This window comes from Mustela putorius, unplaced genomic scaffold (assembly GCF_011764305.1).
Source record: "Mustela putorius furo isolate JIRA1106 unplaced genomic scaffold, ASM1176430v1.1 tig00000496_pilon_pilon_pilon, whole genome shotgun sequence".
Classification (NCBI taxonomy): Eukaryota; Metazoa; Chordata; class Mammalia; order Carnivora; family Mustelidae; genus Mustela; species Mustela putorius.
This window is the reverse complement of record NW_025421401.1, coordinates 234,370-479,412: the sequence shown is the minus strand read 5'-3', so window position 1 is coordinate 479,412 and position 245,043 is coordinate 234,370. Positions and strand designations below refer to the sequence as shown.

Below are 245,043 nucleotides of genomic sequence, written 5' to 3'. Positions count from 1 at the left end.
GAGAGAGGAGGAAGCAGGCTCCCCGTCGAGCAGAGAGCCGATGCGGGGCTCGGATCCCAGAACCTGGGACCACGACCTAAGATGAGGCGGGGCATAAACCCACGAGCCACCCAGGCGCCCTTGAAAATAGCCATTGTGTTTTCCCTGTTATGCATTCCCTTATTCAGGCTAATATCCCCAGTGTGTAGCTTCTTGGTGAAATCTACCATATGTGGGAAGCAACGCTAATTAGTCAGGTCGGATTCATTGCCAGTATAGTATCACCACCATTACAGAACAGTTCCACGACCCTTGAACACCCCCCACCTATCACCTGTTCATCCCTCATCCATTTCCATTCATTCAAACCCGCAGCAACTAATGATCATTCTGCAGTTAGTCTCTATACTTTTTCCTTTTCCCAGAATGTGATCTAGTTGGGATCACACAGGCAGGTACGTCTTTTCCCAGACTGGTGCTTTACTCACACCACAATTTCCTAAATGACTGTGAAATTTGTGTTCTGACCATTATTTTGTAGAATTCACCTGAGTTGTGAGCGTCAGATCATGCTTTTTAGGCCACCCATTGATTATGGTACACCTTGGTGTCCATCTTTTTCTTCATTATATCTTGTGCTTGGTGTTCCTTGAGCTTTTTGGATTCTGATGGTAGTTTATGTTTTCCTCAACCAAATATAGGAGTTTTTTGGACTAGTTTTTTCTTACAAGTATTTTTTCTTCCCCTACTCCCTTTTCAGGGAAGGCCAGTTATTTACCTTCGTACATTAGGCCACGAATAATGAGGAGTCAGTCCCAGGCAAAACTTGATGCTTGAACATTTTTTTTCATATTTATAAACATATTTTCTGGTCATTTTGGATAGTTTCTATTGCTCTATCATCAAGTTTACCTAATCTTTGCTTCTTAACCTATTTCATCTCCGTTTTCTAATCTACTCTACCCAATGATGTTCAACTAAGGACATTGTAGCTTTCATATCAAAAAAGACGCAGTTAGTGGGTCTGTTTCAAAAATATCTTAAATGTCTCTACTTAACAATGCAAATACAAGAGAATATAGTTATAGTGTTTTCCCCCAAAGCATGATATATATTCATTGTTATATTGGAAGCAAGTGCTTTTCAGTATTTTATATTGCTGAAATTTAAACAAAACATCTGGGGTTGTTTGGTGTGGGTTCTTCCCAAACCCTCAAGTCGTGCCCTACGCCAGTTTAAGCCTCCACCCGGTCCCTTTCCAGGGCATTCCGGGTCCAGGAAGTCCCCGTGGGAGGGACCGTTGAATCCTCAAAGACATGATAATGATGGTCCTATACCCAAAGTTTCTCCAAGCAGAGCCAACTGCTCCTCCAAACAGGGCTTGGTGAGGCTGTCTCAACACTCTTAGGAAGTGGGAACCCTGAAGGCAATACCTTGGGAGGAACGGCTGATTGCCATGCGGGGAGGTTTCAGGCTAGTCTTCCTCAGATCCCCAGCCAGGGCAAATCATCAATGTCCACCAGAAAAAGTCAAGCTGCAAAAGTGTTTTTGTAGCTCAGGCAGGGCCTGGGGAAGTGATGGAAGGCGGCATCATGATCTTCTCTCAGCTCTGGGCATCTTTGCATATGTCTGCTTGTATCCATCAGGCTGAAAGCAGGAGTCTCAGCCAAAGTTCGTGGAGGCCTTGGAGCACCACGATCTGGTCCCTGAATAGGGGGCACTGGCTTGCTGGGGTCCTTGGTGCTGAGCACAAATGTGTAGAGCACACAGGCAAGTCTGTCCTCAAACCCAGCAGGAGCTGGCAGAGACCTTCAGGCTTTAACTTCTCCACCAAAAACCACTTTATGTAGGGGCCAGGGGGCTCCCAAAGGAATTGAAGCAGCTAGGTGTCTCCACCAGTACAAGCTCCTGTACCTGGTGAGCTGTTTCCTGACACTTATGTACACAAATCTCCTCAGGCTCTCTCTGGAACTCTGGGCAGGTCAATTTTCTGTGCCACCCAAGATCATGGAAAACTATTTCCTAGAATCTGAATGACCTCCTCCAGCTTTTAATATCTGTGTCTATTAATTCTAACATTTATGACAGTTCTGAGTCAGTTTTTTTCTCTTCATAAATGTGTTTTCTGACTTTTTGCATGACTAATAAATATGACTGCATGGCAGGCATTGTGAGTTTTAGTTTTATTGGATGCGTGTGTACTGTTGTGTATTTTCTATTTCTAAAAATATTTGAACTTTGATCTGAAACATGATGAAGTGATGATGAACTACTTGAAAATAATTTGATCCTTTGGGCCTTTAGACGGGACCAGAACAGTGCTAATTTAAAACTAATTATTTCTGAATACTTAGGCAGACTCTTCTTTGTACTGTATCCAGTGACCCATGAATCGTAAGTTTTTCCAGTCTGACTAGTTGGAAACCAGCACTATTTCGAGCCACCTGTGAATCCTGGATGCTCTTAGTTATTGATCCTTTCAGCTGGCTCCTTCCCTGGCTTCAGACAGTTTCTTCACATTGATCCTCTGATCATTACTTAGCTGAATACTTGAGAAGGACTCTCAGCAGACCACCAGAGGATCTTCCTATAGCAGCTCTTTTCCCTCTGGTACCCTGTCCTCTTTTTCTCCTTAGACTCTTAGCTCTGTCTCCATAAACCCAGAATCTACTGGGTTTTCTCCTGGGTTCTTTGTCCTTGTGCTTTGGCCTTTCAAGTCCAAAAGATGGAATAATCATAGGGCTTACTTTATTTACCTCTAGTCAATAATTACTTTTCTTTCAGTGTCTTAGGTGCAGGGTCTTGAAAATGTTTCAGTCACAACATGTCTTGAAAATTGTTCCATACACTTTGTCTTTTTTTTTGGTGGTGGTTATTTGCATGCAGGAGAGGTACGTTTAGTTTCTCTGGATTTTTTTTCTTGCTTTTTTTTTTTCCCTATACCTATTTATATTCCACAATCCTATTATAGATTAACATCCTTAATGAGTTTTGCAAGATTATCAATGGTGATCTCTTTGATAAATATCTGTTTTCATTTTCTCTGTTTTTTTCTTTTTCTGGAAACTCTGATTAGATTTATATCGGATGCTTTCATCCTATGCTTTTTGTCTGTCTCTATTAATATCTCTTCTTCCTCATTTCCATCTCCTTGTCTCTGTGCTGCATTCTAGGTAGTTTTTCCGAAGACAATAATAAACCACTTCAGGTGCATCTATTCCAAAACCCATCTTTTGAGTTTTTACAATTCAGTAATTATACTTCCCATCTAAGAGGTTTCTATTGGTTGTTTCCATATCTTTCTCATCATAGTTAATATGTTTTTATTGCTTATTTATAGATTCAGTCTTTCATTTCTCAAACATTTTCTGCATAGTTTTTATATTTTTAAATCTCATACTTCTAATATATGAAAACTACTAGTGACTAAAATGACTGTTGTTTCTTCTGAGTCTTCGTTTGTGATGATTTATTTAAATGAGTATTTTGCAGTATTTGCTTTTATAGGTAACATTTGGCTAATCTTATTCATGAAATCCTCAGGTTGTAAACCATGCTTCTTTGAAGAGAGGATTTCCAGTTTCTTCTTCTTCTGGAATCCTCGCTTCATTATAGTGATCCAACACCCAGGTCTTCTACCTTGAAGCTGGTCCAAGGCTTAGTCTTGAACAAAGTGTTGGTATTTTTTTTTTTTAAGATTTTATTTATTAGGCACCTGGCTGGCTCAGTCAGTTAAGCGTCTGCCTTAGGCTCAGATCATGATCCCAGGGTCCCTGGGATTGAGTCCCACGTCAGGCCTCCTTGCTCAGCAGGGAGCCTGCCTTCTCCCTCTGCCTCTGCCCTTCCCCCTGATTTTGCTCTCTTTCTTTCTCTCTGAAAATAATTAAATATTTTTAATTTTTTTAAAAGATTTTATTTATTTATTTGAGAGAGAGCACAAGTAGGGTATGAGAGGCAAAAGGAGAGGGGAGAGAGCACACTTCCTTCTGAACAGGGAGCCTGGAAATAGGGCTTGATCCCAGGACCGTGGGATCATGACCTGAGCCAAAGGCACAGCTTAACTGACTAAGCCACCCAGGGTACCCCTCAATGTTGGTATTTTAAAAAAAAAATTATTTATTTTTAATTGAAGTATAGTTGACTACAATATTATATTAGTGTTAGGTGTACGACATAGTGGTTTGAAACTATGTATATATTATGAGATATTCTCCATGATAAGTCACCATAAAGTTAATGTAATATTTTTGACTATATTTCCTGTGCTGCACTTTACATCCTCATGACTTATTTATTTCATAACTGGGAGTCTGTACCTCTTAGTCCCCTTCAACTGTTTTGCCCAGTCCTTTACACCTTCCCCTTTGGCAACCACCAGTTTGTTCTCTGTATTTATGAGTCTGTTTCTGTTTTCTTTGTTTTGTTTTTTAGATTCCACATATAAATGAAATCAAATGATGTTTGTCTTTCTCTGCCTGACATATGCCACCTGGCATAATACCCTTTAGGTCCATTCATATCATGAATAGTAGGACTTCCTTTTTTAATGACTGAATAGTATTATTTTATACACACACCACCATTTCTTTTTTATTTTAATTAATTAATTAGTTAATTAAATTTTTTTACCACCATTTCTTTATCTCTTACCATTCATCTTTCAATACTTAGGTTTGCTTCTATGTTTTGTTTTAGTTTTTAAAAATAATGCTACAATAAATATAGGAGTGCATATATATATTTCAAATTACTATTTTCATGTTCTTCAGGTGAGTATTCAGAAGTGGAATTACTAGATCATATGGTATTTTTTATTTCTAATTTTTGAGGAATTCCCATATTACTTTCAAAGTACTGCACCAGCAATGCTTGAGGGTTCCTTTTTCTCCACATCCTCACCAGCACTTGTTATTATGGGTCTTTTTGATTCTAGCCATTTCTGACAGGTGTGAGGTGATGTCTTATTGTGATTTTGATGTACATTTTCCTTATGGTGTAGTGATGTTGAACATATTTTCATGTGCTTTTTGTACATCTGTATGTGTCTTTTAAAAAGGGTCTATTCATGTCTTCTGCCAATTTCTCTTTGTTTCTTTCTTTAGATTTATTTATTTGTTTATATGAGGAGAGAGAGAGAGAGAGAGAGAATTAGCACATGAGTGGGGAGGACAGAGAGAAACAGGCTTCCCAAGAGCAGGGAGCCTGATACGGGGCTCGACGCTAGAACACTGAGATCATGACCCGAGCCAAAGGCAGATGCTTAACTGAATGAGCCAACCAGGTGCCCCTTCTGCCCATTTTTAAATCAGATTGTTTCATTAGTGTTAAGTTGTATGGTTTATATATGCCTTTTGGATATTAGCTCCTTATTGCGTGTATCATATGCAAATATCTCCCATTTAGTAGATTGCCTTTCATTTCATTGATGATTTCCTTCACTGTGCAAAAACTTTTTATTTTGGTATAGTCCCACTTGTTTATTTTTGTTTTTGTTGCTCTTTTCTGAAGAGATAAATCCAAAAAGATACTGCTAAGACTGATGTTAGAGAGATTATGGCTTATTTTTTTTATTTTTTAGGAAGGTTTTTTTTTTTTTTTAAAGATTTTATTTATTTGACAGAGAGAGAGAGATCACAAGTAGACAGAGAGGCAAGGCAGAGAGAGAGGAGGAAGCAGAAGCAGGCTCCCCACTGAGCAGAGAGAGCCCAATGTAGGGCTTGATCCCAAAACCCCTGGGATCATGACCTAAGCCGAAGGCAGAGGTTTAACCCACTGAGCCACCCAGGAGTTTTATGATTTTAGGGCTCACATTTAAGTCTTTAATCAGTTTTGAGTTAATTTTTGTATATGGTATAAGAAAGTGTTCTGCTTTCATTCCTTTGCTATGTTTGCCCAGTTTTCTCAATACTACTTATCAAAGAGACTGTCTTTTCCCCATTGTGTATTCTTGCCTCCTTTGTCATAGATTAATTGACTATATAAATGTCGGTTTATTTCTGGGTTCTCTGATTTATTCCTTTGATCTATGTATCTGTTTTTGTGCTACTACCACATGGTTGTGATTACTAATGCACTGCAGAATAATTGGAAATCTGGGAGTGTGATACCTTCAGCTTTATTCTCCTTTCTCAAGATTGCTTTGGCTATTCAGGGTCTTTTGCGGTTCCGTAGGAATTTAGGATTATTTGTTCTAATTCTGTGAAAGATATTATTAGTATTTTTTAAAAGATTTTCTTTATTTATTTGAGAGAGAGAGAGAGTGAGAGCAAGCGCATAAGCAGGGCAGAGGGGGGGAGGGAGAATAAGACTCCCTGCTGATTGGGAAACCCCCCTACCAACATGGGGCTTGATCCCAGGACCTCAGGATTATGACCCAAGATGAAGGCAGACGCTTAAACTGACTGAGCCACCCAAGGCCTCCCCGTTGTTAATATATTTTGATAGAGATTTCATTGAATCTGTAGATTGCTTTGGGCAAAATGGATATTTTAATGATATTAATTCTTCTAATCCATGAGCAGGGTATATCTTTCTATTTGTGTTACTTTTAATTTTTTTCATCAGTATCATACTATTTTTATAATATAGGTCTTCTACCTCCTTGGTAAAATTTATTCCTAGGTATTTTGTTATTTTGGAGCAATTGTAAATAGGATTGTTTTCTTAATTTCTCTTTCTGCTCGTTTATTAGTATATAAAAATACAACTCATTTCTGTATATTAATTTTATATCCTGCAAATTGGCTGAGTTCATTTATTCTAATAGTTTTTGGTGGAATCTTTAGGGTTTTTCTATATTTAGTATTATGTCATCTGCAAATAGTGACAGTTTTAGTTTCTTCCTTACTAATTTGGGTTGCCTTTGTTTTTGTTTCTTGTCTGATTGCTATGGCTAGGACTTCTTGTACTATGTTTAATAAAAGTGGTAAGAGTAAACACACACTTGTGTTGTTACAGATCTTAGAGAAAAGCTTTCATCTTTTCACCATTGAGTATGTTAGCTGTGGGTTTGTCATAGATAGCCATTATTATATTGAGTTTTATTTCCTCTATATCATTTTATTGAGAGATTTTATTGTGAATGGATGTTAAACTTGCCAAATGATATTTCTGCATCTAGTGAGATGACTGTATATCGTTTTATCCTCCATTTTGTTGATGTGGTGTATCACACTGATTTGTAGATATTGACCCATCCTTGCATTCCTGGAATAAATCGCACTTGATTGTGGTGGATGATCCTTTTAAGGTTTTGTTGAATTCAGTTTGCTAATATTTTGCTGAGGATTTTTGTATATGTGTTCCTTAGGGATATTGGCTTCTAATTTTCTTTTCTTTTCTTTTGTGGTGTTTTTGGTTTTGCTATCTGGGTAATGCTGTCCTTATCAAATGAATTTGAAACAGTTCTTCCATTTTCATTTTTTGAAATAGTTTGAGAATAGATATTGACTCTTCTTTAAATGTTTGGTAGAATTCACCTCTGATCCTGACTTCTGTTGGTTTTGAGAATATTTTTTTTTGTTTATTGATTCAATTTAATTACTAGTAATTAATATGTTTAGATTTTCTACTTCTTCCTGCTTGAGTCTGGGAAGATTGTATGTTTCTGCTTCTACTTCTAGGTTGTTGAATTTTTTGAGAAATAAATTGCTGTATCATTTTGTTGAATTGTTCCCTTTATCATTATGTAATGCTGTTCTTTGTCCCTTGTTATGTTCATTGTTGTAAAGTCTATTTTGTGTGATATAAGTATCACTACCACAGCTTCTTTTCACTTCCATTTGCATGGAATATCTTTTTCTGTCCCTTCTCTTTCATTTTGTATATGTCTTTGTATTTGAAGTGGGCCTCTTGTAGGCAGCATATAGGAGTCTTCTATTTTTATTGAATTTATTATTTATTTATTGAATTTATTTATTTTGTTTGGAACCAAAATAAATTCATTTACATTTAAAGTAATTATTGGTAAGTTTCTATTTATTGCAATTTTGTGGCTCTCTTCCCCCCCCCAAAGATTTTATTTATTTATTTATTTATTATGATTTTATTTGTTCATTTCACAGAGAGATCACAAGTAGACAGAGAGGCAGGCAGAGAGAGAGAGGAAGGGAAGCAGGCTCCCCGCTAAGCAGAGAGCCCTATGTGGGGCTCAATCGCAGGACCCCGAGATCATGACCCAAGCTGAAGGCAGAGGGTTAACCCACTGAGCCATCCAGGTGCCCAAAGATTTTAATTTTATTTCTACACCTAACATGAGGCTCAAATTTAGACCCCCGAGATCAAGAGTTGCATGCTTACTGACTGAGCCCCCAGCCAGGCACCCTCTGGTTCTTTTTATAGTTCTTCTCTGTTCCTTTCTTCTCATGCAATTTGATGATTTTCTTTAGTATTATGCTTGGATTCCTTTCTCTTTATGGTTTCTTGTGTATTTATTATAGTTTTTTTGTTTTTTAAAAGATTTTATTTATTTACTTGACAGAGAGAGAGAGACATCAAGAACAGGAAAACAAGCAGGGGGAGTGGGAGAGAGAGAAGCAGACTTCCTGCCGAGCAGGGAGCCCAACGTGGTTCTCAATCCCAGAACCTAGGATCAGGACCTGAGCTGATGAAGGCAGATGCTTAATGACTGAGCGACCCAGGCACCCCTATTTATTAGAGGTTTTTGGTTTGTGGTTACCATGAGGTTTATCTGTAATACCCTATGTATTTAACAGGTATTTATTTATTTATTTACTTTTAATATTTATTTATTTATTTGAGAGAGAACATGCATGTGCTCCTGAGCAAGAGAGAGGCAAGGGAGAGGGGGAGAGAGAATCTTAAGCAGGCCTCATGCCCAGTGCAGAGCCTGACATCGGGCCTAATCTCATGACCCTGAGATCATGATCTGTGATGACCATGAGGTTTATATATAACACCCTTTGTAGGGGCACCTGGGTGGCTCACTTGTTTAAGGGTCATGATCTCTCTCCCTCTGCTGCTCTCCCTGCTTGTGCTCTCTTGCTCTGTCAAATAACTAAATAAAAATTTTTAAAAAAGACCTTTTTATTTAATAGTCTGATTTATTTATTTATTTAAGAGAGAGCATGTGCCTGTGCATGTGAGCAGGGGAGGGACAGAGAGAGAGAGCATGAGAGAATCTTAAGCAGGCTCACACAGGACTCAATCTCACAACCCTGAGATCCTGACCTGAGCCAAAATCAAGAGTCTGACACTTAACCAAGTGAGCCTCAGGTTCCCCTTAACAGTCTATTTTATTTTATTTATTTATTGTTTTAAAAGATTTTTATTTATTCATTTGAGAAAGAGAGTGTGAGCAGGGGCGGAGAGGCAGAAGGAGAAGCAGAGTCCCCATAGATTCCCTGCTGAGCCGGGATCCTGACATGGGACCAGGAGATTCTGACCTCCAGGACCAGGAGATCATGACCTGAGCTGAAGGCAAATGCTTAACCATCTTAACCACCCAGGTGCCCTATTAATAGTCTACTTTAACTTGACAGTTGTTTATGAGACTGACGCGATTCCTACTGTGCTAAGGAGGCAGGTGACAGTTGTTTAAATTAAAACTCCCCATGCAGCCCTTTATGTATTTGACATCCTGTTTGACATTTTTATATTTTATATATCCCTTAATTAATTTTATATAGACCTTAATTAATTATTATAGATATAATTGATTTATTGCTTTTGTTGTTAACCTTAATTCTACTTTGTAAGTGATTGGTATATTACCTTTAGCATATGCTTGCTTTTACCATTTTTTTTATTTCATAATTTTCTTACTTCTACTTGTGGCCCTTCCTTTTTTGGTTAAAGAAGTCTCTTTAAAATTTCTTGTAAGGCTGGATTAGTGGTGATGAATTCCTTTAATTTTTGTTTGTCTCTTAGCTCTCCTTCAGTTCTGATTGATAACCTTACCAGGTAGACTATCCTTGGTTGTCAGTTTTTTCCTTTCAGCACTTTGAATATATCAAGTCACTCCTGTTGGCTAGCAGGGTCCTGCTGAAAAGTCATCTGCTACACTTATGGGTGTTTTCTTGTACATAACTAGTTGTTTTTCTCTTGCTATTTTTAATATTCTCTTTTTCTTTAGTTTTTAGCATTTTAATTATTTGCATTGGTACAAACCTCTTTGGGTTCATCTTTTTTGGGGCTCTTTGTGTTTTTCTGGATCTGGATGTCTGTTTCCTTCCTCAGTGCTGCTGCTGCCCCTCGGAACAACTTGTTACTTAACTGTAACCCCTGGAGGATTTTACTAGTTGCCAAGCACATTTAGATATGGCCTTAAGAAACACTGATACTGACAACAGGTCTTTGGGGAGAAGGACGATGTAGGACCGTGAAGCTGGGCAGCTGGGGATGCCCGGCTCGCTCAGGGCGGAACGCCGCCCCTTCACCGAAGCTGGGCAGCCGGGAACGCCTGGCCCGCCCAGGGCAGAACGCCGCCTGCTTCAGGGAAGCCGAGCACCCGGGAAAACGACTGGTCAGCTCAGGGTGGAACGAAAACCGCCTGCTTCCATTTTTCGTGATTGCTCCTTTCTCTTCCCAGAACTGCTCGTTGTTGGTTAGAGGAGTCCTTTGAATGTGCTTGGTTAACTAGAAACCTTACCCTCCTCCTTGCTGGCCTGCAAGACGTGACTAACGTGTGACCTTCACCAATCCTTCTGTTGGCTATTGTTTTCTATCCAATAAAAGTGAGACTCTAGAGTTGCTCGTGGCAGTAGTCCTTTTGGACTGTTGTCCCCTGCTCCCAGTCTTTTTGCAGCTGACTTGTTTGTGCCTAATTCTTCTCTCGTCGCCGTCGCCGACTGGAAGCGACTGGAAGCGGCACTCAGATTACGGAAGTTTTGAGTTATTATTTATTCAAATCAGTTTTTTGTCCCTTTCTCTCTCCTCCTTCTGAGACCCCTATAATGTGAATGTTAGTGCATTTGATGTTGCCTAGTGGTCTATTACCCTGTCCTCATTTTTAAAATTTTTTTCTTTTTGCTGTTCACCTCAGATGATTTTCACTACCTCGTCTTTAGATTTCTGAGCCATTCTGCATCCTCTTTTCTGCTTTGGATTCCCTTTAGTGTATTTTTCTTTTCAGTTATTCTTCAGCTTCATTTTTAAAAAAAAATTTTAAATTCTCTGTCTTTGTTAAAATTCGTAATGAGTTCATCCATTCTTCTCCCAAGCATCAATGACCATTACTTTGAACTCATTATCAGGTAGGTTGCTTATCTCTGTTTCATTTAGTTCTTTTTCTGCGGTTTTGTCTTATTGTTTTGTTTGGAACATGTTCTTCTCTCTGTTTTGTTTAAGTCTGTATTTGTTTGTATGTATTAAGTAGGTCAGCTCTGTCTCCTGGTCTCAAATGAGTGACCTTATGTAGAAGGCATCTTGTGGGACCCAGTAACACAATCCTCGCTGGTCTTCAGAACTAGGTGCTCCAGGGATGACCCCTCTGTGAACTGTGTGAACCTTCTTGATTGGGCCATAACTGCTGTGGGTGCACTGTAGGTAGGTGGGGCAGGCTCGTGGCATGGCCAGCTGTGAGGTTCTGCAGGACAGTTGTAGGCATGGCAGTGGGTGGGGCTGGCTCCTTCTCTCCTTGGGGTAGGACTCACTTTGGAGGCATGTCTTTCCTGGCTGAGGCTACCTGCTGGGTGTGATACAACAGTAGTCACTTTGGAAGACACAGCTGCCAGGGTGGGCAGGTTGTGCAGGGATCTCCACACCTGTGATATCCCTGCTTGTGGGTCTCCACACCAGGGATTTAGTTCTTGATTCTCTCTCTGCCCCTCCTACCCTTTTTCATGTAGGTTTTTATTTATATCGTTATATAAAGTGGAAGTACTGTTGGAAGTACTGTTCTGCTCGTCTTCTGGTCTTTCGCAGAGTAAGTTGCACTGTATGTAGTAGCAGCCTTGGTATGTCCATGGGACGATGTGAGTTCAGCATCTTCCTACTCTGCCATCTTACCCTTTCTCCCCAGTGTTGTTATTTTCACTGGGGCAACATGACCCTGGGTTTGCCTAAGATTACCATTTCCCAGTCCATTCTTAGTTTATTGTATCTTGTTTATAGTTTTTTGTTCGTTGCCCCTGGAGACATCTGTTCTTTTTCTGCAAGCCCAGTAATGCTTCTGAAAGTATGCTCTGTCATGGATCTAGTTGTAGTGTAATAAGAAGACCCTTCAGATTATGTTGTCCTTGTATTGCCAGGAGGGGAAGTCCTAAAAGAAGGTGTGTTTAAAATCGATATTTCCAGTATATGAACTGCATATCAAACTGATAAACTCTCTGTGACTCTAGGTGTTTTGAGCAAAGCCTGGATAATTCTTTCTGTTATGGGTGAGATATTAAACTAAATGGCCATTCCAATTCAAAAATACTATAAATTGCCAGTCTCAGGTTTAGGATATAACACCTAGATCACTTTTAATATGAAGAAAGGCTGCTTAGAATGGTATTTGTAATTTTTCATTTGTAATCACTTCCAAATATTTAGTTTTATTTGAAACTGAAAGAAATGGCTTCTTTGGATTTAGGGTCTTTATTCATTTTTTGAACAGTTGGTGTCTTTTGACACTTAAACAACTTGGGGAAAGTGGTTTTACTCATTAACTCAACTATTTATAAAAAATCCCGTTCTAAGGGCGCTTGGGTGGCTCAGTGGGTTAAGCCACTGCCTTCGGCTCAGGTCATGATCCCAGGGTTCTATGGTCGAGTCCCGCATTGGGCTCTCTGCTCAGCAGGGAGCCTGCTTCCCCTCCTCTCTCTCTCTGCCTGTCTCTCTGCCTGCTTGTGATCTCTCTGTCAAATAAATAAATGAAATCTTTAAAAACAAATCCCATTCCATATAAATATATAAGACATGGTTTCTATCCTCATAGAGTCTATAATTTAGAAGGAGATGTAAAAGGATTTCTCCTCTTGCTTTACATCTCAGACATCACATTCCAAATGATTGACTCTGCTTAAAATCTTCCACAGTTTATTCGCTTGTGTAAGCATGGCAGGAATATACATGTTAGACCCCTTTCTTTTCCTATTTTGTTGTTCTTGCATATCTTTTATGAGTATCTACTATTTCTTTCCCTAACATTACTTTTTCTTTCATATATTTTCTGGCTCTTTTTCCCTTTTTTCCTTTTTTTGAATGATACCTTGTTTTCTTTCTCATGCAGAGAGCGGTATGTACAAATGCTTGACCAAATTGCCAGACAGATGATTGAGTTCTACAAAGACTTGGTAACTCAGCGAATGATGGACCAGCGCATTCTAGAAGAGCTGTACAATTTTAAGAATGTTATTGAAGAACTGACCAGGTAAAATCTGTGATTATCTTAAACACAAGACACTAGTCAAAACCGTGTCTCTGAAGAGAATAAAAAGAAGAGTAGAATGGTTAAAATAGAGGACTCTTTTTTTTCTTTTGGGGGTTTAGGAAGAGAATGGAAAGGACTAGATGAAGAAGTAGAGACCTGGGTTACACAGGTTAACACAAAACTAGGGCTCTATGTATGTTTAATAGGGAGATAATTCCTGTTTTTTCTGCAGAATTGAGATGTTGATCTTAATCATGTTTACAGAGCAGTGCCATGATTACAGATGTTAAGGATTAAATCCAAAAGAGGATAAGCGTTACATAGCAGTCAAGGTTAGTGCTAATGTAACCTGTGTCAAGATAATTGGTAGCAAGAATGAAGAGGGTAAGATAGGCATGTCAGAAGGTAGGATAGAGGAGCCTGGTGGCCTTGCCTATTAGCATCTGCCTTCTTCCAATTTGAGAAGATCTTTCACATAATCTTTCAGTCCTTTCCAGCTAACCGGATTCCACTGGCAAACCTGACATAATTCCATCTAAATGGACATGAGATTTCTTGATTTGGTTTACAAGGTGTAAAAACTAGGAAGAGAGATACACATAACTGAGAAGATTCCTGAGTATAAATCGGATTTCCTGGGTAGAAACTTTCTGGAACTCTTCAACTATGGACATAAAATTTCTTCACTCTATTTCAGGGAGTTGTGTCTGGTTCGTGCACATGATATGAAATTAACAAAGGAAGCAGAGAAGGCACACAAGGATTTGGCGCAAGCTCTTTTAGATGCTGAAAAGAATGCCAGGTGAGTTAACAAGATGTTAGCCCTTATGTCATACATGCTTCACACCTTACTTGAAGAAACAAAATTTTATAGAAACATTTGAACTTTTTTATTACAACAGTGCCTGGAAGAGTTAATATATATACAAGGATCTTATTTATTTATTTATTTATTTATTTTTTTTTTTAAGATTTTTTATTTTATTTATTTGACAGAGAGACATCACAAGTAGGCAGAGAAGCAGGCAGAGAGAGAGAGAGAGAGAAGAAGCAGGCTCCCCTGATGAGCAGAGAGCCCGATGCGGGACTCCATCCCAGGACCCTGAGATCATGACCTGAGCCGAAGGCAGCGGCTTAACCCACTGAGCCACCCAGGCACCCCTACAAGGATCTTTTAATTAATATATTTATTAATTCCTCAGGCACTGTTTAATACACATCTCATTAGTGTCTTCTTGTGTGAATTTTCCAGGGGTTTATCCCTAGAAGTGGAATTACTGGGTCATAGGCTCTGCATGGCCTTGTCTTGCTGGGATATTGCCAAATGCTCTAGTCAAACAAGTATATCCTCTCATCAGTGCATGAGATTTCCCCTTTGTCCATATCTTTTATCAGTCCGAAGGGTACGAAAAGGTATCTGGTTTTTGTTTGTGTTTTCCTAATTAGTGTGAGTCTAGTTCTTTTTAAGATTTTAATAGATCTACTATGATCCTAATGTTTTTATCCTATTTTAGAGGTTAGCAAACTTTACCTGTGAAGGGTCAGATGGTGAAATACGGTTTCTGAAGCAACTACTCAATCAACTCTGCCTTCGTAATGTGTGCTACTACATTGTAAAAGCAGGCAAGGGCGATACCAGCACATGGCTGTGTTCCAATAAAACTTTATTTACTGACACTGAAATGTGAAGGTACAAACCTTTACATGTGTCTCCAAATACTGTTATCCTATTGCTTTTTTAACCATTTAAAATATAAAAACTAAAAATCTAAAATTCTTAGCTTGTATTCTATACAAAACGCAAAGTGGCAGATTGTGTTTAAACCCACAGGCTGTAGTTTGCTGACATTTACTCTATTTCGTGTTCAGTTAGAGTTCTGATTACTGTGAATCTCTTGGATCTATTATCAAATGATATATTTGATTTTTAATTTTTCTTATTTTATTGATTAAAAATAATATTATGCTATCATAGAAGGATTTTATGTGCCTTGTAGTAAAAAATACAAATAAGCAAAAATGAATTAAAAATATCAGTTTCACCACCCATAGATTACTGCTGTACATACTTTAGTGCATATCCTTTTTTTCCTATGTATGTGTGCATACATGCGTTGTTTTGTTTTTTTTTTTTAAAGATTTTATTTATTTATTTGACAGCGAGAGATCACAAGTAGGCAGAGAGGCAGGCAGAGAGAGAGGAAGGGAAGGAAGCAGGCTCCCTGCCGAGCAGAGAGCCCGACGCGGGACTCGATCCCAGGACCCTGAGATCATGACCCGAGCTGAAGGCAGCGGCCCAACCCACTGAGCCACCCAGGCGCCCCTACATGCGTTGTTTTTAAATTGTACTGTATATACCGTTATACAGCTTTTTTTTTTTTTTTAGTCAACAGTCTACCTATTTGAGTTAAGTTCACTTTCCAAGTTACCCAGGTCATATTCAAAATTTCCCAGTTATTCCTAAAATACATTTTACATTGGGTTGTCCAAATGAGTGTCCAATATAGGGCCACACATTATATCTTGTTTTAGGATCCTTTTAATTCAGCATAGTCTGCTTTTTAAAACGATGTGTCAAAGAGTAACTAACTGTCTTTTTTTTTTTAATGTCAAGAAAACCACAAATGTATACAAAATCTAAATTCAGAGATATATTCTTAGCTTTTATTCTGTTTTATTCCTTACTAGAATGAGAAGGGTACCTTGATCTTTTTTCATGTACTGATTATACTGCTGTTTTCTGTAGATGATTCACCCTTCTGGTCTTAGTAGAAAACTATTCTTTTTTTTTTTTTAAGATTTTATTTATTTATCAGAGAGAGTGGGGGAGAGTGAGCACAGGCAGACAGAATGGCAGGCAGAGGCAGAGGGAGAAGGAGAAGCAGGCTCCCTGCTGAGCAAGGACCCCGATGTGGGACTCGATCCCAGGATCGCTGGGATCATGACCTGAGCTGCTTAACCAACTGAGCCACCCAGGCGTCCCCATAGTAGCTATTTGAACTAGCCTAGCCTATCACCTTGGTCAGAATTGGCCCAAAAGGCGCCCAACAGGCGGGGCCCACGCTCCTTGGTAGCTAGGGAGACCGTATGCACGCCCCACGGTTTGGATGTCTCCACCTGGCCCAACTCCTCCCTGCATTCGGGCTGTTATCTCCACCTGATCTGACCTGCCCTTGTATTTGGGCTCTGTTATCAGGGACTGGTTGATCATATTTTACTGGTTTCCCGGACTTGCTTTTTAAGTAAGTTCCCATGGGGTGGGGGGTGGGGCAGGGTCAGTGTGGGTTTTACTGCATAAACAACAAAATGGCTGTTCAACCAAGGTGGAGCTGCTCTGGCTAAATAGGCCCTTACAATAGTTTTATTACGTTGCCAGGCAAAGGAGGCCAGAGCAGGCTAATGCCTTCAAAACTGCGGACTGCCCCAGGGAAAAGGCTGAGGGGTTTTATAGGAAAATACAGGATCTGGGTGGTTTCGCTGGGAATCTGGTATGTGCCGCCAGTCACGTTCCTCACGTCTTCAAGGTTGTCTTGTGACTGGTGATTGTGCCGGCTGTGAGTCTGGTTACTAGGTTTCAACATTCATACTAAGTTCCCGGAACAGAGGATCCCAGAGAAGCACAAGTGAATGGGGGAGGGGGCTTCAAGAACGAGGACAAGAAATATTCGTTCAACTCAGAGAGTCTAACAAATGCTGAAGCATTAGTACATCCATCTTGATTTCCATCGGTCTTTACAGTTCTATGTGGTTTCAGTATGATCTTTTAAAATATGACTCCAATAATGTCATCTCTCTGCTCCAAATTCTGCAGTAGCTCCCCATCTTAAAGGGCCATGTTTTTTAAAAATGGTTTACAAGATTCATCCTACCAGTATTTCTCTGACTTCTCCCACTTTATTTTAGACCTGCTGCCTTTGTATGCTCCTCTTTGAACATACCAGACGGACTCCCACCTTGGGGCCTGGAATCCTCTTCCTTTCCTTTTTCTCTTCCTTTCTTTCCTTTCCTCTTCCTTTCCACAGTGTGTAGCTTCCTCCCTCCTTCCTTTGGACCTTTACTCATCCCCTTCCATTTAAAACCACAATACATTTTGTACCCTCAGTCCCCTTTCCCTGATGATTTTTTATCTATTGTACTATCATTGCTTAATATGTTTTACTTTTTTATTTGTTGATTTGTTGATTATCTCTTCTCACTAAACTTTGTTTTGTTTTGAATAGTATCTGGCATGTAGTAGGCACTAAACAGATATTTATTGAATGAATTAATAAAAATAAGTTAGAACTTTTTAGAAAAGATTTTATTTATTTATTTGATAGAGAGAGCAAGAGACACAGGCAGAGCAGCAGAAGGAGAGGGAAAAGCAGGCTCCCTACTGAGCAGGGAGCCTGATGCAGGGCTCCATCCCAGGACCCTGGGATTGATGAAGTCCCAGAACCTAAGTCAGGTTCGGTGGGGTGAGGAGGTTCGGAGCCGACGACTAAAGAAAGAATTAAGACGTCGTTGGTGCAAAATGGTGGTTTATTAAAGCACGGGGACAGGACCCGTGGGCAGGAAGAGCTGCTGCCCCGGGTTGTGAAGGTGGGCATGTTATATACCCCACGGTTGGGGGGAGGTGGTGAAGGGATGGGAGGTTTCGACAGAGTTCTCACATGCTAGGGAGGGTCTGCAAGGTGCCGGGGGGAGTCTTTGCCCTTATGGCCTGATCAATGTCGTCTTTAGGTCAGGCATTAACATCAAGATAATTGGGAGATTCTTGGTGGGGCATTATGATCTGGCTATCATTTACATTCCTTTCTACTCCAGTCTCCTCCAGTTTATGGTGGGAGGGGGACATTAGGGCTTCAGGAACCAAGAGTTATTTGCCTCTGGAAATTTGTGCTATTGATAAGGTAACCTCCCTGTTTAGGTCTCTAGGACATCTTGTAGGGCAAGGGAGATTCCTGTTCTGCAGGATTGCGATCCCTGCAAGTTAACTATTTATCGTTTTATGGCAGTCAGGGGTGCCTGAGGAATGCTACACATATGGAGGGGAGCGGGTGAAGAGGGGGTGGTGCAAGGCGCCAGCTTTTGCTTTGTCCTCAGCCAGCCTCCTGCTCCCTCATCATTCCCCCCTGAACAATTTTGACCCTTAAATCTTTAAGGTAGTTGAAGGTGGAAGGTCTCATCTTCTGTAACTTCTTTGTGCTGAATAGGGGCGTAGAGCTGTCCCTATCTGCTCGGGTCAATATTGATCAGGATAGGAACGTATAAGGGAGTTACAAAGGTGGAGGCAGCTGAATCCAGCGCTGACAGTGAAGAGGCGTCCTCGCGCGCGACAAGTATCGTCTGCCAAGTGGTGTAGTCATTTTAGCAATGGAGTCTCGGCACCAAGTAGAGAAACATGGAACAAAGCAACATATTAAGATTAATAAGGCCCGAGCCGAAGGCAGCAGCCCAAACCACTGAGCCTGGGATCGAGCCCCGCATCGGGCTCCCTGCTCCGCAGGAAGCCTGCTTCCCTCTCTCTCTCTCTCTCTCTGCCTGCCTCTCTGCCTACTTGTGATCTCTGTCTGTCAAATAAATAAATAAAATCTTTAAAAAAAAAAAAAAAAGATTAATAAGGCAATAAGAATAAGAAGGAGATTTGGCCATAGTCCTCCTTCAAACCAGGAACTTAACCATTCACTGAGAGAGAGAGAAGGATCTTGTAGGGCCTTAATCTGGGTATTCATGTCTTTTATTAGTCCTGTGACATTTTTGTGATAGTCTGGGATGTACACACAACATTCTGTCTTGATAATTGCACATGTGCCACCCTGGGCTGCTGTCAGGACATCTAAGGCCATCCTATTTTCTGGAGTGCCTTGGTATCTGTGAGACTTCGGTATTAAGTAGGGAGATTAGCTGGAGTGGTGATAAGTTTTAGTAATGCGCCCATGAATCCAGGCAAGTCCTAAAGCACAGCGACCTATCCACCCTGGAGGAAGCCAGGGCCACAGGTTGGTTCCACATATCCAGTGGGTTCCATTTGGAGCTGGCCATCTAATGCCAGGTCGCCTTGCCCAGTCAGTAGCAAACCAGTCAGTAGCCTGGAGTACTATTACTTGGGAACACATTTCTAGTGATAGCCATCCCAGATATCGTGCGTTATTTGTCCAAGTATCACTCGTATGATTTCTTTGTTCCCAGCATAAAATTGCCTTTTAACTGAGCTGTCCAATCGTGGGTGTGAACCACAAATATGTATCCCGGATCTGATATATGCCATCTTCAGTATAGCGATAAGGAGGGTTTTGTAACTTAGGCCCATATTTGATTGGGGAGTTATGGCTTGATAGCAATCCCCTTTCCTTCCAAATAGCTCCATGGGCATGTAGTACCAGGAAAACATATTTGGAGTCAGTATAAATGTTAATTCTTAGACTTTGGCAATTGCGAAGTGCTAGTGAGCACTATGGCACACCTAGCTTTTCTTATTTTTTTCTATGAAAACTACTGTCATCAGAAAACCAACTGTCATATTTTTAACAGGGGCATCTTAAATCTGGCCATATAGAATAAGCAAGATCAAATAAAATAAAAAGAACATTTTTGCTCTATAGAGAAAGAAGTACAGTGGTCAGGTTCAGGCATACAGGCAACTAGGTTTAAAGTTTGACAAGTTTTATTTCTGGCATATCTGTTAATGTAGCCCAGTATTTAATAAGTTGGCCTCCATCATCCATTGGTGGCCTTTGCCTTCTAAGACAAATCTGGACCTGATGTGACATCATTACAGTCAAGGACTGTCCCATAGTGAGCTTTGAGGCTCTTTTATAGGAGGGCTGTTCCATGCTTAGCTAAAGCATCTGTTTGCAACTGCACCTCAACAGAGGTGGCCTCTAGGATAAATATGACTAAGGGATGAAACCAATAAGACGACCTTTGAGTGGTCCAGCCTTAACAATATCCTGATTACAGAGGATCATTGTCAAGTGGGAGAAAACTTGTCAAGAGATAAGGGGAGCCCCCCATGAATCATCCAATCCACTCATAAATAAAGTGGGGTCATCCATTATCTCCACAAGTCCATAGTTAATCCTATGGAGTGCAATAGGTTGGCTTTTAGGCAATTTCATTATTCCAGTTGTTTAATCATGTGCTGTGGGGTCTGCTAATATCCCCACAAAATAAAAAAGCAAGAAGATCATCTAAATGAGCTATTGTGTAACTTCTCTGAAGTTTACCTCAAATTGTTTAGCTTAAGTAAACAAGCATTTAAAGACAATCAAATCTAGAATTTAACATCCATAAATGTGTGTTACTAAAACATAATTTTTTTCTCTAAAATAACCCTCATTTCCAGAGATAGCCAAATCAGGACTAATTCACTTGTGAAACAAGTCCAGTTTTAACAAAACTTGGCCTATTATTTACATAAGCTCAGCAAGAACAGTGACTGTGATCAATAGATCTTTTAGAATCTGCTTTGCTGGAACTTTGTATAAGGAATCTCTAGGTTGAACTTTTAGTAGCCTCTCCAGGCCAGAAGCCAAGCCCTGTACTTGCCATGAGGCATGCCTGCAATACCTTTGGGCGAATTCCTCTTCTGAGGCTGCACCTACCAAGGAGTGACATTCTTTACTCACCTGGTAAGGCTGCTGGGAACTCTGTAAGCAAGGTATCAGGCCAACAGTCCCAAGGGGCTTTATGGCTCCAGGTTTCATAAAGTCAACCTTAGTTCCTTAAAGCTGTCTGGTCATATATGAGTCTTTTCAAATATGACATCCCAGTCAAAGCCTTGGTAAAATAACCCGTGTTTCCAATTCTTTCCTGTTACAAGGAGAACAGATTCTTATTGAACTTATGCAAGTGACTGATTGCCATGGAAGGATGCTTACCTGAGAACTTTTGGTTTCAGAGGGTTCAGATAGAGAGAAAAGTTGAATGCTTTGATTTGTTTGCAAATCAATACTTTTACATCTCTAAATTACAGATAACTAGGAGGAAGTATCCCTAGTCTGGAAGAGCAAACATTAGAGAGAACCAGCAATGTTTAAAGTAAGACAAAACATTAAGAGACACAACACTATAATCTTTTAGTTCATTTAGTCCCATGTTACTAATTCTGGTGAATGCAGCTTTAGTCAGTTCTGGAAATTCTTACCCATTTCAGTTTTAGGATTTTCAAGCATATCAAATATCTGTATTTGTTCTGAAAGTCCTTTATAGGAATCTCCTTGAAGATAAAACTCATTTTACCAGAGAATTAAAACAATTATAAATGACAAAAACTCAGAATGGATATGGTTAGAGCTAAAGAGACACGGGAGTTTACAATTTAGCTGCAAGGAAATCAGGTTATTTCTGTGATACATAACATTTCCATAATTACAGTATCAAGCAGTGATCTCTCAAAACATTAAAACTTTAGGAAGTGTGTAGAATCTCTAGAATAGTTATAGTATTTTCCCAAATGTAACCCAAGGTTTATCATTGGTTCAGTAGTACTTCATGAGCAACTTCACATACCAAGGAAAAGCCTGAGTTAAAGAGATTTACAATTTAAATCTTGTCAACATTTGCTAAAATCTTATGAAGTTTTAAAGCACATGCCTAAATATAATTAGGGATGTTAAACACCTGATAAAACTGAACATAGAAACTGGTTTTTTTGGGCAGGCAAAGAGAAAACCATTTACATTTTCTTAACAGCAGATCAATTGATCTAAGAAAACATTGTCCTTTTGAACAGAGAATTTCAGTCTTGTACCAATGTACCTTTAAAACCCATTCATTTCAATCTTAATCCATTCTTGACCATAGCTAAAATTCCTTTTCTGAAGATTTCCCTTCACAAACCTTCTACAACTTTCCTTTGCATTCAGGTTTTGTCCCAAGCCATTTCCTTCTAAACAACCATCTCATTTAGGACAAAATTACCTTCCTTTACCTTCAACAAAATGTATTCCCATTCCTTAAATCTTTCTTACATATCTCCTACTTTCCTACATACAGAGTTTCCCTTTATTTCCATCAGTCTTAGTTACACTAAGCAGAACTTCGTATTCTTAGAAACACCTTTAGTTATTAACCAATTGTGAACTGTTACAACAGAATTCTTCAGGTGGCAATTTATGAATGAGTTACGTGGAAAACAAGTCTACCAGCAGATTTAAATACTCTTAGTTTCTTTGCAGTAAGAAGTCAAAAGCACAAACCTACATCCAGAAATTAACGACTTAGCATTTTATCCTGTTTGGTTAAGACCTAGATGTCCACAATTTAATTCCATTTGTCATCCAAGCAAAACTTTAAAACTTTCAGGTTACCAAAGACTTTGAAAGCTACTTCAGCAATTACCCATTAGAACTTTGAGACAGACAATTAACCATCAGTTTAGTCATTTCTTTGCTAACAAATTTTAATAAATAACACAAGCTTATTTGACCTTCAGTAAACTTCGAAGTTTCACATTTACTGCTGATAACTTAAAAGACAGGTCTTATCTTAATTAAACCAACAAACTTAACTTAGTTCCAATAGCGATTTACATTCCACCTGGGCCCACTCCACTTTGAATGTTTACCTGAGACATGCGTGGGAAGATCTGGAGTGGGTGTTAGGTCCAGGGGGTGCTCTTCTTGCTCCTTTACAGTGGAGAGAGAAGGAGCCATGGTGCATGATCTAGGGGCTAGTCATGCAGGTTGCACGCGCGTTGGTACAGAAACACAATAAGGGGGAAACAGAAGAAACAAAGTGGTGCCAGGAGGCAGAGAAAAGATTCCCGGTTTTAGAGCTCATAAGCCCCAACAGAGGAGCAGACGCCATGCTTTCTCACCAGCAAGGGGGAAGGGGTTAGGCAGTCCAAGTCAGGCCAGAGAACACAGGGAAACTTCCCCGAAACAAAGAGAGTTTCGGCAGCTGCTTGGGAATATTCCTTATGGTCTCTGTCTTGAGTTAGACCAACCCCAGTTGGCTCCAGTTATAGCCATTAACACGGGAAGTGAGTGAGGGAGAAGCTCCCACATCTATTAGGAGAAACAGAGAGAAATAAAGCCAGAGTCCCCTTTGTTAGGGATGGCCCAGCAACCTGGGTTTACTAGAAGAAGGCTTACTTACGTAATTACCATCCAATATATCAGGAGAACGTTTACTAGCTGACTCATTTGGGCAAACACATTTCACAAAAGCCCCTTAGGGGTCCTGGTGTAGAGCAATGAAGGCCTAGGTATGAGCAGTGAAGGTATCCTAGGTCCATTTGCCCTGTTTCCTGCAGAGATCTAACTGATAGATCCCACTGAGGCCATGCAGTGTTACAGGAGCTCAGTCCTTTCCTAAGTTTTGCAATCCAAATCATTTCCAGTGGGTTAAAAGACACCCCAAGGTAGAGTCCTTGGGAACTTAAGCAGCCTACTGAGGCCATGCTTCCAGAAAAGTAATGAAGGTCCATTACCAAATCCCCCAACTCCTGGGTGGCGTCCCACACAGGGTAGGTCAGAGGTTTTAGGTGTCAAAAGCGACCGGAGGCGTCCCTCAACAAAAATCGCTATTTATCACCGCTATTGATCACCGTCCTGCCTTCCCCAGAAGGCATTCCTGCCGTAAGAGGCCCTGGAGGGGAAGTCCCTCCACTTCCCCATCGCATCCTAGGCTACAGATGGGTGCCTGGTGAATGGACTAAAATGCTTGTGCCATGCTATCATATGTCCTGAAGACTGCATACTGTTTTGCCATATTAACCCATGGAAGTACTAGAAAAGTTTGGCAAGGGGAAATTACCCAATTTCATAGCTTTAGGCGGTTTGCAGAAGACACTGACGAGAAACAGTAAAGACTGAAATCCATCATGGTCTATGCGACATTCCAACACATGTGGTCCTTACAGCCAACTTCCCTAGGAAACCGTCCCCGGTTGCGTTTTAATTCAATCGGGTACTGGTTTCGGCTGGCTCCCAGTGGAGGTCCCGCGGCCAGAAGTGGCTAGACCGGGCATGTGGAGGGGATCACATTAGATCATTCAGGAGGAAACCTCACACGGGAGTCTTAAGATTGGCAGCCGTCCTGGTGACTTAGTTGGCTGTCCCGTGCTCAAGAGAGACAACTTTCTATAAGAACAGGAATAGAGTGAGACCATCAAGTTTCTGGGTCTTATTGCCATTCCGGCAAGGGTACTAGCTTACAGCCAAAAGGCAGACGCTCTCCTCCCCGTGGAGTAGCCACGGGCTAGAGGATTACAGCCTGAGCAATTGACATGCAAGTGTTCCAATAAGACCATACTCCTTGAAAAAGCCCTGGAATGAGAGTACAGGAAAAGGAGAGAAAGTACTCACCAATTTTGCACCGAAGCTCAGAGTCCAAATGTAAAGACTCACAAATCTCCTGGCTGGCTCGCCAAAAATGATGAAGTCCCAGAACCTAAGTCAGGTTCGGTGGGGTGAGGAGGTTCGGAGCCGACGACTAAAGAAAGAATTAAGACGTCGTTGGTGCAAAATGGTGGTTTATTAAAGCACGGGGACAGGACCCGTGGGCAGGAAGAGCTGCTGCCCCGGGTTGTGAAGGTGGGCATGTTATATACCCCACGGTTGGGGGGAGGTGGTGAAGGGATGGGAGGTTTCGACAGAGTTCTCACATGCTAGGGAGGGTCTGCAAGGTGCCGGGGGGAGTCTTTGCCCTTATGGCCTGATCAATGTCGTCTTTAGGTCAGGCATTAACATCAAGATAATTGGGAGATTCTTGGTGGGGCATTATGATCTGGCTATCATTTACATTCCTTTCTACTCCAGTCTCCTCCAGTTTATGGTGGGAGGGGGACATTAGGGCTTCAGGAACCAAGAGTTATTTGCCTCTGGAAATTTGTGCTATTGATAAGGTAACCTCCCTGTTTAGGTCTCTAGGACATCTTGTAGGGCAAGGGAGATTCCTGTTCTGCAGGATTGCGATCCCTGCAAGTTAACTATTTATCGTTTTATGGCAGTCAGGGGTGCCTGAGGAATGCTACACATATGGAGGGGAGCGGGTGAAGAGGGGGTGCAAGGCGCCAGCTTTTGCTTTGTCCTCAGCCAGCCTCCTGCTCCCTCATCATTCCCCCCTGAACAATTTTGACCCTTAAATCTTTAAGGTAGTTGAAGGTGGAAGGTCTCATCTTCTGTAACTTCTTTGTGCTGAATAGGGGCGTAGAGCTGTCCCTATCTGCTCGGGTCAATATTGATCAGGATAGGAACGTATAAGGGAGTTACAAAGGTGGAGGCAGCTGAATCCAGCGCTGACAGTGAAGAGGCGTCCTCGCGCGCGACAAGTATCGTCTGCCAAGTGGTGTAGTCATTTTAGCAATGGAGTCTCGGCACCAAGTAGAGAAACATGGAACAAAGCAACATATTAAGATTAATAAGGCCCGAGCCGAAGGCAGCAGCCCAAACCACTGAGCCTGGGATCGAGCCCCGCATCGGGCTCCCTGCTCCGCAGGAAGCCTGCTTCCCTCTCTCTCTCTCTCTCTCTGCCTGCCTCTCTGCCTACTTGTGATCTCTGTCTGTCAAATAAATAAATAAAATCTTTAAAAAAAAAAAAAAAAGATTAATAAGGCAATAAGAATAAGAAGGAGATTTGGCCATAGTCCTCCTTCAAACCAGGAACTTAACCATTCACTGAGAGAGAGAGAAGGATCTTGTAGGGCCTTAATCTGGGTATTCATGTCTTTTATTAGTCCTGTGACATTTTTGTGATAGTCTGGGATGTACACACAACATTCTGTCTTGATAATTGCACATGTGCCACCCTGGGCTGCTGTCAGGACATCTAAGGCCATCCTATTTTCTGGAGTGCCTTGGTATCTGTGAGACTTCGGTATTAAGTAGGGAGATTAGCTGGAGTGGTGATAAGTTTTAGTAATGCGCCCATGAATCCAGGCAAGTCCTAAAGCACAGCGACCTATCCACCCTGGAGGAAGCCAGGGCCACAGGTTGGTTCCACATATCCAGTGGGTTCCATTTGGAGCTGGCCATCTAATGCCAGGTCGCCTTGCCCAGTCAGTAGCAAACCAGTCAGTAGCCTGGAGTACTATTACTTGGGAACACATTTCTAGTGATAGCCATCCCAGATATCGTGCGTTATTTGTCCAAGTATCACTCGTATGATTTCTTTGTTCCCAGCATAAAATTGCCTTTTAACTGAGCTGTCCAATCGTGGGTGTGAACCACAAATATGTATCCCGGATCTGATATATGCCATCTTCAGTATAGCGATAAGGAGGGTTTTGTAACTTAGGCCCATATTTGATTGGGGAGTTATGGCTTGATAGCAATCCCCTTTCCTTCCAAATAGCTCCATGGGCATGTAGTACCAGGAAAACATATTTGGAGTCAGTATAAATGTTAATTCTTAGACTTTGGCAATTGCGAAGTGCTAGTGAGCACTATGGCACACCTAGCTTTTCTTATTTTTTTCTATGAAAACTACTGTCATCAGAAAACCAACTGTCATATTTTTAACAGGGGCATCTTAAATCTGGCCATATAGAATAAGCAAGATCAAATAAAATAAAAAGAACATTTTTGCTCTATAGAGAAAGAAGTACAGTGGTCAGGTTCAGGCATACAGGCAACTAGGTTTAAAGTTTGACAAGTTTTATTTCTGGCATATCTGTTAATGTAGCCCAGTATTTAATAAGTTGGCCTCCATCATCCATTGGTGGCCTTTGCCTTCTAAGACAAATCTGGACCTGATGTGACATCATTACAGTCAAGGACTGTCCCATAGTGAGCTTTGAGGCTCTTTTATAGGAGGGCTGTTCCATGCTTAGCTAAAGCATCTGTTTGCAACTGCACCTCAACAGAGGTGGCCTCTAGGATAAATATGACTAAGGGATGAAACCAATAAGACGACCTTTGAGGGCGCCTGGGTGGCTCAGTGGGTTAAGCTGCTGCCTTCAGCTCAGGTCATGATCTCAGAGTCCTGGGATCGAGTCCCGCATCGGGCTCTCTGCTCAGCAGAGAGTCTGCTTCCCTCTCTCTCTCTCTGCCTGCCTCTCCATCTACTTGTGATTTCTCTCTGTCAAATAAATAAATAAAATCTTAAAAAAAAAAAAAAAAAAAAAAAAAAAAAAAAAAAAAAAAAAAAAAAAAAAAAAGACGACCTTTGAGTGGTCCAGCCTTAACAATATCCTGATTACAGAGGATCATTGTCAAGTGGGAGAAAACTTGTCAAGAGATAAGGGGAGCCCCCCATGAATCATCCAATCCACTCATAAATAAAGTGGGGTCATCCATTATCTCCACAAGTCCATAGTTAATCCTATGGAGTGCAATAGGTTGGCTTTTAGGCAATTTCATTATTCCAGTTGTTTAATCATGTGCTGTGGGGTCTGCTAATATCCCCACAAAATAAAAAAGCAAGAAGATCATCTAAATGAGCTATTGTGTAACTTCTCTGAAGTTTACCTCAAATTGTTTAGCTTAAGTAAACAAGCATTTAAAGACAATCAAATCTAGAATTTAACATCCATAAATGTGTGTTACTAAAACATAATTTTTTTCTCTAAAATAACCCTCATTTCCAGAGATAGCCAAATCAGGACTAATTCACTTGTGAAACAAGTCCAGTTTTAACAAACTTGGCCTATTATTTACATAAGCTCAGCAAGAACAGTGACTGTGATCAATAGATCTTTTAGAATCTGCTTTGCTGGAACTTTGTATAAGGAATCTCTAGGTTGAACTTTTAGTAGCCTCTCCAGGCCAGAAGCCAAGCCCTGTACTTGCCATGAGGCATGCCTGCAATACCTTTGGGCGAATTCCTCTTCTGAGGCTGCACCTACCAAGGAGTGACATTCTTTACTCACCTGGTAAGGCTGCTGGGAACTCTGTAAGCAAGGTATCAGGCCAACAGTCCCAAGGGGCTTTATGGCTCCAGGTTTCATAAAGTCAACCTTAGTTCCTTAAAGCTGTCTGGTCATATATGAGTCTTTTCAAATATGACATCCCAGTCAAAGCCTTGGTAAAATAACCCGTGTTTCCAATTCTTTCCTGTTACAAGGAGAACAGATTCTTATTGAACTTATGCAAGTGACTGATTGCCATGGAAGGATGCTTACCTGAGAACTTTTGGTTTCAGAGGGTTCAGATAGAGAGAAAAGTTGAATGCTTTGATTTGTTTGCAAATCAATACTTTTACATCTCTAAATTACAGATAACTAGGAGGAAGTATCCCTAGTCTGGAAGAGCAAACATTAGAGAGAACCAGCAATGTTTAAAGTAAGACAAAACATTAAGAGACACAACACTATAATCTTTTAGTTCATTTAGTCCCATGTTACTAATTCTGGTGAATGCAGCTTTAGTCAGTTCTGGAAATTCTTACCCATTTCAGTTTTAGGATTTTCAAGCATATCAAATATCTGTATTTGTTCTGAAAGTCCTTTATAGGAATCTCCTTGAAGATAAAACTCATTTTACCAGAGAATTAAAACAATTATAAATGACAAAAACTCAGAATGGATATGGTTAGAGCTAAAGAGACACGGGAGTTTACAATTTAGCTGCAAGGAAATCAGGTTATTTCTGTGATACATAACATTTCCATAATTACAGTATCAAGCAGTGATCTCTCAAAACATTAAAACTTTAGGAAGTGTGTAGAATCTCTAGAATAGTTATAGTATTTTCCCAAATGTAACCCAAGGTTTATCATTGGTTCAGTAGTACTTCATGAGCAACTTCACATACCAAGGAAAAGCCTGAGTTAAAGAGATTTACAATTTAAATCTTGTCAACATTTGCTAAAATCTTATGAAGTTTTAAAGCACATGCCTAAATATAATTAGGGATGTTAAACACCCTGATAAAAACTGAACATAGAAACTGGTTTTTTTTGGGCAGGCAAAGAGAAAACCATTTACATTTTCTTAACAGCAGATCAATTGATCTAAGAAAACATTGTCCTTTTGAACAGAGAATTTCAGTCTTGTACCAATGTACCTTTAAAACCCATTCATTTCAATCTTAATCCATTCTTGACCATAGCTAAAATTCCTTTTCTGAAGATTTCCCTTCACAAACCTTCTACAACTTTCCTTTGCATTCAGGTTTTGTCCCAAGCCATTTCCTTCTAAACAACCATCTCATTTAGGACAAAATTACCTTCCTTTACCTTCAACAAAATGTATTCCCATTCCTTAAATCTTTCTTACATATCTCCTACTTTCCTACATACAGAGTTTCCCTTTATTTCCATCAGTCTTAGTTACACTAAGCAGAACTTCGTATTCTTAGAAACACCTTTAGTTATTAACCAATTGTGAACTGTTACAACAGAATTCTTCAGGTGGCAATTTTATGAATGAGTTACGTGGAAAAACAAGTCTACCAGCAGATTTAAATACTCTTAGTTTCTTTGCAGTAAGAAGTCAAAAGCACAAACCTACATCCAGAAATTAACGACTTAGCATTTTATCCTGTTTGGTTAAGACCTAGATGTCCACAATTTAATTCCATTTGTCATCCAAGCAAAACTTTAAAACTTTCAGGTTACCAAAGACTTTGAAAGCTACTTCAGCAATTACCCATTAGAACTTTGAGACAGACAATTAACCATCAGTTTAGTCATTTCTTTGCTAACAAATTTTAATAAATAACACAAGCTTATTTGACCTTCAGTAAACTTCGAAGTTTCACATTTACTGCTGATAACTTAAAAGACAGGTCTTATCTTAATTAAACCAACAAACTTAACTTAGTTCCAATAGCGATTTACATTCCACCTGGGCCCACTCCACTTTGAATGTTTACCTGAGACATGCGTGGGAAGATCTGGAGTGGGTGTTAGGTCCAGGGGGTGCTCTTCTTGCTCCTTTACAGTGGAGAGAGAAGGAGCCATGGTGCATGATCTAGGGGCTAGTCATGCAGGTTGCAACGCGCGTTGGTACAGAAACACAATAAGGGGGAAACAGAAGAAACAAAGTGGTGCCAGGAGGCAGAGAAAAGATTCCCGGTTTTAGAGCTCATAAGCCCCAACAGAGGAGCAGACGCCATGCTTTCTCACCAGCAAGGGGGAAGGGGTTAGGCAGTCCAAGTCAGGCCAGAGAACACAGGGAAACTTCCCCGAAACAAAGAGAGTTTCGGCAGCTGCTTGGGAATATTCCTTATGGTCTCTGTCTTGAGTTAGACCAACCCCCCCAGTTGGCTCCAGTTATAGCCATTAACACGGGAAGTGAGTGAGGGAGAAGCTCCCACATCTATTAGGAGAAACAGAGAGAGAAAAAAAGCCAGAGTCCCCTTTGTTAGGGATGGCCCAGCAACCTGGGTTTACTAGAAGAAGGCTTACTTACGTAATTACCATCCAATATGTCAGGAGAACGTTTACTAGCTGACTCATTTGGGCAAACACATTTCACAAAAGCCCCTTAGGGGTCCTGGTGTAGAGCAATGAAGGCCTAGGTATGAGCAGTGAAGGTATCCTAGGTCCATTTGCCCTGTTTCCTGCAGAGATCTAACTGATAGATCCCACTGAAGCCATGCAGTGTTACAGGAGCTCAGTCCTTTCCTAAGTTTTGCAATCCAAATCATTTCCAGTGGGTTAAAAGACACCCCAAGGTAGAGTCCTTGGGAACTTAAGCAGCCTACTGAGGCCATGCTTCCAGAAAAGTAATGAAGGTCCATTACCAAATCCCCCAACTCCTGGGTGGCGTCCCACACAGGGTAGGTCAGAGGTTTTAGGTGTCAAAAGCGACCGGAGGCGTCCCTCAACAAAAATCGCTATTTATCACCGCTATTGATCACCGTCCTGCCTTCCCCAGAAGGCATTCCTGCCGTAAGAGGCCCTGGAGGGGAAGTCCCTCCACTTCCCCATCGCATCCTAGGCTACAGATGGGTGCCTGGTGAATGGACTAAAATGCTTGTGCCATGCTATCATATGTCCTGAAGACTGCATACTGTTTTGCCATATTAACCCATGGAAGTACTAGAAAAGTTTGGCAAGGGGAAATTACCCAATTTCATAGCTTTAGGCGGTTTGCAGAAGACACTGACGAGAAACAGTAAAGACTGAAATCCATCATGGTCTATGCGACATTCCAACACATGTGGTCCTTACAGCCAACTTCCCTAGGAAACCGTCCCCGGTTGCGTTTTAATTCAATCGGGTACTGGTTTCGGCTGGCTCCCAGTGGAGGTCCCGCGGCCAGAAGTGGCTAGACCGGGCATGTGGAGGGGATCACATTAGATCATTCAGGAGGAAACCTCACACGGGAGTCTTAAGATTGGCAGCCGTCCTGGTGACTTAGTTGGCTGTCCCGTGCTCAAGAGAGACAACTTTCTATAAGAACAGGAATAGAGTGAGACCATCAAGTTTCTGGGTCTTATTGCCATTCCGGCAAGGGTACTAGCTTACAGCCAAAAGGCAGACGCTCTCCTCCCCGTGGAGTAGCCACGGGCTAGAGGATTACAGCCTGAGCAATTGACATGCAAGTGTTCCAATAAGACCATACTCCTTGAAAAAGCCCTGGAATGAGAGTACAGGAAAAGGAGAGAAAGTACTCACCAATTTTGCACCGAAGCTCAGAGTCCAAATGTAAAGACTCACAAATCTCCTGGCTGGCTCGCCAAAAATGATGAAGTCCCAGAACCTAAGTCAGGTTCGGTGGGGTGAGGAGGTTCGGAGCCGACGACTAAAGAAAGAATTAAGACGTCGTTGGTGCAAAATGGTGGTTTATTAAAGCACGGGGACAGGACCCGTGGGCAGGAAGAGCTGCTGCCCCGGGTTGTGAAGGTGGGCATGTTATATACCCCACGGTTGGGGGGAGGTGGTGAAGGGATGGGAGGTTTCGACAGAGTTCTCACATGCTAGGGAGGGTCTGCAAGGTGCCGGGGGGAGTCTTTGCCCTTATGGCCTGATCAATGTCGTCTTTAGGTCAGGCATTAACATCAAGATAATTGGGAGATTCTTGGTGGGGCATTATGATCTGGCTATCATTTACATTCCTTTCTACTCCAGTCTCCTCCAGTTTATGGTGGGAGGGGGACATTAGGGCTTCAGGAACCAAGAGTTATTTGCCTCTGGAAATTTGTGCTATTGATAAGGTAACCTCCCTGTTTAGGTCTCTAGGACATCTTGTAGGGCAAGGGAGATTCCTGTTCTGCAGGATTGCGATCCCTGCAAGTTAACTATTTATCGTTTTATGGCAGTCAGGGGTGCCTGAGGAATGCTACACATATGGAGGGGAGCGGGTGAAGAGGGGGTGCAAGGCGCCAGCTTTTGCTTTGTCCTCAGCCAGCCTCCTGCTCCCTCATCAGGATCATTACCCGAGCTGAAGGCAGTCACCTAACCAACTAAGCCACCCAGGCTCTCCAAGTTAGAACTTCTTTTATGCTAATGTCCATTATAAGAACATCTAACGCCAGAGAAAAAGGGAAGGAAATGGAGAATATCTGAAGTAGGATGGATTAGAAATGATTAGAAATTTTTAATAATACTTTAAAAAATAATAACAGGGGCGCCTGGGTGGCTTAGTGGGTTAAGCCTCTGCCTTTGGCTCAGTTCATGATCTCAGGGTCCTGGGATGGAGCCCTGCATCTGGCTTTCTGCTCAGTGGGGGGTCTGCTTCCCCTTTTCCCTCTGCATGCCTCTCTGCCTGTGATCTCTCTCCCTCTGTCAAATAAATAAATAAAATCTTAAACAAATTTATAAAATAATAACATTTTATTGAAAATTAGGAAAATAGAAACAAGTAAGGAAAAAAGAACACCCATAATTCTTTCTCTCAGAAGTAATCACTATTAATATTTTCATATATTTTTCACTTTTTCACTTCTATGGATTTTTTATATACATGAGATCAAACTGAATGTATAATTTTACCATTTGGGTTATCTCATGTTACAACATGAAAAAATTTTCCCATGTACCAGAGTATTAACAACAACAAAATCTTTTAATTAGTTGCAGAGTATTTTCGTCATAGAGCTATATCATATATTTTATGTGACCAATCCCTTATTATTGAACATTGTGGTTATTTCTGAATTTTTTCTTTTGCTATTATAAACAAGGGTCATTAAAAGTATCTGCTTTTTAAAAAATAACTGGGTTGCCTGGGTGGCTCAATCAGTTAAGTGTCCAACTCTTGATCTCAGCTTAGGTGTTGACCTTGGGGTCATGAGTTCAGGTCCTGCATTGGGCTGTATGTTGGGTGTGAGCCTACCTGAAAAAAAAAATCAGTGACTAACTTTCAGGTAGTAATGTGCACAAATTGTAAGGGCATATAACCTGAATTTTCATATGTATATTCACCTATGTGACACCTAGGTTGATTACTTTATTAGTTACTCTGAACAAATGGAAGTCTCCAAAAAGAAGACTTTTAAGAACTGATGCTGGTGGTTCCTGGCTTTCACCAAAATTAGAATAATTCTATGCCACAGGCTTTTAATTCTTAAAATTTTTTTTAAAATTTAAATTCAATTAATTAACATAAACTATATTATTAGTTTCAGATAGAGTTCAGTGATTCATCATCAGTCATTTATAACAGCTAGTGTTCATTACATCACATGCCCTCCTTAATGTCCATCACCCAGTTAACCCATCCCCTCAACCACTCCCCTCCAGCAACCCTTAGTTTGTTTCCTGTGATTAAGAGTCTCTTATGGTTTCTCCCCCTCTCTGGTTTCATCTTGTTTTGTTTTTCCCTCCCTTCCTCTAGGCTCCTTTATTTTTTTCTCAAATCCACATATGAGTGAAATCATATGATAATTGTCTTTTCCTGATTGACTTGTTTCACTTAGCATAATCCCCTCTAGTTCCATCCATGTCATTGCAAATGGAAAGATATCATTTTTGATGGATGCATAATATTCTGTTGTATATATACACCACATCTTCTTTATTCATTCATCTGTCAGTGGATGTCTGGGCTCTTTCCATAGTTGGGCTATTGTGGACATTGCTGCTCCAAACATTGGGGTACAGGTGCCTCTTTGGATCACTACATTTGTATCTTTGGGGTAGATATCCAGTAGTGCAATTGCTGGGCACAGGGTAGCTCTATATTCAACATTTTGAGGAACCCCCATACTGTTTTCCAGAGTGGATGCACCAGCTTGCATTCCCACCAACAGTGTAGAAGGGTTCCCCTTTCTCCACTTCCTCACTAGCATCTGTCGTTTCCTGACTTGTTAATTTTAGCCATTCTGACTGTTGTGAGGTGGTATCTCATTGTGGTTTTGATTTGTATTTCCCTGATGCCTAGTGATGTTGGGCATTTTTTCATGTTTCTGTTGGCCATTTGGATGTCTTCTTTGCAAAAATGTGTTCATGTCTTCTGCCCATTTCTTGATTCGATTATTTGTTCTTTGGGTGTTCAGTTTGGTAAGTTCTTTATGGATTTTGGATACTAGTCCTTTATCTGATAAGATATCTGATAAGAAGACATTAAAAAATATCTTCTCCCACTCTGTCAGTTGTCTTTTGATTTCATTGACTGTTTCCTTTGCTGTACAAAAGCTTTTTATCTTGATGAAATCCCAATAGTTCATTTTTTTGCTTTTGTTTCTCTTCCCTTCAGAGACATATCTAGCAAGAAGTTGCTGTGGCCGAGGTCACAGAGGTTGCTGCCTGTGTTCTCCTCTAGGATTTTGATAGATTCCTATCTCACATTGAGGTCTTTCATCCATTTTTAGATTATTTTTGTGTATGGTTTAAGGAAATGGTTCAGTTTCATTCTCCTGTATGTGGCTGTCCAGTTTTCCCAACATCATTTGTTGAAGAGACTGTCTTTTTTCCATTGGATATTCTTTCCTGCTTTGTCAACGACGAGTTGACCATAGAATTAAGCATTCATTTCTGGGTTCTCTATTCTGTTCCATTGATCTATGTGTCTGTTTTTGTGCCAGTACCATACTGCCTTAATGATGACAGCTTTGTAATAGAGCTTCAAGTCCGGAATTGTGATGCCACCAGCTTTGGTTTCCTTTTTCAACACTCCTTTGGCTATTTGGGGTGTTTTTGTTCCATACAAATTTTAGGATTATTTGTTCCAACTCTGTGAGAAAAAACTTGATGGTATTTTGATAGGGATTGCATTGAATATATAGATTGTTCTGGGAAGCATAGACATTTTAAGAGTATTCTTGGGGAACGTGGGTGACTCAGTTGGTTAGGTGTCTGCCTTTGGTGCAGGTCATGATCCCAAAGTCCTGGATTGAGCCTTTCTTCAGGCCATCTGGTCAGTAGGGAGTCGTCATCTTCCTCTGCCTCTCCCCCTGGTTCATGCTCATGTGCTCTTTCTCTCTCTCTCAAATAAATAAATAAAATCTTAAAAAAAATCCCACAATATTTGTTCTTCCAATCCATGAGCATGGAATGTTTTTCCATTTCTTTGTGTCTTCCTCAATTTCTTTCATGAATATTCTGTAGTTTCCTGAGTACAGATCCTTTGCCTCTTTGGTGAGGTTTATCCCTAGGTATCTTAGAGTTTTCAGTGCAGTTGTAAATGTGACCCACTCCTTAATTTCTCTTTCTTCTGTCTCATTGTCAGTGTATAGAAATGCAACTGATTTCTGTGCATCGATTTTATATTCTGCCACTTTGCGGAATTCCTGTATTGGGCCTTTAATTCTTGTTGCAAAGTTAATATTCCTTGGGAGGAGGTGTTTCAAATGGCTTGTACAACAACTTTGTTTGTATTTAATCTCAGAAGCATTTTTAATTCTAATTTAATTCTAAGCTTTAGTGTAAGTTCGAAGGAAAATGTATATTCTGGTAAACATGAAGAAAAGATAGTTAGGAAAAAGGCACTTACTTGATTATACTTAATCTTTTAGTTGGTTGGTAGAGAATTTCTTTAAATCATATTCATTATATGTAATTTAAAAGTATAGTGGCTCATAATTACTGTTTTTTTTTTTTTGTCTTTAATAAAGAACCCTAATTTGGTCGCCTGGGTGGCTCAGTGGGTTAAGCCTCTGCCTTCGGCTCAGGTCATGATCTCAGGGTCATGGGATCAAGCCCCACATCAGGCTCTCTGCTCAGTGGGGAGCCTGCTTCCCCCTCTCTGCCTGCCTCTCTGCCTACTTGTGATTTCTATGAAACAAATAAATAAAATCTTTAAAAAAATTAAAAAGAACCCTAGTTGTATTTTGTATTCAGATTTTTAAAATTAGATATACTGCTGTTATTCTATTGGAATACCATGTTGTGAAAATTCTAGTGAATAAACAATATGAAGGAAAGAGCTCAGAGCAGGGAACAATATATGTAATTTTTTACTTTAAGACTTTTATAAGATTTATAAATGAAATGTGACTGTTTTTTCTTCTATTTTACTTGGTATTAGTGGTATTAATACTTTATTAATACATAATTACTTTATGATAACTTTTAAAGGAACAAATTGCCTATTGTAGAACAAAGTTGTTTATTTAAATGTCTAATATCATAATAATTATCCAATAAATGTGACTTCTCAAAAACAAAGTCTGTATATACTTTTTTATTTTTCTTTCAGGGTTGTAGAAGAATACCATGACTTATACACATTGCAAAGAGGAAGGATGGAGAGTGATATTAAACAGTTAATGGCCGAAAGAGATCTTTGGAGCTCAGCCACATATGAACTGGCCCTAAAGGTTGGTTCCTCTGGAATCATAACTCAGACTTCTTTTTTGACTGAATAAAGTTTTGTTTTACAATTTTCAATAATCTAGACAAAAATTTTAAAAATGAGGATGTATATTTAATTTATGAATAATGTAGCTATTTTGGGCCTTGAAAAAGGAAAATTACATTTTTTTCTTTTGTTTCTTCTCTATTAAGTACCTGGCTATCGCCAAGTTAAGGGATCTTTTTCTCACCAGAGTCTATGAAGTATGAGCAAGAATTCTTTTTCTGTTGTTTGTGAAAAGGTTAAAACTTTAACTTCAGGGCACCTGGGTGGCTCAGTGGCACCAGGGCACCTGCCTTCGGCTCAGGTCATGATCTCAGGGTCCTGGGATCGAGCCTCGAATCAGGCTCTCTGCTCAGCAGGGAGCCTGCTTCTTCCTCTCGCGCTCTGCCTGCCTCTCGGCCTACTTGTGATCTCTCTCTGTCAAATAAATAAATAAAATCTTAAAAAAAAAACAACTCCCCCCCCCAAAAAACCCTTTAACTTTAATTTATGCTAATAATAAACTAGAAAAGTTGTTTGTATTTTTTTACACAGTGTAACCATATTAGGAGTATATGATTTTGGTTCTATTACCTTGGCATCCAAGATGACAAATGAGTTAAAATCTGGCAGTCTGTGGGCCACTAATATAATACTTTAGGGAAGTATCATAGTTCACAATATTCTATTTTTTGAAATGTTTGCTGGTTGGTTGCCTATTCTCACACCTGGGACGTGATGTTTACTAAGAATTAATAGCACATTATGACCATCACCGGATTCAAATTTCTGTCTCATTTTCCTCTGGAATAGTCAGATCTCATTTAGGATACAATGTTTCATCCTGATGCAGAATTTTAAAATCTCATGTCAAGAGGAAACAATCATGATAGTAAATGTATAATATATTTTTAGAGGTAGACCTGTTCAGTGGAATAAAGAAGAAGACAAGTAAGTTTCTTCACTCTAGAAGTATTTTAAATAGAGAACTGACCCCTTGTAGTGGTTTCTGTGGAAAATACTTTGAATTTGTGGAGGCTTTGTGTTAGCTCATGCCTAAAGTCCTTTCCAATAGGAAATGAGTGACAGCTAGGATGTCACTTCCCTAAAAAAAAGAACTTTGTCTCTTTTGTTCATGGTTATATGCACAGTGTCCACAACAGTCGTTCATTAAATGACTATATAATTGATTTGATGTACTGGTGGTTCTCAAAATATGGTCCAAGGACCTGCTGGGGATACGTGAGACCCTTTCATGAGGTGAAAACTAGTTTTATCACAATATTAAGATGTTATTTGCCTTTTTCACTCTCATTTGCATATGAGTACATCAAAATACTATTTATGTTAATATATATTAGATTTATTGTTACATTTAAGTGAATTAACAAATACATATTTTAAATGATTTTAGTTTTAAGTTTCAATACAGAGAATATCAAGTAGATATAGTGCATATAAATGAAAGTTCTTTGGAGTCTTCACTAATTTTTCAGAGTATAAAGTGGTTTTGAGATCAAACTACTTCAGTTTGATTTCAGTTTAGTAGGTTTAGAAAGCATGAATTTATGATTAAGATTAGTTCAAGATCTAAACAAAAGATTGTGACTGAATTAGTGATTCAGTGAGAAATTGATATTTGAAATTGGTTTGGGTTTAATAAATCACAGTGGTTTATTAATGTCTTAGATTCCTCATTTTAGTACTTTTTTCAAATAGGTAATTGAAAAAAATAGAGTCATATTGGCCAAAAGACTTTACCTCAATGAAAAAGGTTGGAATAAATATACTAAGCATTTCATCATACTGCTGTCAACCAAGGTAAAGCTCAATTCACTTACATTATAAGAAAAGAGACTCTAGCCTTTGAGGGTATAAGAAGACTTTGCTAAGTTTGTAAATTTTAAATACAGTTTTGTGTTTGCACTTAATTGTGAGTGAAATGAAAAATCTAAGGAAAGCACCTGCTAGGTGCTTGAGTGGTTCTGTGGTTTCTTTGTATTTGTCTTCTAGCCTAATTAAAGCAATTTAAATAATTTCTCTAAGTTAACAATAGTGCAAATATTATTTATAGACTTATTCTATTTATTAGTATTTAAACTGAAAAATGTAAGTAGCTGTGTTCATTGATGTAGTGGTATTCTTGATCCATTTTATGCAATTTAATGCAAAAATTCAATGCACACACTTGGTTAAAAGGGAGAGATGTGTCATTTAGTGTGTTTCTAGAATCATACCATTTACACTGGTCATTTCTTTTTTTTTTTTTTAATATTTTATTTATTTATTTTACACAGAGAGAGAGATCACAAGTAGGCAGAGAGGCAGGCAGAGGCAGAGGGAGAAGCAGGCTCCCCGCCGAGCAAGGAGCCCCATGTGGGACTCAGTTTCAGGACCCTAGGATCATGACGTGAGCCGAAAGCAGATGCTTAACCAGCTGAGCCATCCAGGCATCCCTCATTTCATTCTTCTTCTGAGATTTTATTTCTGTATCTGAGAAAGAGAGAGAGAACATAAGCAGGTGGAGTGGGAGAGGGAGAAGTAGGCTTCCCTCTGAGCAGGGAGCCTGATGCGGGGTTTGATCCCAGGACCCGCAGGATCACAAGCTGAGCCAAAGGCAGATGCTTAAAGACTGAGGCACCCAGGCACCCCCCTCACTTCATTCTTATAAAAATCCTTTGAGGTATATATTAGGGTCTTTATTTTATGGATTAGAAAAATTAATCCTAATAAATTAAACAACATCCTGTAAGGTTACATAGCCAATAATTGGCTAGGATTCACGTTTGGTTTTGTTTGACTTTGAAATTCCTGTTCTTCCCAGTGTACCACACTACCTCCCATGAACGTCGCATGGGGAAATTAGGCTCATGTTGGAAAGGAAAAATATCTTGTCTCCAATATTTTATGTACCATGGAAAATCCACCAGCAAAGGAACTGTGTGATGTTATGATGATATTTTGAAAGAGGAATACCTTCTCAATTTTGATCCATTTGATCCAAATTTGATCTCAAATTTGATCCATTTTGATCCATTTTCCATGGACATCTCTAGTATTATAATATTAATACACTAATTAATATTGAATTAAGAATACTGAGAAGTATTCTTTATGTGAATGAATGGTTTGATTCCATGCGTATTACCTAGGACACTGCAGACCTTGCACTATTGCAGAAATTGACACTGAAATGGAGAAGCTCAATGAATAAATTTAAAAATGAAGTGGAACAAAATGAAGAGTCTACAAGGGAGAAATTGCAAACTATTATGGATAGTCTTACCAAATGGCAGGAGTTCCTCCGAAATGACGGGTGGGTCTACAAGAATCCTGGTTTTTATTATGCTGTGTCATGTCGGATAATGCAGTCCAATTCTTTCTCTCTTTTTCTCTGCCTCTGTTTTCTCCTGTGATGACTCTAACATTGATTTGGTCGGATAACTAGGAGCCCTTCCAAGGCTGTGGTCTTGCTAGGTGCTTGAGTGGTTCTGTGGTTTCTGGTGCTAACCATCTCTGTGGTCCATCCTGCTCCTTCTACCCTCCTGCTGCTGCCTCTGTGCTGTTCAGCTGGTTTGTTGTTTTCTTCTTTTCTTTTTCTCCTCTTCTCTTTTTAAAAAATCACATCAACTTATGTCATCATTATTGGAGCCCCTGAACTTCTTGAACCATCTACAGATTCTATAGCATAGTGCATATGCAGAGAAATAGAATCATTGGGTCGCCATTATAAGGTGACTGATTTTGTTGGATATTATACTTTGTAGCAATTAGAGAAATCTGACAGGGGACAAGGCTGCCTATACAGTACTTAAGCCAAGGTGGGATGATTAAATCACAGCCAAAGTTAGTGGGAATCCGGACTTGGAATGCAGGCTTGATTCAGTGATTTTTAAGGTTTTGTGTGGGGGGAGGTTGTTTGTTTGTTTGTTTGTTTACTTTAAGATGTTCTGTCTGTTGAAGAAAAATGTTTAGGTGCCATTTCCATTTCAAATTGAGGACAATGGTTTTGATTTTTCAGATCCTCTAAGGTTTCTGAGTTAGTAGAGTTAGAAGTTCTCGAAGCTGAAGCTGGCATATATCCAAGCTGTTGGCTGCTGCCATCCCTGTTTGCTGACTTGGCTGGGAGGGGAGCACAGATCAGGCAGGGATTCTTTTCTCTTTCTCTTCAGAAACTTTTATCAAGAGGTTTCTCCTTGTGAGACTTCAGAGATTTTTTTTTTTTAAGATTTCATTTATTTATTTATTTGACAGAGAGAGAGAGAGAGAGACAGAATGAGAGAGGGAACATAAGCAGGGGGAGTGGGAGAGGGAGAAGCAGGCTTCTGGCTGAGCAGGGAGCCCGACACAGGGCTTGATCCGAGGACCCCAGGATCACAAGTGAGCCAAAGGCAGTTGCTTAACAACTGAGCCACCCAGGTACCCCAAGACTTCAGATATATCAAAGGAAACCTTCTTACCAAAAGTTTGGGCTCCTGACCTAAATGTTGCATCTTAAATATTCTTTAGTCTTCCCCTCTATTTACAAATTGTTTTGTCTGATGTGTTCAACAGGAATTGCTCTTTTTTTTTTTTATTTTAATAATGCTTTATTGGAGAATTGAAATTTGCTAAGGGAGTACATTTCAAAAGTTCTTATCACAAGAAAAAAACCTTTTAACTGTGTGGTGATGAATGTTAACCAGACCTACTGTGGTGATCATTTTAATACATACAAATATCCAATCATCATGATGTACAACTGAAACTAGTATCAATTAAATCTCAGCTTTAAAAAGAGGGGGAGGGGGACAATGAGGTATTTGGACTACATGATTTCTAATTTTCTTCCTGGGACTAAATTCTATTCCATGTTCTTTTTTTTTTTTTTTTAATAAACATACAATATATATTTATCCCCAGGGGTACAGGTCTATGAATCGCCAGGTTTACACACTTCACAGCACTCACCAAAGCACATACCCTCCCCAATGTCCATAATCCCGCCCACCTTCTCCCACCCCCCCTCCCCCCAGCCACCCTCAGTTTGTTTTGTGAGATTAAGAGTCACTTATGGTTTGTCTCCCTCCCAATCCCATCTTGTTTCATTTATTCTTCTCCTACCCACTTAAGCCCCCATGTTGCATCACCACTTCCTCATATCAGGGAGATCATATGATAGTTGTCTTTCTCCGCTTGACTTATTTCGCTAACCATGATATGCTTTAGTTCCATCCACATTGTCGCAAATGGCAAGATTTCGTTTCTTTTGATGGCTGTATAGTATTCCATTGTGTATATATACCACATCTTCTTTATCCATTCATCTGTTGATGGACATCTAGGTTCTTTCCATAGTTTGGCTATTGTGGACATTGCTGCTATAAACATTCGTGTGCACGTGCCCCTTCGGATCACTATGTTTGTATCTTTAGGGTAAATACCCAGTAGTGCAATTACTGGGTCATAGGGTAGTTCTATTTTCAACATTTTGAGGAACCTCCATGTTGTTTTCCAGAGAGGTTGCACCAGCTTGCATTCCCACCAACAGTGTAGGAGGGTTCCCCTTTCTCCGCATCCTTGCCAGCATCTGTCATTTCCTGACTTGTTAATTTTAGCCATTCTGACTGGTGTGAGGTGATATCTCATTGTGGTTTTGATTTGTATTTCCCTGATGCCGAGTGATATGGAGCACGTTTTCATGTTTCTGTTGGCCATCTGGATGTCTTCTTTGCAGAAATGTCTGTTCATGTCCTCTGCCCATTTCTTGATTGGATTATTTGTTCTTTGGGTGTTGAGTTTGCCAAGTTCTTTATAGATTTTGGACACTAGCCCTTTATCTGATATGTCGTTTGCAAATATCTTCTGTCAGTTGTCTTTTGATTTTGTTAACTGTTTCCTTTGTTGTGCAAAAGCTTTTGATCTTGATAAAATCCCAATAGCCCTTGCTTCCCTTGCCTTTGGCGATGTTCCTAGAAAGATGTTGCTGCGGTTGAGGTAGAAGAGGTTGCTGCCTGTGTTCTCCTCAAGGATTTTGATGGATTCCTTTCTCACATTGAGGTCCTTCATCCATTTTTGAGTCTATTTTCGTGTGTGGTGTAAGGAAATGGTCCAATTTCATTTTTCTGCATGTGGCTGTCCAATTTTCCCAATACCATTTATTGAAGAGGCTGTCTTTTTTCCATTGGACATTCTTTCCTGCTTTGTCGAAGATTAGTTGACCATAGAATTGAGGGTCTATTTCTGGGCCTTCTATTCTGTTCCATTGATCTATGTGTCTGTTTTTGTGCCAGTACCATGCTGTCTTGATGATGACAGCTTTGTAATAGAGCTTGAAGTCCAGAATTGTGATGCCACCAACGTTGGCTTTCTTTTTCAATATTCCTTTGGCTACTCGAGGTCTTTTCTGGTTCCATATAAATTTTAGGATTATTTGTTCCATTTCTTTGAAAAAGATGGATGGTACTTTGATAGGAATTGCATTAAATGTGTAGATTGCTTTAGGTAGCGTAGACATTTTCACAATGTTTATTCTTCCAATCCAGGAGCATAGAACATTTTTCCATTTCTTTGTGTCTTCCTCAATTTCTTTCATGAGTACTTTATAGTTTTCTGAGTATAGATTCTGTGCCTCTTTGGTTAGGTTTATTCCTAGGTATCTTATGGTTTTGGGTGCAATTGTAAATGGGATTGACTCCTTAATTTCCCTTTCTTCTGTCTTGTTGTTGGTGTAGAGAAATGCAACTGATTTCTGTGCATTGATTTTATATCCTGACACTTTACTGAAGTCCTGTACAAGTTCTAGCAGTTTTGGAGTGGAGTCTTTTGGGTTTTCCACATATAGTATCATATCATCTGCGAAGAGTGATAGTTTGACTTCTTCTTTGCTGATTTGGATGCCTTTAATTTCCTTTTGTTGTTTGATTGCTGAGGCTAGGACTTCTAGTACTATGTTGAATAGCAGTGGTGATAGTTGACATCCCTGCCATGTTCCTGACCTTAGTGGAAAAGCTTTCAGCTTTTCTCCATTGAGAATGATATTTGCGGTGGGTTTTTCATAAATGGCTTTGATAATATTGAGGTATGTGTCCTCTATCCCTACACTTTGAAGAGTTTTTTTTTTTTTTAAAGATTTTATTTATTTGACAGACAGATATCACAAGAAGGCAGAGAGGCAGGCAGAGAAAGGAGGAAGCAGGCTCCCTGGTGAGCAGAGAGCCCGATGTGGGGCTCGATCCCAGGACCCTGGTATCATGACCTGAGCTGAAGATAGAGGCTTTAATCCACGGAGCCACCCATGCGGCCCCACTTTAAATAAAGAGTTTTGATCAGGAAGGGATGCTGTACTTTGTCAAATGCTTTTTCAGCATCTATTGAGAGTATCATATGGTTCTTGTTCTTTCTTTTATTGATGTGTTGTATCACATTGACTGATTTGCGGATGTTGAACCAAATTTGTAGCCCTGGAATAAATCCCACTTGGTCGTGGTGAATAATCCTTTTAATGTACTGTTGACTCCTATTGGCTAGTATTTTGGTGAGAATTTTCGCATTTGTGTTCATCAAGGATATTGGTCTATAGCTCTCTTTTTTGATTGGATCCTTGTCTGGTTTTGGGATCAAGGTGATGCTGGCCTCATAAAATGAGTTTGGAAGTCCAATGCGCTATCCATTGCGCTACAGAGCCAGGCTCATAAAATGAGTTTGGAAGTTTTCCTTCCATTTCTATTTTTTGGAACAGTTTCAGGAGAATAGGAATTAGTTCTTCTTTAAATGTTTAGTAGAATTCCCCCGGGAAGCCGTCTGGCCCTGGGCTTTTGTTTGTTTGGAGATTTTTAATGACTGTTTCAATCTCCTTACTGGTTATGGGTCTGTTCAGGCTTTCTATTTCTTCCTGGTTCAGTTGTGGTAGTTTATATGTTTCTAGGAATGCATCCATTTCTTCCAGATTGTCAAATTTGTTGGCATAGAGTTGCTCATAGTATGTTCTTATAATAGTTTGTATTTCTTTGGTGTTAGTTGTGATCTCTCCTCTTTCATTCATGATTTTATTTATTTGGGTCCTTTCTCTTTTCTTTTTGATAAGTCTGGCCAGGGGTTTATCAATTTTATTAATTCTTTCAAAGAACCAGCTCCTAGTTTCGTCGATTTGTTCTGTTGTTTTTTTGTTTTGGGTTTCTATTTCATTGATTTCTGCTTGATCTTTATGATTTCTCTTCTCCTACTGGGTTTAGGGTTTCTTACTTGTTCTTTCTCCAGCTCCTTTAGGTGTAGGGTTAGGTTGTGTACCTGAGACCTTTCTTGTTTCTTGAGGAAGGCTTGTACCACTATATATTTTCCTCTCAGGACTGTCTTTGTTGTGTCCAACAGATTTTGAACCATTGTGTTTTCATTATCATTTGTTTCCATGATTTTTTCAATTCTTTAATTTCCCGGTTGACCCATTCATTCTTTAGAAGGATGCTCTTTAGTCTCCATGTATTTGGGTTCTTCCCAAACTTCCTCTTGTGGTTGAGTTCTAGCTTCAGAGCATCATGGTCTGAAAATATGCAGGGAATGATCCCAATCTTTTGATACCAGTTGAGTCCTGATTTAGGACCGAGGATGTGATCTATTCTGGAGAATGTTCCATGTGCACTAGAGAAGAATGTGTATTCTGTTGCTTTGGGATGAAATGTTCTGAATATATCTGTGATGCCCATCTGGTCCAGTGTGTCGTTTAAGGCCTTTATTTCCTTGCTGGTCTTTCACTTGGATGATCTGTCCATTTCAGTGAGGGGAGTGTTAAAGTCCCCTACTATTATTGTATTATTGTTGATGTGTTTCTTTGATTTTGTTATTAATTGGTTTATATAGTTGGCTGCTCCCACGTTGGGGGTATAGACATTTAAAATTGTTAGATCTTCTTGTTGGACAGACCCTTTGAGTATGATATAGGATCCTTCCTCATCTCTTATTATAGTCTTTGGCTTAAAATCTAATTGATCTGATATAAGGATTGCCACTCCTGCTTTCTTCTGATGTCCATTAGCATGGTAAATTCTTTTCCACCCCCTCACTTTAAATCTGGAGGTGTCTTCAGGCTTAAAATGTGTTTCTTGTAGGCAACATATAGATGGATTTTGTATTTTTATCCATTCCGATACCCTGTGTCTTTTGATTGGGGCATTTAGCCCATTCACATTCAGGGTAACTATTGAGAGATATGAATTTAGTGCCATTGTATTGCCTGTAAGGTGACCGTTACCGTATACTGTCTCTGTTCCTTTCTGATCTACCACCTGTAGGCTCTCTCTTTGCTTAGAGGACCCCTTTCAATAATTCCTGTAGAGCTGGTTTGGTGTTTGCAATTTCTTTCAGTTTTTGTTTGTCCTGGAAGCTTTTAATCTCTCCTTCTATTTTTAATGATAGCCTAGCTGGATATAGTATTCTTGGCTGCATGTTTTTCTCATTTAGTGCTCTGAATATATCATGCCAGCTCTTTCTGGCCTGCCAGGTCTCTGTGGATAAGTCTGCTGCCAATCTAGTATTTTTACCACTGTATGTTACAGACTTCTTTTCCCGGGCTGCTTTCAGGATTTTCTCTTTGTCACTAAGGCTTGTAAATTTTACTATTAGGTGATGGGGTATGGGCCTATTCTTATTGATTTTGAGGGGCGTTCTCTGAGCCTCCTGAATTTTGATGCTCGTTTCCTTTGCCATATTGGGGAAATTCTCCCCAATAATTCTCTCCAGTATACCTTCTGCTCCCCTCTCTCTTTCTTCTTCTTCTGGAATCCCAATTATTCTAATGTTGTTTCGTCTTATGGTGTCACTTATCTCTTGAATTCTCCCCTTGTGGTCCAGTAGCTGTTTGTCCCTCTTTTGCTCAGCTTCTTTATTCTCTGTCATTTGGTCTTCTATATCACTAATTCTTTCTTCTGCCTCATTTATCCTAGCAGTGAGAGCCTCCATTTTTGATTGCATCTCATTAATAGCTTTTTTGATTTCAACTTGGTTAGATTTTAGTTCTTTTATTTCTCCAGAAAGGGCTTTTATATCTCCCGAGAGGGTTTCTCTAATATCTTCCATGCCTTTTTCGAGCCTGGCTAGAACCTTGAGAATCGTCATTCTGAACTCTAGATCTGACATACTACCAATGTCTGTATTGATTAGGTCCCTAGCCTTTGGTGTATTGCCTCTTGTTCCTTTTCTTGTGGTGAATTTTTCTGCCTTGTCACTTTGTCCAGATAAGAGTATATGAAGGAGCAAGTAAAATACTAAAAGGGTGGCAACAACCCCAGGAAAGTATGCTTTAACCAAATCAGAAGAGATCCCAAATCGTGAGGGGGGAGAAAGGGGATAAAACAAGTTTCGGAAAGAAAGAAAGAAAAGAATTAAAAAAAGAAAATAAATAAAGAAAAGTATAAAAAAGAAAAAATATATATTAGATAAACTAGTTAAAAAACGTTAAAAAAGAAAAGGGTAAAGGTTAAAAAATTTTTAGCAGAATTAGAGAAAAAATGAAAAAGAAAAAAAATTAAATTAACTGCAACACTAAAGAATCATAGGGAGAAAGTCATGAGTTCCGTGTTTTGCTTTCTCCTCCTCTGGAATTCTGCTGCTCTCCTTGGTATTGAAACTGCACTCCTTGGTAACTTGGTCTTGGCTGGATTTCTTGTTGATCTTCTGGGGGAGAGGCCTGGTGTAGTGCTTCTCAAGTATCTTTGCCCCATGAGGAATTGCACCGCTCGGGTTTGCTTTCAGGAGCTTTTGTTCCCTGAGTGCTTTCCGTAGAGTTCCAGAGGACGGGAATACAAATGGCCGCCTCTTGGTCTCCCGCCTGGAGGAGCCAAGAGCCTGGGGCCCCACTCCTCAGTGCGCCCTCAGAGAACAGCGCCCAGTAACTCCCGTCTGACTGACCTCTGGCCGCGCTCCGAGCTCACTGAGCCTGCGACTGGTTCAAGGTACCCCTGAGCTGTGAGCTCACTGTCAGCAGCTTTGTCTCTGTGCCGGCTTTCCCGTTCTAATACCTGTATGCTCTGCGACACTCAGATACCCCCGATCCTTCTGTGACCCTGCGGGACCTGAGGCCACGCTGACCTCGTGTGGGCTTCACCCCGCTTTAGCCTCTGGAGTGATGTCCCTCAGCGGAACAGACTTTTAAAAGTCTTGATTTTGTGCTCCGTTGCTCTGCCGCTTGCCGGGAGCATTCCCCTGGGGTCTGTCTTCCCGTCGCTTTGGATTCACTTCTCCACCAGTCCTACCTTTCAGAAAGTGGTTTTCTGTTTTTAGAATTGCTGTTCTTCTTCTCTTCGATCTGCCGATGGATTTGTAGGTGTCTGCAATCTTTAGATACGCTATCTAGCTGATCTCCTGCTAGCTGAAGTAGTCTCAGCCTGCTACTTCTCCGCCATCTTGACTCCTCCTCCAGGAATTGCTCTTAAGATGATCTAATTTTGGGTGGCCAAAAGGGACCACCCTTTTGATACTTGCATGATCTCCAACCCTGTAACTTGATTGCTTAGGGCTGGTTGGAGCCTGAACGTATATTTATGTTTGTAAATGTAAAGATGAATGCTTATGAGGCATTCATGGAAGGCATGTTTGAAAATCCTTCAGGAGAAACCTAATATTGTTCTGTAGTGTATGGATTCATGGTTTTCTTTGTTGATACATTGTTCTGAGAGCCTGCTCTTACTCCTTTTCCTTCTTCCAATAGAAAAGACATTTCATCTCTTAATAAAGAAAATACATTTGAATCAGTTATTGCAGACTTCAATCAGTGGCAAAAGGTAAGACTTCCTCATAAAACATTTGGTAATCAGAAAGCTGTCTGTAAGCTTGCTGCTTGTCGCCTGCAACTGAGTCACACCTCATCCTTTCAAAATGCCATACTGTGTTTTATGAAAGACAAAGAAAACAGCAAGATTCCAGGGGCTTTAAAAATATACCAAAATTTTTTCGTTTCAGTTCTATTTTATATTTTTGAGGCAAATAAATTTAGGCTGCTGGAAAAAATTGGGAAATGATAGTTGGGTGGGAGTGAGGGTAGTTCTGATTTTCTCCTCTAATCAACAGATGTGACATTTGTGCCTCTCCTGTACCTTCCTTCTGTATTAAGGACAACTTGGACTTTTAAAATTCTTGCGATCTTTTCATTTCGTTTTATTTTTTAATTTTTTTAAAGATTTTATTTATTTATTTGACAGAGAGAGAGAGGTAGTGCACAAGTATGCAGAGCAGCAGGCAGAGGGAGAAGCAGGCTCTCCACTGAGCAGAAAGCCCCATGCGGGACTTGATCCCAGGACCCTGGGATCATGACCTGAGCCAAAGGCAGCTGCCCAACCAACTGAGCCACCCAGGCGCCCCTCATACCATCTTTTTAAAAACGTGTGGTACAGTATATTCATGACATCACATTGACCATCTTAGTCATTTCTCAGTGTATAGTTCAGGGACATTAAGTACTTTTACATTGTCGTACACCGCCCCCACCATCCATGTCCAGAATTTTTTTGTCTTCTTGAACTGAAACTCTACCCATAATACAAGAATCCCTCTATTTCCTCCTCCCCCAGTCCCTGGCAACCACCATTCCACTTTCTGTCTTTCCAAATTTGACTATGCTAGGGGCACCTGGGTGGCTCAGTCGTTAAGCATCTGCCTTCAGCTCAGGTCATGATCCCAGGGTCCTGGAATCAAGCCCAGCAGGAAGTTTGCCTCTCCCTCTTCCACTCCCCCTGCTTGTGTTCCCTCTCTTGATGTCTCTCTCTCTGTCAAATAAATAAATGAAATCTTTTTAAAAAAATTTGACTATGCTAGACACCATATGTCTGGACATATCTGTCCATAGTATCTGTCCCTTTGTAACGGGCTTATTTCCTTCAGCAAAATGTCCTTAAGGCTTGTCTGTTTGGTTGCCTGTGTCAGGATTTCCTTCCTTTCAAAGGCTGAAGACTATTCCGCTGTAGGTGTATACTACACTTGGTTTATTAGTAACGTCTCCTTAAAAGAGTTGGAGCTTTCATTAATCAAATTACTATAATGTCATAGCAGGCTGACAAAGGAAACCATGTAAGATATTGAAATACCTCCGAAGTGAGTGTCAGACTCAGCCTGACGAAGTCTCCTCCAGATCCCAGGAAGCTGTTTTCTTATCTTCTGGAAAGGCAGGAGCAGAATAGTGTCAGAATTGAAGATGTTTGTAGTCCTGTTTGTATGTAGCAGGTTTAGTGACTCTGTTTATCCGGCAGTTTTGACATTTCATAGATAAGACTGAAAAAGAATCACACAGCTTTATTTCACAGGAATAATAATAATCGGGGGTACCTGGGTGGCTCAGTGGGTTAAACCTCTGCCTTCGGCTCAGGTCATGGTCTTGGGGTCCTGGGATCGAGCCCCGCATCGGGCTCTCTACTCTAGCGGGGAGCCTGCTTCCCCTCTTTCTCTGCCTGCTTCTCTGCCTACTTGTGATCTCTCTGTGTCAAATAAATAAATAAAATCTTTAAAAAATAATAATAATAATCGGCCTTCATTAAGCACTTACCCTGTTGGGTGGGAGGTGCTTTCCACACAGTGTGGTACTTTTCACCGCAACCACCTGATGTAGGTTTTTTATTCCCAGTCTCACAGACGTGAAAGGGAGGCTTAGAAATGTTAAGTCACTTGCCCGAGTTGTCTATAAATGGTTAAGTGGTGGAGTCAGAATAAGTCCAGGTCTCTCCACCCCCCAAATCCTTGCTCCTAAGTGCTCTGCTACATGGCTTCCCTGTGCTGATTACTGTTTTTGAAGCAGGGGTGATTCGTTTGCATTATCTGAATCACATCTCTGTCAATTACACTTTGTTAAAGGACTTGGACTCTGGGCTAGACAAATAAAACACAACCTATACATTCTAGCAACTTTCCCAGTCCAATGGGGATCATGTAAACAGATAGGTGATATCCTCACTGAAGCAGGTAGTAATTAAACATGCTCAGTAATTAAACATTCTGGTCCTAATTTGCTTGTTACTAATTTTTACCCATATAGGATTTAATATAATTATTTTCATCTGGTAAAATATGGGTTATCTTACAGGGTATTATAATTAATCTAAATTCACTTTAATTTTTTAAAAAAGATTTTATTTATTTATTTGATAGAGAGAGAGCCCAAGCAGAGGGAGCCACAGGCAGAGGAAGAGGGAGAAGCAGTTTCCCTGCTGAGCAGGGAGTGAGCGTTGGGGCTTGATCCTAGGGTCCTGGGCTGAAGGCAGACACTTAAATAGCTTTAATTTTGAAAATAATAATAATTTTTCATGTCACATGAAAAAATTGTATGAACAAGTAATAATAGGGTATATAACTCTAAAATAATAGGCAGTCATTGAGAAATAAGGATCTTGGGTAGATTTTGATGAAATCATTAGTGAATAATAGTCTAATTTCGTCACCCTTTTTCATTCTCTAGGTGTTAACTGAAGATAAAGACAAGTATACTGGGTATTTGCTAGTGTCAAAATATGATTCTCTCAAGATTATTAAACATTTACAGGAAAACTGGACAGATATTGGGTTTGGGATATTGAATCGCCACAAAAGTATGGAGGGGGATATGCCATCAGAGCTACAGTACATGCAGGAAATTGTGAAAACCATAGGAAGACTCTATAAAGAATTTGAAATAAGAATAAATGGGGATAATGGTAAGAAAAAAACAATGACATGTTGTTTGACATTATAAAGCATTTTAATCATGATTATTATTTGTAATACAATTAATATTTAAAATCTAAATAATGTGGGGCACCTGGGTGGCTCAGTGGGTTAAGCCGCTGCCTTCGGCTCAGGTCATGATCTCAGGGTCCTGGGATCGAGTCCCGCATTGGGCTCTCTGCTCAGCAGGGAGCCTGCTTCCTCCTCTCTCTCTCTGCCTGCCTCTCTGCCTACTTGTGATCTCTCTCTGTCAAATAAATAAATAAAATCTTTAAAAAGAAATAAAATCTAAATAATGTTACATACAGTTTTAAAAATCAAACAAGGGGCGCCTGGGTGGCTCATTTGGTTAAGCGGCTGCCTTCAGCTCAGGTCATGATTCCAGCGTCCTGGGATTGAGCCCCGCGTCGGACTCCCTGTTTAGCAGAGGAGCCTGCTTCTCTCTCTCCCTCTGCCTGCTGCTCTGCTTACTTGTGTTCTCTATCTCTGTGTCAAATAAAGAAATAAAATCTTTAAAAAACAAAAAACAAAACAAAATAAAGCATTGAGCACTGCTTCTTTTCTTTTTTCTTTTCTTTTCCTTTTTTTTTTAAATCAGAGAGAATGAGAGCACAAAGCAGGGAAATGGCAGGCAGAGGGAGAAACAGGCTGGGATCAGGACTTGATCCCAGAACTCTGGGATTATCACCTGAGTTGAACGCAACCATTAACCGGCTAAGCCACCCAGGTGTCCCTGAGCACTACTTTTTTTGAGAGATAATTCATATGTAGTACAATTTCCCATTTAAAGTATATAATTTGGGGGCACCTGGATGGCTTAGTCGCTTAAGCATCTGGCTTCACCCCTCAAGTCATGATCCCAGGGTCCTGGGACCGAGCTCCGAGTCAGAATCCGAATCCCTGCTCAGTGGGAGTCTGCCTCTCCCTCAGTTCATGCTCTCTCTGTCTCTCAAATAAATAAACAAAACCTTTTAACCTTTTATTAACAAAACCTTAATAATTTGATGATTTTTAGTACATTCACGGACTTGTGCCACCATTATCACAGTTTTAAATACCGACCCCCAGTGTATGAGGGCTATGATTTCTCCACATCCTTGCCATCACTTGTTGTCTGACTTTTGATTCTAGCCATATGAGTGGGTATGTAGTAGTATCTCATAATGGTTTTGATTCATGGTTTCCTGATGACTACTGATGTTGAGCATCTTTTTAAAGCTTACTAGCCATTTATATATCTTCTTTGGAGAAATGTCTATGCAGATCCTTTGTCCATGTTTTAAATTTTTTTTGTTTTTGTGTTCTGTTACTGATTTGTTAGAGTTCTTTATATACTCTATATACAAGTGTTTTTTTCAGATAAATGAATTGTAAATATTTTCTCTTACTCCATGGGCTATTTTTTCATTTTTTGGATGGTGTCCTTTGCAGTCCAAAATTTTAAATTTTGATGAAGTCCAATTTACCTTTTTTTCTTTTTTTTTGTTTGTGCTTTCAGTGTCATATCTTTGAATCCTTTGCCAAATTTAAAGTCATGAAGCTTATCCTTATGTGTTCATCTAAGAGTTTTGTAGTTTTTGCTCTTATATTATGATATTTGACCATTTTGAGTTAATTTTTTAAAAGATTTTATTTATTTATTTGCCAGAGAGAGTGAGAGCGAGAGCACACAGGCAGACAGAGCGGCAGGCAGAGGCAGAGGGGAAGCAGACTCCTTGCCAAGCAAGGAGCCCGATGTGGGACTTGATCCCAGGACGCTGGGATCATGACCTGAGCCAAAGGCAGCTGCTTAACTAACTGAGCCACCCAGGCGTCCCATTTTGAGTTAATTTTTATACATAGTATGAGGTAAAGCCTTTTGCATGTGGATATTCAGTTATCCCACTACCATTTGTTAGAAAGACCATGTTTTCCACATTTAATGATCTTGACACTCTTGTCAAAAATTAGTTGACCATGGATGTATGGTTTTATTTCTGGACTTTGAATTCTATTCCATTGATCTGGATGTGTGTCCTTGTGCCAGTACCAGCCATCTTGATCACTTATAATAGATTACTGCCTGTTTCCTTCTAGGAGTTTTATGGTTTCAGGTCTTACATTTAGTCTTTAATCCATTTTGTGTTTATTTTTGTGTATGGTATAAGACAATGGTCCAGTTTCATTCTTTTGCATGCAGCTGTTCAGTTTTTCCAGTACCATTTATCAAAGAGATTGTCTTTTGTCAATCATATATACTTACCTCCTTTGTCATAGATTAATTGACCATATAAGTGTGGATGTACTTTTTGGTTTTCTGTTCTGCTCACAGTTAATTTTTAAAATTCATGCCAGATAATTTGGTACTATCTGGTTCTCCTATAGGTCTTTTTTTATTGTCTGTATTTTGTCTTGACTCATAAGAGTCAATTCTTTTCACATTCTTGACTGTTTCTGATTGATGTTGGACATTGTATGTGAGAAATCCTAGAGATAATCTGAGACTCTGAATGATACTGTATTTCATGAGAATGATGACTTTATTCACTGTGTCATATGTTACATAGGAATCCTTCTCAGCTAGGTTGCCTGGCGAGCTCACTTGGTAGAGCATGTGACTCTTGATCTCAGTGTCATGAGTTCAGGCCCATGGTAAGCAATGACTTAAAATTTAAAAAAAAAAAAAGGGAAAAAAAAGAATAAGCAGTGAAATGTTAGGGCAATCCTGGTTCATTGACTGGCACTGTTGTTCAACATAAAACTACTTCATTGGGAAAATGCAATCTTAATTATCTATGGCATCAGTAATATGTTAGAGATAAGAAGCTAATAATTCCCATGAAAATATATAGTGGGAAGAGAAAAAAATGAAGTAGTAAATGGTTTAAAATAAATGAGGAAGTCAAAATGATGAATGAATAGTGAAATTAACAGATCATTTTGAATACTCATAAGAGATCAAAATTTCCTAATGAAGTAAAACATTTCATTAATTAAAATATTTCATAATATTTCATTAAATTATTTCATAATATTTCATTAGTAAAATATTTCATTAGTAAAATATTTCATTAAGGACAAAAAATTGTAGTTTTTAACCATTTTTCTTTATAAATCTCTAAGGTAGGAGCATTTCTTTTCTTTTTTTAAAGATTTTATTAATTTATTTGAAAGAGAGAGAAAGAACACAGAGGAAGAGTAGGAGGGAGAAGGGGAAGATGCAGACTCCTTGCTGAGCAGAGAGCCTGATGTGGGACTCGATTCCAGGACCCTGTGATCATGACCTGAGCCAAAAGCAGATGCATAACTGACTGAGCCACCCAGGTGCCCCTGAGATAGGAGCATATCATCTCTTATTTTGCAAATGAGTTAAGACAAAAGTATAGAGGTGATATTTTACCATGATTTCACAGTGAATTTGTCAAAGATTAGGATCCAGACTCAATCCTTATTCAGACCAAAACAATAAGCTTTATGAAAACCTGAACAATGACCGAAAAAATGACTCAAGTGTTAAACCATTCTCATTTCTGTTATTAACTACCCTATGGTCACAAAGGAGCTGCTTATCATCATTGTCTTAACAGAATGATTGAGTGAGTTAATACCTGTTATAGAAAACTGTAATTTGTAGTTTCTGCATTTGGTTCTCTGCTGAGAAGACAAGAAACTTAAGAGTATAAACTGTCGTCAAAGAAACAACTAGTCCGAAAGTCAGGAAAGCACTGACTGCACTGTGTTTATTTACTGAACATTTGTTTAAGAACTACTCTTTGCAAGGTTCCCTGCTAGGCAAACTGTAGGGTAATAAAAAGATGAAAGAAGATAAGGCCCTCCCCGTTGGTATTTTTGTAATTTATTATTGCAATGGTAGACTTATGAATGCTTTTTAAAGTTAGTACTTTCCTCACTTTTCTAGGTATATCTAAAATTCTTTCAAGTTTGGTTAGTTCTCTAGACTTCTGTTCTTTCAAGTTGGTAAATGGCCTGCAGTTTCCTGATATGCTTCATGAAGAATGGGAAAGACTTAATGGAAAAGTTAATGAAATGAAATCGCAGTTGGATACATCGATAAACATTATTGGTACTGTTCCTCAGTATATGGATGTGGATTCTGGCCCGTAAGTTCCCACAGCTTTCTTCTGGACAGAAGGGAATCCCCACTTCTCAGCTACATTTTCCCAGTACGTAGCCTCAGCAATAGGTAGCTGGGGTCATGTAAGAAGCTTTGGAAGTCTGGTGCCTCCCAGGAAGAAAGCCCTCCGACTGCAAGCTGGAGGGTGAGGGAGGGAGTTCTGTGTTCTTGGCTGCAGCAGTCTGGGGTGGAGTTTCGCCTTACTGAGCTGAGGGAGGGGAGAGAGAGAGAGAGAGAGAGAGAGGGAGGGAGGGAGGGAGAGAGAGAGAGAGAGAGAGAGAGAGAGAGAAGGCTTGTTTTAAATACCACAGGCTCGGGGTGCCTGGGTGGTGGCTCAGTGGGTTAAGCCTCTACCTTCAGCTCAGGTCATGATCCCAGGGGCCTGGGATCGAGTCCCGCATTGGGCTCTCTGCTCAGCAGGGAGCCTGCTTCTCCTCATCTCTCTCTGTCTGTCTCTCTGCCTATTTGTGATCTCTCTCTCTGTCAAATAAATAAATAAGATCTTAAAAAAAAATAAATAAATACCACAGGCTCTTCTTACCTTTCTTATTGAGTTTTCATAGATTGTCTTGAACACATGTTTCTTCAGTTGCTCTTTGTCCTTAGGATGTTTCCAGAGGCTTTCAGTGTTTTGGTTTTGTTTTGTTTTTTAAGTAATTCTCACCAGCCTCACTTGGTGGGGTGGGGGGTTGGGAGCTGGGTAGGGGGGTGCAGGGAGGGTGGCACGGATCAACTTTGCTCCTCACACTTTCATGTTGGAAATTGATCTCTTGAGAATTTCAAAATTCATTCTCTTCACTTTGTGGCCTCACTGCCTAGAAGTGAATGTAAAGGGTACGAGGGTGAGTTTTTATAGTAGAGAGCTAGCACCGAACATAAGATTCACCTTGTTTAAAGTGCATAATGCCAGTTGTTACCTGCCCAGGGTTAGGAAGGCTGTGATAATGAGTAAGCCATTATACCAGGTAATTCAGGGCTTTCATTTCCCTTTCTCTGAATTCTCAAAGAGTTGTCAACACCAACATTTCTAGGCCCACCCAAATAAAACCTTTTCTTTTAGTTGATAGGCTTTTATACTCTATATCTTATATTTATTTTACTTGATTTTTTCCTTCAGGGTACTTCAAGCACAAATATTTAACATGATTCAACAATGGCTTTTGAAGATAAGCAATGAAATTAACAATGGTAACATTGAACTTCAGCGCCATGTATGTACTTATAGGGGTTTGTGAAATTATATTTTGCCTTGGCTGGGAGTTTTCTTCAAGGAGAGACTAGGTCATGACTATCCAACTGAAGCAGGAGGTTAGGAGGGCACACTGGGAACTTTTGTGATATTATTACTCAAATGATTTGCAGGGATTTTTTTTTTTAAGATTTTATTTATTCATTCAACATAGAGAGGAGCAAGTAGGCTCCCTGCTGTGCAGAGAGCCCGATGTGGGGCTCGATCCCAGGACCCTGAGATCATGACCTGAGCCAAAGGCAGAGGCTTAACCCACTGAGCCACACAGGCACCCCGATTTGTAGGGATTTTTATTTTATTATTTTATTATTTTTTAATTTTTTAAAAAAAGATTATTTATTTATTTATTTGACAGAGAGATCACAAGTAAATGGAGGCAGAGGCAGGCAGAGAGAGAGAGAGGGAAGCAGGCTCCCTGCTGAGCAGAGAGCCCGATGCGGGACTCGATCCCAGGACCCTGAGATCATGACCTGAGCCGAAGGCAGTGGCTTAACCCACTGAGCCACCCAGGCGCCCCTGTAGGGATTTTTAAATGTAGTATATTCCTGCACTAGGAATGAAGTTTCAGAGATGATCAAAAGTTTCAAGTTCTAATTATTATCTTTACGCTTTACTCAGTATACTGATTTTTTTTCCTTTATAGTATTAGTCTGGAATGTGAACATTTTAAGTATTTATGTTGGTGTTCCTGCCTGGCTGAGGGATGACAGAAACATGATATTAGGAAGAAAGATAAGATGCCACCATATATATTAGTCTATCATTTTTAGGGCAAATAGAATTCTTCTGCAATTCTGAAGAAGTGAACCTGTGAACTTCTTTTCCTTTTTTTTTTTAAGATTTATTTATTTTAGAGATAGAGCATACACATGAGTTGGGGGAGGGGCAGAAGGAGAGGGAGGGAGAATCCCAAGCTGAATCCCCACTGAGCACAGAGCCAGATATGGAGCTAGATCTCATGGCCCTGAACCAAGACCTGAGCCAAAATCAAGAGCCAGGTGATCAACTACTGAGCCACCCTGGTGCCCCTGAACCTGTGGACTTCTTAGCCAGCACAGCATGAAATAATAATTTCCAAAGGCATAGTTTACTGCATTTACTCCTATTGCCTAGTCTTAATTATAATCTAGATTCACATAGGAATCTTACTATAATTAAACAATATACAAATATTTGATCTTACAAAATTGGTAAAGGAACTTATTTCATTTAAGTATTGCTTAAATTTGAAATTTAAGGAGTGCCTTGGTGGCTCAGTCAGTTAAGCAGGTGTCTTCAGCTCAGGGCATGATCCCAGGGTTCTGGGATGGACCCATGTGACTGGCTTCCTGGTCAGTAGGGAGTTTGCTTCTCTCTCTTCCCACCCCCTCCACTCATGCTCTGTCTCTGTCTCTTTTGGTCTCTCTGTCTCTCAAATAAATAAAAATTTTTTAAAAAGGAATTTGAAAGGCAGAGACTGTGATGTTATATGGAAATGCTATTTTGAAGTATTACGTTATATCAGTCTATGAATATATTGTAAATATATAGACACCAGGAGTTGAGGCGCACATATATAAAGACTGGAAGACTGAATCCAGGGGATCCCCAGACTTAGGAGAAATTTCTATGACTTGGAAGACAACCAAAATTAAGAAAAAGGGTAACAAAGTACTGTCGCATAATGAGACTTAATAAATACTTATTGAATGAAGAAAGAAAGAACATTCCAGCACTGTTGTCTTATGGTATTGCTACATTAACTCCTTCTTCGGTAAATAATTTACTATTAGGTATTTATCTTCATGAAATCATTTACTCAATTTTTTATATTATTGAATTCAATCTTTATAATAATATAGGCTTATTTAGAAAATGCCTTAATATACCTCTATTTTAATACTACATTATGGTGTTATAGTGTGTAGAAACCTTGCAAGATTATCAATTCCAAAAGGAACTGTGTATATCCATATTAGCTGCCATAACTATATAAAAATGAAAAAGTTTCCTTTGTTCCACCCATCATTCATTTTCTTCTCTGATTCATTTTCTTACCTTCAGTTTTGTTTTTTCCTTTATGTCATAAATTCCATCTACTCTGTGCTGCTTGATGGGCTAAAACACTGATCCTCAAACCCTGTCCACTATGTGTCTCAGCAAAAAGATCTTTGTCTTTAACTTACGTGTGTAACACACATGCAAACAGTGGAACAGGCTGAAGTAAAAAACACTTTAAGATAATTTTTAGTAAAATGTGAGAGAACAGGCTTCATAATTTTTTATAATCACAAGTTAATACTTAGTGATAAAGTCATTTGAAGGTCAGCTTCAGCACTTGCTTTTAAAGACTGTCACTCTGAAATGATAGCTCACAAAGAAACATGAATCAAAATTGAAGAAGTGCATAATTGACTGTCTTTATTAAATAATAAGTCTCAGCCTTTAATTCCATGAGTGTTATGTAGAGGTTTCTATTAAATTGTGACTAGTTAAATTTTCCCTCTATCGTAATGTCAGTCAGTTGTTCTTGCTGACATTAGACGTTGGGGCACTTCTACATTTTAACAAAAGATTCTCAGCCAGATGAAACACTTTAACTGTAAGATTTTAGAACAATTAGAAACTTATTTCCAGGGCTTCTGGGTGGCTCAGTGGGTTAAACCGCTGCCTTCGGCTCAGGTCATGATCTCAGGGTCCTCTCTCTCTCTCTCTCTGCCTGCCTCTCCATCTACTTGTGATTTCTCTCTGTCAAATAAATAAATAAAATCTTTAAAAAAAAAAAAAGAAACTTATTTCCAGATTTTCAAGTATATAAATTAGAAAGTTTTAAAAAATGAGCTATGTGTCATTTTCAGCAGCAAAATCATACCAAGATAGAAATTCTTCTATCCATTTTCAAAATGACCTGTCCATAACATAAATTTCTCTTACTCATTATTAAACATCACTTATATTTTGAAGGGAAAAATTAAATATGATTTAAAAAATCAGCTAGAAGGTGGCTAAGTAAGCTACTTGTCATCCCTGACAAGATTAGTAAATTTGGAGCAAGTCTTTTCATAAAAGAAAAAGCACTTAATTCATTAAAAATTCTCTTGGGATTTTGTATCCAGATCACAGTAAACCTCTGATTTATTATAAAACTTATCATATGTACTCTCTATCTAATTACAAAGAATGCTTTCATATCTTTGTGAAAGTGAAAGATATACTTTCATGCTTAATTTGATTCTAATTTTAAATTCACCTATGAACTATTGCATGCCCTAGATTGTACCATTTAGTCTCTCCAGTATAACTCTGAAATGAAGATAACATGTTTCTTTTTGTCTATTAGGAAGAGTTCAAGGATTGATTTATATTTTGTATAAGCACAAATGAGTAGTTTCTATGACAGTATAATCCAGGCCATTGGTATAAGAAAGAACAGTTAGGAATTTATTTACTTTGAGAATCAGAAGGGGCATAGCTTGTGAATGTGTGTGTGGGGGTATCTTTTAACTTGTAAAATGGATAACAATCTTTTTTAAACCATTCCTCAGGAAGAGTTGCCCTTTTCCTGATGTGTTAATTAAGGTGTAAAAATACATTAATCAACATTGCTTTAGGTCATTAATAATGTTTCCTTCTGAGGTGGGGGGCTTGTGTTTTACTATTAGATGGGCTACCAAGTTTGATTATTATTTATCGATTTAACAAACATCTATTAAGCACTTAATTCAAACCAAGTACTGTGTGTGGTTTTGAGTGATAAAATGATGGGCCATGTCTTAAAGAGATGCACTGGCTGGGATGCCTGGGTGGCTCAGTTGGTTAAGCAGCTGCCTTCGTCTCAGGTCATGATCCCAGCGTCCTGGGATCGAGTCCCACATCAGGCTCCTTGCTCGGCGGGGAGCCTGCTTCTCCCTCTGCCTCTGCCTGCCATTCTGTCTGCCTGTGCTCGCTCTCTCTCCCTCTCTCTCTCTGATAAATAAATAAAATCTTTAAAAAAAAAGAGAGAGAGATGCACTGGCTAATTGAGGTCACAGATGTGTAAACCGTTATAATAGGGATGTACAAAGTACCATAGAAATGTGGGGAAAGGAGCAAATTAAAGCTAGGGGAAGTTAAAAAGACTTCTCAGAGTAGGTCATATTTAAGCCTAGAGAAGAGTACTGAGGAACTCATCAACAGAGAAAGGGGAGGGAGCACGTGAAGAGGATGGTGTGCTTGATGTTTGCATTTCATGAAGTTTTCTGCATTTGATTTCTGGGTCCCAGCTTCTCCAAATAGCATAATGCAGAGGTTCCCAAACTTGACCAGTTACTGCTCTTTGGGTCTCAGTATTTTCATACTCCTCAACCAAAAGAAAAACTCCAGAGTTCAGTTTATTAAGTAGCTAGGTTCAAACAACTTACTAAATATTTCTTCCTAATAACTTAGTAACTGTTTGAAAAAGTAATACATGTTAAAACAGTTAAACAAGGAGGCCATTAGACTGGGGTAGCTCTTGGGCCACTGGTAGCTTCTATAAACAAACCAAGGCCAGAGGAGCTCATGAAGAGCACTTGAACCTGAGAAAACAAAACTCAAGAACAAATTATAGGGGCGCCTGGGTGGCTCAGTGGGTTAAGTTGCTGCCTTCGGCTCAAGTCATGATCTCAGGGTCCTGGGATCGAGTCCCACATCAGGCTGTCTGCTCAGCAGGGAGCCTGCTTCCTCCTCTCTTTCTCTCTCTCTCTCTGTCTGCCTCTCTGCCTACTTGTGATCTCTCTCTGTCAAATAAATAATAAAATCTTTAAAAAAAAAGAATTAATTATAAACAGTCAACTAGATTCTCTTGATTATGAAAAAATGAAACACAAGGACAACTATCATGATATCCAAATACCTGAATTTTCCCAAATAGGGCAAACATTTGAGTTATAATCAATTAAATAATTTCTTTTCTCTACTTTAGCATCTTCTCTATTAAAATGTTTATCCTGGCCCCAACCTGCAGAATGTCCCTAACCACTTTTTGGTTTTGATGCTGCCTGATTCTAATTGCGTATTCAAATAAGCTTTGTAAAATATAATGTTTTAATTTAACTTCTTAGATATACATACATTGAGAAAAAGAGAATCTTTTATTTTGTTTTCCTCTCATCAAAATCATTCATCAATGGAACATAAGTACTTGAACACTGTACCACTTTAACCTTGGAAATGGGTTGGACAGTACCACCCTCATTGCCTGTTGTACCTTGATTTTCCCAAAGTACTTTTTTTTTAACCACAAAACCATCAATAAAACCAGCTTTGCAAAGGTAAGAAGCCATCAAAAGTGGTACAGTGCATCTAATGTTGGAACTGCGATCTATGTCAAGTTCATGCTGTGCTGATAGATGTCACATAACACTATCACGTCCCTCAAGAATTTAAAGTCCCATGACATCCTTGAGGTTTGGCTGCAGAGCCCTTCAATGCCTTGGTACACGATTGGGGAACTGCGGCTTCCATAGGTTAATACCCTTGACCAAGCTAAAGAGGAGGAGGAGGGTAGTTTAATGGAGTTCGCATAGTAAACAACAGAAACTAAGTTTCCCCTAGCTGAGTAGTGATGATTTGATGTCGTTAAGAACGAGAGTGTTGTTTAAAGTTGGACACAGGTGTGATTTCTTTTTTTAAATTTGTATGGTTTTCACTGTTTGATTTATTTAAAATAAGTCATTTATATTATAATCATTTTTTAACAGATGGATGAATTGCATATATCTATGATCCAGTGGATGGTAAGCTTGTTGATTTTAATGGTGCCTGACTTCACTGACCAAAACACTCTCCCAAATTTGAGGGAGGAAAGTGCTGAGAAACATAATCTGGGAGTTGCAAAGTTGGAGCTAGACGCAATTGCACTGGCCAGAAGGTTGGCGCAATATTCCAGCTATTTGAACAGGTGAAACTCTCTGTTGTTTTATTATTGTCCTTTTGAAGATTAAATGTGACATAAAGTAGAGGAGATAAGGGTAGGGAGGTAAGAGTAGTGTTTTCCCAATGGCTTTCGAATTCCTTTGAACAGTGTTACCATAGGTAGGGTGGGAAGTATATGCTTATATTGGAGTGAGAATTAGTAAAAAGAAAACCAAATTAAACAAAAAATGTCAATTTGTTTGCATTAAGATATATCTTGCATGTTTGCATATAATGGGGAGCATTTATGAAGAAGCTTGTACTTCCTGTGTCATTCCATACAAAACTGATTGTACACTTATATTTCACTAAATATGCTTGGTCTCACTGAACACCAACTGAAACATCTCTTTTTTAAAAAAAATTATTTATTAGCTATTTGAGAAAGAGAGAGTGGGTAGAGGGAAAGGGAAAGGGAGAAACAAGCTGAGCGGCGAGCCCAATGCGGGGCTCCATCCCAGGACCTCGAGATCACAACCTGAGCTGAAGGCAGACACTTAACTAACAGAGCTATCCAGGTGCCCCCAAAACATCTCTTAAAAAATGTCAACTGAAAATTCCTTATATCTGAAAAAGTGGGAGATTCCTACCAAATACAGATTAGGTGTGAAAAATTGTAATTTATTTACTAGGAAGCATGTGTCACTAGGATTGTTTCAAATTCAGGAAGTAGCTTTTATGGTCTAGCCAAATTTCTGCTTCATTTCCATTCAATGTTACCAGTGGTCAAGAATGAGAAAAATGGGTGGGGGACAGATAAGGGTGAGAAACTGAGAAATTATTCTCAACAGATTAATTATTATGGTAAACCTCCACTGTATAGGGATTTGAAACACTTAGAAGAGGAACCAACAATAAATCGATCATGTTGTGTGTGTACTTTTTGTCCCCCCAGTTGTTGCAAAGGCATGGTAACAGCTATGGCCCTGAATAAGGCAGGTCACTTAGAAAAAAATCCTGCTAAGGAACTTCACGAGCTGAATGAGATGAAGGTAATAGCACTATCTTCCCTTTACTTTTGTTTGTTTTCAGCAAACTTCTTAGGTTGACTTGATTTACTAAAAACTACACATATATAAAGTATACAGTCTGATAATTTCTGAATTATGGATACACCCACAAGACGGTTATGACGATAAAAAGAAAATACCTAACACACTCAAAGTTTCCTTGTGCCCCTTTATCATTTCTCCTTCCAGCCTCATCCCTTCCCCAGGCAATGTCTGATGCACGTTCTAATACCAAAGATTATTTTTAATTTTCTAGAATTTATATGAATAGAATTATACAGAATGTACACTTTTTGGGTCTGACTTCTTTGAGGAGTCATAATTTCTTTTGAGATTCATACACATTGTTGCTTTTATTAAAAGTTCATGCATTTTAGTGCTAAGTAGTATTTCCTTGTTTGGATGTACAATGTCCATTCTATACATTCTCTGTTGATGGGCATTTGAATTGTTGCTGTTTTGATTATAGCAAAGTTCCAATGCATATTCACATACAGATACATTGCTTTCATTTCTCTTGAGCAGGTATCTAGGAATGGAATGTCTAAGTCACAATGGTATGTGTGTATGTTTACCTTTTAAGAAACTGTCAAACTGTCTTCCAAGGTAGTTGAAACATTGTACACTCCCCCCAGTGTGTAGGAGTGTGGCAGTTGCTTCACTTCCTTGTCAACACTTGATATGGTCTGTCATGTGTGGTGGATACACTTCCAGACATTCTGTTGTGTTCTGTTAATGAGACTGTCTTGAGACTGTTAATAAGACTGCAGTTTTACACTTTTGAAATCCAGTAGTGTATCCTCCAAATTTGTTCTTTTTTTTTTTCCCCCTCAAAGATTTTATTTATTTGAGAGAGTGAGAGAGAGAGCGGGGGAAAGAGCAGAGGGATAGGAAGAAGCAGGCTTCCTGCTGAGTAGGGAGCCCTACGTGGGGCTTGGTCCCAGGATTCCAGGATCATGACCTGAGCCAAAGGCAGATGCTTTATTGCCTGAGCCCCTCGGTGTCCTTGTTGTTCTTTTTCAGGACTAAGCAGGCCATTCTAGGTCTTTTGCTTTCTATATATGAAATTTTTTTTTAAAGATTTTATTTATTTATTTGACAGAGAGAGATCACAAGTAGGCAGAGAGGCAGGCAGAGAGAGAGAGAGAGAGAGGAGGAAGCAGGCTCCCTGCTGAGCAGAGAGCCTGATGCGGGATTCGATCCCAGGACCCTGAGATCATGACCTGAGCCGAAGGCAGCGGCTTAACCCACTGAGCCACCCAGGCACCCACTATATATGAAATTTTTAAAATTAGCTTAGCAATTCCTCCAAAAAGCCCTGTTGGGATTTTGATTGTGATTACATCTTATTCATTGAACAATTTGTGAAGAATTGACATACTGACGATATTCAGTCTTTGAATCTCTGAAGATGGTGTATCTCTCCATTGATTGAAGTCCTTTATTTCTTTTGACAAATTTTTATTGTATATAGGTTTTCCATAATAGTTTGTAGAGTATAGGCATTACACATCTTTTTTTAAAAGATTTTATTTATTTATATGAGAGCACACATGAGGGAGAGCACATGAGAGAGAGAGTGAGAGCACAAGAGGTGGGGAAGAGGTGAGGGAGAAGTAGGCACCCCACCCAGCAGGGAGCCCTACATAGGCCTTGATCCCAGGATTCCAGGATCATGACCTGAGCGGAAGGCAGACACTTAACCAGCTGAGACACTCTGGCGCTGCTACACATCTTTTGTCAGACTTATCCCTACATAATTCATATTTTGGTACTATTATAAGTGTTTCATTTGTTTTTGTTTTTTTTTTTAGTAAGTGGTTCATTTGTAATTTCAATTTCTGATTATTTATTGATAATATATAGGCTTATAATTGATTTAAAAAATATATTGATTTCAGGGGTGTCTATGTGACTCAGTCGTTAAGCATCTGCCTTTGGCTCAGGTCGTGATCCCAGGGTCCTAGGATCGAGCCCTGTATTGGGTTCCCTGCTCAGCAGGGAGCCTGCTGTTCCCTCGCCCACTCCCCATGTTTGTGTTCTCTTTCTTGGTGTCTCTCTCCCTCTCTCTGTCAAATAAATAAATCAAAATCTTTTAAAAAATGAAAAATAAAAAAAAATGTACACTGACCTTGCTGAACTTATTTTTTTAAGCAGTTTTTTCCCCATTTAGGATCTTTAGACTTTTCTTTATATACAGTCACGGCATCTGAAGATAGGAGCAGTCTTCTCTCTTTCCAATCTGTGTGGCTTTTATTTTTTATTTTATTTTATTTTTTTAAGATTTTATTTATTTATTTGACAGAGAGAGATCACAGGTAGGCAGAGGGGCAGGCAGAGAGAGAGGAAGGGAAGCAGACCCCCTGCTGAGCAGAGAGGCCGATGCCGGACTCGATCCCAGGACCCTGAGATCATGACCTGAGTCGAAGGCAGAGGCTTAACCCACTGAGCCACCCAGGTGCCCCTGTGTGCCTTTTATTTAGTTTCCTTGACTTTTGCACTACCTAGACTCTCCAGTACCAGGTTGAATAAAAGTGGTAAAAGCTCATATCTTTACCTTGTCTGTCTTAGGTGAAAAGTGCTTATTCTGTCATCTTTAAATAGAACTGTGGCTGTAGGTGTTTTACAGATGTCCTTTATCAGCTTAAGGAAGTTCCTTTTTAGTCCATGTTTGCTGAAAAAACTACTTAAAGATATTTATTTATTTATTTATTTATTTATTGGAGAGAGAGTGAGAGGAAGAGAGAGCCAGCATGAAGAGCATAGGGAGTGAGAGAGGGAGGGGAAAGAATCCCAAGCCAACTCTGTGTTGAGCACAGAGCTTGATGTGGGGCTGGAGCTCATGATCCTGCAATCATGACCTGAGCCAAAACCAAGAGTCTAACACTTAACTGAGCCACCCAGGCACCCCTGAAAAAGCTTTTTAAAGTCAAAGATAAATTTTTTAAAAATACTTTTATTTATTTATTTGACAGAGATCACAAGTAGGCAGAGAGGCAGGCAGAGAGAGGGGAAGGGAAGCAGGCTCCCTGCTGAGCAGAGAGCCTGATGTGGGGCTCGATCCCAGGACCCTGGCTGGTATCATGACCTGAGCTGAAGGCAGAGGCTTAACCCACTGAGCCACCCAGGTGCCCCCAAAGATAAATTTTTTAATTTTTCAAATCCTTTTTTGCATTGAATGAGATGGTCATATGAATTGTGTTTTTTCTTTTCTAATATGGTGAATTCCAGTAGTCCCCCCTTATCACAGTTCCACTTTCCACCTTTTCAGTTATGCACTGCCAACACAGTCCAGCCCAGTAGACGATCTTTGTTCTGATGTACCATCACAAGGTCAATAACAGCTTCATGCTAGGTCACACTGCCTATGTCATTCACCTCACTTCACCTCATCATATCATATCATTATAAGAAGGGTGAGTACAGTACAGTAAGACATTTAGAGAGTGAGAGAGTGAGAGAGCACATTAACATACTTTTATTATAGTATATTGTTATAATTATTCTATTTTATAGTTTGTTATTAATCTCTTACTGTGTCCTTTATCATACATATGTACATAAAGGAAAAAGCATAGTTTATATAGGGTTTGGTACTATATGTGGTTTGGTTTTGGGCACCTGCTGGGGGTCTTGGAACATAGTCCCCATGGAGAAGGGGGCAACTGCTGTACCTTGATTGATTTTTGAATTGAACTTAAGCCAACTTTGCATCCCTACGATAAACCCCACTTGATCATGATGTATTATCTTTTTTATATGTTGCAAAATTGAGTTTGTAGTTTTGTTTAGAATCTTTGCATTGACGTTCATGAGCAATATTGATTATGTGGTCTTGTTTTCTAATGCCTTTGTTTGGTTTTAATATCAGGGTAATGCTGGCCTCTTAGAATGAGACTTCTATTTTCTGGAACAATTTGTTTTAGAACTATCAATTGTTGTTTCCTTAGATGTTTGGTGGAATTAATCAGTGAAGCCACGTAAGTTCTGTGGGAAGGTTGTAAATTACAAAAATGAGCTACTCAGATAAAAGGCTATCTAATTTCTTCAATAGATTCAAGGAAATATCTTTATTAGATACAAGGCTATGATCTTTTTGTTCTTGAGTACGCTCAGTGGCTTTGGTTTTATAAGGAATTTGTGATTTCATCTCAATTGTTTAGTTCATTGACACAGTTGTTCATATTATTGTCCTATTAGCCTTTTAATAATGATAAGATGTGCACACACTCCTTCCTATTATTGAAAATTTGTGTCTTCGCTCTCTGTCCTCATCATTCTACAAAAAGAGTTACCATTTTTCTTACTCTCAAAAACCAGCTTTTGGTCTCATCGATTTTCTCTATTTTTCTGTTTTCTACTTCCTTAATTTCAGTCTGGCCTTTTTTATTTCCTTTTTTTCTACTTCTTTAGATTTAATTTTCTCTTTCTTTTCTAGTTTCATAAGGTACAGCTGAGATTAGGCTTTCAGACCTGTTCACAGTCAGTGGAATGGATAAATATATGATGGTATATAAGGACTGGCATATAAGGTACAGGTGGTTCCTCTTTTCTGGCCTGTGTGATGTTTAGATGACTGTTCTTATTAAATTTTACATAAGTATTTTATGTCATATATAGGATAGGTCTCACTGTTGTTGTAAGATTTTATTTATTTGACAGAGAGAGAGATCACAAGTAGGTAGAGAGGCAGGCAAAGAGAGAGAGAGAGAAGCAGGCTCCCCGCTGAGCAGAGAGCCCGATATGGGGCTCGATCCCAGGACCCTGAGACCATGACCTGAGCCGAAGGCAGAGGCTTAACCCACTTAGCCACCCAGGTGCCCCGGTTTCACTGGTTTTAAAAACTAGGCTGTAAAATATTTTATGTGCACTATCTTACTAATTTCAAAATCTCTAGTAGATGGAGACTTTTCTTGGAAAATATAAATTAAGTAAAATTAACTTTAGATGGGTAAAATTGGCCAATTTTCAGAGAGGAAATGAATGCATTGATTAAAAACAGAAAACAAAAAAATACTAAAAATTTTGCCTGTACTCCACAGACAAGTGTTTTCAGACTTTCAAGAATCAGGTAATCCCTATCCTATATAAACAATTTAAGGGCATAAATAATGACCAAAAATTTTCCCATTTTATTTCATATAGCAGTCAAGGTTTAAAAAAATTTCTAGGGTGCCTGGGTGGCTGAGATGGAGCCCTGCATCAGGCTCCTTACTTAGCACAGAATCTGCTTGAGATTCTTGCTCTCTGTCCTTCCCCCTGCTCCTGCTCTCTCTCTCTCTCTCGATAAATGGATAGACAGATAGATAGAAATAAATATTCAAGACAAAAAACTAGATTAGGGCTTAGCAGATCCCATAGCCCTGGAAGTGCCTCAGTACTCTATAAAAAATGGAATGCTTAGTTTCCCTCATCTCCTGGGCACCCTGTCTGGTACATGAATTTTTATTGCATCTGGCTCAGGGACTCCTGTGGCCTCATCCGGATCCCGCATCATGTAGAGTGGAAGATGGTCCTCCAGAGAAGCCTTGTCTAACACGGGTACACTGTGATGCTGTGTGGCTTGTGCCATTCTCCAACCGCATTCCAGCACTGGAAGAATAACATCTTGCCAATCTACTGCAGTGATGATATAGTTTCCCACAATATAATATTTCTTGGGCTCCTTTCCAGTAAATGAGAGTTGCCTAATACTGGACAGATTCTGGAGTGGGAATCCTCTTAAGTAAGCATCTTTTGGAGGAAGCGTGGGCATGGAGGCGGCTGGGGATGCCGAGCCCAGGGCTGGCGCCACTGCCTAGGGCGCCCCATGGGCTCCGTGGGGGCACAGCCCAGTGCTGCACAGATGGCCGTCCTTCCGCTGCCCGCGCTCGCCCTTGTGATCCTCCTCTTTGTGTCCACCGCTCTCAGGTGCCAGGAGCAGGCCCAGACCACCTACTGGCGGGCCACCCTGAAGACCATCCAGAACGGCGTTCACAAGGTAGACATGTAACTGAACGCCGCTTGGGACCTTCTGGGAGGTGAGGATGGGCTCTGCCAGTACAAGTGCAATAAGGGGTCTAAGCCTTTCCCGGGTTACGATTATAACCCCTCCCTGAATGGATGTGGCTCTCCACTGTTTGGTGTTCACCTTAATATTGGCATCCCTTCCCTGACAAAGTGCTGTAACCAACACGGCAGGTGCTATAAGACCCACAGCAAAAGCGAGAACGACTGCAATGAGGAATTCCAGTCTTCCCTCTCTAAGATCCGCCGGGATGTGCAGAAGACACCAGGATTGGCTCAGTACATTCAGGCCTGTGAAACCACAGCAGAGCTCTTGTTCAACAGTGTTATGCACTTAGGCTGTATACCTTACCTAGACAGCCAATGAGCTACACGTAGGTGTTGCTGCGAAGAAAAATACGATCTTTAAAGAATATGCTGACAGTTGGTAACAGCAGATAAGGACAGAAGAGTATAGCCTTTGACAAAAAAATACTGTTTTTACCGCATAAAGCTGCCTTATTTTTGTGAGAGGAATATTTTAAGACTTGATTTTGGCACTAAAACTACAAACTAGAGGGAAAAAAGTGGGGGAGGTGATCTTCCTGGATGTTGCTGCCCGATTGTACCGAATTGCCTTGACCAATCTCAGAAAAGGTGCATGTTAAGGGGAGAATATATATATTTTTTAAAGATTTTATTTATTTATTTGACAGAGAGAGATCACAAGTAGGCAGAGAGGCAAGCAAAGAGAGAGAGAGAGAGAGAGAGGAGGAAGCAGGCTCCCTGCTGAGCAGAGAGCCTGATGCGGGACTCAATCCCAGGACCCTGAGATCATGACCTGAGCCGAAGGCAGCGGCTTAACCCACTGAGCCACCCAGGCGCCCAGGCGCCCAGGGGAGAATATTTTAAAAGAAGGAGTCTATAACTCGGTTTTCACAACTGTATATACCAAAACACTGAGGTCAAAATATAAAATTGATTACAAGGTATGTTGAACATAATCTTATTTGGAAATACAGGAAAATCTTCACTTTGAAGTATACATTTATAAAATTTTAAATATACATTTATTCCTGGAGAAAAAGTAAGCATCTTTTGGATTTTGATCACTTTTATTGATGGTTGTGAATCAATTCTTCCATCATAGCTGCCCAGATAAATTACTTCTTTAAGAAGTCTTAGGGATTATTTAGTTTCCCAAGACCATTGAGATTGGCCAGGGGTTAATGATTCTATTTGCTTACCATCTGATCTTAGCGTATCTTGATCCAGTCTGATTCTTAATAACTCTATTACCACCTTAGTCTCTTTATTAGTACCTTATAAAAGACTATCTCTTTTAACTTTTTTCTCCTCCTTTTGATCCACAGCAATAGGCTTAACATTTAGCACCATCCCTTGATTTCTAAATTCTTCTTTAGCCCAGACGTGAATTTTAGTGCTTTTACTTTACACCAGAAGCATTTATTGACACAGCTCTGAATTAGACTTTATCAGAATTAAATAAGAATATTGATGGAAAGAGATCTGTATGTTTTGATTAATAACCAAACTATCTGGTCTAGAGCTGGTCAAAGGTGATGTTGAAGGTTTTGAAGGAAAACTTGCTTAACTCCACAGATTACAGTAATACTTTCTTCAAAAGATTCCTACTGATTATTTTTTTACCCCCATCAGAAGTCCGATGGTAGTATTTTCAGTATCTCAGAAGTTTATGAGAAAATGACTAGGAACTGGTTCACAGTAGGCAAATTCAACTAGAGAACAGTTTATTTCTCATGAATGGTGAATTAACTCCGAGGAAATAAGATTTCAAAACTATTGTTACTATTTTCAAAATTAACTAATTCTTTGTTCTAGATACAATAAAGTTAAATAATACATGCTTCAATTTTGTAGCTGGAAAGATCCTTAGGGGCAGTGTTGTGCTGGAGATTCACAATGGCAAGCAGGAGCTGACTATGCACATGCATCCCTGGCTCCACATTCACTGAGAACATACTGAACATTGAAATTGAACCATTGAAATTGCCTTGGTGGGATGAATATGGCATGGAAATGGACAAATGCTACAAATTAGGACTCCTTGCCCCACAAAATGGTTTTCACCAGTTCCCCACTGCATAAGGGTCACCTAGAGTAAACCAACAAACTTATTTTTCCTTTAAGATTTTATGTATTTATTTGACAGAGAGACCACAAGCAAGGGGTGCAGCAGGCAGAGGGAGAGAGAGAAACAGGCATCCTGCCGAGTGTGGAGCCTGATGGGCAGTTTGATCCCAGGACTCTGGGATCATGACCTGAGCTGAAGGCAAACACTTAACCGACTGAGCCACCCAAGCGCCCCCAACGTCATTTGTTTTTAGTAGATAGAAAACTTTTAAGGATTTACTCAAGAAGTCAAACATTAGATGAACTTAGAACTAGAACCCAATAGTTTCACATCCCTTGTTTGGTCCTCTTTCTGATATACAATAAGACATTATCCTAACTCTTGAATCCAGAATTGAAATTTATCAGTGACATTAACGAAGCTGTGTTAAACTTACTGTACCCCCATAGGCTTCAGTTTCCTTATCTAGAATATAAGGTTATAGATTCGGTTTCTAAAATTTTTTGACTCTGGCATTTCATAATCCCACAATTAGAATTGGATCTAATAATAAGAAAAATAGAAGACATACTACAGTTCTTCCTGGTTGATTTCAGGAATCTAAAGTGGGTCATTATTTCATCACACAGTACAGTTTTTCGATGGTTAAAGTGACCATATCTCCATCCCCAGAGAAGATAATGTTTCCTGGTTTACTCTGCTGTTATTCAATAATAAAGAATAACATCTCTTTTAAATATTGAGGCCAGATCTTAGCTGTTAAGAGATCTTGGTTAAGTGCATGTAGTATTATTACACACTTGAGGTGAATGAGACCTGTTGTAGATCTCTCCTGTATCACAGCAGATAAGGGGTGAACACCTTTTCCAAAACAGTGCTGCTTCTGCTTTTTTTTTTTTTTAAGATTTTTTCTTTATTTATCTGACAGAGATCACAAGTAGGCAGAGAGGCAGGCAGAGAGAGAGGAGGAAGCAGGCTCCCTGCAGAGCAGAGAGCCTGATGTGGGGCTCGATCCCAGGACCCTGGGATCATGACCTGAGCCGAAGGCAGAGGCTTAACCCACTGAGCCACCCAGGTGCCCCTGCTTCTGCTTTTTTTAAAAAAATAGGCTCCCCCCCAAAAAAAAATGCTCCACGCAGAGCCCAGTGTGGGGCTTGAACTCACGATCCTGAGATCAAGACCTGAGCTGAGATCAAGAGTCAGACACTTAACTGACTAAGGCACCCAGGCACTGCCCCCCAAACAGTGCTTCCGATCTGTGTTTATTCATTTTAATGGGGGCTGGCGAGTTTTTTAGTAGTTAAAAGTCCATACCACCTGGATTAGAGCCCAAATGCTATCCTTAACTATAAATATGACCTTGGGCAAGATGTCCAGCTGCTCTGTTCTTCAGTTTCTTCATCTAAAAAAAATGAGAATAATAGTAGTACATAGTTCCATTCTCATCACAAGAAAAAAGTTTGTAACTTTATATTAACTGGACTTTATTAGTGATCATGTTGCCATATATAAGTATTGAATCATTATGCTGTTCACCTGATATTAATGTTATTTCTTTTGTGTGTGTGTGTTTTGGAGTTAATCCATTTTTTAAAATTTAAAAATAATTTTTAATTCAATTCCAGTTAACATAGAATGTTACAGGGTGCCAGGGTGGCTCAGTGGGTTAAAGCCTCTGCCTTCGGCTCAGGTCATGATCCTGGGGTCCTGGGATCAAGCCCCACATCAGGCTCTCTGCTCAGCAGGGAGCCTGCTTCCTCCTCTCTCTCTGCCTGCCTCCCTGCCTACTTGTGATCTCTGTCAAGTAAATAAATAAAATCTTAAAAAAAATACAATGTTATATTAGTTTCAGGTATACAATATACTGATTCAACAATTCTATACGACACCCTGTGCTCATCACGACAAGTGCCCTCCTGAATCCCCATCACCTATTTCACCCAGTCCCCCCACCCACCTCCCCTCTAGTAACCACAAGTTTGTTCTCAATATAATGTTATTTAAGTTATACCTCATAAAAATCATAGCCCGTATTTCATACTGAAGATAAAATGAGTTAATATTACACATGCTTACAGCAGAATCTGTCATATAATTAATGCCATGTAAATGTGGGCTATTTTTATTGTTACTGTTACATAATCCCAGTTGGCCTGGTTGGTTGCGAACCATTTTTTGGGACAGACCGTTTGCCCATAGTAAATCCAGCGATCTTTTTTCACCTTGTTTTATGACACTTCACAGCTCCTTGTCCCAGTACGACACTGGATAAGAGAAGATGTGATTTCGGGTCTGTATACACAGAGAAACATTTCTGCCTAAATCTTCAAACTGAAGTGATAACAAGTTAATTGAATGGAGTTTTATTTAGAAGAGTTGTACTTGACGGCTCCTCAATAGACGTGAGTTGGTATAGTCTGACTTTTTTCCACTTAATAATTATCTTTTCTCTTTTCTCAGAAAGAATGTTATGGGTGGATCACCACATGTTCTCACCTTCTTTCTGGGATCAAAGGCAAAAAAGTAACGTTACTGACAAGGGAAGAAAAAGAACATCTATTTGGAGAAGAGGTATTTGCCATGTGTTGGCACTGATCATTATTCAGGTTCTTCCTATATTTGTTGCCCCCCCTGTGTTTCAGTAGATAAGGATTCAGTGATTTCTTCCAATCAGTGTTCTAAGTCCTCATTTATTTACTCTGCCAGAAGAGAATTTTGCCCCTGGCCGAAAGCATTGGCAGTTCTCCCTTCTAAGGGAGAGAATCATCCACCTAAGCTTCTCTCCTCGCTTTTTTAGAGCATGATTTTGTTTCATCCTTCATGAAGGGAAGGATGGCCTTCCAAGGGGGAGCTGCCTGCCGCTTCCTAAGGCATGCCTTCAGACTGGTTGGCTGCACACACTTCCTCCTCTCCTCCAGGCTCCGTCTTCCTATTTAAGGTTATTTCTTCCTTTGAGCACCTAATCCCACCCCACTATCCTCTCTCTTTTGTATCTTTTTTTTTTTTAAGATTTTAATTATTTATTTGACAGACAGAGATCACATGTAGGCAGAGAGGCAGGAAGAGAGAGAGGAGGAAGCAGGCTCCCCGCTGAGCAGAGAGCCCGATGCAGGGCTCGATCCCAGGACTCTGGGATCATGACAAGAGCCGAAGGCAGAGGCTTTAACCCACTGAGCCACCCAGGCGCCCCTCTTTTGTATCTTTTTAACATCTTCCTCTCTAGTAATTCCATTGTATATGTATAAATAATCCAATATATAAGCAATAAGCATGGCCATTGCCTTCATTCTAAAATATACATCCCTTGAGCATGTCTTTTTTTCCCTACTACTTAATCTTCTCCTTCCTATCAGAATCATTTCTCTTAAAACTTTGAAACTATCACAAGGTGCTGTAATGACACCTTATTGTCAGATCCAACAAACCCCAATGCTGTATTTAGCTTGACTTTTCCGTATTTAGCATTAGACCCTGTAGACTAGTCATTCACTTCTTTTGTAATGTCTCCTCACAAGACAAATTTTTTCTCCTACTTCTTTATTTCTTTTCCCTCTCCTTTTGGTCTTCCTCCAACTGCCTGCCTCTTAAATGTTGACATTCTGTCTTTCACTTGCTTTCACTTTTCGTTCTACACCCCACACCTGACTGTGCTAATGCTGTGGTATTAACTACCACCTGTTTACTGAGGATTCAAAATTAATGAGTATCCTGTACTTTGTGGCTGTCTCAAATGCTTAGCTTTACTTCAGTGTGTTTGAAGGAGTTGGTTTCCAGTAAAGACTGCAGAAGCCCGCATTGCTATCAGAGCTGGGAACGGTAGAGGAGAGAGGTGATGGGCGTCTCTGTCAGAGCTCCAGGGTCTGCCAGGGAGGGTTCTACCTACACATACGTGGGACTTTCATCTTACATTTGAATACTAAAGAAACACCATCTTTCTAAATTATACATCTTGGGCACCTGGGTGGCTCAGTGGGTTAAAGCCTCTGCCTTCAGCTCAGGTCATGATCTCAGGGTCCTGGAATCGAGTCCTGCATCAGGCTCTCTGCTCAGCAGGGAGCCTGCTTCTTCCTCTCTTTCTTTGGGCCTGCATCTCTTCCTACTTGTGATCTCTCTCTGTCAAATAAATAAATAGTCTCTTTAAAAAAATAAATAAAATATACATCTTTTACAATTCCTTACTTTTCCATTTGCTGCCCAGGTCTTGGCCAGAATTATTTTGAATTAATCACTGAATGATTTCATCAACATTATAAATCTTAAATTATATGGGGCTCCTGGGTCACATAGTTGGTTAAGTGTCCAGCTCTCGATTACAGCTCAAGTCATGATTTCAGGGTTGTGAGATGAACATGTGAGGGTTGTTGGGCTCCATGCTGGGCAAGGAGCCTGGTTAAAAGTCTCTCTTCCTGGGGCACCTGGGTGGCTCAGTTGGTTGGGCCACTGCCTTTGGCTCGGGTCATGATCCCAGAGTCCTGGGATGGAGTCTTTCATTGGGCTCCCAGCTCTGTCTGGAGTCTGCTTCTCCCCCTGACCTTCTCCCCTCTCATGCTCTCTCTCTCAAATAAATAAATAAAATCTTCGAAAAAAAAAATCTCTCTCCCTCTCCCTTTGGCCCTCCCTGCTCCCATGAACTCTCTCTCTCAAACAAACAAATAAAACTTAAATTACAGTATAGTTTTAGAAAATTAAGTTCCACAGACATGATCTTGGCTACACAACAGGTCTATGAAAAAATTAAATTCAAGAACTAAAAAGCAGATTATGGAATGCAACAAATGTGATTATCTCATTTACATTAAAATGTTTAGATGTATATAAGGCAGTCTAGAAGAATGTAGTCAGCAATTGCTGCAGTTGATAGCAGTTGTTACCTCTGAAAGGTTGAGATTTTTGTTTGTTTTAAAAATGTATTTTTTATAAATCAAACAGAGTCAATTATCATAGGGTTTCACGTACTTGTGGAGCATAAGGAATAACAGGGAGGACATAGGGAGATGGAGAGGAGAAGTGAGTTGGGGAAATCAGTTGGGGAGATAAACCATGAGAGACTGTGAACTCTGAGAAACAGGGTTTTGGAAGGGAGGGGGTGGGGGGGATTGGGTGAGCCTGGTGGTGGGTATTATTAAGAAGGGCACATATTGCATGAACCACTGGGTGTGGTGCATAAATAATGAATTTTGGAACACTGCAAAAAATAAAATAAATGTATTTTTTTAAAGTTAACATGTTTATAAAGGAAACTGAAAAACATAAGAAGCAAAGAACAAAGTCATCCATAATCACAAACAGTTTATAGTTTGACTTCTACGTTCTTAATTTCTCTGTATTGTCTATTTTACAGCATTATCAGGGAAAAAATTTATTTGGTAAAAACATCCTAACATATTTTGAATATTTTTCTATACCATGTGCATATTTCTGCAGCATAATTTAAAATTGCTATAAAATATTTTAAAGATTTTTATTTATTTATTTGACAGAGAGAAATCACAAGTAGTCGGAGAGGCAGGCAGAGAGAGAGAGAGGGAAGCAGGCTCTCTGCTGAGCAGAGAGCCCGATGCGGGACTTGATCCCAGGACCCTGAGATCATGACCTGAGCCGAAGGCAGCGGCTTAACCCACTGAGCCACCCAGGCGCCCCGCTATAAAATATTTTATATAGGGCGCCTGGGTGGGTTGGGCTGCTGCCTTCGGCTCAGGTCATGATCTCAGTGTCCTGGGATCAAGCCCCGAATCGGGCTCTCTGCTCAGCAGGGAGCCTGCTTCCCCCTCTCTCTCTGTGCCTACCTCTTTGCCTATTTGTGATCTCTGTCTGTCAAATAAATAAAATCTTTAAAAAATACCTTATATAGTTTATGTCATTTATTTATGCATATTCCTATTACAGGCATTGAACTTCTTTTTAGCTTCTGTTTTATATACATCATTGCAATAAACTGAAGGACATTCGTCAGTCAGTATGACTATGAATAGACTCATTTGAGGTACTCAACACTATTGACTCCTTTCTCTTCTTTTGACTTTTCTGGTGGTTCTGTCAGACTTCTGACACAACTTCTGGCCTTTGTTGCGGCTTGTCCTTCTTCCCTAGTCCTTTATGTGACTAGGTTCCTGTCCTAAGACCTCATCCTCTAGCAGCTTCACAACCTCACCTTTGGTGATACAGTTCCCTTTCTTGGCTTCAACTAAATGCAGACAACTGTTAAATGATTATCTTTAACCCAATGCCTCCATCATTACTCTACAGAATATTTCAGTATACTGAATATACTGAATATTTCCACTTGGATATATTTAGGATACCTTAAAGTCACATGGCCTTGTCTGAACTCACCTATCTTCCTAAACCTGCTTATGCAACTTTGTTCATTATCTCTGTGAATGGCATTATCATCTGTGTAGTGGCCTGAACCATTCACCAGGTATCATTCGGGATGCTTCCTTTCCCTAGCCATCCCACATCATCTAAACTCTCCAGCACTAAGAGTTAACTCATAAACATCTCTTGAATCCTTATCCTCCTCTTCATTCCTGCAACCCTGTGCCATTCATTCTCTGCTCTTATTTTTTCTTCCCATTCTTTCTCCCTCTTTCCCTTCTTTCTCTTTAAATCTGCTCTCCTGCTGCTAGAGTGATTGCTTTAAAATGCAGAACAGATAAGTCAATTTTTTTTTTCCATATTAAGTCAATTTATCAGTACCTCATTGCCTTCAGGATAAATTCCAGTTTCCCTGGAATGACACTCTAGGCCTTCCTTTATGACTGTGCTCCGGTCCATCTGTCCCTAAGTTTCTGTTACACTCACTGCTTTTGTTCTCAAAAGCTAGTCATGCCCATTCAACATCCTTTGCCTAGAACCATGCTATCTTTTTTCCCTTACTCATCCTTTAAGAAAAAACTCAGACATTACGTCCTCCAGGAAACCTTCCTGACCAATCTACTCTCTTATTTTTTACTTTTTTTATTTTTAAAGATTTTACTTACCTGAAAGAGAGAGAGCATGAGAGGGGAGAGTCAGAGGGAGAAGCAGACTCCCTGCTAAGCAAGGAGCCCGATGCAGAACTCGATCCCAGGACTCCAGGATTACGACCTGAGCGGAAGGCAGTCGCCCAACCAACTGAGCCACCCAGGCACCACTGACCAATTCATTCTTTCAGCCACATCCACTACCATAGATTATGTGCTCCTACCATGTGACTCTATGTATCCATAGCATTTTCTTGTCCACTAAATTGTTAAGCTTTTTAAGGGCAGGGGCTATTCTCTCTTTTTTTAAAAATTTAAATTCAATTAATTAACTTACAATGTATTATTTGTTTCAGGGGTGCAGGTCTGTGGTTCATCAATCTTATATAATACCCAGTGCTCATTACAAGACATACCCTCCCCAATGTCCATCACCTAGTTACCCCATCCCACCACCTCCTTCCCCTCCAGCAACCCTCTGCTTGTTTCCTATGATTAAGAGTTTCTTATGGGGAGGGGGGTGCCTGGGTGGCTCAGTGGGTTAAAGCCTCTGACTTTGGCTCAGGTCATGATCTCAGGGTCCTGGGATCAAGCCCCGCATCGGGCTCTCTGCTCAGCAGGGAGCCTGCTTCCCTTCCTCTCTCTCTGCCTACTTGTGATCTCTGTTTGTCAAATAAATAAATAAAAATCTTTTTTTAAAAAAGTTTGTTACGGTTTGTTTCCCTCTCTGGTTTCATCTTTTTCATTTTTTCTTCTCTTCTCCTCTTCTCCTATGATCCTCTGCCTTGTTTCTTGAATTCCACGTATCAGTGAGATCATATGATAATTGTCTTTCTCTGATTGACTTATTTCACTTCGCATAATATCCTGTATGTAGTTCCATCCATTTCATTGCAAATGGCAAGATTTCATTTTTTTTCGATGGCTGCATAATATTCCATTGTATATGTATACCAAATCTTCTTCATCCATTCATCTGTCGACAAACATCTAGGCTCTTCCCATAGTTTGGCTTTTGTGGACATTGCTGCTATAAACACTGGGGTGCAGGTGCCCCTTTATCACCCTCAACGCGCAAGGATGACAAGAAGCCCCAGTTCAGATGCATCTTCTCTCTCTTTATTTCCGCAAGTCTACACACTTATATACGCTTACATGACCAATCAGCGAGCAGGGTACAGGAGGGAGCGGCTGCGCACCTATATTCATATCTTTTGGGTAAATACCCAGTAGAGCAGTTGCTGGGTTGTAGGAGGACAGGGGGAGCAGCAGCATCACTTGCATGCCTGTCTGCAGCTGATTTACCCGTTTTGTCCAACGTTAAAAAATTCAAAATAAAGAGAATGGTGTTGAGCTTATCTTTAGGGGACCTGAAGGTGTCCCCTATTCCCCCTTTTTGTTTATAAAGCGCATTTTTTATTGTAAGATGCGCGCACTCCACAAAACTCTGTCCTTGTGGGTTATAGGGTATTCCATGTATCAAGTGAATGTCAAGTTTTAGAGGGTTGTGAGGTGTAGGCTGGACCCTTATCTGTCTTTAACTGGTGTGGCTTTCCCCATGCCCCGAAAGCCTGTAGGCAATGGGCGATAACATCTCTGGATTTTTCCCCCCGTATGCACTGAGGCGAAAATTATTCCAGAGCAGGTATCTACAGAGACATGAACATATCTTAACTTTCCAAATTCTGAAACATGTGTGACATCCATTTGCCATATATGATTAGGTAACAAACTTTTAGGATTAACCCCCAAGGACGGTGCAGGTATAAGGTCACGCAATTTCTGCAGGAGACTGCTATGTCCCGGGCCTGTGCTTTTGTTAGGTTAAATTTGAGGCCGAAGAGTTAAAGCATTCACATGGAACAGCTTATGATAATGTCTCGCCTGTTGCACCGGGTTCTCAATGGCAAAGACAAATTCTCCTCTGGTTAAGGAGTCTGCTAACCGATTACCTTTTGTCAGGGGGCCTGGTAAGGTTGTATGAGCTCGTATGTGGCCAATATGAAATGGACCCTTCCTGTCCCAAACTAATGTTTGGATTTCTTGTAATGCCTTAGAGATAGTAGACCTGGCTTTAATAGAACCCACATTTTCAATGATAGAGACAGCTTGCACCACATACCTACTATCTGATAAGTGGTTGAAGGGTTCTTAATGAAACATTTGAAATGCTTTTATCACTGTGAGCAGCTCGGTTTCTTGGGGAGAGCAGCTTTGAAATAGGAAGGTCCAACTCTCTTCTTTGTTAACTATAGCTCCTACAGGTGTCCTGGCTTCTTGCAGTAATAGCAAACTCCAGGAGTACCCCTATGTTTATATTGTTGAGCTCCCTGTAATCCTTGTAAACCTTGAGTGATAGCTGCAGCCATAACCTGCCCTTGAATAACACTACCGTTGATATCCCTGCAAACTTTAATATATGTACTCAAGTCTTTGCTTTTCCAAGGTCTGATGGCTTCTTTACACCATTTATTAGCTTGCTTATAAGCCAGCTGTCTTATCAATGGCATGGCTGCCTCTACCTCCCAAATATTCGACCAGCTGTTTGCATCAGCCTCGCTACAAAATCAGCATATGCTTCATTTGGTCCTTGTATTACCTCAGACAGCTGACCCTGTGAATCCCCACTGCCTTGAATTGTCTTCCATGCTTTAGTGGCCGCCGCGGTTATTTGCAGATAGACCGCAGGGTTGTATTGTATTTGGGCCTGCTTTCCCATGTACGGTCCTATTCCCATTAATATTTCTAGGTCCCACTGAGGATTTCCAGCCGCTGCATTATGGCGGGCAGTGTCCTGTGAGTATTCTTGCCAGGCTGTTTTCCATACTAGATATTGCCCTCCCGACAAGGTTGTGCGGGCGTTACCCCAGTCTTCAGGGACTAAGTTCATTCCTGCTATGGTCTCCAACAAAGATACCGTAAAGGCTGCCTGAGGGCATTACTGCATGACTGCTTCCTTTAATTGCTTAACTAGTTTAAAATCAAGAGGCTGATGATACCGCTGGTGGTTTTGGTCCTCTGAACCGGAAAGGCAGAGGCCAGGTCATGATCTCTCCAGCTCGAAACCCTGTCACTACCGCATGTGGTGCAGCAGCTACAAGCTCCTTGGCACGCCATAGGATTATATGGCGGAGGGGCACTAGGCATCGCTGGAGTCAACAGTTTCAACTGTTCAAACTTGGAGTGCATTTTACGGTCTAACTCCTCCCCTGACATTTCTTCTTCCTCTTCACTAGAACTACCCCCCTCTGAGGCACGAGAAGACCGCTCCTCTTTTACTTCCTCCAATGCCTCTGCTCCCTCTTGTAGAGCTGATTCACGTTTGGGTTTCGGCCCCACCAGGCATCCCTGGACTAAGGTCCATATTGCCAGGGTCCCGGGTGGCAAAGGCGTTTTATTGTCCTGTTTCTTCAAATCCTCCCCTAAGTGGTCCCATTGAGGTATGTTTAGCAAGCCTTCATCTAGGAACCATGGAGCCACCTTTTCCACTGTATTCAAAAAGGCCTGAGCAGTTTTTGCTTTTAGTGAAGTTCCATTGGCTTTCAGCAGGTCTTTTAAAGACTCTTCCAACCGCACTTTAGATACTTCAGATCCCATTATGAACACACAGACAACAGACGCGGACGTTAAAGACACTAACTAACACATTAACCTTTTACACGCATATACTTCAGTCGACCTTTACTCCCCGCTTTACCGCGGAATTCCCACTTTTGAACGTGGCTAATGTCCCTGCTTACCTGCGGACTCTTACTCCCCGCTTTCCTGCGGATTACCTGCAAGTTTCCTTTATTTAGTTCAAGGGGGGCCGGCGCCATTTATCGCCCGCGATGCGCAAGAACGACAAGAAGCCCCAGTTCAGATGCATCTTCCCTCTCTTTATTTCCGCAAGTCTACACACTTATATTCGCTTACATGACCAGTCAGCGAGCAGGGTACAGGAGGGAGCGAATCAGGCTGCGCACCTAAACGAACAGCTTTTGCTAGCAACCAATGCTGTTTACCTCCTCTTTGGGCGTTCCGCTTAGTCTCATGAGGCAACTTTTCTTGGCAACTCGCCAGGCGCCATCTTTTAATGGTGGAGGCCTCCCTGGCCAGAGGCCTGCCTCCGACACCCCTTCAGATCACTATATTCGTATCTTTTGGGTAAATACCCAGTAGAGCAGTTGTTGTGGTGCAGTTGCTGGGACAGGGGGTATTCTTATTACCCTTTTTGTCCTTATCCCTAGCACAGTGTCCAGTTGCAAGATTAGTGCTCATTAAATACTTTTGAATGAGTAATCAGTATATACTACAAGTTATTAATATACACTAAACTATAATCGTACTATTATTTCATCTCACAGGATTTTTTAAAAGAATTAATTGAACCTGAAATAGACAGCCTTTTTACTTTTGGAGAAGAGGGAGAAGAAAGCATGAAGGATAATTTTCAGATGCAAAAGGAAGAAGAGGTAAGATGATTTCGTATTATATTTCCCTTTCCCTTTATATTTTTAAAGAATATAAGTATAAGTACTGAGGTGCCTGGATGGCTCAGTTGGCTAAGTGTCCAACCCTTAATGTCAGCTCAGGTCATGGTCTCAGAGTCGTGAGATCAAGGCTCATGTCAGGCTCTGTGCCCAGTGCAGTCTGCTTGAGATTCTTTCTCTCTCCTTCTCCCTCTGCCCCTCCCCTTCACACTCTCTAAATACATACATACATACATACATACGATCTTTAAAAAAAAAAAAGAATATATATAGGTTCTATTGAAGATAGAAATAGGTCATCTGGAATAAACACTTCAGCTCCTTTCCTTTCTTCATAGAGATTTAACTGTATCTGAGACATCCTTATCTCATTATTTTCCAAGGTAGGGGTATCCTTTTCCTTTTCAAAAATTGGTCACTTCCCCAAAGCCTCATCCACACCTGTACTCCCATTACCTACACAATCTACCTCTCACCCTTATGCTGTTTCTTTGTCCTTGCATTACCAGATTTTTCAAAAGTAATTTAAACTCTATGTTTCCAATTTTTTCTTCTTCTTTTGTTTTTTTAACTAATGGGGCTTGAACTCATGACTGAGATGAAAAGCTGAGCTGAGGTCAGGAGTCTGATGCTCAACCATCTCAGCCACCCAGGTGCCCCTGTATCCACTTCAGTTTCCATTCTGGGCAGCTTTCCCCTTCTTCCCAGGCCCGTCTCTGCACCGCCTTTCTCCTAATCCCGTCTCTACACCTCCTTGGGAATTTGTAGTAATAAAACCCTTTCTCTGCATTTATAATGGTAATGATGATGATAATGATAAAAATGCAATGATAACTACAAATAATTGAGTACCTATCTTGAACTATATGTTCTGCATGTGCTACTTCTTATCTGTACAACACAACTTCAAGGTAAAAATTACTGCCCCATTTTATAAATAAGAAGCTCAGAAAGGTTGACTCTGACTTATCCTAAGTCAGAAAGCTTTCAGTGGTGGAACCAATGTTCAAACCCAGATTGGTCTGGCATAAGAGCCTTTGCTGATTCCTAGGTTGACTACTACTGTCCTTGGCTCTCAGAACTCAAGATGACCAAACACTCTCTAGACTGTTTTAACTTACTTCCTTGATGTTTCTTCTCTCTGAATAGTTTAAATGTTGGCATGATCCCAGGCTGTGACTAGGTCCTCTAGACCCATGATACATGCTAGACAGCAGAAGAAAAATTTTATACAATATCTAAGCCTCTTTTGGCCAGCATTTTCTGTTTATTTCTGGTACAGTGCTTGGGATATAGAAGGCACAAAATAAATGGAAAACAGTGTTATTTGGGCACTAAATTCTGTCATACCTTTTATTTTTTTAATTAAAAAAATTTTTTTTAAAGATTTTATTTACTTATTTGACAGACAGAGGTCACAAGTAGGCAGAGAGGCAGGCAGAGAGAGAGGGGGAAGCAGGCTCCCCGCTGAGCAGAGAGCCCGATGCGGGGCTCGATCCCAGGACCCTGGGATCATGACCTGAGCCAAAGGCAGAGGCTTTAACCCACTGAGCCACCCAGGCACCCCTCTCATACCTTTTAAATATGTAATGCATTTCCTCTTTTCTTCCTCTTGTGGCCTTAGTTCTGGCCCTTTCCTTTCTATGTTACAAAGTGGTTTTTTTTTTTTTTTTAGAGAATTTTTTTTTTAAAGATTTTATTTATTTATTTGACAGAGAGAGATCACAAGTAGGCAGAGAGGCAGGCAGAGAGAGAGAGGAGGAAGCAGGCTCCCTGCTGAGCAGAGAGCCCAATGCGGGACTCGATCCCAGGACCCTGAGATCATGACCTGAGCTGAAGGCAGCGACTTAACCCACTGAGCCACCCAGGCGCCCAGTTTTTTTCTTTTTAATAAGATTTTATTTATTTTTTGACAGAGAGAGAGACAGCGAGAGAGGGAAAACAAGCAGGGGGAGTGGGAGAGGGAGAACAGGCTTCTCACAGAGCAGGGACCCTGATGCAGGGCTCGATGCAGGGCTCGATCCCAGGACCCTGGGATCATGACCTGAGCTGAAGGCAGACCCTTAACTGACTGAGCCACCCACATGCCCCTATGTTACAAAGTCTTGTTTGGTCTCCAGATATCCCTTTCTCTGTAAAAACTTCCCTGGGTGCCTAGGCAGAATTTAGGGCCCTTTTCTGGGTGCACAAATCTTTTGGAACATACCAATCATGCTTACCGTAATTAATTCCTGCTCCATCTCTCCTACTGTGCTGTGAATTCCTAGGGCCTGGAAGACATCCTCTTTGTTTCTTTCACCATTGTCTCCCCTGGTCTCCACTTCCCCATCCCCACTAATTTCTCGGTATTTGCTGTACGCCTTCAAAAATGCTTGTTGAATGACTAACGCAAATGGAAGATTAAAGCTTCAGATATTGCTCCAGGGAACTTGCCACGCCACTGAGTCACATACCAGCTCGCTAACAGGTACTTTGTGTTTCTATGCCCTAGAAGCCTTCAACATCCAAGGAGGAGGAAAAACTCATTCGAGTAATTGAAAAAGATGAAAATATTTATTCTAAACCTCTATTTGAAGCAAATATATTCTCTTCCTGGGTATGTATCTGAAACCCAAGTAGGAAATTCAAAACCAGAGAAAAAAGCTAAGAAATTTAACATTATGTAAAAATGATATGGATTTAACATAACTTTTAGCTCTAGGAGGGCCAGGAGCTCCTACATAATGCATTTTTCAGATTTTTTTTTCTTTCCAGGATCATTTCTGGAAAACTCTTGTTTTTTACCTTAACTTATAAAAAACCTCTCATTCTCTTCTTTGAACCTCATTTTAAAATTAACATTTTATTGCCTTCCTTAATTTAACAATATTTTTGTCAAAATTTGACCTATTTTTTAAATGAATTCATTCAGCAGACTTTATTGAGAACTGTGATTAGCATATACCTCTGAACACAAGAATTACTGGGAAATTGGAAAACTTTAGAAACTCAGATTTAAAATTCTTCCACAGAAAATTGTAGGACTATGGTAGACTTAAGTCAGTTCTAGATTTCAGTTCTAGATTGATATGTCTTTCTGTGAAGGCTGTCATGCCTTGATCCCATTAATCCCCCGAAATGGCATATAGCATTTTGCGTGTATGTTTCTACTGTGCGTGTCCTTGCGGGGGAGGCAGGTACCAGAAATCCATAGACTTAGTCAAATTTCTCAGCCTCAAGGTTAAGAACCACTTGACTATTAGAGATCTGATCCACCTGGGTTGTCAGGGGCATGTGGAGGGGTGGGAGCCAGACCGAGATGGCAGCAGATGACAGTGGGATGACTGAGGCAGAGGTGTGGCCCAGGGGGGAGGCAGATTGCGGGGATGTGTGTCCAGGGAGGTTGTTGAAAATAGGCTCCAACTCTTGTAGGAAGAGCTGGGAGAAACCATGTGGAGAGTCAGGGAGGCGCTGCAAACTGGGGTGAGAGCAGCGCCGAGAGGGGTTGCAATCACATTCTCCCCAAGTTACATCTTTTCAACAAGTTTTCCGTATAGTATATTAATCTATCAGTCTTTAAGACTGGGTGAGGCAAGGATGTAAGAGAAAGCAGGGCCGTGAGCCCTGTAAGGAAAAGAGAGATAAAGGGTAGCACTGTTTAACTGTTTAAGCACCCCCCCCCCCCGTCCCACCTAAGCCTTCCTGCCTCAGAGTTTCTCCCCTGCTGTGTCACCCAGGCTAGGAGTCAGGGTCAAACCTTCCCAATATCCTCAAGACAGGTAGGAAGCAGGCAGGAAAACAGCCTATAGTCGGGGTGGGGGTTGGGGGGGTGTGGTGCTTGTTTTTGATGGTGGGGGGCTTCTTCTCCAGGACCTTTCCATCTGACATGGTGTGGTGCCACGTGACTAGCTCACCTGAGGCCGATGTGGCCCAGGAAGTCTATCTCCAGGCTCTGGAAGTTTGCTAATGTTGCTACTCTAGATCACTGAAGGTCTTTTTTTTTTTTTTTTTGCCAGATAGCCTCTGGTCCTAAGGACATAAATAAGCATTTTGCAGGGATACCAGACCTTTCAGGCGGCAGCAGTCTCTCCTGCTGCTCTAAGAACACAACTCCCAGGAGGCAGTACGTTTGATTAACACTAGGGAGGAAAAGGAAAAAAGAAGGGCTCGGGAAGCAGAAAGCCTGTGGCATGCAGGTGTAACCTGTCATGTCGCTGGGAACTGAGCTGTGAAACTTGGAGAGCTCCGAGAGATAGAGGGGTCCCAGGTGTCTAGCCATAAATGGCTCCAGACCCCTGAGAAGCTACAGACACGAGCATGGAGTTTTCAGTTAGTAACGCCTTCTGCAGGTGACTCCGGATGGGATTTTCTGGGCATTGAGATAAGAAATAGCTCAGCAGGAGAGGTTGTGTGTCACCACCAGCTTGGGCAGACTAGGGGCTTGGCCTCATTCATACCATTATCTGATGCCTGGTGTTCACCATAATCGGGCTGGACCACCCAGTATGCAAAACGCTCCTCAGTTAGCTGGGAGGTAGGACTTTGTGAGGATTCCTGAGGATTGTACTCAAAGCAGACCCCATGTACTTGGTCTGCTGTGCCTGAAATGGTCACACCCAATTTGGCGCTGGGCCCGATTCACTGGTTTTCCCAGTAAGTTGCACCAACTTTGCCGCTGCCCCTCCTGGGAGAAGGCTGCTCTGCCTCAGATTCAGCCCAGTTCAAGAATCTTGCCGCACAGCACCGCTTGGGACCCTCTCTGAGTCACAATCATTCCGACACTGTTGCTGCAGGACAAGCAGCCAGAATTCTCTAACATCTCAGCTGGCTGGAGGGGCCATGGGGTGACTAAATCCACCAGCTTTCCCAGAGGCAATACCAAAAGTACTCAGAGCGACCCTGGCCCCCAGGTGCTGCGGCTTGACCGCAGGAGTAGCATTGCCTACGGCTCAGCGACCCCAACAAACAAGGTGTCTGGAACAGTCTCTCTCAGGCTCTTCTTCACACCATAGATTCCTGCTGCCTGTAAGTGTTCAGTGTGTGAGGGAGATGGGAGAGTTTGCTGGATCACCTGTGAACTGGGGAAGGATGAACAGGGGCCAGACTTGGGGGCATCAGCAGTATTTTTAACATAAGATTAAACTTTCTGCCTTTCCCTCTGTTACTGGGCTGAATGTGGCCCTTAGATGCCTGTGTTTCCCTCTCACCTACCAGAGTACACCAGAGCAGCTACTAATTTACCTATTTAAAACAGCAACAGGGAAAGGCCATTGGAATTGGTCCAAAGCTGATGAGGGGCTTTGTCAGTGCTTGGATCCCAAGGAGCTGGGCCTGGAGCCAGATCTTCCCTGAGATAGACCCAAACTAGAGATACTGTACAGTCGGAAGCCCATAAGTAGAGTCAAACATGAGGAAGACCAGGTCAAAAAGGCCAAAGACAGAATGGGAGTCAGAGACCGCGTGCAAAGCTACAGCAGATTGGCACAAACAAGAGGGGGGCTGAGGCAGGTACTGCCAAGAGCCATGAGGCCAGTGTTAACCATCACCAGCCCACTGTTGACCCGAAGCCTTACAGAGAACATAAACAGTGAATGAACACACATTCTGTATGTTCTATGTGTTATATGCTATATTCTTACAGTGAAGTAAGGTAGAAGAAAGGAAATGTTATTAAGAAAATCATAAGGAAGAGAAAATACGTTATAGTAGCAGACTGTAAAAAAATCCAGGTACAAGTGGACCCGCATAGTCCAGACCCACGCAGCTCCAGGGCACACTGCTTGTATCTTGAGTGAATGTGGAGTCTGAAGGATCACATGTACAGAGTACAGTCCTGCCTTACTCTGGTTCCCACCGATCAAGTTGTTTCATACAGTTAGAAACCATGCATGGAATTCCAGTTCTAGAAGCCTCTGCTCTGAAAACCATTCATCTGGGCTCAAAGAACAGCTGTTAGTGGCATGTGTGGGTCCAGGCTGGACAGTGATCACCATTTACTTCTCAAACGTACTACCCAAGGAAAGGGAGCAAAACAGAAAGAGGAGAATAGGTGACTGGGAAAATAAGAGAGTAGAAGAGTGAGAGTAAAAGTGAACATGTTTAACATTGTTTCTTTTCTCTGGTTTTCCTTTAGAAAAAGCTAGCAGGGTACTCTGGGATGTGTGGTGGAGAAGGAAGAGGCCTCGATGAGGGGTTTGCTTTACCCCACTAGATCCTTCTGTGAGGATGGCAGGCTGCCTACCCTCTTCCGTCTCCCTTTCCATCTGTAATGTGGGGCTTACCTTTTACGTGACTCAGGCTGGGAAGCATGGATAAATGAGATTTTAAACACAGTTCTGGGCAAAAAGGGCTGAAGGGGACTCAGAGTTTCAGGCTTCCAGTGATGGAATGAATAAGTTCATGGGGATGAAGGTAGGGCATAGGGAATATAGCCAGTGACACAAGTAGCACTCTGTGGTGACAGGCGGTAGCTACACCTGTGGTGGCTCAGCATAATGTTGAGATTTGTCCAGTTAGCCTGCTGTACGCCTGAAAGTAATGAAGCATCATGTGTCAACAATACTTCAGTTAACAAAGAAGTGCACAGTTCTGGGAAAATGGTAAAATATTTATTTTTAAATATGCTTATAATTTTGGTTTTCTAAATACCTTCTTTTACCTTCCTCTTATTTTGTTTCCTGGAATGTATTCGGAGTCAAAATAAATGAAAGAGGTGTTTTTTTCCTTCATATTTTCCCTGTCTTGATATTTATGAAGTTCCCTAAGGAACTGAAAGATCCGACTGGATTTTTGCGATGTTAAGAGCTTAATGAGGTGAGTTAATAAGAAGAATAGAGTTAATCTCTTTGATCATTAACTTGATTTATTACAGGAGCATGTTTACCCTTCTCTTTATTGCCCTTTCTTCCTTGTTTCTTTTTGTTGATATTATTTTCCCTGCATTTTTTATAATTCTAATTAAATTTTATCCACCTGTAGCATGAATAATTTGGAAGCCGGTATGCTATGTGCCACAGGTAGTCCCTATTCTTTTTCAGTGTTAAGATTGTGCTTAATCATCTACTATATAAATATGGACAGTAGAAAAAATATTCTGGAAGATTTGGTCCAGAACATCCCGAAGAAGTAGAGTATTAACTGTTGGGACTCTCAGTTCATTCATACTACACATTTCCTTTGTCAGAGAGAATCAGCGAAGCAAGGCACATTGGCCCCAAAGTATCTCGAAGCAATGGCTATCATTGAACGCACACAGGAGAAGTTACTGTGAGTATGAGGCACCACAAGGGTAATTACAAAGATTGTTGGCCAGGAGGTGTTGCTGAGAAATCCACACCTCTCGATTTACCTTTGTTTCTTCTGCTTCTTTTATCCTTATTAGTGGGATCAGTACCTCCAGATCTTCTGCTGGAGGCAATGAATTCTACTGTTCTTGTAGACACCATCCTCACCCACAGTGGAGGTGGAGGAAGTGGAATATGTGTAGGTGGGGAATAGGGTGTTAGGAGTGATCCATCCAGTCTGTTTCTAAGAGATGAGCTCGAGATGGGAATGAAACTGGGAGACACTACTCTGCAAGAAAGAGTGCTATATATGCCGAAGAATAGGAAGGGCGGTATAGTAAAGATGGTCGAAAATGCCGAGAGAAGAGCATAGCCATGTGACATAGACCATGTGCTCGAGGAAGTAAGAAGCGCATTTCAAATTAGTTTTCTTGACTGTAAAATCTGGTTTTAGAGGTGTTGGCAAAGAAGGGAAACTATTGGATTTAGTTTGTTGGATCACATCAATGAAGAGAAGCCAAAATTAGCTCCTGGAAAAGGGGTTCTTTGGCTATTGATGGATCCAAATACCCACAAGTCAGGTTTCACTAAGAGCTGATAAATACATTGCATTCTTAAATCACAGCATGACTGCCATGCTGACATTACCACCCAGTTCTTGCTTAAGGATTGATGCTGCTGCCTCCCTTATGTGTACCTTTCAGATGCAGTAAGCTAATTCTACTGCCTCTTCTCAACAATGAGTTCCTGTATGTGAAAGATACTTTTTCAAACCTTTCCATTTTGTTGTGTTTCTCTGGACTCTGTTCCCATCAGAGAGGTTGAAAGCAGAGCCAGACAAGCAGAGGAAAAGTTTGATGATGTAAATGAGAAACTTCATTATGCCCTTATAAGAAATAAAGACCTGGAGAGAGAATTAGAGACTATTTTGACGAGTTCTAGACAGAAGGAGTTTGAAGGAAGGGAAGAAGAAAATGAAGGAGAAAGAGAAGACAGAGAAGATGAAGAAGATGATGACGACGATGATGAAGAAATCAAGCCAATAGAACATTCGCCAAAATCTCTAAAGAGAGGTGAGGCTTGCTTTCTCATTTTGCTTCATTTAGGTTATATTCATGAAACAAAACATGTTTTGGTAGCAAATATCTTAGAAGAATATTAATATCCTTAGTACTGATTTACTGGTTCATATTTTTCATAGGAATACACATACATTTAACTGTATAACTATCTTATTCAGGCAATTCACAAAAAGAAAACAAAATGACTGACAATTGTAGACTAAGAAACTAACATAAGATACAAGTTTAGCCTCTAAAACTAGCAAATATTTTTATTTTATTTTATTTTTTGAAATAATGTATTTATTTGACAGACAGAGATCACAAGTAGGCAGAGAGGCAGGCAGAGAGAGAGGAGGAAGCAGGCTCCCCACAGAGCAGAGAGCCTGATGTGGGGCTCAATCCCAGGACCCTGGGATCATGACCTGAGCCGAAGGCAGAGGCTTTAACCCACTGAGCCACCCAGATGCACCTAGCAAAGATTTTTAAAAACAAAAGAATGTAATGCTAGTTAGAAGGGGAAAACTGTTTTATAGATAATACTTGTGGGTGGATGGTATATAACTTTTTCAGGTAATAATTTGAGCATATGTATAGATATCCCTTAAATACATGCATCTACTTTGACCTTTGACCTAATACTTTTACTCTTGATGATCTAGTCCAAGGAAATAATCCTAAATATAGAAAAAAAGATTAATGCACAAAAATGTACGATGTATCATTGTATATAATAGAAGCCACCTACCTCTCCAATCATGGAAGAAAGGTTAAATAAATTATATTATACTAATATACTTGAATATTATACCACTATTAAAATGGTTTATAATGACATGGAAATTTTTTTAAAAGATTTTATTTATTTGAGAGAAAGAGAGAGCAGAAGCAGGGTGATGGGCAAAGGGAGAAGCAGATGCCCTGCTGAACAGGGAGCCTGATGTGGGTCTTAATCCCAGAAAACCAGGATCATGACCTGAGCTGAAGGTAGACGATTCATCAACTGAGACACCCACGTGCCCCAAGGAATTCTTTTTTAAAATTTATCTTAGGGAGAGAGAGAGACAGACAGAGAGACAGAGAGACAAAGAGAAATGAGAATGAGCAGAGGGGTGGAGGAGAGAGAAACCCAAGCAGATTCCACGCTGAGCACAGAGCCTGATGCAGGGCTTGATCTAACGACCCTGAGATCGCAGCCTGAGCTGAAACCAAGAGTCAGATGCTTAAATGACTGTGCCACCTAGGTGCCCCGGAAATTCTTATGTGTAAATATCAAATGCAAGAAAACATACTTTTTTAAAGCTAGAAAAAAGACCAGAAGAAAATTGTATCCAAATATTGATAGACAACGTCTCTGGTTGATGGAGGTTTGTGGGGAATTTTGACTTTGGTTTTTGGTACTTGTTTGATTTTCTATGAAAATAATTACCATTATTCTATGGGAAAACGAATTTAACTCTTTACTTTCTTATCTCTAATTAGTGCAATAACCTGCTTTTGGGCAGTTCTCAGTATCCCCAGGATTGGAGGCTGGTTTTTTTTATATTTGCTCTCACCTTCACCCTTTAGTGTGTTCCCAGGACAACTCCTGATGGAAGGGATAGGACAGGGAGAATAGCGACTTCTGTTTCTCTGTCACCCCAGTCTTCACCTATGCCCCCAGCCAAAGCGGTCGCTAAGCCAGCGCCCTATGGCCTAAGTGCATTTTCTCTCCTGTTACCTCTCAATGGGTAAGATGCTAATTATTCCAAGTATGACAATCCTTTGAATTTATGTGAGATAGTTTTCATGGCTTAAAATATTTTCACCTTACACTGTGTAATTTTATCCTGATAATTTGAAAACTAGGCTTTTTCCAGATTACAGAAAAATAAATATGCAAACCATGCAAAAGTAACCATGTTAAACTGGAGAGGTTACCTCAGTATGGAATGAGTAATGTTATCTTTGTCCATTTCCATAAAGATCTTGGGGATGAGGTTAAATCCAGAATGGAAAGTATTAAAAATTTTAAGCAGAGGAAAACTATATGCATTAGTCACCATCCTATAAACAATTACCTACACAAACATAGCAACCTTTCACCTTCCTTCCAAATATTCCTTCAGAGTCATTGCCGGGGGTGGTGGTGCTCAGAGGTGAAGGAGAGGCTCTGCAAACCTTAGGGGAATCGGCTCCTTGGTCAGGCCCTTCCCATGCCATGCAGGAGACCTGAACGTTTTCTCCAGAAAATCTAGAAGTTGGACATTCCTTAGGGGCAGACGCCCCACCCCCACCCTGAGCAATGTGAGTCTCCTGTGGCACATGCAGCGTCATACGTGTGCGACTTCCAGCACGAGATCACATTTCCCTCGAGAGCTGTGTGGTGAAGAACGGACAGTTACGTACAGTGAAGGAGAGAGGCTTGTACATGCTGGGCAAGGGGAAGATCTGGACAGAGCAGAAGACATAATTTGTTTTGTTTTTGTGTCAGTTTTTAATAATTAGCAAATCACTGTGCTCTGAGCTGTGAATGAAGACAGGGATCCAGAGAGATGTTTAGGAAGATGAGTAGTGGCTTAGACTCTGATCTCGGTGAAGCCTGCAGTTAGGAGCTAAGAGCAGGGAGAGACACTAAGAGCAAGACAAGGGTGTGAACAAGATGACCGTATGTGGGATGGAGATGGAGACAGCCAGTCAGAAGGATTTAAAGTGAGAAGCTTGGTGTCATGGAGCAGCTGGGGAAAGCTGGCTTATGGCTGGAGACCTCCTGCCCCCATCCCCAGGGCCGGGCCTGAGTCAGGTCTGTGCACGGGAGACTGGAGAGAGGGACCAGGAGACAAAACAGGAGTGCAGAATGGGTGTGGGAGGATGTTGGATACTAGCTCTCTTTGAAATTTTTTTCCGCCAAGTTTGGGATATCTATAGAAGGAAGGCGGCAGTGTTCTTTCTGTTTCTTTATTCTCCTTGACCACATAGCCCTCTTTCCCAGGACCCAGAACTCAGGTAACTAACTAACTAACTACACTTTAAATTTAGGAAAATATGGGGCACCTGGGTGGCTCAGTGGGTTAAGCCTCTGCCTTCTGCTCAGGTCATGATCCCAGAATCCTGGGATCAAGCCCCGCATCGGGCTCTCTGCTCAGCAGGGAGTCTGCTTCCCCCCTCTCTCTCTGCCTGCCTCTCTGCCTACTTGTGATCTCTGTCTGTCAAAAAAATAAAATAAAATCTTTTTTAAAAATTGGGGAAAATGCATTCTGAATCCCAGTAACCAACATAGAGTCAAATTTTGCACACACTGCCTGTTTGTAGCTTGGGAGTTACTCAGGCAGAATGGAATTTTAAGAACACTTTTTAAAGTTAAAAGTCCTTAGTAAATATTAGATCTTGTTACTACAATACTCCGATTGTTTTTGTCTTTTCAGAGGTACAACGTAAGGAAGGTCCTCTCAACCCTAAACCCAGAGCTCGGACTAAATCCAAGACCAAGTCCAAGTAGCATCCTTTGGGCGCTGGGCTTCAGCAGGGCTCCCCTCACTGACCTCTGTGAGCTACTGAGCTGACTGTGGCTCAGCTGGAGGGACTCCCTGTGCAACAGCTACTAGAAAAGTCACGACGTATAATGCAAGAATATTTTCTCTTTGAACGTCACAGTGAAGGCTGTAGGGAATAAGTGTGTTAGTTTATCTCCCAGATTAAAAATGGCTTGTTCAAAAATTTGCTGGCCTCTTCAAATGATTTCCTAACAGAGGTCTGTGGAAAGGGTCAGTTTCTGTCAAGAAAATAATGCTTTTTGAAGACTCTGAACTCTTGCAGAGAGGAGTGGCAAATACAAAGGATTATTTTTTACAGTTTAAAAGAGAGGAGCCTGATAATGTTCTTGGGTTTGGGCAGCATTTTCAGACTTCTTGTGATTTCAGGCATGTTTATGATTTGATTTTCACAATAACCCTACAAAGAAGATGGGGGAAGATGCTGTTATTATCGCCATTTCTCAGATGAACTGAGTCCCGCCCCCTCCCCCACAAATGGTTATAAGACTCCCTAAGGTCACAGAACTGATGGCTGTTGGAGCCCACTGCTTACTGGACCTGTGTCTGGATGTTTGACAGTGGTGATGGGTTACCGGGCCACTGTTCAGATGGTTTCCTTCACAGGGTGAGGACGGAAGATTGTACTGAAATTTAAGAATGCTGTTGAAGATTCACCCAGAATCGCCATTTTTTGCTTTGATTGCTTCACTTGTCTGCTCTGTTCATGACCCCGGATCCATCGAGGCATTAGAGATGGACTAACCGGCAAAAATAAGTTGCGAGTGACAAGTGGACATTTGGGGCCGGCACTTGGCAAGGACTCCTTCTCTACTGCTCCCGGGGCACTTGGATTTCCTCTGATTTCTGGGTCCAAACACCTAGGCGCCTGCTTTGACTCCACATATTTGGTGTTCTTTTGAATTTATCTCCTGGAATTTTAGACCCTTGCCTGTTGCCTAAGCCTCAGAAACCCTGTGACCCGGAGTCCCCAGCCATTTTCAGCTCAGTCCCGGGCCAGGCCTACCTTGACCATCATCGAAGTGTAGTGTAGAATGTAGTGTAGAATGTAGTGTAGGATGTAGTGTAGGGGTTAAAAAAAATGCATGGGTTCTGTCCACCTCAGCCCACTGGATGACTCTTGAAGTCTGAGGGAGGAAAACATGACTTCAGACAGTCGGCTGTGCTCGTGGCTCCGCTGAAAGCTGGAACTGACACTGTGAGCTCACGCTTACAGTCCTTGCTTTCTGCTTTCCCAAAGAGATTCTTAGGTGATTCTAGCAAATTTGGAGGCTTTTTGGTCGGCCTTCTGAATACTTCTTTTTTTTTTTTTTTTTAAGATTTTTTTTGTTTTTTAGAGAGAGCGCATGAGCAGGGAGAGCAGTGGGCAGAGCAGGCAGAGGGAGAAGCAGGCTCCCCACGGAGCAAAGAGCCTGATTCACCAAACTAGAACACAGTGTGGGCAAAGGAAATGCCCAGAAGAAAATGAGGGTGGTGGTAAGAGGGCATCACAGATGTTAGGTTTTAAAAAGCAGGGTGCTACAGGAAAGGTGTCTATGCCGGTGCCCCTGAAAATTCGCTCAGGCAGCTCTGCTTTCCCAAGCAGCTGATGGGTGGGAAGGTTGAGCTAGTCCTCCAGACCTTGCCACACCTTCTCAGAGGGACCCTGCGCCAGGCTCCCAGACAGAGTGGAGGGAGGGGCACTTGGCGCACATGGCTGGTGTCTGGGTTGCCAGGGGAGGCTGTCCTGCTTGTGCAAGGGGAGACCAGCAACTCTGCTCAGATGTCCAGACAGAGGCGCACAGCTCAAGGAGCAGCACATCTATAAAACAAATGCTTGAAATAGTGAGGTGGGATTCTAACACAAGAGACCCCTGTGCCAGTTCTTAACCTGGTTCTGTCCAAGAGCAAGCCCCCTGGGGGCCGGAGCTGCTGGCCCTCAGGGCAACCATGGGAGCATGGGGAGCCCTGTGGAGGGGCCAGACTTCCATCCGGATCCAGCTGGATCACTGCCATTGAGGGCTACTAGTTTTAACTAGAAAAACATTAACAGTCATTTCCTGAGGATTTACTTCGTGTAAGCTCTGTACTAAGCGCTTCGTATGTTCTCTCATTCAATCACCACAACTCTGTGATGTGGGTTATACTTTTATCCCCATTGCTGCCTGGACAAGTAGCACGGTTACGGTTACACATCTCGTGAGTCTGGAGTGAGTGGTGTCCAGCAGCAGGGCCCAAGTTCGCAGTTAGAGTGCTCTCTTGCCTCTCCCAGTCAGAAAAAGCTGGATGTGCAGTTGATAACCCCTCTTTTTAAAGGATCTGATTTCCGTATCCTTTACTTATTGCTCTGCTCAGCCAACCACTGAGTAACTGCACGGGCACACAAGCCAAAATTCTAGACACACCAGAACTTCACAGACCCAGAAGACTCTGCCAAAGAACACTGGAGCCACCAGGAAGACTCTAATAAGGAGGATTGTACCTCCTCAGCCATCCTGACCTGGTCCTCAGAGAGACCGGATGCAGATGCATAGACTGGGCCTCCCTGATTTAGGGGAGTCCAGACGCTAGGGCTCCAGGGCCACGCTGATTCTCCTGGGGAGCCAGGGTGGGCCTTGAAGTTTCTAACGAGGGCCTGCAAAGCCTCCTTCGAGCTGACCTCTTTCTGGTGAGCTGGAGTGCCATCGACCTGCAGGCTGCCAGCCACTCAGTCACGTGCCTGCAGGGCAAATGCAGGTCTGGACAGACCTAAGAGTCCCTGCCCATTGCCAAGTGCCCTGGAACACCACCGTCACAGAATCTGTCAATCATGCCACTCTCACGGCCATGTCATTTTGGTCATGGTGGACTCCAGCTCCAAACTGAAACACCTTCTCTCCTTTTATCATCTTACTCCCTCCCATACACTCCAACTCCAGTGTCACCCCAGAATTCCTGTGTTGAAATCCTAACCTCCAAGGTGATGGTCTGAGGAAGTGGGGCCTTAAGCAGGTGATAGGTCATGAGGGTGAAGCCCTCGTGAATGGGACAAGTGCCCTTTTACAAAAGACCACAGAGAGCTCCCCCCCACTTGTGCCATGTGGGGACACAGTGAGAAGACACCTCTCAGAACCAGACCTTGGGCCAATACTAGATGCCAGATCTTTTGGTATCTTGGACGTCTGAGCCCCAACTGAGGAATTTCTGTTTTTCGTGAGCCAACTTATGGTAATCTGTTAGAGCAGCCTGAACTGACTAAGGCACCACTGCTCCATTAATATTAAATTTCTAGAGAAAAACTTCCCCAGTACATATCTTAGTCTTGTATTATACTGTCCAACTTGTCCTCCACCTGTCATTTCAAGGTCAGTAACCAGCCAGAAGGCAGCACCTGGATGTCAAGAGGAGACTGCTGCTGGGACCTTGCAGACAGCACTGTCAGCTTGCTAGTCTCTGAAGAACGTCCCTTGACCATTCACAGCTTCATACAACTTATTTCCCATCCATCAAGCACTCCCATGCCAATGGTCACTTAATAGCTGAAGATATCACAGGCTGCTTGAGCAGACCTGGAAGGAGCCTTTTGGCAAGCTAATGAGTAATTTAAATGTTGACTGAGCCAGACAGCAGAGGAAACCAGCTAGTGGGTGATACCCAGACCTGTAGTTAAATCTGCCTTTGACAAAAAGAGTCATGCTACAAGGAATTCTTAAGGGTCTTAAAAGCCATTATCATTACCTTATTATAATTATATTATATATAATATAATTATATTATTATCATTACCTTATTATAATTATTCTGTTCCTAGCTCTTGCTATGCCCGAATCAGCATGACCCTACCTCCTCCTCCATTATTTATGACAACATCTGCCAACCTGAGATCAGGAGCCATCTCTATGGGGTAAAAACTGACCAAAAACCCTCAATGCCATCTTAACTCCAATAACCAGTACATTGGGATGGGTGTGGGCCAACACAGTGGTCATGAGAAGTACTTCCCACTTCAGGGATGCTCTAACTGGTCCTTTAAATGGGCTGGGTCGTCAATGACTGTGCCCTGGCTGGTCCACAAAAGCAAACTGCAAACCCTAATCTGTTAGATATTGTAGGAAATCACCCAGGAATTTCCCCCATCTCTCGAATCCTATCTATTGTTCCCTCCTCAGTGCTTGATTTCCTCTCTGTTACCATATTTTTGGCAGATTTTGGCACCTGTTTTTGGCTTACTTGGATTTGACACCCTTTTGGATTCCATGTTTTGTATTTTGGCACTTCTGCGTGGTTTAAAACTTTGCCTGCCCCTTTGGCTTCACAATCTCCCATTGCCTCCAGCCAACACTAATCAGTCTATGCCTTTCCGAGCTGCTACTCTCCCACAAGCAACTATGGTTCTTGGGAGTAGGGAGGGAAACTTCTTTTAAGAGGGTCTGGAAATATTGTTCAGAGCTGGCTGAAATAGTTTTTTGGAACAAAATTCAAAGTTATCATTTCAGTACATAATAACCATAGAAACTGATTGTTAAATGAATTGGGCATGATTGTATGCATATGTAGGGTTTGAAATCATCTAACATAATCTTGGGAAGATGTGTTGCTTGCCAATGCCCTTGGGCTTGCAGGCATGGGCTAGAGTGTGTGGTTTTCCCAGGTGTGGATGGAGGCGAGGGGAAGGCTTAGAGGTGTATGACAGAGACAATCCTAGGACGGTATCATTATATACTGATATGTTATCATGTACCGCGAGGGAGTTTTTGGTCTTTTGTTGTTGGAAAACAGAAGGAATGGCAGGGCAGAAATGTGAAAGTGATCAAGAGAGAGAACAGGAAAGGCAAAGAAAGCATCCTTGATCTTGGGCCCTGATTTTTGTCACTAAAACATAGTGGGAAACCAGACTTTCCTCAATAGACATAATGTTATAAAAGTTTCTAGGTCCATTCCTGGGAGCTCAGAATACATTTTCTCTCTGAAATAATGCTCTACAAGGGTTTTATGAGTTAACATTAATAAAACAAAAACTCTTTACAGGTGTGTTTATGTAAAATGTTCTAAGTTCTCACTTAGGGGTAGCAGGAACACATCATTAATATAAAATACTAACCTTGGATAACATGAAGAGTAAAAAGGTACAACCACCAGATAATTACCCCTATTTCTCTCTGTTCTAGCTACATGGAAATTTTAATTATAAGTCCTGTTTTACTAACACACAGGATTTTAGTAATATTTTTGGAATGTTAGTAAGATTTTATAAATTATTGATTTTTTAAAAGTCTATAGAGGATTTGCTACCTCGGGATGCTTTCTCATTTATTTGGCTAATTTTTTTTCTGTAGAATCATATTTTTATTTTTTAACTAACGTATAATGTATTATTTGTTTCAGGGGTATAGTTCTGTGAATCGTCAAAATCTTACACAATTCACAGCACTCACCATAGCACATACCCTCCCCAGTGTCCATCACCCAGCCACCCCATCCCTCCCCACCCTACCCCTCAGCAACCCTCAGTTTGCTTCCTGAAATTAAGAGTCTCTTATGGTTTGTCTCCCTCCTGGTTTCATCTTGTTTCATTTTTCCCTCCCTTTCCCCCCAGGATCCCTGTCCTGCCTCTTAAATTCCTCATGTCAGAGAGATCCTATGATAATTGTCTTATTTTCTTTCTCTGACTGACTTATTTCACTTAGCATAATCCCCTCTAGTTCCATCCACTTCATTGCAAATGGCAAGATTTCAGGGTTTATTGATGGCTGTAAGATATATCTATCTATCTAGATAGATAGATATCACATTTTCTTTATCCATCTATCTGTCGATGAACATCTAGGCTCTTTCCATAGTTTGGCTATGGTGGACATGACTGCAATAAACATTCAGGTGCACGTGCCCCTTCGGATCACTACATTTGTGTAGATACATATTTCTAACTGAGTAAGACAACTTAGTGGAGAGTAAGACTTACAAGAATATATTTATAGTAAAGAATATCTGTACTAGCAAAGAATGCTTCTGGACATACATAGGTCACATACTGTCAGTACTGCTTGAGAAATAAGCAAGCTGGTAAATACTATACTGAGAATATGAGACCCATGTTTACAGCGATGCTTCTTAAGATTTTAAGCAACATGTATCAGGTAAATGTTTTTGTCCTTTTATTTCCCTTTTAAGAATTTTTTTAAAGGTTTTTATTATTCATTTAACAGAGAGGGAGAGTACAGGCAGGGAGAGCAGCAGGCAGAGTGGGAGGGAGGAGCAAGCTCTCTGCTGAGCCAGGAGCCAGGTGTGGGACTTGATCCCAGGACCCTGGGATCACGACCTGAGCTGAAAGCAGCCACTTAGCAAACTGAGCCACCCAGGCGTCCCGTATTTCTCTATGATAAAGTCTCCATAAAAAAAATTCTTTAAAATTCTTCTAATTAGATGTAAATTTTATATCCAGCCCAAGTACAACTTGTTTTCTTTCAGTCGCTCAGGAACATTTAAGTGTCAGTGTGGTGCACCTATCGGGGTTGGATGTGAAGGCCATAGGGTGAACATATAAGGTTGAGTGGGGCTGGTGGTGGGGGGAGGTGAGGGGCAATGACCAAGAGGTGCCTTTAGAGGAGTAAGCCACAGTACAGCTGGCAAGAAGACTGCATCTTAACTACGGGTTTACAATAACGTGTGATGAGCACAATAAAAGGGACACATAGAAAGGACCATGGGAGCACCACAGACCTTGCCAAAGGGGCCAGGGGGCATTCAGCCAAAAAAAGACACTTGAACTACATCTTTGGAAGTCAGAATTTAGCCACCTTTAGACACAAAATTCTTTCCCAAGTAGAATGTTGGCTAAAGCTCTTTCCCATAATCAGTCTAATTTAAATGATCTATCTAAACTTGTCATCACATGACCTCACTGTCTCCTCACAGACAATTGCTTCGGATTGCTGAGCTGTGACTGTGCGTTCCCAGGGCATTCCGTATGGCAACCGAAGCAAGCGTGGGAAGTGAGGGCTGTGTGCCTCCCTCAGGGATGTGGCTGTCACCTGGCAGGCCCCTTCCAGGCACCTTACCCTTGGCTCCTCCTATAGCATGGGAGAGTCTTTCTTTTTAGGATTTGGGGGCTCGACAGGTTTGGAAGGATTGGGGAAAGGGAGGCTTCCTTGAGTTCTACTGCTGGGCGAAGACAGGAAATTGAGCAAGTCAAATGGTAGAGGCAAAACCACGGTGGAAGGTTTGTCCGTGGACAGGGATTGGAGGGTGTGGAGGTACCGCAGCTGAACAGCGGCCGGAGTGCCGGCCAGGATCTCCGCTGCCCGTCTCAGGGACTCCGACGCAGCCCTCTCTCCTTCCGCAGCGATTACCTGGGGAGCAGATGCGAAGAGAAGCTGAGTGATCTTTTTCCTTTTCATGGCTTCAAGGTTTTCCTAGATGGTCAGTGTTCCTCAGCCAACAAGCACAGCACGTCCGCCAGGCTCCAGGCACGGTGAAGGCACATGGCAGACAGCCCCCTCTCCCAAGGATCCTGATCTAGGGCGGATCAGTGGCACTCTTCATTGTAATTTAAGGCCGAATTTGTCAAGGGCCCTGACAAGTGTAGTGATGTGTGTGGGGGTGTCATTAATTAGGTCCTCTGGGCCTTGAGAAATGAGTAGGAGTTCCCATACTGAGAAAAAGTTGGCCAGCATTCTAGGTGAGGATGTGGCAAAATGAAAGAGTGAACATTTCAGAGGAAAAAGCACAAAGCTTTTTGTCCACCTTAACGTGGACAAAGAGACTAGTCTCAGATCTAGACGCAACTCTGCCCAGAGGACCACTTTCTTCCCCTTCCTCCTCTCAACACTCCCGGGATCCCGAACTTTTCGGTGGTGCGGTGGTTCTTCTTTGCCTGCTTTCTGTTCTTTACGAGCAGTCTGTCTCCCCTTCAGTCCATCCTCATTTCCCTTTTCCTCCCACCCCTCCTCCCACCCCCACTTCCATCCCCAGGAGCTGCTGGCGGCCACAGCTGTGCTAGGCTGGGCCTGGCCGCACCTTCTCTCGACTCCGGCATTGAGGGAACCGGGCCTCATCGTGGTCATCCCTGCACAGCCTGCACTGAGGGAGGAAGGCGGGTCTTTGACATTAACTCATTAACACAGAGTGGGCTTGGGGCTGATATTACTAGGGAAAGAGGCCTTCATGAGAGAAGAGGGATGGAGGGTGGGAGAGGCCTTTCAGGAGAGAGAGCAAAGGCAAGACTCGAGGAGGAAGAGAAGCTCACTGTTACCAGAGGCTTCAGAGAGCGGGTGTCGTGGAGGAGGCCATGTGGCATTAGTCAGGTGGCTGTGAACACGCTTTGAGGGAATTAGTAGGATGGGGTGGCGGGCACGAGCTCGGGGATGAGCTGGGGGTGAGGAAGCTGCAGGCCATGTGCCTGGCCTCGGTGGGAGGCTGCCCACTCGGTGCTGGCTCACCCGCACTTTGGCCTGTCTCTGCGCTTCGGCCTCCACAGCCAGGGAGTGCTGGAGCCCCACCGGCAGCCGGATGTCCTTGCTGGAAAGGAAAGAGGGCGGGCAGGTGTGTGAGCCGCCCGGCTCTTAGCAGCCAGGGCTTCAGCTGGGCGGCCAGCATCTCTGCTGGCACTTCAGGATGCACAAGCCATCTAAGAGAGTGGCCGCCCCTAGGCCTCTAAGGTCAATGGTGGGCAGAGAAGAGCCGCTCGAAAGCCAGGGCCTCAAAGTCAGACACTCATGGTGGGTGATGCTACGGTGGCAGCACTCGGGTTTGTCTGTGCAAGTAGAACACATTCTTTTGTTGATGGAGGATTATGACTTTTCCTGCTTAAGGTTTAATCTAAACCTCAGCTATTAAATTTGAATGATAAAAACAGCTTTGATGGGGTACCTGTGTGGCTCAGTCAGTTAAGCGTCTACCTTTGGCTCAGGTCTCGATCCTGGGATGGAGCCTCCCGTTAAGCAGGGAGCCTGCTGGGCGCTGCTGGGTGCCTAGGTGGCTCAGTGGGTTAAGCCACTGCCTTCGGCTCGGGTCATGATCTCAGGGTCCTGGGATCGAGTCCCGCATCGGGCTCTCTGCTCAGCAGGGAGCCTGCTTCCTCCTCTCTCTCTGCCTGCCTCTCTGCCTACTTGTGTTCTGTCAAATAAATAAAAAAAAAAAATCTTTAAAAAAAAAAAAGCAGGGAGCCTGCTTCTCCCTCTCTCTCTGCCATTCCCCCACCTGTGCTCTCTGGCTCTCTCTCTCTCTCTCTCAAATAAGTAAATACAATCTTTAAAATAAAAAAAGAAAAACAGCTTTAACAAGCTGGGGAGACATCTAATTTTCTAAAGGAATTGATTTTGAAAAGAGTAGAACTGACCACATAAGAGTAATACTTAATATATTACATAAAAGATACAAAATTGTATTTTACCCTGTTTGCAACTATGAAAACGACACAGCTCGAAAACAACTGGTACTTCCATGGAAAGTTAAACATGGAGTTACCATAGGAGCCAGTAATTCTGCTAGGTATATGTGAAAACACGTTCCCACAAAAGCTTGCACATGAACGGTCACTGCAGAATAGTCCTAATGTGGAAACAACCCAAATGCCCATCATGAGTGAGCAGGTGATCCCAATGGGCTGTACCCACACAACTAACAGATAGTATATGACCATCAAAAGGAATGATGTGCTCATTCCTGTTTCACCACGGATGAACCTTGAAAACAACATCCTGAGTGAAAGCAACCAAACACAAAAGGCCATGTAATAGATGACAGCTTTTGTCTGAGACATCCAGGACAGGTGAGTGCACATTAGTGTCGTCGGGCTGGGGGGCAGGGGAGCAATGAGGAGTCCCTGCTTGATGGGTGTGGGTTTTCTTTTGGGGGCAATGAAAATGTTATGAAATTAGATAGTCGTGATGGTTACACCACTCCGTGAATACAATAAAAACACTCCGTTGTACTTTAAAATGGTTATAATGGTGAGTTTTATCTCAAAAAAGTTGTTTTAAACCTCATGGAGAGAAATATCATGAAAGTAACCTTCCTAAATGTTATGGAGGTTGTGTTATGGCTGTGAGTACTAGGTAAATGTTTTTGTCTCAATTTATGCCAATGTGGCTATAGTGCTAAACTCATTGAAAATAATTTAAAAAATTATTTTAAAATAAAATCAGAATATTTTCCTTTGTCACATTGCTTTTCTTGCTTAATTTCCTACCCACATTTCTGTTCTCTCCACTTTGATTCCCCAAATACAGGTCACTGCATCCAAGGCCACCTGTGAAGGAAAGAGTTGAGATGTCAGTGAGAACCTCCAGGCGAGTAGAGCACCCATGTGCCCTCATGGCCATTGTTCTGAACTGAGAAAGTGCATTTCCTTTGAAGAGACATTCATCTCCTATTTTGTTTAAACCTTACGGTGTCTTGCAAAAAGTTGCTTAACTTGGGGCACCTGGGTGGCTCATGTCATTAAGCATCTGTCTCTTGATTTTGGCTCAGGTCGTGATCTCAGGGTTGTGAAATCAAGCCCCACACTGGACTCCGTGCTGAGTGTGGAGCCTGCTTGAGATTCTCTCTTTCTCTCCCCCTTTGCCCCTCTCCCCACGCTCTCTCTCCCTTTTTAAAAAATAAACTTGCTTAACTGCACAGTGCCGCTCAATAAATATTGGGGAATTAGAGATGGTGTGGTAGGCTGAATAATGGCTCCCAATCCATGTCCTAATCTCTGGAACCTGTAAATGTTACCCCAGAAGAGACCTTGAAGATGGGATTAAGTTTAAAGGATCTTAATATGGGGGAGATTACCTAGGATCTTTCCTGTGGGGCCCAAAAGCAGTCACAAGTGTCCTTTTAAGAGGGAAAAGAAGGAGATGTGACTATGGAAGAGGAAAAGGTAATGTGATTCTGGAGGCAGAATTTGTTGGGATAGGAAGGAAAGGGCCAGGAAGCTGGGGAAATGGGCAGCTGCTAGAAACTGGGAAAGGCAAGAAAATGAATTCTCCTCTTGGAACCTCCAGAAGGAAGCAGCCCTGTTGCCATCTTGACTTTGGCCCCAGTGAGACTGCTTTTGGACTCCTGGCCTTCAAAACCTTAAGAGATCAAACTGACATCATTGTAAGTCACCAAACGTGTGGTAATTTGTTACAGAAGCAATGGGAAACCAATACAGACGGTGAACTTGTTAAATGTTTGAAGATGCACTTATTAGAGAACCAGATTCTAGGCTCTCCCAAATGGTTTCATTTAGAGTTGCTTCCTGCCTGCTGGTGGCACCAATTTGCCGCACTTCCCTGTCCCAGAAGGCAGAAGACAATGAATTGTGGGCTCTGGAAGGGTGGGGCAGGGCATGGCGTACCCAATGGGCACCCATACTCTTCCGATTCACTCATTTCTGAGGATTTCTGTGGCTAGTGACTAATCTGGGGGGTAGTGATGAGAGGCCGTGTTGAAAAAACCTCATGTAAGTGGTGGCATCTTAAAAGACAAATAGGATTTTGCCTGTGGGGAAAAGCAAAGCATTCCTTGCAGAGGCACTGGAGAGCAGGAAGTGCTGAAGGCCAGAGAAACACTGCGGGAGTGTGGGGTGGGGGAGGAGGGTTGGAGGGTTAGAACATGGTGGGGGGGGGTGAAGGGAGATGGCAAGAGATGGGGCTACAACAGCTGGCTCATTTGTTCACTCATCTGGAGAACATTGTCTGACTGCTGTGTGACAAGCCCTGTGCCGGGTGCTATGAACAAAGAGATGGATAAAATATGACCCCTGCCATTGTGGAGTCCATAATCTGGGAAGACACATGTGGACATACATAAATTATAATCCAGTGTAACAAAGGCAAGCTTGGGTGTCCAGCCTCTGGACCTTGTCTTGCATCCTTTAGAAGAAGTGATGAATAGGAAGAGAGGCTGAGGGGCCAAGGGGAAGTGCACATAGGTGGGATGAAGGGCAGAACCAGTGGCAATGACTTTCAACTTCTCACTCTGCTGTCAGCTCCTTGAAGGATGGCACCTTCAACAGTGAATGCCTGCCAGATGCTTCCATTGCATATGCATCAATAAATGACCAGGGAAGAGATGAATAAAAGAGAAGGAGGTATTTCAACATATTCAATGACAAACATATTGAAGTACCTTTATATCTTGGGCAATGCTCTTCCTCTCTAGAAGAATTTCAGTGAGGGATCGATGTGCTAGGAGACGTTTCATGGTGGTCTGCACAAGAAATTGAACTGCTCTGGGCACGTGAGCAAGACTGCTTAGGAGGAGAGAGGCATTTTCCATTCGGTAGTAGCAGATGGCATCTATCTCCATTATAAACATGTCTTTGGTCACAACCTGGGCAGAAAAAAAGAGTTTGGAGAATTGACCTTATTTTAGGTCTCTTTTCCCAGGTGAGGATAGTGAAGCTAAATGTGTTCAAGGGGAATTTTCTCAGTAGGATTACAGGGGGAAAAAAAAAGAGTCTTTGGCCCACCCCTTTATTCAAAATAGATGTGTTTTTGGAGATTATGGAGTTTTTATGAAATATACTAAACAACTTACTATTTAAAGGATCCTGTTGTAAATAGTTTTAAAATTTTATTTATTTTTATTAATAATTTTTTGATTCAGGGGTATAGGTTTGTGAATCATCAGTCTTACACAATTCACAGCACATACCCTCCCCAATGACCATCACCCAGCCAGCCACTCTCCACTCCAGCAACTCTCAGTTTGTTTCCTATGATTAAGAGTCTCTTATGGTTTGTCTCCCTCTCTGGTTTCATCTTGTTTTATTTTTCCATCCTTCCTCTATGCTCCTTTGTTTTTTTCTCAGATTCCACATATGAATGAAATCATATGATGATTGTCTTTCACTGATTAACTTATTTCACTTAGCATAATCCCCTCTAGTTCCATCCATGTCATTGCAAAGGGCAAGATTTCAGTTTTTGATGGCTGCATTGTGTATGTGTGTGTATGTATATATATATATATATACTTATCACATCTTCTTTATCCATCTGTCATTGGACATCTGGGCTCTTTCTATAGTTTGGCGATTGTGGACATTTGGGTACAAGTGCCCTTTTGAATCACTACATTTGTATCTTCGGGGTAAATACCTAGTAGTGCAATTGCTGGATTATAAGGTAGCTCTTTTTTCAACTTTTTGAGGAACCTCCATACTGTTTTCCAGAATGGCTGCACCAGCTTGCATTCCCACAAACACTGTAGGAGGGTTCCCCTTTCTCCACAACCTTGCCAACACCTGTCGTTTCCTGACTTGTTCATTTTAGCCATTTTGACTGGTTTGAGGTGGTATCTCACTGTGATTTTGATAGTATTTCCCTGATGCCAAGTGACGTGGAACACTTTTTCATGTGTCTGTTGGCCATTTGGATGTCTTCTTTTCAGAAATGTCTGTTCATGTCTTCTGTCCATCTCTTGATTGGATTATTTGTTCTTTGGCTATTAAGTCTGATAAGATCTTTATAGACTTTGGATACTAGCTCTTTATCTGATATATTATTTGCAAATATCTTCTCCCATTCTGTCAGTTGTCTTTGGTTTTGTTGAGTTTTTTCTTTGCTGTGCAAAAGCTTTTGATCTTGATGAAGTCCTAGTAGTTCATTTTTGCCCTGGCTTCCTTTGCTTTGGTGATGTTTCTAGGAAGAAGTTGCTGTGGCTGAGGCCGAAGAGGTTGCTGCCTGTGTTCTCCTTAAGGGTTTTGAAAGATTCCTATCTCACATTAGGTCTTTCACCTATTTTGAGTCTATTTTTATGTGTGGTGTAAGGAATGGTTCAGTTTCATTCTTCTGTATGTGTTTGTCCAATTTTCCCAGCACCATTTGTTGAAGAGACTGTCTTTTTTCCATCAGACATTCTTTCTTGCTTTGTTGAAGATGAGTTGATCATAGAGTTGAGGGTCCATTTCTGGGTTCTCTATTCTGTTCCATTGATCTGTGTGTCTGTTTTTATGCCAGTGTCATACCGTCTTGATGATTACAGTTTTGTAATAGAGCTTGAAGTCCAGAATTGTGACGCCACCAGTTTTTCTTTTCTTTTTCTTTTTTTCAATATTTTATTTATTTATTTGACAGAGAGAGAGAGTGTGTGATAGAAGGAAAACAAGCATGGGGAGTGGGAGAGGGAGGAGGAGGCTTCCCGCTGAGCAGGGAACTGGGTACGGGGCTTGATCCCAGGACTCTGGGATCATAACCTGAGCCCAAAGGCAGAAGCTAAATGACTGAGCTGCCCAGGCACCCCTGCTTTTCTTTTTCAACACTCCCTTGGCTATTCAGGGTCTTTTCCGGTTCCATATAAACTTTAGGATTATTTGTTCCAGCTCTGCGAAAAAAGCTGACAGTACTTTGATATGGATTGCATTAAATGTGTAGATTACTTTAGGTAGCATAGACATTTTCACAATATTTGTTCTTCCAACCCATGAGCATGGAACGTTTTTCCATTTCTTTTGTCTTCCTCAATATCTTTTGTGTATATTCTATAGTATTCTGAGTACAGATTCTTTGCCTCTTTGGTTAGATTTATTCCTAGGTATCTTATGGTTTTGAGTACAATTGAAAATGGGATTGACTCCTTAATTTCTTTTTCTTTTGTTTTAGTGTATAGAAATGCAACTGATTTTTATGCATTGATTTTATATCCTGACGCTTTACTGAATTCCTGTATGAGTTCTAGCAGTTTTGGGGTGGAGTCTTTTGGGTTTTCCACATAATGTAAATATCAGGAATAATTTTTCTTAGATGAAAGCATTCAGATAATTGTTTTAACCTAATGCCAAAAAAAAATGTGCTAAAAGGAAAGCATGTTCTAGGAAACAAGTGCTCTGATATGTTGTTTGCTGAGTATATACTAGGCAGCAGACGGGTGCTACACACCCAGAGCCTAAAAAGCTGCTCCTTCTCAGTATTTCCATTTTTAGACACTTATAACAAGGACATAGTTTAAGGATTTAGCTGCAAGGATGTCATTCATAGTGTTGTTTATTATAATGAAAAATTAAAAATTAAAAATATGTTAATATTCACAATAGGGAATTGTGAATTGTGGTACATCCATACAATGAAATGCTATGTGACCATTTAAAACAAAGGGCGGGGGCACCTGGGTGGCTCAGTGGGTTAAAGCCTCTGCCTTCAGCTCCGGTTATGATCCCAGGGTCCTGGGATTGAGCCCCGCATTGGGCTCTCTGCTTGGCAGGGAGCCTGCTTCCTCCTCTCTCTCTCTGCCTGCCTCTCTGCCTACTTGTGATCTCTGTCAAATAAATAAATAAAAAATCTTAAAAACAAAGGGCGCCTGGGTAGCTCAGTGGGAAGAGCATGAGACTTTTGATCTTGGGGTTGTGAGTTCAAGCCCCACGTTGGGTCTAGATATTACTTAAAAATAAAATATTGAAGAAAATAAGACAAAGGGATAGAAACATAGCTTGAAAACATGATCCAACGGAGTTGGATCATGGAGTGTTGAGTGGAAAAAGGCATGTTATAAGATAGTATATGTAACCTGTCTGTAAATACAGCCACATACATAGAAAGATTTGAAAAGATAGACTCCGATAAAAGGGGAACTTAGCTTAGCCAAGCTGACCCATAAAATTAACCATCACAAAGTCCTTTGCCCATTTTTTTTTTTTTTAATTTGACAGAGAGAGATGACAAGCAGACAGAGAGGCAGGCAGAGAGAGAGGAGGAAGCAAGCTCCCTCTTTGCCCATTTTTAAGTGAGTTGTTTGCTTTCTTGTAGATTTGTAAGATTTCTTTATATATTCTGGGTATTAAACCTTATCAGAAGCATTATTTGCAAATATTTTCTTCCACCCCCATAGGTTACCTATTCATTCATTTGATCGTGTCCTTTGATACACAGGAGTTTTTAATTTTGATATAGCCCATATCTCCACTTTTCTACTTTTGAGTTTAATAGTCATTTTGCCTTGGACCAGAATTGGTAGCTCAGCCATATGAAACATAGAGAGAAAGCAAAATCCATCATTTGACTTACCTCATGAAAGGGTATCTCCAAAGTTTGGAGACGAAGGTCAACCTTGTGATAGGTATCCAGGCAGGGCAAAAAGAAGAAAAGGCCTAGAAGAGGGGGGCAGGGAGATTGACAGGTGAATGGTTAGTATGGAGATTGTTTGGGCTTTACCTCTTTGAGGTCAGGTTGCATATTGCATTGCTTTTTTTAGCCTCCAACTACAGACCAATTGGGTAATCCCTCTCTACCCCTATAGTGAGTTTGTGGTTGCTAAGTTACCATGTAATTTTTTGTTTAATCTAAGACATTTTTGAGGATGAAAGGAGAGCATTGTTACAACTTACTCTAGGGTAACAGATATAAACAGGGATTAACCCCAGCAAAATGGGCTGTATGGTCTCCTTGGTTATAGTGCAGACCCCTCCAGATCTTGAGTAACATGTCTATCTTCTTCACTAAATTTAACTCTCTAACAAGAGTGTCTTATGAACATCTATTAGTCTTAGTGCCTTTGGGGGGCTCTGTAAAATTATTTTTGAATCCATGCATGTACCATTATGAACAACTTTAGAGCTGGCAAACTCCGGAGCCCAGGACCTCTCAGAGGAGCAGACTAGCTACTAGCCCTTTCTAGTTGCAGTAAAGAAGGATGCTGAAAACTAGAACTAGAACAAATGCTCCCTGTCCTAGACCACAGGCTCTGGTTCTACTTTTGTGTGGATCCATCTGCTTGTTCTGCATTGTCAAACTCGGATTTGTGTCTTCTAGTCTAGTCTAGTCTCTATTCTCTACTTGTTTCTATAGAGCTGGCTTGGCTCCTGGATGCTTTCTAATATATGCACCTGGGACTTCACTGGCGGGGATCTGCAAACCTCAACTACTAGACTTTGTGGACTAACTATACTTCTGTCTGTGCTTGGATCTCTGGACATCTCTGCTAGACTTTAAGGTCCTAGAGATCAGAAACCACGTCTCATGTATCCATCTTTGCCTCCTGGGCAGTTAGACATTGTCTAAACCACAGGAAGTGCTCAGTCTATGTTTTCTAAATTCCACGAACTGAAGGCCAATTTGTCACTCAGATGCTGGACTTTGCCTATCTCTGGTTTGTTCTGACCGCCACCCCCCCACCCCCCAAAACAGATTCTGAACTAGCTCACAGCACTCTAACCAAAACATGTTCTGCTCAAAACAGTGCCTAGCCATGGGTCTTAGGCCTACTTGCTACTCCAGCCAGCCCAGCCCCGGCACTTGACTCTCTATGCCCATCCTCTCTCTTGGCCATTTTGACAGGATAGTAATGCTCTCTGAAGACTCTTTCATAACCTGTGTTACAAGTAACAGATTAGTCAATGCAGATATCACAAACCAGGTGACTTTATATAATCTGAGGTCCATATTACAAATATGCACAGACTGAAGAAATTGGCAAGTCTGTGGCAGGGGTAGAAGGGTGTTTCTTACCAGGGCCTTTGGCTCTTCCAGGAAGCAGGTGTCCCAGTCGGAATATTAATACTCTCTCATACTCCTGTGCAACCTAAAGGGAAAAATAATACTTTCGAAACACTCCAAGAAAGAAAAAGTCTTCAAAAGGCCTTGGCACATGAGAATGATCCTAGATATCAGAAAACTAGTTTGGAACTAAGAAAAAATTTCTATTAACATTTACATTTCCAGAATGTACACTTAGTAACGGTAGAACTTCAGAAACCAGTGCAAGTATATTGGCCCTGTTAATTTTTGAGCCCATGAACAGAATTTTGATTAAAGAGTCATGATGATCTAAAAAATAATGCTTCTACGATGTCCAACATACAGAAATCAAGAAAATCACAGTGTGTTTAATCTTGTAGTTTGCTGTAACTTCTCCATTATTAGCTTTTATAATGATCCCACATTTGCTATTTAATGGAAAGAGGGAGTATATTTTAATACCTCTTGTGATAATTGTTTCAAACTGCAATTTCTTCTGAGGTTGATTCACAATGATTCAACTAGATCTCAATTTGCCAATTGCCATTGGTGATCGTGTCTTGAAAAATGAAAATTGTGTAGCATTTTTAAATGACACAAAGGAAGATTCTCTTTGTGTAGAAATATCTGTATGTTAGAAGAGAAACAGGGAAGTTAACACATACTACTTCAAAAATAAACTTCATTTTTTCTGGCCCAGTATCAAAATCTGGGTTCTACTGTTTGCTTATCATTAGTTTATTTGGTCTGTTGATTTGTATATGTGCCCCACCTGTGAACTCTTGTTGAATGAACAAATGAATTATTTGTGACTGTAGACATGCTTTCCTTCTTCATCCTTCCTCCACTTTGGAAAGCTCCACTGAATAATAATTAGTCAAATATGAAAATGCAGTAAAGAGACAAAAAGTAACACATTTTGAAGTGTGATTCCTAAGGGAAGAGCTCGGCCCCCCCTCCAAAGTCCCTTGGGACATGGCTTGTTGATCTTTCTGAGGTTTACAAGTCCTGTACCTGAATCCTGCCTTTCTTGTTGAAACAATGAATGAGAAGGAATGCCTACCTAGATTTGTCTCCTAGAGCAGGCCCCCGGCATCTCTGATTTCCTGGTCCCCTGGCATTACTTGTTTCTTTTCTGCCTTTACTGGAAGAAACAAATTCTTCCTAGAGATGCAGAGGAGACTTACTTCTTTGAGATCTTGCTCAAATGTTACACATCATTCTGCTTTTGTATCCTCTACCTAATTGACTTTAAGGTTTACCATCCCCCCCCCAAAGGTTTATTTAATTATTTTAGAGAGGGAGAGCGTGTGCACATGTGCATGTACAGGCAGGGGCCGAGGGAGAGGGAGAGAGAATCCTTAAGCAGGCTCCCTGCTGAGCACACAGCCCAATCTGGGCTTGATCCTAGGACCCTGAGATTGTGACTTGAGCCAAAATCAAGGGTCGTGTGCTTAACCCACTGAGTCACCCCAGGCACCCAAGACAAAATGGAATTGAAAACAAACACACAAAAATGTGCTAGTGATAAAGAGGGGCACTGTATAACAATAAAAGGATCAGTGTGTTGGGAAAGTATAACAATGATAAACATATATGTACCTAAAAATAGAGATCTAAAATATAAGAATCAAAAATCAAAAGAACTAAAGGGAGAAACAGACAATTCAAGCAACAATAATAATTGGAAAATTTAATATTCCACTTTCAATCATGGAGAGAACAACTAGGCAGAAGATAAACAAGGAAATAAGATTTGAATAACACTATACACAAACTAGACCTAACAGATATCTCCACACAACACCCAACAACAGCAAAATACACTTTCTTCTCAAGAGCACATGAAACATTGGGCTGCCTCTGTGCTTGGTCGATTAAGCGTCTGCCTTCAACTCAGGTCATGATACCATAGTACCAGGATTGAGCCCTGTATTGGGCTCTCAACTCAGTGGGGAGTCTGCTTCTCCCTCTGACTCTCACCCCTCTGGTGTCCTCTCTCTCACACTCTCACTCTCTCAAATATATAAGTAAAAATTTCAAAAAAAGGTAAAAAGAACACATGAAACATCTGTAGAATAGATCAAACGTTAGCCATAAAACAAACCTCAATAAATTTAAAGCTATTGAAATTACACAAAGTATGTTATCTGATTACAATGGAATGAAATTGGAAATCACTAACAAGGAAATTTAGGGAATTCACAAATATATAAAAACTGAATGACACACTCTAAAATAACAAATGGGTAGGGGTGCCTGGGTGGCTCAGTGGGTTAAAGCCTTTGCCTTCAGCTCAGGTCATGATCCCAGGGTCCTGGGATCAAGTCCCACACCGGGCTCTCTGCTCAGCAGGGAGCCTGTTTCCTCCTCCTCCTCTCTCTCTCTCTCTGCCTGCCTCTCTGCCTACTTGTGATCTCTGTCAAATAAATAAAATCTTTAAAATAAAATAAATCTTGGGCGCCTGGGTGGCTCAGTGGGTTAAGCCGCTGCCTTCGGCTCAGGTCATGATCTCGGGGTCCTGGGATCGAGTCCCGCATCGGGCTCTCTGCTCAGCAGGGAGCCTGCTTCCCTCTCTCTCTCTGCCTGCCTGCCTCTCCATCTACTTGTGATTTCTCTCTGTCAAATAAATAAATAAAATAAAATCTTAAAAAAAAAATAAATAAATAAAATAAAATAAAATAAATCTTATTTAAAATAAATATAATAAATAAATATATAAAATAAATAAAAGATAAATATAATAATATATAATATATAAATAAATATAATAAAATAAATCTTATTTAAAATAAATCTTAAAAATAAAATAACCAATGGATCAAAGAAGAAATCAAAAGAGAAATTAGAAAATAGTTTGAGTTAAATGAAAACAAAAACTTAGATACCAAAACATGAGGGATGCAACTAAAGCAGTGCTTAAGAGGAAAATTTATAGTATAGATGCCTATGAAAAAAGATAAAAAATAAAACCCCAGTTGTCTACCGTAAGACGCTGGAAATAGAAGAGCAAACTAACTCTAAAGCAAACAGAAAGAAGAATTAATGAAGATTAAAGTGGAAATAAATGAAATAGAAAAACAATAGAAAAATCAACCCAAAGTTCATTCTTTGAAAAGATCAACAAAATTGACAAATATTTAGTTAACTGGACCAGGGAGAAAAAAAGAAGACTCAGATTTCCAAAATCAGGAATGAAAAAAGGAATTACAGGAACATTACTACTCTGAGTACTCTGTACTCCTTACAGGGGGAAAATTTAAAAAAAGATAATAAAAGAAAATACTATGAACATCTATATGCCTCTAATTAGATATAACTTAGGTGAAATGGACAAATCCCAGTATAGTTGCAAGTACTAAACTGACCTGAGAAAAAAACAAACTGAAAAGACCCAGAAGTAAAAGACTGATTAGCAGTTTTGAAATTTCCCACAGAGAAAAGTCCAAGACTAGATGGTTTCACTGATGAATCGTGCCAAACATTTAACAAGCAAGTAATACCAGTTCTTCACAAATTCAGAAAGAGAAGAGCAGAAAAATCTGTCCAATGCTTCTCTGAGACCAGTATTTCCTGATGCCAAAACAAGAGATCGACATCACAAGGAAACTACAGACCAATACCTCTTATGAATAAAGATGTAAAACCCTCCACAAACTACCAGCTGCCTGAATCTGGGAACATAAAAAGAGGATTAGACACCATAACCAAGTGGGATTTATAACTAGGAACACACAGTTGGTTTAACATCCAAAATTCAATGAATGTGATACACCATCTCAATAGAATAAAGGGCAAATAGCACGTGATTATCTCAATGGATGCAGAAAAGGCACTGGACAAAATCCAATACCCTTCTGTGAAGAAGGATGGCTGGGCGGTGGGATGGGCGCTGGGGGCAGAGGAAGAAGAGGAGGAGGGTAGAGGGGGAGGGGCGTGCATGAAAAGTGTCATCAGCAACAGTCCCAGCAGCTCCTGTAGCCTTCCAGTCAAGGACTTGATCTTCCCCGGCAGCTCCACCAACGACAGCAATGGCAGGGGTACTCGGGCCTGGCCATTTCTGCCCATCACGGAACTCCTCTTTGAAGCAGACTTTGCTCTGGAGTTTCCCCTCAGGCTGGCCAACACTACACCCCAGTCTGAGGCTCTTTCTGTCCCATCCTTCCTTCACTTCTCATAGCGCAGGTGTCAGACCTGCATCATTGTCTGACGGCTCTCTCTGCCTACCCTTACTCTCTCTTCCTTAATCTTTCACAGACAATGCCTCCCAATGATTCCCAATGACTCCCAGAGGAGCGGGGGTGAGGCCATTCCATGCAGAGCAGACAGCACGTACCAAGTCACAGAGGACTGGACCTGGGGTCAGTGAGAGGCACCAAGAAATTCCTTTCTGGGCTCTCATGGAATCTTACCTTTATGCAGAACCAGATCGAAAAAGGGAAGGTCACGATGATGAAGAGCAGGGATGTGAGGACAAGGAGCCATTCACAGATCCCTAAACCTGAAGACTTGGTACCTAAAACAAAACAAAACAAAACAAAACAAAGGGAAAAGAATACTTACACTGGAAATGTTACCATATTCACTAACCAGTACTTGTTCATCCAATTCTTGGTAGGAGGGTCAGAGCAATGTGTAGACTTTGCTAGAAATTTAGAGGGAGCTGGATATCAGTAGTCAGTTCACATGATGGGACATTGTCTGGGCAGGGCTCTGTGGGGCTGTGGAAAGTGGAACAGACTTCTGGAAAGGCCATAGTGGGGTACCTGGAAAAAGCACAGAATCTCGGCAGAAGGTCTGGATCGAGTTCTGGCTCCACCATTTTCTGTCCAGTGAACTTAAGTAAAGCACATGACCTCTTCAAACCTGTTTCACTGGGGTGCCTGGGTGGCTCAGTTGGTTAAATGTCTGCCTTCGGCTCAAGTCATGATCCCTGGGTCCTGGGATCAAGCTCTACATCAGGCTCCTTGCTCAGGGGGGAGTCTGCTTATCTGTCTCCCTCTGCCCCTGATTGTGTGCTCTCTCTCTTTCTCTTTCTCTCACTCACTTTGTCTCTCAAATAAATAAATAAAATCTTAAACCAAACCAAACCAAACCAAACCAAACAAAACAAAACAACAACCCAAAACCCGTTTCCCCATCTATATGGTGGGGATGTTAACTAGCTCATAATAACTATCTCATAACTCTCTCATGAGATAGTTTTTATAGCATTGATATAAATAGGAAATTTCATATTTACATAAAAATCACTTAAGTGTACTTATTGGGTATCAAGTATTAATTCTTATGCGTTTCAAACCACATAGGTGCCGAGACTCATCTTCCTGGAAATGACTTCCCCGTCTACTACCTGCCCCAAATGTCTCAAATTCCTCCATTAGAGTCTCTTCTTTGGATTAGGGTGTGGTTCTCCAGATAGTCTTTGAAAAAATCATCCCTATGGGGTAATATCAGCCTTGTAGCATCTATAAATTAAAGTAATGAAGTACTGGACTGCAGAACTCCAGATTGCTTGAATAATAAAGGAAAATGTTTCAGGAAAAGCTAATCAGAAGAACACAAGCTTCCTGGGTTATTTACGTTGTATCCCTAAGGACCTAGAATAGTGCCTGACCCAATATAGGTGCTCAATAAATATTTGTTGACTTGTAAGGATGAAAGAGAAATAGATAGAGAAAATTATTTAAATGTATTAGTTATGGAAACCTCAAGAATTTTAATCTCCAGGTCCTGGGAAGCTGGCCAAAGGGATGCTGTTTCTGAGTTTAAAAACATCATGGATGACCAGAAGTTGCCTATTTTCAAGGAATGGGGGAGGGGGGGAGAGGAAAACTAGTTGGTAGCCTTGAATATTTGATTTCTGTGACTAGAAAATAATTGGAAAGGTCATCAACAAATCAATCACTTACTACACAAGCATCAGCCCAAAATTAACATCAGCACTAAGCGCTGAAGTATGGTATTTCCTAAAAAGTGTGTCTCATCAAACACAAATAGCTCAGCGGGCTCCACAAGAGTTCCCTCTCCAAACAAGTTTAGGAAATCCTTTGTTCCCTGTCCTACTTCTAGAGATCTCCTGTTCATATGCATATTGAGGCAGGAGAATCCCTGCAGTAAAGAAGCATTCTTAGCTTTGTTTAACCTAAGATTTCCCAAACATTTGACCAGGCAGTGTTTTCTCCAAGGAAATTCATGTCCCATAATATTTATTTCTCACACAATCTATTTTGGGAAATGCTGCTTTATCAAAATCATGTTGGTTTTTTACAATATTCTTCCTTAAGGACAATAAGGGTGGTATTACCATGTTTAATTAGTTTATAAACATATTTTAATTGCCAGTGGTGACCTTGGCAAGTAAAAAGAAATAAATACACCTACGGACAAAATAGCATTTTATAAGGGAAGAAAATCCTCAAAATGCCTTCATAGAGGAGTTAGAGATGTGAACAAAAAAACTGATATTTAATACCCCAAATCTAACTTATAGCTTTACTCACAAAGTATTGTTCTCTTGGAATGAGTTCCTTGAATAGTCAGTTTGTTTGGTTTAAGTGAATAGTGAAAATATTAAATGTTAAGGGAGAGAGAGTCTTAGATAGACCATAGTCTAAGAAGCTCCAACATTTTGGTAAGGTGAAGCTCTTTTCATCTCTCCCTGTCTATTTTTTTTTTTTTTAAAGACTTTATTTATTTGACAGAGATCACAAGTAGGCAGAAAGGCAGGCAGGGGTGGGGGGAGCAGGCTCCCTGCTAAGCAGAGAGCCCTATGCAGGGCTGTGATGAGGGAGCAGGAGGCTGGCTGAGGACAAAGCAAAAGCTGGCGCCTAGCATCCCCCCTTTCATCCGCTCGCCTCCATATGTGTAGCATTCCTCAGGCACCCCTGACTGCCATAAAATGATAAATAGATAACTTGCTGAGATCACAATCCTGCAAGACAGGAGTCTCCCTTGGTTTGCAAATGTCCTTGAGATTACAACAAAGAAGTTACCTTATCAGTAGCCCAATTTCCAAAGACACAGAACTCAGTTCCTCAAGCCTAATGTCACCCTCCCCTCCATGAAAAACGGAAGGAGGCGGAGGTAGAAGGAAAAGTAAATAAAGTTAAATTTCTTCTAAACCTAAATCTCATTAACAAGGATGCTTGATAGCAGGAATGTAACATTCCACCAGACTTCCAATTGTCTTTACTTGATAGCAACTAAGCCTTCAATATCCTGATAGTATTCTTTGCCCCAATAGCCCTTCTGAACACCCCTTTGTCCTCACCTACCCAACTCCTGTGTATATAACCAACCACTCCTAACAACCCGGGGCAGCCGCATCTCTGCCTGCCCACGGACCCTGTCCCCGTGCTCTAATAAATCACCTTTTGCACCAACGATGTCTTAAGAATTCTTTCTTTAGTCATCGACTCCGAACCTCCTCACCCCACCGAACCTGACTTAGGTTCTGGGACTTCATCAGCTGGATCCCAGGACCCTGGGATCATGACCCCGAGCTAAGGCAGAGGCTTCACACACTGAGCCACCCAGGTGCCCCCATTTCTCCCAAGTCTTAAGTCTTAAGGAGCCTGGCTGAGGGAGCATGGTGCTAAATGAGCAGGAGGAGGGGCTGTTGCTCCTCTACCTCCCAGGACCCTTGGAAGCCACAGAAACTTCCCAGACAAGGGCTCAGCAAGGCCACCTCATCCTCAATGGGACTTCACGTCTATTGCTTAGGGTCTTGGGCTCCAGTCACTTTATAGCTGGAGAGACAGAGGAAGGTCCGCAAATTCTTTGCCTGAGGCCACACAGCTGGTAGCGGTGCTAGGACTCTGAGGAGGAAGCAGGGGCAGCACCATGCAAGGAGGGGCGGGCTCTGGAACTCCCTTCCTCCCCCGCTTCCAGCTGTAGGTCTTTGGCAAGGCACTTAATTTCCCTGCAAGTTTCCCTACCAGCCATGTGGAAACAATAATAATACTCAGTAAAACACCGAGTGTGTGCCTGGCAGATATTAAAGGGTGGCTCCGTTCCTTGCTTACCCCAACGGATGTGGTCTGAAGCACGATACCTACAAGACAGCTCACCTCAGCAATACTGCAGCATTGAACCTAACAAACCTTTAAAGACCCGAAGTCTCTGACGGATGAAAAGGCATCAGTTGGGCCAAACAGCATTAAGATGATCCATATAAACTGCACCAACTGCACGAATCTTTGTCAAATCATACCTTTCAACGCTCCCACATATACTGCATTGCTGTTAACTAGGAAATGATGTTAAAATTTCATAGCCCGCAGAAAGCAAAATAACACTCGCTTCCTTACCGACTTTCCGTTAGACCTCTGCCATTCTACACTAAAGGTGTAAGGCATTTTTTTCTTCCATTTACTCTAAAAAGGATTGGGGGGGCGCCTGGGTGGCTCAGTGGGTTAAGCCGCTGCCTTCGGCTCGGGTCATGATCTCAGAGTCCTGGGATCGAGTCCCGCATCGGGCTCTCTGCTCGGCAGAGAGCCTGCTTCCCTCTCTCTCTCTCTCTGGCTGCCTCTCTGTCTACTTGTGATTTCTCTCTGTCAAATTAATAAATAAAATCTTTAAAAAAAAAAAAAAAAAAAAGGATTGGGAACAGATAAATTTGTATCTAAGAGTTGCTCCACCCACAGAAGCCAAAAAGACATCTTTTCCCCTTGAGTCCTTCCTTTGGTCTAACCTTCCTCTATTTTAACTTGCAAGGATTCTGTTCAAATTGGGTCTATTCTTTGCTCCCAGCTCTGTACAAGGTGCTTTGAGTGCCACATCTCCTTTTATCCTCACACCTGCCCTCCCAGGTAGGTACAGTTGTTATCCCCCTGGCATAGCTGGTGAAGGCCGCACCTCTGATCCCATGGCTAGCTAGCTGAGGTTTAAATTCAGGTCTAGCTCTTCTCCACTTGGCTCCGCTGCCAAATGATCATCCCGAAGAAAGGTTAAAGTACTTTTAGGTAAGACGGAGGGATGGGGATGCCGGGGCGAGGGGGGGGGGCGGGAATAAGCTGCTTATTCGCCCAGAACCACCAGTTCTTGAATGTCTGCACTTAGATTAGGTGCCCATACACTCTTCCTTGGCCACAACAACCCCTGCAAGATTCCTTTGCCAGAAGTGCTCGTTGGTCCCCAACCTGGACTACTCTCCCTCCCACCTGTCATCCAAGGCTAGCCTCTGAGACCAACAGTATTTTGTTGATGTCATCTGTATTTCTTCTGATGTATTTGGGTCCCCATCACTGGGAAGGAGGATGGCGGGTCCTAACTCAGGCCTTTCATTTTCTGGGAATCTGAGCAGGTCCAGCAGGCTGCTCTGGCCTTGGTGGCTCCCAGCGCCGTGACTCGTTCCCCTCAACCTGCTGTCCCTTGGGTACCATGCGGAAAGCCCACCCCATTTCCCGCATCTCGGACCTGCTATACCTTCCTCGGGCCGCTCGCTCTCCAGCAGCGCCACCACCTCGGTGCCCTCCTCACCGGAGCCCCGGACCTCATCCACGTCCACCACGGTGGCTGCGGGCGCGGGGGATTCCCCCCGGCTCCCCGGCTGCTCGAGCCCGGCGTCCCGGCGCCCACGGCTTCCACCGCCCCTCTCGGCCCTCGCCCTCTTGTTCTTGTGGGGGGACCTGCCGCTTCTTCCGTAGGCCTCTCTGGAGGAGCTCCGAGCCCTCCTCTCCATCGCTGGGAGCCAGCCCGGGAGCGCTGTCGGGGCGGAGTGACCCTCAGGCACTACCGGGGAAGGTAATGACCACGGGCGGGGCGGGGCGCGGGACGGGGCGGGGGCTCTGCTCGCGGGGAGGCAGGACCGCGGGTCCTACCAGTCCCCCGGTCTCCGGGGATCTCCCGCGACGCGTTTGCGTGAAGGCGGTGTGCCGCTTCGTGGTGTTTGAACGCGGGTTTCTACAGACGGCGATCTGAGCCGTGCAGCAGGTTCAATGGTCTGAGCCACCCCCGAGGCCCGCAAACCGCCGAAGGGGCTGGGGGCTCCGCGCGGAGTTCGTGGACACTGGAGGGACTAGGGGATGTGGTCCTCGTGCAGCGCCAGGCAGCTGGAGGGGAGAGAATAGGTCGCCGAATTAGGTCTTTAAGGAAACGTTAGAAACTTCTCCCCAAGCGCCCCCCTCGCCCTCCCGGAGGCTTGCCGAGGGCGCCTTTCCCCTCCGCCTCACTTTTTTTTCTTTTTATTTATTTATTAAAAAAAATTTTTTTTTCAGCATAACAGTATTCATTATTTTTGCACCACACCCAGTGCTCCATACAATCCGTGACCTCTCTAATACCCACCACCTGGTTCCCCCAACCTCCCACCCCCTGCTTTATATCCTGGCCCTACTCTTTGCTTTACCAGCGCTGTCGGTAGGGCGACAGCATTTACATTTCAAAGGTTGTTGGGGGGAGTGGTGGGAAAACTCTTCTAGGCCCCTTTCCTCTCTTTCACATGCACACTCTTTTACTTGCATTTATATTTATTTTTATTAGCTTACGATTGTGCTTACTAATGTTTAAGCCTGTTGCTGATGTCATGCTTCTTGAAGAATTGTAGAAGGGAAGGGATCTGCTTTAACTTTTGTTTTTAGGAAGGGGATGCTTTTGCTCTTGGCTATTCCTTGTTTGCCTGTCTGCTTGATGAAGGCCTGACTTGGACTTTGTCAAGGTTCGTTGGCCACTCTCCATCCAGCAGCGAACTGGGGGAGCTGCCCCACTTGCTTCTGAGGAGCTTGAAACATGAAATACATTTATTTACCCTTTACCCTCTGTTAACCACTTGTCTCTCACTGAATGGGTAACCCTTCAAATTCAAGATTTATGAGTCTATTCCAAGCTCAGATCAGGATGGCAGAAATAAGGTTCATTTATTTGTATTTTTTAAGATTTACTGAGTTCACACAGGTGTTCCTCTCAAAAACCTTATTAAAGAAAGAGGACCGAAGTAACTTATGTGACTCTGAAAAAGACATTGCACTTCTTTCTTCCATCTATTCCAAGTTAGGCCACTGGGGATAGAATAATTATAAGATTGGTAATAGAATAATTTAAATAGATTTGTTTTTACTCTCCAAACCTGATTATTGTGTGCATGATGTAAGGGAGGCAAATGTTTCCTTCGAGCTCCTGTCTCAATTAATAGTTCCTGCCTATTAACAGACCTTTAAGTCTGTTATCCACTTGGAATTGATGTGTGTAGAAATGCATTTTCCTTCCTTCCCCAGTTGTCCCAGCACAGGCGACTGGAAAGACCTGCTTCTCCCTGCCCCATGGTGGTGTCGGCCTGTACGCCAATAATCAGGGGCCCACAAAGGGGCCTCTTAAATATTTGTTGGGTCTAGCCTGAAATAAATCAGCATTTGTTAGATATCTATTTATAAATCCTGCTATGTTTTTGAAGGAAACTCAGTTATTAACAACTTGTATTTCCTTTAGTATCCCCCACCCTGAGAGATCGTAAGATGGTCTTCAGGGAAATACTGCACAGTCACGGAATCTTTGCTCAAATTTTGTGTGCTTTTTGAGCCACCGGCCCATTGTTCATTGTGAGGACGCACGCCAAAAGAGGGCCATGTTTGTCCACGTGAGCAAGGGAGGGCCCGGCCCTTGAAGGAAGACAGTCTGTCTGAGGGCCTGTCTGCCTTTGTGGCAGGACTTCCCCTGCAGGACTCCAGTGTTCCCTGCCTTGGGCCCTGTTGTTCATTCCTTCTCTCCTGTCGAGTGGGCCACAGCCAGAGTCTGGGCAGTCATGAACGCAGGGCTCCTCTTTAGGAGGCTCCAGGACAGGCCAGGCCCAAACTCACAGAACCAAGCATGGTGGAAGCCAGGTTTCTCAACGCTGGCACCACTCACAGTGTGGGCCAGATAACCCGTTGTGGTAGGGATCTGTCCTGTGCCTCATAGGATGTCGAGCAGCATCTCTGGGCTCTACGCTCTCTCTAGGTGCTGGTAGCACCCTCCCCCATTGTGACAACCAGAAAAAGTCTCCAGATACTGCCTGTTATTCCTCTAAAGGGCAAAACAAACCTCCCCCTGTTGAGAACCACTGATCTAGTGCAATCCCACATTTGGTAGATAGGAAGCCAAGGCCACATGAGGGAGATGACTTTCCCAGGGTTACAGCTAGTTGGGGTGAGAAGCAAAGACGCTTACAGTCCACACACGCAGGGACAGCGGTCTGCTCGGCAGTGCCTTGCCCATGGCATTGTTGGTTTCTGTTTTGGTTTTGGTTCTAGTTCCACATCTGACCCCTCTCTCTCCTGTTTCCACTTTATAGTCCTTTTCCTTTAATTTTGTTTTTCTTATTGCATAACTGAAATGAATTCATGGCTAGAAAACCCAAAGAAGCAGAAAAAGAAAACAGAAACCACCTTGCCACACAAAGATAGCCACTGTTCACATTCTGAAGGGTATCCTTGCATATTAATATTAATATTATTGGTTTTATTAATAATTAATAAAATTAATATTGATTTTATTAAAAAAAATAGTTCCTGCCTAGAGCATGACATTGAGAAAAATTCAGAAGCTGCATTTGGCCCGCAGAGGGAAAAGTATTGTGATTACTTACTTACTCATCAAATGAGCTATTGCAATTAAACATAGTTTATCATCCTGTAAAGATTTCCCTGTTCAGAGAAGCATGAAACTGATTGTAGCATTTATTAATTTTTTCTCAGCCTTTGATTCACTTGCGAATTAATTTGATCCAGGGTTGTAGCTGTACATTCCTAAAATAAACTTGCACCTCAATTTTTACTCTAAGAATTGGCCAGATGATAATCTCAAAACTAAACTGTGTCTGCCAATAAGATAGAGGGATTTCTTGCAAGAGAAAAACTGATGAGAAAAAAGTCTAACTTGGCATTAGAGTGCATATTGGGTGCTTCTTCTCAATCTCCTTTGCGGTAGGACCATGGATAAGTTACAGAATCTGTACTTCATTTTCTATATCCACGCATAACATTAAGGCAAGCACCTGCTTATAACAAAGGCTGTCGGGGTTATGGATGGCAATGATGATATCTGAAAAAAAGTGTGACATTCCATGGAAAAGAGGTCAATCCAGCATTTCTGAAAGGTGGAGGGGTTGCGGAATGCTGAGGTAGCAGAATGAGTCCCTAGCTGGCTGTACTTACAATGATGTTGCTGTTTTCTTTTTAGATTCCTTTTTAATTGAAAGTATTCTCAGCCCTTTGTTGAAAGTATATGTACACATTTTTGTACTCTTAATACTTTCCTCCTTGTTTGGATTTGTTATGAGACTGGCATCTGTGAGGAGGTTACTGGGAAGGGAAGACCAATTACAGTTGTTGACTTTTGAGTTTGTTTCCAAGACAAAAGGCCATGGATGGTTTCAATGCTTTCTAAATTATAATTATTTCTGTTGAGTGTTTTGAAATTTTATATCCATATGGGTAAATGGAAGGAGTATTGACATGAATTATTTGACCGAAAATCTGGAATTCATTGTCACTAGATAAAATTGCAAATCTTATCATTTTACAGCTGGAAGAAACTACAGGGACTTAATTTGACTTTCTCAACTTGTAGATGGCAGAGAGGCCAAGGAAGATGGTACAGAAGAGTGGTGCTCATGGGAGCTGGCCATGGGCTTTGGGGATGGCAATGGCCAGGGAGCTATTTCTTAGGTAGAGAATCAAAAGAGAATTTGGTAACCATGTGGGTTAATGAGAGAGGTGGTGAGGAGATAGAAGGCGTGAGAAAGGTGGCTATTTTGACCTTTATGGGCCAAGTAGTTGGTCAAAACTGTAGGTATCTCTGCCAGACCCATTTCCCTTTATTATACTGATTTTGCACATATGTGTTCTCACCTTCTTCTCCTAGAGGAAGAAGCTGCTGTTGTCAGCTTGTTAGCCACAGTGGTGAGATAAGACTGACTTGACTTTTCTCTCATTAATTCACTTCACAGAAACTTAATGAGCATCTACTGTGTATTTAGCCCTGCTCACCTCTGAGGATGTAAAGGTAAGATAAGGTATCTGCCCTTGAGGAATTTATAGTGTAACAGGGAGATACAAATGTATAGTCAGGTGTGACTAAGTGAAACTCTCAGTTTCAATGACCAAAAATGTCTCCAGACATTGCCAAGTATCCAATAGGGACAAAATTGCTTCTGGTAGAGTACTTCTGATCTATATGGTACCATGAGGATACAGAGGAGGGAATAATTCTGTTTGGGTGGAATCAGAAGGGACCCAGTTTGAGCCATATCCGGAGATGGGCATGTGGATCCTCAGGTGGGTTTCAAGAACTGAACTTTCCACTGGAGAAGGCTGTACAGAAGGTAGAACTTCATATATGTCCAGTTGTTGATGAATTGGCAAAGGAGGAGACCAGAGACATAGGCGGCCCAAGAAATGAAAAGCCTTTAACACCATAGGAGAAAATTTGGATTTTATCTTATAGCAAAAGAAGCTATCAAAGCTTTATAAGCAAAGTGTAATATGGTCAGATTGGCAATTTTGAAAAGTGAGTTTGTAGACAAGATTGAAGGTGAATTGAAATGGGCAGAGGATGGAGGTAAGAGACCCAATAATCCAGGTGAGAGGGGGATATGAGTTATGTTTTGATGAAAATGTGATGACTCTTAATATTGTCTGGTCAAAGTGATTGGGTGAGTGGGGCTGATGTCCAACTGAGGGGACACAAGGGGATCCATTTCAGGACTCTGAGATCATAACCTGAGCCAAAGTCAGGAGTCAGATGGTCAACCAACTGAACCACCCAGGTGTCCCAAGTGCACTTTATTTTTTAAAAAGGTTTATTGATTTTTAGAGAGTGGAGGGGAAGGGGCAGAGGGAGAGGGAAAGAGAGTCTCAAACAGACTCCCTTCAGAGCACAGAGCTGGATGCAGGGTTCGATCTCAAAACGGTGAGATCATGACCTGAGTAGAAACCAAGAGTTCATTGTCTAATCAACTGAACCACCCAGATGCCCTAAAGTACACTTTATTTAATTATTTAAAATTTTTTATTTATTTGAAAGAGAGAGAGAGAGCCCAAGAGCAGGATGAGGGGCAGAGGGAGAAGCAGACACCCCACCAAGCAGGGAGTTGGACATGGAGCTCAATCCTGGGACTCTGGGACCATGACCTGAGCTGAAGGCAGATGTCCAACTGACTGAGCCATCCAGGAGCACCCTGCTCCCAAGTACACATTAAATGAGAAAAAAGAAGCATGAGCTTGCTTCCACAAATATAAATTGTTTGAAATAGTCACATAAAATTTCTTTTTTTTTTTTTTTAAGATTTTATTTATTTATTTGACAGAGAGAGATCACAAGTAGGCAGAGAGGCAGGCAGAGAGAGAGAGAGAGGAGGAAGCAGGCTCCCTGCCAAGCAGAGTGCCCGATGAGGGACTCAATCCCAGGACCCTGGGATCATGACCTGAGCCGAAGGCAGCGGCTTAACCCACTGAGCCACCCAGGCGCCCCTCACATAAAATTTCTAATCAAAACTTTTAGGGGCGCCTGGGTGGCTCAGTGGGTTAAGCCGCTGACTTCGGCTTAGGTCATGATCTCAGGGTCCTGGGATAGAGTCTCGCATTGGGCTCTCTGCTCAGCAGGGGCCTGCTTCCCTTCCTCTCTCTCTGCCTGCCTCTCTTGTGATCTCTGTCAAATAAATAAAATCTTAAAAAAAAAACAAAACCTTTTAAATTAGCTTTTAAAACTTTGTTACCATTGGTGAGAAATGTGTTCGTGCAATTTTTTAAAAAAGATTTATTTGAGGGTGTGGAAGGAGCAAGCTTATGCTCCCCATGTGTGGGGGAGGAGCAGAGGGAGAGAATCTTTTGGCGGGCTCCCTGCTGAGCTCGGAGTTTGAGGTGGTAGCCTTCATCCCATGATCCATGAACTCAAGACCTGAGCCAAAACCAAGAACCTGCCGCTTGACCAACAGAGCCACCCAGGCATCCTGTGTTCACACAATTTAAAGTTTTTATTTTCCAACCTTGAGGAGTAATTGACAAATATTATATCTATTTAAGGTGGACAATGCAATAATTCAAAATAAATTGTGAAATGCTTAAAAAGTTTTTAAAGCTATTTTTGCAAACACTTGAAAATTTATGCAAGTTAAAAAATCATATATTTTTTCTTTAATCAAAAAATGTAATTCTGACATTCCTCGTGATGATGCAAATAGATTTCAAACCCAGTCAGACTTTGTCGTATGGAATCTATCAAAAATGAAACTCTGAGGAGCCTCTGAGGAGCGGAAAGCACAACTAAAGTGGAAGCTGCCGGAAGTGCGGGGCGAAGGGGCAGGGCCCAGCAGGAGCCACGCCCCCTGCCCGGGCCTTCTTTCCTGCGGCACAGACTGTTTTGCGTCCCTGTAGGGGGGGGACCTTCGTCCGCAGCCGCGGAGGCGGCCCTGAAGCAGTAGGTCGTTCTGCGCCCAGCTCCTCGAGCCTAGCAGTGAGTTTGAATGACCCTTACGTTAATACCTGGGGGCCCTGCTTGGTTGCCTCAGAAAAGGCAGGGTGGAGGCTACTTTGGGGTGGTGGGCTCCCGGCACCTGCTCTTCCCCCGGCCCTGAAGCTGCCCCGGTGGGGCGGGAAAATCAGTATTAGGCTTCACATCTGTCATGTGTCCATGGTACGTGAGGTGGGAGACTGCTTTACAGTGGCGGTTCTCGCTTAAGCACGCATCAGAATCACCTGGTCTCCAGAATCACCTGGAGGTCTTTTTAACACGTTGCTGGACTCTCCACCCCTGCTCTGCGACCCTTTCTGATTCCGCAGGATCTCCGGGCTGGGACCCGAGAATCGGCACAGCTCATAAGTTCTCAGGTTCTGCTGCTGGTGCTCTGGAATCACACCTCGAGAACCACTGTCCTAGAGGTTAAACAAAAGTGTTTCCTAAATACAGCAGCCCCTTTTCACTCCCTTACCCTGGTTTATTTTTCTCAAGAGCGATGATCATTACTTAATGTTACATATTTGTCTGCTTTTGTTTGTCTTTGGTAAGATTCAGGAGAACGGGCACTTTGTTTTGCTGTTTTAGTCCCATCTTCTAGAATAGTGCCTGGAACATAGGAGGAGCTGAAAGATAACATGCTTTTTTGGAAGGCAGCAGCCAAAGCTGAGACCATGAGAGTGAAAAAGGTTACTCAGGAAGAGGGTGAACAGTAAAAAGGAAAAGGGCCAAGGACAGACCCTGGGGTATGTGGGCATTTAATACCAGAAATAGGAAATGAAGCAGAAAACTGGGAGCAAAGCCTGGTGCAGCAGCATAGAAACCCACGAGGAGAGATTTTCACAAAAGAGGGACCACCAAGAATAAACATCAGAGATCATCTGAAATGGAAAGACTGAAAAGTCCTTAAAATTTGTGAATTACAAGATTTGTCATTGATGATTTTGGTAAAAGTAACTTAAGAAAGCTGTGTAGAGTGTCAGGCTCTTTGCTTAGTGATGGTGGATGAAGAAGTGGGAAAAGATGAGTGTGGACAGTTTATTCAAGGTTTTAGCCACGCAGAAATGGTTACAGAGGTTTACAGGTCAAAAGAGTGTGTTTCTGTCTCCCATTCCCTGTGTCTGTGTTGTTTAAGATAAAAAGGTTTAGAGCATAATTTTACATTACAGGAAAGGGATCTGTAAGGAGATACTGAATATACAAGACTGGGTAATCATAGCCAAAGGTCATGGTCCTAGAGGAGTTGGGGGGGATAGACTCAGGAGTGGGATGGACGGGCCCTCACCTGCTGAGACCAGGAGCAAAGATGTGAGCGGGGCTGGTGTAGATGCCGGTGTTGAAAGTTGAGGAGGTTCATACATGAGAGCCTCCATTTTCCCTGGGAGTCCGAGCAAAGTCTTTTCTAGTGGTGAGGCAGGAGCAGGTAAAAAGTGTAGGAGGGGTGGCAAAGGTTGGAGTAATTGCTGTGGGAACTAGAATTGAACCGTGACATCAAATGGTCCCGAATCAGAAGTAATGTTAAAAACAAACAAACAAACAAAAAACCAGCTTTGGGAGGCAGGAATGCTATATTGGTTCTATAATGAGCTTCAACTCACCCACTCCCTCTCTGTTTATCTACAGATCCTCTCATTCCTGTCATGAGGCACATATTAAAGCTGCAGAAGCTTAGCAAAACACAAAAACTCTTTACTGGCTGTTTTCTAAGGCAGCAGTGCTGTAGGAGCAGCTGCAATTGAAACACACTCCCAGATGCAGGCCCGGCTGGGAGGAGGCCAGCTGGAGGCAGCTAATTAGCAGAATTAACTCTGATCATCACCATAGACAGCAGGGTGGAAAACATGTTGGTCTAACTCACAGAACTCTCTGGTTGTGCTCCATTAATGGCAGGATCCCAGTGATAACCCACTAAGTCTTTTTGGTTTGTGTGACAGCAAAAGCAAACAAAGCAACAAAACACAACTCCAGGTCTGGGGAACAAAGGTATCTCATGAGTGAGAGATGGGGCTTATCATTCTATTCCCAGAGCTAAATTAATCCCAGACCCAGAGCCTGTTGAATGTAACCCAAATATTCTTTCTTTTTTTAAAAGAAAGATTTTATTTACTTATTTGACAGACAGAGATCACAAGTAGGCAGAGAGGCAGGCTGAGAGAGAGGGGGGGAAGCAGGCTCCCCGCTGAGCAGAGAGCCTGATACGGGGCTCGGTCTCAGAACCCTGAGATCATGACCTAAGCTGAAGGCAAAGGCTTAACCCACTGAACCACCCAAGTGCCCCAGCCCAAATATTCTTAAGGATGGTACTGAAATGCTGTTCCCAAGCCCTGCAAACCTTTGTCTCCCAGCTTTCCCCCAAAGGCCTTGTGATCCTTTTAGGATAACTACTCTGAAGAAAAGGAAGTACCTATATTTTTCAGTGACTATAATTTATTAATTCTAAACTAACATTTCTGGGACCCCAAACGTCACGGTTTGCTATTAACATTCTGAGCTTACAAGGGTTCAGTGATAAATGAATTGACTTCTGGCCCAAGTTTACCTTTTGGATAGGGCTGGTGGGACTGTGAGTCCATCCTGTGGTTATATATGCTACTTGCCCATTGAAGAGCTGGAATGGGAATCCCAGTAACTGACAGGATTCCTGCACTGGCACATTCACTCATTGAGCAAGGGCTATTCTGGTAGGAAATGCCAAGCTGAGGGCCAAATAATACATCAAAAGCATTACCACATACCGGGAGAATTGAGGTGAGTGGCACCATCAAACGTATTCCCATGTCATTCCCTTTCACTTCCCAGGTTAGCTACCACAGAAGACAGTGCATTATTGGAAACCCAAGCAAATGATGACTCCAACTGCAACTACTCTTCCAAAGGGGTCTCCTTGCCCAAGTAACTCCAACAGCCCTTGACCCTTGGTGTGCAGGTATTGATCTGGGATTTAGCTCCAGAATATCTTTTTAAAGCTCTCCTTTTTCTCATTATGCACCGATACCTTTCTAGATTCAGTTATTATGTTTTATGTTTTTATTGCCAATCTTTCTTTGTTCCATTTTCATTCATGTCTGTGTATCAGTTTCTTCACTTTGAAGTGGGAATCATAATTCTGTCTCAGAGTAACTGGGAGGAAAATTGGATAATCTTTGAGAAGAGCATTGAGTCAGTGCTCAGGATGTGGTAGTTAGCTGTTGGGATACTCTTTTTTCAATTCATTATTCATTTTGCAGGAGTCATTCCCAAGTTACTTAGTGAGTTGATAAACTTTTTGAATCTTATGTCTGACAGTGTCTTTTCTTTTCCTGCACATAATGCTGATTTGGCTGGGTAAAGGATTCCAGTTTCAGCTTTGAAGGTACCTTTCCATTGAGAAATCCAATGGCAATCTGATTTTCATTGCTTTATAGGTAACCTCTTTCTGTATAAAATCTCTTGATTTCCTTTCTCCTAAGCTTTGTCTAGGATGGAATCTTTTTTGTAAGTTATTCTAAGGACTCAGTGGGCCCTTTTTAATCTGAAAATGCGTTTTCCTTCACATCTGGGATATTTTCCTTCTTTTTAAACTCCCAAACCTCACCTCCATTCTTTCTTTTGCTTTTATAACATTTGCCATTCAGATGTCGGAATGTCTGGATTCATTTTTCACGTCTAAGCATTTTCCTTTTTGTTGCCTTGTCCATTCTGCTATAAACCCATACATCTTCTCTATGATCTTTCAGGGATTCCTCAATATAACTGGCTCACTGATGGAACATTTTGTTCCCAGAGTTTTTTTGGATTTTACACATCATGGAATTTTAGATGGAAAATAAAGTACAGGTGTGCGCACATGTTTTCTTAATTCAAATTTATGTTTTGGTTTGTCGTGTTCCTTTAATTAGACTGTACATTTTGAGGTCTTTATACTGTGCCTCTCTATTTGGTACCTCTTAAACTGTTTTCTGGTTTTCAAGGACTTTAGAAAACTGGCTCATTCTATCTATCCAGTAAACACATCCCCAGGTTATTTCTTCAAAATACATTCTCTTCTTTAGTTTCCCAGCTCGTTTGTCTCCAGTGGCACTTGGAAGATTCTTCATACTCATTCAAGAAAATCTCCACGCCCCACCGGCTCTCTTCTGGAGCCCAAACTGCGTCCGGCTCTGCCCTGATTCTCCACCAAGCTTCAGGATCGCCTGTAATTTTTACTCCAACCGCGTTAAACCTGCTGAATCAGAATCTCTGACGACCAGACCTGGGTATCATTCCCTTCCCCCTCCAAATTCAGTAAGCTCCACAGGTGATTCTGAGGCACACCCAAGTTCGGAACCTCGAGGCCCCCTTCCCCCCTCCCCTCTGCGCAGGGCTGGGGCGGGACGGCCCACCTGTTCTCGCCCCTGCCGGGCCGGGGAGGTGATCCGAGACGTTCTGGAACCGCAGTTGTCCCAGCCACCTCGGAGAAGGTAGCGCCGGGATCTCCCGAGGGAGCCAACGCTGCCCGAGGACCCGGCCTGGCGGCCCGGCCCCGACTCCCGAGCGGGCGGCCCTGCCCAACCGTCCCTCCTGCCTCGCGCCCTCGGGGCTGCAACCGGGCGCCGGGTCGCACGCCCCCTGCCCTCGGGCGCTGGTGCGCAGGCGCGCGGGCGCCTTGGCGCGGCTATTTTGTCGGCCGCTGGGCAGGAAAAGCCCTTTGACTCTCCTGGCCCCGCAACGGCAGCACCAGCTCTGTGGGCGCCACGGGTGAGAGGCGGTGCTCACGTGCCTGGATCCCGCCGGCCTTCCACTGTGGCCTGGGCTGTGTTTGGGGTCGCGAGAAGGAGAGCTACTCACACCGCCTGGGGCGGGGAGAGACGTTGGGGCCGGGGAGGAGACCCCTTCACCCCGGCAGAACAGAGGTCGTTGACTTGGTAAGAGGAAGCGGGTGGCCTCCCCGTGGGTCTGGGCCGGCCCAGGTATGCTGGTGCGGGGACTTCACCGGGAGCCCTCTCCCTCGAGCGCTGGGGAAGGCGGCATTGCGTTTGCCTCCCTCCCGGGCCTTTCCCCAGCATTGGCGAGGGATATCGGATGCCAGGATGCCAGGTTTTCGGTGTAGACTTAAGGTCCCAAACAAACCCTTGTTAAAGCTTCAAGCAAAACAACAACAACAACAACAAAACAAAAAACCAAAAACAAAATAAAAACAAGCCGGGAACTGGGGATATAACGCCCATTAGCCAGGGGCAGTGATTTTCCTCGAGGGGTGTGCAGGTTAATCACAGCATGAGATTTCGAGTTTGAATTGTGTGAGTGATTTGTGAAATGCAGCCTTTCAGAGAACCCTCACGGTTTTGCTCCTGCTTCATCACCTTTAGAACTTGCTTCTTGGTTGTTTATATTCCACGATTGATCCTTTTAAAGCCGTGCCCCCCCTCCCGCCTCCAACTTGGGTTTGTCTGCCTGTCTCTGAGCCACGTTACTATCTTAAATCCCGTAGGGTGCAATGTCTGAACAGGAGCGTGTTCAGGAATGCCTAAGGAAAGAAATAAGGTCACTTCTCATTTCCGCCAAAGATGGTTTGACCCCCCAGCAATTGGAAAAGGAGTACCTTTTGATGGTTGGCAGCCATTTGCCACTCCGAATCCTTGGCTATCGGTCAACTATGGAGCTGGTGTTGGACATGCCTGATGTTGTCGCTGTCTGCCCCTGTGGGGATGGTACTGTAATACTGAAAGGTAAGCTTAGGTTTTAAGATCTATAAGCTAAGCAGTAATTATTACTTGGTAAGGAATTATTCTAGCAAATAAATAGGTGATGGGGATTATGGAGTGCACTTGTGATCAGCAATGGGTGATGCATGGAAGTGTTGAATCATTGTATTGTACCTCTGAAACTAACACTGTAGCTTTAACTGGAATTAAAAACTTAAAAGGAATTGCTATAGCAGTTATCCCGCATATAGCAATTACCCTGTGTTCCAGGGAGGGGATTTTAACATTTTGAGAGGAAGAGGGTTCATGGTTACCTTTGAGGTTGTGGGAAGAGTGAAAGCTTTAACAAAATGAAGAAATCTTTCCCTGGAAAAAGGTGCATTCACAAAAACTACATTTTGCATCTGATTTCAGATTATTGCACCTTAAATTGGGGGAAGCATAACAATGGGACTTTTAAATTATGAACTCATGTTTTAAATTTCATGAAACATAAACATTACAAGGAAGTTTATTCATCTTGAGAGTTTCAGATGTTTCACCAGTCAGTGGTAATGCTAAATAGTAGGATTTATCTTTCTGTCTTCATCCTCTGGTAGAGGAGTTAACAAGTGGTCATCTGTAATGTACAAGAAATGGAGGAACCAAAGGTTCACTTTTATAATGCCACCTAGATACACAGTTCCTTGGAGAGTTAAAAATTGTCTCTATAACGACAGATGCACAGGATAAAAAAAGGAGTTAAATTTTCATCTAAAGATGATTTCTTTTTCCAAACCTCTCTAGCCATTCCAGATGAATCTACCAAAGGAATAGCAAGTTTGGTTGCAAAACAGAGAAGCAGCCATAAGGTTCGAAACTCCGTGCAGAAGGGAAGGGCCAGTGTTTGCTCTGGGCCAAGCTCATGCCGGCGAGTACCTTACCGAGGAAGGGTGCCCCCCATTCTTCCAGCTTTTGTGAAGAGTGAGTTGAAAGACCTCTTGGCGTTATCTCCCGTTCTCCTTTCGGATTTTGAGAAGGCATTTGTCAGACGATTTGGACGTTCTTTCCAGTATGTGCAGTATGGATTCCTTTCTATGTTTGAAGTGCTTAATGCTGCTTCGGATGTCATTTCTGTAGAGCAGACCAGAGCAGGTTCTTTGTTGATGCTAAAGAAGAGTGTATCAGAGAAAAAGCAGAGAGGATGGCCAGCAGGTAAGCATGTGTGCATTAGTCACTGTATTGTGGGGTAGCAGAATTTGGAGCAGTAGTGGCAGCTATGGAGATGTGCAATGTCTCAGCTCTCAGAGTGTGATGAAAGTTGCATCCTGGTGCTCCCACTTGCTGGCTGAATGATGTTGAGCAAGTTACTTAAAATGTCCAAGCCATAGTTTCCCCTCTCTAGAATAGGAATAATAATAATTGCCTCTTGGAGCTGTGCTGAGGATTAAATGAGATGAGCTCTGAAAAGTGCCTGGCATTTAGTAAGCTTATAGTAAGTGGTAGCTATTACTATAAAAACACAAGATCTGCTTTCTCTGGGACACTGTAAGTGAACATGAGTCATTTGTGTTCATGTAAAGATATAATGTGGAAAATGAGTTTATTTTTTTTCTAATTGTTTATTTTTTAAAAAGACTTATCTATTTATTTGACAGAGAGAGACAGCAAGAGAGGGAACACAAGCAGGGGAAGTGGGAGAGGGAAAGGCAGGCTTCCCGCTGACCAGGGAGCCTGATGTGGGGCTCGATCCCAGGACCCAGGGACCATGACCTGAGCCAAAGGCAAATGCTTAATGACTTAGCCCACCCAGATGCCCTGAAAATGAGAGTTTAAAAAACAATAGTAATCAGTAGCATTTACCATCTGATTTTTTTTTTTTTTTAAGATTTTATTTGTCAGAGAGAGCACAGGCAGGGGGAGTAGCAGGCCGAGGGAGAACCAGGCTCCCTGCTGAGCAGGGAGCCTGATGCAGGACTCCATCCCAGAGCCCTGGGATCATGACCTGAGCTGATAGCAGACACTTAATAGGCTGAGCCACCCAGGCATCCCATGCCATTTGATTTTTGCTGGCACAGTTCTTTGATATCCTAGCAGGCACTGCAGTAATTTAAGTAGTGTAATGATAACCACCGTATTTAGCATTTTACCTTGGATTCTCATTGCCACATCATAGAAGGGTGAATAATCCAGTTTTAGAGATAAGGAAAAGAAAGCTCAGGAAAGTTAATTGACTTTTCCAAAGTTGCATGACTAGAAAAGTGTTACAGCCAAGGTTTGATGCACAACTCTTAATACTGTTCAGTGCTTTCCTTTCCCAATACTTGTCCCTCTGTTTGTTTGTATTTTTTTTTTTTTTAAAATATATATATGTGTGTGTGTGTATGTGTATATATATATATATAAGTATAGTTGACATAAAATCTATTAATTTCATGTGTACAACACAGTGATTTAACAACTTTGAATATATTTTATGTTCACCACAGTGTAGCTACATTATTACAATACAATTGACTCTATTCCCTATGCTCTACCTTTCATCCCTGAATCACTGTCTCAAAGTCTCAGAAGACCAATGTGATCATTTGAATGGTGCCTCTCTAGACCCTTGACAGTACAGAATCTAGACACTGAGCCTATCTGGAGAATTTCTATGCCTAGTTCAGTGATTTTTCTTTTTCTTTAAAATATGTAATTAGATTAATATAGGTGAAACCATGAGAAGGTCCCAAGTGTAGAAACCAATACTTAAACTATGATAGGAAGTATAATTTGATGAAGATTATAGGGTGTTTCCATGCTCTGGTCAGGGAAGACTGCAGGGGCCATTGAGTGTTTTTTGAGTTTAACCCTGAACCATCAACAGTATCAGTATTCTTGAGTTGTTCAGACTTAGGGAGACAAACTTATCATGCTGTTAAACTTACAAGAGGTTGACTTGTATAAAGCAGTTTGCCAACTTATTGAATGAGGGGAGCGATATTCCTTCCCAGTGATTGGATTGTTTATGTTACCCATCTGTGGACCCTTCTTCCACAGGATATATTGGAAACTCTGTGTGTGTGTGCGTGCGTGCGTGTGTGCTTGATCTTACGGTAAAGAGTTAGGCTATAATGAAGTCTAGTGATAAATTTTCATGCTCTACCTCAACATTTATCTTTCCAGTGGTATTTCCCTCCCTTCAAATGCTGAAGAAAAAAAAATGTGTACTCTAGAATATCCTTAATTATATAGCTTTTTATTGCCTTTCCTTGTTCCCATACTACTAGGTGATTGTCGGGTTTGAGAAACATAGTTTTTTTTTTTTTTTTTTAAAGATTTTATTTATTTATTTGACAGAGAGAGATCACAAGCAGACGGAGAGGCAGGTAGAGAGAGAGGAGAAAGCAGAGAGCCCGATGTGGGACTTGATCCCAGCACCCCGAGATCATGACCTGAGCCGAAGGCAGCGGCTTAACCCACTGAGCCACCCAGGCGCCCGAGAAACATAGTTTTAAGTAGACTCCTTACTTGGAGACTTTTTGACCTCCTGTTGAAATCTGCTTCTATTTATATTCAGGTGGCCTTAAGTGGAGTTTTTAGGTAGCCCCATCCTTCTCAGTATCACACTTAATGATCTCTTGGTTTTCTTCTATAGATGATAGATATTTTCCATTGTACGTAAATTATATTTGGTAATACGAAAACATAAGCTCACTTTTTAAAATTGTTATTTCAAAGTTGAGGGCAGTTAGGTTATATCCTCTATAGATAACCACCAGAAAATAAAGTAGAAATTGTTATTGACAACTTTTCTCTGTTCTTTTTTTCACAAAAGGAGGTAAAATGTTTACCCAGCCTTTTAGAATGAAACCACATGGATCGTACTCCGCAGGTTTCCCAGTTGTAAAGTCTCGCTTTTCACAACCTGCTTCAAACATGGAACCGCCGAAGCAAATATTGAACGTGGAAAAGACTTTTAAGTCAAATGTAGTAGAGACTTCAAGGCTGAATCACACTGAAAAATTAAATCAGGTAAGATATGTAAGATATCTGATTTTACAGATATAAATACTAAAAATGCATTTAAATTAACTGTTTATTGCTTAGATCTGATGGAAGAGCTTACTTTTAAAAAAATTCAAGTCATTTCAGATTTAACTTGAGCATTTTCTATGGTTGTGTGGATTATTAGCTAGTAAGAGGTGGCAGTGAGAAAACAGTATAATTTTATCAGTTCCTCTGGTTTCTCCAACAGGTTTCCCCTGCTGTTTGTAAGTAGAGTGTTCCTAGGAAACCTTTCTTGGCTTGAACTGGTATAAAGCAAGGAGACCGTTACCATTAATTTATATGGAAAATATTTTGAACATTCCCAGACCCTCAAACTAATCTCTAGTGGACATTTCTGATATTTTACAATATATCATGCTAATGGTTTTTCTGATACCTTAGGACATATCTTGGTAATAGATACACAAAATAAATAAACGGAGATAAAGTACAGCTTCAAGCCACCATAGCTTGATGCTGAATGAAGTTCTTGGTGAAGGAGGCAGGCAGTGCCCCTCCGACTGCTCAGAGCAGCCCCTGTGACCACTCACTGCAGAACGAATGCTGGATGCTGTTTTCACTTCTGGCCTTTTTTGGTAAAAGTGAAAATCCTCTTTCAATTTCTTTGAGGTAGCCAAGTTTTTTTTTTTTTTTTTAAAGACTTTATTTATTTATTTGACAGACAGATCACAAGTAAGCAGAGAGGCAGGCAGAGATGGGGGTGGGGGGAAGCAGGCTCCCTGCTGAGCAGAGAGCCCAATGCGGGGCTACATCCCAGGACCCTGAAATCATGACCTGAGCTGAAGGCAGAGGCTTAACCCACTGAGCCACCCAGGCGCCCTGCTTTAAGTTAGCCAAATAGCCAAAGCAAGAACTAACCCTACCCAGATCCTTTATAAAAGCAAAGTGGCATAATGTGAACTTTTGAAAAGTGAGGCATACTTTCTGCAGATGACTCTCAGATCTCTCTCTAGTTCCAGCTTCTCACTAAAGTGGTAGAAATATATTTGCAAATTGCCTCATGGATATCTTCACTCGAATGACTGGCCTGAACACTGTGGTGCTTTTAGTTTTTTGGCTATATATACACTAAAGGATTTTTTTTTTCAAGATTTTATTTATTCAGGGGCGCCTGGGTGGCTCAGTGGGTTAAGCCACTGCCTTCGGCTCAGGTCATGATCTCAGGGTCCTGGGATCGAGTCCCGCGTCAGGCTCTCTGCTCGGTGGAGAGCCTGCTTCCTCCTCTCTCTCTCTCTGCCTGCCTCTATGCCTACTTGTGATCTCTCTCTGTCAAATAAATAAATAAATAATAATAAAAAAAAAGATTTTATTTATTCATTTGACAGACAGAGATCACAAGCAGGCAGAGAGAGAGAAAGGGAAGCAGGCTCCCTGCTGAGCAGAGAGCCTAACACGGGGCTTGATTCCAGGACTCTGAGATCATGACTTGAGCTGAAGGCAGAGGCTTTTAACCCACTGAGTCACCCAGGTGCCCCTACACTGAAGGATTTTTGAACAAAGTCATGGCAACCAAGAAAAGCCTGCTTAAATTAGCAAGATAACAGCCTTTTTTTTCCTTTTTTTTTTTTTGCATTTAAAAAAATTAAATTTTATTTAAATTCAATTAACATAGTGTATTATTAGTTTGAGGTAGAGATCAGTGATTCATTAGTTGTGAACAGCCAGTGTTCATTTTATTCTGTGCCCTCCTTAATGCCCATCACCCAGTTAACCCATCCCCCAAAACTACTCCCCTCCAGCAACCCTCAGTTTGTTTCCTATAGTTAAGAGTCTCTTATGGTTTGTCTCCCTCTCTGATTTCTTTTTATTTTTCCTTCCCGTCCCCTATGTTAATCAGTTTTGCTTCTCAGATTCCAGATATCAGTGAGATTATATGATAATTGTCTTTCTCTGACTGATTTCGATTAGCATAATACCCTCCAGTTCCATCCATCTCCTGGCAAATGCAAGATTTCTTTTTTGATGGCTGCATAGTATTCCATTGTTTGTATGTATGCGTGTGTGTGTGTGTGTGTGTATATATATATACACACATATGTGTGTGTGTGTGTGTGTGTGTGTGTGTGTATACACCACATCTTTATCCATTCATCTATCGATGGACATCTGGGCTCTTTCCATAGTTTGGCTATTGTGGGCATTGCTGCTATAAACATTCGGGTACATGTGTTCCTTCAGATCACTACATCTGTATCTTTAGGGTAAATATCCAGTAGTGCAATTGTTGGTTCATAGGGTAGCTCTATTTTCAACTTTTTGAGGAACCTCCATACTGTTTTCTAGAGTGGCTGCACCAGCTTGCATTCCCACGAGAAGTGTGAGAGGGTTCCCCCTTTTCCACATCTTTGCCAACTTCTGTCGTTTCCTGACTTACTAATTTCAGCCATTTTGACTGGTGTGAGGTGGTATCTCATTGTTGTTTTGATTAGTATGTCCCTGATGCCAAGTGATGTTGAGCAGTTTTTCATGTCTCTGTTGGCCATTTGTGTGTCTTCTTTGGTGAAGTGTCCATTTTTTAACTGGATTATTTTTGGGGTGTTGAGTTTTGTTAAGTTCTTTATAGATTTTGGATACTAGTCTTTCATTTGATAAAACATTTGCAAATATCTTCTCCCATTCTGTCAGTTGTCTTTTGTTAGTGTTGAGTGTTTCCTTTGCAGGGCAAAAGTTTATCTTGATGAAGTTCCAATAGTTCATTTTTGTCCTTTTTGCCCTTGCCTTTGGAGACCTGTCTAGCCAGAAGTTGCTGTTGCTGAGGTCACAGAGATTGTTGCCTGTGTTCTTTTCTAGGATTTTGATATATTCCTGTCTCACATCTAGGTCTTTCATCCATTTTCAGAGTATTTTTGTGTTTGGTGTAAGAAGATGGTTCAGTTTCATTCTTCTGCATGTGGCTGTCCAGTTTTCCTAGCACCATTTGTTGAAGAGACAGTATTTTTTCCATTGGACATTCTTTCCTACTTTGTTGACTATTAGTTGACCATAGAGTTGAGGGTCCATTTCTGGGTTCTCTATTCTGTTGCACTGATCTATGTGTCTGTTGTTGTGCCAGTACCATGCTGTCTTGATGATGACAGCTTTGTAATAGAGCTTGAAGTCTGGAATTATGATGCTACCAGCTTTGCTTTTCTTTTTCAACATTTCTTTGGCTATTTGGGGTATTTTCTGGTTTCATACCAATTTTAGGATTATTTGTTCCAGCTCTGTAAAAAAAGTTGATGGTAACTTTGATAGGGATTGTATTGAATGTATAGATTGCTCTAGGTAGCATAGACATTTTCACAATATTTATTCTTCCATTTCATAAGCATAGAATGCTTTCCCATTTCTTTGTGTCTTCCTCAATTTCTTTCATGAGTGTTCTATAGTTTTCCAAGTACAGATCCTTTGCCTCTTTGATTAGGTTTATTCCTAGGTTATCTTATGGTTTGGGTGCAGTTGTAAATGAGATTGACTCCTTAATTTCTCTTCTGTTTCATTATTAGTGCATAGAAATGCAACTGATTTCTGTGCATTGATTTTATATCCTGCCACTTTGCTAAATTCATATATGAGTTCTAGCAATTTTGGGGTGGAGTTTTTTTGATTTTCCATGTAGAGTATCAGGTCATCTGCAAAGAGTAAGAGTTTGACTTCTCTGCCTATTCGCATACCTTTTATTTCTTATTGTCTTTGTGAGACTAGGACTTCCAGTACTATGTTGAACAACAGTGGTGATAGTGGACATCCTTACCATGTTCCTGACCTTAGGGGATAAGCTCTCAGTTTTCTCCCATTGAGAATGATATTTGCTATGGGCTTTTTGTAGATGACTTTTATGATATTGAGGTATGTTCCCTCTATCCTTATACTGTGGAGCGTTTTAACCAAGAAAGGATGCTGTACTTTTGTCAAATGCTTTTTCTGCATCTATTGAGAGGATCATATGGTTCTTGTCCTCTCTATTATTAAAGTAGTATGTCACATTGATTGATTTGCAAATGTTGAACCACCCTTGCAGCCCAGGAATAAATTTCATTAAGTCCTGGCGAATAATCCTTTTAGTATGCTATTGGATCCTATTGGCTAGTATCTTGGTGAGAATTTTTGCATCCATGTTCATCAGGGATACTGGTCCTTAATTCTCCATTTTGGTGGGATCTTTGGCTGGTTTTGGGATCAAGGTCATGCTGACCTCATAGAAAGAGTTTGGGTTTTCCTTCCATTTCTAGATTTTGAAACAGATTCAGAAGACTAGGTATTAATTCTTTAAATGTTTGGTAGAATTGCCTTGGGAAGCTTTCTGGCCCTGGGCTCTTATTTATTGGTAGATTTTTGGTTACTGCTTCAATTTCCTTGCTAGGTAGGGTTTGTTCAGGTTTTTTATTTCTTCCTGGTTCAGTTTTGGTAATTTATGTGTTTCCAGGAATGCATCCATTTCTTCCGGATTGTCTAATTTCTTGGCATATAGTTGCTCATAATGTGTTCTTATAATTTTTTTGTATTTCTTTGGTGTTGCTTGTGATCTCTCTTCTTTCATTCATGATTTCATTAATTTGGGTCCTTTCTCTTTTCTTTTTGATAAGTCTGGCCGGGGGTTTATCAATCTTATTCTTTTTTAATTTTATTTTATTTTTTTAAAGATTTTATTTATTTATTTGTCAGAGACAGAGGGAGAGAGAGCAAGTGAGCACAGGCAGACAGAGAGGCAGGCAGAGGCAGAGGGAGAAGCAGGCTCCCTGCCAAGCAAGAATCCTGATGCGGGACTCGATCCCAGGACCCTGGGATCATGACCTGAGCCGAAGGCAGCTGCTTAACCAACTGAGCCACCCAGGCGTCCCTCAATCTTAATTCTTTCATAGAACCAGCTCCTAGTTTCCTTGATGGGTTCTACTGTTCTTTTGGTTTCTATTTCATGGGTTTCTGGTCTAATCTCTATTTATTCTCTTCTGCTGGGTTTAGGTTTTATTTGGTGTTCTTTTTCCAGCTCCTTTAGGTGTGAGGTTACATTGTGCATTTGAGACCTTTCTTGTTTCTTTGAGAAACAAAGTGGTCTTAGGACCACTTTGGCTTATCCCAAAGATTTTGAAAGGTTGTATTTTCATTTGTTTCCATGAATTTTTAAAATTCTTAATTTCCTGGTTGACCAGTTCATTCTTTGGTAGGATGTTCTTTAACCTTTATGTGTTTGTTTTCCTTCCAAATTGGCTCTTGTGATTGAGTTCCAGTTTCAATGCATTGTGGTCTGAAAATATGCAGGGAATGATCCTAATCTGTTGATACCACTTGAGACCTGATTTGTGACCCAGTATGTGATCTGTTCTGGAGAATATACCATGTACACTCGAGAAGAATGTGTATTCTCTTGCTTTAGGATAGAATGCTGTGAATGTATCTGTGAAGTCCATCTGGTCCAGTGCGTCATTCAAAGCCCTTCCTTCCTTGTTGATCTTCTGCTTTAATGATCCGTCCATTGCAGTGAGTGGGGTGTGAAAATCCTCTACTATTTTTGTATTATTGTCAATGTGTTTCTTTAATTTTGTTATTAATTGGCTTATATAATTGGTTGCTCCCATGTTAAGGGTATAAATATTTATAATTGTTAGATCTTCTTGTTGGATAGCCCCTTTAATTATGATATAGTGTCCTTCTTCATCTCATATTAGTCTTTTGTTTAAAATCTAATTTGTCTGGTATAAGGATTGCCAGCTTTCTTTTGATGTCTATTAGTGTGATTAATTGTTCTCTACATCTTCACTTTCAATCTGGAGGTATCTTTGGATCTAAAATGAGTCCCTTCCACACAGCGAGAGACTTTTTTATCTAATCTGATACCCTGTGTCTTTTGATTGGAGCATTTAGCCCATTTACATTCAGAGTGACTATTGAAAGATATTAATTTAGTGCCATTGTATTACCTGTTAAGTCATTATTTCTGTATATTGTCTCTGTTATTTTCTCATATAAGTTATTTTTGGGTTTTCTCTTTTCTTAAAGGATCCTCTTTGATATTTCTTGCAGGGCTGGTTTAGCGACCATGAATTCTTTTAGTTTCTCTTTATCCTTGGGGATTTTTATCTGACCTTCTATGCTGAATGATAGCCTTGCTGGATAAAGTATTCTTGGCTATGTGTTTTCTCATTTAGCACCCTGAATGTATCATGCCAATCCTTTCTGACCTGCCTGGTCTCTGTGGCTAGGTCTGCTTTCAGCCTTATGTTTTTTCCTTTGTAGGTTACAGATCTTTTGTCCTGAGCTGCTATCAGTACTTTTTCTTTGTCTCTGAGACTTTAAGCTTTACTATTATATGTTGAGGTGTTGACCTATTTATATTGATTTTGAAAGAGATTCTCTCTGCCTCTGGGACTGAAAGCCTGTTTCCTTCTCCGGATTAGGGAAATTCTCAGTTATAATATGCTCCAGTATACCTTTTGTCCCCCCTCCCCTTTCTCCGCTTCCTCTGGTACCCCAATTATTCTAATATTGTTTTGCTTTATGGTATCCCTTATCTCTTGAATTGTCCCCTCATGATCCAGTAGCTGTATATCTCTCTTTTTCTCAATTTCTTTACTCTCCTTCGTTTTATCTTCTATATCACCAGTTCTCTCTTCTGCCTCATTTATCCTAGCATTTAGAGCCTCCATTTTTTTCTGCATCTCACTAATAGCCTTTTTTATTTCAACTTGATTAGATTTTAGTTCTTTTATTTCTTCAGAAAGGGATTCCCTGTGTCTTCTATGCTTTATTCAAGCCCAGCTAGTATCTTTATAATTGTTATTCTGAATTCTAGGCCCAGCAGCTTATATCCATATTGATTAATTCCTTGGCAGTTAATACTGCCATTTGTTTTCTTTTCTGGGGTGCATTTTTCCATCTTGCCATTCTGTCTAGAGAAGAATAAATGAACAAGAGAATAAAATACAAATATAGCAACCATCCCCATCAAAATATATACTAAAAAATCAGAAGAGATCAGAAACCAAAAAAAAAAAAAAAAAAAAAAAAAAAAAAAAAAGAGAGAGAGAGAGAGAGAGAGAGAGAATATAATCCAACAGGTCAATTGAACAGAGCAGTGTACTCAGTCCTGGGTGTATTTTGGTCTGTTAGAAGAATCTAGATCCCAAAATTATAAGGAAAGAAATCTATATATATAGAAAGAAAGCCAAAAATAAAGAATATATATATAAATGTAAATATAAAAATGAAAATTAAAAAAGATTTAAAGAGCTCATAAAATAAGAAACTAGTTGAAAAGGAAAAAAAAAAAATTGAAACCGAAGACTAAAGAATCATAAGAGACCCCAAATCTACATACTGGTTTATCCTAGTGCTAGAGTTTTGCAGTTAGGTGTGATCACAGATGTTCCTGCTGGTCTCCTGGGGTGGGGGCTGTTGCACTGATTCTCAGGTGTCTTTGACTTCAGGCACTGCCCTTGCTAGGGGGCCAGGTTCAGTGTAGCTGCTTTGCATTGCTCTACGTGACTTTTGTTTCTGAAGGCTTTCTGCCCCACTTTGGGGATGGAAATGAAAATGGAAATGGTGATGTCCTGATCTCCAGTCCCTGGAGCTGAAAGTTTGTGCCCCCAGTCTTTAGTGCACCCTTGGGGAGAAGGGGTCAATCAGTCTTGTCTCCCTGGTTTCTGTCCATACTCTGTGTTCACCCAGACTGTGACCAAGTGTTTTTATCTCAGGCATGTGACCCTGCGTTGAGTCTCCAAACTTAACAAGCTCCTGCCATGTATACTACGACTGCTCCTCCCATGGAAGGGATGAGGTTTCGCTGTGGTTCTGCCTCTTGCTGGGCCCCTGCTTGGAGAGCCATCACCCTGTCATGCCCTCATTACGGTTTATGGCAGCATCGAACTGCAAGCCCACTCCTGGGCTCAGTGATAGCAGCTGGCTTCCCTGCTCTGATGCTTGGGAACTCTTTTGCACTCAGGCATGCCTGATCTTTCTGTGACTCCAGGGATCTTGAGACCACACCGCCCCACCTAGGATTCTGCCCATTTGGCCACCTGAGCACCTTTCAAGCAGGGACGTCCCTCACTGGAGCAGATGGCTTGAAGTTCCAATTTTGTGCTCTGCGGCTTTATCACTTTCTGGTAGCCGACTCCCTCCCTCCGGGGTTTATCTTCTGATATATCTCCAAACCTCCTACCTTGAAAAAAGTGGTCATTAATTGTAGCAATTAATTCTTTCCTTAGATCTCCAGTTGAGTTTGCAGGTGTTCAGAATGATTTGATAGCTAGCTAGCTGAATTCCAGGAACCAAATGAAATTAGGTTCCCCTCTTCCCCCACCATCTTCCTTCTCAGTCCACACAAGATGGTAGCTTAAATCGAGTTCAGAGTAAGCACATGGAAATTAAATTCACGATATAAAAGTGCCTTACCTGTATAAGTTTAAAAAAAATTAGCTTTAGTAAAAATTTACATACAATAAAATTTACCCATTTAAAATGGTACAGTTTGAGTTTTGACAGTATAGCCAGTCATGTAATCACCATCAAAATTAAGAAACTATTTCCATCATTTTTAAAAAGTTTCATTATGCTGCTTTGTAATTGACCTCTTTTCTCAGCTATAGCCACAGATATAAAAACCATTGCTTTCTATGAGTTTGACTTTTCAAGAGTTTCACCCACATGGAATTAAGTAGTGTTTGGCCTTTGTGTCTAGCTTCTTAGCATGAAGCTTTTGTTACTTTTTTTGATTGCATATCATTCCACTCTATTGATATACTTCAACTTGTTATCTCCCCCCATTAGATGATATTTGGGTTGTTTCCTTTTTGGGATATTTATATATAAAGCTACTATGAACCTTTGCATATACTTGTATGACTGTGGACTTCAGTTCTCTTGAGTAAATACCTAGCAGTAGGATTGTTGGGTCATTCAGTAAGTATGTTTCACTTCATAAGAAGTTGCCAAACTGTTTTCTAAAGTGACTCTATGATTTTACACTCCTGTGAGCTACAAAAGAGAGTTCTAGTTGCATCTTTGTTAACATTTGGTATTGTTAATTTAAAAAATATTAGTCATTTGAATGGATATGTGGTGATATTTCATTGTGGTTTTAATTGGAATTTCACTAACAATGAATAATTTTGGGCATCTTTTCATATGCACATTTCCTTTTATACATCTTCTTTAAAGTGTGTCTTCACATCCTTTGCTCATTCTTAAAAATTGAGATTTGTATTGAGTTGGAAGAATAATATATGAATGTGCGTGTACAAGTCCTTTACCAGAGACATGTTTTGCAAATGCTTTCTTCTGGTCTGTGCTTACCTCATTTCCTTAGTTCTTCTTAAGTTTATTTTCCATCTCAAGTTAATTTTTTTTTAAGATTTTATTCATTTATTTGACACAGAGAGAGAGAGAGATCACAAGTAGGCAGAGAGGCAGGCAGAGAGAGAGGGGGAAGCAGGCTCCCTGCCGAGCAGAGAGCCTGATGTGGGGCTCCATCCCAGGACCTTGAGATGATGACCTGAGCTGAAGGCAGAGGCTTAACCACTGAGCCACCCAGGCACCTCTCAAGTTAATTTTTATATAAGGTACCAATATGGATGAAAGTTTTTTTGCAATGGATAGCTAATTCCTCTAGCACTATTTTTTGTAAAATACTGTTTTCCTCACTGAACTACCTTATTACTTTGGCATCTCTATCAAATCTATTAACCTCTTGTATGTGTAGGTTTTAGGATTCTTTATTCTGTGCATTGATTTACATGTTCTTTTGCCAATACCACACTATCTTGATTATTCTAGTTTTTTAACATCTTGAAATTACATAGTTAAGTCCTACAGCTTTCTTTTTCAAATTGTTTTTGCTACTCTAGGTTCTTTGCATTTTCAGATAAACTTAGTTTGATATAAACCATTTATTAATTTCCACCAAAAATAAATATTGCCTCTTGTGATTTTCATTAGAATTACATTGGGTCTATAGGTAAGTTTGGGGAGAATTCACATCTTAACTATTGATTCATAAGCATAGTATGTTTTTCCATTTGGGTCTTTAAGTTTTCAGTACTCTTTTATAGTTTAAGTACCCAAGGCTTGCATATATTTTGTTAAGTTTTACCCTTGCATTTTTCATATTTTTGATACCATAAAGGATATTTTCAATTTATTTTCTAGTTAATTGTTGCTGGTATATAGAAAATTAATTGGACTTTTTTGTATATTGACCTTGAATTTTGTGACCTTGAATCAAGGTATCTGGTAAACTCATTTCTGTAGTTCAGATCATTATAGTAGCTTTTTTATAGAGTTGGGATTTTAAAAAAAAGATTTATGTATTAGCGAGAGAGAGAGAGAGGGAGACAGGAAGAGAGAAGGGGAGGAGGAACGGGGCACAGGAAGAGGGAGAGAGAAAGAAATCCTCAAGCAGACTCCTGACCCTGAGTGTGGAGCCTGATGTGATTGGGGGGGGGGGGGAGGTGGTTGATCCCAGGACCCTGAGCTCATGACCTGAGCCAAATCAAGAGTCAGACGCTTCACCGACTGAGCCACTGTGGTGCCCCAGAATTGAGATTCTCTGCATAGATCATTATATTTTCTGGGAGTAGACATTTTTACTTCCTTTTCAATCTATATGGCTTTTTCTTTCTTCTTAGGCTCTCTGGTATAATAATGCATAGAAGTTGTAAGAGTGGAAATTCTTGGCTTTTTCCTGATTGTGGGGGAAAAACATTAGTTTTTCATCATTAACTATGGTTTTAACTGTACCATTTTTATAAGTGCCATAAACCAGGTTGAGGAAATTCCTTTCTGTTACTAGATTCTGAGATTTTCCCCATGGATGTATGTAGAAATGTTCTCCATCTATTAAGATTGATTATAGGATGTGATATTGTGATTTATTATATAAAATTACATTTTTTCCCTCTTTTCTGGCACAGAGCTCCTAAAACCTTGCAGTTTTTAAAGAGATGAAAGCTATAAAGGTGTCTTTTATTGTTAATGACGTGACTTTTGGAAAGCACCTAAGAATGGGGGCTAGTTGCCAGTTTGAGCCAACAATGTGACTAGAGGGTTAGAACTTTTTAGTTCTACCTCCAACCTCCTGAGAGAGGAAAGGGGCTGGAAATTGAATTCATTCACTAGAGGCCGGTGAATTAATCAGTTATGGTGTTGGAACAAAGCCTCCAAAAAAATCCTAATGTGTTGGATTTGGAGAGTTTCCAGGTTAATGAAGAGTAGAGATCTGGGGGGAGAGTGACATGTCTGGTGACAGTGTGGAGCTCTGTGCTTCTTCCTACATACCTCACTGTATGTATCTCCATCTGTTTCTGAGTTATATCTTTTAAAAGAATTTTTATTGATTTAAAAAAAATTGAGATATCACTGATATTAACATGATGCTTTGGTATGTTTATAATATGAAATGATCATAGCAGGTCTACTTAACATCCATCATCACACATATTTACAAATTATTTTTTCTTATGGTGAGAACTTTTAAGATCTAGTCTCTTAGAAATTTTCAATTATACAATATAGTGTTATTAACACTGTTAACTATTATGTTACATAATCATATAATGTATATTATGTAATGTCTATTATTCTATATTATTATTACATACAGTATTAAATATAGTTGCCGTTCTGTACATTACATCCCCAGGATTTTTTTTTTTTTTAAAGATTTTATTTATTTTATTTGACAGAGAGAGAGATCACAAGTAGGCAGAGAGGCAGGCAGAGACAGAGGGGGAAGCAGGCTCCCTGCTGAGCAGAGGGCCTGATGTGGGGCTCGATCCCAGGACACCGAGATCATGGCCTGAGCCGAAGGCAGCGGCTTAATCCACTGAGCCACCCAGGCGCCCCTCCCCAGGATTTTTTTTTAAGATTAAAAAAAAATTGATTTGACAGAGGTAGGGGTAGTGGCAGAGGGAGAGGGAGAAACAGGCTTCCCACTGAGCAGAGAGCCTGACTTGATTCCAGGACCCTGGGATCATGACCTGAGCTGAAGGCAGATGCTTAGTCAGCTGAGCCACCCAGAGCACCCATCCCAGGATTTTTTATTACTGGAAATTTGTACCTCTTGACTTTCTCCACTTATTTCACCCATTCCTATACTCCTGCCCCCGAATACCATCAATGTGTTCTTATATCTATGAGCTCAAGTTTTTTTGTTTTGTTTTGTTTTTTAGATTCTACATGTAAGTGAGATCATACAGTGGTTGTCTTTCTTTGACTTATTTCCCTTAGCGTAATGCCCTCAGGGTCCATCCATATTGTCACAAATGGCAGGATTTGTTTGCTGAATAATATTCCTATGTGTATTGAAAAAGTTGGTGGCATCACAATTCTGGACTTCAAGCTCTATTACAAAGCTGTCATCATCAAGACAGCATGGTACTGGCACAAAAACAGATACATAGATCAATGGAACAGAATAGAGAGCCCAGAAATAGACCCTCAACTCTATGGTCAACTAATCTTTGACAAAGCAGGAAAGAATGTCCAATGGAAAAAAGACAGCCTCTTCAATAAATGGTGTTGGGAAAATTGGACAGCCACATGCAGAAAAATGAAATTGGACCATTTCCTTACATCACATACGAAAATAGACTCAAAATGGATGAAGGACCTCAATGTGAGAAAGGAATCCATCAAAATCCTGGAGGAGAACACAGGCAGGAACCTCTTCGACCTCAGCCGCAGCAACATCTTCCTAGGAACATCGCCAAAGGCAAGGGAAGCAAGGGCAAACATGAACTATTGGGATTTCATCAAGATCAAAAGCTTTTGCACAGCAAAGGAAACAGTTAACAAAATCAAAAGACAACTGACAGAATGGGAGAAGATATTTGCAAACGACATATCAGATAAAGGACTAGTGTCCAAAATCTATAAAGAACTTAGCAAACTCAACACCCAAAGAACAAATAATCCAATCAAGAAATGGGCAGAGGACATGAACAGACATTTCTGCAAAGAAGACATCCAGATGGCCAACAGACACATGAAAAAGTGCTCCATATCACTCGGCATCAGGGAAATACAAATCAAAACCACAATGAGATATCACCTCACACCAGTCAGAATAGCTAAAATCAACAAGTCAGGAAATGACAGATGGTGGCAAGGATGCGGAGAAAGGGGAACCCTCCTACACTGTTGGTGGGAATGCAAGCTGGTGCAACCACTCCGGAAAACAGCATGGAGGTTCCTCAAAATGTTGAAAATAGAACTGCCCTATGACCCAGCAATTGCACTACTGGGTATTTACCCTAAAGATACAAACGTAGTGATCCAAAGGGGCACGTGCACCCGAATGTTTATAGCAGCAATGTCCACAATAGCCAAACTATGGAAAGAACCTAGATGTCCATCAACAGATGAATGGATAAAGAAGATGTGGCATATATACACAATGGAATATTATGCAGCCATCAAAAGAAATGAAATCTTGCCATTTGCGACAATGTGGATGGAACTAGAGCGTATCATGCTTAGCAAAATAAGTCAAGCAGAGAAAGACAACTATCATGTGATTTCCCTGATATGAGGAAGTGGTGATGCAACATGGGGGCTTAAGTGGGTAGGAGAAGAATCAATGAAACAAGATGGGATTGGGAGGGAGACAAACCATAAGTGACTCTTAATCTCACAAAACAAACTGTGGGTTGCTGGGGGGAAGAGGGGTTGGGAGAAGGGGGGTGGGGTTATGGACATTGGGGAGGGTATGTGCTTTGGTGAGTGCTGTGAAGTGTGTAAACCTGGCGATTCACAGACCTGTACCCCTGGGGATAAAAATACATGTTTATAAAAAATAAAAAATTTAGGGGCGCTTGGGTGGCTCAGTGGGTTAAGCCGCTGCCTTCGGCTCAGGTCATGATCTCAGGGTCCTGGGATCGAGTCCCGCATCGGGCTCTCTGCTCAGCAGGGAGCCTGCTTCCTTCTCTCTCTCTCTGCCTGCCTCTCAGTGTACTTGTAATTTCTCTCTGTCAAATAAATAAATAAAATCTTTAAAAAAAATAAAAAATTTAGAATATTATAAAAAAATAATATTCCTGTGTGTGTGTGTGTATGTGTGTGTATATTGTACTCACCCTCTGACCTCATCACAAAAAACATCACACTGAGGGTTAGGGCTTCAACATGGGAATTTTAGGAAACACAGTTCAGTCAGTATAGTACTAACAAAGTAAAACTCAAAATGATTTGAGTCCAAATAAATTAACTGTGTAAAACTCAACAATGAAGGATTAGTTTGCTTTGTTTTTTCTAGTGTTTGAAGTTCTTCTATCTTCCAAATTTATTTTACTGACTAAAAATTCCAGAAAAAATATTAATGATAGTACATATTTCTTTTTCAAAGACTTTAAACTCCATAAAATGGGGTGGGGAGACTCTGCCTGTAACCATCAGAACAAGGCACTATTTAGTGCACTGTTTAGGACCTTTGCTCCTGGCATGGCCTCAATGAGAGGGTGAGAGGGAAGCACAGACACTTTTTCTCTAACTGTTTTCCTTTAAGTTTCATGCAGCTCCAAGAATTCCTCATATATGCAGTCTAGCAACCACATTTCATGGCCAGTTGAAGTTTTTGCCATGGGAGCTGTTTGAATCTTTTCCAAAGTGTGGGTTCTAATTTCTAAACTATGTACTTTAATTTGCTAGCAGGACAGACTCCATGTAATTATCAGATCCTACGTAATCCTATTTGTAAATGTACAACTTGCCATTTCTTCAGAATTACAGATTTAACAGTTTACTATGTGGTCCTACTCAGAATTCTAAAGTATATATATTAGTGTAGAAAAAGAACACGTATAACACACTTAAATTATAAATTTACAGACTTTTTTATACTATATTTTATGTTTTCCACAGTGAACATATACTGTTTTGTAGTAAGAAAATCACGTTATTAACAAGAAGAAAAATAAATTTCTCCTTTGTAAGATGATTATTTTATTTTATTTTTTTAAAAGATTTTATTTATTTATTTGACAGAGAGAGATCACAAGCAGGCAGAGAGGCAGGCAGAGAGAGAGAGAAAGAGGGAAGCAGGCTCCCTGCTGAGCAGAGAGCCCGATGTGGGACTTGATCCCAGGACCCCGAGATCATGACCTGAGCCGAAGGCAGCGGTTTAACCCACTGAGCCACCCAGGCGCCCCTGTAAGATGATTATTAGTATTTGTTCATCTTTTACCTCTAAGAACAGCCAGGCGTGGTCTTTGGTATAACACCCTTTGCCCATTGCCATGCTTTGTTTCACAAAGCAAATGGTTAGAACAATTTAAACTCTGTTTTGCAAGGTAGGAATAATCTTTTTACCACATTCTATTACATTTCCTTTATACTGGATGAGAGGAAGTTTACATGGAGAGTGACAGTGTGAGTGGATGAGCACGGATTAGCCATATTTTCTAGAAATGAAGCCTCAAATAATCTGTCTGTGTGTAGTCCCAGATCACAGCTAACCATAGTGTTCCTTTGCTCCATTGATAGGTCATTGCCTGTGATAATGTTTGGTCAAGGAGCAGGGATCTGGCATTTCTGGGTTCTCTAGCCTTCATACCATCTGGAGTGCCCCCATGCTACTCTGCTCCCATCTTCCACATTAGAAAACTTCATTGTAACATACAGTGTGAGGTTTAAAGTAGGTGAACATGGAGTTCTAAAAGAAGCTCTGGTCTTTTTTTTTTTTTTTTTTTTAAAGATTTTATTTATTTATTTGTCAGAGAGAGAGAGAGTGAGAGGGAGCACAGGCAGACAGAGTGGAAGGCAGAGGCAGAGGGAGAAGCAGGCTCCCTGCAGAGCAAGGAGCCCGATGTGGGACTCGATCCCAGGACGCTGGGATCATGACCTGAGCCGAAGGCAGCTGCTTAACCAACTGAGCCACCCAGGCGTCCCAAGAAGCTCTGGTCTTAAATGAATTAAAAATCAGGGCTGGGTGTTAGTTTGCACTGAACTTTTAATTTGCGACCAAGGAGTTGATCATTCTTATGTGAATTAGGTGGTGTGCTTGGTGTTGCATGTAAGAAAAAGATGCTTTTTGCTTTTTTATTTTCCTTGATGACCTGGCCCAGCTGTCTTTTTAAGAGTATCATGGACAAGCAAGCAACTGGGTATATTAAACAGTTACTCTCAGCAGGAGCTGTTTGTTGGGTTCATTAATGCAGTTTTGGAAGTTGTGTTCCCTGGCCAACTAAAAGGAGCTGTTCCCTATCTGTTTTCTTGTGAGTTTGGATGAAATTTTTAGTATGGCAAGGCACATTCCATACTGTCTGGTTTCTTGTCAGATGAGGTACCTAACAAGTATTTCAGCAGTCGAAGACTTTGCTTCTATGTGTGTCAGTGCCAGTTTTGTGATCTTGATCACAAGTGTATTTATGTTTTACCATATGGTCGAAGGGCTGCAGAATATTCCTCTAAGATGTCATTTCTGTTCCTTACTGCTTTTAGCTTCGTGCCTCTTCTTTCCAAAATGCTTCCACCCTCATGTTTCCAAATACCACCCAGGTGTCTGTTTTTAAAATTGTTTCTTATTACAAAGTAATAAAGATTGATTGGAGAAGATTTGAAATACAGGAAAGCACAGAAGAAAATAAAAATCACCTATATTTTTATCACTCAGAAAAGTTAACTTTTTCTTTGAAAATTTTTATTTAAATTCCAGTGAACATGCAGTAGTATATTAGTTTCGGGGGGTACAGTGTAGTGGTTCGGCACTTTGTATGTCACCTGGAGCTTGTCACAAGTGCACGCCTTCATCTCTATCACCCGTTTTTCCCATCCTACCATTCCTTCCCCTCTGGTGACCATCAGTTTGTTCTCTACAGTTAAGTCTGTTTCTTGGTTTTTCTCTCTTTTCCCCCCACTTTGCTCATTGGTTTTGTTTCTTAAATTGCACAAAGGACTAAAATCATATATTTGTCTTTCTGACGGACTGATTTTGAAAGGCATACATGCACCCCAGTGTTTATAGCAGATTAGCTACAATAGCCAAACTATGGAAACAGCATCGATCAACTGATAATGGATAAAGAAGATATGGATAAAGAAGATATGGTGTATATATACACAATGTAATATTGCTCAACTGTAGAAAAGAAGTAAATCTTGCCATTTGCAATGACATAGATGGAGCTAAAGAGTATTATGCTAAGCGGCGCTCTCTTTCTTTCTTTTTCTTTTTAAATAAAATTAGAATCATTCTGGCCCAGGTTTGTGACCTTTTTTTTTTTTTTTTAAGTCCTAACTGTAAGTTGTGAACATCCCACATTAAGTATTTTTATTGGTAGTAGGATGCACGGTAATTTAACTTGTAACCTTGATTTGGCATTAAGCCTGTTGCTAGTGTTTGTTATTAAAAATAGTCTTGTGATGAAAATCATTACTTCACAGGATAAGTTTCTGGAGCAACAATCACTGCATCAAAAAAAATTGTGTTTTTAGGAACGCCTGGGTGGCTCAGTGGGTTAAGCCTCTGCCTTCGGCTCAGGTCATGATCTCAGGGTCCTGGGATCAAGTCCCACATCGAGCTCTCTGCTTGGCGGGGAGCCTGCTTCCTCCTCTTTCTCTCTGCTTGCCTCTTTGCCTACTTATGATCTCTGTCTGTCAAATAAATAAATAAAATCTTAAAAAAATGTATTTTTATGTGGTTAGGTTGTCCTTCATAAAGTTGTTTTAGTTAACACTTAGATAAGGTGTGTGTATGGAGAGTGCTTCTTTTTTTGTACCTTTGCTAGTACCCAGCATAGATGACCTCTCCCTCCCCACCAACCCAGGCTATTAGATCTCCCATTGCTTTCCTAATGCTTTTAAGGATATTACCCTTTCATGACACTCTGTGAGTCTTTTCATGATATTTATCATAATTACAATTATATATTTATGATTATTTCATGTTTGTCTCCCCATACTAGACCACCAGGTTCCAGAATGGCAGTGACCATTTCTAATTTATTTACCCTGTATATCCACTGTGGAGCACATAGTATGTGTCCAGAACATTTTTGTTGAATGAATAAGTGGGCATTATTATAAAAATAATTTTCCACTTTGATAGGCAAGTAACTATATCTGACTAGTGTCTCTTTATTAGAGGTTAAGCTTCATGCTTTTATTGCTTAATGTTACTATTTATCAATTGCCTATTTATGTTTTTTGTCCATTTTTTTGAGGAGTACCATTTTCTGACTCAAAGTTCTTCTGTCTCTTCTCTAATCCTAGAGACTCCTATTTGAATATGGTATTTTTTCTCCTGTCACTTTCCATCTTTATTTATGCCTCTGTAATATAATTTTTGTTTGATTGATTTATTATCCATTCTTTGTGTTTGCTAGGTAGGCATCTGAGACTGAATATTATTGAAATCAGTGTTGCCTCAGATTATTTCCTTGTGTCAATCACTGATTACCTTCCTTTCTCACTGCCCTTAGCCCTATAACTTCTACCCTCCAAGTATAGATATCCCCAAGATTAGCTGCACTTTAAGAAATCTTCCCTTTCCCATTCAGCTTAAAGTCATCTTAATTTAGTGATCTAGCTTGAGGCAAAAACCATTTTTTTTTTCTTCTTGAGAAGCATTCTGTTCCTAGCTAAGAACCTATCATTTTGACATCTTAAGCCCAGGCCTGGTGACTGTTTTCTTTAAAGGGCCACATGGTAAATATTTGAGGCTTGAGGTCCATATGGTCTCTTTTGTAAACACTCAACTCTGCCCTTGTAGTGTGACACACAGTCATGTAGGTAATGTGTAAATGAGTGAGTGTGGCATGTTCCAGTAAGATTTTATTTATGAATACTGAAATTTGAGTGTCATATAATTTTCATGTATCACAATATATTCATTTTATGTTTTTCCCCCTACTACTTAAAAATATTGAGACTATTCCAAGCTTATGGGCAGTACAAACACAGATGGCAAAGGCCAGGTTTGGCCCCTGGGCTGTCCTTTCCTGACCCTGTCCCAAGCCATGCTCCAGAGAGAAAAATCACATTTGTAATTTTCATCCTGTCATTACCTCTCAGTTTCCTGAACTTTTGGAATTTGTTAAAAAACAGCAAAAGCCTACATCTGTGTTCCAGGGTCCTTTAGCTTTCCTCCTAAAACTTGCAGTCTTAGAGCCTGTTCCCCTGGGCCTCCTATTATTCATCCCTATCGAATTAGCAGTTCCCTTGCCTGTACTGGAATCTTTCCTAATTTCTACAGATTCTGCGTTCCACCTTATAATGTCCCCTCGTCTTAGCGACCCGGTGAAGACTCCCTTCCAGAGAGTTGCAGTGGGTTCCTTGTTGGTTGTCCACCTCTCTTATATCATTTTCTGCTGACGCATTAAAATTCTGATTATGTCTCTCCCTTGCTGAAAATCTCAAGGTTGTTTTTTTTTTTTTTTTTTTTTTTTTTAATATAACCAAGTAAAGGTCCTTTGTTTGGAGGTATTCTGTAGTCCTTCCTTCTCTGTTCTTCATTATTATCTCCCACTACTTCCTTAGTGCCTTCAGGCGAGTTATTTTTTCCCCCTTTTCTCCTGTGCTCATTAAGTTCCTTATGGCTTCCTTGCCATCTCTACCACCCTTCAAGGCCCTTCAGAAAGGAGGCTTTCCTTGTATTTATAACCTAATGTGATAATAGATCCCTCTGCATTTCTCTCCCTCTTCAGTGATGCTCTGAGACGGCCTTAGTTTATAGCAGTTTATGCTTTTATCTCCTTTCCCTACTTAATTTTAAGTGGCTTGAGAGGAATGACACTGATGTGTCCCTTTTTTTTGGTCCCTTGCAACACCTAGCACAGTAATAATATAAGAAGTTGTTATACTGACTCTTCTCATGGAGGGAGCATGTTGGGATGTGAGGAATCCGTTCCCTTTAGATTTTCTTAGCTGTTCCCTGGGAGAGCTTTGGCGAGTTCTCTGATGGCAGATACAGAAGAATCATGAAGAACACGAGCCCAGGGCTGAGGCTTTTTGTGAAAGCTAGTGATATAATCCTAAGAATCTAGTCTCCCCCCCATCCCCTTTTCCTGTTAATCTTACAAGATACTGAAACTGTCTTCATTTTCCAGATGAAGAAACTGACACCTGAGAGGTTATACAGTTTGTAAGTAATGACAGGCCAAGTGACAAGAAGAAAGATGAAAAAATAGAAAGTTTAGAAGGAAAAAATATTAATAATGATTCTATGTGGTAGGATTTTAGCGTAGTGTGTGTTTTTCATTATACCTTTGTGTCTTTTCTAGCATCTATTTTTCCTACTTACTTTAAATATGTATATTTAAACATACATGCTTTAAATATACATGTTTAAACATTACTATCTTTAAACATACATTATGACTCTTCTGCTTTAAATCATCCCATCTCAGATGTTGTGGTTTTACTGGGAGAAATGTGAATCCATGGTCTTTGATTCACTTAGGTCTCCCCTGCCATGGCTGTTTACCGGGTGGGAATGTCTTCATAAGCGCCATGCTTCCCTGACTGTGACTGCCTGTGTTTCTGGCTTATTTTTCCAGATAGTCCTGTATATCATCTTCTACCTTATTGGGACCTCTATACCTTTGGTTTGTCTCAACAAACATCCTTAGATCCCTGTTGTCTTAGCTCATGCCTCTCCTGTCTTTATTCCCTGCGTATCGCATTTGGAAAGTCCTCCATCACTTCCTCACCTTATTTTTCTGCTTTCTCAACTCCCTGAACTGTCTCCCCTTTCCCTCCAACTCTAAGGACTGGGCCTTGCTGCAGAACTCAGAATACTGAAGCCATCCACCTTCTGACCCACGTTCTGTATCCCGCCTGGTTCTTTCTTCTTTCCTGTTAGAACAGAAGAGCTTTTCCTCCCTGCCCTGGCGCACATTCTTTCCTGCCTCCCAGGACCTTCTGCCATTCAGTCCTTTCCTTGCATTTGGCATTCACTAGGCATGTGTTTAACAAACACCGAACTTTTATAAACAGAAAAAAATTAGCAAAAATCCTTTCTGGGTAAGAGTAGGAGATTGAGTAGGAGTTTGAAAAATGGAACACTCTAGAATCTGATTGTTTCAGAGAATGTTAATTACCCTGGAAACTTGCAGAGTGTTTAGTTTTATAGATTTCATCTACTCTAAATATATATTTTATATGGTATGAAATGTAACAATGCCTCTTAAGAATTTACCCATTTGATTGAAAGACATTTCCTGTGGTAGGTGTTTCCTTTTACATATTGTTCAGATTTATCTTTGATCTTTTTCTTTTTGGATTATAACTTGAGTTTTTTTTTTTTTCATAGCTGGAGAACACATTCAAATCAGTTATTGCACAGATTGGACCTGGTGGGACTATTAATCCAGAACTAAAACATAAGATACAATTTGTAAGTATTTTCTGTTTCTGGGAAATGAATAGGAATAATCAATTACACATTTAGATCTCATTTGTGGTTAAATTTTCTTTGCCTGTGAGTATTTTATACTTAATATCTGATCATTTTAAATGTATTGCAAATGGAATGGCTATTCCTTTAAGATCAGAAAAAAATTACTCCTAATAATTTTTAATGTTCTCGAAATTATTTAGCAAATGGAATTCTTCCATGCTGTCTTCTTTTTTTCTTCCTCTTACCCCCATAAATCATTGTTAGCAAACAGTTCAAGGTATTTCCAGTATCAGTTTCATATATATGGATGTCAAATATTCTAAACATTACATGGCATTCCACTCAGCCAGTGTACTATCTTTCATTTATGAGATCTGGGGTTGATTATGTTGCGGTTTCTAGCTTTGGCTATTAAAAAAATGTTACAGTTAATGTCCTTGAACATGTGTCTGGAAGCAGACTTGTCAAAGGCATTGAATAATTTAGTTTTGGTCATTAATACTTAATCGCCCTCTAAAAGATCTGAACAGATTTGTATTCCCATTGATGGTGAAATGTTACTATCCAATAATGTTTAATTTATACCTCTTGATTTTTATATTGAGCATCTTTTCATATGCTTAGTAGCCATTTGTATTTATTTATTTTTTAAGATTTTATTTATTTACTTGAGAGAGAGCACAAGAAGGGAGAGGGTGAGAGGGAGAAGCAGACTCCCTGCTGAGCAGGGAGTCCCCTGCAGGACTCAGTCCTGGGACTCCAGGATCATGACCTGAGCAGAAGGCAGTCGCTTAACCAACTGAGCCACCCAGGCACCCCTCCATTTATATTTCTTATGTGAATTACCTGTTCATGTCTTTGGCCTAATTTGTTGTTTTTCCTTTTTAATTTGTGAAAGCTCTTTGGCTGTTAATGTATCAGGCTAAAGGTTATGTACACTTAAAAGTTGGTGGAAGCTATTCTTACCTGAATGATCAGAGTGCCTTTACGACTCTTACTCCCTTATATTATTCCATTTCAGTTGTCGTGGTTTTATTGGGTGAAATGCAAAAACCCTATTTTTTCATTCAAACCCTACTTTTTTGTTTGGACATTTGGCCATGTACCCAATGATTATTTATTTAAGGATATTCAATATGATTTTTTTTACAGTGACAAAAAATTAAAGAAAAGTTAAACATTCATTGGTAAAGGATTGGTTAGATTAATTACCCAAACTACACAGTATTATGAGGCTTATAAGAAAGTTTTTGTATATTTTAGTTAATTTACATGGCAGTATCTTCTTGACATATTAAAACAGATTTTATAGAATAGCATGTTTAGTATTGTCCTTTCATGTAAAATCATGTATAATGTGTGTGTCTACATGAAGAGGTTCTTAAAGGATGATTTATGAAAAGCAGCAACAACTATCTCTGGTCATAGGATTTTGGAACCATTTTTATATTTTTCTGAAGCTTGATTTAGACTTTCTAATGAAACGTAATATTTGGAAAAATCTGGATGACACAAAGCTTTTTATACTTTGAGATAGAGTAATTTAGGAATTTTTCCTAAAAAATAGTTGGACAAGTGTGCAATATGCAAATATGAAAATAATTATAATTGTGACAATAAAACACAGGACACAGCCATAAATAGAGGATCAAGTAAGTAAATTTAGGTATATCAAATAATCTTAAAACTCTATAGCTAGTAAACATGTTGATCCATATTTACTGACATGTAGAGTTGCTTATGGTATGATAATAAAAAAACTTGTTATAGAAATGATTTTATTTTATATTAAAGACCAATATTTTTATGTGCATACGGGCAACAAAAACTATGATAACTTTTTCTTTGCTTAACTGAATTTTTCAAAGATTTCTATAGTATTCATTTTCTTTTCTACCATTTAAAATGTTTGAGAGGTGCCTGGCTGACTCACTCGGTAGAGCATGTGACTCTCGATCTCGGGGTTGTGAGTTTGAGCCCCACACTAGGTGTTATGATTACTTAAATATAAAATATTTAAAATAAAATGCTTGAAATTATGCTGTAGAATATTTACTTTATGTAAGCTAAAGCTAACTATGTTTTCTAAAGAATTGTAGGAATTTCTGGAGAGCTATGGCATTGCAGTACTGTGCAAGAATGATTTCTCAACTCTGGAAATGTTGGAAGCCTTTTTTTTGTTATTGTTTTTTAAAAACTGATTTTAAAAGTATTGTGACTTTTAATTCATTCACTCACTAATCTTATTTTTTTCTTTGTTATTATTTAAGTTTATAGTGTTTTTATTTTGATATTTTGTTAGCCAGAATCCTAATAATGTCTATTTATATTGTATTGTATTTTCTATTAGGTAGTATCCAAGTTTCCGGAGGGTTTGCTTATTTCTAAACTGCTCAGAGAGTTTGAGGTGAGTATTTTATTTTTCATCAACCATGTTTATTTTTTTATTTCTTAGGTTTCTTTGATGTGTAGAAATTTTGTGTCTACTCCTTGGCTCCTCCAGGTCTATGTGGTAATTCAACATTTTGTTTTGCATTTTGCTATCATTTTCTTTACTAAAAGAGTTAAGAATATGGTACTTTATAAGTACCTCATTATACATAGGCTATCTTTACCATTTATGTTATGATAATAGAATAAAAGTTGATTTTTAAGGTCTGGCAATGCCAGGTGTCAGTGGGGATTTGGAAAAACAGAATATGTCATCCATTTCTTGTGAGACAAAACCCCTTTGGAGTTTTGACAGTATCAGAGTTGAAGATAAGCACCCCCAATGGTCCAGCATTTCCACTTCTACATACATACTATAGAGAAACTCTTACGTGTGTGCGCGTGGAGACCTGCATAAGGCATGTGCATCTGGCAGCAGAGACAAAAACTGGAAACAGATTAAATGACTGTCAATAGGAGAATGGATAAATAGAGACTGACATTTATGTGATGGAATAATACATTGTAGATAAAATAAACTAGGTTTATTCTGCAACATGGATCATCATCTGTTTAGTGAAAAAATCAAGTTGCAGAATGGTAATTTAGACCCTGTCACATAGCCAGTTTAAAAAAATGGTAAGATCTGGATACATACTAGCTCTATGCTGGGCTCTGTTCTGAATGCTTTTCATATTGTAGTTCATTTAATTTTTCACAACAGACAGAAGCACAAGAAGTAACTTGCCTAAGGGGCAGGTAGTAACAGATGGAGTCAGGATTTGAATCCCAGGTTTTGAATCCTGAATCTTAACTTCTGTGCCATGGAAACAGATATAAACAGGTTTTGTGAGATACTACAGCATAATGGTTAAATACATTAGCTTCTATGTGCTGGTTTATAAATGATATCTAAAGTCAGGATAACTAACTTAGAGAGTTTTGCAAAGTTTCAATGGCTTAAAAATGAAATACTTAGAACAGTGCCTGCCACATAGTAATTGTTCAATAAATATTAACTCTTAGAAGAAAGAAAAGATTGAAAAGATAGGCATCATCCCTTGGAAATGATGGAGAAGACTTAAGTTCCCATTGTTTTAAAAATTGGAATCTTTTTGTGCCACAAAATTTTAGACTTAAAACAAAGGGTCTTGGTGACGAACCAGCAAATTAACTTACCTTATAAGGAAATTCCAGAATAAAGTCTGTAAGAGAATATGACTTATCACAAAATTTATGGGTAAAATCAGTCTCCTATGCCAGAGTCACAACTGAAAGTGAAGAGTTTTATACCACAGTCAAATGTAGCTTGTAATAACAGTTCAAGGTGTTAAGCTTGCAAGTCAGCAATCTTGGAGAAGTTAAAACCTTTTAATGTTATAGCGAAGCTCTTTGCTTTTCTTAGTAAACAGGCAGAAATTCAGCTTCATGATTAGAAGTATACAGTAAGTACATATTTATTTTAACTTTTGTTCTAACTTATAAAAACATTTGCTTAACCCTTTATTTATCCAGTGTGATAAAAAAGCTACCTGTTTGATTTGCCCTCTTGAACTACCTGTTTGGTAGTCTGTGTTTAAAATGGCTTGTTCAGTTGTTAATTGAAGGGAAAATATTGTAGTGGCAGCATAGTTTTTGGCTTTTCCTGAGGCTCCACATAAAGACAGAGAAACTAGAAAGCAAAACTAAAAGTCCACTGATAATATCTACAACAAAATTGGGTAATATATTTTCTAAGAACAGTTTTGTGGAGAGTAATTACCAGCAGCTACAAGGTCTTCTTGTTACCAGTGTCTGTGACAGGAGAAAATAGAAGGATATAAGGGAGCCGATTTCTGATGGATCTGGGAATAAAAAATTACAGAGTAACTGTAAGATAATTCACTAGACAGTATAGCAAGCCATTTTAAAAATGGCAGCTGAAACTGGATAATACTTTACTATATCTAATAGCAGAGAGTGTTTCATGGTAAGGCTTGAATCAGGCTGGAGCATTGTAGCCTCTGTGTATTCTTGAAATGGACCGGCCAGAGTTCCCTTCCAGATAGGACCAGAAATGAGAGAAAAATTGAGCAGGATAGGGACCATAGAAAAAGAAGGTCCAGATGTAAGGCTTAAAAGAAAAGAGCCAGGATATTTCAAAAACAGATATATATATATATATATATATAGAGAGAGAGAGAGAGAGAGAGAGAGAGATTGATTTTTTAATTTGAGTGTCGTTGACCATATTATACTTGTTTGAAGTGTACTTCATGGCAACTCAACAAGTTCAAATATGATGCTATTCTCACTACTATTGTAGCTGCCATCTGTCACCATACAGCACAACACTATTACACCATTGACTATATTCCTTATGCTATGCCTTTATTCCTGTGACTTACTCATTCCATAACTGGAACCTGCATCTCGCACTCCCTTTGACCAGTTTCCCATCTTCCCCATCCACTGCCTTCTGGCAACCATCAGTTCTCTGTGTTTACAGGTCTGATTCTTCTTCTTCTTCTTTTTTTTTTTTTTTTTTAATATTCCAACTATGAGTGAAGTCGTGTGGTATGTCTTTCTCAGTCTGACTTATTTCACTTAGCATTGTACCCTCTAGGCCCATCCATGTTGTTGCAGATGACAAGATCCTCTCCTTTTCTATGGCTGTGTAATACTCCTGTGTGTACACCACATCTTCCTTATCCATTCATCTATTGATGGACTCTTGGGTTGGTTCCATTATTTTGGGTATTGTAAATAATATTGCAAGAAACATAGGGGTACATAGATTAAATTAATGTTTTCATTTTCTTTGGGTAAATCCCTAATAGTAAAATTATTGGATCATATGGTATTTTTATTTTTAATTTTTTGAGGAACTTTTGTGGCTCTACTAAGGTACTATATTTCTTAACAGTATATGAGAATAGTAGAAGGAGGTCTGAAGCAGAAAAGCAGTCCAGAATGTTATACAAATTAGGAAAATGAATTTCACCTAAAATATGCAACAGAAGAGGATCAGAACCAAACATCTTTACTATGTTTAGAAAAAAAGAGAATAAGGAGAAGAGTAATTTATCTATAGATAGTGAAAGCATGTCAGAAATGCATGCCCTTAATACAGATCAAAACTGAAGCCTACTTTTTCAAAAAGATATATTAAGATACATAAGATACATTAAGAAGTATTGTTATTTCATGAACAATATAAATCTGAAGTATATGAATTTGAAAATAAGGTGATAATAGACTGGGCAGAATTAGAAAGAAAAGAAAAAAATCATTTCCAAAATGAAGACTAAACTGCAAAGATGATAAGAGCAAAAAATACGACAGATAATGCCCTCAGGAAAAAAGAAAACAGGTAAGTATGAGGAACATTTTGAAAATTCAGAGGAAATGAAGGAGGCTCTGGGGATTGAGGCATAAAAAGTCTCTGTAATGTTTTTGAAATCTAGTGAGAAACTCAGGCATGCAAATAAATTAAGATGATATGTATGAGTAGCTTATATTGGAATAATCTTGAAGATAAGTATTATAAATTCTGGACAAAGTTTTAAAAAACCACTGTCTGAAGGTACTAAATCAATATCTAAAAGTAGGCAGAGGCGCACCTGGGTGGCTCAGTGGGTTAAAGCCTCTGCCTTCGGCTCAGGTCGTGATCTCAGGGTCCTGGGATTGAGCCCTACATCAGGCTCTCTGCTCGGCAGGGAGCCTGCCTCCCCCTTTCTCTCTGCCTGTCTCTCTGCCTACTTGTGATCTCTGTCTGTCAAATAAATAAATAAAATCTGTAAGAAAAATATAAAGTAAAAGTAGGCAGAAACTGGACAGGATTCACCATCTGGAAGAGGGAATGACACCTTTTTTATTTGTCTAGATTTTGGCCTGATGGCAGGCCTCATCCAGTGTTTGGAATTTTGGATTTGGACAAAAACCAGAAATATATACTGGCTTGAAGAACCAGAGGACAGTATTTAGAGCTGTGTAAGCAGCTGAAAAATGAAGGGAGAAATTTTAGGATAGAGAGAGCTACAGAGGAGGAACAACAAATTCTGCACATAAATTCTGCCCAAATCTCTGGTTGATAGTTGAACTATGCATGGTTGCAGCAGGGTCAAAGTAGTCTAGTAAGTCTAAAAGAATTAACTATATTTCAGCTGTTGACCATCACAGAGAGGCAGAATTTAAGTTCGGCCAAATTCATGGCCTGCTTTAACAAAGCAAAAAGCAGTTGGCTTAAAAGGAATATGAACAATTCCAGAGTCTTTTTGGTATATCATTCATCATGTCCAGGATACAAACCAATTTACTAAATCAGAAACAAAATATAATTAAGAAACAAAATATGATCCTTAGTGAAGAGAAAAAGTAATCAATGGAAATATTGGTGATGCAGATGTTGAAGTTAGAAAAAGGGTTTTAAAGAGCTTTTATAGTCCTGTTAAGGGATGTAAAGAAATATGTGTTCATACTGGATGAACAGGTAACATGTCTTACTGGAGAAAAACTATAAAAAAAAAGATTTTCTAAAAGTTAAAAAAAAAATTCACTGAAGTATCTTAACAAATTGGAAGTGGCAGAAGAAAGCACTGGTGAACTTCAAGACAGATCAATAGAAATGGTTCAGTCTGAAGAATAGAGAAAATAAATGGAAAGATTAAAAAAAGCAGTCTGGGGGCGCCTGGGTGTGGCTCAGGGGGTTAAGGCCTCTGCCTTTGGCTCAGGTCATGATCCCAGGGTCCTGGGATCGAGCCCCGCATCGGGCTCCCTGCTCAGCGGGGACCCTGCTTCCTCCTCTCTCTCTGTGATCTCTGTCTGTCAAATAAATAAATAGATAAATAAAATCTTTTAAAAAAAAGCAGAGTCTGAGAGACTGGTGGGACAATATCAGGTAGTCTAACATAGATATAATTGGTGATGAGTGAAAGAAAGGAGAGAAAATAGGAAAATATTTGAAAAAATAATGGCTGAAAATATTCCAAATTTTTGTGAAAGAAGTTTACAGATTTAAGAAGCCCAGATAACTTTACACAGTGAATATAAAGAAAACTTCACACAGGCACATCATAGTCAAACTGCAGAAAACCAGAGATAATTAGAAAATTCTGAAAGCACCCAGAGAAAAATGATTTTCAGAGAAAATCCTGAAAGCAGTGAAATGTATACAGAGGAATAATGACACAAATGATGGCTGACTTCTCATTAGAAACAATAAAGACTAAAAGCAAGTGGAGGGACATCTTTAAAGTGCTCATGGAAAAATAATGTTAGGCCAAAATTTTATACCTATTGATAGTAGTGTTCAAGAATGAAGGTAAAATAAAGACATTTTCAAATTATCAAAAATTGCAAATTAATAGTAAGCAGCCGTGCACTATAAGAAATTCTAAAGAACATTCTTCAGGCTGAACAAATGATGCTAGATTGCACTTAAATCCACAGGGAGAATTGAAGAGCATGGGAAATGGTAAGTGGTCTTTTATATATAAGACTCTTCTTTCATCACTTAAATATATGACTGCTTTAAGCAAAAATTATAACATTGTGTAACTGGGTTTATAGCATGTAGATGATGTGGATGTAATGCACATGAAAACCAGAGCATAATTGGAGTACATTGAGCTATGAGGTTCTTTATATTTTATGTGAGGTAGTACAGTGATATCGAAAATTAAGGGTGTAAAAAATAGCCATAAAAATGCAGAGTTGCAGCTATAAAAACAGTAGATAAATTAAAATGGAATTATACAGAGATACTCAGTGAACCCAAAGGAAGATGGGTTTATTGTTCAGCTGTCTTGCTTGAAAGACAACAATGGAACAAAGTTTGAGAGGAACGGAATACAGATGGAATCAGAAGAAATTAAATAGAAAAATGTTGGGGCATCTGGGTGGCTTAGTCAGTTATGCATCTAACTCTTGATTTTAGCTCAGGTCTTGATCTCAGGGCTGTAAGTTTGAGCCCCATATTGGGCTCTACAGTGGGCATGGAGCTTACTTTAAAAAAATAACAAAATAGTAACTATAAATCCAATTATATTAATTTCATAAATGTAAGTGGGTGAAACATTAGAATTAATGAAATTGTGAGAGGATGTAAAGATGCAACTAGCTAACATTAACAAGAAACACAGTGTAAATATAAAGACAGAGACTAAAAGTAAAAGATGGAGAAGACATACATGAAATAAGCAAAAAAGAACTGAATTGATTTTAAAAATTGAGATAAAGCAGAGTTCAAGGCAATATGTATTATCAGAGGGCCATTATATAAGGATAGAGGATCGATTCTTTTTTGTTTTGTTTTGTTTTGTTTTTTTGAATTTATTTAATTTTTTTTTTTATAAACATATAATGTATTTTTATCCCCAGGGGTACAGGTCTGTGAATCGCCAGGTTTACACACTTCACAGTACTTACCATAGCATATACCCTCCCCAATGTCCATAATCCTACCCTCTCCCTTCCCCACTCCCCCCAGCAACCCTCAGTTTGTTTTGTGAGATTAAGAGTCACTTACGGTTTGTCTCCCTCCCGATCCCGTCTTGTTTCATTTTTTTCCTTCCCTACCCCCCAAACCTCCCATGTTGCATTTCCACTTCCTCATATCAGGGAGATCGTATGATATTTGTCTTTCTCTGATTGACTTATTTCACTAAGCATAATACCCTCTAGTTCCATCCACGTTGTCGCAAATGGCAAGATTTCATTTATTTTGATGGCTGTATAGTATTCCATTATGTATATATACCACATCTTCTTTATACATTCATCTGTTGGTGGACATCTAGGTTCTTTCCATAGTTTGGTTATTGAAGACATTGCTGCTATAAACATTCGGGTACACGTGCCCCTTCGGATCACTACGTTTGTATCTTTAGGGTAAATACCCAGTAGTGCAATTACTGGGTCATAGTGTAGCTCTGTTTTCAACTTTCTGAGGAACCTCCATGCTGTTTTCCGGAGTGGTTGCACCAGCTTGCATTCCCACCAACAGTGTAGGAGGGTTCCCCTTTCTCCGCATCCTCGCCAGCATCTGTCATTTCCTGACTTGTTAATTTTAGCCATTCTGACTGGTGTGAGGAGATATGTCATTGTGGTTTTGATTTGTATTTCCCTGATGCCGAGTGATATGGAGCACTTTTTCATGTGCCTGTTGGCCACCTGGATGTCTTCTTTGCATAAATGTCTGTTCATGTCCTCTGCCCATTTCTTGATTGGATTATTTGTTCTTTGGGTGTTGAGTTTGCTAAGTTCTTTATAGATTTTGGACACTAGCCCTTTATCTAATATGTCGTTTGCAAATATCTTCTCTCATTCTGTCAGTTGTCTTTTGGTTTTGTTAACTGTTTCCTTTGCTGTGCAAAAGCTTTTGATCTGATGAAATCCCAATAGTTCATTTTTGCTCTTGCTTCCCTTGCCTTTGGCGATGTTCCTAGGAAGAAGTTGTTGCGGCTCAGGTCGAAGAGGTTGCTGCCTGTGTTCTCCTCCAGGATTTTTTTTTTTTTTTTTTTTTTTTTTTTTTTTTTTTTTTTTTTTTTTTTTTTTTTTTTTTTTTTTTTTTTTTAAAGATTTTATTTATTTATTTGCGGAGAAATCACAAGTCAGAGTCGGCAAGAGGAGAGAGGCCTGCTGTTGCGGGACTCGATCCCAGGACCCTGAGATCATTGAGCCGAAGGCAGCGGAACCCACTGAGCCACCCAGGCGCCCCTCTCTCCTTTCTGGACTTTGAGGTCCTTCATCCATTTTGAGTCTATTTTAGTGTGTGGTGTAAGGAAATGGTCCAATTTCATTTTTCTGCATGTGGCTGTCCAGTTTTCCCAACACCATTTATTGAAGAGGCTGTCTTTTTTTCCATTGGACATTCTTTCCTGCTTTGTCAAAGATTAGTTGACCATAGAGTTGAGGGTCTATTTCTGGGCTCTCTATTCCGTTCCATTGATCTATATGTCTGTTTTTGTGCCAGTACCATACTGTCTTGATGATGACAGCTTTGTAATAGAGCTTGAAGTCCGGAATTGTGATGCTACCAACTTTGGCTTTTTTTTTTTTTCAATATTCCTTTGGCTATTCAGGTCTTTTCTGGTTCCATATAAATTTTAGGATTATTTGTTCCATTTCTTTGGAAAAAAATGGGGAGATTTTGATAGGGATTGCATTAAATGTGTAGATTGCTTTAGGTAGCATAGACATTTTCACAATATTTGTTCTTCCAATCCAGGAGCATGGAACATTTTTACATTTCTTTGTGTCTTCCTCAATTTCTTTCATGAGTACTTTATAGTTTTCTGAGTATAGATTCTTATCCCTTTGGTTAGGTTTATTCCTAGGTATCTTATAGTTTGAGGATCAATTCTTTAGGAAGACACAACATTTAAATGTGTATTTACCTAATATTTTAAAATAAATGATCCAAAAATTGACAAAATAATGAATTCCACAAATACATTTTCTTTTTCAAGCAATTGATAGAATAGTAAAAAAATGTATAAGGATGTAGAAAATCTGAGCCACCCTCTTTACCATCTTGGTCCACTTTTTAGAACAAGAGACTCAACAGTGCAGAATATACTCTCAATTCAAGTGCATATGAGACATTTGCCAAGATAGAACATTAGTTGGCTATAGAATTAAGTTCTAACAAATTTCAAAATACCGAAATCTTAGAGTATGCTTTCTGATTATGAAGGGATTAAATTATAAGTCAAACAACAGATTATTTAAGAATTTAACCTTTCAAATAATTTGAAAATTAAACACCATTTTTCTAAACCATTATTAGAGAAATTAGAAAATATTTCCAACTGAATGATAATGAAAATACAGCATATCAAAATCTGTGAGATGTAGCCAAAGCAGCCCTCACAGGAGAATTGATAGTTCTGAAATGTCTAAATTAGAAAAGAAGAAAACGATAAAATCATCATTGACCTAGGGGTCTACCTTAAGCAGGCTAGAAAAAGAGGGGCAAAGTAAACTCAGAACAGGTAGGAGGAACAAAGTGATGAAGCTAAGGATAGAAACCAATAAATTTGCACTTAAAATTAAGCCAAATGTTGATTCTTTGGAAGTTCACCAAAATTGGTGAACCACTGGAAACTTAAAAAGAAAAAAATGACACATTACAGTATCATGAAAGAGAGAGACTTTGTCATTATAGATCCTATAGATATAAAATGACAAGGGAATATTATAAACAACTGTGCGAGTCATTTGATAGCTTAGAAGAAATGAACAAATCCCTTAAAAGATATAAATTGAACCTGAAGAGGAGAAGTAAAATTGTCTGTATTTGCAGGAAATATGTTTATCTAGGTAGAATATATTCAGGAATCCATGAAAAAACTACTAGAACTAACAAGATATGGTTAATATTTGAAAAACCTGTTACATTTCTATATAATGGCAGAAAATAAATAGAAATTTAGAAATTTCTGTCAAACTTAAGTAACTTGAAAATAAGATTAACAAAGAAATATAAGACATCTACACTGAAAACTACTAAACATTGCTGAGAGAAATGCAAGAGGTAACACATTCATGGCTGAGAAGTCTTAATATTGTTGTTAGGCTTTAGATGCATTATATTTTTCATCAAAATTCCTGCAGGCTATTTGTAAACATTGAAAAACCCATGAATTTGTCATATAGGAGCATACATGAAGAGATCCATTCATATGTATGTGCTCAAGTGATTTTTGACAGAGTTGCCAAAGGAATTAAATGGGGAAAGTAATATCTGTTCAGAAAATGGTGCTGGAACAACTGAATATCCCTAAAGGAGAAAAATGAACCTCAACCTCGTACCGTGTACAAAAGTTAATGTGAGAGATATTATAGACTCAAATGAAAAGGTTGAAAATTAAAGCATCTTGAAGAAAACACATATTCATAACCTGGGGGTAGATAAAGAGTTTCTTAGGACATAGAAAGCAATAATCGTTTAAAGGAAAATTGATAATGAGATTTTATTAAAGTTAGGAGACTACTTAAAAATTAATAGGCAGATCACAGACTGGGGAGAAATATTTACAATCATACATCTAAAAAAAGGCTTAAATCCAGAATACATAAAGAACCTTTTGTAGCTCTGTTACAGAAAGCCCGACAATGTATTAAAAAAATTGCAAAAAATGTACAGTTTGCAAATGCAGATATGTGCATGCATGATAGTAAACTCTCATACATTTTTAATGCAAGTATAAAATGGTACAACTACTTTCAAAATTGTTCTGTTTCTTATAAAATAACCATATATTTACCCCCTTGATCCAGATGTTTCCCAAGAAAAATCAAAGCCTGTGTCCTTTCCCCAAAAGACTTGAACGTATTATTCATAACAGCATTATACTAAATAGCCCAAACTGAAAACAGCCCTATTATTCACCAGTGGGAAAATGAATAAAGAAATTGTCGTATATTTTTACAGTCAAATACTTATTCACCTTTAAGAAGACATAAACTAATACATGAACCAACATGGATGAATCTGAGAAGCACTTGCTGGTGAACAAAGCCTTACGCAGAATAGTACTGTAGGAGGTTTTCCTACTAGAATAGCTAAATAAACACATAAATAAACTCTGTGGTGGAAAAGACTTATTTGTCTCTAGGCAAGGGAGGACTTGCTGAGCTGAGGGAAGTGTTCTATGTATGGAACAGGGGTTTGGGTTATACAGTTTAGCTTTTATCAAAGCCATTGAATGGTCACCTGAAGTTTTGAAGTGTTTCAGTGTATGTCAGTTTTACCTTAAAAAAACTAACGTATTGAAACCAATTAATTATGTGCATGCTAACTTACTTTGGGGTTACCGTTACTGATGTTTGGAGGTTACTCTAAAATGTACAAAGGATAACATGATTGGTAGGTGGATGGGTAGATGATAAAGCAAATATAGGAGAATACTAATAATTATATCACTGAGCCTGTAGGTGTTCACTGTCCAAGTTTTTCACCTCCTGCCATGTTTGACTTTTTTTTTTTTTTTAAAGATTTTAATTATTTGACAGAGAGAGAGAGAGAGGCAGTGAGAGAGGGAACACAAGCAGGGGGAGTGGGAGAGGGAGAAGCAGACGCCTCGCTGGGCAGGGAGCCTGATGCGGAGCTCGATCCCAGGAACCTGAGATCATGACCTGAGCTGAAGGCAGACACTTGACAACTGAGCCATCCAGGCGCCTCATGTTTGAAATTTTTTTATAAGAATATGTTAGAAAAAATGAACAAAGGTAAAGACATAAGAGAAAGTAACAGATTTTGAAAACACGCAGAGAAGAGCCAACATATAAATAATAAAACCAAAGAGTGAAACAACAAATACTGAAAACTATAGTTTGAGTGAACTTTACTAAAATGGAAGATTTGAAGCTGTGTATTGAAAGAACACATGACATACTTGGGAATGTTCACCAGAAAGACCCACATCAAATTATTGGACTTAAAGGAAAAGAACAATCCTTTGGACATCTAAACCAAAAGAGCAAGTGATTTATAAGGGAGACAGAATTAGATTATGGATATTTTCACAGCAGTATTTTATGCTAGAAGAAAAGGGCATAACATATTTCATATACTCAAGGAAAAAAAATGTAGCTAATGGTTTTATAGCTAGCAAAATTAACCTTCAAGTATAGAGCACCAGAGAAGCTGTCATCACCATGCGAGAATTCAAGAACTATTGTTCTCATGAGTCCTTCTCAAGGAGTCTACTGTTGAATGAACTTAAGAAAACTGGAACTGTTGAGAGGTAACAACAAAAGAACTGACAGTGACCGCTCCTTGTAAAAGTAAGAGCAAATGAAGGTTAGAAGGAGATAATATAGTACATGATGGCTATATAGTCTGATAATGTAGATAAAGAACAATTCCACAAAATGACAGAGAAGTAGTCAGCATAGGCATAAAAGTTTAATTGCTTTTATTATATTGATGGTCCTAGTGTTAGTCCTGTTACTCAATTTGGAGATTGTTGTATAATGTGGTATAGAGTATAGTAATAATTATGGGATAGATGAAAGCAATTACAGGATAATTTTAATTGTGTGTATAAACATATTATAGTTGCATAAATAGAACCTGGAATATCTTTTCATTCCAGACTAATAAGGAACCTATTAAAGACTAGGTTCACATCAGAAGGGCTTAGGAATCCCCTTGAAGACTTATTTTGGGAATCGTCAGTAAGGTTAATACATGCAGTGGTTTGAAGCCCATCAAATGTTTAATTCTTTGAGTTTCTATGATATTAAAAACTAACTGGTCATCATGGAGGATGATAGAGAACCGATTTATTTTCTTGAAAAATAATAAAGAGAAAGCCAATCACTTATCCTGGCTTTGCTAAATGAACTGGTATAACTGGGTAACCCGGTAGCTGATGAGGGGAGCATATCCATAAAATGTTCCAACTAAGTAACAAAAAAGAATTGATAGAATTTCACTATGTTAAAACCCTTAATAAAATAGCAGATCTAGGTATGGACCAGGAATGGCTCCTGACACCACCAAAAAAGAGACAACCAGACATTATATGCCCCTTTATAAATTATTTACTTCAATCACAGAGCATGAGTCTGACCAAGCCTTTGATCCAGAAAACAGAAAACAGTTTTTGCACTGGAATGTCATCTTGCAAAATCCACACAGTGAAGAGATAAATTACATAATAGGATATATTCATATATTTGAGGGCACAAATATAAACTCTAAGTTGAATTGGAAGAGAGAAGTGCTTATGGTTTGGAGTCTGTAATGCTGGAGACGGAACAAAGAAATTAAGGAAAAAATGTCCTTAAATATCCATCAATGGACAGAACCAACTTAGTAATACTTATACTTAGTAATACTTATACTTATACTTAGTAATACTAATTCTCCATCTACAAAGCAGAACTCAACTCTGTCATGTACTGATAGGGGATTATCTCTGTATTAACATGTACAATAGATATAATCTATTATGCCGAAATATGATGTGTGTTCAGATTTTGACAGTTTCTAGAAAGTCGCTCAAGAAACTGAAGATGAGGGTTTATGCAAGAACGTGGAGTAATTGGTTACCTCCAGGGAAGAGATCTCCTGTGCCACTGAAGGATGGGATTGGGTCAGAGACTTAGTTTTGCCATATACTTTTTTGAGACTCCTAAATGACATGTATTAAAAAATTAATGAAATCCTTCCCAGATTAGTCATGTGCTTGAATGGCCTGCGTATTCATCATACTAGGCACTTTACAGAGAAGATAAACCAATAAAGAGACTAATGAACACAAAAGGGAAAGAAGCCATAATATATAATGTGCTAAGAAGGAGAGATTCAAGTCTCATTCACCATCATCCTTCCCCTTTCTTCTACCAGACTTTTCTCTCTTGGGATATTCATGACTAGCTATAGATGTATATTAGCGACCCTTTAGAACAATGACTTGGCTGATGCTGGGCCTCTGTTTTTCAAGTGTCTTGGGAGAAGTCATAAAGAGTTGAGTTGGGTCCCATACTGTCCATGAACAAGAAGGTATACAGCAGTTCTATCCTCTGTCAAGAGTTAGTTCTTTTAGAGTGTTTACCTTCTGTGTTCCTGCCAGTTTTCCCCAGGGTGTTGAAGTCAGAGCAATTGTTTATTTCCTGGTCTAGCTAAAGGAACAGAAAAAGAATTATGATGAGTTCATTGGCTTTACCATGGTTAGGGAGACAGAGGTTTAGGAATTTGAACATTTTAATGGGGGATCTCACTAACAAGGGCAAACTTCCAATTCATTGTGCAGTTTAAACCAAACGTATTTTGTATATATCCCATATATATTTTTCTATATTTGGTAAAATTTTTCTTCTTTTGCAAGTCCAGAAAATCAAGCAGATACACTGACACCTGCTTATTTTTATTTTTTATTTTTTATTTTTTTATTTTTTATAAACATATATTTTTATCCCCAGGGGTACAGGTCTGTGAATCACCAGGTTTACACACTTCACAGCACTCACCAAAGCACATACCCTCCCCAATGTCCATAATCCCACCCCCTGCTTATTTTTTTTTAAAGATTTTATTTATTTATTTGACAGAGAGAGATCACAAGTAGGCAGAGAGGCAGGCAGAGAGAGAGAGGAGGAAGCAGGCTTCCTGCTGAACAGAGAGCCCGATGAGGGACTCGATCCCAGGACCCTGAGATCATGACTTGAGCCGATGGCAGCGGCTTAACCCACTGAGCCACCCTGGCGTCCCTGACACCTGCTTATTAATCCAAACATCTAGGATGAAATCATAAAATTTTAAGGAAATATTTTAAAATAGTATTATTACTTGATTACATGTTGAAAGTGCTAGTGAATACTTTATCTGAAAATAAGAAATAGACATGGGGAGATGGAGAGGAGAAGGGAGTTGAGGGAAATTGGAGGGGGAGATGAATCATGAGAAACTATGGACTCTGAAAAACAATCTGAGGGTTTGAAAGGGAGAGGGTGTGGGAGGTTGGGGGAGCCTGGTGGTGGGTATTATGGAGGGCATGTATTGCATGGAGCACTGGGTGTGGTGCATAAACAATGAAGTCTGTTACACTGAAAAGAAATTAAATAAATAATTTTTAAAAAGCCAGTTTTATTATGACTTTTATATTTTGTGCATCGCCCCCCTCTCTTTTTAAGACTTTTGCTTTATAATCAGACTGTTAAAAATGAGAGGCCAAAAGCCCTCCTAATTTTCACTTCAATTTACCATACACTTTATTTTTTTTTTTTTGAGATTTTATTTATTTATTTGACAGAGATCACAAGTAGGCAGAGAGGCAGGCAGAGAGAGAGAGGAGGAAGCAGACTCCCCACCCACCAGAGAGCCCCATGCGGGGCTCGATCCCAGGACCCCGGGATCATGACCCAAGCCGAAGGCAGAGGCTTTAACCTCTGAGCCACCCAGGCGCCCCTTACCATATACTTTAAAAGGAACTTGAAACTGGCCTAGAAATGACTTTAGGTCTCTAGGTTGGTATTACTGGAATACATGAGTTCACTGACTCTTACAAATTTAGTTTGACTAAGTCCAAATTAAGGGGCATTGTTTAAGGGCATATGTTGTATTCCTATTATGTATGTTTTAAGTTATTTCTGTTTTTTTTTTTTGGACAGGTAATCTTTAAAGAGCAACTTTCACCAAAAAAATTGGGCTTCTTAAATGTGACAGAACTTGTTGGAGCTCTTAGTGACATTCTCCATGTTGAGTTCAGGGAAGGAGAACAAGACTTACTGGTGTTTGATTCTGATATGAAGCCACTACCACCTGGTGAGTTGAATCACAATCTGAGGCAAACCCTATTTAAAAAAACTGACATGTAGTTGACATACAATTATATTACTTCTGGGTGTACAACATAGTGATTTGGTAGCTCCCCATACATTCTGCTGTACTCACCATGGTAAGTGTAGTTACATTCTGTCACCATACAGTGTTACTGCACTATTATTGACTGTATTCTCTATGCTGTATTTTTCATTCCTGTGACCTGTTTATTTTATAACTGGAGGTTGTACCTCTTCATATTCTTCACCTATTTTGCTATTTCCCCTGACTGCCCTCCCTTCTGACAACTGTCAGTTCTCTGTATTTGTTATTGTTTCCATTTTGTTTTCATTTTTAGAGTACACATAACAGTGAAATCATCCGGTATTTGTCTTTCTCTGTCTGACTTACTGTACTTAGCATAATACTCTCTAGGTTTATCCATGTTGTCACAGATGGCAAGATTTTATTTACTTTTATAGCTCACTAATATTCCCTCGTGTATACACTAGAGCTTTGTGCATTCATCTGTAGATAGACACTTAGGTTGCTTCTGTAAGTTGGCTATTGTAAATAATACTGCCGTAAATGTAGGGGTGTATATATCTTTTTGAATTAGTGTTTTCATTTCTTTGACTAAATACCCAGTAGTGGAATTACTGTATTGTATGCTATCTTTATTTAAAAAAAATTTTTTTTTTGAGGGAAACTTTTTTTTTTTCAACAGTGGTTGCACAATTTACATTCCCACCAACAGTGCACAAGGGTGCCCTTTTCTCCATCTCCATGTCAACACTTATCTATTTCTTATCTTGATACTAGCCATTCTGATGGGTATAAGGTGATTTCTCACTGTGGTATTGATTTTGCATTTCCCTCATGATTAAAAATGTTCGTCATCTTTTCTGTTGGCTGTCTGTATGGTCTTTTTCAAAAAATGTTTATTCATATTTTCTGTCCATTTTTATTTGCATTATTTTTAGTGTTGAATTGTAGAAGTTTTTTATGTATTTTGGATATGAACTCCTTATTGGATATGTCATTTGCAAATATATTCTCCCATTCAGTAAGTTGTCTTTTCATTTTGTTTTCCTTTGTTGTGCAAAAGTTCTTTAGTTTGATGTGGTCCCAGTAGTTTATTTATGCTTTCATTTCCCCTGCCAGAGGAGACATATCTAGAAAAATGTTACTAAGGCTGATGTCTAAGAGATTACTGCCTTTGTTTTCTTTTAGGAGCTTTATGGTTTGATGTCTCAAATTTGGGTCTTTAATCTATTTTGTGTTTGTTTGTTTGTTTATTTATTTATTTTAAAGAATTTGTTTATTTGACAGAGATCACAAGTAGGCAGAGAGGCAGGCAGAGAGAGAGAGGAGGAGCTGGAGGAAGCAGGCTCCCTGCCAAGCAGAGAGCCCAATGCGGGACTCCATCCTAGGATCCTGAGATCATGACCTGAGCCAAAGGTAGAGGCTTAACCCACTGAGCCACCCAGGCGCCCTTGAGTTTATTTTTGTGTATAATGTAAGAAAGTGGTCCAGTTAAATTCTTTTGCATGTAACTGCCAAGTTTATTGAAAAAGAATTTCTTTCCCCATTGTACATTCTTGCCTCCTTTGTTATAGATTAATTGAACATATAAGCATGAGTTTATTTTTGGGCGTTCTGTTCAGTTGATCCATGTTTCCAATTTTGTGCCAGTCTCATACTATTTTGATTACCATACCTTTGTAGTATGTCTTGAAATCCAGGATTGTGATACCTCTGACTTTGTTCTTTTTCAAGATTGCTTTGGCTGTTCAGGATCTTTTGTGGTCCACATAAATTTTAGGATTATTTATTTAGTTCTGTGAAAAATATTGGTGGTATTGGAGCACCTGGGTGGCAGTCAGTTGAGTATCTGACTTTTGGTTTTGGCATAGGTCATGGTCTCAGGGTCATGAGACTAAGCTCTGCATCAGGGTCCATGCTCAATGGGAAGTCTACTTGGGATTCTCCCCCTCCCTCTGCTATGCCTCCTTTTTTTTACCCCCCCTCTCCTCTCTCTCAAATAAATCTTAAAAAAATCACTTGATATTTTGATAGGAATTAGATTGAATCTCCAGATTGCTTTGGGTTGTGTCGACATTTTAACAATATTGGTTCTTCTAATGCATGAACATGGTGTATCTTTTCATTTGCGTCATCTTTAATTTCTTTCATTGGTATTTTATATTTTTCAGAGTACGGGTCTTTCACTTGGTTAAGTTTATTCCTAGGTATTTTGTTCTTTTTGGTGCAATTGTAAATGGGATTGTTTTAATTTCTCTTTCAGTTACTTCATTATTAGTGTACAGAAATGCGACAGAGGGGCGCCTGAGTGGCTCAGTGGGTTAAAGCCTCTGCCTTCAGCTCAGGTCATGATTCCAGGGTTCTGGGATCGAGCCCCACATGGGGCTCTTTGCTTAGTGGGGAGCCTGCTTCCCCCTCTCTCTCTGCCTGCTTCTCTGCCTACTTGTGATCTCTGTCTGTAAAATAAATAAATAAAATCTTTAAAAAGAAGAAATGCAACAGATTTCTGTTATTAATTTTGTGTCCTGCAACTTTACTGAACTCATTTATTCTAAAGATTATTGATGGAGTTTTTAAGGTCTTATGTATATAGTATCATGTTATTTGCAAATAGTGACAGTTTTAGTTCTTCCTTACCAACTTGGGTACCTTTTATTTCTTTTTCCTTTCTGATTGAAGTAGCTAAGACCTCTAATACTGTGTTAAATAAAAGTGGCAGCAGTGGACATCCTTGTCTTCCTGAGAGGGGAAAGCTTTCAGTTTTTCACTATGGAGTATGATGTTAGCTGTGGATTTGTCATACATGGCCTTTATTATATTGAATTACGTTCCCTCCATATCTGCTTTGTTGATATTTATCATGAACAGTTGTCGAATTTTGTCAAAAGCCTTCTCAGTCTATTGAGATGACCATATGGTTTTCATTTTGTTAATGGGTTGTATAAAGTTGATTGATTTGTGGATTTTGAACCACTCTGGCATTCCTAGAATAAATCACACTTGGTTGTGATAAATGAGGCTTCCAATGTATTGTTGAACTTGGTTTGCTAATACTTTGATGAGGATTTTTGTCTTGTATTTTCTTTAGGGATATTAGGAAAACCTATAGTTTTCTTTTTTTGGTAGTGTCTTTGGTTTTGGTGTCAGGGCAATTCTGGCTCATGGAATGAATTTGGAAGCATTCCTTCATCTTTTATTTTTTGGAGTAGTTTGAAAGAGTAGGTATTAAACTCCTTATTTAAATGTTTGGTAGAATTCGCCTGTGAAGCCCATCTGGTTCTGCACTTCTATTTCTTGGGGATTTTTTGATTACTGACTCAATTTTGTTACTAGTAATTAGTCTGTTTATATTTTCTATTTCTTCCGGATTCAGTTTTGGGAGATTGTATGTTCTCAGGAATTACCATTTTCTAGATTGTCCAGGTTGTTGGCATATAATTTTGTGTAGTATTCTCTTAGAGTTTTTTTGTATTTTTGTAGTATTGGTTTGTTTTGTGTTTCATTTTTGATACTATTTGTTTGAATCCTCTCTTTTTACCTTAATGACTCTGGCTAAAGATATATCACTTTTGTTTATCTTTTCAGAGAACCAGCTCTTGGTTTCATTGATCTTGTCTATTGATTTTAATCTCCATTTCATTTATTTCTATTCTCACCTTTATTATTTACTTTCTCCTACTAACTTTAGGATTTGTTCTTCTTTTTCTAGCTCCTTTAGATGTAGTTTAAATTGTTTGAGATTTTTCTTGCTTCTTGAGGTAAGGCTGTATCCTTATATACTTCCCTCTTAGAACTGCTTTTGCTGCATCCCAGAGATTTTGGATCATTGTGTTTTCATTTTCATCTGTCTCCATCCATTTTTTCATTTACTTTTTGGCTTCTTTATTGATTCATTTGTTGCTTAATAGCATGTTGTTTAGCCTCCATGTGTTTCTGGTTTTTTTGCAATTTTGTCTTGTAATTGATTTCTAGCTTCATACTGCTATGTTTGTAAAAGAAGCTTGATACAGTTTCAGTATTCTTAAATTTATTGAGTCTTATTTTTGGCTTAACGTGATCTATTCTGGACAATGAAAAGAACTTGAAAAGAATGTGTATACTGCTGTTTTTGGATGGAATGTTACATTAATATTTGTTAAGTCTGTCTGGTCTGCTGTGTTGTTCAGAGCCATTGCTTCCTTATTTTCTGTTTGAGTGATCTGTTCATTGATGTAAGTGGGTGTTCAAGTGTAAGGGGGTGTTCAAGTCCCCTACTATTACTGCATCATTATCAGCTTCTCCCTTTATGTCTTCTATTATTCACTTAATGTATTTAGGTGTTCCTATGTTGGGTGCATAGATGTTTACAATGGTTATATTTTCTTATTGAATCGATCTCTTTATCATTATGTAATGCCTTTATTTGTCTCTTGTTACAGTTTTGTTTTAAAGTCTACTTTGTCTGACATATTGCCACCTTATTTAGTTCTGTGAAACTAATACTAAACTAAAACTAATACCATTTACTAAACTAAACTAAACTAAAAGTAAACTAAAACTGATACCATGCAAATGGAAGTATTTAAAAAAGAAAAAGGCTTTTATCTTTTTTCTTTTTCCTTTTTTCTTTTTTAAACACTTCTTTTTCTTTTTTCTTTTTTAAATACTTCCATTTGCATGGTATATTTTTTTCCGCCCTTTACTTTCAGTATGCATGTGTCTTTAGGTCTGAAGTGAGTCTCTTTTAAGGCAGCATGTAGATGTGTCTTAGGGGTTTTTTGTTTTTTTTTGTTAAAGATTTTATTTATGTATTTGACAGACAGAGATCACAAGTAGGCAGAGAGGCAGGCAGAGAGAGAGAGAGGGAAGCAGACTCCCTGCTGAGCAGAGAGCCCAATGCGGGACTTGATCCCAGGACCCTGAAATCAAGACCTGAGCCGAAGGCAGCGGCTTAACCCATTGAGCCACCCAGGCGCCCCTGTTTTTTGTTTTTAATCCATTTGTTATCCTGTGTCTTTTGACCGGAGCTTTTAGTGCATTTACGTTTAAAGTAATTACTGATATGTATATACTTATTGCCATTTTGTTAATTGTTTACTGGTTTTTTTTTTATGGTTCTTCTCTGGTCCTTTTTTTCTCTTTATCTTTGTGATTTAGTATTTTTTTAGTGTTCTGCTTGGATTTCTTTCTTTTTATTTTTTGCATATCTATTATAGGTTTTTGGTTTCTGGTTACCATGAGGTTTATATATAATATCCTATGTATGTAGCAGTTTTATGTTGGTGGTTGCTGAAGTTTGAACACATTCTAAAAACATAAAATTTTTTTTATCCCCCCTCCAAGTTTCGTGTATATAATGTCATATTTTGTATCTTTTTATTTCCTGGACCTTAACTAATTTTTTAGATATAATTGATTTTACTACATTTGTCTTTTACACTTTCATATTAGTTTTATAAGAGATTGATTTACTACCTTTACTCTATGTTTGCTTTTACTCATTAAATTTGTTTCTAATTATTGCCTCTTATTTTCCATTTAGATATCCATTTAACATGTCTCATAAGTTTCTTATAGTGGTGATGAAATTCTTTAACTTTTGTTTGTCTGGCAAACTCTTTCTTAAATTCTGAATGATAACTTTGTTGGGTAGAGTATTCTTGGTTATAAGGTTTTTTTCATCACTTTGAATATGTCATACCATTCCTATCAAAGCTGCTACTCCTATGGGGTTTCCTTATATGCAACATGTTGCTTTTCTCTTGCTGATTTTTAGCTTCTCTATCTTTAATTTTTGACATTTTAACTAATTTGTGTCCTGGTGTGGAACTCTTTGGATCCATCTTGTTTGGGCTCTTTGTGATTCCGGACTTGGATGTCTGTTTTCTTACCCAGGTCAGAGAAGTTTTCAGCTATTATTTTTTTGAGTTATTTTTCTGCCCTCTTCTCTCACTTTCTGTTTGGGAGCCCTATTATGTGGGTGTTAGAATGCTTGGTATTGTCCCAGAGATCTCTTAACTTATCCTCATATGAAAAAGTACTTTTTTTGTTCAGCACATGTGCTTTCCATTACCTGTTTTCCAGATCATTGATATATTCTTCTATACCTTCTTATCTGCTGCTGATAACCTCTAATGTATTTTGCATTTCAGTTATTGCATTCTTCAGCTGTGATTTTTTAAAATATTATCTATCTCTTTGTTGAAGTTTCTCTGAGTTCATGCAGTCTTCTCTGAAGTCAAGTGAGCATCTTTATGATTATTATCTTGAACTCTTTATCAGATAGATTGCTTATCTCCATTTGATTTAGTTCTTTTTTGAGGTTTTATCTTACTCTTTCATTTGGGGTATATTTCTTTGTCTCCTCATTTTGTTTGACTCTCTGTGTTTGTTTCTATGAATTAGGTGGAAAACTACTTATCCTAGACTTGGAGGAATTGCCTTGTCTAAGGGCATTACTATATAGATTATATGTGTCAGGCAGCTGGTTGGCTGGAGCTTTAGTGGGTGCAGGCTGGGTGTCCCAGGGCACCTTGCTCTGGGACCACTCTGGTATGATGACTGGAGCTGAAGTGGGTACAGACCAGAGGATTCTGGTGCTCTCTGTGCACAGTATGTCCTGGTGGTACAAGTGAAGCTGAAGTGAATGTTTGCTGGGGCTTCTTAGAGTGTTGTGCATAGTGGGTACCCCAGTGAATTATCTATAGCTGAAGTGGGGATGGGCCTAGAGTGTTCTGGAAGATGCAAACCTGATTTTTATTTGTCCCTGAAAGGACAAGGAAAAATAAAGCATTGCTCATGTAATATTCTTTATTGTAACCATATCAACCACATAGATTACACATTAGCCTCAAAAACACTTTGTATATGATGACCATTCTTTTTGGTGATATTTATTATAGTAAGGTTAACCTGTATCATTAATGAAGACCATCTAAATTTTTTTATTAACATACAATGTATTATTTTTTTCAGGGGTATAGGTCTGTGAATCGTCAGTCTTAGACAATTCACAGCACTTACCCTCCCCCATATCTATCACCAGCCACCCCATTCCTTCCACCCCTCCTCCCCTCCAGCAACCCTCATTTGTTTCCTGAGATTAAGAGTCTCTTATGGTTTGTCTCCTTCCCTGGTCCCATCTTGTTTCATTTTTCCCTCCCTTCCCCCCACAGCCCCTCACCCTCCCTCTAAAATTCATCATATCAGTGAGATCATATGATAATAGTCTTTCTCTGATTGACTTATTTTGCTTAGCATAATACTGTCTAGTTCCATCCACATTGTTGCAAATGGCAAGATTTCGTTTTTTGATGGCTGCATAGTATTCCATTTTGTGTGTGTGTGTGTGTGTGTGTGTGTAGCTTAAAGTCTGGAATTGTGATGTATGTTTGCGCGTGTGTGCGTGCGTGCCACATCTTCTTTATCCATGCTTCTGTTGATGGACATCTAGGATCTTTCCATAGTTTGGCTATTGTGGACACTTATCCTGTAAACATTCAGGTGCACATGCCCTCTCAGATCACTACATTTGTATCTTTAGGGTAAATACCAGTAGTGCAATTGCTGGGTCATAGGATAGCTCTATTTTCAACTTTTTTAGGAACCTCCATACTCTTTTCCAGAGTGGCTACACCAGCTTGCATTCCCACAAACACTGAAGGAGGGTTCCCCTTTCTTCACATCCTTGCCAACACCTGTCATTTCCTGACTTGTTCATTTTAGCCATTCTGACTGGTGTGAGGTGGTATCTCACCATGATTTTGATTAGTATTTCCCTGATGCTGAGTGACACGGAGCACTTTTTCATGTGTCTGTTGGCCATTTGGATGTCTTCTTTGCAGAAATGTCTGTTCATGTCCTCTGCCCATTTCTCGATTGGATTATTTGTTCTTTGGGTATGGAGTTTGATAAGTTCTTTATAGATTTTGGACACTAGCCCTTTATCTGATATATTATTTGCAAATATCTTCTCCCATTCTGTCAGTTGTCTTTTTAGGTTTTGTTGAGTTTTTTCTTTGCTGTGCAAAAGCTTTTGATTTTAATGAAGTTCCAATAGTTCATTTTTGCCCTGGCTTCCCTTGCCTTTGGCGATGTTCCTAGGAAGAAGTTGCTGTGGCTGAGGTCGAAGAGGTTGCTGCCTGTGTTTTCCTCCAGGATTTTGATGGATTCCTTTCTCACATTGAGGTCCTTCATCCATTTTGAGTTTATTTTTGTGTGTGGTATAAGGAAATGGTCCAATTTCATTTTTCTGCATGTGGCTGTCCAGTTTTCCCAACACCATTTATTGAAGAGGCTGTCTTTTTTCCATTGGACGTTCTTTCCTGCTTTGTCGAAGATTAGTTGACCATAGAGTTGAGGGTCTATTTCTGGGCTCTCTCTTCCGTTCCATTGATCTATATGTCTATTTTTGTGCCAGTACCATACTGTCTTGATGAAAGACAATTTCATTCTTCTGTATGTGTTTGTCCCATTTTCCCAAAACCATTTGTTGAAGAGACTGTAATCTGTTCCATTAGACATTCTTTCCTGCTTTGTTGAAGATGAGTTGACGATAAGAGTTGAGGGTCCATTTCTGGGTTCTCATTTCTGTTCCATTGAACTATGTGTCTGTTTTTATGCCAGTACCATACTGTTTTGATGGTTAGAGCTCTGTAGTATAGCTTAAAGTCTCGAATTGTGATGCTGCCAACTTTGGTTTTCTTTTTCAGCATTCCTCTGGCTATTTGAGGTCTTCTCTGGTTCCATCTAAATTTTAGGATTATTTGTTCCATTTCTTTGAAAAGAAGTTGGACCATCTAAATTTTTTAAAGATTTAAGAGAAGGAGGGAAAGACAGAGTGAACCAGTGTGGGGAGAGATAGAGAGAGGGCAAGAGGGAAAGCTGACTCCGAGCTGAGCACAGAGCCTGACTTAGGGCTTGATCCCACAACCCTGAGATCATGACCTGAGCTAAAACCACACGAGTTGGATGCTTACCCAACTGAGCCACCCAGGTGCCCCAATAGACCATCTGAATTTTTAAAATATGCTTTTTTCCTGATCCAAATACTTGGATAACTCTGAAGAAATAAATAGTGATCTGATGGGGAAGCACCAGATCAGTGGTTGTTAACTCTGGCTGTGCATCAAAAGCTCTTTTAGAAATACATGAATACTTGGAATAAATGGGTGTGTATTGGGACCTATCACTTGTATTTATTTTTAAACAAACTTTTTATTTTGGGATAATTTTAGGTTTAGAGAAAAGTTGCAGAGATATTAACGAATTCTCATATGCCCTTCATCCATTTCCCCTAATATTAACATTTTATATTGCCATGATATATAAATATACCAAAACTAAGAAATTAACTGACACATTACTATTAATAAAACTCTAAATTTTATTTTGGTATTACCATTTTCCCCACAATTGTTCTGTTTCTGGATCCATTCCAGGATACCACATTGCATTTAGGGCACTTGAGTTTTGTTTGTTTCTTGTGTTTTTCTTTGACTTAGTTTTTTTTTTTCCTTTTGAAATTTTTATTGAGAGTATTACATGTTTATATACATTTATAATGAATGAGTGCAGAGATTCCATGTACTTTCTCCTCTGTTTTCTCAGTGGTCATGCTAAATGATAGTATACTATGGTACTATTGACTCTTGAACAATGTGGGTTTGAACTGGTTAGGTCCACTTAAATATGTATTATTTTTGGTAAAATCAGTACAGTACTGTAAATGTAGTTTCTCTTCCTTGCTTTTTTTTTAGAATTTTTCTTTAGTTTATAAGAATACAGTATATAGGGACGCCTGGGTGGCTCAGTTTGTTAAGCAGCTGCCTTCGGCTCAGGTCATGATCCCAGCATCCTGGGATCGAGTCCCACATCGGGCTCCTTGCTCCACGGGGAGTCTGCTTCTCCCTCTGACTCTGCCTTCCACTCTGTCTGCCTGTGCTCGCTCTCCCTCTGAAAAATAAATAAATAAAATCTTAAAAAAAAATACAGTATATAACATATGACGTACAAAATATATGTTAATCAACTGTTTATATTACAGTAAGGCTTCTGGTCAGTAGTAGACTATTATTATAAAGTTTTGGGGGAGTCAAATATTATATGCAGATTTTTGATGAATGGGGGCTTGATGTCTTTAACCCCTGCATTATTCAGGAGTCAATTGTACTTATACTTTTATAAGCTTTTAAAAATGATTTTGATGTGTAGCAATTTTTTGTCCAAAATATTAGTGTAGCTTTGCTGATTTTCCTGATTATTAAAATAACTCATGTTCATTTTATAAATTATCACAGGTGAGTGTAAAGTTGGAAGTGAATAATTACCATTATTTTACTTCCCCCCAAAATGCTGTTAAGAGTTTTTACATAGTCTTCCAGATTTTTTCAACATGTATGTAAGCTTAGCTAGATTTTTGGAAAACTTATAAAAGCAACATTTACTTATTTAAAGAATTCTAGCAGTGTAGAGTGGTAACTAGTAATTTCTTTTAATGGGTCCTTTTTGGACCTTTTATATATATAACATAGTTATTTATCATATGTATAATTTTCTTGCATAAAACAGTATTATATAAATGTATAAGTTCTTGCTTTTTATACTTCATATATTATGGATATTGTTCTATACTAGCATAAATAAGTTTATTTCATCCTTTTTAACTACATGTAATTCTTTTATGTGACTGTATTCATTCAATCAGTTTCCTATTCACAGGCATGTAGAATGTATTTTTTTATCATTATAAAAGATACAAATGTAGATACCTACATCTTTTTGCACTTTTATTCGTTTTTCTTTGGAGTCACTATAGTTTTAGGTCTATTTGAAGTCTGTTTTAATGTGTCAACCGCTTACAATCATCATGCATATGTAATTTGAACAAAATAATATGATTGATTTGGTAATTCCCTAAAAATTAAGGCTCTGTGTTATGGAATATTAAGTAGTCACATACATTGTACATTAAGCAACAATGCGCATTCACTGCTAAAGTTGAACAAAAAATAAATTGAAATCAGGATATTGAAAAATAAAACCTTTAGTCAAAGTTACCTTGCCAGACTTACTCTGTCCCTGCCAACATAAATAATTTAAGATTTGTTCCCTTCTAGTACTTCCTTTTATCTCTCCGTAATGAAAGTTCTGCAATGACAGGTTCATGTCTCTTCATTTATCATTATTTGTCCAGTGCCTGGTCCATAGAATGTACTTGGTAACAGTTATACAGATTGTTATAGTAGCTATCCACAATCTGCTCTATTGATTATTTCAGATGGAGACGTTTCATCAGTCAGAAATTCATGTTTAGTTCAATCAGATAAGAAAATAGAAGTCAAAGCTTATGTCTCCAGTCCCCCTAGAAATTCACTGTCTACTACTGCTGTCAAGGAGACTGCATGGGATTGTCCTAAAAGCCATGAGGAGCCAAAACAGAAGATTTGCAAGAAGCCTAATCTGGTGGTAAAGCCTTTACAGTTGGTAAGATTTAACGACTTTGTATACTGGAGATTCAGCATTATGAACTGAATGAATTTTTCTTTAAACCAAAGTTCTATTTTAGAAAATATTTATTTTATAAATATATTATAAAAATATTTATTTCTTGATAGATGATTTCTTAGAGCAAAGATCTGGTCTGAAGTCACCTTAAATGGCATTTTTTCTGATTTTCAGTCTTTGTATGACTAATTTCATTCAGGTTTCATTTTAAAGTTTTCAGGTGGCTTTAATGATTTGCCAGTTTTCTCAAGAGGTTACAGCCAGTGCTCAGTCCATGTTTTTTAAAATGTGGGCTGGAAAACCCTTGAGGGCTTCAGAAGGAAGAATCAAGGAGCTTTGTTTTTGCTGTATGTCTCAGCTGCTGCAGTGGCTGCTGCCCCTGTCCTCAGTTATAGGGTGCTTTTCCTTTTTTCTTTTTCATTATATTCTCCTTTTTTTGTGTTCTCCTCTTCTGTTATTTATTGTTAAGGAATTAATTGCTTACTCTTCTTTTCTTCTACCATCTATACCTGGCTTCTTTCATGAAAGGAAAACATTTTGTTTGGAAAGCCTACTGCATATTTTCTAGAGAACAAGAGAAAGGCCTAAAGGAAAATAACATATTTCAGAATAAGAGTGTTTAAGAAACCCTATTTTTGGTTGGAAGACTAGTGTGAAATTTAGCATTCTTTAAAGTTGCCTTTGTTGGTAGGGCTGGGTAAGATGACAGTCTATGTTGCCTCAGCCTGAATATTTTAAGTACCATATTTGCAGTTTTGTATGGGGCAACTGTATAACATACTTTTAATATCATAAGGCAGTAGTTTTCATATATTAATGTAGTAAGGATCACCTAGGGAATTTTTTTTTAAAGATTTTATTTATTTATTTGATAAAAAGCACAAGCAGGGGGAGTGGCTAGCAGAGGGAGAGGGAGAAGCAGGCTTCTTGCTGATGTGAGGCTCCATCCCAGAACGCTGGGATCATGTCCTGAACTAAAGGCAGATGCTTAATCCACTGAGCTCCCCAGGCTTCCACCTAGGGAATTTATGAGTGCATAATCGGAGGCCCCACTTCCAGGTGCTCTGTTTCAGTCTGTCCTGTCTAATGCCTTAAGAGGCTTCATTTTATAATTCCCCCGGTGATTCTGATAAAGACTCATGACAAATACTTTGAGAAATGTCACAGTTTGAAATGCCACTTAAATTTTTAGAGCAGTTTCTTTTCTTTTTTAACTTGTAGCAAGTAGAAGTTAAGTCACAGCTCAACCTGGAGATGGCAAATCATGATATCCCACCAGACGCTGTACGGGACAAGCAACTATGTAGACTGCCGCCATTAGATACCAGTACCCTTGTGGGGGTCTTTGTGGAGTATATCATCTCTCCGAGTCAATTCTACATCCGAATCTATAGCAGGGATTCATCAGAGTTACTTGAAGACATGATGATTGAGATGCGGTAGGAGTCCGTTGTTTTCAGTGTATTTTTCATGTATCTCATTCTAAATCAGAAGTTCTCAATATTTTGGTTTTAGGGTGGTTAAAAATTAAGGACTCGAGAACTTCTGTTAATTGATATTTATCTTAGAAATTAAAACTAACATTTACATATTTTTTGTCTAAAAATAATGTCCATTTGTGTAAATATGAATAACATAGTTCTATGAAAAATAACTTTTCCAGAAATCAGAATATTGCCATTTTTCTACATTTTTGTAGATCTCTTTAATATCTGTCTTAATAGAAGAAAGTTTGATTTTAATATCTGCTTTTGTCTTTAATCTCTTGAGGTACATTGTTTTGGTCGATGTATGGGAAAACATCTGGCCTCATACAGATGCATAGTTGGGAAAAGGAGTATTTTAATAGCTTTTCAGAAAAATTGTGAAAATTTTTGATGTTTCCAGAAAATTTAATATAGATACCTTTGATATTTTCAGAAAATTTGTGAACATTCCAAAATCTGGCAAGTGGTAGTTCTTTAAAGATTAGTTGCAATGTGGAATTTGAACTTTTCACAGTCTACTGTGTTAAGTCCATTGGTCTTTGCACCTTGAATGAATCCAGGATTGGTTATGCAATTGCAGGCTCCAGCACAGAATTAAAATGCAAGGTGCCAAGTTTAAAAATCATTAAGAATTTCGGGACAATGGCAGAACATTAAAGCAAGCATAAGGCCCTTCTTCTTTATTTTTTTTTTTTAACATAAGACCCTTCTAAGTGTGGACTCAATACAGCTGGCCCTGAAAGGATCTTTTACCCCCATTAATAATTTTAAAACACCATGCATTGGTAATTTGGAAAATACTGGTTTGCTGAGTTATGTAGATCTTCCACATTTATTAATATCATCACTGATCTCATCAGATAAGTATTAGGGAGCTGTTGAGCTTTTGGTGGTAGATGCAACATTTCCAAAATCCTAATTTTCACTTGAAAGCCTTAAATTTTATCAGTGATGACAAATATTCTCAGTGTTTTCCTTGAAGTGACAGGCTCATCTCATTTTTTTGAGAAAATATGTGTCAAATGCCTAAGTCTGAATAAACAAAGTTTGATAATGGTCCTTTCAAGCAAAAATGGTGTTCCTTGAGAACAATAGCTAGTTCATTTTCTAAGTAAAATATTGCACAAAAAGAGTAGCTAGTTCAATTCACAACTCAAATGTATAAGTGCTTTTCTGTAAGACAACTTGAGAAGTGATTTCTGTGTATAGTACTTCCACTTTTGTCACATAGAACATTGAAAAGCTGGTCACTCAGTGGTTGAGATTTAATAAAACTTCATTTTTATTTATCAAGGACATTCTTAAGTGATATTGGTTTCTTTTTTTCTTTTATCATGAGTGCATGGCAGTGACATGTAAATGACAGCTAGTAAAGTTGGTGCTGTTGCCTTGATTTGGCTAAGGCACCTTGCTTTTTATACCATCACTGCAAATACTAACACAGTGAAAAAGGCAAATTGCTATTTTCACAATAATACAGAAATATTAAAATAGTCTTTATTTTATGGACTTGTTGAAAGGGCATCAGGGTCTCAGGGTTTTGGAGAACTGTTATTCTAAATTAATCTCTTTTCTCTGCTGAAAATGATGCCCTTTCTTAGTAAAAATCATGTAAAATGTGTACATTTCCGATTGCTTTAGATTTATTCAGGAACAACAGTATCATTTTTGCATTGTTGTCACATGTAAGAATAATTTATTATATACCTCTCCAAGAGCAGTCCATTTTAGCACATTATATACTTCACTGCTCTCTTACCCAAGAACACCTGGCATTATGTAAGTCACATAATAATCACTCAGTACAAATATTATCATATATTCCATTTCAGTATACCTATAAGATTTAGTATGTTTTAAAGCACACTTGCTGGCTCTGTGACCTTGAAGTTACTTTAACTCTCTAGGTCCTAGTCTCCTTATCTCTAAAGTAGAGATTGTAATAGTACCTGCCTCACAGAGCTGTGAAGATTAAAGTACTTAGGATGGAGTCTGGCTCAAAAGTTGGCGGCTGTTATTGTTAATACCAAATCTGCTGTGTGCTTGGGATGTTGAGGCATGAGGAGTATGAGGAGAAGACAGACATGGTCTTTGCCTTTGTCAGCACCACGATTGTCTGGGAACATAGGGGATGTGTGGGGCATTGCATGAGGTGGTAACTCTGCCTGGGCAGGTAGAAGAGAGTTTCACAAAGGAGGTGCTTGAGCTCTGCTTAAAAAACAAGTAAGAATTTGCCAGTCAAGGAGGTGTGTGTGGGTATGTGCAGACAGTCACTGGCACCAAGGCCAGTGTTGGCATTAACGACGGGAGTAGCATTGTGCTCTGGGAGCAACAAGTAGGGACGTGAAGTCACAACTGTGTGAGGTTGGGTGGACAGTGACCGAAGGTGAAACTGGAATACTAGGAAAGAGCTGGAGTTGGGTTACATTTTGTTCAGAGAGTATGAGCTTAAAGGAATGTGTAACTTTTTATTTGAAGAAGTTTATTGATGAAGAGAAGGGATTTGGATAAGAAAGAGGAAAATAAAATTAATTAGTATTAATAAGCATTGACAAATCAGAAATCGGAGGGATTCTTTTCCTTTCTGCCAAGACTTACTTGCTCTTGATACATCAGTAAAAATGATCTTGGTCTTTTCTTCCTCTGTGTGATTCCCTGTATTATGGAATTCTGTAGGCGCTGCTACTCTAATCAGCTGGTTTCTGATCGGTACGCCATGCCAGAGTATTTCATCCAACCAGGACATCTCTGTTGTGTAAGGATTTCTGAGGATAAGTGGTGGTATCGTGTCATTATCCATCGAGTCCTTGGGAAGCAGGAAGTTGAAGTATTCTACCCAGACTTTGGAAATATAGGAACTGTTCAGAAGTCCTCCCTGAGATTTCTCAAGTGAGTTAACAAATCTTATTAAATTATTCTTAAGTTTTGAATCCTTGTGCTGAAGCCACGTGGAGTTAGGATCACTCTTCCTTTTCTCTTGCCTTCCTCATTCTATTCTTCCCTCCTTTCCATCCCTCTCTGTTCTTAGTGCAGATGGCCTTGGCATGCAGTTCCTTAGTTTCACAGGGGGATTATAATATCTTATGTCTTCTTTCACATGACTATGAATCTGAACGGACCATGAGACTAAATTCCAGTCTCTTATTAAGAAAATGATTTTTTGGGTCATGCTAAGAGTTATATTTATATAGCATGAAGGTTGGTTTGTTTCTACCTATATTTTAATTGCACGACTTTCAGAGATTATGTTTTAAAATTTTATTTCTTAGATTGCTTTGAAGTGTAAGACATTATCTTAAAAATGCATGAATAAAATACTCTGAAGTGGTGTGAATAGCTAAAATCAAGAATGGGTTAGAGATTCTGTGAAATATATTTAAAAATATGATTCAGTAATTCGTGTATTTGCTTTTCTCTTACAGGTGCTGCTACACAAAGCTTCCAGCTCAGGCTATCCCTTGTTCTTTGGCTTGGGTGAGACCAGTAGAGGTATGTTCGTTCCCCATTTAATCAGCAAACATTTGATGTTGCGAGCAGTTCTAGGATCTCAGGATACAGAAATAAAACATGGAATGAGCCCTACAGTGAGAAGTCACTGTAGATACTCTGGAAGGTAGACGTGGAAATAGAAATCAGGGTGCTGTGTCGTATTTGCTGTAGAGCTGTTTATAGGGTACGCTAGGGCTGCAGAAGGAGGAGTGCGCTTCTCTCTCGAGGGTAGTCAGGGATGACCCTCCAGTCGAGGTGGTGTGGAGTAGAATTTCGAAGGAAGACTAGACAAGAAAAGAAAGACGTTCCAGCCAAAGGGAGGGTAACATAAAATACCTCAAATTTGAGAAATGATAAGTGGCTCAGTTTGCTTACATGGCAGCAGAGGAGCTGGTGGATGGCAAGTGATGTGAGAGAAACACACCCTGAGTGGGGATGTGTGTCTGTGTTCAGGAGTCTGGACATTGTCCTTCAGATGCTGGGGAGCAACTAGAGGACCTACCTAGGAAACCACTATACTCAGTTATCTGTTTTTTAAAGGATTCTTTAATAACATAGTTGTGTGAGATGACTGGAGGGGATGAAGCAAGAGGAATTTTCATCCATGTAGATAATACTTTTTTATGTAGTTATCAATATCATGCACCTAACTTTGTGTTTTTCCCTCAGAACTCTTTTATCTTTTTAAAAAGATTTTATTTATTTATTTGACAGAGACAGAGATCACAAGTAGGCAAAGAGGGGGGAGAAAGCAGGACCCCTCCTGAGCAGAGAGCCTGATGTGGGGCTCAATCCCGGTACCCTGAGATCATGACCTGAGCCAAAGGCAGAGGCTTAACCCACTGAGCCACCCAGGCGCCTCCCCCCCCACTTTTTTTTAAGATTTTATTTGAGAGAGAGAGTGCACATGAGCAGTGGGAGCGGCAGGCATATGGAGAGGGAGAAGCAGGCTCCCTCCTCGGGGATCATGGGATCCTGACCTGAGCCAAGGACGGATGATTGACCTATTGAGCCACTCAGTCACCCCAGAACTCTTAACTATATATGCCATACATACTTACTACACTCCATTTGTTTGTTTAACCTTAAGTTACCAGTTGCTTATATACTACACGTGTTATTACTTCAAAAAATTATCTGAGGGGCGCCTAGGTGGCTCAGTCATTAAGCATCTGCCTTTGGCTCAGATCATGATCCCGGGTCCTGGGATCTGGGCCTGCATCAGGCGCCTTGCTCAGTGGGGAGCCTGCTTTTCACTCTCCCACTCCCCTTGCTTGTGTTCCCTCTCCTGTTCTCTCTCTCTCTCTCTGTCAAATAAATAAATAAATAAAATCTTTAAAAAAATTTTTATCTGAAAACCACAGTACAGAAGAAAGAAAAATAAAGAAAACATTACTTATTATTCTACTTTTCAAACACATTCAATTTATAACTTTGATGTGTTTCTTTCAGTTTAATTTATTGAGTGTTGGGGGTCAGTTTTTGTAGGGTTGTCAGGATTACATAAAACTAATATTATTTTATATTTTTAACTCAGCATTATTATAGCATAAATTATTATGTTACCATAGTTATCAGTTTTAATAGATTCATATTAATCTGTTAGGTAAATTTATATCATAGATTAACTGTCCCTTTATTGTTAGACATTCAATCTGTTCTGATTTTTAAAAAATTTTTTTATAAGACTTCATTTATTTATTTGACAGAGATCATAAGTAGGCAGAGAGGCAGGCAGGTGGGGGGGGGGGAAGCAGGCTCCCTGCTGAGCAGAGAGCCTGATGTGGGACTTGATCCCAGGACCCTGGGATCATGACCTGAGCTGAAGACAGAGGCTTAACCCACTGAGCCACCCAGGCACCCCTCTGTTCTGATTTTTAAGTATGTAAATAATGTATGCAGTTACAGTTTTTGTGCAAATAAGTATTCAGGATTGTGTTTTAGGGTGCATTTTAGCCTTGGTTTCTTTCTTCCATCAGGAGCTCAGGGCTAAATTTGACCCAGTTGGAGCCAGTGTTCATTACTGTCACATTAGCCAGATGGCTTCCATTTTCCTGTCTCTTTTTGTTTTCTTTTTTCCTTCCTGAAGTGATTCTGACCTTAAGGCTTTTGCTCACTCTGTTCCTTGGAATAGCTTGTTCAAAGCGTTCTCATGGTTGGCCCGTTTTTGTCACTCAGATTTAAGCGCAAATATTATTTCCCTAGAAGGACTTCCTTGACCAGCCAATTTAAAGTACACGCTCCTACTTTAGTCGTTCATTGCAGTTTTTTTTTTTTTTTATCTTTATAACACTCTATCTGGTATTATTGCAATTATTTGTTCACATACATGGTGTAAGCTTCTGAGATGAGGGGCCTTGTCTCTAGTGCCTGGTTAAATGGTCGCGTCATGGTAGGTGCTTAATAAAGGTCATCAACTAAACGAATGAATCTCAACTTTTTAATCTTTTTTTATGGTTTCAAAAATAGTTAATGTGTTTGGTAATGGCAGAGTAACAACAGAGTAGCATGGTGGGACTAATACTCCCATAGGCAAAATCCAAAGCAGGCGGAAAAGCAGAGATCTACCCTTGGGTGTCAAGCTGTAGGTGGTAAGATCAGGAAATTTTCAGCTTCTATGCTGGGGTCAGTCCCCCAGTATGTAGCCTTGCTGGCTTTGGACTGGCAGAAAGCTAGGAGTTATAGGAGAAATACTTGAAGGTAGGGAGCCACAGGATGGCTGTTTCAAAATCAGTGACTGCTGTCTGCCCATATCCTTAGACAGCTACTAAACTGCAGGCAGTAAACCCCAGTGGCCTGAGTGGAACATCACAGTCTTATCTGTTCTTTCTGTCACCTTGCATGCATTATTTTGAAAAGTTTTTTAATCATTCTGCTGACACACTATATTATTTTAGGGATTACTCTGGGAAATACAACACATGTTGTAAATAGCGATCCAAAGACATTAGAACACTTTCTTTAACCTCCTCTTCTGATCTATTTTTGTTGTCTGATTATTGTTTTAAACCCCTCAAGAGGGGCGCCTGGGTGGCTCAGTGGGTTAAAGCCTCCGCCTTCGGCTCAGGTCATGATTCAAGGGTCCTGGGATTGAGCCTCGCATCAGGCTCTCTGCTCAGCGGGAAGCCTGCTTCTTCCTCTCTCTCTCTGCCTGCCTCTCTGCCTACTTGTGATTTCTGTCTGTCAAATAAATAAAAATCTTTAAAAAAAAAACCCTCAAGAAATGGACCACATAAAATGGTGTTCATCTAGATTTAGTCATGTGTTTCTCAACTTCTTAGCTCTTTATTCTTGCCGCCCAAACCCCTTGAGAACATTTTCCTTTTATTTGAACTATATCCTTTAAGATTTCATCTTGCGAGGGTTTGCTGATGGCAGACTAAGTCATGTGTACCTAGACACAAAGTTTTGCTCTTATTTTTGGCAGATACATTCACTACAATTTTAGATTGGCAGGTAATATCTTTAGTGCACTGAAGATATCATGACAGTGGCTTCTGATCTCCCTTACCTTATTGGAGAAGTCAGCTGTCAGGGTGGTGGATAGTCTTTTGAAGGCAGTGTCCTTTTTGTCTATCTGTTTCTTTCTTTTTTTTTTTTTTTTAAGATTTTATTTATTTATTTGACAGACAGAGATCACAAGTAGGCAGAGAGGCAGGGAGAGAGAGAGAGAGAGAGAGAGAGAGAGGGAAGCAGGCTTCCTGCGGAGCAGAGAGCCCGATGCGGGGCTCGATCCCAGGACCCTGAGATCATGACCCCAGCCGAAGGCAGCAGCCCAAACCACTGAGCCACCCAGGCGCCCCTGTCTATAATTGTTTCTAACATTTTCCTGTTTATTGCTGGTGTCTTCAGTTTTAGTATGTTTATGTGTGGATTTATGCTTATTTATCCTGCTTTGTGGTTCATTGAACTCCCTTTATCTGTACTTTGTGACTTTTTATTAAATCTGGCAAATTCCCAGCCACTCTCTCTTCAGTTAGTATTGTCTTTCCCCCATTATTCATATTTATATTCCCTCTCTCTCTGTTTCTGCATCTCTTTCTCTGGGACCACAGTTAAAAGTATGTTAAACTTTCTCAATCTTCCATATTTTTTAAGCTCTGTATTTTATGTATTTCTCTCTTTCCATATTTGCATTCTGGGTTTTTTTTTTTCTTCCCAAATTATCTTCCACTTTACTGATTTACCCTTTAATTCTTTCTAACCTGCTACTGAGTCAGTCTTTTAGGTTTTAAGTTTTAGTTATTATATTTTTACTCTCTAAAAGTTCTCTTTGTTCTGTAGTTTTGCTAGATGAGTTTTTATAGATTGCTGGTCTCTGCAAAGCTTTCAAATTAATCTTTTTTTAAGTGTAGTATGTTTAGTTGCTTTATAATTATCTAAAGTTTTTGAAGGTTTACTTATATTGTTTCTGCTTGTTCTTACTTGTGATTAGTTGTTTCTTTGTATGCCTTTTATCTTTGCCCATGTGCTGTTGATTATCTTTTAAAAATTATTTGTGAGAATGTTTGAATAATATAGGATAAGATTGCCTACCTCTAGAGAGATTTGCATTCACTTCTGCTAGGAAGTGGAAGTACCAGGAAATGAAAGTACCTAGGAATACTCCCTGTCTGGAATCATGTTAATTTGAATGAACAACTTGAGGATTTGTCTACTATCCAGGTGATAATTGAACTGCAAATCCCTGTGAAGGCTAGTTTATTTCTTTTCCTTTTTTTAAAAAAATATTTTATTTATTTGAGAGAGAGAGAAAAAAAGCAGGGAGAGGGAGAAGCAGGCTTCCTACCGAGCAAGGAGCCCGACTCGGGATTTGATCCCAGGACTCTGGGATCATGACCTGAGCCGAAGGTAGTCACTTAACCAACTGAGCCACCCTGGTGCCCCTCTTGTCCTTTTTTAAGGCAAATAGTTCACACTTTTCCTTTAATTCTATCCTGAGAATCTTTTTTTTTTTTAATTTTTAAATTTTTGAAATAAACATATAATGTGTTTTTATCCCCAGGGGAATAGGTCTGTGACTTGCCAGGTTTACACATTTCACAGTACTCATCATAGCACATAGCCTCCCCAGCCCCATATCCCCACCACCCTATCCTGTTCCCACTGCTCCCAGCAACCCTCACTCCTGAGAATCTTTTACTCTCTTGACAGTTCTTTGATGCTTTTGGACATATTTAGAAAATATTTTATCTAGAATTTTAGTGGTTTCTGTGGAAGGATTAGTCCAGTAATTTAACTTACTTATTTCTGAAAATGAAAGTGTTTCACCACATAAATAATAAATGTTTTGGGTGCCTGGGTGTCTCAGTGCCTTCGGCTCAGGTCGTGATCCCAGGATCCTGGGATCGAGCCCCACATCGGGCTCTTTGCTCGGCGGGGAGTCTGCTTCTCCCTCTCTCTTTCTGCCTGCCTCTCTGCCTACTTGTGATCTCTGTCTGTCAAATAAATAAATAAAATCTTAAAAAAAATAAAATTTTTTTCCATAATCACATTTTAAATAATTTTTCCTTTACTCTGACTTTTATCCTGCAGTGTGTAATTCTAGTACTTTTATGGCTTTATTTTTACATGAAAATCTCTAGTTCATCAGGAATTTATTTTTTTATGTGGTTACTATAATTCATGTTTGAATTTGTTGTCTGAATCTCATGTCTTGATTACATTTCAGGAACATTGGACATCCAGAGCTATTTTGCAGTTTCAGAAGTTGTGTGGTTTGAAGCCGTTAGTGGGGGTAGTGGATGAATATGTAGACGGAATCCTTAACATTTTCCTGTGTGATACATCGTCAAATGAAGACATCTATTTCCATCATGTCTTGAGAACGGAGGGCCATGCTATTGTATGCCGAGAAAATGTCCCTTCTAAGGTAGAGCAGTCTGGATGTGTTTTGTAATATATTTTATTTACTCTCAATATTTGAAGGTGTAAGATAATTTAATAAAGAAGGTATTTGATGTATTCTTTAATCTTAGAGACATCTGTGAGATGCCTGCCTTCTTAATGCAGAGCAGTCTCTTAATTTTCAAATGACCACAAAAAACCACCTTTGGCTGATGAGAGTGTAAATACTTTTAAGTAACTAATTTGAGGATTCTATCTTACCTCAAATAATTTCTTTGAGGCCTTCTTAGAGAAGACAGCACTCTTCTTTTGCAGATGTTTATGGTGATGTCTGCATCACTGTTAATAATAATTTTTGTGACTCGGAGAAATTATCAATATGGAAAAGTTTTTAACTGTTAAATTTTAGAAGACAACATTTCCACATTTGAAAATTATGAAGTGCTAAATTTTTCACTTTTTCTCTAACTGATCAAACCCTTTTTTTTAAATCCCAGGGTTTCAGAGAACTCAACCCTTTAGCTTTATATACTAAATCCAGTTCAGGGCCAGAAGATGTGGTTCTGACAGAACTGGGTTATCCTTCCCAGCAGCACTATTTTAATGAAGACCGAGAGATAAGTCCACAATCAAAAGAGAGTGAATTATATACCCTGGTGAGAGGTTTTTGCAAAAATTATTATAATCTTTCTTATTATTAACATTTAATGAGTTCTTATTATATGCCAAACACTATGAAAAACAGTGTGAGCATAATATGTAATTTAATCCTCATAGAATGCTTGTGATATAGTTGCTGTAATCATCCTTGCTTTATAGGTGAGGAAACTGAGGCTTTCCAAACCTAGGAAAGTTCAGGAACTTTATGCAATGATCTTAACAGTACTTTGTTTCTCATTATTTGCTGGTTTAAATCTTTGCTACAGTCCTGCTTTCTTCTGTACAATTTCTCACATATATTAAATTCCATTACTGCTTTGGTGCAGTTGTGACTTCACCTACACTAATCTAATTGCTGTTCTTCTCTCTGCATATCTCAGACTTTTCTAGTGTTCTTATTTCCTATTTTTTCTGTAAGTCTTTAAGTGACTCCCACTCACAGTAATAACATTATTATTATTACCACTATTACTATTCCATACTATTCCACCCAACAGTAGTAGTAATAAAAATAATAACAAAAAACCACTAGCAGCATTTATTGAACTTGAACTACATGGGAGGGGCTGTTCTAAGCATACTCATGTGCTAATTAATTTTATGATCACTTTACCAGGTTGGTACTTTCGTATCCCTGTTTTAGATAGGAGTAAAATGAAGCACCAAGTAAAGACTTATTTAAGACCTTTGAACAAATAAATGAACATGCCCTCTGAGTCTTATATTCCTCATGACAACAAGTACTGGGCTAAGAATATAGGATGTGTTTGATTGAGTGCTAAAGGGGTTTTGGGCCCAGGAAGGCTTTTTATTTTCACTGAATAAAATATTTTGCCCAAATGTGTTTTACATATCTGACTTGTAAAATAAAATTGTAGAGATGATCTTATGTTTTTAGTAGATATTTGCTAACTATTAGATGAAAAGGGAGGGCCAGTTTGACTACTGGGAGATTAACCTGTTCTGAAATTGCTACTCTCTTTAAATCCTGTTTGTGGGGGTGCCTGGGTGGCTCAGTGGGTTAAAGCCTCTGTCTTCGGCTCAGGTCATGATCCCAGGGTCCTGGGATCGAGCCCCACATCGGGCTCTCTGCTCGGCATGGAGCCTGCTTCCTCCTCTCTCTCTGCCTGCTTCTCTGCCTACTTGTGATCTCTGTCTATCAAATAAATAAATAAAATCTTTAAAAAAAATAATAATAAATCCTGTTTGTGTTACCTCCTTCATTGAATCTTTTTAAGACATCTTCCTCCCCAACAATATTTTGGTCATATCTCTGCAATGGCTCTACACTGAAGGTTGTACAGTGATTATCTGATTTTGTGTCTTCCTGCTGTATTTGGAGTTCCTTTATTTGTTTTTTTTTTTTTTTAAGGATTTTATTTATTTATTTGACAGACAGAGATTACAAGTAGGCAGAAAGGCAGGCAGGAGGAAGCAGGCTCCCTGCCGAGCAGAGAGCCCGATCTCTGGGGCTCCATCCCAGGACTCTGGGATTATGACCTGAGCCGAAGGCAGAGGCTTAACCCACTGATCGACCCAGGTGCCCCAGGAGTTCCTTTAGAGCTGCAATCCTCAGTATTCATCTTTACATCCACAGAGCTACCCTACACACATTTCATAATGTATGCTCCGTAAGTGTTTGTTGGCTTGAACTAGTTTAGCAGAATAGGAACGTCATGGATAAAGTTAGAAAATAATGTAGCATCTGTATGAGCCATAGTGAAAAATTCTTCCCAAAATGTATAGGCATGCAGATTTTAGAAACAGCATTAGTATGGAAAATAAAATAATGTCTCTTTCATATCTACTAGCAAGATATTAATGATGAAAAAGCTTTCACTCACCTTAAATCTGAATTAAATGAGCCATTAAAGGATTCTGAATTCGCTTCTATGGAAAACCAAGATAAGTGCTGTGAAGAAGACCCAACATGGTCCATCCCAGAGCTAAAGGATCTGAAGGAAGAAAATGAGGTAGGAGAAGGAAGGAGTTTTTTGAAAATATAATTCATAAACTGAACTCATAAGTGAAGGAGACGGGAATGAGGTCGCTCTTTAAATTCTGCTTTCGGTACCATCAGAGCATCTTGTACAGATGAATTACATTTTCTCTTCAGCAGTCACCAATATGAAAGTTGAAACAACAGAGTCTTGATCACAAAAAAGGAAAGGCATTATCTGGCTTTGATGTGTCAGTTTTTTCTATCTCGTTGCTTTGGGCAGTCTTCAGGAATTTTGTGTTGATTAGAAATGAGTACTGAGATACAGTATCAGGAGAACACAACAGGAAAAACTTCCACAGCTTTCGAGGATATATTTTATTTTTAACCTAATATTTACATACACATAGCTTGGAGGGCCCCATTAACCCCTTCCTCTACATTTTGTATTTCACAGAGCAACCATTTTCATCTCTTCCAGCTGCTGCTTTTGGGATTTACCTGTTGCTTATTTACAATGTAGGCATGTAAATAACATGCTTACATTGTTATTTCCTGAGCTTTCAGTTTTACGCCCTTCTGGAAAAGAGGAAGGTTTCCTTCTCTTTTATCCTTTTGCCCCACCACACACAAATGTATCCTTTCTGTCCCCGGTCCCCCATCTTACTAATGTCGTACCACCATTTCCATTAGATCACTGTTCAGTGTTTACATTATTACTGTAAATGCTATTGACAGTCAAGAAGTATGCTGTGGCAACATAACAGATTTTTGTGTAAAGGTAATGAGAAGTGATGTGGTAAGTGTAGGCCAAACTGTTCTAGTTGTTTGTTATCTTGCCAGCACTAGGTCTTATCAGTAATTTTCATTTTTAGCCATTCAAATAGATATGTAGTAGTGTCACAGTGTGATTTTAACTTGCATTTCCCTAATGAGTGCTGTTGAACATCTTTATGTGTGCTTACTTGCCATCCATATACATACTTCTTGGGGAAATGGCCAAGCCTTCTGCCCATGTTTTGGTTGGGTTGTTTGTTTTCTTGCTAGTAGTTTTCGAGAGTGCTTTAAATCTTCTGAATCCTAGTGCTTTGTCAGATATGTGATTTTCAAATGTATTCTCCTGCTTGTAGCATGTCTATATTCTCTTTATAGTGGTTTTCATACCACAGAATTTTAACTTTAAGAAATTCCAGTTTATTAGGGTTTTTACTCTAGGATTTTGATGGATTTCTGTCTCACATTTAAGTCTTTGATCCATTTTGAATTTATTTTTGTGTGTGGTGTAAGAGAGTGGTCCAATTTCATTCTTTTGTGCATTGTCCAGTTTTACCAGCTCCATTTGTTGAAGAGACTCTTTTTTCCATTGGCTCTTCTTTCCTGCTTTGTCAAAGATGAGTTGACCATATATTTGTCAGTCCATTTCTGGGTTCTCTATTCTGTTCCATTGATCTATATGTCTGTTTTTGTGCCAATACCATGCTATCTTGTTGATTACAGCTTTATAATACAGCTCGAAGTCTGGAATTGTGATGCCTCCAGCTTTGTTTTTCTTTTTCAACATTACTTTGGCTATTTGAGGTCTTTTCTGGTTCCATACAAATTTTAGAATTCTTTGTTACAGCTCTGTGAAAAAATGCTGGTGTTACTTTGATAGGGATTGCATTAGTGTGTAGATTGTTTTGGGTGGCATAGACATTTTAACAGTATTTTTTCTTCCAATTCGTGAGCATGGAATGTTTCTCTGTCTGTGTGTGTGTTGGGGGGAGGCTTCAGTTTCTTAAGTGTTCTGTAGTTTTCAGAGCACAGATCTTTTACCTCTTTGGTTAGTTTTATTGCAAGATATCTTACAGTTTTTGGTGCAGTTGTAAATAGGATCAGTTCCTTGATTTACCTTTCTACTGCTTCATTATTGGTGTGTAGAAATGCAACAGATTTCTGTACGTTGATTTTCTATCCTGCGAATTTGCTGAATTCTTATATCAGTTCTGGTAAATTTTTTTGTGGAGTCTTTCAGTTTTTCTAAATAGAGTTATCATGTCATCTGTCAAGAGTGAAAGTTTGACTTCTTCTTTGCCAGTTTGGATGCTTTTTATTTCTTTTCGTTGTCTGATTGCTAAAGCTAGGACTATGTACTATGTTGAACAACAGTGGTGAGAGTGATATCCCTGTCATGTTTCTGACCTTGAAGAGGATATTAGCTGTGGGTGTTTTGTGTATGACCTTTATGATGTTGAGATATGTTCTTTCTAACCCTACTTTCTGGAGGGGTTTTTTTGTTTTTTGTTTTAATCAGGAAAAGATGCTGTGTTTTGTCAAGTTCTTTTGCTGCATCTATTGACAGGATGATATAATTCTTATCCTTTGATTCTTATCCTTTCTTTTATTAATGTGCTGTATCACATTGATTGATTTGTGGATTTTGAACCACCCTTGCAGCCCAGGAATAAATCCCACTTGGTCATGGTGAATAATCCTTTTGATGTACTGTTGGATTCAATTGGCTAGTATCTTGTTGACAATTTTTGCATCTGTTTATCAGGGATAGTGATCTTTAATTCTCTTTTTTAATGGGGTCTTTGTCTAGTTTTGGAATCAAGGTAATGCTGGCCTTGTAGAATGAGTTTGGAAGTTTTCCTTCCATTTCTAGTTTTGGAACAGTATCAGAAGAATAGGTATTATCTCTTTAAATGTTTGGTAGAATTGCCCTGGGAAGCCATCTGGCCTGGGACTCTTATTCATTGGAAGATTTTTGGTTACTGCTTCAATTTCCTTGCAGTTATGGGTCTGTTCAGGCTTTCTATTTCTTCCTGGTTCAATTTTGGTAGTTATATGTTTCTAGGAATTCATCCATTCTGTTTCATTGATTTCTGCTCTAATCTTTATTAATTCTCTTCTCCTCCTGGGTTTAGGCTTTATTAGCTCCTCTTTCTCCATCTCTACGTGTAAAGTTAGATTGTGTATATGAGACTTTTCTTGTTCCTTGAGAAAGGCTGAATTGCTTACTGTGTACAATAGGACTGCCTTTTGCTGCATTCCAAGGGTTTTGAACAGTTGTTTTCATTTTCATTTTTTTCTATGAATTTTTAAATTCTTCTTTAATTTCTTGGTTGACCCATTCATTTATTAGTAGGATGCTCTTTACCTTCCATGGATTTGAATTCTTTTCAACTTTCTTCTTGTGCTTGAGTTCAAGTTTCAAAGCATTGTTGTCTGATATTATGCAGGGAATGATCCCAATCTTTTGGCACCACTTGAGGCCCACTGTGTTTTCCATTCTGGAGAATGTTCCATGTGCACTCGTGAAGAATGTGTATTCTCTTGCTTCAGGATGGAATGCGCTGAATATACCTGTTAAGTCCATCTGGTCCAGTGTGTTATTCAAAGCCATTGTTTCCTTGTTGATCTTATGTTTAGATGATCTGTCCATTTCAGTGACAGAGGTGTTAAAGTCCCCTATCATTATTGTATTATTATTGATGTGTTTCTTTAATTTTGTTATTAATTGGAATATATAATTGGCCTCTCCCATGTTAGGGGCATAAATATTTACAATTGTTAGATCTTCTTGTTGGATAGACCCTTTGATTATGATATAGTGTCCTTCCTCATCTCTTATTACAGTCTTTGGTTTTAAATCTAATTTATCTGATATGTGTTGCCACCCTAGCTTTTTTTTTTTTTTTTTTTTTTTTTTTTTTTTTTTTGATAACCATTAGCATGATAAATTGTTCTCCACCTCTTCACTTTCAATCTTTGGATCTACAATGAATTTCTTGCAGATAGCATATGAATGGGCCTTACTTTTTTATCCAATCTGATACCCTGTGTCTTTTTTTTTTAAGATTTTATTTATTTATTTCAGAGAGAGAGAGAGACAGAGTGAGAGAGCATGAGAGGATTGATCAGAGGGAGAAGCAGACTCCCCATGGAGCTGGGAGCCTGATGCAGGACTCGATCCCAGGACTTGGTAATCATGACCTGAGCTGAAGGCAGTCGCCCAACCAACCGAGCCACTTAGGCACCCTACCCTGTGTCTTTTGATTGGGACATTTAACCCATTTACATTCAGAGTAATTATTGGAAGATAGGAGTTTAGTGCTATTGTATCACCTGTTAAGTCACTTCTTTTATGTTGTCTTTTTACTTTATGGTCTATATTACTTTTGGGCCCTCTCTTCACTTAAAGTATCCCCTTTACTATTTCTTGTAGGGCTGACTTGTGATCACAAATTCTTTTAATTTATCTTTGTTCTGGAAGGTTTTTAATCTCTCCTATTCAGAATGACAGCCTTGATGGATAAAGTATTCTTGGCTGCATGTTTTTCTCATTTAGCACCTGAATGTATTGTGCCAGTCCTGGCCTGCCAAGTCTTTGTGGATAGGTCTTTTGCCAGTCTTATTATTTCTATCTTTGTAGGTAATGGAATTCTTATCCTGAGCTGCTTTCAGGTTTTTCTCTTTGTGTCTGAGATTTGCAAGTTTCACTATTATATGTTGGGGTGTTTACCTATTTTTATTGATTTCGAGGGGGTTTCTCTGTGCCTCCTGGACTCGAATGCTTGTTTTCTTCCCCATGTTGGGGAAGTTCTCTGCTATAATTTGTTCCAGTATACCTCTGTCCCCTCTCTTTCTTTCCTTGTCAGTTTTTTTCCTCATGTATTTTGGAGTTTTATTGTCAGGTGACATGTATTTAGGATTGGTATGTTTTCTTGATGAACTGACCCTTTCATCATTATGAAATGTCTTTATCCATAGTTACTTTCTTTGCACTGATGCCTACATTGTCTGATAACAGTATAGCCACTCCAGCTTTATTTTTTTAACTGTGGCATAATATATCCTTTTTCATCTTTTTACTTCTAACCTACCTATGTCATTATATTTGAGGTAAATTTCTTGAGACAGCATATAGTTTAGTCATTTCTTAAATCCATTCTGATGATATGAATTTTAGTTAGTATGTTTATACATTTTACATTTAATATCATTATTGATATATTTTGATTATAGGTCTATTATAATATATTTTTTTTAACCTCGGCTTTTCATTCCTTTGCTTTTCCTTCCTCCTTTTAGTGTTATTCTTTTTTTTGTATTTTTCTTACTTAGTATTCTTTTTTAATAGTTTGTTTTAGTTTACTTAATTATATTTTTATTATATCTGCCTGTATAGCATTTTGACTGGTTATTCTAGGAATTACAATATACATCTTGGCTTTACATAGTAGATGTAATTTATATGGACTAATTCAAGTGGTATGTAGAAATCTTACCACCATTTAGGTATTTTACCCCTTTCCACCTCCTTTATGCTGTTTATATATAACAAGTATATAGTTTGAGAGTTTATAATGTTATAGTTTTTGCTTTCTACCTTTAAATATATTATAAACAATTCAATAGAAGAATAGTCCCATTACAATTCCTCAGATACTGATCGTTTCTGTTACTCTTTATTTCTGATATACCAACTTTCCTTCTGGTATCCTCTCCTTTCTATCCAAAGAACTTCCTTTAGCAATTATTTTAGAGTATACCTGTTGACAATAAATTTTTTAAGTTTTCTTCATTGGGAGTGTATTTATTTTATCTTTATTCTTGAAAGATATTTTTGCTGGATGTAGAATTCTGGGTTGCTAGTTTTTTTTCTTTCGGGCCTTTAAAAATTTCTTTCCACTTCCTTCTGGCTTTCATAATTTCTGATGAAAAATATGCAGTACTGGAATTGTTGTTCCTTTATAATAACATGTCATTTTTCTTTGTCTACATTTAGGATTGTTTGTCTTTAGTTTTCAAGAGGTAGATTATAATCTGTTTAGATGTTAATTTCTCTTTGCGGTTTGCTAAGGTTTTGAATCTGTAGGTTTATGTCTTTCATCAAATTTCTGCCATTTTCAGACACTGCTTCGAATACTTTTTCTGTACTGTACTCTTTCTTTTCTCCTTCTGGTACTCCCATGAAGCAAATGTTAAACCTTTTGGTATTGTCCTATATGTCCCCAAGGCTCTGTTTTTGCTTTTGTTTTCCCAGTTTTTTCTCTCTCTGTTCAGATTGGATCATTCCTATGGATCTCTCTTCAGGTTCATGTATTCTTTACTTTTATTTCTGTCCTGCTATTGAAAACAGACCTAGGGGTCTTGATATTTGGTATAGAAACCTTTGCTGAATTCCCCTGTGTTTATGCTTGCTCCACCCTCCCTTTTATCCTCCAGAAGACCCTCTGGCTTTCCAGCATGAAAAAGAGGTGTGGCTTCCTTTGTATATGGAATAGGGTGGGGTATCTGGAGATTTAATTGCTTCTTACACACACTTTTTATCAGTGCTTTTCTTTTTGTTCCCACTTTACATTCTCATTTCCAAAAACCTTGTAGTAGCAATTTCTGAGCATTTGCCATTTTGGTATAAATTCAGGTTGCTTCTCAGTTTTTCCTGCTATAAGCTCAGGATTCTACTTTCTCAGACTTCTTAGGTTATCACTTACCTTCTTTTCTATATCCAGAATGTATGTTGTGTTTTCTTCTGGTTTAACAGTGAGTTTATATCTAAAATCTGAATATTTTGGTGATGTTTCAGGAGAGAGAGGGTAATCAATTATGTATTCAAACTGCCATCTTTACCTAGAATCCAGAAAAAAAATCGCAAAACTAAATTTTAAAATATATAGCAACTGTAAGTTAAAAGTTTTCTTTGTCTTCTGATACATTCTAGGATGAGATTCCCACTGGAATGCCATGCCTGGAATCAGTGACTATCGGTGATGATGTTTGGGATGAAAATTGGTTACCTTTGCAGGCTAAAATGGATAAAGGGGACGATGCTGCCTCCCACTTATTTGCCTCAAGCCTTGGTGGAAAGAAACCATATCCATCATGTAAAGAAATGCTGCAAAAGGTTAGATCCCTGGGAAACAACAGATCATTACTTAAAAATGGAAATGTAAATTTCTTCAAGAAATCTATACACTCTGGAATGCAAAAGGATATATCAAATGATAATTCAGAAGTATTCATTTTTTTTCCCCAAAGGTGGTAGTGATAGGGAGGAGGACAAGTTGAAACAGGGAAGAATAAATCATGGACTTATTATCCCATCTAACCTTTTAACCATTATAACTTTTGTTTTATCACTGGAATCTTAGGCCTTGGGATCTATAAAAATGCTGTTTTCAACTAATTTTATTTTTATTGTATTAGCATTGTAATATAATCTCTGGGATTCTGCATTGAGAATAGTAGCTAATATTGGCCCTAAAATATATTTAAAATATAACTTACTTCCCACTGTTTCTTAGAGGAAATAGCTATACTTAAATTGCTCCTTATTATTTATGCCATTTAAATACTAGATGATCATTTAAAGTCATCTGGCCATGAAAATAGTATTGAAGAAAATACTACAAACCACAGTTGTATTTATTTTTATGACATCTGTGTGTTCCAAGGATTCAAGATATCAGATATGGACCAATAAAACAAGGGAGGGTGGGGAAGCCTCACTGATACAGGAACTTAATAAACATATTTTCTTGTTTAATCAACTTTGCCTCCTTGCCTTTACCTTGCCCATGTTCTTCTCTGTCTGGATCACGTGGCACTATGCCTTGGTTTGTGTTTGCAATTTTTTCTCCATAGGATTGGTGCTTTTCTGGACCCAAAGATACATGGGATGATTCATGGCAGCCTTCAGGCCTTGTGAATGGAATGAAAGGAGAAGTTCAAAAACAAGAGGCATTAGATGCTCAGGAAAAAAATACTGGCACAACCAGGATTCAAAAGGTAAATGTCTAATGAATGTTACTGACAGATTCTCATGAGGAAGTGCTTTCATTTTTAGAGAGTAAAATTCTGGTTAATGATCCCACTCTAGCATTTGGTAGAATACATATACACAATGTGTAGGTTGATTTTAAAATTAATTTCAGTCAACTTAATTTATTTGTCTCTTCAGAAGAAAATCCCAAGCTTAGAATTGAAAGATTGATAAAATCTCTATGTAAGAGATGTAGAAAACGGTTATTTTTATATAATTTAGCCAAAAATAAAAATAATAATTTTTTTCTTTTATGTTCCCGTAGTAGAAAGCACTAATCATGAAACAAAATATATTTGTTTTCTGTTTTTTCAAATATATTATGAGCATCATGAAATCTGGCCACCAGGCCTCTGCACTTTTATATTTTCATGTGTCACATTGAAAATAAAGGGCTCAAGACTGGGAGACTTGTTGAAAAGCAGATTTGTGGAAGAGGAGTTTTCTGAATGATATACTTCCTTCAAAATATGGTTATTTTGTATGAGAGCATTGATAAAGTATTTTATATTATATAGGATACTCTGTTCCAGAAACAGAGTCCTTAACAGCACAGATTTAGTTTTAGGGTAACACCTCAACCCATCAAAAAAACCCAGTACCCATTAGCAGTCACACCCCTTTCCCATCCTCCCACAGCCTGAGGCAGCTACTAGTCTGCTTTCTGTCTCTATAGATTTGCCTCTTTGGGGCATTTCATATAAATGTCATATAATACGTGGTCATTCGTGATTGTGTTGTTTCTTTTGCCATGCTGAGATTTTTAGTTTCATCTAGTCCCACTTATTTATTTTTGTTTTTGTTGCTTATGTTTTTGGTTTCATATCCAATAAGTGATTACCAAAACCAGTGTCCTAAAACATCCGTCCTGTGTTTTCTTCCAGGAGATTTATAGTTTCAGGTCTTATGTTTAAGTCTTTAAACATACTGTGCGTACTGTAAGATAAAGGTCCAGTTTCATTCATTTGTCTGTGGATGTCCAGTTTTCCCAGAAACATGTAGTGAAGACACTGTCCTTTTGAAGAGGAAAATTACCCAGAGCAGGCCCAGGCCAAGCAGCCCCAGGGGATGGAAGTTACTAACAATAAGCTAGAGATAACCAGAAGCCCTACTGGGAGCAAGAGATAACCAGCGGCTTCTGCTTCTGTGAACAGGCTTCCAGCCACAGGCTCACTGCTTTACTGTTCCCGCCTAAAGCAGCCCTGTTCCCTTGTTTTAAACCTGCCTACCAGGAGTCAGCATAGTCCTTGGAACCTGACTGCCTGCAGTGCACTATAAAAGCCCTATAATCCTGTTGACCTTGGCCCAGAACTTGGAGCACGATCTCATTTGGGTCCACTGGCGTAAAATAAATATGAGTTCTCCTCCTTCTCGGAGTGTCAGTTGGTCTCTCACAGGTCTGATTATTTTTCCACAACACTCTCCCCATTGTGTAGCCTTGGCATCATTACCAAAGATTGGTTGACTGAATATGTGTGTTTTTATTTCGGAGCTCTCAATTTTATTCTTTTGGCCTATGTCTACTTTGTGCTAGTCCCATAATGTTTTTGTTACTGGAACTTTGTAGTATATTTTGAAATCAGGAAGGGTGATTCCTCCTTCTCCCAACCCTTAAGACTATTTTGGCTATTTGGGGTCCTTTGTGGTTTCATATGAATGTTAGTATTGTTTTTCTGTTTTTGTGGAAAATGCCATTGACATTTTGATAGGAATTGCTTTGAACCTGTAGATCACTTTAGGTAGTATGGAAATTTTAATAATATTAATTCTTCCAATCTGTGAGTATGGACTGTATTCCCATTTATTTATGGCTTCTTCCATCAGTGTTACATAATTTTCACCTCCTATTCTTTTTGGTATTATTGTGAATGTTATTTTTTTCTTAATTTCCTTTCCAAGTAATCTCTACACCCAGTGTGGGGCTTGAACTCACACCCTCCGAGATCTTGAGGCAACATGCTCAGCCAGCTGAGCCAGCCAGGCACTCCTTAATTTCCTTTTCAAGTAGTTCATTTAATGAACTAATTTTGTTTGTTGATAATATGAGTATTCTCCTAGTCTAGCTAAGGATTTATAAATTTTTTTATAGCTTCAAAAAAAAACTAGCTCTTATTTTCAGTGATTTTTTTTGGTGTATTTCACTTATTTTTTACTCTAATTTCTGTTATTTCACACCTTCTGCTAACTTTAGCCTTAGTTCTTTTTTTAATTCCTTAAGATATAAAGTTGTTTGTGATTCTTCTTCTTCTTTTTCTTTATGTCAGTATTTACTGCTATAAACATTCTTCTTCATCTACCTTTGGCTCAGGTTGTGATCCTGGGGTCCTGGGATTGGGCCTTGCACTGGGCTTCCTGCTCAGCTCTCTCTGCCCCTTCCCCCTTTTATGCTCCCTGCCCCCCCAAAGAAATAAAGTCTTAAAAAAAAATTCCACTTAGTTCTCATTTTGCTGTATCCCATTGATGAAGTTCTAGAATATAAGTTTGGTTCAGTGGGGTGAGGTCCGGAGCTGATGACCAAGGAAGAATTCTTGGAGACATCTTTGGTGCAAAATGGTGGTTTATTAAAGCACGGGACAGGACCTGTGGGCAGGAAGAGCTGCTGCCCTAGGGTTGTGAGAGATGGTAGGTTATGTACCATGGGGGTGGGGGAAGTAAGGAAAAGGGAGGCTTCAAAGAACTTTCATATGCTAAAGAGGACCTACAACATACCAAGATACCTGATACCAGAGGCCTTGCCATTGCCAAGGTTGTTTTGCCCTGTAGCAAAATATTAACATTAAGATGGGTGGGAGATTCCTAAAGAATGTCATAATATGTCCCACCCAGGAGTCTGGGTGGGGGGAGGTTGTAGGGTGCCAGCCTTTTGCTTTGTCCTCAGCCAGCCTTCTGTTTCCTCATCACCATTAATTTTGGTATGCTGTTTTCATTTGTTTCAGGATATTTTCTAGCTTCTCTTTGATTTCTGTTTTGACCCATTGGCTGTTCAGGAATATATTGTTTAATTTCCCAGGTTTCCAAATTTAATCTTTGTTTTTGATGGATATTTTCCCTGAGTATTGAATTTTTTCGGGTGTTACTTTTTTTTCTCAGCCTTTGAAGTTGTCCTTCCATTATGTTCTGGCTTCTGTTGAATTGTCAGCTGTCAGGTATCATTGCTCTGTTGATAGTGATGTCTTTTTTCTCTGGCTTCTTTTAAGATTTTTCTGTCTTTTGCTTTAAGCTCTTTGATACTGATATATCTAGATATAATTTCCATTGGGTTTACTCTACTTGTGTTTCACTGAGTTTATTGAATAAGAAGATTGATGCCCTTCATCAGTTTTATAAAATAGTGCTTTTCCCTCATTATCGCCCTCCTACTGGCTTTCCAGTTATCCGTGTGTTAGCACTTTGGCTGAGTCCCACATGCCTCTTGGGCTCTTTTCTCATGTTTACATTCTTTTATCTTTTCTTCTCTTTTCTTTTTTCTCAGTTTGGAGATTTTTCTATTGATTCTTCTGGAATACTGGTCCTCTCATCTGCGGATCCATTCTGCTGCTAAACCTACACATTGAATTCTTACTTCAAACCTTTTTCCTTTCAGTTCTATAATGCCAATTTGATTCTTTTTTTTTTTTTAATTTGGATTCTCTGTTTTAATTCTCCATATTTTCATCAATTTTTTATGTCACTTCCTCTACATTCTTGATCATGCTAATTATAGTTATTTTAAAGTTTTTTTCTAGATAATGCCAATATCCAAATCAACTTTGGGTATGTTTTCGACCCCCTGTCCCCCCATCCTGTTTTTGGCAGGGGGCAGAGGGTGGAGAAAGTGGGAAGCATTCCTTATGATTTTTAAAAAATTGAATATTGGACATAATGGATAAAAAAATTAGAGAGGTTCTGGGTGAGTTCCCTTCCTCCGAGGCTGATTGAGATGTCCTGTGGCTGGCAGGTAGCACCCAGTCACTATAACACACACACTGAGGTTTGGCTTTAGACTTTGTTAGGACTGCTGTATTTCACTTTTGTCCTTACTCCTTAGATGTGGCTGTTACTCCTGATGGGGGATCCTTTGGGGATCTCAGCTGAAAACCCTTGGTGGGGCTCAGACTCCATCCCCTGAGTCCTCAGCTTTATAATGTGTAATTTATATTCCATATAGTTACCCATCTAAATTATACAGTTTAATGGCTTTAGTATATTCACTAGTCCATTCGCTTATTGTATATTCATCCCACAAGCAGTTGTAAAACGTTTTCATTATCCCCCCAAAGAAACCCTGCATCTGTTAGCTGACACCCTACCCCATGTCTTCCAGATAACCACTCATCTACTATCTCTCTCCATTGATTTGCAACATTTCATGTAATTAGGATCAGTACAGTCTGTGACCTTTTGTGTCTGGCTTCCTAACATCATAATCTCAAGGTTGACCATGTATCAGTACTTTATTTCTTTTCATGGCTGAATAATCCATTGTATGGATAGACCACAATTTGTTTATCCATTCGTCAGTTGATGGACATTTGAGTTGTTTTGTTTTTTGCTATTATGAATAATGCTGCTGTGACATTCATGTACATGTTTTTATGTAGAAGTGTTTTAAATTTTACGAGGGTATATACCTAGGAGTGGAATTGCTGGGTCATATGGTAACTCTTTATTTAATGTTTTGAGGAATTGCCAGACTTTCCTAAACAGACATTCCCACCAGCCATATAAGATTGTCCCAATTTGGGGCACCTGGGTGGCTCAGTGGGTTAAAGCCTCTGCCTTCGGCTCAGGTCATGATCTCAGGGTCCTGGGATCGAGCCCCGCATTGGGCTCTCTGCTCAGTGGGGAGCCTGCTTCCTTCCTCTCTCTGCCTGCCTCTCTGCCTACTTGTGATTTCTCTCTGTCAAATAGATAAATAAATTATTAAAAAAAAAAAGATTGTCCCAGTACTTGTTATTCTGTTTTTTGTTTTTTAAAATCATAGCCAACCTAATGGGTGTGAAGTTGTATGTTATTGTGGTTTGAGGCTGTGCTTTTGATTATGTATGTTAAACATGTTTCTTGAAAATCTGTCATTTACCTCTAGTTCCATGAGGTGAATTTTCAGATAACTATGATGGAGGCAGTCATTGATAACTACAGAGAACTAAAGCTGGTAGAACAATGCTTCTCAAATTACAATGTGCCTACACATCCCCTAAGAATCTTGTGAAGCTGCAGGATCTGACTGAGCAAATTTGAGATGTGGACCTAGGTTCTGCATGTCTGGCAAGCCCCAGGTGGTGCTGCTGGTTGGCAAACCCGGCTTTGGGTAGCAAGGCTGGAAAACACTCTTTGAGAAAGAACCTTGATTGTCAAATAAGTGCTCAAGTTGATTTGCAGGCATTTGCTTTCAGAGTGTCTTTACAAATTTTGAAAGCATTCACCTGTGTTTGTTTGTTTGTTTTCAGAATACGCTATCAGAATGCATTTTAAAAATGCATCTTTCTTCAAAGTCATACTTACAAGGAAAAAAGGATATAGCCTTAAAAATTTGTTTCTGATTTAAATTTTTGTTAAACTACTGATGTGTAAAAAACACTTGGTCTGGTTGGTCTGCAGTCTATGGCTTAGCCTCACCGCAGGCTAAAATTTACTAGGTGGGCACAAGGTACATTTTTGGAGCCTGTTTGTCCATCTGCAAAGACCAATTTAGGTAGTGATCTTTCCAGCTCTGAAAGTTTATTGTATTAATATTCATCTACATACCTTTGGAGCTTTATTTAAAGAACTCACCAATGGGGCGCTTGGGTGGCTCAGTGGGTTAAGCCTCTGCCTTTGGCTCAGGTCATGATCTCAGGGTTCTGGGATCGAGCCCTGGATTGGGCTCTCTGCTCAGTGGAGAACCTGCTTTCCCCTCCCTCTGCCTGCCTATCTGCCTACTTGTGATCTCTCTGTCAAATAAATAAAATTAAAAACAAAAAAACTCACTAATGCTTAGCCTCATTCTGAGAATAAATTTACAGGGTAACTAAAGCACACATGAATTGTATAAGCCAAGTAACAATTTGAATCTGGATCTTTAATTTCCTGAAGTAGCATATTATGTGGCCAATATAGCTATCTGGAATGTGAATTTCACTCTTGCTGTCAAAAAAGGCTACACACATAGCCCTTTATATATTGCATAATTGTATAACCACATTCATGCCAGCCATGTTTGAAAATGAGCAGGGGTTTTTGTTGTTGTTGTTGTGGAACAAAAAAGAAATGGCAACTGATATGAAATGTCTACTATATAGGATCCTGAAGAACAGACAAAGCTACCTTTTCTGTTTGTATAATTACTGGTTCATTTCACTCAGGGCAAATCCTAGACTCTCAGCCTTTATAGGTGGGGTAGGGCTGGCTTTAGTCATATTAATGCCAGTTACCATCACAGAAGATAAATGCTAAATTACCGTAAATCGTATCTGCTTTAGCAATGACTGTATGGTAGGATATCGGATCTCATGGTTAAAATTTGATATTCCATTCAGTTAAGTCCAGTTTCGTCTCCATATGGGACGTTCATCTTTTTCTCTAAAATCCTGGTTCTTAATACTCCATTTGTCTCTTTTAAGGAGCCTTCCTTTAACTACTTTATGTTCTAGTGTGTTCACACTGCGGAATGCGGGAACGCCTCCGTTCATGGCTGGCTGCAGGACCCACACTGTTTTCCCATCTGAGGGCTGTGAACTTAGGGACAGGTATCCTGTCTTACTGGGAGATGGTGAGAACATGGACTGGGCTGAGTTAGCATCTCTGCTTTGTCACCTGCTGGTTGACACTGGATAACTTCGCCTCTTGTGAAAAGTGTTCTGTTAAGTGAAAGGGCCCCTAGCGAGGACGACAGAACCCTGGAGTTAGAGCGGTCGGTCGTCCCGAGGTTGAAATGAGGAAGCATGTGTAGGGAACCTAGCAGTGTGCCAGCCAGTGTGCTGCCTTTGCTCACGTTTCCTGCCACCCTGCTGCAGCTCTGTGCGGCAGCTTTCAGCACCGTGTTTGCTCGTAATGTAGGTCCAGTAAATGCTTCTCGAATTAAGTTGATGGCCATTAAGTTAGAAAAGGACTTGGGTTTTTTTTTTTTTTTAAGAGAGGAACTAGGTTCTTGAAAGGGAGTAATGGTGTTCTATGTGAAAAAAGTATGTCTTGTCTATACAACTAAGGAACTGAAACAGGGTTAATTCTTCTGTTATACTAACAACTGCTTTTCATGCTTTTGCCCAACTTTTCTCATACTGCAGCAGCCAAACATAGAGAATTCTTCAGATTCTTCCACATTGCCCAAATTGGAGGAGTTCTACATCTCTCTGATCCAGTCGCAGCAGTCAGTAAAAGGGAGCCAACCCGAGCCCAGCAGCGTTCAGACTCAGGCAACGCCAATCCAGCTCTCCGCGGCAACCCTCAGTGCAATTCCCATGGCACTTGATTCTGCAGAAAAAAATTCTGCTTCAGGTAGCTTTACACGTAATTGACAAATACAGTGGTGTGTCATCTTGCTGAAAACCTTCATTTATCTTCTTCGGAACATAACTTGAAAAATTGCTGACTTTAGCATTTGTCTCACGTCCTTACTGGGTTCTGTTGTTCCCTTCTGTTTTGCTACTCCTTTCTCTCTCTCTCTCTTTTTTTTTAAAGATTTTATTTATTTATTTGACAGAGAGAAATCACAAGTACACTGAGAGGCAGGCAGAGAGAGAGAGAAGGAAGCAGGCTCCCTGCCGAGCAGAGAGCCCGATGCGGGACTCAATCCCAGGACCCTGAGATCATGACCTGAGCCGAAGGCAGCGGCTTAACACACTGAGCCACCCAGGCGCCCTCTCTCTCTTTTTTTAAAAAGCAGTTTGGTTGGGGGAAGTCTGTTTTACAAACAATAGAACTTGCCAGTTTTTAAGTATTCTGTGAGTTTTGACACTTGTGTACAGTCTTATAACCACCACAGTCGTGACATAGAACAACGCCACCAGTTATTTGATCCCTCTGCGGTCATTCTCTTCCCTTGCTTCCTGGTTCCCAGCATGTTCCTTTTTTCTTTTCTGGAATTTCATAAGAAGAGAGTCCTGCATTACACAGTTTTTAAGTATGATCTTTTTTCCTGAGCATGACGTTTTAGAGATTGATTTATGTTGTTGCTAGTTTCAAAAGTTTGTTCTTATTTTTTGCTGAGTGGTATCCAGTTGTATGGACATCTGTTCATCAGATGAACAGATTTGGGCCATTATGAATAAAACTGCTGTGAACATTCACACACAGCTCTTTGTGTAGACATATTCAGTACATACCAAGGAGTAAAATTGTTTAGTCATGTGATCACTGCATGATTAACATTTTAAGAACTGCCAAAAAGTTTTCCAAAGTGGCTCTTCCATTTTTTATTCACACCAATAATACATGAAATCTGATTGCTCCATCTCCTTTTATTGTCACTGATGCTATCTATTGATCTTTTAAAATCTTGCTATTCTGGTGTGTGTGTAGTGGTATCTTATTGTGGTTTTAATTTATATTTCCTTGTTTGCCAGTGATGTTGACCATCTTTTTATGTGCTTATATGCAATCTGTAGATCTTCTTTAGTGAATTACATGTTCAAATATTTGCTCATTTTTATTGGATTATAATCTTTTTATTCTTTATTCTGGACACAAAAGCTTTGTCAGATATATACAGCTATATGTATGTGATACATATATCACAAATATTCTCAAGCATGTGACTTCCTTAACAGCATATTTGAAAGAGCAAAAGTTGTCATTTTGGTGAGGTCTGATGGATTTTTTTCTTAATATGAAGTTTGTATTTTTGTGTCCTGTTTAGAAATCTTTCTTAACCCAAGTAACTGATTTGTTCATTTTCTTATGAAAAGTCTTGTAGTTTTAGTTGTTAAAATTAGGTCTGTGATCCAATTTGTTGATTTTTGAGTTACGGTTTGTGTTAATATAATGGTGTGATGTAAGGATCAGTGTTTATTTTGATTACATTTAATATTCAGTTGATCTAGCACAATTTGTTACAAGCCTTTTTTAAGGGGCGCCTGGGTGGCTCAGTGGGTTAAGCCGCTGCCTTCGGCTCAGGTCATGATCTCAGAGTCCTGGGATTGAGTCCCGCATCGGGCTCTCTGCTCAGCAGAGAGCCTGCTTCCCTCTCTCTCTCTCTGGCTGCCTCTCCGTCTACTTGTGTGATTTCTCTCTGTCAAATTAATAAATTAAAAAAAATCTTTAAAAAAAAAAAGCCTTTTTTAAACTGCCTAGATATAAAAATCTTAAAAAAAATAATAAACTACCTAGATATCTTTGTCAGAAGTCAGTAGGCTGTATATGTGAGGGTCTATTTCTGGACTTCCTATTGTGTTTTAGTGGTTTATGGGGCTTTATACCACTGCCTTGATTAGTGGGGATTTATATCTTGAAATTGTACAATTTTGTTCTTTTTCAAATTGTTTTGGCTATTTTAGGTCATTTTCCATATGAATTGTAGAATCAACATAAATTTGCACAAAACCTAAAATGTTTATTGGGATTTTTTTCATGCACTGTAATATTAGTTTCAGGTGTACAGTATAGTGGTTCAGCAATTCTGTACATCACCCAGTCCTCATCACCACAAGTGCTTCCTTAATCCCCACCCCCCACTTCCTTAAACCCCACCCCCTTCAGCCCCTCCCCCCACTTTTGGTAACCAGTTCTTTTTTTTTTTTCCAAGTTTTTATTAAATTCCAGTATAGTTAATATACAGTATAATACTAGTTTCAGGTGTACAATTCAGTGATTCAGCACTTCCATACCTCACCCATTGCTCATCACAAGTATACTCCTTAATTTCCATCACATCCCCCCCACCCATCTCCCCTCTGGTTACCATCAGTTTGTTCTCTATAGTTAAAAGTCTGTTTCTTGGTTTGCATCTCTCTTTTCTCTCCCATGCTCATTTGTTTTAATTCTCAAACTTCATATAGGAGTGAATCGTATGCTGTATGTCTTTCTCCTACAGACTTATTTTACTTTGCATAATACTCTCAAGCTCTATGTCATCACAAATGGCAAGCTTTCATTCTTTTTTATGGCTGAGTAGTAGTGCATTGTATATATGTTCCACCTCTTTATCTTTTCATCAGTCCATGGACACTTGGGCTGTTTCCATAATTTGGCTATTGTTGATAATGCTATTATAAACATCAGGGTGCATGTATCCTTTTGAGTTTGTATTTTTGTATTCTTTGGGTAAATATTTAGTACTATAATTGTTGGATCATAGAGTAGTTCTATTTTTAACTTTTGAAGAACTGCCATACAGTTCTCTGGAGTGGCTGCCTCAGTTTGCATTTCCACCAATAGTGCAAGAGGGTTCCCCTTTCTCCACATTCTTAACAACACCTGTTGTTTGTGTATTGTTGATTTTAGTCATTTTGACAGGTGCAAGATGATATTGCATTGTAATTTTTTTCTTTAAGATTTTGTTTATTTGACAGAGATCACAAGTAGACAGAGAGGCAGGCAGAGAGAGGAAGGGAAGCAAGCTCCCCATGAGCAGGGAGCCCGATGCGGGACTCGATCCCAGGACCCTGGGATCATGACCTGAGCTGAAGGCAGGGGCTTTAACCCCCTGAACCACCCAGGCGCCCCAAGCATTATAGTTTTGATATACATTTCCTTGATGTTCAGTGATAATGAGCATCTTTTCATGTGTCATCTGTATGCCTTTTTTGGAAAATGTCTATTCATGTCTTCTGCCCATTTTTTTAAAAAGATTTATTTGACAGACAGTGAGAGAGGGAACACAAGCAGGGGGAGTGGGAAAGGGAGAAGCAGGCTTCCCACTAAGCAGGGATCCTGATGCGGGGTTCAATCCCAGGACCTGAGCAGAAGGTAGATGCTTAAAGATTGAGTTACCCAAACACCCCTTCCCATTTAGATTATCTGTTTTTTGGATGCTGAGTTGTATAAGTTCTTTTTATATTTTGGATACTAATCCTTTATCAGAGATGTCATTTGCAAATATCATCTCCCATTCCATAGGTTGCCTTTTAGTTTTGTTGCTTATACCTTTGCTGTGCAGGAGCTTTTTATTTTGAAGTCCCAATAGTTTATTTTTGCTTTTGTTTCCCTTGCCTGAGGAGACATATCTAGAAAGAAGTTGCTATGGCTGATCTCAGAGATTACTACATGTGTTCTTATCTACGTAGATTTCTAGCTGCCTCTTCTCTGGTACCTTCCTCCCACAAATTCCAGAACCTTGGCCTTTTTTTTTTTTTTTTTTTAAGATTTTATTTATTCACTTGACAGAGATCACAAGTAGGCAGAGAGAGAGGAAGGGAAGAAGGCTCCCCACTGAGCAGAGAGCCCAAAGTGGGGCTCGATCCCAGGACCCTGAGATCATAACCCGAGCCGAAGGCAGATGCTTTAACCACTGAGCCGAAGACAGAGGCTTTAACCCACTGAGCCACCCAGGTGCCCCCACCTTGGCCTTCTTGAATTCCAAGCTCAGTCTTTTCAACCCAGTAAGATCTCCAGGCTCAGTTTTGATTCTCCGTTCTTGTACTGAAGCCTAGAAACTATTTCAGCAGGAGCGAAGGCCCTTGTAGAGCTCACTTTGTTTCCTTTCTCTTAGGGATCACTATCTTGCATGCTTATTGTTCAGTATATGAATCTGCTACCGCTTCATACATTTTGTCCAACTCTCCAGTTATTTAAAGCAGGAGAGATTTTTTTCAATCACTGTTGAGTTAATGTCATAACTGGAAGCAGAAGTTTTGCTACTCTTTTAAATTCTTTGATCATGTGTCCCTGTTTTCATATATTTGTACCTTTTAAAACCTGAGCTCACCAAAATTGTGTAAAACCACTTATTTTATTAGAACTCACCAGCAATTTTCCTCTCTAGTGGGCATTAATTATAACTTTTGATCAGAGTTTTACCTTTTGGAATACCTGTCAAATTCTCCTTGAATATAATTCATCACAAATGCATAGAACATATACCACCTGCTGCTCTGTTAGTTGCTAAAAATGTAAAGATGAATAATGTACTGGATTATGCTGGTGTTTTCTCTAGATTTTTTTGAGGTCTAGAGCAGTACTTTTCAAAATGTAATCATATTCACACCAGTCTGTGAAGTCTTTGCTTAGATAGGCAACACATTAGCACATTATTTAGCTCACCTGGCTTTTTTTTTTTTTTTTTTAAACTAAAGCAGAATTTTCTTGAAAAAAGCAGTGTGTTTGCTTAGATGCTTGCAAAAGCTCCTCTCATTGTAGGCAGGTAATAAAGAGTTCACAGACCAGTCACTTTGGTCACCGTGGTCTAGAGTATATGTATTCCCTTCCTTGGCTATTTGGAATTTTTGGCACTAATTCTAAGGAATTTATTTTATGTCTGAACTGGAACTTCTTACAAACATCTTGGTCAGTTTTGTTTTTACACTGATATAGACTCAAACTGAAACCACTTTGGCAATAGAAAACACCTCTGGGACGCCATTGTGCTTACTGCTGTAAATAGGGGAGCTTAAGGACTCATCTCTGGAATTAGAATTATATCCAATTTATTTTTATGACATCCTAGAAAGAAATTTTCCCTTCCCTGTTCATAAGTACATTTTTCCCTCTCCCCACCCCCATCCTGACAAGGATTTATTTCTACTCAGTTCCCCTTTTTCATTTCTTTCTATTTATTGACTGGTTTCTGAGTCTTATCCTCTCTAATTATAACAGTGGATGTCAGCCTCTATAGAAAATGATTGTCACACACATTAGGAAACATCTAGAATGGGAAAGAGAAGGCAATGAGTGTGAGAACCCCTTGAAAAAACTTGTATGTTCTTTCTTTTTCAGTGGAGGACTCTTCAGAGAGCTTGAAGAACGATTTCTCTAGTAGCCGTGCTATTACAGTGTTCAAAGACAAGAGTCATGAAGCCATGGACCAGCTCTCTTTGATCTTGTCTCCTGAGCACCAGATTTCCCAGAAGCTCTACATTCCTCGGAGCACAGCCACTGCTGCCTTGGGAGCTGCGGCACGGTTGGCCACCTCCAGGAGCCTCTTACACTGGTACCCCAGTGTGAAAAGAATGGAAGCATGAGGGAGTGAGTAGGGGAGAAAATAATAAGCCAGGTGCGTTAGGACTTGGTGATTTCCCAAGGCCAAAATATGGAGGAGGAGGTATTGAGACAAAACACTATTTTGATGGTTGATGCCTTTGTCTTTCTTTGTGATCGTATGTTAGCTTTGTTTTGCTAACAGTCCACTTTGCTGTGTAAGTATTGATATTCAATGTTAGTTTTAATTTTTATTGATGATGTTTCTTATTCCGCATAGTTTTGTTCATCTTGACAGAGTGGTTTAAAGGCATTTTTATTTTTTGTTGCTTTTGTGTATGTGTGTTTCTGTAAATGTTTTTCTTGTACATATCATGACTGATAAATGAAAGATGAAAAACTAATGTTTTGCGATCCATATTTAGTAAGACAAAAATTATCTCAGATTCTTATGTCCAGAAAAAGGATGTCTGAATTGTAAGGCTGCTTTTTCTTTCTCATTTGAAATTTTCTTTATCATAGAGATAATGCAGGACTCCAATTTTACATTATTTATTTGAAACGCTAGGATCAGTGAGAAAATACACATTCTGAAGCTGTGGTCATGTAAACACTTCCACATTTAAAAGATTTAAGTTCTCTTTCAGTACAGGCAGTTTCCTGAAGACCTCTAACAAAATTCCAGAGACTGGTTGCTCAAACTTGGCCGTGCCGTCTCTCTCGGCCTCACAGTTCCAGGAGCTTCAGCATTGAAGCATCTGTGGGACATGGTGTTCTCTGAAGTCAAACTGTGTGAGTATGAACCATCAAGTATAAATAAGAGACCGAAAGGTGAAATTAAAGAATATGAACGGTACTAATTTAAATTATTTGTGGTAAAGTACCAGACCTATCCCCAAGTTTTAAAAAATCCAATACAGAAGCATTTCTTGAAGTAAAACCCTAGAAAGAGCTGCAAATTACTGGTGTGCTGAATATAAGTCGATTCTCACCTTCTGGGCCCCTCCTCTACCACCTCCTGTTTCAGCATTACATGGCAGAGCTGGCCCTACTTCCTTCTCTCTTTCTACAATAAGGAATTTCTCCTCTTCTCAACCACTTAATCACTCAACTACTTAAAATGTCCACTGAGGAAGGGAATGAGATGAAATAAATATGAAGTACATTTAAATTTAGACTATTACTGATTGAAACTTCTTTCTTAGAATTAAGAAATCATGAAACAAAGTTAAACCCTAAGTCTCTGAATACTGACGGTTTTGGTTTAAAAACTTTAGAGGAAACATGTTTAATGGCAACACAATTTAAAAATCCAGATTCACCTTAAATTCCAATGTATCTGTAAGAACGATATTCTAATTGAGCAAAAATAAAGGAATCTGGAAATATCACTGATAGTTGATCCAACAGAAAGAACAGGTTTCCATTTGGGTTTTTGTGAGTTTGTATCAGACATCTTGATTGGAGAAGAGAGAAAGTTACACAGAGTTATATGGAGAGTTAAATATCATATGACAGTTAAATATCACTTATGATACTCTAATTATGATATGAACTGGAAAAGTTCTGTTTTTCATGTAGGTTTAGGTAATTATCCACAATTTGTTTCTAAAGAAAATTTATTTTGGAATTATGCTACTTAGACTCCTTCCTTTAAAGAAACCAAGTTTGAATAATATGCTTCACTTCTCCAGATGGGCAGTCATTGCATTTGGGACAAAGTGAATCTGGTAGTATTTACATATTTAGTAGGTCATCGTATAACTCTGTGTAATAGCATGAGCTACCAGGACGAACTCTGCCAGTGCTCGGTGACCTGACAGCAAGTAATTTTACACATTGCCAGTTAGATGGGGTTATGGAATCAGTGTGCTAATAAGGCTCTTTGTAATCCCATCCATTTGCAAATGGCCAAATAGAGAATCATTTTAGACAGAGGCATCTTTCAAACTAATGAGTGTCAATACACTTTGAAAGAAGCTTATTTAGAAATTAATAGTTAACATCCTGAGTGAGCAGAGTGTAGAATGAACCTCTGAGAGGTTTGGACATATTTTGACTACTTGGTTTTGACTAAGATTGCCAATCTGCCAAATTGTTTACCTGCCTTCTCCCATAAGGTGGGTTTTGCTTGGCAGTTAACTGAAATAGCCCAAAGCATCATTTAAAAAAAAAGTACTAGATCATTTGATTCTGAGTAAATAGATTCATGTATATGGGCAGGAATAGCAATAAGAAATGTTAAAAAGATAGGTAGATGTTCTGTAGTTTAGGGTTAAGTTAATTATATCTTATTGTCTAAAGATGGGTTGACATATATTATACTTAGAACAGTCCTGCTCACAATAGAAGTAATGGAGTTCCCTAAGAAGTGTTGATTATCAAGTTTGAGCTTCAAGTGCTTGAGAGGGATGGAGATGAGAATGTAAAAGAAAATCCTAGTTATAAACTCTTTAGGGATGGAAGAGGGAGTAGCTTTACTAACAGCCACTGGGGCTTTAAATCTAGTGACTCAGCCAATACCCATCTCCCATCTAAGAACACACCATGGGGTATCAAAAGAGGGGCCCTTCCAGCTGCAGTCAGCTATGCCTGTACCCACCATCTGACTCTCACACATCTGAGATGCCAGTTGCCCATTTCAAGGTGTGGGGATAACTCGAAGCTTCTGCCTTTAGACAGGCTCCATCCAACCTGAAGACTTAGAATTACAGTGTTAATCTAAAGGGGACCTTAGATGAAGAAATTTGAAGACTAGAAAGACTGACCCATCTATGGTCACATGCCTTAAATTCCCTTCTCTGCTGACTCCTAACTCAGCACCCTTTCCACAGGAAAATACTGCAATTCTGTCTTGAGTAGTTTAAATGATTTGGTGCCAGAAGACATAGTTCGGCAGATAAGTCCAAAAGAATGGTGGTTCTGATAGCTGGGCAAACCCCTGGTGTTGGAGGGGAAAGAGATTGATTTATAGGATCTTGTATTCTTAAATGTGGCTAGCTTAAATAATAATAGTGGGCCAATTCCGTGGTTAAAGAATCTGAATGATGTACAGGACATGGTAAGGGATGAGAAACCAACATCTTATAGAGCAGTCTTTCTGAAGCTTCCTACTGACATTTATACAGGTGTAGCAAGACTTTTCTAACCAATTTTTTATCTCTTTTCAGAATTAAATTCATCTTATTTATATGTACAGTGTTGTGGACAGCATTATTCATAATTTTGCGGGAGCCATCACTAAGACATTTAAAAATTTTGATTTCCTGGAGCCTGTTCTGATCTTGACATTTTCCAAGATGCGAGCAAACGTGCATAACAACTCAGTCTGCTTATATTCTTATATTCTCATAGCCCTATTCCTAACAATTAGATGTTATTTGTCTCTTTTAGTCATTCACCAGTCAACCTAGGAAGTTCTTGGTGTCATTAGCTTATTGGATCCAGAATACTTTAAATTCTGCTCTTTTTAACCAGATAGACAAATTATTTTAACTTCTCAGTCAAGGTCTTCTCTAACATTTAGAATCACAATTGATTTGTGTGCCACTTTTCACATGAAATTGAGTGTTGGACCCACTTCAAACCTGAGTGGAGAATTTATTCAGAACTAAAATTTCTTGGTTATAAGCATAGTTTTCAGGAAATGCTTTTAGCTTTCTGTTCAGTATAAACTTTGTTTTATATTTTGGTTAAAATTTAAAAAGTTTTTAATTTATAGAAAAATGTTTATAAGAAATAATGTTTACTTGATTGTTACATCTTTGTGCAATTTAGATAAATAATTTGATGAGGAAACCAAGCTTAGGACTCTTTCTCTGCTCTCTAAACTTTTGTTATGGGACTAATGGGAAGTTATTGGGATCAAAGAATTATGATGGGCCTAATGTTTAGAGTTTGTAACAGCATTTTATTTGATTTATATATTTGTGAAGCTGGAATTTGTTTTGTCAAAAAATGTCAAGGTGTTTTTTTGTAACTAGTTTTTATTGTGATGATTCTGCTGGAAGGAACACTTCGCTTAAGTATGTGACCCAAAGAACTTAGTTGACTAAGTTGTGCAGACAGAGGTTTGACACTCTTCTTGGCTAAAATATTTGTCTTCATTTTTGGCATGACCTTTTTATTCTTGACCTTTGTAAATGTTTGCTCTGTTGTAGGTAAATACTTTATTCCATGAAGTTGGAGTTCACACCAGAGCCATGTCTTAAGTAGCTGACTGCCACATTTTAGACTTGTTTTATTTATCTTGCTAATAGCAACTTGTCAAACCCTTCTCAGCCATGTTCCACTGTCTTAAGTTCTCTTCTGAGACTTTCCCCACACAGACTAGCAAGCCTGCTCTCCACTTGCCGCTGTATTTCAGTGTTTTCTCAACTGTTCACTTGATTGCCCGAGTCCCCATTCAGAGCCTTCATTTGCTGTAGTAGCTCTTCTGCCGGGAGCTGAACCTATTTCTAGGCGATTCTCAAACTCCCTTCAGGTGGTTTGGTCAAACTTACCCTTAATCTGTCATTCCACAAGACAGTAAATAGACAGCAAAGTCAGCTCAGTTCATTTCTTACTGCAACAAATGACTCCCTGACTAAAGTATTCTGCTACTGCAGTTGTCACTCATGTGAAAAATCTCTTCTGATACCATATATAGGAAAATACCCATCAGCTAAGAGAGACTGTGTGTGTACCAGGATATCGACTATGAGGCAAAGAGTATCCTCACAGGATGTTCCCTATTTCTTGCCCATGATATGTGTCTTCCCTTTTGCTTGGAAGGATGAAACTTAAAACATACATGATATGGGCCAGAGTCAAAAGTTTACCCCTTCTTTTCTGAATTTTAAAAATAAGAACATTTCTGTACTGATCTGGAGTAAGAAAGTTAAATTGGGAGTAGGGGGGGTGGAACATTTGGCTATAATTAAGTGATAGCATCCTTTCCGCACTTCACGTTTTAGGCAGTGGAGCATCTGTTTAGGATCAGCTAGAATGTGATCTTTCAAAACCTTTTCTACAATTGATGTTGATTTATTTTTGTTAAACTTTCTAGATGCAGAAACATAACTCCACCAGCACTTTTTGGTCTTTATGTCGTTTTTGCTTGGAATTGACTTTATCCAGATTCATGAGGCTCAGCAAAGTTGTTGTAAAACCTTAAGAGCAAAATGGCGAGTTTTTCAACAAAACCAAATCAGGTGTAGCAAACATCAGTGTAGTTAAGTATCCGTAAACCTGCCTTCTGTATTGGCTTTGCTTAGGATCTTTTTAGATTTACAGAGTCATTCAATACTGGGGAGTCAACTTGTATCGAATCTAGAGTTCTGTGGAATTTTTGTTGTTTGGCTAAGTTGAAAGAAATAGGAGCTCACTGATACTACCTTGTCCTTGTCATAAGCATGGAATACTTTTGAGCCTTAGCCTTATTAAAGACCATTTGTTTGAACAACTTGGTAGAATCGTCTGTCTGACATGAATATGATGTCTGAGAATTTCCAGGTTCTATATGCAATGGACTGGTAATCCCTGACCTTTCATGGAGTCATTAACGTTATTTTAAATGTCAAATAGTAAGGGCAGTTCTCCTGAGAAAGCGCACATTCATACAAAACTGTTTCCTAATTTCTAGGAGTCCATGCCCCCTGGAACCTACCTTACACTTTCTTGAATAGGAGGAGTTTGGAAAGTTCACCCTCCTTCACCTCCACTGTCCCCCCAGCCATCCACTAGTTGCCTCAGATGAAAATCTAGGAGCAGAATCATCCTTGACTGCTCCCAGCCCTTCATCTCCGCATTCGATCCATTATCAAATCCTGCCAAATTCTACCTTGTAAGTATCTCAGTAACCCACCTGTTTTTCTGTAAATCTACTGCCATCACCTTAGGCCAAGCCACCTTTATGTCTTTTCTGGCATGGAGTAGATGTTTAGTAAGTTTTATTGAGTGAATAAATGAGTCAACAAGATAGAATAGGATATAAGCAAGGTTCATTGAAATCTTGATCTTTTTTCTACAGTGCTGTGTTCTGAGTGTCTATAAAACAGAAGGCTCTATTGGGAAGAGTCTAACCAAACACGAAGAAACATCCTACTTAAACTGCATAAGGTTGAATAGAGAGCATGTTCTCCACCTAAGAGAACTAAGTAGAAAGACCACATATGTTGTCTAGGTTAGTTTTCTGCACAAACCATACTTGGTTATTTTTTTCTGGTTTGTGAAAGAAAATGGGCAAAAAAAAAAAAAAAAGGCAGCTTGATAATTTGCTGCTGAGTTCTCAGCAATCAGCGTCTGCGGCCTCCTTTGAGAAAAGTTTGATTTATCAAATTGGCTCTTTTTAGTTTATCATTCTTTATTCGTGGAGTTATACCTCTGACATCCCTGTTCATTTTCCAGAAAATCTTTCAGCACCTCAGACCCAGGTTCAATGATGAAACAAATAAATTAAAAGTGCTCTTTAGGATTAATATATTAGTTTGGTTGTAAACCGAGTTTTTTGGACTTTCTGGTGGCCTCTCTTGAGTTTGGGGCTAAAATGAATTGTAGTAAGGAGGGTGGGGCAGGCCTGTGGCAGTGCCATACTCTGCCAAATGATGACTGCAGGGGCAAAAGTGAAATGAGGGGCACCCGGGTGGCTCAATTGGTCAGGCATCTGCCTTCAGCTCAGGTCATGATCCCAGGGTCCTGGGATCAAGTCCCATGTCTGTCCCGGCTCCTTGATCAGTGAGGAGTCTGCTTTTCCCTCTCCCTCAGCCCCTGTCCCTGCTTGTACTCTCTCTCTGATAAATAAAATCTTAAATAATAATAATAATAATGTTAGTGAAAGAAAACAAAGAATCTATTCTGCTTACCAAGAAACCCCTTTTGGGTTTTTTTGGTGACTCTTCTGCCATTCATTCCTTTTAATTAACACCCCCCTCCACACACACTTCCTCTAAACTTTAGAGGGGTGATTCTCAAGGGAGGGGCTAGACCCGTGAGGAGAACACTTTTTCAGATGGAGTCAGGCTGCCGTCTCCAGCTGGCCCTCTATCTCCTCCTCTGCCTTTTTGCCTGAGCAAGTGGAGCCAATCATCCACCTGTCCTCTCCCAGGCACCACAGCGCAGGGAGCCATTGGGACAGAGACTCTGAGAACTCTTGGGTTCGAAATAGGGTCGTGACAACCTACGGCAACTGACTTTTTCAATTAATTTTAAGAGTGCAGATTTTCAGGAGCACAGGACAGTATTAACTCTAAGCCCTGTGTCGTAAGGCAGCTCTCTAGAACTTACCCGTCTTGCATTATTGAACTTTTAACCCCACCGTTTAACCACTCCCCATTTCCCACATACTGATCCTAACTCGGTCATCATGTTCTTATATTCCACTAAGTACTGTAAGGCTTTAATGTGAGTGGGATTACGTGCTTGACCCATGTGGCGGCCTTTTCCCCCCACTCAGTAGGACCAGAGGTGATGGCCACCTGGAAGACGTTGAGGACACGCGCCCTGTGGTGGCGCCAGTGCGACACTCGCTCTTGGGTCCTTTGCTGACCAGACAGCAGCCATTTTATCGGGGAACCAGGACAGGAAAGCTGAGCAAAGCTGAATTTCCTGCCGCCTTTGGAAGGAGACTGCAGGAGTGTTAGGGTGGTCTGGCGTCAACTCAGGGCTTTAGCTGAGGGCCTGTCGGCCGAGCGGGCCCGGGCTTTCCTCCCAGACAACACACGACTGAGCCTTCAGGAGCAGCTACTGAACAGCGGCTGCAACTGGAAGCGGAAGTAGCGCATGGAAACCTCGTAGGCGTTTTAATTTTAGGGATTATAAACCTAGGATTTCTTTACTTGAATTGCTCCTTAGAGTTGATGAGGGGACCATGTCACCAACGCTGGATTTAAAAACCAAAAACCACTTGTTTTGCTCTTCTCAAAGTGAAGGAAGCCTTCTTTAGAGAGCCGGTTTTGCCCGCCCCTCACTGCCAGGGGGCGCTCTAGGACAGGCGTTCTGTGGCCAAGGCCCGTGGCCGCTCCTTTTCTTGAAATCCTTCCTACTTCCCCTGCCCGGGAGAGCAGCTGAGCTAGAGGGGGTGCTTGGAGCTCACTCCTTTCAACTTCTCTTTTTAAAAAACAAGCTGAGTGACATACAGTGAATTGGGGGTGGGGGAATAAGGGTCTTAGAGCAATTTTCATTGGGTGATCTTTTTGATCTTTCCCAAAGTTTGAAATTTCTCCAATTTGACCTTACTCATGTAAGCAGCTTTTTTACACAACTCAGACTTTACTGCTTTGTTTCTATTTTTTATGCCTTGAAGGTAGTGGGGATATACCAACAAGCCTCTACTCATATTCAGAAGCGACAACCACTAATTCTATCTTGTTCCATTGAAAAAATTCCAAGGCCCCCCCCCCCCTTTTCCACTCCAGGGCAGACAGGTTCTTAACTCCTGTATAAATTTCTGTTGTAGGGAAAAGAAAGCAAAGTTCATATACTTTAGGCACACTTTGACTCTTAAAGGGATTTTCTTATTCCAGTGCCTTAAGTTTTGTGTACATGTGTTTTTTCTGGGGGAAGGTTCCTCAGATTCTCAGAAGTGATTAAGAATGCCTACAGGAGGGGCGCCTGGGTGGCTCAGTGGGTTAAAGCCTTTGCCTTTGGCTCAGGTCATGATCTCAGGTTCTGGGATCGAGCCCCACATCAGGCTCTCTGCTCAGCACTTCCTCTCACTCTCTGCCTGCCTCTCTGCCTACTTGCGATCTCTGTCAAATAAATAAATAAAATCTTAAGAAAAAAAAAGAATGCCTACAGAAATTCTGTATCCTATGTTATAAGACTGAAGGCTCTCCAGGTTCTCCCGGGAGATAGAAAACAACCATTAACCCTTGTGACTTCACTCTCAAGGTTTAACTCACAATGAGATCTTGAATCTGTTATAGTGTCTGTCACTTGTAGAGGGCCTTCCACATCGCAAAGCAGTGGAGACAGCTGCCATCAAAAGTTGATGAGTTTAGATCACACTATCACAAGGATAGCACTACTCAAGACAGGAAATTGTTTTGTAAGTTCTGCACCCTGTTCACTTCTGGGGAGTGCCACATTTACAAAAGGGGTAGACTAGCATTCCTAAGAGAATTGCTTAGATAGTAAGAGCTTTATTACATTCATATAATGTGCCACAAACTGTTGGTTCCAAGTGCTTTCTGTAGATTATTTCATTGTTATAACAATACTATGGGGTAGGTACTCTATTACTCCCATTTTACAGATAAGGGAATTAACACAGAAAGGTTAAGTATCTTACTACACTGACAGAAATTAATACTGTGTCATAATGTTAATATCAACTTACTAAATACTTAAGATATGCTGTACTTTACATAATTTAATTTTCACAGCATCCTTATTACTCTTTCTTTTCCACAAGAGGGGAAATTTGTAGCTCAGAAAATGAAGTAATTGACTCAAAGTCACATCTAGTAAGTTGCAGACTAAATACGAGTCCTCCAAAGAGTAACCTATATTGTCTTTTGTTATGCTTCTCCTGTTCCCTCTTAAACCCACTCCAGTTCCACTCAATGGGCTCCTGGTCAGGTATCCAGTGATCTCTGCTGAATTCAGTAGGCAGTCCTCACTGTGCCTGACCTGTATCGGTAGCATTTGACTCTTCTTTCCTTCAGGGACGTCACATTCTCTAGGCTTCCCTCCTGCTTGTTGGTCAGTCCTCCACACCTCCTTTTCTGGTTCCTCCTCTTTGCCCTGACCTCTTAATGCTGCAGGACAGCAGGCCTTGCTTTTTCAAGGTTTATGGCTTTTACTACCATCTACATTGCAAAGATTGGGATTTATATTTGTATCTCTAGCTCTGTGCTCTCTCCTGCTCCATATTCAAATTCCTATATAATCTTTCCATTCAGATACCCAAATGCCATTTCAAACTTAGGAGGTCCAAAATGGCACTCATGATTTTGGCCCCACCTGTGCCCTCAACCACGCCATCTCCAGAGTCTTCTGTAAACTAGTTGTTGTAACTCCCTGCACCTAAATATACAGACCAAAATCCTTGGCATTATTGCCGACTCTTCCCAATTTCTCTCATAGCCTGCACCCGCTGAGCCAGGAGATCCTATTGGCCGTACTTCCAGAATGTGTCTGGCCTTGCATCTCTTCCCACTGCCTGCGTTTCTGCCACCTGGTCTGAATCGAGGTGTTTGGCCCCAGTTGCTTCAGCCATTTTATCTCGTTCCTCTGCTTCCTATGGCGCTCTTTCCTCTGATCACAAGACAGCCTGGGAGAAAAGTCAAATTCTAAGTCTATGGGAAGCCCTCTTCTGCTCAAGACCCTCCAAGGGCTCCCAGTCTTCCTCAGAGTCCCTGCAATGGTGCCCAACTGTTGGTATTGGCCAGATAAAACACAGGATGCCTGATTCAATTTGGATTTCAGATAAATAGTACTTTTTTAGTCTTACATATGTCTCATGCAATATTTGGGACATAATCATACTTTTAAAATATTCATTATGAACCTGAAACTCAAAATAACTGGGAATCCATGTTTTTGTTTTCTAAATCTGCCAACAGTACTCCAAGGTCCAACATGGTGCCCACCCCTCCCCCCACCCCCATTGCCTCTCTGACCTCCTCTCCCACAATCCGCCCCCTTGCCCACTCCTTTCCACCCACACTGACCATAATTTCATGAGCACAAGGAGGCAGCTCCCACCTTTGACTTTGGCTGTTCTCCTTCCAGTATCTGCATCTTCTCAAAGAGATCATTTTGAAAATTACTACTTAATCCCCATGCTCCTGATCGTGCCCCGCCCCCGCCACTTGACCTGCTCTCTTTTTTTCCCCATAGCACCCAACTTCTAACACAGGACATACGTTTTTATTCTGTGCTGTGTTTGTCAACCATCATGTAACTCCCCACAAGGCAGGTAACTTTGTCTGCTTTGTTCATTATCATATCCCGCAAGGCTAAAACAAGAGAACATGGGTACATGATAAATATTTGTTGAATAATGGAATGATCTCAAAAGCCTGTGTTCCTTTCCCTTGCATTATATCTCTGTTTCAATTTGCCTTAGGACAAGTATTTGAAGAACCTGAGAGTATAGAGGCTGGAGAGATTATTGGCCGAGGTAGGGAATGCACATTCATTCCAGCTGCAAGTCTTTTTGTCCTGGGACATCCTGAGTCAGGGCACAGGTCTGTCCACACCTCTCTGCCTGGGCAATTATCTTGCCCCAGGAGCCTCTGCATTACCCTCTATTCAACAAAAAACTTGCTTCTTTTCTTTTTCTTTCTTTTCTCTTTTTTCAAACTTGTTTCTTTTCTGTATGCCAGGACTTATGCAAAACTCCAAGAATCCAAGGATAAACAAGATAACTCCTACTTAGAAGGACCTTACAGTGAGGTTCCTGCCTGTCTGATCAAAGGAAAGAGAATGGGGCCTGATGGGCCACATTTGCCCCCTTTCCAAAGAAAGCACCATAGCTTTCCTGGTCCCCCTTATATCCTATCATCTTCCCCTGGTTTTTGTTTTTGTTTTCTTCCTTTGGTAACCCCCAAGAGAAAAACCAAGCAGCTAGGAAGCCGGAGCAGTGAGAAGTACGTCTGCTCTACCCTCTCGGTGACCTCGCGCGGTAGTCCGCACAGATCAATTACAACGCACGCAGGAAGCCTGTTGGCGTCAGTCTCCAATGACGCCAACAGGAAGGTGCTGCGGGAGACGGAAGACGGGGCACGGACAAGCAGATTGGCTGCTGAAAATCACTGCCCTCCACCACATCCCAGGAGCAAAAGTCATAACAATGGGGATAATGATGTTTACTCAGTGGCTTTATATACGTTTTCAACCCACCCGATTTCTGCACTCTTCTGTTCCTGAATTATTGGATAGAGAAATGACCATCTTAATATGCCGTTGCTTACTAGAAAAATCTGGGGCAGTTTACAAAAGTGTCATGGTCACATGGCTAAAACACATTAGAAAGATGGAGAAAGAAATCTCTTGGGGGGAGAATGGTTTTCTCTTCTCTCTTCCCCCTGCATTCTAGCCGGAACTGCTGCCTCTCTCTGTCCCTAGATGAGAGGGCTGTCATTTTCTAATTCAATGAAAATTTATGATGGGCCTGTTTGACACAGGCTGTGTAACTTCCTGTTTCCATGGTATTAAATTTATTAAAAGAGCTCATCCTTTACTAAAAGAAGATAGCTTCCTAGTGCAACTGACCAGGCATTCAGGGGGAAGAAAAAACAGCAACAAAAAGCAGGCCGTGGGTCAACTATATGCCAGTAGCAAGAACTTGTTCCTTCTTTCTTTCTTGGGGAAAAAAAAAAAAAAAAAAGACCAGATGCTAGCTAGAACTCAGGACAGCCCAGGGGTGTGGCAGGGGTGTGGAGGGGAGCCTCGACGGGTCGACGGGCAGATCTTGTAAGGCACAGCTGGGCGACACTGGGAATGGCCATTCTCTCATTTTCATGTTCAACTCTTCCCCCTCTTTGTCCACTGAGCTCCACAACTGGCCATGGGATGCCCTGCCCTGTCCCAGTGCAGCTGGGGCCCTAGCTTGCCCCCCTTCCCTGACCCTGGGGGTGCCTCTTACAGTCAGGATCTTGCTGTTTCATTCAAACTTACCCATTGCTCTTAGTAACTCTTAGTGTCTTACAGTCAAATCTATGCCCCTGACTTAATCTCCCCCGCCCCTGCTTTTCTTCCTTGTGATGTATATAAAAAAGGGATAGAATCTCTGCTCTCTGAGCACTTGCTTCAACAACCTGAAGGTTTTTCCATCAGTGTTCATCTTTGGCTTAATATAATGCTTTTCTATTCCTTGGCAATAATGTTCTATGAGGAAATATTTTAAACTTGTTTTGACACTGTACATTTATTATTCCTATTACCTGGGGCAGTGGGATTCTGGAAATAAGAATTGAATTGCAAAAAAAAAAGTTTTTAAAAAGTGAGATCATTTTACTGGGAAAAAAAAATTACACTTTGAGCACCAAATCAAGAATATTGTTTTCAGTCGGTTTGGTAGATCATGTCACAAGAACAAAATGCTCAGGGTGGGCCCAGCAGACTGTTGGTAATGATCTGGAATGTTCAGGCCTGAGGGTCCAGTGCTGTTACTTTTATTTTAAAGATTTTTTTTTTTAAATTTATTTGACAGAGAGAAATCACAAGCAGATGGAGAGGCAGGCAGAGAGAGAGAGAGAGAGAGAGAGAGAGAGGGAAGCAGGCTCCCCACTGAGCAGAGAGCCCGATGCGGGACTCGATCCCAGGACCCTGAGACCATGACCTGAGCCGAAGGCAGTGGCCCAATCCACTGAGCCACCCAGGCGCCCCTGTTACTTTTATTTTCAAGGCTGATAAAATTTCCACAGTTACAGGATCCACTTATAACATTATCCCCAGCCCCATCCTTCTTCCTATAAAAATTCCCAGAAAACTTGGCTATGTAGCAGGGGAATGCGACAAAACCAAATCAAAAGGTGCACCCATGGCTATGATGGTTTATACAGCCCTTTATGGATTGCCTGCCTTATCAAGAGTCAATGAATGGATAAAGAAAGTGACATTCTAAGTGTCTAGGACCAAAGAGGTCCTTCTTAGATCTTATGCTTCCAAGTGCCCTCCTTTATCCTCTCACCCACCAACTCCTCTCTAGTAACCATCAGTTTGTTCTCTATTGTTAAGAGTCTTTTTCTTGGTTTGTCTCTCTTTTTCCCCCAGGATCATTTGTTTTGTTTCTTAAATTCCACATATGAGTGAGATCATGTGGTATCTCTTTTTCTCTGATTACCTTCTTTCGCTTAGCACAATACTTTCTAGCTCCATCCACATCATTGCAAATGGCAAGATTTCATTCTTTTTTATGAATTGAAGGATTTCAAAGCCCTTTATAAACATCACTTTGACAGCAAATTTGAAGCATAGACTGAGAGATGAGAGATAGGAAACAGGGTCATTGATTAAGAGATTTTTGCAATATCCATTATTCATGTAGAAGTAATGAAGGCCTAAAGGAAGGTGTGGGGGGAGAGAGGATCAGATGACCTCTTTTTGAAACAGAGACAGTTCAAAGAGCTTATCAGAAAAAGTAACTCTTCTCCGTGTCTTGTCTCCACATATAATTATATGAAATCAAAGAGACAACAACAAAATCCTAAGCAATAATTTTATCTATGTGTCTTGAATCAATATCCATTGACATTCGACCTCTCCAGCTGCATCTAATACTGTATGTGTATTTAAGCACTGAAAGTTCATAGAACTTTCCCCACATTTCTAGGAAGAATGCCCTGAGAAGAATTCGTCTTTTTTTTTTTTTTAAGATTTTATTTATTTGTTTGACAGAGAGAGAAAGAAAGAGAGCACAGGCAGGGAGAGCAGCAGACAGAGCGAAATAGGCTCCCCACTGAGCAAAGAGTCCAATGCAGGGCTCCATCTCAGAACCCTGGGATCATGACCTGGGTCGAAGGCAGACACCCAACTGACTGAGCCACCCAGGCACCCCAAGAAGAATTGAACTATAGTTATCTCTCTTCCAGTTTTTTGGAAACAGAAGTTTCCATTTTCACAATTCCAGTGAATCACTTAGAACTAATCAAAGCTCCTTTTCTTAAAAAATGCATAGACTGAAAGACAAAAGATAGGAAACAGGGTCACTGATTAAGAGATTTTTGCAATATTTGTTATTCACATAGAAGCAATGAAGGCGTAAAGAAGGGCGTGGGGTAGAGAGGATCAGATGACCTCTTTTTGAAACAGAGACAGTTCAAAGAGCTTATCAGAAAAAGAGATTTTTTTTGCTAAATTTGATATTTTCTTTGACATACAGTGGAAAGGCAGATAAGTTTTCTTAGTCCAGGACCTAAACCCATCTGAGAAAAAAACCCATACTTTTTTTTCATAAAAGCAATGAAAACACTGGCAAAATTGTTAATTAGCTTTTTCAAAACTCTGGCTTACAACAATTCAGAGAATGATTATTCAAGAAAAACTTGGTATGAGGAGCAAGCTTTGTGGCATTTACTTGCCCCTCTTTCCATCGCCATTTCCCTAGCATCATAGTACTCTTAAAACCAACAGCCCATACATAGTGAAAACCAGCAGGTGGCAGTATCACAGGAGGGGTACAACAGAATTGGAGTTCTTTCAAAACTCCAAAGCGGGGAGTCTGCTTCTCTCTCCCCATTTCCTGTGCTTTCCCTCTCTTTCTCTCAAATACATAAAGCCTTTAAAAAAAAAAAAGAAAGAAAAAAGAAACTATTGATGCCAGAAGGTGGTGGTATGACATATTCACAGCACTGAAAGAAAAAGATTGCCAACCAAGAATTCTATATCCAGCAAATATATTCAAGAATGAGCGAGAAATTATGATGTTTCAAAATAAATAAAAACAGAGAACTTGTTACTAGCCAACTTGTTCTGCAAGAAATAATATAGTGAATCCTTCAGGCTAACACAAAAACAAATTAGACAGGAACTCAAATCCACATGAAGAAATAAAGGATACTGGTAATGGTGACTACATAGATGAATATGGAAGATGGTAAAAATACACATTTTGGTGACTGTTTTTCTTCTACCTTATTTAAAAGATGAATCTGTAAAGTAGTAATTTTAAATTTGTGTTGATGGACACAAAATGTATAAATATGTAATTTATATGAATACTGTAATACAAAGGGGAATGGAAATAAATGGGAGCAGAGTTTTTGTATACTGTTTGTATTAGGGTTCTACAGAGAAACAGGATATATATATATATATATATATATATATATATATATATTTATTTTAAAGACTTGACCTCTGTGATTATGGAGTCTAACAAATCCCCAAATCTGGAGTAAGTCAACAAGATGGAGAACCAGGAGAAGAGCCAGTGGTCCAGTTCATGTCTAAAGGCTAGTAGGCTCAAGACCCGAGAAGAACCAACATTTTGGCTTCAGTCTGAAAACAAGAAAGAGATGATGTTTGAGGCAGTTTGAGGCAGTCAGGCAGAAGGAATTCTCTGTTATTTGGGGGAAGGTCACTTCTTTTCTATTCATGTCTTCAGCTGATTGAATGAGGCTGGGAGGTGGATAGGGAGGAATTGGGGAGGATGGCGGACAGTCTGCTTTATTTAATCTATCAATTTAACAATGTTAATCTCATCAAAAAGTCCTTGCAGAATCACCAAGAATAATGTTTGACCAAGTATCTGGGCACATGTGCCCTAGTCAAGTTGATACATAAAATTAACCATCACACTATTGAAATGAATTTGAAATCAACTTGAAAGTTGGTATTAGTCTGAAGTAAATTGTTTAAGTTGCTAATTGTAATCCCTATGGCAACCATTAAGATAATAACTCAATAATATATAAAGTCTTATATATACATGATCATCTCAATAGATTGAGAAAAACATTTGACAAAATGCAACACTCTTTTACTATTGAAACACTCAATGAACTAGAAATAGAAAATAACTTTCTCAGTTGATAAAGGGCCCACATGAAAAACCCACTGATAATGTTGTACTTAATGGTTAAGGACTGAAAGCTTTTTCCATGAGATCAGGAACAAGACACAGATGTGCACTCGTGCCTCTTCTATTCAGCATTATATCTGAGGTTCAAGTCAAGGCATCCAACAACTAAAAGAAAGAAAAGGCATTCAACTTGGAAAAGAGGAAGAAAATCTATCTCTGTTTGTAAATAACATGGCCTTGTATAAATGAAAATCCTAATATGTACATACATAATCCATCAGAGCTGAGAAATTCAGAAGGTTTCAGGTTACAAGATCCATATGAAGAATCAGTTGTATTTCTAAATACTAGCAACAAATAATCTTAAAATGAAATTAAGAAGATAATTCCAGGAAACAAACTGAGGGTTATAGGGGGGGGTGGCGGGGGGGGAGCTGAGTGATGGGTATTAAGGAGGACACATGTTGTGATGAGTTCTGCATGTTACATGCAACTAATGAACCTGTGACACTACATCAAAAACTAATAATGTATTATATGTTAGCTATTGCAACATAATAATTAAAAAGGATAAAGAAGATAATTCCATTTATAATAGCATCAAAAAGAGTAAATCAAAATAATCAAAAAGAATAAAATACTTAGGAACAAAGTCCAGGATCTATACACTAAAAACTACAAAATGTTGCTGAAAAAATTAAAGAAGACCTAAATAAATAAAAAGACAGTCCATGTTGATGGATTGGAGGACTTAATATTGTTGGACATCAATATTTCTAAATTGATCAATGCAATTCTTATCAAAGGATAAAGTGTTTTTTTTTTTTTTAGATATTGATAGGCTGATTCTAAAATTCATATGTAAATACAAGGGATTTAGAATGGCCAAAACAATCTGGGGGAGGGGGGGAAATTGGAGGATTCACACTTTCAGATTTCAAAACTTACTATAAAGCTACAGTAGTAAAAACTGCATGGTACTTAACACAAGGATAGCCATGTAAGTCAACAGACTAGAGAACAGAATTTATAGTCAAGAAATACACCCATACATCTGTGGTCAGTTGATTTTTGACAAGGGTACCAAGATGCTACATGGAGAAAGGATCATCTTTTCAACAAATGGTGCTGAGACAAATGGATAGCCACATGAAAAAGAATGAAGTTGGGCCCTACCTTGCATCATATATAAAATTAACTCAAAGTGCATCAAAGACCTAATTTAAGAGCTGAAACTATAAAACTGTTAAAATATAGGCATAAATCTCAGTGATCTTGGATTTAGCAATGATTCCTAGGATATGACACCAAAAAACAAAAGCAACAGAAGAAAAAATCAATTGGGTTTCAACAAATTAATTTTTGTTCCTCAAAAAATATATCAGGAAAGACAGTCCAAAGGATGAGAGGAAGTGTTTATAGATGTATATATGATAAGGGACTTGCACCTAAAATATTTAAGAATCTCTCACAACTCAATAATAAAAAGACAAATAGCCCAGTTAAGATGGGCAAAGATCTTAACAGATATTGCTTCTAAGAAGATAAACAAATGGCCAATAAGCACAATAAAAAGTGCTAAACATCATTAACAATCAGGGAAATGCAAAGCAGGGTCGCAATATAACACTTCACTCTCACGACATTGGCTCTAATAAAAAGAACAGATAATAGCAAGTGTTGGTAAAAGTGCGGAGAAATTGGATATTTCCATATAATATATATAATTAATATATAATAAATATATATAAAAAATAAATATATAATAAATACAATAAATATAGGAAAAAATCCTATATTTCTGGTGAAAATATGAAATGATGCAGCTGTTTTGTAAAACAGTCTGGCTACACACATGATTACCCTGTGACCTAAAAATTTACCTCCTAGCTACTTAAGAGGAATAAAAATTATGGACATGACTTGGATGTGAATGTTCATAGAAGTATGATTCACAGTAGCCAGTAAAGTAGAAGCAACCCAGTGACTCATGACAACTGAGGAGTGAATAAATAAAACGTGGTCTGTCTGTAAAGTGGAATATTACACAGCTACAGTGATGCATGGAGTAGTGACACATCTTACAACATAGATGAGCCTCGAAAACATGCTAAGCAAAAGAAGCCAGGCACAAAAGGCTGCATACTGTGTGATGCCATTTATATGAAATTTCTAGAATAGACAAATTCATGGATACAGAAAGTAGATTAGTGACTGCCAGTGGTTAGGGGGGAAGGAGAAACCAGGAGCAAATGCTAATGGGCATAGTGTTTCCTTTTGGGGTGATGGAAATATTCTGGATTAGGTAATGACAATGGTTTCACAATTTAAAAAATAAACTAAAAACCACTGAATTGTACATATTAAGGGGGTGAATTTTATAGCATATGAATTAAATCTCAGTAAAGAAACTGCTAATAAAAAACAGTTTTTTCAGAGGGAGCAAAGCCTGTGTCTGTTCAAGCAAGGAGAGGTTGGCTTCACAGACTCCAGAGGAATCTTACGACAATATGCTGGACAGTGATCGGTCTCAAGTAGACGTAAGAATCACGTATGGAACTTTCAGAAGATACTGACAGCTGGCCCACTTGGGAGTTTTCTGCTTTAGTGGGGCCTCTAGTAAATCTTGAGCGTTTCCATGCCCATACCACCTTGTCCCTAAAGTATGGATAAGATCGAAACTAGGATTTTAGATGTTCCTGGTTTAGATGTTGATGACTGCCCAGTTATTAGAGGACAGCATTAGAACTCAGAATTAGGAAATCCAGATGCTTCTCATTGGAAGTCATCTGGGTTCTATACCAAGGTTTCTGGTCTACAGTCTAAGAGCAATTGCTGTCTACTACTCCTGTTTCATGAGGAATATCTACATAGTATCTTTCTCACTGATACTTCTTTTCTTGAATTCAGGCCAACATCTTAACTATGTCAGGCATGTAGGAGGTGCTCAATAAATGTAATTTATATTGCCTCCTTTATATCAACTTATGTCTGAGACCCTAAATCTTTAGGAATATAGCTTTCCCCTAGAATAGCTTTGGAATTTGGAATAGTGGTTTTTATAATAATATTGGGGGCCTTTTTGGAATAAAAAGCATTTAGATAAGGATTAGTATTGGTTAATCTAAAAGTAAATATATATTCTAGTGAAGATGGGAAATCTCCTTCATTGCCGAATGGCTTTATGTATATAATTCTGTTGTTCACAATCTGTCTTGGCAAATGGCCGAACACGAATCCTCTAGGGTTGTCCCAAACACAGTGGGTCCCCGAAAAAGAAGAATGACTTGTGACACAAACCCTGCAGAGTCCCTCAATCTGTTTCTGTGATTTATGATTCCATTACTTCAGTGATGACGCTTACCATTTAGTCCAGACCTACAGAGGCCATGTCTGACATTTTGGCAAAGAGAAGGGCATGTACCATCTTGAATCTATCTTGGGCTCACGAATCACCTTTCTTCCCTGCAAAGTTATCAGCTGCTTAATTATGGATGAGAAGTTGACATCTGTGGCCAGAAACCAGGGCCAGGTATAATAAAACCTGAGCTGGCTCCCAGCTTCCAAGGACAGTCAACATCAAGGAATCCCACCGCATGCTTTCCCAGGCCTGTAAGGTGGATGAAAAAATGCCAAGTCTTCCAAAGGATAATGTTTTCACAGATCCTCACATGGCTATTGACGGTGTCAGTCAAACAGCTGCTAACGCATCTGGATTTGAGTGTGAGATAGTAAGAAAACCAAGATGGACTATCAAGGACCTACAAAAATTACTTTCCATCTGTCTCCACTCCTCGTCCTCAAAAACAATATGTAGTGCAGTTTGGTGGGACCCTGTAAAAAGGTAGGGGAGAAGAATGAATGACTTCTGCAATTTCTTCAACTTCCCCTACTGTAAATTCCAGTGTTTGGGAAATTTTGTGTGATGATTATTTTTGTAGCCAATAACATACACATTGTACAAAACTTAAAAGAATTTAAAGGATCTATAGAAAAAGTCTCCCCCTCCCCAATCCATTTCCCTTAATCCCTTTTTTATCCGAGGGCCAATGGCACCGAGCGCTGTTCTAGATCCTGAGGATAGAGCAGTGAATGAAACAGAATCTCTGTCCTTACTGGGCTACATTCTAGTGTGGAGAGACACAAAGCAGCTTTGGGTACTGAAAAATCCCATAAGAAAAATAAAATAACCGAAGAAGAACCAGCTTTTGAGGCTCTCCAGGTGAGTATGGTCAGCTCTGTCAATTGTTGCCAAAAGGTGAAGTATGGAGTAGGATATAGTGATGGTCTTCCCATGGGAGGATGGTTGGTGACCTTGACAGTGGGTGAAAGACTGAATGGGAAGTGAGACAGTGGGGACAATGTCAGCTCACTCGAGAGGCTTGCTGTGAGGGGACAGAAAATGGGACAGTGGCTGGAATATTGTTGCATGGGTTAAATCAAGCAGAGCGTAAACTGCGCTGAGCCCAGTGCCTGGTACAGAACAAGCACATCCCTATTCTGAGCGTATTTCTTACCCCTAGTCTCTGCTGTCTGTTCAGAGTCCTTTTTCTCCTAAAAATGTTTTTAATCTGTGATTGTCTTATATTAGTCCTGAGAAATGCACAGTCACTCAGAGGATTATCCACAGTTACATACTCTCTAGATAGAAGACACATTTCCAGCAATTGTAAATGGAGAGGCTTTGTGTTTCAAGTGACCCATCAGGGTGCACTTGGTGCTGGCAGGATGAGGGGCCATGACTGTCTCTTTCAGCCTGGAAGAGGGCTTTGGAGGAGCTGGAAAACACCAGATTTCAGCCAGTAAATGATCCTTCTCCTTCTGTCTGTGGCTCTGTCTCACGACCACCTGGATCGTAGCGCGGATGTGAGAGCACCCAGAGAATTTGTGGGCTCAAGACAGGTTTTCTGGTATTTCCATATTTTCCTGGGACCGTTTGGAAGAGGTGGCATTGGCGTGTTTGTGGTTGGTTTGCTTTTGGTCTTTTGTTTGCTGTCTGCCAAACAGACATGTCCCCAGTTGTCACCATTTATGAACACTTGTATGGCCAAAGATTAGCCACAGGGATAAAAAGGCAAAGCAAT

The 245,043-nt window shown here is 39.9% G+C and overlaps 3 protein-coding genes, 1 long non-coding RNA gene and 2 pseudogenes across 16 annotated transcripts; 4 read left to right on the top strand and 2 right to left on the bottom strand.

The window, feature by feature from the left end:
* Nucleotides 1-1,488: 1,488 nt before the first annotated feature.
* Nucleotides 1,489-11,019, bottom strand: LOC106006745 (annotated as a pseudogene).
* Nucleotides 11,020-13,142: 2,123 nt separating this feature from the next.
* LOC101686217 (axonemal dynein light chain domain-containing protein 1) lies at nucleotides 13,143-105,684 on the top strand. 5 transcript variants are annotated; one of them, XM_045080980.1, is made up of 17 exons: nucleotides 13,143-13,294; nucleotides 13,992-14,096; nucleotides 36,750-36,870; nucleotides 38,607-38,708; nucleotides 40,040-40,203; nucleotides 48,568-48,640; nucleotides 51,301-51,535; nucleotides 55,444-55,645; nucleotides 56,777-56,870; nucleotides 62,608-62,807; nucleotides 63,717-63,813; nucleotides 74,393-74,503; nucleotides 83,244-83,351; nucleotides 85,861-85,965; nucleotides 90,532-90,614; nucleotides 91,448-91,704; nucleotides 105,410-105,684. In XM_045080980.1, exons 1-17 carry the CDS (start codon nucleotides 13,170-13,172, stop codon nucleotides 105,433-105,435), a joined length of 2,208 nt encoding a protein of 735 aa, XP_044936915.1. In that variant the 5' UTR covers nucleotides 13,143-13,169; the 3' UTR covers nucleotides 105,436-105,684. The 5 variants fall into 5 exon arrangements, with proteins under 5 accessions (XP_044936915.1, XP_044936914.1, XP_044936916.1 ...); XM_045080979.1 differs by lacking the exon at nucleotides 105,410-105,684 and adding an exon at nucleotides 95,097-100,399; XM_045080981.1 differs by lacking the exons at nucleotides 38,607-38,708; nucleotides 105,410-105,684 and adding an exon at nucleotides 95,097-100,400.
* On the top strand, nucleotides 69,089-70,484 carry LOC101685917 (annotated as a pseudogene).
* NPHS2 (NPHS2 stomatin family member, podocin) lies at nucleotides 101,591-133,574 on the bottom strand. 9 transcript variants are annotated; one of them, XM_045080984.1, is made up of 11 exons: nucleotides 133,393-133,574; nucleotides 129,274-129,450; nucleotides 122,024-122,658; nucleotides 117,016-117,119; nucleotides 112,595-112,667; nucleotides 111,155-111,237; nucleotides 107,280-107,483; nucleotides 105,374-105,429; nucleotides 103,619-103,697; nucleotides 103,197-103,259; nucleotides 101,591-102,529 (listed from the first exon to the last, which is right to left on the bottom strand). In XM_045080984.1, the coding sequence occupies exons 3-11, from the start codon at nucleotides 122,286-122,288 to the stop codon at nucleotides 102,251-102,253; spliced, it is 1,206 nt and encodes a 401-aa protein (XP_044936919.1). In that variant the 5' UTR covers nucleotides 122,289-122,658; nucleotides 129,274-129,450; nucleotides 133,393-133,574; the 3' UTR covers nucleotides 101,591-102,250. The 9 variants fall into 9 exon arrangements, with proteins under 9 accessions (XP_044936919.1, XP_044936920.1, XP_012916643.1 ...); XM_045080985.1 differs by having other exon boundaries at nucleotides 129,291-129,450; XM_013061189.2 differs by lacking the exon at nucleotides 129,274-129,450.
* Nucleotides 128,881-133,562, top strand: LOC123392329. The gene is made up of 3 exons (XR_006607047.1): nucleotides 128,881-129,031; nucleotides 131,831-131,957; nucleotides 133,063-133,562. It is a non-coding gene; the product is annotated as an uncharacterized LOC123392329 (long non-coding RNA).
* Nucleotides 133,575-133,680: 106 nt separating the features above from the next.
* Nucleotides 133,681-223,913, top strand: TDRD5 (tudor domain containing 5). The gene is made up of 18 exons (XM_004762007.3): nucleotides 133,681-133,914; nucleotides 134,481-134,718; nucleotides 135,481-135,888; nucleotides 138,494-138,690; nucleotides 159,947-160,030; nucleotides 162,384-162,440; nucleotides 177,569-177,722; nucleotides 189,022-189,227; nucleotides 190,470-190,687; nucleotides 193,412-193,624; nucleotides 194,158-194,224; nucleotides 199,896-200,096; nucleotides 200,569-200,727; nucleotides 202,543-202,704; nucleotides 209,380-209,562; nucleotides 210,303-210,446; nucleotides 217,725-217,935; nucleotides 223,309-223,913. The coding sequence occupies exons 2-18, from the start codon at nucleotides 134,487-134,489 to the stop codon at nucleotides 223,551-223,553; spliced, it is 3,141 nt and encodes a 1,046-aa protein (XP_004762064.1). The 5' UTR covers nucleotides 133,681-133,914; nucleotides 134,481-134,486; the 3' UTR covers nucleotides 223,554-223,913.
* The last annotated feature ends 21,130 nt before the right edge of the window (nucleotides 223,914-245,043 follow it).

What these genes read in the sequence shown, in the direction of transcription:
- LOC101686217 (XM_045080979.1), top strand. Translation starts at nt 13,170, where the DNA reads ATGCTTGACCAAATTGCCAGACAGATGATTGAGTTCTACAAAGACTTG. An exon ending in GTTATTGAAGAACTGACCAG is followed by an intron (nt 13,295 to 13,991) that starts GTAAAATCTGTG and finishes ACTCTATTTCAG; the next exon opens with GGAGTTGTGTCTGGTTCGTG. An exon ending in AGATGCAAAAGGAAGAAGAG is followed by an intron (nt 83,352 to 85,860) that starts GTAAGATGATTT and finishes TCTATGCCCTAG; the next exon opens with AAGCCTTCAACATCCAAGGA.
- NPHS2 (XM_045080984.1), bottom strand. Translation starts at nt 122,288, where the DNA reads ATGGAGAGGAGGGCTCGGAGCTCCTCCAGAGAGGCCTACGGAAGAAGC. An exon ending in GCCCGAGGAAGGTATAGCAG is followed by an intron (nt 117,120 to 122,023) that starts GTCCGAGATGCG and finishes GTTTTGTTTTAG; the next exon opens with GTACCAAGTCTTCAGGTTTA. An exon ending in GCATTGCCCAAGATATAAAG is followed by an intron (nt 105,430 to 107,279) that starts GTACTTCAATAT and finishes TTTCCTTCACAG; the next exon opens with GTGGCCTTGGATGCAGTGAC.
- TDRD5 (XM_004762007.3), top strand. Translation starts at nt 134,487, where the DNA reads ATGTCTGAACAGGAGCGTGTTCAGGAATGCCTAAGGAAAGAAATAAGG. An exon ending in TCCTCCCTGAGATTTCTCAA is followed by an intron (nt 193,625 to 194,157) that starts GTGAGTTAACAA and finishes TTTCTCTTACAG; the next exon opens with GTGCTGCTACACAAAGCTTC. An exon ending in AGAGTGAATTATATACCCTG is followed by an intron (nt 200,728 to 202,542) that starts GTGAGAGGTTTT and finishes CATATCTACTAG; the next exon opens with CAAGATATTAATGATGAAAA.